The 281,435-nt window shown below is 43.5% G+C and overlaps 16 protein-coding genes and 1 non-coding gene across 17 annotated transcripts; 12 read left to right on the plus strand and 5 right to left on the minus strand.

Annotated features, from left to right (window-relative positions):
- Positions 1-7,691: 7,691 nt before the first annotated feature.
- Positions 7,692-22,363, plus strand: emilin1a (elastin microfibril interfacer 1a). Its single transcript, XM_068753843.1, has 12 exons — positions 7,692-7,801; positions 15,327-15,443; positions 16,526-16,731; positions 17,102-17,201; positions 17,569-17,677; positions 17,762-17,935; positions 19,003-20,280; positions 20,607-21,021; positions 21,368-21,493; positions 21,649-21,666; positions 21,762-21,896; positions 22,044-22,363. The coding sequence occupies exons 1-12, from the start codon at positions 7,692-7,694 to the stop codon at positions 22,361-22,363; spliced, it is 3,108 nt and encodes a 1,035-aa protein (XP_068609944.1).
- Positions 22,364-25,163: 2,800 nt separating this feature from the next.
- Positions 25,164-31,756, plus strand: ankef1a (ankyrin repeat and EF-hand domain containing 1a). Its single transcript, XM_068754080.1, has 11 exons — positions 25,164-25,202; positions 25,545-25,752; positions 25,937-26,098; positions 27,708-27,907; positions 28,058-28,207; positions 28,471-28,594; positions 29,263-30,085; positions 30,317-30,543; positions 30,768-30,916; positions 31,193-31,348; positions 31,613-31,756. Exons 1-11 carry the CDS (start codon positions 25,164-25,166, stop codon positions 31,754-31,756), a joined length of 2,382 nt encoding a protein of 793 aa, XP_068610181.1.
- A 17,361-nt stretch (positions 31,757-49,117) lies between these two features.
- Positions 49,118-57,976, plus strand: snap25a (synaptosome associated protein 25a). Its single transcript, XM_068753568.1, has 7 exons — positions 49,118-49,189; positions 50,620-50,661; positions 51,703-51,751; positions 53,786-53,903; positions 57,093-57,212; positions 57,399-57,543; positions 57,908-57,976. Exons 1-7 carry the CDS (start codon positions 49,118-49,120, stop codon positions 57,974-57,976), a joined length of 615 nt encoding a protein of 204 aa, XP_068609669.1.
- A 2,014-nt stretch (positions 57,977-59,990) lies between these two features.
- Positions 59,991-63,631, minus strand: LOC137909261 (saccharopine dehydrogenase-like oxidoreductase). Its single transcript, XM_068753702.1, has 12 exons — positions 63,430-63,631; positions 63,156-63,268; positions 62,992-63,072; positions 62,706-62,835; positions 62,158-62,207; positions 61,656-61,786; positions 61,326-61,443; positions 60,973-61,092; positions 60,797-60,853; positions 60,594-60,705; positions 60,290-60,371; positions 59,991-60,202 (listed from the first exon to the last, which is right to left on the minus strand). Exons 1-12 carry the CDS (start codon positions 63,623-63,625, stop codon positions 60,103-60,105), a joined length of 1,290 nt encoding a protein of 429 aa, XP_068609803.1. The 5' UTR covers positions 63,626-63,631; the 3' UTR covers positions 59,991-60,102.
- Positions 63,632-68,920: 5,289 nt separating this feature from the next.
- LOC137909215 (trace amine-associated receptor 1-like) lies at positions 68,921-69,904 on the plus strand. The gene has a single exon (XM_068753651.1). It carries the CDS (start codon positions 68,921-68,923, stop codon positions 69,902-69,904), a length of 984 nt encoding a protein of 327 aa, XP_068609752.1.
- Positions 69,905-74,500: 4,596 nt separating this feature from the next.
- On the plus strand, positions 74,501-75,505 carry LOC137909618 (trace amine-associated receptor 1-like). Its single transcript, XM_068754081.1, has one exon. The coding sequence runs from the start codon at positions 74,501-74,503 to the stop codon at positions 75,503-75,505; it is 1,005 nt and encodes a 334-aa protein (XP_068610182.1).
- An 860-nt stretch (positions 75,506-76,365) lies between these two features.
- On the plus strand, positions 76,366-77,398 carry LOC137909619 (trace amine-associated receptor 1-like). Its single transcript, XM_068754082.1, has one exon. It carries the CDS (start codon positions 76,391-76,393, stop codon positions 77,396-77,398), a length of 1,008 nt encoding a protein of 335 aa, XP_068610183.1. The 5' UTR covers positions 76,366-76,390.
- A 1,799-nt stretch (positions 77,399-79,197) lies between these two features.
- LOC137909329 (trace amine-associated receptor 1-like) lies at positions 79,198-80,205 on the plus strand. The gene has a single exon (XM_068753777.1). The coding sequence runs from the start codon at positions 79,198-79,200 to the stop codon at positions 80,203-80,205; it is 1,008 nt and encodes a 335-aa protein (XP_068609878.1).
- A 1,228-nt stretch (positions 80,206-81,433) lies between these two features.
- LOC137909365 (trace amine-associated receptor 1-like) lies at positions 81,434-82,417 on the plus strand. The gene has a single exon (XM_068753817.1). It carries the CDS (start codon positions 81,434-81,436, stop codon positions 82,415-82,417), a length of 984 nt encoding a protein of 327 aa, XP_068609918.1.
- Positions 82,418-84,288: 1,871 nt separating this feature from the next.
- On the plus strand, positions 84,289-85,272 carry LOC137909243 (trace amine-associated receptor 1-like). Its single transcript, XM_068753682.1, has one exon. The coding sequence runs from the start codon at positions 84,289-84,291 to the stop codon at positions 85,270-85,272; it is 984 nt and encodes a 327-aa protein (XP_068609783.1).
- A 2,362-nt stretch (positions 85,273-87,634) lies between these two features.
- adgrf8 (adhesion G protein-coupled receptor F8) lies at positions 87,635-92,364 on the minus strand. The gene is made up of 7 exons (XM_068754084.1): positions 92,329-92,364; positions 90,789-90,953; positions 89,290-90,690; positions 89,163-89,204; positions 88,953-89,012; positions 88,642-88,708; positions 87,635-88,563 (listed from the first exon to the last, which is right to left on the minus strand). The coding sequence occupies exons 1-7, from the start codon at positions 92,362-92,364 to the stop codon at positions 88,493-88,495; spliced, it is 1,842 nt and encodes a 613-aa protein (XP_068610185.1). The 3' UTR covers positions 87,635-88,492.
- Positions 92,365-123,332: 30,968 nt separating this feature from the next.
- On the minus strand, positions 123,333-144,042 carry tnfrsf21 (tumor necrosis factor receptor superfamily, member 21). The gene is made up of 6 exons (XM_068753683.1): positions 143,902-144,042; positions 138,774-139,467; positions 137,056-137,607; positions 131,974-132,239; positions 126,912-127,164; positions 123,333-125,286 (listed from the first exon to the last, which is right to left on the minus strand). Exons 1-6 carry the CDS (start codon positions 143,926-143,928, stop codon positions 125,057-125,059), a joined length of 2,022 nt encoding a protein of 673 aa, XP_068609784.1. The 5' UTR covers positions 143,929-144,042; the 3' UTR covers positions 123,333-125,056.
- Positions 144,043-153,775: 9,733 nt separating this feature from the next.
- Positions 153,776-169,780, plus strand: cd2ap (CD2-associated protein). The gene is made up of 18 exons (XM_068753617.1): positions 153,776-153,844; positions 155,274-155,464; positions 156,395-156,488; positions 157,021-157,144; positions 157,773-157,951; positions 159,652-159,739; positions 160,008-160,102; positions 160,872-160,967; positions 162,296-162,349; positions 163,078-163,114; positions 163,675-163,737; positions 164,068-164,212; positions 164,308-164,423; positions 165,565-165,677; positions 165,940-166,023; positions 166,110-166,330; positions 166,431-166,494; positions 167,246-169,780. Exons 1-18 carry the CDS (start codon positions 153,791-153,793, stop codon positions 167,285-167,287), a joined length of 1,860 nt encoding a protein of 619 aa, XP_068609718.1. The 5' UTR covers positions 153,776-153,790; the 3' UTR covers positions 167,288-169,780.
- A 1,691-nt stretch (positions 169,781-171,471) lies between these two features.
- Positions 171,472-173,983, plus strand: opn5 (opsin 5). Its single transcript, XM_068753839.1, has 6 exons — positions 171,472-171,604; positions 171,851-171,970; positions 172,090-172,260; positions 172,800-173,134; positions 173,226-173,470; positions 173,920-173,983. The coding sequence occupies exons 1-6, from the start codon at positions 171,487-171,489 to the stop codon at positions 173,981-173,983; spliced, it is 1,053 nt and encodes a 350-aa protein (XP_068609940.1). The 5' UTR covers positions 171,472-171,486.
- A 7,245-nt stretch (positions 173,984-181,228) lies between these two features.
- Positions 181,229-197,376, minus strand: ptchd4 (patched domain containing 4). Its single transcript, XM_068753982.1, has 3 exons — positions 196,825-197,376; positions 192,347-192,842; positions 181,229-182,904 (listed from the first exon to the last, which is right to left on the minus strand). The coding sequence occupies exons 1-3, from the start codon at positions 197,371-197,373 to the stop codon at positions 181,229-181,231; spliced, it is 2,721 nt and encodes a 906-aa protein (XP_068610083.1). The 5' UTR covers positions 197,374-197,376.
- Positions 197,377-199,378: 2,002 nt separating this feature from the next.
- Positions 199,379-199,460, minus strand: trnal-aag (transfer RNA leucine (anticodon AAG)). Its single transcript has one exon. It is a non-coding gene; the product is annotated as a tRNA-Leu (tRNA).
- Positions 199,461-237,691: 38,231 nt separating this feature from the next.
- Positions 237,692-263,530, plus strand: cnih3 (cornichon family AMPA receptor auxiliary protein 3). The gene is made up of 6 exons (XM_068753813.1): positions 237,692-237,769; positions 245,520-245,588; positions 252,237-252,284; positions 260,999-261,111; positions 263,005-263,148; positions 263,503-263,530. The coding sequence occupies exons 1-6, from the start codon at positions 237,692-237,694 to the stop codon at positions 263,528-263,530; spliced, it is 480 nt and encodes a 159-aa protein (XP_068609914.1).
- Positions 263,531-281,435: the final 17,905 nt, after the last annotated feature.

Below are 281,435 nucleotides of genomic sequence, written 5' to 3' on the forward strand. Positions count from 1 at the left end.
CATTTGCCGCTGCTGCTCGCCTCGCTGTTGTGGTGAGGGAATCAGTTGAGCGGTCAGGTTGGGCCATGTGCAATCAGGCGTGCATTCGGCCCCAAGAGACCCTAAATTCTCAAGGCTGGGCATGTCCTTCTATGGAATTTGGAGGCAAGATGGGCAGTTTTCAGTCTCTTCTGTAATATGGCATTCTAAAATGTGATTACGGAGGATTAAATTACTATCCCAGCGAAACGGTAATCTCTGTGGTGTATTGACCCGATGAATACCTCATAAACATTTTTAATCAGCTGCTATAATAATGAGGCCATATATATATATTTTTTTTTAGTTATCCCCTGCAGATCCAGTTGCAGCTGGAAACATAAAAATATATACAGTAATTTCCTGCGTAAGATTCATTTCTCTTTGATATCTCATAAACTACGATAACAATAAACATATGATTCCAAAGACTTCCATGTCCCCAGGGTCAATTACTTCATTTGGCATCAGGCAGATCCAAGTAAATGGGCCTTTTTCCTCCATTCACTGACTTGGATTTTCCCAAAGAGTGGCCAATGGGATGCCGGCTATTGGAACTCGATAAAGCTGGGATTGCAGCCGACAGCAAATTCAGTTGATTGCATATAATGATGCCCAGAAGTGTTGTCCTTTCCTCACAGACACACGTCTGCATGTCTGTCCCCTGCCATCAAAGAAGGGACAATACAACAAGGCCTTCTGTTCGGGTTCAAAGCTTTTTGACCTTCCTTTTCCATTTATCAGCAGAATCACACACAAACCACAAAACTAGAGTACAGTTTAAATGTCAGAGTTTGCTGCAACGGCAAATTGCAGCTGTTGGTCTCACCTCAGACTGATGTTTCCCCAGCAGCATGCCAGCGTTGGAATGAACATCTGGATGAGAAGCTGCTGGCCCTGACAATGCGGCTGAACGTGCACATTCATCCTCCCACAGACTGCTTAGTTTCAAACAGGAGCGAGGCGTTTAATGTATTTTTTCACACAGGAGATCGACGCAGCGACCGAGCAGCTGCCGAACGTTGCGTGCAGTTGCTGCGACCGCATGGTAAACATTATGCAGCGAGCGGAGTGCTCATAAATAGAGAAATTGTGCAAATCTGTTGGTTTAATTTGTATAGTTGGACTGCGTGTGTTTCTGGGTTAGTTAAACTAAGCTAATTTAGTTAAACATGCAGCCTTGAAGGTGAATTCTGGACTCCAAGACTGTTCATTTCTTTCTCATCTGGCCTCCCAGATTGATAGTGTGAGAAATATATAGCTTCTATAGCTCATTAAGCAAAGCAGGCCAAAACTCAACAAAGTTGTTATCCAATGAATATAAAAGTGGTGCTACTGAAGCTGGGCAGCCGTTTCAGCTTTTATATATATATCTGTGGGGCAATCAGAGCTGGAATGGTTCTAGTATTGATATACATTATGCGGTGTATACACGTGGAACACCATACACGTACGTACGTGAGTGTCTCTGGAGCTGAAACCCCTGCGGTTCTGCATGCATTCTAGTTTCTACCTCATATCCCCATAAACATCCTGCTTGCAACTCCCTCGTGGTTCGTTTACGAGCTCAGCCTCTTCAAACAAAGCCACACAGGATGGCCCGTTTCATCTTAAACGACGACAGGCATCGGCTTCGTTCGCACAATGTGCCAGCACTGGCAGCGATTAAGTAGCTCAAAAAGCGTCGTAAAAAAAACGAGCGCGGCGTATGAGCCCTTTGCCTCCACATGGAACAGGAATGTTTTGTTAGTAGAATACGCACAGTGATTGCTTTTAAAAGAGGCATGTGCCACTTAGTAAATTGGTAGCTTAAAGCCTGCGTCTATTTTCCATTTGCCCTGCTTACTTTCCTTTATGAGGCCTGCCGTGTTTTAGGGAAAATATGAGGCAATCTGTACAATTTGTGGAACCGCATTTTGAAGGGCTGCCTTATAATTAAATAAAAATGAAAGGAGAAGTTGTTATAAACCGACAGCTCATCCTCATCCTCATGAGGACTGTGCTAAAGCAGAATTCCTCGGACAAACATCCTTGATGATAACAGCCAGCGGTGATAACTGCGATGATAGTGAAATGATTTCCTCTGGGCCCTGCCCAGCATCACTGGGATGCCGGTTTCACGGCTGCAGAGCAGATAAAAACGGCCAAGATCCAGGTCTTGGTATTTATTTCTGCGTGCGATAGCGATAAGACTTTATCGTGAATGTAAACAGAAGCGTGCCGGTATTACTTTTGGAAGGAATACGCTTCTCACAAGCGTAAAAAATGATAAGAAAAACATTACCGAGATTTGGAATAGAACCTTAATAATGAAATATAATGTGTCACAGGTAGCTTACGGCGGTTTCCCTTTAGCTTCATAAGCCTTTTTAGTGTCACTATCTCCTTTGGCCTCAAGCAAGAAGTGACATCGTCTCAAGGTAGGTTGTTTATGGCAGTAGATAAAGTGATAACTAGTCTGACAGGAATTCTCTGATGCTTAGACTCTTGGGAATTTGTGATCAAATGAGATTACTGGTGGTGGCGGTGGCCGTTGACTATGCAGAGACAAAAAGTTAGTGATTCTGGAATGACTGGGTAGAGTGGGGGCAAACAGGCCATGACATCTAAGCATTTGTGTTGAAATGTGCTAGAAAGCAGCACCACCAAAGGGAAGTCTCATTCTATTCCTATCTGAATGTTGAATTCTACAGGATTACAGAAATGGACAATAACATTCACATCCTAACACTTTGATCATGTTCCAGGAGCATGGCTCAGACTATAGATTATAACTGTGGGGGCTATAAGTCAAGCTCCCCCATGTATGTGAATGATAAAGAATTCCTGTCTGATTTTTAATTTGATTGCATTCATTCATGTTACCTTCATTGGAACATGAAAGAGAAAAAAACTGGAGCTCTCGTGATTTATTGCAGTAAACATTAATAATTAGCGATGAAAGGACCTTCTCAGTCGAAACCGTCACATCTAACTTTACCTTTTGTTTTATCTTTGCTTGACAAGGCTTTAAAGGGAAGTAAGTCTTGTTGGAGAAGCGTGATAGGTTTCAGAAACCTTGGCTCCTGCTCTGCGTGTAAAGTCTGGAAAAACCACAAAGGTGCATCGTGCGCTAGTGACCTGGCTTTGCTTCAGAGTACTGCATGTTTTACTGCACACACACACTGCAGTGACTTATGAACGCAGGCTGTCCTGCAAATACAGAGGAATAATCTCCAGAGCTTGGCTGGTGCCTGACTCTAAAGCCCCCCCCCAGACCCAAGTCTTTTCTGTGCGGTAGAGCATACGGCATTCTAAAGGTTCCTGCAAAGTGCGAAATAACAACTGGGGGTCTCCTATAATAGTAAAAGCAAACAAAACACCCTGACCTGCACAAATGTGAAATGCAGGCCAAATAAGCCTCAAAGAATGTCAACATGGCAGCCGCAAAGCATCCAAAGCACGATCCGGTCAAACGCCACCCGCATACAGAGAGTAGATAACGGCTATAAAGGAAGCAGTGGGAGAAGATGGAAACGGAATGGGCTGCGATGGGACAAAAGAAAAGGCCTGCAGAACACAAGCTTCTAAAGTACACGCAGTTCAAGACTTCATGTTTCAGTCCTCAACAATATATATTGTGTGTTGCTACAACAGAAATACTTGTTTGTTATGTTGCATGATTTAATCCTGCCTATTTATAATGGCAGAGATGACCCCCTCACCCCCTCCCTCACAGGAATGTTAATCTTTCCAGGGACTTTGGTCAAGAGTCCAGTGGCCCAGCGAATGCCTCCCAGCTGACGGGGTCGATCCGCGCACATCCGAGTTCTAGATCTCTATTTGAGGAGGATACGGTGAACCCAGCCAGCAAAAAACGTAGGTGAATTGGGTGCGAATGATTGTCTGCCTATGTGTAGCCCTGCCATGAACTGGCGGCTTGTTCAGGGTGTAGCCCCGCCTCTCGCCCGTAGCTTGCTGGGATAGGCTCCCAGTATAGATCCCGCTTCAGAAACCGCTTTCGCCTTAGCTGCACTCAGTGACGGATTTTCTGTTACTGTAAATTCACTCAGTAGTTTCTGTTCCGTTGTGATGGGTGATTTCCACCAGTTCGGGTTCTCATGATATTAAAGGAGCTAACCTTTTTTCCCTTTTCATGGAAAGGCAGGTTGAAAACAAATCAGTGAAAAAGCAGCTTTGGAAAAAGTCGTGTCCACGGTCAACAGTCTCCGGGATGATGGAGCTCGGCCTGGACTGAAAGGAGCTGAATGAACTTGAGTTTGTTTGAAATTGTGCAGCAAGATAAGGTGCGTGTGTGTGTGTGGGGGGGGGGGGGGCGGCACCTGCCTCGAAATGACCCAAGCGCACGACGGAACTCTCAAACTGAAAGTCAACGTAGCGCCCACATCTGATTCTGGAAACGCTACAGATTAATGTGGGCAAGCTTTGGCCTCAGAGAAGGAAGCAATTTGGAGAAAGGAATTTTGGCTGAGATGAACAGGATGTGCCCGTGTCTGTCTGCATCCTCTCCAGATGAACTGCTTCGTGGATTCTTGACATTTATACTTAACAATCAGGGAGTAGCAATATATTTATGATCAATGCCATCCTTCTTCAAGCTCTCTTTTAATTCCACACCTATTAGGATATCTTCAAATATCTGGTTTGTGTCATGGACCACATGGTTGGTGGAGGCCTTTCTTTTATTCCCAGTATTATCACGTATCACTGTAGCTTCTCAAGACAACCACGATTCATCTAAAAGACAGAGGTGCAACAGCTAATGAGACACAACAGAGCCTCCCCCCCCCCAAGACAAATCTACACGAGCACTTTGTGGCAAATAATTGAACGCATTATTTTGGAAAGAAAAAAAATGGAGTGCTGGGAATCCACTTAACAATAATTCCAGAAGACTCCTCCTCACTTTATGTGTTTGGCAGATGGGTTTTTTCTTGCAATTGGTCAAAGACAGTAATATTAATAGTGCATTCCCAGCATAAGTGTGTAAAAACCAGCAAGACTAAACATCGCCGTGATGGAACAAACGTGCCACACTTTGACTTCTAGCTACCGGCGCTGCGTCTATGGTCCTGCAGTTCGTTTGACTGATGTCTCGGTTTGGTAAAGTTAGGACTCCACAGTGTCCTGCCTGGCTATGGACTCGGTGGGAGACACTGAGTCTGTGACAGAGCAGCTGGAAGAGCTGATCCCATTAGAGGAGTGACGGGAGGACTGCTGAGTTGGGCATTCCAGTGTGGTAGAAGTGGAGGAGATCCATGGAGAGGAAAATTTTATTTTAGAAAAACCAACTGGGACAAAAAGAGAACTGCAGAAAATCAAATGAACCCTTGCAGAGTTTGTACTAAACAGAGAGCGAGTGTTCGGGTCTCAAAGTTGATCTTTTTTGTTTTCATTTGAGTCCCAAATCTAAAAAAAACAACAACACTCTCTCATCACGGTTCAGTCCAATGCGAACCAAAAGTGGTTTAATACCTGTACTTCCCTGCAAATGAATTAAAATGAAAAGAAATTCAAGCTTGACAAGGAGAAAAGTAAGAAAAAACTGCTTTGGTTGCGTAAGTCTATTTATAACTCTCTGGCATGTTTGCAAAGTTTTGATAGCGATAATGACAGGAAAGAGGTGGAGGGGAACTGAAGTGCAACGTAAATCACGGCAAGGAGTCAGAGCTGCAGGAGCGTTGCAGCATCAATCACACCTCAGCAGCAGCCTCCTTATCCAGCAGATAAGGGCTCGCTACCATGAGCTGCTTGTGTGTCTGATGCCTTCAGCTCCTCAGACGCGAGCTAAAGAGAAACAATCGGTGTTAAAAGCGACTGTGATCGTGAAAAAAAGGATTACAGCCATGCACGTACGCACGCACGCACACACTGCTGCTCAATTCATGCACTTAAAGGACTTTTTCTATTAAAGTTTTTCATTTGCCAAATATTATTTTCTTCATAAATAGCCAATGGTCACCATAAATAAAAATGAAATAAAATAGAATAAAATAAACCCACTTTGGAAACAGTAACGAGCAAAGTGATCACATCCCGAAGTCTTCTCCAGCTGATGGGGTTTGCTTCAGATCATGAACTTGCACAGTGTTTGCTAATTATTGATCTTAGATTAGTACTTGACAAAAAAAAAAAAAAATCTCAGTTTGACTTGTTTTACTTTGAAACTTTAGAAAATAAGAAGACGAAATGTTGAAATAAGCAGGTAAAAGGCAGGTTATGCTGGGTTCAGTGCACACAGAGGTCTGGCCAAGCTTTGTCTGATCTAACCGCTAGCTTTTGTTTGCTCACGTTAACTTTAGACCGATATTGCTCGTGAACTGACTGCGGCGGTTCACTGACTTTATGTCAACCTTTGCTACTCCAGTATTAGGCCTTTCAAATCCGATGAGTAATTCATTGAAAACCCAATCAATATTATTCCCTCTAATTTTCCCTTAAATGCATTAACACTGATTTAAAAAAAAAAAGTCACATCATGAAAAATTATTTCCACTAACCAAGAAAATAGTAAAAAATAAAAACATTGTCACAGGAAATTGTCAGAGCTTCATTCTATCACTAGCGCTCCAGCCCTGTCTCTGGGTCAGTGGGATTTTATACAACTCATTTACAACAGCAGATAGATTTAGATATGAAACATGATCACTGCTGGCTTATATCAAGAGACGCCGTTTATTGGACTGAATGAAAAAGGTCATGCTTGAGGGAATCATTGTGTTTCTGAATACTTACTTTCTAGGAAAGCACGTCACTTTTGAGAATCGAGTAACTGGGTTTAGGTAAAGCGAACTGAATAATGCAGAAGGTAACATGTGATAATTCCTCTTTCAGAAATTGTTAGGTGCTTAGTGTGTTTCGGGAGATTATGCTTAAAGATAAATCCCTCATGGGATCCAGACCCTGGTGGTGGTGGCGGCTGATGGTTCTGCTGAGACGGATGAAAAGAAACATCTGTAATTTTTTTTTACCCATCCTTCCAATTCCTTCCACCGTGTTAGAAATCTGTCACGTATTTTGCCTTAATACAAAATTGTATTTGTTAACTTTACGATTCCCTTTATAATACTAATGCTGAAACATACACTATGTAGTAGTAGTAGTTTTATTTCAGTCAGTACAACAATAACAATTCCATTGCAATTCCAATGGAAGGGAATAAGGAATATGCTGAAACCTGTCATCCAAAGCTCGGCATGTTATGCAGGAAAAACTGTCTAGACTAGTTTTTGTTTTTTGTCTCTTTTGGACCGCTGTCACTATTGCATTAGTAAAGTTATCTTGGTAAGGTGAAAAAATACATTATGATGCCAAAGAAGGAGTTCCGGTTGAATGCTGCCGAAATCGGTCGTCCATGAGGGTAGAGAGAGAAAGAGGGGGGGGGGAGACCCTGTGCGGGCATGACTGCTGCTTGGAACTCTGACAGGAAACGTTCCTCTTGCTGCGCAGCTCCTCCGCCGCTTCAGCTGCGCTTTGCGCTTTGCCTCCCGAGTCCTCCTGACACTTGACTGGACTCTGCTGCTGAGCGCGTCAGTCTGCCACTCAGCCATGGCGCTCCAGCTTCATCCCGCGACGGCGCGCCACTGAAACCCACAAACGAGGAGGACGTTTCTGGCACACGCGTTTGGGATTAAATGACTTTGACGCGTCATTAACGCGCGCTGGACACGAGGATGGAGACGCTGTTCTACCTGCTCGCCTTCCTGCTGGCCCGAGTTAGTTGGGGGCTTGGGTATGTGGAGTCCACTATTCAGACGGGACAGAGAGCAGCCAGCAGACACAGGTAGGACGATCACGCCGTGCGTAAAGGCAAAGTGCAGGAGCTGCGTCTGGACAAATAGTGGTTCCAAAACAGCGCGACCTCACGCGTTCGTTCGTTCCGACACACACACACACACACAGTACGAATTAGTTATCATAAATTGATGAATCACTTGATTGCAGGCTGGTTTCCAAAATTTGAGGATTTGCATTCAGATTTCTTTTTTTTTTATTTGATCATTTTGGAACCTGAAAGCTAATTTGAAGATGTTGTCTGTTGTTCTTTTAAATTTATGTCTGAAACAACTAAACAATTAATTCAGCCCCTCCGAGTAATCAATAATGATTCATCAGTTTACATTAAACTGATAAAAATGAATGTGGGACAAAATCCAGTAATACTGGGGTTTGGGATTACCTCATGCTCATTCACTGTGGGCTCTCCCTGAGTGTGTGGGTGATGGGGGGGGGGGGGAGCTGGACAGGGTTTAAAGGGATTTGAGCTATTTACTGTTTCAGGGCCTGAAGTGAAACGTTTGAGGAGGCCCAGAAATGTGGAGCCCCCCCCCAGCCTCAGCCTTGTTGGGGGTGAGAATTTATCACTCTTACAAATAGAAGTTAAGTAAAGATGAATGGGCTCTACACAGGAGCAAAAAGCTGCAGGGATGCTGAATGTGAACTGGGTCATTCATCCACACGGTTGACGTCGAGTCAGATTTAGGTACCTACTTTTCCAGTTTTATGTGACAGTGATGAAATCCTTTACATCTGAACACCTTTCGATGAATAGTTGCTCATAGATCAGAGACGGCTGCTGCGCATAAATCTGTTAATACTGCGAGCCGATGAATGTATATTTTTTATTCTGCTTTTGCAGCCCCATAATGTTATTAGCGCATAATTGAGCTTCTGCCTGAGGCCCCATGTGTGGATGACCTCCGTGCACCGGCGAGGGTGTGCGTGAGAGATTGTTTATGCGCGTCATCTAAACGAATGAAGGAGGACGCTTTGGAAACCTGAATGACTGATAATGTGATCGTGCGCATGTGTGAATAAACGGGGCCAGAGAAGAATGTCTTGAGTTCACGAACAGACTCGTGGGGTGGATGTCTGCCTGCATGTGTTTGCACTTAGCCTGTGTGTGTGTGTGTGTGTGTATGTATGCAAGGTGGGAGCTAAGCCGCTGCAATATGAACTTCTATCAGAGTTCTCTCTGCACTCGCGGCTGCTGCCATTGCTGCTGTTGTTATTGTGGCTTGTTATTACATGACGAAGCTCAACTGTTGGCCGGTGGAGATTAGAAGAGGGCGAGGGGGGGGATCTGATTAGGGGAAGGAAGTGAGAGATGACAAAAAAAAAGTACAAAGGAGCTGGAAAAATAAATAAGACAAAGAAAATGTGGAGAGAAAAGCAGGCAGCAGTGACAACAGATGAAAGAGTGAGAAAAGGCAGGGCAGGGCAAAGTGACAGGAGACAGATGTCCTGGGTCCTTTAGTGCCTTCCGCCTGCTGGAACCAGTGAGCTATGAAGGAGCCAATGGCTGGGCTGTGACAGACAGACACACACACACACACACACACATGCAAAATGATGCATCAGGGAGAAGAATGCTCTGGCCCGTGGCAATGCGGTTTGCCCCTCTGACATGTGTTTGAACTATAATTGATCTGTTTTGACAGATGCGTGAAGTATTCCATAAGTGGTAAAAGTTGTTGAATGAACCGAAGGCATCCAGCAGAGTCCCGTTTTGGGGTCCCAAGAAGACCCAGAGCTCTCGGACACATCTCCTGCCAAAATGTCGGAGCTCATTGTTGCCCCCTCATTTCCAGACAGCGACACAGGAAGAGTGTTTGGATGCTGGATGGCGGTAACCTGATGTGTTTGGAAGACAAGACGGAAGTGATGCTCGGATTATACATCGTGGCATCACCTCTCTGTCATTAGCCATACTTATTCCCCCCTTCCATGAATGTTTCTCTTACTCAGGCATAGGATTTCCAGATGTGGTGTTGGCATGGCTTTTGGAGTTACAGACAATTTCCAGTGCAGGGGTGCTTAAAGTCAGACGCACAAATAAATGCTTTGCTCAGTTTGCTATGGAAGAAGCTGATTGGAGATTCCTTACATCATTGCGATTCAAAAACTCACCAATAGACAGGGGGGCGGGCACGTCCCTTTTTAAAACCCCCAAGAGACTGGCCTTGACCTTGCATCATGGAACAGATGAACAATTCAGTGGGATTTTGTTACAGTGGGAATGAAAATGCTAAATCATCAGGTGATTAAAAATGTCTTCAGGGCTCTTTATGAAATGTGGGAGGTTAGCTTTCATGTGCATGTAACAGTGATTGAGTATCTAAGGAATGACCCTTTAGAATCCATTTGGGCTCTGAAGTAGCAGAGAGAAAACTATTCTGCAATTAATTCACTTCGCTTCAAAAACCTGGAGGACACAAATTCATCTGGGATAACGGGGGTGGCGGAGGCTGATGACTCTGCTGAAATGATGAAGTTGATAAATATGCAACTGTTTCATCTGGACTCATATTTGCATTCTTGTTTTATTGTTTAATGAATGTTTTGCTCATTTTAGCATTTCGTTTAAATGTCACATAAACGTCTATTTTGCAAACCTGATCTGCGCAAATTCCAACAGTTCCCAGCATGCATTTCATCAGACAGCTGTGTTTAGATGAACTGACAGAAGGCCTTTAGAGATCTTTATTCCACCCACACGAACAATTAAACTACGAAGCTCTTCTCACCTGAAGGAACGGATGGAGCAGCAGCTGAACCTCCAGGCGAATGAAGATTCACCTGCATAATTCGTCTCTTCTATTTTCGGGACCTGCAATTTTAAGGCTTTGAGAAGTCTCGTGTCTCAAATGCACACGTCTCCATAAATGGCTAAAATTCAAGTGAAACAAACAAAAAAAAGCCCCTTCGGACCCCTAAAGCAAAATGGCAGTATCATGGACATTCTCCGTTTATCTACGTGACTGCCAGGCTAAACAATCAGAGAGCAGTTTACACAGTCACACTGTCCCTTGATGTTGGGTCAAGTCCCAAATGGAAAATGGTGTGTGCGTAAAAGTGCCTTTTAAGACAGAGAGACTGGAGGAATGTGCGTGTCTGCCGCTTTAGCGTGGCCGCCTGTCGTCGTGCGATTGCTGAAGCGTGAGTGAGTGCCCTCGGGTGTGTATATTGTCACGAGTGGCGGTCTGTGTTTGTTTCGGTGTGTGTACAGGGGTATATCTTTACAAGGACGTTAGCGGGGTGCTTGACCTTTGGGTCACAGCTCAAACGGGGGGGGGGGGGGGGGACGCACCCCTTTCCATCTACTTCATTCATGTCGCTGTCGAAGCCTTCCCTTGAAGCTAAATGAAAGATCCCGCAATAATAGGCGCCGCCAAGTGATTTCTTTGTTAAAGTGTTAAACCTCAGCTCCCCTTTTCATTCCTTCTTCCGCCCAGTTACTCTCCATGTCACTTCTTTTTTTTTTTTTGTCACCCGCCGTTCCGGCTTTGGCCACAATTCCTCTCCGTCGGGCTCCTGCAGAGATGGTGTTGAATAAAACGCGGCGGGTATGCGGAGGCTGAGATGTCAGACTTCCTCCTTCGCTATGAAGAGTCAGCTCTTTTATAAGAAGGCGACATTTCTAGGGAGCTAAATCGATGCTCAGACAGGTGCAAGGGTTTCACTCACACCGAGTTACAGCCCAGTAAATGCAAATAAGACATGAGCAATGGAAGTTTTGCAGCGTGGCGCCTGGCAGGGAAGTAATGAAAGCGTGCTTTATGTGTATGTCGTCTGTACGTGGGTAAGACAGGTGAAGGGACAGAAGGAAGGGGCGTAATCTGCAGCACGTTCTCAGCTCTCTGAGATCATGGAAACAGAATTCTGCCAGCCGAAGCTACATCCTGTCTGACCGGCCCAGAATGCTCCAGCACATGCCCGTCTGTGAATGCCCACCGGCCGGCTTGCCAACCTTGTGGTTATCTCGATATCAACAAGTTAAAGTGATTGATTGCGTAAGAAAGCGATGATATGAACTAATGGTGGGTCCATTAGTCTTCATCAAATGGAATGTTTTATTTAACAGTACGACTCCCACTGCCTCGAGGCGTTCTGGACAGACGTAACTGCTGACCCTGCTTTACGATGTTTACTGTGACCTTCTCTAATGGCTGCAGCAGTTTTTTGCCACAGATCTCAGATCTAAACTCTGCAGCCACACTTTTGGGGACATTGAGCACATGGAATCGGCAAGTTTGACCTTCATCCCTGGAGCCATTTTCAGTTGTAAAAAGTCTCATTTGAATTCTTTGGTTTTAGAGGAGAGATGGCATTAATAGCTTGTGGCTTTTTGCCAATACGCATCTGGTTGACTCTCTCTCTCCACTGTGTGCAATGCCGTGTTACCAGTTGAGCTTCTTAAATGCGCTGATGTGTACTGTTTTGTAAAGATATGATTACCGGTAAGTGGAAAGTGGAAGCAGCATATTAGACATGTTATTTCATCTGTTTTTTGTTTAATACTTTAAAAAAAAATTTTTTTTCACATGCTGAAAAGTGAGCGGACTTTCAGATGAGCCATTTCTCCTCAGCCATTTAGATTAATGGGACTTTATTGGATTACTGTTTGGCATGCTTGACTCCACGCTGGTTAAAGAGACAGACAGGAGGAAAGGACGAAGACTGCTGGAGCTGAAATGTTGTTTTGAGGGTGTCAGCCATACAACTGAATACTTGCATGCATGCAAACACACGGAGCAATTCACTGAAGGGGCATACGCCTTGGAGCACATGCACAAACACCCACATACACGCCCTTTCAGTGCAAAACGTATAGTCATCCTCCTACAAATATAAATGCTCCTCCAAGGACTTCCATAATGGAACGATGGAAAGTGAACAGGCAGGGCAGGCTGGAGTTCAGGATACGCAGAGATGGAGAGTAGGGTGTTTGTGCATGCATGTGCGTGCATGAATCCATATCTGTGTTTGCTCAGTGGTGGAAAAAAGATGGCTTATTTATGTACGATGCAGTGTCTGGTCTTCATCACCAATGATATGGTGTGAATGCTTCTTTATCTGTGACCCTGCAGATTCGGTAAATCAGAATAATAGATGGATGGAGCGAGACAAGGAATAACACGGTGGGGTCGTCTGGGCGTGAAACGCCGCTGTTTTGATTCGTGGCAGCTGTCGTACTTTACATCCCTTCTGCATCGGCCCAACTCCTGACGGGAATGCCACACCACTGCTGTTTGGAAACTGGGTCCAACGTACACAGTAGATTCTACAGTATTAAAAAAAAAAAGAAAAGTGTAGCACCAACCCAGCAAACTGTCACACAGCACAATGCAAGGAGGATCCCTACGATGCGCTGCAACACACCAGCTGCCGAGGAGCTCTCTTCGGTTGGTTTTAGATGTATGGCGGCACAGTTTCTTTCAGAGCGCGACCAAGCTCGGAAAGAATCATTGCACGCATGTAACAAACCGCAGACTAATAGTTTAGTACATAGCTAGAGGAGGTCACAAGGATCACTGTGAAAAACCACAAGCGTTTGGAAAGGAGGTTGCCGTTAGAAGACGTCAGCGGAATGATACTCACTCATGGCCACATCGGTGTCGACTCCAGGCTGAGCTCAATCCCTCCAAAATAAAAGCAATGACTCCAATCAGCTCGAAGCAACATGATATACTGTAAACACAGAAAAAATGCACATCATGGGATATTTCTGCTCAAGCTATTTATCCACTCAAACAAACAACACACACTTTGCTGAAAGCTCCAGCTGGAATGAAATGAGCATCGAGCATAGAGCATTGAATTACATTGAGATACAAGCCACTATTTCGTTCTTCTTTTAATGTTAAGCAGTTGTTTAAGATTTGTGCTATTTTTGGTACCTTAATTAAATTAAATGGTTGTGATATAGGCTTTTAAATCCCATTTCGTAACCGTCCCCATGAATGTTCCTCATGACTCTTGTGAAAGATGTACCATAGCCTGAAAGCTAATTAGTCATTTTCCCATGTGCTACAGTAGCAAGAGGAACAGAAGGTCGGGAGGGTCAGGGGAGGATTGAGACACCCCTTCTGTCAGTCAGACGGGGTCTGGAATGAAGGGGAGGATCGTGATCCTGGGGCATCAGGGGAGATGTGTAGTCACACAGAGGGGGGTGGGGGTGGGGGGAATGTGTGGAAATGACAAGGGAGAGCTGGATAAACAGAGATGCATAAATAACAGGTGGAGAGACATGAATAAAGAGACGCCGGGCAAAATAAAAGGACAACAGCAAGGTGCTGAGTGACTGAAGCCTGGAAAGCCTGACAGACACGAGGACACTGGGAATGGTAAAATGCTGATTGACCCTTCAGAATAAAGGACCTCCTTGTACGCTGCATCGCTAATCTGCAAACCCTTCATAGCTCTGCTCAGATGAATCTCAAAGAGACACTAATTGGTCCTAATAACCACCGAGGAAAGAGCAGAGAATGAGGATTCTGGGTAAGATGGAATGATGATGGAAGACGAGTGAAGGACATCTTGAATCTCTCTCTGCCGTCTTTATCCTGAGATCAATCTGAGGGTCGGGAGAGATGAGGATGAGCTGAGTGGCATTTACCGAAAGTATGTGGGAGTTCTTTATGTCTCTCTGAGGTTGAAGACATTTTTTTTTCTTACAGATGGCTTTCACCTCACATAAATTGTCATATTATAGAATAAGTATTGGAGTTCGGTTTAGAATCTAGGATTGAACAACATCCGTCTTCCACTGCGAGTTCAGGCTCGTAGAGCAGCTGTTTTCAGTTGCGCGGCTCTGAAAGCCCGCTGTGCTCTGCTGGTCAGCGCCGACAGGGACAAAGGGATGGACTATCTGGCGAACAGGATTTAGTTGATTGACAAAAGTAGCACGAAACTTTAGATCGATATGAGTGAAATAAGTGAAATCCATAAAAAACGTGTTTCTCTTTAAGTTGTGAATTATTCCTTTATTCCAGTGGCCAGTTCCATTTTTGATACAAAATTATTTGGGGATTATTATTAGCATTATTTATTTATTTTATATTTTTAGATTCAAATATCTTAAATAATGGAATCAGAAATCGTCTCTTTAGTATCACATTGGTTGTGAAACGAGTGTAACCAATTCATTTCCACGGATATGTATAAACACCTAAAGTGCATGTGCGTGCGTGTGTGTCCTTGGCGTGGAGCTCGGGTGGAGTACAATGGCTGCTCCTGTTAGAAACTGGCAGTTATCCTCTCGTGATCTGACATTTCTCTTGAATGCTATACAGAATAATCAGTCAGCGGATCGAGATATTGATCTCTAACCTCACAATGGAGCCTCACAGTCAATAAATGACCGGAGTATTAGTTTTTCCAATTCCCTCCTATTTCTACCTGGAAATGAAACGTGTATGTGTGTAAGAGGACTGCTATGCGTGCTCACTGGGTTTGCCGGTAAGTTGCCCGTCATCACACAGTCATTCATTTGTCATTTCCTCCTGCTTGTGTGTCTAATGTCCCAGGAACTGGTGCGCCTACGTGGTTACACGCACTGTGAGCTGCGTGATGGAGGATGGGGTGGAGACCTACATCAAGCCAGACTATCAGCGTTGTTCCTGGGGCCAATGTCCTCGAGTTGCGTGAGTACCCATTACTTTCTGATTCTAGAATCTGACTAATCTGTATTCGCTCTCACTCCTCCGGTTTCCTGATCTCAGTTTCACAGAACTTTGTCTCTGCTGTACTCATCCATGTTCTCCCCCCCTCCTCTCGCTCTTTTTCCTGTCTGTGGACACTTAGCCCTTTTCATTTTCTTCCCGTTTTCCCCTCTGGAGAGTCTGCTCTGCTTACGTCTGGACTTGTGCGAAGCCAGATTGTCACTACAGACATAATTACAAGCCCAGTTTTTTGGCTGACTGATGTATTGGTCTCAAACTGAATGTGGTGCCGCTCCAGAAAGCCTTTGGCTAATCCTGTTTCAGACATGGGAGATATCCAGTATAAAATGGATATAATTTAGTGATAGGATGATATTTCCATGTGTGGATATTATGCCTGATAATAAACATTGATGAAGCACTCCTGATGACTTTCGTCTTTTGAAGTTTTCACCATGTTTGACCCTGGCCTGGGAGCTTGCTCGCCAGGGGCCTCAGCTTAAACCTGGGATAGGCCAAGAATGAAGACTGTGGTTCCAGGTACCACAGTCTGGTCTTCTGCCCTGCAAAACAATCTCTTCTTCTTATTACATTTTTTTTTTTTGGACTCTCCTCTCATTTTCTCTCCGAGCCCTGTTTTTGTTTTCCCTTTGAGGGTTCTGCAGATCCCCTTTTCTCACGCTCTTGGAGCAGGGAGCTGGAAGAGGAAATCTTTTCTGTAGCACTGAAAAGCTGTACAATACCTACAGTGATGCTTGTGGGTTGGCATTAGGGAGAAGAACGCGCTAAATGTTTTGCAGTCGTGGCCTTTTAACGGGCCTGTGACGCTGCCATAAATCTTTATTTGAGACGCCGGCCAATTCTGGTATATTTAATTCATTGTTACTGAAACAATCCTTTCAGCAGCAGAGCAACATCAACATATTGCATCCACAGAAGATCTTAAAGAGATTAAGATACATTTGTGGCTAGATTAAATTTAGTTATATTGAAAAATGGAGAATAACATTGTATAATTAAGGTTATGACTGGCGTGAAACTAAAAATTGATGTTTTATCTGCAGCTATCGCACATACAGGAGGCCACGCTACAAGGTCGCTTACAAGATGGTGACAGACATGGAGTGGAAGTGTTGCTATGGTTACTCTGGTGAAGACTGCCAAGATGGACCAAAGGTGACCGCGGACACTCAGGTGAATGGAGGGCGGCCCCGCGTCACGCAGACGGGCCACAGCACAGGCGGCGGTCAGAGAGGAGGGGCTAGAGACGGTAAGAAGGCGCAGAATCGGCGCACACAAATGTGGGCTTGGGTTATTAGGATGCGAGTGGCTACTTTTGACTCTTTTATTCTGGAGCTCAGAGATCCCTCAATAATTAAAAAATAGACCTTGGTTGAACAGTTGTAAGCTAAAATATTTACTATAGCTACTAAGCTGAATATTAGCAGGTGAACATGCACATGGAAGAAATAAGGAAAACTCACAATTACTACAAACTCAAGTGTTAACCTGTGACCTAGAAGCTTGTGTGTTTTTGATCTTCATGCATCACCTTATTTCTTTACCTACATTGTTGGACATTAAATACAAACTGTTAAACTTCTCCTTTCTCATTGGCTTACTCTTGTCTTTGCCTCCAGGTGACTCCGAGAGGATAAGACAGCTGGAGGAAACCATCCGCGGTCTGACCAAAGACCTCCATAACATGAAGACCACCCTTCAGGGCATAAACCAGAGGCTGTACGTGAACATTCAGTACATCATGTGCATGTTTTATTTCATGGACTAGCAGACCCAAAGTCTCATTTACTACTCAGGAAACTTAGATTTGCTCTAGTTCTCTGATAAATGCATCATACATTCTAAATCACTGCCTGTTTTTAGTTGATTTCAAGAGGTTGCACAAACAACAAAGATTTGCAACTAAACTAAAGCGGATTCTACATAAATACTCTTGCTTGCTCTGTGCACAAGAGAAAACAGCTAGACGAACTCTTCCGCATTCTCTCCGCATTTAGATACCGCTTTCCTTCATAGAGAGATATTTGCCTACACATGCACTCTTTTTTTTTTATGATTACACAATTACAACTCTTCTCCCGTGCAGGCCTGGCGTGAACGGGGCCATTGTCCCAGCCGATTCCGCTCAGCCCCACATGAAGGAAACCATCAACAACATCCAGACCAAGCTGGACCATCTCTACAACAGGACCCAGGTGAACAGCATCTCTACATCTAAGATCCAGACCCAACGACTGACTGACCCGTTTACTTTACATGGATGCATTTGCTTGTTCAAGGTTCACGATCAGACCTTGCTCACCATCAACAACCACCTGGTCAACGGAGCGGGCAACGAACTGGACGGGGCGGCCAATGGAGGGGGGGTCGGAGGAAATCAGCTGACTACCCTGAAGGAGGAGATACTGACGGAGCTGGAGAGGAGGGTGACACTGTCCTGCTCTGCTTGCCAGGTGAAGCTCATAATAAAGTAAATGGGAAATTCCTTGGTTTTGTGGAGCGCAGTCAGCACACTTTCTCCGAGGCTAATCAGTCCTATACAGCTCGACTGTGTCCAAACCCTCCAAAAGGTTTTGTAGAAGTCACTTCAACAGTTTTTTCCTTATATATATTTAAAAAAACTGCTCTGTAATGATGTCAGAGAAAGTTGAAAACAGTTGTTTCTTTTTCTGGATCCACAGCTAAATTTAGAGTTCATTCCTGGCCAGGGCTCAGTTTGGATTGTAAAGCCAAAAAAGATATTAATAAAAATGCTTGGCTGCCCTCTCCTCTCCCTTGAAGACATTTACAGGACTCGCCGCCTCAGATGAAGTGCACAAGTATTTGAACAAATTCCAGTACTAAAAAAATACTATAAACTGTACTGAAACATGTACATAGTGCTTTGGAAAACCATGAAAGGAAAGTGTGATTTTCTTAAAGCTGAACATATTAAATGCTTTTAATACATGCACGCTGTATATTGAAAAGCGTAATATAAATATGTCTCCTACAGTATTTTTATGGATTAGGAACAAGAAATGTTAAACAGGTAAATTAAATTTAAATCTATGTCTTTTGTGATCCCATCCATGTGTGCTGTACAACAACGATACACAAGATGAGTACTGCATTTATTCATCACTGAAGCTGAAGAAATAGATCAATGTTAGTTCAGATTAAAGTGGCCTCTGATTACATCTGCCAGTGTGAGGTTCTACAAGGAGGCTTGTGAAAATACAAGGCAGACAAATTACTTTCATGTGCAAAAAAGTTGCGTAAGAAATCTGACATCACAAACAACAACGTCAACAAATCATGACCTATGCAAGCTAAAGAGCTATAAGATTTTTTTTTAGTATCTAGATGGGTATCTGGATCTCTCTCAAAATGTAATGGGATCTAAATTAGACTAAGACCCATTTTCAGATTTGTTTTCATCAAGATCCATCCAGCATGTTTTCTGTAATCCTGCTAACAGTCAGACGAGCTCCTTGGCCGAGGTAATAATCACACTTTGTGTAATCCCTGTTTATCTTAGGCTGGCGTGGACGACCTGAGGCACCAACAGCAGGAGAACAGGGAGCGGATTCAAGCTCTGGAGAAGCTGATTGGATCCATGGACCAGCACCTGAGGAAGAGCCTGGACATCTCCCGCACTCAAACTGAACAGTTCCAGACCTGCTGCAGCACAGTAACTGAGATTGAGAAGAGGTTGTCTGATGTAGAGGTCCGTGTCACCACCACCTCGAACAAGTGTGACACTATTAAAGGACGGCTGGACAAGGAGCTCGCTGGGACAGGTGGCGGAAAGGGAAGAGTGACAGAGGACCGGTTGAATGGCAAACTGAGAGAATTGGAGAAGAGACTAAACAACACGGTGAGAAAGACGGAGCAGAGGTGTACGAACACCGGCAGCAATGTGAAGGACAGCGTCCAGAGGGACATCACGCAGCTGCGCAATTCAGTCCTCAGTCGATTGGAGGACCACAGCTTCAAGATCGGGAAGATAGAGTTGGACGTGGCTGTTCTCGGAGATACGGTCACCGACCACAGTCGGCGTCTCGGTCACATCGAAAACACCACGACCTTCCTGGACAGAAGGCTGACATCGACGGCAAACCTGTGCAACGAGACCTGCGGACCGAACGGAAGAGGCCGTAAGACGGATGACACTGTAAAGACCCTAGAGTGGAGGGTTGTGGCCAACCAAGAGGAGATCCAGAAGTTCAACACCAGATTAAAAGACTTGTCTGTGTCGGGGGACTCGCTGTTTGACACAGTGATCAACTTAAAAGACGACATCAAAAAGATCATCGACGTGACGGGGGAGCACGGTGAGAACTTCAACCGGATCGTCACAGAGGTGGAAACGTTGGGTCGGGATTTTGAGGACTGTTCTATTTGTACCAGTGTTGAGGCGGACTTACGCTTGTTGGGCAACGCCACCATGAACGGCCTGAGCAAGTGCCAAGCAGACCTAACAGATCTGCGGCGAAAGGTCGAGTCGGGAGAGTTTGCATGTTCTCAGGTGTGCTCCGACCTCCAGGAGGAGGTGGGGCGGCTCAGAGAGGAAGTGGAGGAGTGCACTGGACAATGCAAAAGCAACATAGATGACCTCAAAACGCGCCTGGACGGTCACAGCGCCCACAGTGGTAGATTAGGAGGCAATTTGAAGTCCATCCAAGGAGAGCTGGCGGGGGTCATGGTCAGGTTCAACTCCATCAACAGCACTCTGACGGGCCTGGGAAGGACTGTACAGACACACGGGAGCACGCTGACTGATCTGACCAACACCAAGGATGACATCATTGCCGAGGTAAGATAATGAAGACGAGGATGAAGGCAGCGCGATTGCGATTTGTGCTGGCTTTGTTGTAACACGTGTGTTATATTTGATCTTTGTGATGCTTCTGACTGAAGATCTGTAGATTCAGGGGGCAGATAAACTAACAGTCAAGTTAATAATGATGATTTATAATCTATACATAATGAAATATAACTATTCTACATGAACTTTTAAAACATCGCTTTGTTAATCAAACATGTCTTTCTTCTCAGCAGTGTTTTCACATAATATTATAGTTAGGAAAAATATTTGAGCCTAATACAAACTCTTAACTCTGTATTTACATTCTCTACAAGGTGGACTATCTGCAAAAGGAGCTGCACGAGCACGTCGATGACGCCAAGATTCAATTTGTCAGTTTGGGTAAAGACATCCAAATAATGAGGAGCAACTTTATGACGGAGGTAGGCGAGTGCCGGCGGATCAGTGATGGCCTGGACAAAAGAATCTTCAAGCTGGAGGGAGTGTGCGGACACTTCGACTCGTTGTCAGACAGCATGGAGAGGATCAAGGAGGGTCTGAACCGACATGTGTCTGGGCTGTGGAGCTTTGTCAGTGGACTAAATGTCACGGTGATGTCTCAAGGAGCTCTCATCAATGATATCCAGACCGTCCAGCTGGAGAAAATCCACTCCAGCATCCATAGACTGAACTCTTCATTGGTGGACTTAATCGCAGACTTCCACAATTTCATAGAGAAAGACTTCATGGGTGAGTCTCTGTGGATAGAGTGCATCGGACTTTGCTTTGGGATAATGCGCAACACTCCGTGGAAGGGAGGCGAGGTCAGGGTGATGGAAAAATAGGCCAAAGAAAGAATTCAGGCTGTCATCCCGAGAAACGCTAAGTTAAAGAGCCCATAAAGTCTGCAATCCGTCTGAAAGAGGAATTACAGTAAACACGAGGGTTAAAGGCACATCCTGAGTCCCGCCAGGCTAAAGGGCTTAGTTTTGTTGGCTATGCATGTTTTTAGGATCCTAAAAAGAAAGATTATCACTGGTACCTGGACTTTAAAGAAGGTGCTCCTAAAATCTGAAATCAAATTCTTCTTCTCCAGGTCCACCTGGTCTTCCAGGCCCCCAAGGAGAGAGAGGTGAGCGTGGAGTTCAGGGCCCTGTCGGACCCCAAGGCAGGTTGGGGCTTCTGGGTCGGGAGGGCAGGCAGGGACCTGCTGGACCCCCAGGTAAAGGACACAGACCTTTTTTTTAGACCCATTTGAGTTTATTCTAATAATATTCACAATGATTTACTGGCTTTTCTTCTTCATATCAAACTGATGATGGTATAAAAGACGAAGCATTGTTTGACGATTAACGGACTGGTTTGATCTTTTCTCAGGTCTCAGAGGCGAACGGGGTACGTGTTGCTTAACAGTGGATCAGAGCACTCATGACTCTTTTCGTGACTTCCATTCCACAGTAACTCTTGCTCTGTGTTTCCTTCGCGATCAGGCCCGGCTGGTTCTGATGCCCATGTTCCACGGCTTTCTTTCTCTGCCGCACTGACTCGCTCGATGGGAAGCTCAGGAACCATAGTGTTCAACGAGGTCTTTGTCAATGAAGATGATGCCTATGATCCCAGAACCGGTGAGTTCTAGACTTCTAGTTCGCTCAAAAAATATATTTCCACTGTACCAAATTATTTGTCCTATCTTAGCAAGTTCTGAACCAAATTCAAATTTGTTTGTGGATGGATTGGGTTAAAAATAAAAATTTTCTCCTTCAATCCTCCAGGTTACTTTACAGCTCCGGTGAGTGGGAGGTACTTCTTCAGCGGGGTCCTTACGGGCCATAAAAACATGAGGATTGAGGCGGTGTTGTCTAAGTCCAACACAGGTGTTGCCCGTGTTGATTCAGCCGGGTATCAGCCGGAAGGTCTGGAGAAACCCATGGCAGAGGTCAAGCACATCCCCGGTGCGCTGGCTGTCTTCAGCATCATCCTGCCCATGGAGGCGGGGGACACAGTCTGCATCGACCTTGTCACTGGGAAACTGGCCTACTCCTCTGAACCCTTGACCATCTTCAGCGGTTCGCTGCTTTATGAGACCATCTGATTGGACGCGGTCTCACGAAAATAAGCTTATCTGAGTGAAACTTTCAACCTGGAGGGCATCTCATTCGTCTGCTGGACTGACAGAGCCACCGCCTGACCAGGCGAAGAGACTGAAGTGCCTGGACTGGAATCATTCAGCGAGGAAAAGATGACTTTATATTTTTCTTTAAGTCATAAGAAGGAAGAAACATTTATTTTCACACACAATCACTTTATGTGTGTGTTTCACAGCTTTAAAGAAAACATTGAGAACAAAGAGTCATTGTCGGCTTTTATAATTATGATTCCACATTTAATGCCATGCTATAAACTTGAATTATTTACCGATAGCCTTCAGGTCTCACTTGTCATAGCAAAAGGAAATTCTGTAAGATGAAAGAATTTGATGGCTTCTGGGAATGTCTGGTTTTTTGTGTGTGTGTGTGTGTGTGTGTGTGTGTGTGTGTGTGTGTGTAATCCACCCACAGCATATCAAAAGTTCAGAGTTTATGAGAGTTTATGAGTGTGTTTATGAGTGTGCTCACATTTTCAATTTGACCACAAGTAAAATTCCCAGAAACATACTGCTGAATGCCAGTCGTCTTGAAATAAAGGCAGAATGATGCAGGCCAAACCGCTATTCTTTAGGAGGAAGTGCTCAAATTAGGTCACCAGCAGTTCAATCGACAAACCACAGGATTTTATAAATCATATAACAGAAAAACAATAAGACCATTTTAGGACATTAACTGTAACCGGAGGCATGAAGGGAGATGGACGATGGCCAAGGGGAAGAATGAGGATGCTTTGTGTCCTAATAAGGCCCATCTAGATTTGGTGGAAGATCAAGAATTTAAAGTTGCTGTTATCAGTCTATTTGGCAATGGATATTTAAAAAGATATAGAGCTAACCACAACAAAGAATAAAGCTACACAAACCCGCTCCATGAAAACATACACTTACACCCATTAAAGTCCAATTATTTCCCCAGAAGAAAATATTTGTGTGACATTGTACTTGTAGATATATTTGAATGGATTTGTGAAAGGAATTTTGCACTTTTGCAGATATCTGCAGAGATTTTCCGCAGATTGGGCTACACATCACATAACATTTACATCATGGTGGAAGCCATATCAGCATATGCAGGTTTGCAATCACATCATATTGGTTTTGCAACTTTCCCCCATAAGTGCTCAGCGTGGCAATGGAATTTTATCTAATTCTATAGATTACGTATCCATGAAAGAATGTAAATATTTTCGTCAGTTTGCCCCTATAAGAGTTTTACGAGTTACCACTTCACTTTGCCAGGTACTGTATATGTTTTGTATGTTATTGCCACACGTGTGCCTGAAATACAGATGCAAAGTTTTACACCTCTGATGTCAAGAGTGTCATTTTAATCTGGATTGTGTTCCTTTATTTAACAGTGAGTATGTGTCAGTTTTGCACATCATTAATCTTTCTTTGGATGCCTTTTTTAATTTTTATAAACTGGTTTATGTTTTTCTTTTACAGAAACACACAGCTTGGTTGACTATTGTTTCTTGCTCTAAATTCACAAATACGTTTCTTTGGACTCAAGTGGGTTATTTCTAGCTTCAGACATAAACCATTTCTCATGCTGCACTTCAGCATCACCTGGTGTTGAGTATCATAACACTCTTGTGATGCTGCAGCTGAAGAACCTATAAACTATATCAAGTCCCTGTTATTGTTTGAAAGTTCATTGCTTATCATTGGGAATCATATATTTCTTAGAAACTGCTCTACACTCAATAACCTTTATTCCACTGTCACTCACAAAAACAAAACTACGTACACTAATCTACGCGCTGGCTATCAAGGGCAAAGAACAAGTAATCCCCCCGAAGATAATTACTGCTTTAAGGTTGCATGATGAAATTTACCATGACTTGCCCAAAAATACTGGAAATTACGATGTGCAAGCTAATTGAAATAATAAAGATAGCAAGAATAACAGAACAATGAACCAAGTACTACTGAAGATTTAATCTTGCAAAGGGGATTATGTAGATTAGAACACCAGAATACTGCTAATTATTTGATGGTAGTTTTGACTGACACCTTCTAATTCTTGGCCATTAACAACAACAACAAAAAATCAAATCACTTCAATTTTGATTATGCATGTTTCTTATGTAATTTATCTGTTTAGTTTTTTAATATGACATGCACTGCATGGGCACCCCTGCAGGAGTACATGCACTCCTGCAGGGGTGCCCAAACTCTTCCATGGAGGGCTGAGACACTCCAGGTTTCCTTTCCAACCATCTCTCCAGCAGCTGATCTCACTAATGAGCGCCTTCCCTCAAACTGAAGGAGGTGCTGATAATTAAAATCACCTGCTTTGGTAGCCGGCCGGAAGGAAAAACCTGCAGCGTGGAACAGTTTTGGGCTGTTGATGATGCACTTGTGGCTGGAATATTCATAATACCGAGCAAATCCCAAGGACCTGAAGGCAACACCCGAAGCGTGAAAACATCCTTTCGTGCGCTGCGTTACCATGGTATCGGAGTTTGTTTGTTTAACGAGGTGCACATGGAGAAAGTTTGGATGACGTAGCTGTATTCGTTCTACATCAGTAGTGCGCATGTAACCAGCAAAATTCAACGACTATAAAGTTCCAAGGACTTCATATATCGCAGTAAGTGCCGGTCAATGGGATGAGAGGTGGCTAACCTCATTGTTTGTGTAGTGACTGGACGTCTAAAAGGGGGTTTGTATTGCAGTTTATCGTGTACTACTTGTGTGTAATGTTCCATATATTGGCGTTAACGTAACGTTAGAACGTAACATGACTTACTTCGCTGTTACCCGTAATAAGACAAGGAAAGTAACTCGAGATTTATTTGTGTATTTGTTCCGAGTGAGGAAAACGTCCTTGAATGCATCACGTCTGCAAAAGAGGAAGTAAAACAAAAAGTTTCAATTTGAAAGGAAGTGCTTTTTTTAAAATAATAATAAATAGATACACAGACTTGCTGGGTGACATAATTAACCTGCGCTGTTATTATTGAGCTAGATCATATCATTATTGTATTAAATTAATACAATACTTAATAAATAAAACCCCACCAGGACAAATCCTCTATGGTTGCTTCTTCGCCTGATCAGCAGTATGTGCAGCTCTATATCTGTCATGGTTATATCTGCCTTTTGCTTTTGTGTCCACTAGTTCCTGTCTGACCTCGTGATGAGGAGCAGTGCAGCAGAGGACCGCCTGCAGGGCCGGCAGCTCTACCGCCTCATCCAGTGCGTCCATGAAGGGGACGCAGTGCAGATTGAGAAGATGGTGAAACTTGGAGTGGAAAACCTCATCAATCTCGCTGAGCCACGGGCCGGCGTGGGGCTGCTTCATATAGCAGCTTCAGCCAACAATCAGGGTGATGGCCATCTTCTGTTTTGATTTAAAAAAACAAACAAGAATCCCTGCTTTGTCATTCACATAGAAACTCCTTGAACAACAAACAAACACGTGGAAAAAAAGCAATAGGATGAAAGCACTTCAAACCAAAAAGCATTAAACCTGCTTCACCCCTGATCATTTCTGTGCTGTGACTCCCTCAGACATGGTCAGCTTCCTTCTCTCCAAGGGAGCGAACCCTGACATTCAGGACAAGAAGGGCCGCACCGCCGCCATGTTAGCCGCTGAGCTGGGGAATGATGCCATTGTGGCACTGCTAGCACGGAGCCATGCTAGCTTTAGGCTCCAGGACACCGAGGGCAAAGGTAAGGAGTTGGAAATGTATGCAGAGGATTTATTCCTAGAGAATTAAAGAGCAGATTTGATTCATTTAATACTTTATGAAATCAAATTTTACTTGGATTGAATTTGTTAAATGCAAAAGAGACATGAATAACCCAAACTTCGCCCCAAGAATAGCCTTCCAGAGGTCATTGACATATTTTATTGCCAGTGATGGCAATGCGAAGACTGTAACATTTATTGTTTTTCCTACACAAGTATTTTTAAAGTCACCGCTGTTGAGCTACAGTCAAGATGTTTATTTTTGCTGGTTACTTGTCTGATAATTAATTAATAAATGTATAAGATCTTTTATATATGAGTTTATGATATAAATCATCATTAGCTGCAGCTATTTGTGTAGTAGGACAAAATCCAGTGCATGACAACAAACTCCCCTGCCATCTCTGTGCCTTTTTTAAATTTCACCTTAAAATCTAAAACCGATAGACAGGTCTGATTAACGTTCAACATCTAGCCTTTATTTTCACTCCTGCTGGAATGTACCTAGTAAATAATTTATGTGGCTTCAATTCTGAGCGGTAACGGAACGGCTTCCCTTCCGCTAATGTATTCTCACTTGAGCTTGGCGTGTCGATTTCTCAACTTGAAGTGTTTTCCGTCTCAAGTTAGACCAGCGGTTAGTTTCTGAATGCCTTGCCTTGTCTTCCAACTCATGAAAATGCACGGTGCTTTCTGCTTAGATATTGATGAGGACGTAGTTTCCGGGACAACGACTCCAATCATTGAGCGTAAAGCCCCTCTTTGGTAATCTTTCTAAACCAGCTGCGTTAATGACCTCAATTACTGCATGTCCGGGGGGCACCAATTACTGGGAGAGGGAGAGGGAGAGTTGGGTAGAAACGTATCTGCATGCCTGCTTCTGTGCAGGAATGCATTGTTTTGTATAATATATGTGCAGGTGTGCTAAGCTGCGTAGCTGCATGTAATTACAGATCATGGTGATGATCTCCTGTGAAACATCCTGCGTAACCTGACACCATCCTGCACGCCACTACGATTGACGGCCCACTCTGAACACATTATTAGGGGGGCGGGGTGAACAGCACTCGCTCTTCACATCTGGATTTATAATGAGACTCTAGAGACGCCTCCTGGGTCTTGCTGCTTGTGATCTGTAGCTGATGCAAATGCCCATGAACATCACGGCGTAAACAATCGCAGTGCGTTCTTTATAAAAAAAAGGACAATAACCTTGGTTTAAACTGTGTCTCCTGCTCAACACCTCTGAAATGTAATCCTTTTTATTTGTTTGAAGGGCATTTGCGGACGACAATTTTATAACACATACTCCAGTATGTGATTTGTAGTACCACTTTATTTTCTGAAGTGTTTATATGATTATTTAATAACTCTTTGCTGACAGGTTTGCATAGAAGGCGAGCTCCTGGACAGTTTTCATCAAAACACAATATAGTTTTTAATCCTTTAAACCCAGTGTGCTAATAAACTGCAGCTTCCCTTTGACAGATAAGGGCTCCTGAATAGATACTGGTTTTATTGATACAAGTCAAAACCTTAGTCAGTCACATTTTTTCTATTTTCGGCTCCCCTTTCCCTCTCTCGCTTCAGGCGTACTATTCTACTGCAACTTCCCCACCAAGCGTCACACCCGCTGCCTGCAGGTGGCGCTGGGGTGCCAGGCAGATGTCAACAACGTGTCAACCGAGGGAATTCACATCTTCCAGCTGATGTGTGAAAAAGCAGAGGAGTGCCCCTCAAGGTGTCTCGGCATGCTGGATGCGGGCGCAGACCCCAATGCAGCCAATCAGGTCACACATTGTGCTATTTTGGAATCCAGGACAGATGGAGTTTCTTTTTTAGAACATAGTGAGACGCTTTAATATTTCCACCGAGCTTGCTCTTTGTGGCTGTTTTTGTTTCTTGTACCTAAATCACACTCGTCTCTTCCCTCTCCTCAGAAAACTGGCGTCACGGCGCTGATGGAGGCCGCCCAAGCCGGCTCCCTTCTGCTCGTCAGAAGCATTCTGAAGAAGGGCGGCGACCCAAATGCCCTGGACAAACGACGCTCCACAGCCGTTCACTATGCCGCCATCGGGGGCCGCTTTGAGGTGTTTTATCTGCTTTCCTCGTGAATGCTTCACATTTAAAATGCCACATTTAAAAAAACATAGAAGTGGAGTGGCTGTTGGAAGATTTAAGGTTTGAACTACTTATTTGATCCGACCATCGGCTGCCTCCCTCTGCTTTTATCTGTTGTGTTTTGGTTTTCTCAACATGTAATTTGTAACTCGGGTTACAGACGTTGCTCTCGGTTACAATGGCACTGAGATTTCTGAATGTGTTTCTCTGTGGTGTTTTGTTTTTTTCTCAGGTGATTCAGGTGCTCTCCGCTTACTCAGCAGACATGGGCGTGGTCAACATGGACAAATGCACGCCCCTACACTACGCTGCCGCTGCCGGCGATGCAAACTGCTGCAAGTTACTGGCACAGAGAGGTACAGAGACTGGAGAGAACACACATCCTGACTTCAATGCTTGGATTTTTTTTTTTTGTAGTTGTGTACTACAAATATGTTAAAGGAATAGTTCACCAAAAAAATAAAAACAATAAATATTCACTCATTATTTACTCGCCCCTATGCTGATGGAATATATGGTGAACCTTAGTCCACAAAACATTCTGGAACAGCATTCCAAATGTAGAGAATGGGAATTGTTTCAAAACACAAAACTGCAGAGAACAAATGTAAAATTACTCCCTCCATTACATTCTTTTTTTTTTAAGGTAAAATATTCACTTTATCTTTAGAGATAACAGGTTCAGGCCTCATCCAATTTGAGTCATGCAGAGATCTCAAGTTCATATTGATCTTGTCGAGGGCTCAATCACATGCATTCAACCTCTGGAGTACATCTGGGATCTCCGGGCCTCTGGAGACACAGATTATGCCAGAGTCAAGAGAAACTCTCTTCTGACCTCTTTCCGTAGCTGTAAATTGGAAGCTTGCATCTTCTCTTGTGGTACATTCAGAGCCAGGAAATGAAAGGCAAATATTTCCCAATTTTTTTTAATTAGAAAATCCAGCTGGAAACACATTCCCACTTTAAATGAGGTAATTCAAACGTCTGTTTCTATTTTAATTAAAGCTGCTCTGTTTGTTAGGCTGCAACCCGAAACTGAAGACCCAGGAAGGGTTGCTCCCACGCCAGGTCGCCAAAGATGCCGGTCACAAAGCTGCAGCCAAGGAGCTGAGGAAAACACAGAAGCAAAAGGGAGACAACAAAGAGTCCGCTGATGGTCGTCTCATGTCAGAGCTTTGGGTCCTGACCCTCCACGACTGGTCTCACGAGAATGAGACAGATTTACAACAAGCCTTTGGAGACAAGTCGGACACAGTTACCGCTGAGAGGTTAATGTCGGTGTTGGACGAACTAAAAGCTCCGGTTGAACGAGATCAACTCCAGACAATCATCTCGGCGCTTGACAAAGAAAAGGAGGGCTGTGTGAACGTTAATGATTTCATCAAAGGTGCGAAGCACATCAAGAAACCATTTCTCCTCTCCTCGTACATGCCGAAAAAGAAAAAGGGAGAAAAGGGTACAAAAGGAGGTAAGAAGAAGGGTAAACGTGTCCTCTCCATGCCCATTTGCACCCTCCCGCCGGAGCATATGCCCCGCAGGCCAGACGGGGGTCCACCCCGCTTCATGATCGAGACGTACACTTACAGCTCAGACGTTCGCCGATTCGACCGCGACCACCCACCTGAACACCCCGTCATGAACGACTCGGGATGGTACACAGACACGCCGGAGAAGATGTACGTCAACATAAACTATTGTGTGACGAGTGGAGACCTGGAATCCATAGATCTCGCTTTTAATCGGGGAGTTCCGGTGGATGTCAAAGATCCGTTTTACAAGACGCCGCTGATGGTGGCCTGCTCCAGCGGCAGCTATGAGGTAGCGCAGTACCTCCTGGGCCGAGGGTAAGAGTCATGCTGATGAGATACTTGCTTACTTACTGAGCATCTTTCAGTGGGAATGGAAACAACTAGTTGAACACCTGCTGCCCCCAAGTGGCCACACATAACAGCTGCTGTACGAGGTTTCAATTTCTGTCTGCTGCTTTGGCAGTGAAAGCGGGAGTGACTGGGTATGTGGGGGGAGAAAGGTCGGGTTCACTTTGGCTGTCTTTAAACGCATCGTGTTCCCGATAGGGCGGACGTGAATGCTTGTGATCAGTTCTTCTGGACGCCGCTCCACCACGCAGCTCACGCTGGCCAGTTGGAGCTGATCAAGCTGCTGGTTGAGGCTGGGGCCTCTGTAGATGCAAGGGCCCTCAACGGAGGCACGCCCCTCATGGGGGCCATCCAGAGCTCTCGAGCCTCCTGCGTGGACTTCCTCATCAAGGCGGGGGCCAATGTGAAAGCAGAGAACAAGAAAGGTTAAAAATTAAGTGCTAAAGCTGAAATTCAGTTTGGAACACGTTTTTATTTATACCTGCAACAGATTCATATAAACACACGTTCATTATTGTTCACACGTTCATGTTTTTCTGAGTTTATTTTTAAGGAAATATTGAATTTATTGCCATTTGAGCCAAATTTAACGACAAATATTTTAAGAATTTATCTGCTCTTTAAATGACACTATTTTGACTTCCTGCAGAAAGAAGCTGCCTGGACGTCGCCAAAGCCTTTGCAGACTCCAGAATAATTGACTTGGTGAAAAACAAAATGGATTCTCTGCCCAAACCAAAGGAGAACACAAAGGGGAAATGGGGGAAAGCTCAAAAGGCTAAACCTGCTAAAGCAAAGGTAACAAAGTAGGAGTTCCTGTAGATATAGCAGCTTTCTGTCTGACGCCTGTTCTGTGCATGACTTTGAGGTGCTTCGAGATGGTAGAAACTTTTTGCTGCCACTCAGTATGTCATTACTTGCAAAGAAAAATATGGTGTGGTTTTAGCTTAGAGCTGGGGCAGCTAGAAATAGGACATGATGAATGTATCCGTTTCAGCTAACTTGTGTCATAAATGTTGTTCCACTCAGAAAAATGAAATATGCCAGATTTAAGAATCCTGGTGTTCCTTACAGAGCCCAGCTGCAGGAGGAGCAGAACAGGCCCCGCCATCGACGACAACAGCAGGGAAGACTTCCGCTCTGAAGGATTCAAAGAGCATCATCCTGCAAAACACCAGGATCACTAACGGGAACACGAGTACCGGGGACATCAGCTTTGTGCCAAAAACGGTAGGATTACTACGTTATAGTATTATTCAAATGATTCCGAACTGCTGTTAAATTACTTTTGATCAATTTGTATGCCTCTGATGGGGGGGGGGGGGGGGCATGCTAGTATCCTCAAAAAAATGCTCCAATTGCATTTGTCCTCGTAGGCAAAAGGTCTTATTTAACGAAAGGTGTAAAGGCTTTGCTCTGTAACGTTTTCACGTTGAAGTAGTTCCATTACTTACTCCATTACATCCCTTTGTGATTTGCGCTTGGTTCTCGCAGGTTTGGGGGAAGCCGCCCACCACCAGCCAGTTGATGTCAAAGATTGAGAAGCGGCGGGAGCTCCTCTCCCTGGAGTTGGACTTTGATGACTTCATGGCGCCTTTCAGCCAGAACATCCAGAGGAAAGCGCTGGAGCTGCCCTGAATTACAGACTAGATTGAGGATCAGCTCAGCTAGAGAAAGGTGCTTAATTGTATTTAATAATTGATGTTACCTGAGCTGGGGGGGGGGGGGGGGGCGGCACCTGTAAGAGTCATGGAGTTTATTTTGTGTGATCAAACTCTTTTTATGCTGTTATGCTATTCTTGTCATTTATTATTACAACAATTCAATACATATTCAGAAATGAGCTGTTTTGTTTTCCTCCTCTAAAGCTGATGAGAGGAGAATCTACTTTTAATAATAATGCAATACTTCATTCATCGATACATCCACAATGCTCTGTGTTGCTCTCTTCAGAGCTGTCCAACAGCGAATGTTTGCTTTGGATATTCAGTAACCGAATTAAGGTACGTTAACCAATCAGTTGACCGGCCTGGTAAGATGGACGAAGAGTTCTGTCAGGCTGTGACTGAGTTGAGGCCGAGTAGCAGGCAGGGACAGAGTGTACGACTGTAAGTGTGTTAGAACAGCAGATACTGCAGATATGAGGTTGTTTAAAATCCTCCCCCGACTCTGCGGAGGCTCAAACTGCAGCGAGAGTCATGAGACGTCTGTTAGAAGCGGCAGCAGGAAGCTGCAGAGAAGCGAGGAGGGCCGGGGGGCTGCTGCTTCCTGTCAAAGATACCTGCTCATCAGCATTCTCTCCATCCTGTCTGTCTCAATACTTGTAGTGAAGAAATGTCTTTCTCTTCTTTCCTGGGACGTTCTCTCTGTCCGACATGTGATGGAGCCACACGGCAGAAGCGGATAGACTCCTCAGTGGAGCTTTAACTCCTAATCTCGTTGTATATCCGCTATGCAATGACAATAAAGGATTTCTATTTCTATTCTAACACTGGTTTCTGACCTCACCGCTGCCACAGTCGGAACGGCTGCAGTTCCACGTCGCATCCAGCAGATGGTGGTGTTTGGCAAATTTCACAGGTGTTTTGTTGACAGAGATAAAACAGAAAACTTGGAGAGAGATGTTTCTGGCGCAGAAAAATGTCAAAATGGCAGCCATGTGGTATTTACTGTTCTCCTTTTTGACAATAGAATCTGTTATTTCACACGCAGCATTTAGATAAAGACAGCACTCCTACTTGATGGTTCAGAATTCACTTTCATCTCCATGTTTTATTCCTTGATGAAGTCATTTCAGGAATAACTCCAGGTCGACTGAGGGAACCAGATATTGTTTGGATCATGTTTTCGTCAGTGAGAATCATCTTAGAAATAGACGTCTATTTCTCTGTTAAGTGTCGCATTGATGCACAATCCTATCATCACCACCTCCAGATAAAATTAGATTGCAGTGTCCTCAAGGGATGCGGTTATATAATAAAGTACACAGACGGTGGGTGGGTGTGTGTGTGTGCGGGGGGGGGTAGTGGCCTGGAGTTTCCGAATACAGAGCCTAGATTGTTTAAATATACAAATTCACTGTATCATTGATGACAAGGACGTGATGATGGGGCAATGGATGTGGGCAGAATGAAAACGGAGACGACACACACACGCGCGCGCGCGCACACACACATGCACAATTGTTTAATTGTAATGATATACAGAAAGAGATGGAGATTGTGAAGAGAGAAAGCATCCCAGCAGAGCTATTCATAACGAGGCGAGAGAGATGAATGAAGGGAAGGGCAAGAGAGGAGAGGAGAGGAGAGGAGGCGGTGGAGAGTGACTCAGAAGATGGGGAGGGTGCAGGGTGGGTGGGTTGGGGGGGGGGGGGCATGCATAAGAGTGGGCATGATGAGGGCTTTTCTAGCACAGTGAGAGGCACACATGTTGGAGGGAGTAAACAAGGCGGCTGGCTCTGATTGCTGCTCGTGACGCAGTGTGTGTGTCAGGGCGTGGGCTCTGCTGTATATGGTCCTGCAGAGGTGTGTGTGTGTGCGTGCGTGCGCAGCATTGTGTTTGTTCTCTATCGCTTTGTCTGTTTGGCCCTTTTTCATGTATGAATGTTTGCATTATTCAGCCTCTGCTGTTCCTCTTTTGCATAATGTGTCTGTAATGTGAGTGAAGGTGTGTTACCTCCTTACCCCCCCCCCTAAGTATCAGTCTGTGCTCAGATCAGTGTGCGTTGCACTGCAGTCTCCCAGCGCTGCCCCTGCATCGCTTACTCAGCATAACTGTCCGCCTCCCAATACAACTACAACACACACACACACACACACACACACACACACTCCTTTTCACCATCATTGTTACATGTATTCTGGCATTACTTAACTTCTGCTTACACACAATTGAATGATTAAATTATGCTCAGGTGCTCTCAGGGGAGATAAATAGAGGGATGGTGCGCTTCAAAATCAAACTAGCCTCCGTCTGACTGACGAGGGAACAAAAAAACATTGTAATCAATATATCTAATCGGTATCAATGCACCACTCAGGTGAATCTATTGTGCAATGCCAGTATCCTAATCATTGCCATTAATATACCACTATAATATTAATATGTTTGATTTGTTCAGTCCTCTAAATATTTTCTTCTTGTTTAAGTTGTTCGTTTTTAAGGAATCCCCCCCCCCCCCCCCTCTTTTTATATTGGTTGTTTATTTGCTGATTAATTTGTGTTTTTATTGATGCTTCCTTTAATTTGTTTTCTTTTAACTGTCTGTCTTTTCACTACTTTGATTACAAATCTCTCCGTTGTGGAACTAACAAAGGATTACATTCTCATTGGATTCCGGTTGTCATTGATTTAAAAAAAATGAGATGAAACAACAATGACTGTTTTAGTTAATCGTCAGCAAGAAAAGTTTCTGTTTTTTCTAGTTCTGATTTGATATTTTAATTAAATGTCTGATAAATTCTTTATTCAATATCAAGTACACACTTTTAAAGAAAATCTATTTTGTCTAGTTCAATGCTGTCTTGGATTCAGCGTTCCGCTGTGTGTGTGTGTGTGTGTGTGTGTGTGTGTGTGTGTGTTTCCCAAAAGGGCCAATCCCTGTAAACACTGTAGCAGGATTATGAAAATGCTGCGTCTACAGAAACAGTGGCAGGATTGAACAGATCCTGGTTTACATCCATAATTGATGAAGGAGTCATGTTTCACATCAGTGTGTGTGTGTGTGTGTGTGTGTTGCAGTGATTCATCATTCGTTAGTGCAGCTTTGGCAGTGCGATGGATCTCTTCAAGTTTCCAAGCTATAGATTCCAATTTGTTGCTTGCCTGGGACTTTTATTATAGGAGGATATTGATTTGAATTTCATAGCGAGACCAATACCAGTGGGTGGGAAATTGAGGTCTGCATCTTGGCTCAGATATTCAGGCTAATTCCTAGGAAAGACTGATACAGTAAATATCCCACAGGATCGACTACAGCTTCCGCCTTCAACTGTCGTAAACCTTGAGATTTCATTTTATCTCTATATATTTTACTTTATAGTTATATAAATGGCTTCACAAGCCCAAATATGTGCAGGAAAGAGTACAGTTGCTAACGTGTAAATATGCTACTGCTTCTTTAAAGTTTGGCCATTGTGTAAACTGTATATGGAAGCAGAATGTGATTTGTTTTTAATATATATATATCGTTTATATTTACATTTTACACAGCACCACAACTTTTTTTCCTTTTGTGGGGGAGCTAACAGAAATGTGTTTACTGTGCTAGAAACGTTTACCAGCTGTTGGCTCTGCTTCATACTGCAGTATCATCTGCACCCTCCCCAAACTGGCACCATCACTCCAGTGGAAAAAAAGAGAAAGGAGAGATGGGCAAATCTTTCCTCCTCTTCCTTTCCGTCACGTACGCTCACACACTCCCTGTTGATTAAGGCCACCTCGGTGGCCGATCGCTCAGCAGTCGTTGAGTAAGACGGACATTTTAATTAAACTTTAAACAGGAAACTGTCAGCGAGGGTTTCTGATAAGCATATCATTAATATATATGAATGCTATGTAAAGAGGAGGGAAGTATAAATTGATTTTATATTATTTTAGAGACAAACCCATTCGTTCCCTCTGTCCATTAATTCTTTTTTTTTTTTTTTGCAAAACACGGGGCCTAATAAGAACACTGGTGGGTTTTAGTCACTAAGCGATTAAGTTTCTCATGAGCATTACTTTCCTTAAAGCTCCACACTCATCAATCCCACTGCACTCTTTTATCCGACAGTAATGATGCGGCACCATTCCCAGCACCCGATTGTTCATGTGGTCCTGATGTTATCCCGTTTGTCTGCAGGGGAGGAGGATGAGGCGTTTAGGCGAGTGCCTAACAAATACTAAGGCATTAGTTGTGGTGAAATGGATTGGAACGTGGACATAATGTCAGGTGACATTGTCTTATTAATGATGTTCAGCATAAGGCAATGAGGCGACCAGCTGAGACTTTGTAAAGTCTGTCTATTATTGCTTAGTCATACTGCTCATCAAAGCTTAGCCAGCTTACTATCATCTACATTCTTCCAGTATTTCACAATTTGTCATCTTTATTGTGGTGTGAATAACGTGTTACTCATTGTGTGTGTGTGTGTGTGTGTGTGTGTGTGTGTGTATATTTTATGGAAACACTTTAATACTAATACTTTCCGGAAGCACGTTTTGTACTACAGAGGGAGAGAGACCCACACAGTAAATTAGTATGAGGGAGAGAAGCTGATAAAAAAAGAAAAAGTAGCAGGAAACCAGACCAAAAATGGACACAGGTGACGCACCGAGGATACCCAGTTTCCATAGCAACAGGCAGGTGCAAGACACTTCGAGCTGCTGAGGCGAAGCATTTGCATGCGCAACACATCGTGATTGTCCAGTATACACACACACACACACGCATTAATGCACACTAACACAAGAACAGAGCTGCATGAGTATGTGTATGATTCCTCGGAAGAAGTGCACGACACGCACGTGTGACAAAACACACTGGGATAAGTGGGGAGCAGCATGCTGAGCACCGCTAACACAGACGTATAGAACATGATGGCATTAAAGTACCCGGGGTACTTCTGTCTGTACCCGGGGGGGGCATAATAGGTGGAGGAGGTAGAGAGGAGAACAGGTGAAGAGTTGTTGCCCAGATGGGAGAGAGTCAGAGAGACGGCTGTTGAGAAGGAGGAACAGGAGGAGGAGGAGGAGGAGCTGAGCAGGGAGGAATGGACGTTAAAGGCAGGGAGCTGCGGCGTTCATAAAGATCCAGAGGTTCTGAGAGGCGCCTGGCCTCGGCCCCCCACTGCGTTTTCATTGGTTGCCATTGGATGCTATTGCTAGCTGTGGTTTTGCACTGGTAGCCGCTGTTGATGAATTTAGTATAACAACTGGAATATGGAGAAATTCATGTGTAAAATAAATAAGTCACAACATCACCTTGTATGAATCAAATTGCAAAAACCGACAAAGCTACGGTGAATTTGAAGATCGCAGGTGCTCTTGTTCAAGTGGGAATCGAAGTCAAAAGTTTAGGATGCGATTATTTATACCATTTATATTCTCTAGATAATAGATAATCAGAGATTTCTTATATTTCCTATTGTTCATTGCATTTCCTCTGCTCATGGAACAGGACAATCCCAGCTGTTCAAACACACACACACACACACACACACACACACACACATACACACACACATTTATATGCATTGTACATAGACACATCTGGGAGATTGAGAGTGCTCACATTTTGAGTTCAGTTGGCAGAAATGTGCCACTTCCTGGGTTAGCCGAGAGGGACGTTAGCTTCTGGGCCAGCGCTCCCTCACAACTTCTGTTTGTTCCTCCTCCTCTGCTGTTTTATGATTGTATTTGCTTTATCTCACATTACAGTCCCTTGTGCTATTTTATGTGACACCACCGAGAGGTTGGGCATATATTTTTTCTGTATTAGATTAAGATACCTGATTGCCCACATGACATTATGTGCTGTTCTGTTTCTCTGCTCCGTCCGGTTCTGGTCCATCATCCTTTGCTCTATCACTTATTTTAAAGCTTCTAGCATTTGCTCTTTACATTGATTTATGGGAAAGAGAAAAGTAAAAAAATAAATATCAAATCAAAAGGAGATGAAAACATAATGAGGACACCGAGCCAAATGGGAAACAAAATAGAAATACTGAGGGAAACAGAAAAACCAAATGTCACTAAGGTGTCGAGATGCAGATCGATGTGGGTCAATTCTCCTTCTGACGACTGTCTTCCCCATCGGACCTGCGAGGCCTGCAGCCTCTCACTTATCATTGTCTCTGCTCTTTCCCGCTCTATCGGTGCCTCAATTATCAGATTGAATAATCACTCTCCCTAGAGGGGTGGGTGAGATGGGTGTTGATCCGCTCACAGGTCAGCACCTCTACAGAGACAAAACAACGCCACTGGGCTGCCTCCCTGGTCTAACCTCATAACCCAGCACAGACAGGAGAGACGACGCAGACACGGCGTGCTAGAACCCGGCACTCATCCCATAAATATCACTATTTGTGGATTTTTGTCAGCCTTTGTTGTTGACTGGACAGCTTGAAAAGACGACAGGAAATGTGTGAGAGAGCGAGGGTGGTGTTGAACCGCGACAGGATGTGCTCACTGTACAACACCTCTGCAAAGATAAAACCAACCAAATCACTGCTGACAAATCCATGCAGGCTTGAACCAGATTTAGCATTTTAGCATCGCCATCCAACCCGTGACGGTTTCTCCTCACACCGATGAGACAGACCTCTCACTGTGCGTTTGGCACAATGACGAGGGTCTAATAGCCGAGGGAGGGTTAGAGCAGCGTTTAGTGCTGAGTCACAGCAAGGCTGCGGCTGCAGCACCATCCCCCACTCCCGACCACACATCCCGGCTTGACTGGCTTCATCTTGCCCGGTCTCTCTCTCTTTCTCGTCTTCACACACACACGTATACGTCTCTAGGCGTGTGTTCCATCGCCTCCTTTCCTCCGCTCTGAGGAAAGGAGGCGCTGTCGTTTTCACGCCTCTCTTTCTGCTTTTAGCCGCACCTATTGTGTGTTTTTATTTTTGCCTCGTTACTCTTTCATGGCTCACCCCAGCTATCCTCTTCCCCGCCCCGCCTCCCTCCTTCTCGCCGAATTTAAATTAAGAATGAAATCGGTGAGAGAGGCAGATCAGAGTGTGAAAGTCTCTGCAAAACAAGAGAGAATACAGAAAGAATGCAGGGAGTTTTAAAAATGGATGAAACGAGAGGATGAGTGCTTAAAAAAATGGGAACGTTCATTGGCGTGTTGAATCTGTGCTGTGTGTCGGCTATCATGTGGCGGATAAGCTGCATTAGTGGGGATGTTTCCATTAAGATCACAAAGCATGGTTCGGATTACTGATAACCCTGTTAGACAAAAGATCATTTAGGATTAATAGATTAGCATTCAAAATGTGGCTATCCAGATTAAAATCTGATATCATCTAGAAATAAATGTTAGATTTTTCTTTTCTTTTTTTTTTATGAATATGCTGTTTCTGGAAAACAAAACAAGCACTTCCTCACATCCTACGCACACACACACACACACACACACCCTCCTCTGGCTCCTACTCTGACTGGATTTTTCATGCAGAGTTATCGTTATCATTAATTGAAGAGAAAGCTTCGCTCCGGAGCGACGAAGGCCACGTTTGTTACAGCGCCAAGCAGAAGTGGCGGGTGGAGGAGGAAGGCATTCATTCCCACGCTGCCGAGACGATTTGGTCGCGCCGAGAAAACATCAGCGGCTCTCGTTCTGTAAGTTTACCTGCGTAACTGATCAGAAACCGGAACCACCTGGACCTTAGCGTCATTCAGTCGGGTCTTTGAAACAGCGAGACAGAATTTTCAGCCGACAGATTTTGTGCAAGGGTCAGACTGTCTTTTTTTGAGTAACACCAAATATGATGAATGACAAGTTTTGCTGCTGTGGAGGAGCCGATGTAAAAGTTTTCACTGCGAATGTACAGTCAGAAACGGGCAGCAGCTTCAACTGCAAAGTTCTGTGAATTACAGTGTCAGAGTTTTATTTGAAAATGATCTGAAATTCATTCAATCAATACATTTCCAGCATAAATTTCCTGCTACCTATATTTTAATCTACGGTATATGTCCTGTGTTTAAAGTTATTGTAAATTGTTACTGAAGCAAACTGATGAATGAATGAATGACGTGAAGATCGACTGAAAAATAAAGGTTTCATCACCAGCTGAGTCCACAATCAGGCCTCAAAACAGGAGCCACCACTTTATATTATATTATAAGGGTTTATGTACGATATAAGACGATGCAACAAAAGTAACGATCACAAATCAATCACCACGGGAACACCAAGCGGTGAAGTTGCAGTGACAGTGCAAAACTTGTTTGGCTCAAAAATGTTCTTGCATGAAATCTATCAAAAAATAAATTAAAAAAATAAAATCAGATCAACCGAAAGGTTTGTGTGGAGCAGAATCATCAAGATATCCAGTTACTCTCCAGATGCCGATTGCACCAAATACTTTCTGAAGTCTCTCCCTCTCTGACAGACATCTATTAAAAGCGGCTGCTGACGTCAGAGCGGCCGCCATCTTTGACGCGAGCTGCAGCGCTTTCCCCTTCATCCAAGGAGCCGTGAGGAGGACGGAGCCGACGCGCAGCGCCTTTTGCAAGCATCCCAGTCACGTCCAGACCGGCTGCTCCCGGTTAAGCTGATAAACGTCCGACATCTCCTCCCGTTCTGACCGCGGGCCGCCGAGAACAGACGCAGGTAAGCCCGGAGACGTTTCCTACCGCGTTTTGGCCACTTTATATCCGCCGATCTGGTTGTGCGCGACGCGCTAATGCAGCAGATGTTCTTTATTTGTTTTTGTTACGGGCGTTTTGGGGGGGGGGGGGGGGGGGGAAGGTGGCGCGTATAATCCATATAGTTTAGAGGTACATGATGAGAGGAGGAGGAAGGGGAAGAAGAGGAGAGGCGCTGCCTGACCTCCAGGGTGCTGAATCTCATCCACGCAGCGGATGCGGTGGGCTACGGCGATGCGTACCGATGTGGGCGTTTTTCAGCGTTTCAGCACCCCGGACAGCGCCGAGGTGATGAAACTCACAAACCGCGCGTCGACGAAGATCTGCGCGGTTTGCGTCTGAGCCGAGAGGGATGGATGTTATTTATTTAAAGGAACATTTTATGTATTGACAGGTGTTTGATTTCTGTTTCTCTGCGCGCGTCACAGCCGATGTGATGCAGCAACACGCGCGTCTCCGTGGATCACTCCAAATCAGGCAGGGGAACAAAATAGAGCTCCTCAAAGAGGAGTCGGGCTGCTGATGGCGGTGGATGAATCTCCTGTGTAGTAGACTGCGCCATGGTGAAGCCGGTGGGAGGAGCCCCCTCCCTCCTGGGGGGGGGGGGGGGGGGGGGGTCCGTGAATGCGTCGCTTCCTTTATTGCTTTTACGCAGCGTCTTTGCCTCATCAGTGGCGCAATCCGAGACATCTTTACGAGTCCGAGCTCGACGGCGTCCTGCTGCGTCAGCGGTTTGTGGCAATCAGGGGGGGGGGGGGGATAGCACGGAGGAGCGTGGCGTGCGTGGGAGGACCGCGGTGAAACCCGCACTATGACACCCAGCCCCCCCCCCCCCCCCCCCATCCTCATCCAGCTGTCTCCGCGGGCGACGCGCATCAGCGTGAATGGACCCAGGCCCGCACGCACTGTCTTTCCGACACGCGTGGCACAATGGCTGGCCCGCGCCCTCCACGTGCGCGCGTCGTGTGCTGCACGTCTCGGAGAAAAAAAAGGCTAAATGCATATAACTGTGCCAAATTGGCACAATGATTGGGTGATAAAGCACGCAGTCGATACCGCCCCCCCCCCCCTCGCGTGCATGCGCCCGGTGCGCGTCATCTGCGGCGTTTTATGTAATTAATCTCCCATTCACAACAATCCGTCCAGAGACAACCTGTCATTCTTTTTTTTTAAACGTGCTCAGTATTTGCAGGTGTGAACGCTTTGCTGAGAGAACAGCGGTCGGAGGCAGGACCCCCCCCCCCCCACCCCCCCCTTGCACCCCCGAGCCTCGGGATGCAGAAACAGAGGCACGATTGTTCGTTAAACCGAGTTTTCGCGATGCGGCAGACTCGATGTCGAAGCCTTATCGATCTCTGGCGCACCTGGAATGATTTCGATTCATGAAATAATGAATCCTCATATAGAGCACCGAGACTCTGAGGATCACGTTCCTTTAGTGAGTCACATCGTGACATTAGAATGAGACGTCTGGCTGTAAAGTCAGAATCAAACAAATATGAGTTCATTTGTAAAGGAAGAGCAGCCTGCAGGTTTCAGGCACCGACAGCTGTGGCAGATCAGCCCCCGCAGGACACACGGAGCACAGTGATGCCCCCCGAGGATGCTCCGATTGCCATGACCGCTATATATCCCTTTATGCGGCGTGCACTGTTTGGACTGCAGCGAGGGAGGGAGGGAGGGAGGCAGAAAGCAGGAGGGTGTGGGAGACGGTGTCAGGCCTAATAGTGAACACACCCCGAGAAGGGGGGTAAACGGTGACTCACATCGGCAGCTGAGCGACGTGCACAGTCACAAAAACAGTTTGGGTCAGGATCTATAGAAACGTACCAAAGCTGAATCAGAAACCGATCCACAAGTCTTTGCTCAAGGGAGTTTCCATAGCAAAGAACACGGCCTCCATCTGTACAAAGTCCTCTGGGGAGGGAGCGTGAACCCAATGCCTGCTGCGGTACTTTTATCCCTCCAGCAGTGTTCAGTGTTTCAGCTGCACGACAAACCAAATCCTCCTCCGAGGTTCAGCAGAGCTTGTTCTGCTGCACTCGCGTTCAGAACTCTGCTGGTCCGGCTCGCTTGTTCTTCTCGATACTGATGTCCACTCCTGATTTGTCGTTCAGAGCCAGAGGGGGAACGGCCACTCCATCTGATTAGTGACCGGACGCTTCGAGGAGGCATCATTTGTATTCAGGATAGTTTTTCTACATTTTAAATTCAATTATGGTCTCTGCATAAAAAAAGTAAAAAGTAGATTGAAGTAATTGTCTTTTTTTTTAGAGGTTATATTTTATAATTTTGAACACAGCATAACTCCCTTGAGACGTCACAATTTGAATATCTTCCAAGTTTAGACTTGCTGGTGCTCGGATAGCTTATCCGAAGCATAGCTGAAGGCCTGCTGATGCTAAATTTGCATTTATTGTGCCCACATGAGAGTGCTATCGATCGTCTTGCAATACTCCCTCAATCTTTCTCTGTTTTAGAACAAAAAAAACCCCCAGAATCTTCTGTGAAGTTATTTGTGGTCACTTCTGAGCGATGGTGAGCTATTTGCTGGGAAAATGGCTCAGTAGCAGGGAAAATGGCGCATTGGGGCGAGAAGCAGGCTTGTTTCCAGACGGCCCTTATTGGGAAGTCATCTATCACCAACACGACAGTTAGTTCCTCGTGTCATCCTCATTTAGCCATGCTAAGTTATCATCTTGTCTTTTCAAAGTGGCTTTGCATGTTTTCTAAAAGGCGCCATCTTGATAGAATTGTCTCGTTGACTCTTGTGGGGCAGTTAAATAGTTATTTATACCGATAGGCCACAGATAAGGGTCATGTCGTCACGATTCCCCTCGACGCTGAAACAAAAGCATGTGTGCTCTAAATATAGTTGCATTTATCTTACTTTCCTTGTACCCTCCCTCAGAAGGGACGTGGCAGGTACCATCTCCCTTTGAAGCGTTCCTGGAACTGAAAATTCACATTTGCGAGACACGTACCTCTGAGGCCGAGCTGCCGCCCTGCCGTCCTGCCAGGCGCCGTCATCATTCTGCCATCTGTCCTGCCTGGCACTCTTACGGGGCTCGACTACTTCTGATTAATGGAAAGAACTCTTGGAGGAAAAATTAAAGCCATGGTAAAGGGGAGGAATGAGAGGAGGAGGAGGAGGAGGGATGGAGAATAGAATGCTCATGCTTCACCTCCATCTCTTCTTACTGAAGCGTGAAGTCACCGCTTCATCTGCTCGGGTCAACATGAATAGACCCTCCGTCGTTGTGTGCTCAGGTGCAGGGACAATATGACCGTATCTGTCTTTTGCAAACATGGCGCGGCGTGGCGTGTGGACACGGCTCTGGTTCAGGGGTCGGCGGGCGCAGCGTTATGGGGTGTTTTTGTTGGTGATCTTGTTGCTGCACCGTCTGATTGTTGGGCCACAGTGATGTAGAATGCTGCAGCGCTACTGACTGAGGTTGAGGTGCAGGTTTGGCTTTGGCTTTATGCAGCGAGTCTCATTTTAACTTCACGATTGCTGTGCTCTGCAACATCTACCACACGTTTGCCCGTCCTATGGAGAGGATTCACATACAAGTTGCTGCTGCATGTTAATGAAACCTATTCGATGTTTAGATTTTCTCTCTGTGCCCAAAACAAATAACAAAAGAAGATATTTTGTATTTTTCCAATGAGAATATGCTATCAGAAGCCATTTCTCATTCTGTGGCTGCACTTTAACGACTTTGTTTTCATAACTTTTCAAGTATTTCACAGAATCGTAGGACGCCAGGTCGCTGAGGTCTGTGAAAATGAATTTATAGCATCAAATGTGTCTTGTTGGACTGATTGGACTTCTTCTTTCTTTCTTTCATATTCCCTAACTGTACAAAAATGCAATATGCCAACAACGTGTGACCAAGGGAATAATAAAAGACATCAATATTTATTGGAGCGTAACAGCTTGACGCTCTTCTCCTGCAGCGTCGCTAAATGGATTCTGCCTTTGCTGCACTGGATTCCATCAAACGTGCAGATCTAAACAGATCATCTTTTATTTTGCACCCGGAGAGCCGTCTCATCTCGCCCCGCCCTGACGTTTATTGCATCGTAACATATGAGCGCTTCCGCTTCTAATTCAAAACAGAGCTGCAGAGGCTCATGCAGGAATTGCTCAGTCAATTGTTGGTCACACGTTCATCGCTTCCCTGTCTGAAACCAATCCGTTTCAGCTTTACTGCCGACATCAGCCAATCAGCACCCAGCGCTGAGGGGTGTTGGTGCAACTCTGTAAATGCTGAGCTTTGGCTTTTATGTTCCTCTTTTAATTCTTGTGCTCGTCTACTTTTTGCTCTCCTCAGCCGGCTGATATGCTCTGGTCTTGTCTTTCCATTGATTGGCTCTTCTATATTTGGATGCTAGCTGATAAGGAGCCGCACTTCTCAAGTTAGGAGGCATCCTCCTTGTCCTTGTCTTCATCCTCGGCATCTCTGGTCTCCATAAGCTACTGCTGAGTCATCTTCAGGAGAAAAAAAAAAAAAAAAGATGATGATGAAATTGCTTTGACTTGGGTGCTGTGGGGTAATGGATGACCTGAGGCTTTTACGTTAGGTCAACCTAAGCTATTTAGAGAGAGCGGTCGCTCTGACCAGAATACCAAGCGAGGAACCCGCCATCGATGACGAGCGCTCGCTTCTGGGTCGATACTTCCAGTAAGCAGTAAATATGAACTTCTGGCATCCCAGAACTGCACTCGGGTTTCGTAAAGATGAGGCATGACGCATGATAAGAATCGACATGCATCAGAACAGCATGGAGAGGATTCCGCTTCCATGTTTAGATTATGCACTGCAGGACAGATTCCTGCTGTAGTGTAGATAACTATTAAACTCTGATTGGCTACATATAATTAGAATTATTACTCATTAGTCCCAGTGAAACTGTCTCAACATTCTAAATGAACACTTTGGCTGCCCATCTCAGCATTGCTCTCTATAAAGTGTGTTGTCCTTCAGCGTCTAATGCTAAAAGGCTAAGATGCTAACAGCTCTGCGAGGCTGTACTCGTGTACTGAAACCTTCACTATTTAGCTGAAGCAGGCTGTTTTGATCCTCCACCTCCTGCTTTTTTAGCCACATGCTTCTGAAACGTGGTTGCTAACGGGCCCAGACGGAGCGATGGCGTCTCGGGGTTCCTCGGGTGAATAATGCGTGACTTTCTCTGCAGAGGGAATCTGCTGCAGGACTGAACGCTTGCTCCTCTGAGGAGGGAGCTCCCGCTGTGGAGACACTTGGGCTTGTTGTGTAATGTTACGTCACCGTTGTTATTCATTCTCGCCGCGGTTCCTGGAAGGGGTAGAGCCATCGCTCTGTCGGGGCTATAAAACCTCTGCAGGAGAATCATCACGGAACCGTTTTATGATCGAGGGTGGAGAGGAGGGGGGAGGATTGCACTTGGGTGTCATATGGTGGATTCGTAAATTGAGCACCAGAGAAATTGATGCTCTATTTTTCTTGCTGTGCCTCTAATTATTCCAAATGCTGTTGATGGATGTGGCCGTTGAGCTTTACTCCAGTCATCGCTCTGAAACCTGTGAGAACTGCCACACCAACTCGTGCATCCCTTTTTTGCAGCTTCCTATCTGGCGCTGTGAATGAGATCATCCTGATCTCTGCCACAGTCCCTGGCGACATGCAGCTAAAAATGTTACTCTGCATATACAGTTTGTGTGTTTAGTGCGCCACGCTTCATCCGAGCTGTGTAAATGTAATAACAGGTTCATATTTGTCCTGTCAGGGTTAAAAGGTCACGGCGTTGTCAGCGTGGCGTGTGATGTCACGGCCACAGAGACACCAGAACAAAGGATTTGTGGGCGTGTGTCCCGACACAGAGGCAGCTACACGAGTTGTTGATCCCCTCTGTATTTATTGTATTTTTCCTAAAGGATTAAGTCAGCGGGTAGAATACTTTGTACTGACAGACGGAGAGCAATATGCAATACTTTTGTCAGGTGATTACATATAACCGGATTACTGTATTCAGATTACAAGATACCGGGATTCTTTTTTACTGTTAAATTCAAGTAGTTTAGTTTTAGTGTCACGTAAATAAGGTAAGGCCAGTCGGTTTTAGAACTAGCATTCCATGGATGACGGGAGCGGCTTCCAGTTCAACGTTCCGTAACTGACGGGTGAGCGGTTTGTTAGGTCTTCCAGTCAGGTTAGGAAGAAGTTCAGTGCCGTGAGTAGAGCACCGTGTGAACCACAGAGCTGCTTGTGAGCAGAGATAAGCATCGTCACACTGTTGGGTCTTGATAACAAGTCGAGGTTGTGACGGATACTTGCCTGTTTTCCCCCCAACATTGAGCAGAAAAGTTCGTTCTAACTGACCTGCAGTTGCTGCGTTTGCTAACTGACTGGTTAGTAGCGTGTATCTTTCAGTTAAGCTGCAATTCATGACTCCTAAATGCCTCTGTATGCCCACATATCTGTAAAATGCCAGATTAAGAACTTGTTCCAGTGCTAAAAACAAGGCAGCTCTGAGGGGCAGCGTTAAATGCAAAGCACTGCGAGAAGCTCGTAATTGAGACGTAAAGCAAAAGGTCAGTGCGGCCTGTTCAAAGTTAACGGTTTGAATTTGCTTATGTAACTAGATGAGCGACAATGCCCTCTATTCACCAAGTGCTCCTGAAGCTCTGACTTGATTCAGACATTAAGCACCGCTCTGCACAGTCCGGTGGGATGTTTATGTAACCCAACATGGCTGCTGCTGCTGCTGCGAAGCGATGGAAGACAACGCGGGGAAATCAGAGGTTATTGTGCTGCGTCCATACGATAGTGGCCGATTTGATGTGCGCACTATACCCACAAACTAATCCAAACATCTCTGGGCAGTGGGTACCTTTAGTTTTTTAGGATTCCCGCCATGACATTCTAGGATGCCGTGTTGAAGCCGTGAAAATGTCTTTATATGCTCTGCATGAGGTCGGAACATGTGAGCGTGGCGAAGCAGACATAAATGGCACGGCAGGATCTGAGGCGCTCTGTTGGCCCTGCTGCTCTCTCCGATGGTGATGAGAAATGTCCATCTGTGGCTGACCCGTAGATTCTGAATATCATGCAGTGGATTTGAGTCATTTACGAGCGCAGCAAACGGAGCGTTAACATTTCAAACGTGATCTTCCCTTGTGTCGTTCCTCTGTTTTTTACGAGCCTCGCCTCCTCTCCTGTTACTCCAATCGGAAAATGGTCGATCAGATTTTGCAGAAGAAAACCATGTCATCGCTGGAACGTATGATTTTAACTCACTTGAGTTCTGTTTATAGGATGATCTCCGCTCCGCTCCCCTAAAGATGAATTAAGGGGGCGGAGCCCATCAAAAACTGCAGGTGACTTTGCCCACTGAGCTATCGTATAAACTGAACATTCGATTCTAGAAACTCTTCAACAAACACGGATGAACACGTTTTGGTGTTATTGCCCGAGTCAACAAACGTCCTTCCCTGTTTTACATCCAGCTTTCGTGTGACACATCCACAGGAAGGTCATTTGATAACTGCACAGGGACATCCAGAACACACTAGCCAAACTCATTATCCTGTAATTAAGATTCATGTGTTTTCCTGTGTACAGATCAGCACATCTTTGCTCAGGAAGTTCTACTTTATACGCCTTTAACTCGGGAGCACTGTCGAATGGCATAGGGCTCGCTTCCTGTAGCCATCAGGGGGCGCTATCACAGTAATGGACACTGACACGAAGATGTCTCTAAGCTGTTGTACAATGTTCAACGTTTGGGGGATACATTACTCTAAATGCGCAGTGACTTAGCAACCCAAACATTGTATCGTTGACTTCGATGACATCGTCCTGACGAGATGTGAAGTCATTTCAGATCCTTTATAGAGCCGTGCTTTGGTGTTTAAGATCACCTGAGTCATGTAACAAATCTCAGGTCTTTTTGTTTCCCTGAGAAGATCCAGAAAATGATTTCAAACCAGCAGTCAGTGAGTCATCGTCGTTCTTACCTGGCTCTCGGGGCATTATGGGAAAAAGGAGACGCCCGTTTGGCGAGCGATACGATCCCCTCGAGGCCATTTCTGTCTCTTTGTGTGTAACCCTCCAGAATCCCATTTAACCCTTCCATTCATTCCTTGCCATGCAAACAGACACCGCTGCTTCTGCTGCTTTGTAATCCTCCATGATACAGTCAGCAAGAGAGACGGACGCTCCTGATTGGATAGCTCTCCTGCTTTATTTCATTCTATGACATTTGAGCCTTCATTTATTTCTCGTCTATCAATCTTGAACCATCATCATCGTATTTATCTTCTCACTTGTAGAATGCGTTGTACCTTCCCAGACCAGAATACAGAGTGATGATGATGTATGACGAATGTTCTGCGGTGATGATGATGACGATGATGATGATTTTCCTCATTAAGACACATTTTGTTGGAATTTCTTTTTCATTTACAAAATGCCTTTCCCCCCCCCCCCCCCGCCTAATATCCAAATGTCAAATCATCAAAGTGATCTATTTCCCTGTCCCTCGATGTGCCGCAGCATTTGACCGTTTTATTTCGCTGTCTTCCAGCCCTCCCCAAACTCCCACTAGGATCATCTCTTCCCAGTTGGAGTCCCTCTCCACCCCCCACATCCAGCAGCCATGGCAGATGACGCGGACATGCGCAATGAGCTATCAGACATGCAGCAACGTGCTGACCAGCTGGCTGACGAGGTGAGAACCGCACAGTTGATGCGTCACGCCGGCCTGAGCTGTGTCATTATGACGCCCATGCACGATTATTCACGGTCACGCCAGCAAATGACAAGCGCATGTTCATTCCAAACGGCCCATCCGAGAAGCTCTTAATGTGAAAAACACAATAATTTAAACAATAAATGGGATTTCTTCATTTATTTAAAGCTGCTTTTAGTGTCATCAGTTTCACACGTCTGAAATCAACACTATTTATTTTAGCTACACTTTCATGATGCATGGGATGTATTTGTATCATACTGTAGCATTAAAATGTTGATTATGATATCGCAAATGTAGTTCAGTTAAACTGTGATGATGTTTCCCTGAGCCTATATCTGCTATAAATAGAAAGTCATGACTGAGTGTTTCCAGGATGTCTTTCATCGTACCCGTTAGATCCGATCTTACACAAGCGTAATTCAGACTTTTACTTGTCTATTATGACAAAAATGATAAGCAAATGGTTGCATCTGGTTTTTGCCTTTTTAAATCGGGTTTATAAAAGAAGTATGCGGCACCGTGTTATCGTCTGCCTAAGACTGGGTGCACGTTTTTATTTCAACAGCAGTCGCCGTGGGAGAAAAGGAGACGCAGATAACCCCCCCACCCATTTCACACGACTCACACTGGCGCAGCTGAGCAGAATATTAAACGCACATGGGCATGGGTCAAGCACAAAATGGCGGCACCAGAATAACGGTTATAGCCTCTGTTGCTCTGGCTTGATGCTTCTCTAAGACGCACAGAGGACGGCTCTGAGATGGAAGTAAAAGCGTGTTTTGGTTACTCGTCTTGGAAAGCGATGAAAATAAAGGGAAAGAGAGAGAAAGACCAAAGAGCTGCTACATCACAAATAGCCTCTGGAATCACGGCTGTGCCCCCTTTTGATTCCTCTCCCGGGGGGGGGTCGCTGTGTCATTGTGAGGAGGCGATATCACAGAGTTTCTCTGCAGCCCCTCTTAGGGGAGCGATGGAACATTCAGCAGTCAGGAAGGTGCAGGCTCTTTTGTAGCGGCGCTGCTTACCAGAGTAAATCACTGGAGAGCTCCTCGACCTCGGACAAGCTACAAGCTGTCTTCTTACATCCAAAGCAGACAGATCAGACATTCCAGAAAGCATTCCCATCAGCAGGTCAACGATATTCCATAATCAAGGTGCCGACAGTCTATCCCTGCTCGCTCGGATCGATAAGCGGCAGCTATTGATCCGTTTGGTGCCTCGCTGATTGTTCTCATTGACTCCGCTTTACTGTGATACATGCTCACTTATGTTCAGTTCACTGAACAGACATGCCAGTGTTGCTTTTTTTCTACACCTATAAAAGCCCTTATTTTATTTCTGTTCCCCTTCTTGGCGGATGCAGCTCTTTTAACGTGTCTTGTGATCTTTGTTTCATTTCTCTGCAGTCCCTGGAGAGCACTCGTCGTATGCTGCAGCTCGTGGAGGAGGTAGGACAAAAAAACACCTTTAGAATTTGAGTTTATTTATCAAATCTGAGACAAGACACGACAAGAAAAGGACCATGAAGTACCACCCAGTTAATATCATGCAGTTCGAGTTGTTTTTCAGCAGTAGGGAACCGGGGCAATGACTTCAACTCAAACAGCAGACACACAGGAGCCGACAATTAAAACAGATGTTCATACTTCTCCGGTGTGTAGTTGTTATTTTCTGTGTTTAACTGAGAGGTAATTACACATTTGTAGATGCTTTATGCTTGATGAGTTAATCTGTAATCTGACAAATATAAAACTCTTGAAGAGCATCAGCCTAAAACCTCTGAACGAGGAATCCACATTGATCCGCCTCCAGTCCTGCATGGATCATTGTTGATTATCCCTTTGAGTCTCCACGGGGATCCGTTTTGGCTTCTGTGGAATTCCTTCGGGATGGAGGCTTGCTGGATTACAGAATAATTTATACACGACGGCTTCCTTTTTGCTGTCCTCTTCCCTCTCAAAACATCGGCGTGACTTTCCTCCCAAACTGCTGAGGAGGCAGTATGTGTGCGTGTGCATATACCGACACACTATAATCTTATTTATGCCCATCAGTCTGAGCCAGGTGCCACTTCCCGGTGAGGCAGTGCTGCATTTCTAAGAAGCAAAGCAGAAGAAGTCACTCTTTCTGCCAGCATCAAAACCCGCATTCGAGCCAGCCTATCAGTGACTAATGGTTTTACTGTTGCCGTCATGCAGCCTCATCTGTTCAGACGGTTCACAGCAAAGCGTTAGAATAAAAAGATGAAGGCTGAGCGAAGACACTAAAATCTCCAATCCTGGGCCATTTGTGTGTGGAAACCCAATGACGGCAAGGGTCCAATGAGATCCCTCCTTTATTACTGTTAATCTCCTCTATGTTATACGTGCAAATACACACAGTACAAACACACACAACAAAATTCAATTTACTGACCTCTACTGACCTTCATTTTATTCTTCCTCCCGCTCTCCCTCCTTTCTTTTCGCCCGGCTGTCTTTGGGGAATAGAGCAAAGATGCTGGCATCAGGACTTTGGTTATGTTGGATGAGCAAGGAGGTAAGTCTGTCAGAGGGGCAAGTAGTTATAAATAAATATATATATGTGTGTGTGTAAAGCTGTATATATGTATATATGCATACTCAGCAAAGCTGTGTAGTGAGTCTGAATTTAGTACCAGTAATACTCCATGATTCCAGTTACATACTGAGAGCACCATAAGGGACCTTATTATTTATTCATAGACATTTTGGTGTTAAAGAAAGAATGAATGAATTGCCTTATGCTCCCCCCCACCCCATGCATTTCCAAATGAATTAATTTGTGCCTTTTATTTAACACTTTATTTTTGTAGCTTCCTACTTTTTCGTTTTTTAACCATTTTTGATCCCAGCAGGTCTTCTGTCTTTGAGCTAAGCGATGCAACGAAAGGACATCTTTAAAGTGCCAAAAACATTAACAGAATAACACTTGATGGTGCCCACTGCAGTGCCAAATCCCTGTTTGATTTATTCATTTCTCAGAATCCAGAGAGGGTAAAATGTTTGTCCCGGCGGCAGCTAATGATTTTGGTCCTATATTCTCCTTTAGATTTACCGAGCCTGTTTGGATGGTAACATAACTAAAATGCAGACATACTGATGCTACTGACTTACTAACCTTTAATTCATTGCCAACAGATTTTTGCAGCCAACGAGCCTTACTGCCAAATATGTGGCATAAATATTCCGCTTCTACAAATACATCTCGATTCTGGTCAAAAGCTACTTCTTTAAGTACTATAATTTGGCCTGACATGTTCCCTGGAAACATAAAATCTCAAACAGGTTTCAGACCATGCGAAAAGTCCGGAAGGTGTATAAGAAAACAAAATAAAACTGATCGATTTAGCTGGTAATGACAAAATATTCAATCGCTTCTCTATCCGTCCATAGGTTGATTTGTACAATCCCTGGTTAGATGCAGTTTGTTAACCAACGTTAAACATGATTGGAATTGTGCAACACCACATAGCTGATAGCGGGCATCGTGAGATATCATGGCCATTCATTATAGCTTCATCGCTGGTGTCCACAGCACCATCCTGCACCCACGGGATCACCACTCCAGACGTACAGGCGTTTGTAAGTCTCCCCTCTGACCCTGCGTTATCGACATCGCTCTATGGTATTTTAATGCTTTAGCTAGTCTAGTCATCAGAGGTTGCAGCGTTTAGCTTTTGAGAAAATAAAACGCTGAATTAATCTATCTCAGCATGCGTCCTTTCTTGCTTTAAATTACCGCATGCCAACCAGGGATTTTGCAAATCTGAAAAAAAGTCAATGAACTGCTTTTTTTGGAATCCACTCCATATTTAACTGTCTCACCTTTCACACGCTGCCTGCACCGTATTCCCTCTAATCACAATCAGGATGGAAAATTATTTGTGTCGTGGAGCCCCGTCACCAACCCACCCATCCACCCAGCATGACAAAGGCCCCCGATTCTCATAAACCAGAATCCAACCATATATGAAATCCTTTTTCAGTTAACTAAGCCCTCATAAGTGGATTATAAATTATTTTAAGCAAAATAAAGGCCTTGATCCACAGTCCATATGTACTCAAACTTCTGTTTCAAGAGAAGCTTAGCTCAGTCTTCATCTCTCATCCTGATGCACAGCAGAGGACACAGATGACTTCTCTTACTGCTCATCATAGCTCATCGTTTGTCAACCAATCAGTCAATGAAATTCATTCCACTGCTGTCATCCCTTTGTCCTGACCAGAGCAACTCGATCGTGTTGAAGATGGCATGAACCATATCAACCAAGACATGAAGGAAGCCGAGAAAAATTTAAAAGATTTAGGGAAATGCTGTGGGCTTTTCATATGTCCATGTAACAAGTAGGTACTGACAATGTGCCCCAAAGGTTCTTTACATATGTGGTGGCGTCCAGTTTTTCCTATTATTATTTTTTACTTTCTTTCGTCACAGTGAGTGTCTGAAGTTGTTGTCTTCTCTCCTTTGTCCTCTCTTTATCTCTCTCTCTCTCTCTCTCTCTCTCTTCTCGTGCATCGTTCTGTGGGGGATAAATGACTTGTGTTTAATCAGAGCAACTGGAGCGCATCGAGGAGGGAATGGACCAAATCAATAAGGACATGAAGGATGCAGAAAAGAATTTGAACGATCTAGGGAAATTCTGTGGTCTTTGCTCCTGTCCATGTAACAAGTAGGTGCTGCTTGCCTGCCTGCCTGCTTGCCATTCAAAAAACATAAGAATATCTAATAATCAAAGTATAATCGAGGTAGAAGTGACATCACAATGGCCATGAGCTCCAGAACTGAATACTCTCTGCCCCTGCAGCATTCGTATGAGGTGGACACAGGAAAATCGGACAATGACCAGAAAAATAGATAGTTGCAGGAACATATAGCAGCAACCTGGATATCCCTTAGTCATCCTATCGGATTAATCCCTGCATGATTGAAAAGTAGAACAATACCTTCAACATATAAACATCATTAACCACGTCAACACCCGACCAAAGTATATTTACCTCTTTGCTGCTGCTTTTGCACAAACTGGATGAATAAATAAACCAATAAGATCCAAATCCTACAAATTCAACCTCAATAAGTTCAGTCCCCCACATGGGCTCTCCTCCACTAAACCAAGGCAAGGGTTCATCAAGTGCCGATAAGTGCCTCTCTTCACACCCTTCTACCAAGTGCCCTTCTCCAGGTGCGCCAATCTCCAGGCTTCCATTTCTCAAAACACTTTCATTAATGGCCAACTTATAACGTGCACTGTTTCCACCGGAGGAGGAATTATGTTTGGGCTTTTTACTACTGACTGAGGGGAAGAAGAGTCTTCAGCAATGACTGAAACTGTTGGCCTCCCCAAAACGTAAAATCGCTTCAATTTAACCAAAAGAGCAGGGCTGGGGCTCCCGAAGCATCTTAGCACTCAGATCATCTCCAGGTTGGAATTTAGTCATCTGGGTCCCAAAATGCTTTTGGTCAGCCTGGTCCAGGACTGTTTGACACTTCTCCTCATCTGCATGATCTCTACCGCCCAACACGTCGCTCTAACACTCACTAGACCCTCACCTCTTCGCAGGCAAATGTCTTTTTTTTTGTCTCCCTCCGAGCACCCTCCCGCTTCCCCTCCACCATTATTGAACCTTCAAGCGCCAATGACATGGAATGACTGGCGAGCATGACCCTTGGAATGCTCATGCATGCATGACAATGCAATTCATAACAGCAATGCTGCACATGATGATGCTGGTGTAAATAATGAAGGTGATGATGATGATGTTGATGGTGATAATATACAAAACTCGGGAATGATTTTTATTTTCCATGCGCAGTACAAAGCCTGGGGGCTTTTTTTTTCCTGTAAACCGCTGTCGCTTGACTTATTTTGAAATTTGCCTTATTTTGAAAAATTTGAAGGAACATATTTCCAAAATGTCGAAAAATCTTGAGCTCAATTTGTATTTTAACGAAGAACATTCAGTATACTAACATAACGTGTGCACAAATAGTTGCGTATTCTACTTCGAATATGATTACAGTCCTATTTTGGTGATTTTAGAGATGCGGAGAATTATGAAGCTCTAAGAAACGGAAGGAAATATGCTCGTTGTTATGTAAGTCCTGTATTGCTTGAGAAAAGAAAATAAATCATACAAAATAGAGATAAATGCATATAAAGGAAGGAGATGAGCACGTCACAAGTAGACAAAAATGGCGATGCGAAAGATTCAAAGTGAGGGAGAGCGACAGGGGAGCTCTGTGTCGGTGCTAGAAGCTAGACTCAAGATAAATGTTTGTAGGTCTTAGAGAGACAATGGAGGCATTTTTGATGGATTAAGTCAACACTCAGAGAGAGAGAGATTTAATTCCATCATAATTGTTTTTAATCCCCTCAGCGTGCTGGCTGTGTTTCGGAATTAGCAGACTTCTCGTACGTGATGCGTTTAGATTATGGCTTGACTTGCATGCCATTGGATTCTGATTGGTCGATAGCTCCACTTTCAGGCTGCCCGGAGAACAAATTCGATAGGGTTCAGTTTTACCGCAATACTCCTATGATCTAATCAGATCATCTCGGTTCAAGCGAGCAAAGCTGATTAGAGGAGTGCATCATATCCATTCTGAGACGGCGTTGGAAGGAATCGCAAAGGAGGAAAAAATTAATAATAAATGGTTAGCTACCGGAAGGGAAGCAAAGCAGCTGAGAACAACGATGTAGGAAGATTTAAAAAACAATTTGAACAGGGAAGCGTGTGATATCACCACCAGTGTGTGTCAGCGGGGACTGAGAGCTAAGCAATGCCTCCGTCCATTTCTATTAATAAGAGCAGTGTAGGAGGCTGAGCCATCGCCGTCGCCGATGCAGCTTGAATACATGCAAAAGTCTTCAACTGATGCAATACACAAGCAAAGAAAGAGCAGATCGCTGCCAGAAAGAGGGAGAAGCTGCGTGTCCAGCCTAGATGTGAGACTTATTTCCTGGGATTGTCACTTTTGGACAGCTTGAGAGGTATTTTGGGTATCCTGTGAATTATTCCAGACAGTATTGTGGCGCAGCTGGAGTGTCGTACATTCGCTCGCTACACAGAGGGGGGAAAAAAAATCCCTATGACACTCTTCATTCGCCGTGACCTGACACTGCAGCTCACCCTGATCCTTTTGGGACCTGAAAGAAAAGCGTTGGCATTTATAAAGGACAGAGTGAGGGTGGGGTGGAGGATGGGGCACCGTGGCGTTGCTCTCTGTTGACTCCCTCCAGTCTCTCGTTTTGTTTTGTCTCCTTTTGTCATCTGGCAGTCGTTCTCCACGTTTACCGTCGTCCCTCCCAACGGTGTGACGCTCCTGTGTTGTCTGTCTGCCAGAAGCTCATCTCTTCTCTGTTCTCTGTCACACTGGGACATGTACCTGTGGGAGTGGGGGGAGGGGGGGGGGGTAGTGTTGCAATGACTTACAAGTTTGCCAGTAGGTTGGTTTATTAAAAAAAAGAGACGGGGTATTGTCACACACACGTCATCCAACATGTTGAAGCTTTTAGAATGCATGCCTCGGATATAAAGCAGATGTGACTTGTGCCTGATTCTGAACAGGATGTTATATAACTACGAGATATAACATCACACACACGGCGCTATTGTCTATAGCAGCAGAATGAGCTTCCACCGTTCAAACCCAGTCGACCAGCCAATCCATGCCTGCTATGCTTTGCTTGACTTAATCTAGTCCTCGCCATGTATTTATGTGCTGGATGCATGACTCTGATAAATACACTGCAGATTTGACTAGTGGGAAGCCAGCCTGGGTGATGGAGAGGGATCCTCCGGTGGAACTGTTGACTAACTGTCCCTCGTCATCCTCTGCTTTCGCTGCAACCGGCCAGGATGAAGAGCGGGGCCAGCAAGGCCTGGGGCAACAACCAGGACGGGGTGGTGGCCAGCCAGCCCGCCCGCGTGGTGGACGAGCGCGAACAGATGGCCATCAGTGGAGGTTTCATTCGCAGGTAAGAGCGAGCTGGAGGATCAACACGGTGCTCCAGAAGGGTTCCTCAGTGGTTTGATCTTGGGGCGCAAACTCAATTCTGAATTTAAGATAAAGCAAACAGTCCAACCATAACTGTTTCGACCGGACGCTTGGTCTGAGGTCAGACACGTGATCAGACGTTGTGTGTGTGTGTGTGTAACTTTAGGGTAACAGAAGATGCCCGGGAAAACGAGATGGACGAGAACCTGGAGCAGGTTGGTGGCATCATCGGTAACCTTCGCCACATGGCCCTTGACATGGGCAATGAGATCGATACCCAGAACCGCCAGATCGACAGGATCATGGAGAAGGTATGAAACGCATCCAGATTGCATTCTGACTATACCACAGCGCTTATCACGGTACAGATGTCGTGCAGTAGCCTTTAAAAGTCACAATAATGATTGTTTTTCACGAGTATTAAGCAGCTGTTGATTTTATCCAGCCACATAGAAAAGTAACAGAAGAGATACGAGTTCAATATGGAACAGGCATGGAAGTTGGCGCTAACTTTAAAATCAGGAAAAGCAACGTCTTTATTCTCGAACAGAAAAAAACAAAATGATTGAATTCATGATTGACATACTGAACTGTTGCTAGAAAAAAATCTATATTCCTCCTATGCTCGGAGCTGAGCTGAAACTCTCTTCCTCCTGTCTTCTCTTCGTCACCCAGGCTGATTCCAACAAGACCAGGATTGACGAGGCCAACCAGCGCGCCACAAAGATGCTGGGCAGTGGCTAAACGCCCCCCGCCCCCCCCAGCCCAGAAGCCGGGGCGTCCCGCGCCACACATCGACAGGCGCCGACATGCTTTCATCATGGTATTGACCTTCTGGGTTTGCACACATGCACATATCACCTCCCTTCCCCATTGTAAATGTTGTTCTGTGTCGTCTGTCGAGCTTTTTCAAGATGATTGTCCTCGTAAAAAGATGGTTTCTTATACTCCGTATATCATTCTTCTTTCCAAAGGTTGTATATAATGCTGACTTGATGGATCTCTAGCTCACCTGTGAAGTTTTTATTCACGTTATCTAATTTATTCACTTTATTTATTCCATCATATATATATATTTTCATTTTATATATAATATATATATATAAAATGAAAATACACTGCACTGGATGACGAGTATATAACAGGAATGCGCCGTTTGTTTTTAACTCTTTTCTTTCTCCGTTGCAGTATCTCGGTATCGTCGAAGTAAAACCGTGTCATTCCGTTTAGGCTACTGTCATGCGCCTTATTTTTGGTGTTGTCGCAACAGAAAGGGGGAAGGCCAATGGGGGGGAAAACACACGAGTAAAACTTTACTGAGCAGCAGTACGGACGAACGGGATTGAGAAGCGCACTTACAATCATCGCAGTCATGCTGAGTTACTGCTTAGACAATGTGCAACCTAGTCTCTCTGTAGCCGTATTAGACATTGCATTCCAAGTGACGTGAAATGTGCGTTCTCTGCATGACAAATGGTAGATTTTAGTCTTATACATAAAAACCTGTCTGAAAAATATATATAAAAAATGATAACATGGCGGTAGCAAATTGACAAAACGCATGCTCAGTATTAGGACACAGTTGATCGTTCCATACTCCTGCAAGTTTGCAATAGTGCCACTCTTTTTGTCTCGATATATTTACCGACTGTGACCATCTTTGTTGTAAAATAATGCAAAAGGGATCAAAAATGCGAGGTGAAGACGAAAACATACGAGGACTCGGGGGTTGTATTGCAAAAAAAACAAAACACAATGACCTGTTTTCTAAATGATTATGCAGTTCAATGATGAAGATGTTGACGATGTGGTGAAAGATGAGGACTGTTGTGTAACTGTAACATAGGTTTTGGATGCTCTGAGAAAAATGAACGTTTGCAATGTAAAGCAAAGACACATATTTCTGAGAGACCTTACTTTTATAAGAAGACTGTACCTGTAAGTTTATTCTCCCTGTGTGGTTTGTTATTGGTAAAAATAATAATAATAATGATCATATTGGATAACAATAACTTTACTCTGGAATATAAAATACAAACGTTTTTTTTTTTTTTTTTTTGCTTCTGTACTTTAGAGCTATGCACACCAAATCGCCAAAAATGTTGAGTAGTTAGAAGAAGGTGATTAAATACGTAGACCTGAATGACACAATAGGTTCAACGGTGGGATTGATGTCCTCGGCGCATGTAATATTAAAGACTCCCTCTCTGTGTCCTGTCAGTGTGTGAAGTGGTGGACATTTTGTAGCTAGCTGAATTGATTAAAAGTAATAAACCCTGGACACGCCCGTGTCTGTCTTTATTGCGAGTCTTTCACCCACCAACTGAAGAATCAAAATCACTGGCTTATAGCACCAAAATCTCTTTGCGATATGTCAGCCCTCGAGTCATCTGTTAACCTCAGTATTCATTTCAAGATTCCATTTCTAACTTTCAGAACACTTCGCCATCTGCCACCTCCCCATCTGGTCCCCCCGCTGCCTCCATCAGACTCTCTGTACCTCCAGGTAGATGCCTTAGGAAATACAGAAAAGCCTCTGAATGAGGGAGGGTGACAAGAAATGTTGAGGATAAAGGAGGCAGATGTAGTAAACGGTGCCTCCATTTCCATAGATTTAATGTTTCTTCATCCTCAAAGGCACCAAATGACCTCTACTGTCAAGCCAGGCTGTGACGTGTTAGTACTTATAAGCATGGGAGACACTGACACCTAGTGGCAGAAAAAGGGCATGAAAGTAAACACTGGGATCTTAAAGTCATCTGGAAACTCTTTATTACTTCTGTTGTCTGTATGACGGTTCAGGCGTCGTCTCCGGTAGACGTTAGGAAATCATCGGAACCACTCAGTGTGACCTTCAGATTAATAAATGTCTACTGGCTGCTCTTGACGGAGAACTTGATACTGTGGTTATTGAGGCGGTCAATCAGGCTGGTTCTATAGAAAGCAGCTCCTGGAGAGTAAACCCCGCCTCTGTCGATGACAGCAGAGAGAAAGCGTTCGATGATGCAGGCAAAATGATTCTCACAGTAAAAAGAAGCACAAGTAAACTGAGCTGACCTCCTGGGGAGGGAGTGAAGTTCATTCAGCAGCGTTACAGCTGCTTGGACCAGCGTGGAAACCGTTGCTACGTAACCAGGCTCTGCGTCGACACAAAAACACAAACATGTTTCACAGTTAAAAGAACAAACTGACTCCCTACAGCCGGTGCAGACTAATCCAAGTCTCCAGAAACCCTGATTTAGCCCTGGCCCTGGTTTTCAAGAGAAATCTCTGCTGCAGCCTCTCACTGGTCTCTGGTCAGTTTAAATGAGGCTGCAAAGCTCTGTTCTTTGATATCTCGCTCCATGAAGGGTGGGTTTACCTGCTCCTACGACCTGAGTGCAGATCTTCGCGTTGGGCCTGCCCTGCGTGGGGTCCGAACCCTCGGAGTAACCCTCCCCGAAAAACGTCAGGTTGAAAGAGGCGTCCTCGATCTGAGAGAAAGAGGAAGCGTCAAGGAAAAAGATTTAACAACACAAACAATAAACGCCGATGTATAGAAATATAGTCTAGTCTTTGTGTTACCTGCTTCATCGTTGGGCCAGACTTGGAGAATAAGCCAAAGGAGAAGAATGACGGGAACTTTAGGAAAGACAAATAATCCCTTTAACAATCAAATTAAGAGTCTTAAAGGTTCTGCTACTTTTATTATCTTCTCTGGGAGAGCAATTCAGACGTTACAATAAAGTGAGCGTAGCTACCGTGGTGAGGAGTTTCCTTCCTAAGCTCAATTTTCCCATGAACCAGAAGATTAGGCCGCCGCAGAATAACCTCACGACTGAGAAGAGACCGCCAACCCCGACGTAAGCGCTGTACTGGACCTGTGGGTGGAGGGAAAGGTGGGTGTGAAGAGCAGAACGGCAATGAAGCGAAGAGAAAACCTTTACTGCATCCAGCGTGGATGAAAAACGATCACCTGCGTGGAACTTAACGCCGAATCAATGTACAAATAGGGTGGGGGTGGGGAAGGGGGGCATGTGGCTTGCGTGTCGTCTCGCCTTCAACTGGTTCCACAACTACGGCAATAAATAACAAAGACTTTGCGTAGCCTCACTGGTGATCGCTGCTCCTCCTCATAAAGGAAACGCTGGCTCCTTTTCACCACTGAAGGGTCAGAGCCAATAAACGGGATGGCGTACTGCTCGATCTCCTTGCTGAAAAACACAGAACCCCTACACGCACACACACACACACCGAATTTGAAAATAATATGAAATTGTTAAAATAAAACGAATGAAATGTAGGTGAAACTGAACAATGATCCTTCGCGGTGTGAAGCTTGAATACACCCTCCGCTCTCCACCCTGCCGAGCGCGCCCTTTTGAAGTGAGGAAATATTGATAATAATACAAACCAGACAGTCGTTGCTCCGTTGCAGCCTCACCTCTTGTGGACTCGGGCTCCCACCACAGGCAGCGGCTTGTGGCCAAACTTCCTCCTCAGCTGGCGGAGAGATCCTCTGTCAGCGAAGCCGTACACAGCAGACTGCCAAGTGGCGTCATGGCCACACAGACCCTGCAAGGGTGGAGATTAAATTCCATCGTGCCGCTGAAAACAAGCGTTCATTAAATAAACACCAGAGGTTTGAAGTGGAGGGACATGAGATGGGATTCTGTTACTTACTGTAGAACAATGGCTGTTGTTGCAGCCACTAAAATGTCCGTGTTATACTTCAGTTTCATTAATTACTAAAGGTCTTCATATGACATGAACATATGGTGAGTACAAATGAATTCAGAATGAACATTTAATCTTAATTCTGATTTTCTCAGTGATACTAAATTCATAAAAATTCACACAAAATCAGGAGCTGCATCACATTTTTTAGAAAAAGTGGGACTACATTTCCCATCGTGCAATGCAAAAGCTGCAGCTGTCCAGGGTACCTCAGGCCCACCGGTAATTTTGAGGAAGCTCTCCACAGCCGTCAGCGTTCCTGAAATCAAAAGTTCAAATTAAAACCCAAACCTTGAATATTTGTATGAACAGGAGAGAAAAAACTCTGCTTCTCCATCGGTCTGGAAAATCGATGACAACTTCAAAAGGTCAATAAAATAAGAAATCAAAATTACTGGATGTTACTTTAGAAATCAATAAATTCATCTATTTCCTAAATCACGTCGATTTTACGCGTTTGGGTTGAATATTTAAAAGACGTAAACAAAAGTGTTTGGTGTGTTTTCCGCTACAACCTCACATTCATAAATATGTAGCGTCTTCAAAAAAAAACCTTTATGAACGAATGAATGGTTTCTTTATTTTTCGGTTACAATATCCAGTACAAAATCGCAACTTGCCCTCACACCGCCAAAGAAATATTACTTTATTTTCATTTATTGATAACTCAATGCAATCAAACAATACTTTGAAGCTGATCAACTCCTTTTCTACTGTTTTTCAACAATTCAAAAGGCTTGTGACTCACGATTCTTACCTTTGAACTGGCTCTTTGTGTAGAGAATACCCAGATCTGCAGGAATGGAGTCGAAGCCACAGCTGCCGATCACATACACGCCTCTGTCCTGCGCCTCGGCGTGGTACTCTAGCTGCATCCGCTCCAGGAACTACAGATGGGGAATCAATACAAGTATTCAAAACAGATTGCCTATTAAAGTCAATCATATACGATACATTAGCCGTTTGCTAAAGACCTCCTATTTTGGGCAAATAATAAGCTATTTAAATGAGATTCCTACAAATCAAAAACCTGACACACGTACCTGAGGCTCTCCACAGATGTCCAGGTAATGAGCCCCATTTCTGATGCACGCTTTGACCACCGGCTCGCCGTAGAACCTGTACTGAGGACACGCAAACGCAAGATCCAAACCCGAGCCGGTATCCCTTCATCACCTCCTGGCAGCGTCCGGGTGTGCAAACTTACAGGCCCCACGCAGTTGAGGATCACCGCGGCTTGTTGACACATGACGTCCAGCGATTCCTCGACAGAAACGTCGGCAACAACGCTTTCGATGTTTGCCGTCAGCTCCGGCATAGCTGAGGGGAGAGGAGAGAGAGGATCAGGAATCACGTCAAGGTGCGTGTGCGCCAAAGGTCTCCGGCGACAACCCCCCCAACGAACGCTGCATTATCGATCACGCGAGTTAGCGACAGAGACATTCGGACAGTTAGCATCTCCTGATTTTAATAGCACGTACACAACTTCCCCGCTGCTCGCTTCAACACTTCTTCCAGTCGTCGCCTGCTTCTCCCGGCAACAGCCCATTTTAGGGGGCCGCCGGTGGACCTCTCTGCGGCGCACCGAGCGACCTCCTCCACGACAAACTGCCCCGTGAACCCCGAGGCACCGAAAATGATAACATGGTACGGTCGGCTAGGACTCCCGGCCGCCATTGTTTTGTGTTTTGGTTCCAGGTCCCGCCCACTGACGTTCGCCGCTGCCACTGCACTACGGCAACGCCGCGAGCCCTCTTACCCCTACCTCTGATTGGCTGGCAGTACAACGCTGTTCCTCCTATAGCCAATCAAAGACAGAGTAGGGTCAGGCCATAGCGTCACCATAGTAAGGTACGTATAATTTGCTTCTTATTTCCTGCACGTCTAATCCAATGTTACATTGTTTCATTATATAATCATTTATCACAACGAATTTATTAAAATGTATATACATGTTTTATTTTCGTCAACAAGTAATAATAATGCTACTGTTAAGCAGATTTAACAAATGTTTAAGACTTTTATTTTTATTTATGTCTTTTCAATGTAATCAAGACTTACAAATATATGTATGATTTTAAAATGGAATACTGTAAATGAAGTCTATTGCATGAATATGTGATCAAACAGACAGACCAGTAGGGCTCTTAAAATTGGAACTATTCTCAGTCAAAAAGCCCAAAACAAGCTTCTAGACATTAATTGTAGCAAACAGAACGAGTTAGGTGCCAACAGATGTAACACAAAAAAAACTTTTAATCCAAGCGAAATAATTAAAAAGAGATAAAGAAATACCCTCGCAGTAATTTGAATCAGATAACGTGCAGCATGGGAACACAAGCAGGTGATAAGAGGGCTTGCCGACTTGAGTTGTAGTACCACGAAGAAACCACTGGATGGTGTTCTCACAATTGAAAATAAACGTGGTGCTCAAGCTCGAACATAACCTGTTCCTCCTATTCAATACATCCCTTTGTATCCCTAATCCCTTATTTGTCATCCCTAATGGATGACAAATAAACTCTTTAACCAGATTTGTATCATTAAAATATTGCTGCTGCACTTTTATGAAAAAAACAATAACCCAATATTTAAATTATTTCACTCTCTCCTCCTCATAGAGGACCTGCTGATTTGTCAGTTCTATTGCTGTTGAAAACTAGACTGTACTTCCATATTGTTGAATATCAGTCTCCATGGACACAGTCTGAAGCCGAGAACAAGCAATAGTAGTACCAAATTGACAGAAAACATTAATCTCCCCCCCCCCCCCCCATAATCAATCAATATCATGAAGATAAAGCTTTTTTATTTATCTGGGAGTTGAAATCTGAAAGAAAGACGTTTATGCAACAAGTGAAATGCATATGTTCTCACATAAGAGAATATATGTGTAAAATAATATATATGTGAGCCAGCAGCAAGAGAAAGCAGTGATTTGGTTAAAAATCTGCAAATCATCTTTAACAAATCATCTTTAACAATAAAATCAGTCCTAGAGTAACACAATGCAGGACATTCAGTGAATTAAACTGTTTTACGAATGGACTCTACATGTTTGTGATTTATCTGACATCAGTCGAGCGTGGAAAGGAAGTTGGGCTAATCTTAAACAAGAGAAGTAAGGGAGAGTAAAGCAGTAGAAAAGAGAGGTCTGAACAGGATCCAAGAGGTCAGGGAAACAGGAAAAATAGTAACCTACATCACACAGCTCTGCTTAGAACTCCTGGAAAAAGTATGTATAACATTGAAAATAGACCTCAAAGAATAAAGAAGCAATGGCCCTTAACAGTAAAAGCTGATTAAAAGCACCATGATTAATAATACATAATAATTTAATAGACACAACTTGCAACTTCATGAGTACTACTAGTTTGTATTACAGGTCTGGACACACTTTTGAACTAATGTAGTATTTTGATGATGTCAAAATGGCTTTTTTTCGGAAAACCTTGTTCTTCTATCACTGCAGATGTGATCTTTCTATCTTTCTATTATCTATCTATCTATCTTTCTATCTATCTATCTATCATTTTTTAGTTTTTGTTTTGTGTGTATGTGTGTTTCCCTTGAACCACAGTAGTGTTGAAATCAGAAATAATTTAAATAATCAAGTCAGAATTTATTATTTTTTTGCCTCTTTGAGGGAAATTGTTAAGAAATGACCTTCTGTGACCTTTAGTTTCAACTCCTTAGCGAGGGACTGACGGAGACTGTCAAAGGTAATAAACAACTGTTGACTTGATAGTTATTCTTCTGTGTGTTTGTTGCAACTTTAAACCAAATAAAACTTCTGCCAAGCAACACAAAGTATTCCCTAATCTATCTGAAGATGATTTGTTTGTGTCTTGTTCCTCATTAAAGTGGACTCTGCGGTGTCTTATGTCATCATTCAGCCCATTAGGTGGTCATGAATTTGTTTTGTCCTATTAAGGCTTGCTATGAGTCCCCAGGTTGAACAGGTGACATGCTGCTGCTGCCTGTGTGTGTGTGTGAGAGAGACAAAGTCAGGCCAGGGACTCATAACCCCAGCATGCATTCACACCTCTAATTGAGGCGTGTAACTAGAGACACGATTATGAAGCGAACGCTTGGATCAACACGCGTTAAACTTTAGATTTGAAGCAAAGGTCACGATAGATACAGAAAATAAACTGTGAAGCCATAAGCTACGAATCTATAATTAAAATCAATAAAGAAAATATTTAAATGGAAAGAAATGATGATGGGAAAAATAAAACAATTTAAAAAAAGAAAGCTCTTTTATCCACTGCAGCGTCACAAAACGGGGAACATTTGAGGATGATTCTTTTGACCAGTTGAAGGATAAAATATGAACTTACTTCATTCTTTAGTGAGCTGCCATAATAATCAGCATGCACTGTGGCGCAGTGGATAGCGCTGTTGCCTCACAGCAAGAAGGTCACAGGTTTAAATCCAACTCGGGACCTTTCTGTGAGGAGTTTGCATGTTCGACAAAGACAGATTGTCCTCATAAGAAGATGGACAGCATCGGTCATTAAGTTATTCAGTGGCTGTTCAGATTAGTCCGCTTCGCCTGTCCATAGCTGTGTTTCAATGCCGGCACCACGACCTTCAACAGGATGCAGCCTCAACAAGTTAAGGCCACAGCATCCATTGTGCTGCTGTTTTGTTAATAAATACTCAAACTAATCATCACGCATTTATAAGAAACGTTGGGACTTTGTGGATATATTAATTCGATGCTTTGGTGCTCAAGAATAGAAGGCCACATTTAACTGCTTTCTAAGAATTCAAATAGCACAGCCTGCTTGCACTGCTTTGACACAGTACATCTTTAACTACTATATTTGAAGGCTTGTGGCTTAAGAATTGAGAAAGAAGCAAGTTGTGCATTTAGCTCATTGTCCTGTCTCTGTGTTTCTGGTTGTCTCTTAATCCCATGTCGAACGTTTTCCTGAGACGCTTTTTCTTCAATTTATGTATTTCTTCTTAATTTTGTTTTTATTTCAACACAACCTCCATTTTGCAGGTTTTTTTGTTGCCTGTAATTTTCTGTGGATTTCTTCTTGTATGTATTATGTTTGTATTTGAATGTTTTTCTTTGACTTCTATAGAAACCATTATGTGCTGGCGAGCCACTGGGCCGCTCGCCTCATGTCAGCCGCGGTTCACCATGTCATTGATTGACCTGCTGGCCTCTTGACCGGCTGCTCATCCTCACAGTTCCGCAGTTCCATCAGTTCCTCAGCACAACAGAGCTGCCTCAGGACCCGTCGGCTTCATCGTTGGTGGCCCAGTCAGCATCCGACCTGCTGCTCCCTGTCAGTGGTCTGACCAGCACCAGCCCCTTGTTCTCCATCAGCGAAGGCCGCTCCCACACAAAGTACGTGCTTGTGTGTGTGTGTGTGTGTGTGAACAGTAACGGAACACCATGATGCAACAGAAAAGACAATGTCTGCCTTGACAACCAGGGCGTAAACATGTTGTATTCCCTGAAATGTATCGTTGTTGTTGTTTTGTTGCTCATTAAATTTGATACTGCGGTATCTTACGTCATTAGTCAGTCCATTAGTTGGTGGTAATTTCTGAAAACAATAAGGCCCCATGTTGAAGAGGTGAGATGTTGCTGCTAGTGTGTGTGTGTGTGTGTGTGTCAGGTCTGGGACTAGTAACCCCAGCATACATTCACACCTCTAATTGAAGGTCTTTGCCTCCCATCATGTAACTAGAGACCCGATTATGAGGTGAACCTTTGGATCAACAATCCAAAAATCAGGAAAAAGGCCACAAAGCAAAGGTCAAGTAGAAAAGGAATGAAACTGTATATCTTTTATTAAATACAAACAATAAAATAGAAGTTAAGGTGGATATTGTTTGAGGTTCTCTAGTGCAAAGCTTCTTTTTTTTTTAAAGGAATCTTTTTTCAACTTCCATAGTTGTAGGCATGCTGGCGGAAGGTAATCCAGAAACACTGGACAGCAGGTTCGATATCTGGCCCAAAGTTATCCAGAGCGAGGTAAATCAAGAGTTACAAAAATACAACGCATCAACTGGACTTGTTCAGGTTTGATTGAAGACGTTTCACCTCTCATCCAAGAGGCTTCTTCAGTTCCGAACCGAGAGGTGAAGCGTCTTCAAGCAGTCTTGTTAAAGGTCCAGTCGACGCTTTGTTTCTGCTCTTCGTGATCCTGGCCCTGAGATTCAGATCGCCTTTATACACGCAAATCGTTGAAATGCACTTAACTATCTAAAATGGACCGAAATAGAAACCTTTTCTCAGATACAAAGCTATTGAATGTAAACGAGTGCTTCGACGCTGAAGGTGAATTCAGCTCCGGAGTAGTTACGCTGAGGCACAGAGTGAGATCCGCTTTTCACTCGTCTATATTTTTTTTTATATATATTAAAGAAATAACGGATTGGGACTCGGTATCGGTTTAAAATCAAATGACTCGGACTTGAGGTTAAAAAAAAAACCTGATCAGGACATCCCTAATAAGAACAACCTAATAATAGCTGGATTGGTGCTGGGTCGAAACCCTTTCACTGATAATTATGTACTTTTGTTTTACGGTCAACTCAACATCAATATAAATGTATTATCTTTCAAATGATCTATTAGAAATGTTCACAGACAAATATTTTGCAACTATTATAAACCTCATTTGATTAATTGTTGCCTACTTTTGGATTGTATTTTCACTTGCGACTTCATCTGAAGGGAAAAATTAGGGGCGTGTACTTGCACTACAATAATATTAATTACGGCACTGTGACGATGATGCTTGATACGTACAAATCTCAGTAATAGGTCTGCTGTTTCTCTAGCGGCGGCGGCGGCTCATTGAGGATCCATCAAACACTCATGTGCGTCTTTACGGATATTACGCTGTGATCTTGTTGTTCTCTTTCTCTGTGTGTGTGTGTTTAAAAAGTGCAAACAAATGAATTCTCACCATTATTGCTCTCTTGCAGGAGCCCAGAGGCATGGAACCAGAACCCATCGTCAACTTAACCTATGTTGTTAATAAAATCCACTCTTGCTACGAATTAGGAAATGCATCCTACATATTACTGAGCAGCGCTTCTACAGTATGTGTTTTACTGTCTGTTATATGTGGGACTTTATGTGCCGTCACCATAGGTGGAAACGTTCTTGTAATAATCGCCGTTGTTTACTTCAAGCAGCTCCACACTCCCACCAACTACCTCATCCTGTCTCTCGCTGTGGCCGACCTGCTTGTTGGAGTTGTCATTGTTCCGTTCAGCATGGCGTTTTCCGTAAGCTCATGTTGGAATGAAGATTTATTTTGCAAAGTGCGAGACAGCTTTGACATATCCCTGTGCATGTGTTCCATTCTGAACTTGTGTTGCATCTCTATAGACAGATATTTTGCAGTGTGTCAGCCTCTGACATACAAAACGAAAATAAATGACCAAGTTGTTGCCGCCATGATCCTGGTGAGCTGGACTATTTCTGCTCTGATTGGACTTGGCGTTATACTTTCAGGATTAAATCCGGATAAATGTGAAGAAAACTGTTCAAATAATATTCTATTGGCAAACGTCATGGGTCTCATTTTGTCATTCTACCTCCCGGTAATGATAATGCTCTGCATTTACTTGAAGATATTCCTGGTTGCGCAGAAACAGGCGCGGAGCATCCAGAGCATGAAGGCAGGTGGATCTATCAGTAAAGTAGAAAGAAAGGCTACAGCAACTCTGGCTATCATTTTGGGGGTTTTCCTGTGCTGTTGGACTCCTTTCTATTTCTGCATGACATTTCTGTCTTTCAGTCGTGAGTCAGTGTCTATTGCTGTGTTTGAAACACTCAACTGGCTTGCACTATCAAACTCCATGCTCAATCCATTCATCTATGCTTTCTTTTACAGCTGGTTCAGGACAGCTTTTAGAATGATCGTTTCCGGAAAAATATTCCAAGGTGATTTTTCCGACTCAAAGCTTCTTTGACATTTCATACGTGCAGTTCAACTAGTACCCGGAGAGAACCCACGCAGACACAGGGAGAACATGCAAACTCACAGAAAGGCCCCACGTTGGATTTGAACCTGTGACCTTCATTCTGTGAGGCAACAGCGCTTACCACTGTAGCGCCCTGCTGCCCATTACAAATTTAGTCAACATAAAATGTTATGGACTTTCTAAAGTGTGCATAACGTGATTATAATGTTTGAAACAATAAACTGACATAATGTGAGCAAACTAAGTGGGGAACTTTAGCTTGCCAATTTTGGAATTGTTAAATGCATAGCAGATGATTTTCAGGTTTGCAGGTTTACTAGGCTTAAAATCAATTACATCAATTTAAACAAAAAGCTGGGGAAAGAAACCCAAAATAATAATAATGATAAATAAAATCCTCAAAAACATTGGAGCCTGTCCAGATTAGAGGAAAATGAGAAGGGCAAAAGTTGGATATAACAATGGAGGCTTGATACTGAGCACCACCTTGATCAATGAACACCATTGATCCAGGAGAAAGTGCAAAAATGTGCACAAGATGTGTGTGCACATGCATGCACATTCATTGTGTGCATGTGTGCATAATTTAGTTTAATTTGCAGTGACTGACTGACTTATTGGAGGTTTAGTCTTTCTTTTTAAGCATGGCATTCACTGTAACCTCCTGCCGATTTAATCCAGTTTTATTTCTTGCTAAATAAGAGGAGTCATTGATGTCACACTGACCGCAACTTCTATTTTGCATTTGTGCTGTATTTCTGTTGACAGATATTACGCCATATGTCACCCTCTCACTTACAGAACTAAATAAATAATCGTGTTATTAGGTCTATGATATTGGTAAGTTGGGGCTTTGCTGCATTCCTTGGAATTAGCATCATGATGGCAAGTTTTAGCCAACAAACATGTCAAAGCTGCTCAGTTGATGCTGTAATATCAACCACTCTATCATGTCATTTTGCCTTTTATATCCCTGTCATTTTAATGCTTAGAATTTACCTGAAGATTTTCATTGTTGCTAAAAGGCAGGCAAACAGCATTCAGAACACAATCTGTCAGAGCACAAAGTCCAGAATCACTGTCAGTAAAACGGAGAGGGGGATTTTTCTAATTCACAATTTTATTGACCTGTGTTGATTGTTTAGAATCATAGAGATTGAAATAACACAGCCAGAGCAGCATGCCTTTCCTCCAGATGAGCCAGAAGCTGGACTCATAAATGTACATCCTACCCGGTAGGCCATTCGGGCCCGGCAGCATTTAATGATGCAGAATTGTGGCTGCGACTGCGTGTCCTCTCCTGTGTTTTAAAATAATAAATTGAGTAATCAAACATGAGACAAAATATTTGATATCTGCTTTGAGCTGCAGGCATTTTTAAAATGAATCCAAAGATTTTAAACCAAATACCGTACATGCAGCATTTATGCATGACCATCTATTTAAAAGGACGACTGTAAGGAAACTATTATATGAACACATTTGTTGTGAGTTACACAAATTCATAGGTATTTGCTTTGGGAGTAATCAGAGTCATCCATGTGTTCCCACCTCCTCTGAGAGAGCAGTGTCACCCACAATTGAGGTGACTCTGTTCTGTTGAGTCACAGCTCCTCTACATTTAGAAGAGCCAGCTGAGATGTTTTGGCCGTCTGGTCTAGAGGCCCCTGAACATCTCCCTGCGAAGGAGTTAAGGACATGTCTTTCTGGGAAGAGACCCCGGAGAACATCCAGGACAAGATGGAGAGACTGTCCCTGTCTCTGGCTGGGGAATGCTCCGCTGTCCATTCAAAGGAGAGAGTGAAAGTGAACAGGGAGAGGAGTGTCTTGCCTGCCTAAATCAGAAATGACATAGAAATTGAAAAAAAGGAGCCCCCCCTTCCCAACACACACACTTCATGCAAGACTATAATAATTTGGTGTATCTCATTTGATTGACACTGACATAGTGAATGTGGACATGAATTGATAAATATCAAAATAAATATTAATAAAAATTAATCAATCAAGAAGCAACCTTGACTGTCCTTAGATCAAAACTGAAAACCAGCGCCATATTGTGGCCCTCAGGTGCCACACTGTGAAATGTATTTTTATTATTGGGGCCCTCGCTCCCTCGATCTCATTTCGATTCATCAAACAGATGCCCTTATGTAGAGAAATGTGGGCGTGGTTCAATCAGATTGTGGGAGTGAGTGTGCCAATATAGAATGATTCTGATTCACTAACGTCAGCGCTACGGTGAGAGGAAAAATGGCTGGTGCACATGCGCCGTGAATCCGATGGTGAACCTTCACACTGAACTTGTAAGCAGAGTAAGAACATTTCTCTGCATTTATTAGTGAATGAGCCCCAATGATTTTGCCTCTGCCTAACCACAGGTAGGAAGGTAGACTTTTATTCTCATGAAGATGTACAACTTGTATTGTCTGTGCTTGCATTTGCACATACTAGTCAAACCAATAATTTGAAGAGATTTAGACATAACCTAATGTGGTATAGGGGCGAAGCACAAATGGAACAAACCCAATGTACTGTTGCTTATAGCACATGGGTACATGGATGTTGTGTAACTAATTTGATTATGTAAGAAACTGTAGCAATAAATATGCTAATTCGTTTTGGACAGAATATATAAACCTCAAGTCTGTTCAGGTTCTGCACACTGGCAAAGTGAAGATTGGAGTCAATGTTTTGGAATAAAGGTATGAAATTTATCACTCGGTCTACCAGAATTCTGCAACTACAAGTATGACCACAGGAGTCATTCTGATTGCTGGGACATTATTTGTATATAATCTGGATTATTGTAATGATGATCTAAGAGAAAATTGGTGGAATAGGTAAAAAATATCAGGACATTAAATGAAAACTATAATGATTGAGTTTAATTTATTTATTTAATTAATACAACATAGAGTCTCTGCAATGACACATGCCACCTCGAACGGCAACGATTATCTCTGTGAAATAAATACAAATGTATCCTGCTTTCAAAACAGGTTGATGTCATCATTAGACCTTAACAATGATAATTATTAACTATTATTGTCACGCCTCGAGGCAGGCCTGTGTCCTTCCCCCACTAACTCCCCCTGTCTTCACCTCCCGGTGCTCCTGCAATCAGCTTATTCCCGTCACCTGTGTTCCTGTCAGCACCTGCAACTCATCTCCCATCAACCCGCCCTCTATTTAGTCTCCGTTCATGCCACACCTCACTGCCAGATTGTCAGTGATGTTTCCTGCTCTCCAGCACTTCAAACCGACCTCCCGTGTTTCGACCCTGCCGGCTTCCCGGACTCTGCCTCTTCGCCTGCACCTTGGGATCTGCCTGCCTGCCTGCCTGGATTTCCCATGGTCTGTGACCTCTGCCTGTCTCTTGGACCTTCCCTGTGCCTGCGCCCCCGGATCTGTCTGCCTGACCGTCCTAACTGACAATAAAAGCTGTTTTTGTATTTCCACTCGACTGCCTCGCATTTGGGTTCTTACCTGCCTTGGGCCGTGACAATTATGAACATTCCAAAATGCTGTGAGGGCGGCCAGCCGGCTGAAGACACTGCTGTTGGATGCCAATTTCTTTTGCTTATGGCTCACACAGTCAACACAGGTAACCTGCACCCCCCCCATGTGCGGCTCACACACACCACAGGTAACCTGCACCCCCCCATGTGCGGCTCACACACACCACAGGTAACCTGCCCCCCCCCATGTGCGGCTCACACACACCACAGGTAACCTGCACCCCCCCATGTGCGGCTCACACACACCACAGGTAACCTGCACCCCCCCGAGTATTTATGGCAGCCAGGTAAAGAATATTATAAAACGCCGCCAATGGCCGTCTTCGTGGTGCTTTCATCTACTTCAAGCTTGGTTCTGTTGTAGTATAACGGTCTCCGGTTTAGCCGTATTCCCATATATATGTATATATATAAGATATTGTCGACAGCCTGGGCGCTTGAGGTTTCTATGCAGGGTCTTAGCTGTCCCTAGGACTGCGTTCTTCTGGACTAAGATGTTGGGCGTTTAGGATCTTGGCTTTATTGTTCTCGACCACCTTTTGGAGGTGTCCTCCATCTTGACTCTGGGGTTTCCAGTCCGTATTCTGTACAGATGTTCCTGTACAGTGTACACTATGCCCCCTACCTGGTTATGGCGTTCCATGGATGCTATGCTTGCCAGCATCTTACACCCTGCACCTGGAGTCCTGTCTGGTGTGGTCGACAGCTCTCTCTCTCTCTCTCTCTCTCTCTCTCTCTCTCTCTCTCACACACACACACACACAGTACCACAGGAATACAATGTTGATTGGCTAAGACCTTTGTAATAATTATCATAATGAAGTTGGACTGATTACTTAAAGATTTCGCATGATGGCAGCAGCAATAAGGACACACGTTGTCTGACATGTCTTTGTGGTATGCATTTCAATTGTGTGGGTTGTTTTTATTCTTGAACTGTTTGCCTTTGAGCAGTGATTTTGTGGTTATACTGTACAAACTGATTGATACATTTACGTATTTACAAAATGCTGTTGATGTAACTGATAAATATTGGAAAACTGAATTACAGGAATCAAGGAGCATGGAACCAGGAGTGACTGTCAACAGGTCTTATAATTCTTATGTTAATCATATGCATCCCTGCTATGAATTAGATGATATAGCCATTGTATTTACTCGCAACCCTTCCATAACATGTGTGTTATTGTATGTTTTCCTCGGTTTATTGTCTGTTTTCACAACATGTGGAAATCTTCTTGTGATAATCTCCATCCTTTATTTCAAACAGCTCCACGTCTCTACTAATTACCTCATCCTGTCTCTTGCTGTAGCTGACCTGCTTGTGGGGATGCTTGCTTTTCCTTACAACATGGCATTCACTCTCACCGCCTGTTGGTACCGCAATGATTTATTTTGCAAAGTACGTCACAGCATTGGCATTGCAGTCGGCCTGGCTTCTATTTTGCATTTGTGCTGTATTTCTGTTGACAGATATTACGCGATATGTCAGCCTCTCACTTACAGAACTAAAATAAATAGTCGTGTTATTGGGATTATGATTCTTGTGAGCTGGGGAACGCCTGTTTTGACAGGAATTGTTATGAATGCAGGCAATAACCAAAACTATTGTGAAGATGGCTGTTTCCTGGATGCATTAGTGTCAGCCACTGTAGGATCTATTTTTTTTTTCTATATTCCTGTCATTATAATGCTTATAATTTACCTGAAGATTTTCTTAGTTGCTAAAAGGCAGGCAAACAGCATTCAGAACACAATCTGTCAGAGCACAAAGTCCAGAATCACTGTCAGTAAAACAGAGAGGAAGGCCACCAAAACTCTGGCTATAATTATGGGAGTTTTTCTCTTATGTTGGACACCTATCGATCTTTGCATCATTTTTCAGCCATTAACCTATATTGTAACTCCAATTGCTGTGGTTGAAAGTCTTTATTGGCTTGCAATGTCAAATTCAATGCTCAATCCGTTCATTTATGCTTTCTTTTACAGCTGGTTCAGGTCAGCTTTTAGAATAATCATTTCTGGGAAAATACTTCAGGGGGACTTTTCTAATTCACAACTTCGTTGACTTGTGTTGATTGTTCAGAATCATAAAGGTTAACAGAACATAGGCCTTTCTGTTCTCAGTGTACTGTACATATATTAGCCGATCGTTCTTCTGTTTAACTTTAACCCATGAACGTGTTTCTAACAGACTACTTTGGATGAAAAGTAATATTTTGTAAACCATGCTTTCAGGTGACATTCATTTCTATAGCCTAAATTATTGAGGCATATATTGTGATTTTACAGCACTGAGATATTGTCTTGTTATTTTTACCCACAGTAAACGCCTGCAACAACTGAATTTCCCAGTTTAAACGTTTCTGATTAGTAAAGTTTATTGTATGGACATAATTTCTACTTTCTCTGATTGCTTACTTATTTTTTACGTTTGTGCACCTCCACAATTCCACAAACACTTCCATGTGGTACATAAATATAGTGACAAGATGAATGTCATTTGGGATTGATTGAGAAATAGTATGTTTCATCTATAATTTGGAGAAATGTAATTAAACATCGTTAAATAATTTGAAGTTAGGTTGAAATTATACAACAAACTCAAGCACACACACACACACACACACACATTGTAACATGACGTGTTGTATTACCCGTTTGATTGGCTGAGGCCTTGCTAATAATTATAATAATGAGGTTGGCCTGATTCTTAAGTCCAAGTCAAAAGGCTCTGCTTACTGGCGGCAGGACGCGCGTTGTCACTGACGTGTCATCGCGGTATGAACTTTAATTGACATTAGTCTTTTGTTATCTAACTGTTTTTCGTGGAGCATTGATTTTGTGGTTATACTGTACATGTGATTCTAACATTTAAATATCGAGAAAATATGATTTAACATTATTATTAATTGGATTATATTGGAATACTGCATTGCAGGAATCAAGGAGCATGGAACCAAAAATGACTCTCAACAGCTCTTACTCTGTTAATAACATGCATCCCTGCTATGAATTAGAGAATACATCTCATGTATTTACAAGGAAACCGTCAACAAAATGTGGTTTATTATATTTCTTCCTCGGTTTATTGTCTGTTTTCACAACATGTGGAAATCTTCTTGTGATAATCTCCATCCTTTATTTCAAACAGCTCCACGTCTCTACTAACTACCTCATCCTGTCTCTTGCTGTAGCCGACCTGCTCGTAGGGGTGCTAGTCTTTCCTTTCAGCATGGCAGTCACTGTAACTTCCTGTTGGCACCATGAAGATTTATTTTGTCAAATTCGCGGAAGCTTTGATGTGACGCTGAGCACAGCTTCTATTTTAAACTTGTGCTGCATTTCCATTGACAGATATCACGCTATATGTCAGCCTCTCACTTATAAAAGTAAAATAACTGATCGTGTTATTGGGATTATGATCCTCGTGAGCTGGGGAATTGCGGCTTTCATAGGAATTGGCCTCATAATTGCAGGTTTCAATCAAGGGAAATGTGAGGATAGTTGTTTAATTGATGCACTAATATCAATGACTCTGGGATGTATTTTCTCTTTTTATATTCCTGTCATTATAATGCTTAGTATCTACCTGAAGATTTTTATTGTTGCTCAAAGGCAGGCAAACAGCATTCAGAACACAATCTGTCAGAGCACAAAGTCCAGAATCATTGTCAGTAAAACGGAGAGGAAGGCCACCAAAACTCTGGCTGTAGTTATGGGAGTTTTTCTCTTATGTTGGACACCTTTCTTTCTTTTCTTAATTTTTCAGCCATTAACTCATGATGTGACACCAATCGCTGTGATTGAAACACTTAACTGGTTTACACTGTTCAATTCAATGCTCAATCCATTTATTTATGCTTTCTTTTACAGTCGGTTCAGGTCAGCTTTTAGAATAATAATTTCTGGAAAAATATTTCTGGGGGATTTTTCACATTCACAACTTGATTTGTTTTGATTGCTCAAAATGATAAGGAACAAATTGAAAAGTAGAATTTCACCATTTTATGATACTTGGACAGTAGTATTATTGTCTTTTACCCACAGTAAATATCCACAATAACTGAAAGTACCTGCCTCAGACCAGAACTGCCCACCGCAAGAACAGCTTCTTCTCCTCTGCCATAAGATTCAACACTTAAAACTTAAGAATTCTGTATTGGACCCATGAACATTTCACAACCGGTAACTTGCACTGTTCTATTTGCACTGCGTTGCGCGATTGTGTTAGTTTTTACTGCTGCTGATACACATCTGTGTAAAAAAGAAATTCTAGTCTGTGAACCCTCATTGACAATGTCAATAAACTGATTCTGATTCAAGGTGTCTGATTGACATTCACCACAGAGGCTGTGTTTTAATCCATGCCTTTTATTTGTTGGTTTGTCAGCAGATTACACACAGACACACACTAGAATTCCATTAACCTTGCTGGGATGAGTCTTTCTGTGAGAACCGAACTAGTACTGATCCTTTCTTATGCATTATGTCCCCCTTTGTAACAATAGGGCATTCTAGTTTGGCTCTCGATGTATATTTAGGGCGTTTACTGTCATGCATCTAGTCTCACTAATGCATAAGCATTGTTGGGCTGCATTGTTCTGTAGCTGAACCCAAAGCAGGCCTGCATGTCCCCAAGCCTGAGTGGGGTCTAGATGTGAACGCTGATAAGGCATTTCCTTCCCCTGTTTACCATTCTGTGCTCACACTGAGGTGTGGCATTTGGTTTTCATTAAGCAGCACGGTGGCGCAGCGGTAAGCGCGGTTGCATTGCAGCTGGAAGGTCATATGTTCAAATCCGACTTGCGGCCTTTCTGTGAGGAGTTTGCATGTTCTTCCCCGTGTCTGCGTGGGTTCTCTCCGGGTTCTCCGGCTTCCTCCCGCCACCAAACAACATGCAAATCAGGTTAATTGGTGTCACATAATTGCCCATAGATGTGAGTTTGTGTGTGAATGGTTGTCTGTCTGTGTGTGGCGATGAACTGGTGCCTTGTCCAGGGTGCGGCCCCGCCTCTCGTCCATTGACTGCTGGGATAAGCTCCAGGGCGACGCGCAACCCGGGAATCAGTGGTGGTCGAAGAACTTAATTTCATTACTTGAGTAAAAGTATAGCTGCTACTAGTGAAACACTACTCCAATAAAAGTAAAAGTTGCCAAATCAAAAATGTACTTGAGTAAAAGTAAAGAGGTATTTGTTGTAGAAAATACTTAAGTACTAAAAGTAAATAATTTTAAGAACTGTGCCCCTCCAAAACTCCACAAACACTTCTTTGTGGTACATAAATATAGTGGCAAGATAAATGTCATTTGGGATTGATGGAGAAATAGTATGTTTCATCTATAATTTGGAGAAATGTAATTAAACATCGTTAAATAATTTGAAGTTAGGTTGAAATTATACAACAAACTCAAGCACACACACACACACACACACACATTGTAACATGACGTGTTGTATTACCCGTTTGATTGGCTGAGACCTTGGTAATAATTATAATAATGAGGTTGGCCTGATTCTTAAGTCCAAGTCAAAAGGCTCTGCTTACTGGCGGCAGGACGCGCGTTGTCACTGATGTGTCATCGCGGTATGAACTTTAATTGACATTAGTCTTTTGTTATCTAACTGTTTGTCGTGGAGCATTGATTTTGTGGTTATACTGTACATGTGATTCTAACATTTAAATATCAAGAAAATATTATGTAACATTATTGTTAATTGGATTATATTGGAATACTGCATTGCAGGAATCAAGGAGCATGGAACCAAAAATGACTGTCAACAGCTCTTACTCTGTTAATGACATGCATCCCTGCTATGAATTAGAGAATACATCTTATGTATTTACAAGTAACCCTTCCATAACATGTGTCTTATTGTATTTCTTCTTTGGATTGTTGTCTGTTGTCACAACATGTGGAAATCTTCTCGTGATAATCTCCATCCTTTATTTCAAACAGCTCCACAGCGGCTCCAACTACCTCATCCTGTCTCTTGCTGTAGCTGACCTGCTTGTAGGGGTGCTTGCTTTTCCTCTCAGCATGACAGTCACTGTCACCACCTGTTGGTACCAGGAAGATTTACTTTGTAAGATACATGAAAGCATTGATGTGATACTGAGCCAGGCTTCTGTTTTGCTTTTGTGCTGTATTTCTATTGACAGATATTACGCCATTTGTCAGCCTCTCACTTATAAAACTAAAATTACTAATCAAGTTATTGGGTTCATGATCCTTATTAGCTGGGGAACGGCTGCATTGATCACCATTCTCGTCATGTCTTCAGGTTGTGATCAAGGAGACTGTGAAGACAATTCTCTAATTGATGCAGTAATATCAACGACTCTGGCATGTATTTTCTCTTTTTATATTCCTGTCATTATAATGCTCAGTCTCTACCTGAAGATTTTCATTGTTGCTCAAAGGCAGGCAAACAGCATTCAGAACACAATCTGTCAGAGCACAAAGTCCAGAATCACTGTCAGTAAAACGGAGAGGAAGGCCACCAAAACTCTGGCTGTAGTTATGGGAGTTTTTCTCTTATGTTGGACACCTTTCTTTCTTTTCTACATGGTTCAGCCATTAGTCAATGTTGAAAATCCAATCGTTGTGTTTGAAACACTTAACTGGCTTGCACGTTTCAATTCAATGTTCAATCCATTTATTTATGCTTTCTTTTACAGTCGGTTCAGGTCAGCTTTTAGAATGATTATTTCTGGAAAAATATTTCAGGGGGATTTTTCTAATTCACAACTTGATTTGTTGTGATTGCTCAAAATGATGAAGGTGTAAGATAAGCCCACACAGACACGGGGAGAACGATAAGGATCGAACCTGGTCCCTTCTTGCTGTGAGGCAACAGCGTTACTCACTATCAATGCGCTGACTGACTGTTACCAGGATTTTCTCTTTTTCCACTTTAACAATGTCAGACATGACTTTTTCTTTTACTCTCCCTATTTGTTGCATGGATATTAATTTGAGGAAGAAAAAAAAGGTTTGCCCAAATTCCTGTGATACAGATAACAATTCAGTTTTTTATTAAGATCCATCCAGCAATTTTCCCGTCATCTTGCTAACAAACAAACACCATCAAAAACCATAACCTCCTTGGCGAAGTTAACAAATGGTGGCATATTTGTTAACACTGTTGTATGACGACAAGAAGGCCCTCTGTTCGAATCTACCTTTGTTCTTTTTTTTTGCATGTTCTTCCCATGTGTTCTTGGGTTTGCACTGGACTGCACTTCTTCCTACTCCTTTTCGCTCACGTAAATTGCATAGTTAGTGCCTTATGGCTATTATTTATTGTTTGAGTTATTGTTAATTAATGTTACATGTGCTGTGTGTGTGTGAATATGTCTTTATATATGTGTGTACAGTATATATATGTAATTATGTATATGTTTATGTATATGTGTGCGCATGTATTTGGCGTTGTTTTATCATTTTATTCTTTGTTGTTTACGTGGTTGAAATAAATAAATAAATAAAAAATAAAAAAGGTACGTCCCATAGTCCTATCACAATATTAAGTGAATTGGCGACTCTAAATTTACTAGAGGTCTGAAAGGTTATTTGTCTGTGTTGTCCCTGTGATGAACTGATGACTTGTCCGGGCTGTACCCAGACCCCCAAAAAATAAGCTGGGATACGCTCCAGTCTCCAAGAAAACCACAGACAGAAAAAGCAGCTGCAAAAACTGGATGCATATATCATTTTGTAATTTAACCAAATAGAATTGAGCGGCCCTCATCTGATTGGATTACTAATGTTTGTCTTCCTTGGGAAATGAGAGCGGCATCAATAAAAACACTAACTTGGTCCAAAGGATCTTCACAGTGAGTTGGTCCTCACTGTGGTTACACTGCATTTGTTGTGATTAACGAAACCACTTTCTCTGAAGACTGCTGTTGTAGTAGATGTACATAAATGCTGGGATAATTAAAGTATTGAAAACTCTTAATAGTATTCTTTTTTTTAGAAATTGAGAAATATGGATGAAAATTTGATCAAATATAATATACATCCCTGCTATGACTCAAATAGCACAGCATTAATTTTCACTGGTAATCCTTCAATAATATGTATTGTAGTAAATATTTGTCTTGGTTTATTATCTGTTGCTACAATATGCGGAAATCTTCTTGTAATCATCTCCATCATTTACTTCAAGCAGCTCCACACGCCGACTAACTACCTCATTTTGTCTCTGGCTGTGGCCGACCTGCTTGTTGGCGTTCTAGTTTTTCCCTTCAGCATGGCGTTCACTGTGACTTCCTGTTTGTTTCATGAAGATCTGCTGTGTAAAATACGGGACAGCTTTGATGTAGCACTCTGCACCTCTTCCATTCTGAACTTGTGTTGTATCTCCGTAGACAGATATTACGCAGTCTGTCAGCCTCTGATGTACAGAGCTAAAATCAATGTCCAGGTTACGACGATCATGATCCTGGTGACCTGGAGTGTTGCTGCCCTCATTGGAATTGCAATCATAATTGCAGGATACAGTCAAGGAACATGTGAGGAAATGTGCCCAGTTGACATTGTAGTTGCAAATACAATGGGGCCTGTTTTAGCATTTTATCTTCCAGCGATCATTATGGTCTGTATCTACCTGAAGATTTTTCTTGTTGCTCAGAAACAGGCGAACGTCATTCAGAACACAACATGTCAGAGCACCATATCTGGAACGACTGTCAGTAAGATGGAGAGGAAGGCCACCAAAACGCTGGCTACAGTAATGGGGGTTTTTCTCTTATGCATGGCTCCTTATTTTTTGTGTGTCGTTTTTCAACCTCTGTTTCATAATCCTCCACCGCTTCCCTTAATCGAAGCACTTAACTGGCTTACGTTGTCAAATTCAATGCTGAATCCCTTAATTTATGCTTTCTTTTACAAGTGGTTCCGTTTAGCTTTTAAAATGATTATTTCTGGAAAAATATTCCAAGGTGATCTTGCAAACTCAAGATTGTTTTGACTCTGTTAGGACATCCATTATTTCATAGCACTGGAGGTTGGATAATATCTGTATTTAGTGAGAGGACAGCCGGTCATCACATGGCCGACCCACACCCAAGGCAACAAATAAGAATGTTACATTTTCTTAGAAACAGAAAAAAGTGACTCAAGACAAAAAACATACAGACAAGTTTAGCGGATGTTGAGGCTGAGAATGAGATGCGCTGGTGGAATCCTCTTATATCACCTTGGCTTCTCAATGCAAAAGCAGTCATTTATTTAATGCATACAATTGTCTTGAACTCAGTTGACCTACTTTCTTTGTGATCTAATGTGTGATTTGAACATTTTGTCTGACTTTTTTGAGTCACATCACTATTTAAAGCTCATGAAGTAATAATGATATCCTGACCGAGGGAATTGTTGTCGATGTATTATTGTACCTACAATTCAATACAATTTCAATATTAAAAGCTGGTGTCTGTATCTATTTTTTTTTTGGCAAAAGGCAAAAGAGAGAATGGCAACATCCCAAAAACTCAAGTGTTTGCAGAAATAATAAATGTTTCATCAAATGAGATATTTTCTTCAAATATAAACTTTATCCATTTATTGGAAATGACAATTGTATTGGTCTAATTTAAATAAATAAAAGTTAATATAAATACAAAAATATAAAACCATTTAATTTTTTTTAAATATTTGTGGAAATAAATAAATAAATATATAAATAGATTTAAATATCAATAAATAAATACAATGTGACAAACATTTGCTGTGGTAGTTCTGGAAATATTCAGTTGTAAACTATAAATGAAAGGGATTCAAATCAGAGCTGATCACTGCTGCAAGCCCTCTTCTACCCTGAACTCCCCTGTCACTCCTACTTCACACTTCCCTGCTGTCGTACAATTGTCATATATGTCCTGAACTACTCTGACACACTTCTCTGCCCCTCCAGACTTCCTCATGCAGTACCACAGAACCTCTCTCGGCACCCTGTCATAGGCTTTCTCTAGATCTACAAAGACACAATGCAGCTCCTCCCGACCTTCCCTGTACTTCTCCATTGCTACCCTCAACGCAAACATTGCGTCTGTGGTACTCTTCCCCGGCATAAAGCCATACTGGTTCTCACAAATACTTACTACTATAAGATGATATCCAGTCTCTGGATAAATATGTAATTTCAGGAAAATCACTTTTGTGAGGAGTTTGCATGTTCTTCCCCGTGTCTGTGTGGGTTCTCTCAGAGTTCCTCATAGGTGTGTGTGTGAGTGAATGATTGTCTGTCTGTGTGTGGCCTTGCAATGTGCTGGCGCCTTGTCCAGGGTGTGCCCCGCTTCTCGCCCGTAGACTGCAGGGATCTGCTCCAGCACGAGCCGTGACCGGTAACGGACAAAGCAGTTCAGACGATGAATGAATGGAAAACTTGAGTTCTTGACTTTCCTTCAGTTAATATTGTGTTGTATCAATAACTAAATTGTTTTATTGTGTAATTAAAAAATTACTGGCTGTTTCTTTCTTTCTTTCTTTTTTAAACTCACACATTACACACATGGTTGGTGAATAATTACTCATCATTTTTTTTACTTTGTCCTTCACCCAAACAGGATGGAGGTGCCCTCGTCTAATTGGATGAATAATGTTCGCTTTAGATCGTGAGAGATGAATCGATATAAACACCACAAGCTCCAAAGGACCTTCGCAGTGTTTTGGTACACGCTGTGCTGTCATTACGCTGCATTTGTTATCACTAGGGAAGAGACGAGCTGAGTGCAAGGCTGGGTTTTCTCTGCAGACTGTTGTTGCTGTGGATGTACGTATTGAGATATGTAGAGCCTTGAATTCTGTGAATGTAATTGAATATTCTTGCAAAAATCAAGAAATATGGATCAAAATTTGACCATCAATGATCTGCATCCCTGCTATGACTTAAATGGTACAACATACACATTCACAGGTAACCCTTCCGTAATATGTGTATTAGCATATTCTTTTCTTGCCTTATTATCTGTTGCTACAATATGCGGAAATCTTCTTGTCACAATCTCCATCATTTACTTCAACCAGCTCCACACTCCGACTAACTACCTCATTTTGTCTCTGGCTGTGGCCGATGTGCTCGTTGGCGTTTTGGTTTTTCCCTTCAGCATGGCGTTCTCTGTGACGTTCTGCCTGTCTCATGAAGATCTGCTGTGTAAAATACGAGAGGGCTTTGATATATCACTCTGCACCTCTTCCATTCTGAACTTGTGTTGTATCTCCGTAGACAGATATTACGCAGTCTGTCATCCTCTGACGTACAGAGCTAAAATAAATGTCCAGGTTACGGTGATCATGATTTTGACGAGCTGGGGTGTTTCTGTTCTCATTGGAATTGCCAACATAATTGCAGGATACAGTCAAGGAACATGTGAGGAAATGTGCTCGGTTGACGTTGTGATGGCAAACACAATGGGGCCTGTGTTTGGGTTTTACAGTCCAGCGCTCATTATGGTCTGTATCTACCTGAAGATTTTTCTTGTTGCTCAGAAACAGGCGAACGTCATTCAGAACACAACATGTCAGAGCACCAGATGTGGAACAACTGTCAGTAAGATGGAGAGGAAGGCCACCAAAACGCTGGCTACAGTAATGGGGGTTTTCCTCTTATTCATGGCTCCTTATTTTCTTTGTGTCGTCTTCCAGCCTCTGTCTTATGTCCCCCCACCAGTCCCTGTGATTGAAGCGCTTAACTGGCTTACGTTGTCAAACTCAATGCTGAATCCATTAATTTATGCATTTTTTTACAAGTGGTTCCGCTTTGCTTTTAGATTGATAATTTCTGGGAAAATATTCCAGGGTGATTTATCAAACTCTAGATTGTTTTGATTCCGTTTTGATGACATCACGGCAGATACTACCTAGAAGAGGCCACGGTCTGCATAATACATTGTAATATAAATTTCAACATGTATCGAATCACTAAGCGATTTATGGATGAAATGGGCATAATTTGAATAATATTTATGAGTGATGGTGTGTCCAGTATATCAGGTTTCTATAGCATATGAGTTTAGCATTTAAAACATTCTGTGGATTATGAGGATGATATAATGAGGTTGAATCAACATGCATCAGCTCTTCTTTCCTGTCTGTGTCGTTTCATTTTGGTTGTTTCTTTCAATTCTCATGCTGAAGAGTAGCACAAATGTTGTTGTTTATCTTTGACTTCAAGCAGCAAACTATCTCTTTCTCTAGTCGATAGCTGTGGATGACCTGTTTGTTGAGCAATTCTTCTATGCTTCACCTGTGTTGTATTTCCGTTGACAGATATTATGCAGTATGCCAGCCTCTGAGGTATAGCACTAAAATAAACAATCATCGTATTGAGCTGGAGTGTTTCTGTTTTGATCGGAATTGGTGTGATGATTGTTGGATTCCAAAGTGACAAATGTATCGAAAGCTTTTAATATCATATGCAAATAGCTCCCAGTCTTTGATGCATTTGATCTTTTTATATTTATTTGAGGATTTTTGCACAAAATCAGGCCAATTGAATCCAGAATTTTTTTTTATCCAGAATGCTGCTTTCTCCTAAATCGTATCAATGTTATTGTAGAAACTCAAAGCTTATTTCATGTTTCTCAAAATGACAATAAATACAAATATAATTTCTAGTTTTTAAGTAGAATGGCTATCAATGGATATCAATGTTCGTACCATACAAATGGGTCTAAAATACATAGTGGTGGTGTACACTCTGAAAATACCACGAAAGCCCTGCATTCAAAGCCTGACTTTATGACTATACTCTTACTGAGGATAACTTTCCATTTTTAGCATTAACATGACCTGCATAGGCTTATTAAAATAATTAAAGTACATTATGAATGTGTTTGTCACCACATTTTAATACATTTCTAAGTCTTATTGAAATTACTTACAGTACATTATTTGTTATGTGAAAAAATCTGAAATAAAAATTTAGAGGGCTGGATTTTTATTTGTGATAAATATTTCAATACGTCCTTGCGTCAAAAAATGAACTTGAACAAGAATGACTTCTATGTCCATTACTCCATCAAAGAGAGGGACATGGAACCAGTGAAAATAGTTCGGGGCCTCTATATTCTATTGTAGTGTGTGTGTGTGTGTGTGTGTGTGTGTGTGTGTGTGAGAGAGAGAGAGATAGGGGGGGGGGCAGAACTCAGTCTTAAATATGTTCTCAGATGTGCAGTTTGTATGTAGAATGTGGCTCAAACTGGAGTCATTTCTTTTATTCTATCCATTTTTAGTGTTTTCTGGTATTAACTTCTCATGTCATTTCAGAGCCTTCACCCCATCAAGTTCATCCACCCCACCTGTGCTTTCTCAGCCACCTGTGATTCATCTCCCAATCAGCCTCTACTCTACATATACTCTGCTCAGCCTTTTGTTCTCTGCCAGATTGCTGTTTGCACTTCTTTTCAGCGGTCCTGGTTTTTCTGATTGCCCGGTTCTGTCTTTGTTTGATTTATTTTTTATATACTGTGTTTGCCCTTTCCTTATCAGATGTATCTGCCTGTTTTGGCAGTGTAATAGCGAGGCGAGGCTACATGATGCACATAGGCTTTCTTTACAATTCTGCTGGAAAAAGGGTTGAAGCTTCACAGCTTCAGTGACAGTGGCACCTGGTGGACACCTGAAGCCATAGCAACCTCTTTGTATCACAAGAGGAACTGACAGTTTCCATTCTGGATTCCTATCCATCATAAAACTCTTGGACAAACAATAAAGGAGTTCAAACATCTTTAGCAAACAGATGTGTATATAATGTACTCGAGGACATTGCAGTTCTGTTTTCTCAAACTCAAAGTGAAAACAAAACTCCATTCTTTCATCACCACATGCAGTGGTTTGGACTCCATTGTTCATATCCTCAGTGGCAGAGACACATCGCTCATTGTAGCCCCTTTGACAGAGAGAGTGCATCTCTTATAGATTACACTGACCATTAGTTGATAGTATCAATCACTAGTATAAGTAATGAGAGGCAGGAAGCTGCTGAGGATTGTATGTCCTCCTCTGTCCCCCTGGACTTTGATTGTAACAAACATCTTCTGTGGCAGTTCTGGAAATATTCAGTTTTAAAATCTAAATGAAAGGGATTCAATTCAGTAGAGTTGTGTCTGTTTATCTGTGTATGTAAGTCCAGAAAACAGTCCCAACTTTGATTGATTTTTATTTATAATTTAAACATACTTTATTCTGAAGACATCTACTGTCTATTGACAACTCAATTAGCATAAAATAACAGCAGTTAATCTTTAAAAGCACTTTTTTTTGGACAATGAACAGTACCGGTATAGTAAATTAATTGCATTACTATTTTCCAAAAAAATATATAATCCAGATTGGCTTTTTACAAGCAAGATTCACAACAGCTGTGTGTCAAATGTAATAAGACCTTCAATTAGACTACAGTGTACATACAGGTACATATATTATGTATACAATGCAGTACAAGTCAATTTCCTGTGGGTGGAGAAAACTGAATACAGTATATGTCTGATTAATAGAATTACTTTATAGTCCAATATAACACTGCTGATCCTCTCCATGCTGCTTCACAGTTTTACAGCAAATGCTTTCAGCTGGATCTGACACACTACAGTAGAAAAATAAACAAACTTGCCTCTTGCTAATAGTTAAAAAAATACATGTATGTGCAAACTTTTCATTCAAAAAAGGCGATATTGCGATTTTTGTAAGTACACGTTGAGGAGTGGGGTTACACCGTAGGTCTATCGCACCTAGAGAAAAATATATTTTTATTCAAAAAAAAGTATCTCCTTAAGTTTTCAAACAACCTGTTTACATTCATGGTCATTGATTCTGGAGTGATTGAATGATTAAGGATTTGCATGTGTATCATTCATCAACTAGAAGTTATATCCTTCCTGCTCTGGCCTTAGCACGTCACAAATGAAAAAAGCAGCACAAGACTAATAAATAAGTATTGTTTAAACAGATTTACCAATGATCTGCCATATTTTTTGTTTAGGCAATGTAATATGATCCTTGAATCAGTAATGAAATACGCTCTATGTGAGCAGACTATTGTGCTGACTCATGCATTTATAAAGGACTCCGTTGCACCATTGCTGGTTGAATTTGTGGCCTGTGACACACGGTAGATATCTGAGGGACAAAAAAAAAAGAAATTACTTACATAGTTGATTTAAGTGAAAAAAAAGATGATAAATTAACACAGCTTACTTCTTCTTCCACGCAGCCAACTTAGCCAGCTTAGTCCACTTAGAGTTGAAATGCCACCACTTGTACTCTATAATACAAATAAATAAAAATGCAAATTTAAGCAATAGACAGATGTCACTGTAAATTGAGAATAAAATAATTTTGTCTACAAGAAAATGGATGGCTGGGTTACACAAACAGGATTCGAACCCAGAACCTTCTTGCTGTGAGGCAACATCACGACGGCAACATGCAGCTCAACAGTAAAATCTACATATTAAAACATTTAATTTCATTCAATAAATGTAGGAAATGAAAAGCAAAGTACTTACTCTTGTGCGATTGGAAACTGAGCTTGATTTAGGTAGTTTCCTTGAGAGAAGAGAACGGACCTACAGACAACCAAAATCACATCAACGAGGTATAAACATAAATACTATATAAGATTAAAACAATCTTATCACCTGTGTGCTGAATTTGAACAAAAATCTATTTATTTTAATGCTAATTAATAATTAAAAAAAGAAGTTCTCTCAACATACCTTTGAATCAAAGAGGGTCCCAAACACTAAAATAAAGAAACCCTGGGGAAGACATGGCATAAACACTTTATCTTTACAGGTAACAAACAAAAATTACATTGCATGCATTCAAACTACCAGTAAATACCTGTAGGGAGTTGAAGAATGCAAAGGCAATATGGATTCCTTCATTTGTTGATGATATGATGGTTCCGATTCCCAAAGCCCAGGTCAGGCCAAATAAAGGAGTCAAAATGATCAAGCACCTTGCAATGACCACCAGCGTGTGCCTCTCTTCTGTTTGTGCAGCATCTCCTACACCTCTTCTTAGCATTTTGAACACAACCACAATCAAAATTAAAAAATTGATGGCAACTATGGTCAGGGCTGGTATGACTAAAGATAACACGGCCATTGTTTCAAACCAGTTGAGCCAACAAGCGTCAGTTCTCCTGATGTATCCGTTCCCTGGAGCCGTCACAGCAACAGTAACAACAGCTATTATCAGAGGGCAGCCGTAGCCTAAAGTGAAACCAATACCCATCATGGCTGCCTTTGACATGTGGGAGAAGACCATGACTGTCCGGTAAAACAGGAGAAGGCCCGAAACAAGCATCCAAAAGAACAAAGCAAGGTAGAAAAAATGCATAAAGAATGTTACTGTGCTGCACGGTCCCACTGGAACGGTGTGGTCCTCCCCTGGGTTCTCGAGGGGGTTATCAGCAAGAAAGGAAGCAACGATGAAACAAATGTCAGCAATCAACAGAGACAGAGCAGTGTTAATGATGGAAAGATGGCGCATGAACGCTGTGCTATTTCTAGTAATGGCTTTCCAAACATATCCCTCAATGGCTAGACATATTACTAAGCTTGCCAGAGATATCCCGACTCCTATATAAGTGATTATATCCAAGGCAACACGCAGTCCTGGAGGGATGGCTATCGCCAACAGAATGGAGAATGAGGTGAGGTGGTTGCAGTTGCAGGTTACGGTGTTGTTGATGTCCGAAACGAACACGCACCCCTCGTCGTCCCATGCTCCGAAATCGTTAAATAACGTGAAATTCCAGAAGACGCATTGTGGGTTCAGCACCAGGGAGCTGTCAAGCTTGTCAAAGCTCAGAGTGACATTCTCAATTGTTGCATTTATTTGGACTAACAGCACTGCGCCGTTGATGGCATTGCCAGTTTCAGTTTCATTGTTTGTGGCGTTGAAAAGGCTGGCGTCAAAGCTGGAATTTCGTGTCGGCATAACGTTATTAAGGGTGGAGAGGGTGATAGTGGTGATGAAGACATTGGTCAGGTTCGTGTCTGGAATGTCAATCCTCACGCTGGAGTTGACTTTTATCGAGAAAGAGTTGTTAAACGCAGTTCTGTTGAGCAATATCCGCGGGGTTGCGATGGAAAACTCGCCAACCAATCCTTGAGAAATAACTTCCAGTGAACCCAGCAAACTCGAGCTTGAATTGACAGTTTGATTTGCATTCAGAATTGCCCAAGAATCTGTTGCTTCATCAGCAATAATGACATCAACAGTTTGAAGTATACCCTGCAGATGAGAAGACACACCATTTTAAGGCCCCATTTGACATGTTAAAATATTCACACAAAATTATAGAATAATATACTGTAGTTGGTTTAACGTACCTCGATGACAGTTTCATTCAAGACAGTGGAAACGGTAGCAATGTTGCTTATGATGTCAACAATGGCTGTTATAGTTGCAGTTGAGTTCCTGATTTCAATTTCTTCATTCCTGGAAGCTCTAGATAGATTTACCACGAGCTCTGGCACCTCCTCCAACACCAAATCCTAAAAAAAATGAAGCATTTAAAACATGAAATTGCAAACTATTGGTGGTAAATGCAAAAAGTCTTCTTTCTGAAGACCAGTAGAGCAGAACATGTTTTAACAATAAAGGTTCACATAAATGAAACACCACCACTTTAGAACCATTTCACCTGTATCCATATCCAGTAGTTTTCCTACCTGCGAATCAATTAATAATTCCCTGATTTCTATTATGATGCATGTGTCCTCAAAACGATCCCAGTTTCCTGTGCCCCGACAGACTGCACTTTTGGACCCCTCTTGGCCTTCTTCACACGCTATTGTTGATATATCCTCTACTCGTCCAGTCCCATACAGACGATCATTACATACAATATCTGAAAAATGAATTATCCATTAGTGAAAAAACTGATTAAAACATTAAAAGTTCCCAATGTTGTCGTTATATGTTCTTACCTTCTCTAAAAATGGTTATTCTTGTTGTCCCTTGAAAGCCCTGTGGTTCATCCACCTCACACATAAAACGTAACTCGCTTCCCTGTAACTCGCTGCAGCCTTCTAGCTGGAAATTATGCGTGATGCAGTAGGATTCGCTGTCCTCGGTGACGGCTGCCAACATTTAACAACGCTATGATCAGACAAACTGAAAATAGCGTGAATTTTGACAGTATTTTCAAATTGAGAAGTTTTCGGTTGTCATTTCATACTCACTGAAGGGTAAAACATTTGTCTCTTGGAACCACTGGACTCTAAATTGTGACTGCACACAACACTGAAGTGGTTGTATTGCTCCTTCGATGCATTGAACATTGATTATTCTCTGTAGTCTCAAAATTGGAGCTTGTCTGATCTCATTTGTTGTTACTACTCCTCTCTGGGAGAAGGTTATGACACTGCCTCTCTGTATACATTCATAAAGGCCTGTGATTGACAGAAGAATTCATTATGTAAAACAAAGAATACACAATTATGAAAATGCCAGAATTTCACAACAGTTTTGACTAAATATTTTTCTGGTGGTCTCTGGTGGTCAGTATTTAATGTAAGAGGCTGGAGAAGTGCATCATGAAGCTCTCCTTTCTAATGCGTGGCTGAGGAAGCAGGGAAAGAACCGATTGGCTATTTAAATCTAAGCTATGATATACCTGCTCTCAGTTTCACAGGTAACACAATATCCACGGACTATATTTAGAATGCATGATTGAATAACCCAAATTATATAATGACTTACTGGATTAAAAAAAAAGGCATCTAGTTTAGACTTACCAATATCAGCAAGAATGACGTTGTTAATTGTAAGCAAGGATTGCTGGTCAGAAGTACTTATTGTGATTCTTTCACTACCCATAATTTCTCGTCCTCTAAATCTCCACTCAGACCCGGAAATGTCTCCCACGTTGAGGTTATTGGGAGCGCCACAGGTCAATGTCATGTTGTCACCGGTGTAAGTGAGTCCTGGAAAGCTGACTGAAGTTGGGCCTTTGGATAAAGCAAAATGATTCGTTTAGTAATCAAATCAGACTAATTCAACAACAACAAAAGAAACCTCAAATTTTTGGGCTTACTGTTGAAAAATGTAGTCACAGAACCAATGACAGGAGCAACGGGCCTCAGTTCGTCTGGGAGCTGTTGATTTGCCTCATTCAGTTCAGCCGCAATAACTCTGGTCGTCTCAACAGTATAATCTGTAATTATACTTCCTGCTCTGTAAAACAAAATACAATTCAAAGTATTTATTTAACTGGTTTACAGTTTCCTGCCTCTACATTTGTTTAATACAATAACTGCCGTACTCGAAATCGGTCACGAAAACCCTGGCAAACCCTGTGATACTCCTGTACGCCGCATCCAACTGTGGAGGTAAAATAATAATGATATCAGCAAAGGAACAAGTAAACCGACAGGTTAAAAGTGGACACATGCACTTACTGCTGCATTAACACTTGCTTCCAGGGATTGGTATTCTTCACTTGTTACATCATCTAAGGCTGCTGAGAATTCCATGTCCAGTCGGACAGTTAGGTCCAAATCAAATACTGGGGTTGGGGGGGGGGGGGGGGGAGAGAAAAGCATGGATAATATTTTTACATTCCACTCGCCAAGTCTAATTCATCTTTATGGAGGTTGTGTTCTAATACTTTTGCTCCTTCCAAAAATAATAGGGCATTTGGACTAATTTTTAATGCCAGTGCATATCAGTGATATGTAAACTTATGTAGCTTCCTGGAAAAACATAGACAAAAAATTATAGAAAAATAATGGTTTTATTTGTCTACTTTATTATGTAGAGAAATGAAATTCACCATTTAAACTCACTAAAATTAAAAAAGAAAGAAAATGTTGAAACAAACAAAAGTTCTTTAGATATTACATAACCAAATTTTTTTAAATTATTACTCCACTATGATCATTATGCTTTCACCATTGTTCATTGGTTGTTTGGTTGGTTTTTAATTGGGATTACTGATGGATTGATTTCCATGAAATTTGGGCACATTAACTTTGCGTGCAGATTGGGATCATGAAAATGAAAATCTAAGTGGATAGAATACCTTTCCAAATGTTTCCCCATTTGTTCCGGTGTATGTGCTATACAGGCACGACGCCACTTAATTATTCTTAAGATTGCTCTTGCAGTAAGATGTGTGAAGTTCATAGATCTCTAGAGGTTTCTCCAGCCCCCCACCCCCCCCTCTCTATATTCTAAATACCTACGGTTTGGTGATGGAGTTGGGGATATTGTAACTGTAGGAGAGTCTGGAAAAGAAAAAAAAAAAACATATGGCAGAAAATGAAACAGCAATATCCAAGCAAATATTTGTTTTACCATTAAAACAAATGACATATAGTATTTAGACTGCATTCATTTTAAGCATTTACTTTTAAAGTATTTGTGTTTCTGCAGCATATAAATGTGTGCATGCATTTGTATGCATAATATCATTATATAACAGTGTAGATAATGGTAGCACAAATCATGCTAAAACTGATGGTGTTGTGTTCCTATTTGCTGTTGGGTGCGGTGTTGGGCACATTTCTGTTGAATAATTGCACTTCTGATTCAATGCTAAACTGCATTTTGTTACCTTGTACTTGTACATGTGTAATGACAATTAAGTTGAACCTAGCTTAACCTTACCTCAATGTGTAATAAACAGTATGAAAACATTTCTAATGTTTTCTAAGTTGCTGCTTTAAATGAAAAAGTTATCACATTCAAATCCATTTTCATTCATTATTTTTTTTCATATTTCTAACATCCAAGAATTATTCTTTAACATTTACTTGTCACAATTGTTGTTGGTGTTGCAGCTGTAGGTGCAGCTGTTGGTGTTATAGTTGTTGGTGTTGCAGCTGAAGGTGCAGCTGTAGGTGCAGGTGTTGGTATTGCAGCTGAAGGTGCAGCTGTTGGTGTTGTTGCTGTAGGTGCGGCTGTTGGTGTTGCAGCTGAAGGTGCAGCTGTTGGTGTTATAGTTGTTGGTGTTGCAGCTGAAGGTGCAGCTGTAGGTGCAGCTGTTGGTATTGCAGCTGAAGGTGCAGCTGTTGGTGTTGTTGCTGTAGGTGCAGCTGTTGGTGTTATAGTTATTGGTGTTGCAGCTGAAGGTGCAGCTGTAGGTGCAGGTGTTGGTATTGCAGCTGAAGGTGCAGCTGTTGGTGTTGTTGCTGTAGGTGCGGCTGTTGGTGTTGCAGCTGAAGGTGCAGCTGTTGGTGTTATAGTTGTTGGTGTTGCAGCTGAAGGTGCAGCTGTAGGTGCAGCTGTTGGTATTGCAGCTGAAGGTGCAGCTGTTGGTGTTGTTGCTGTAGGTGCAGCTGTTGGTGTTATAGTTATTGGTGTTGCAGCTGAAGGTGCAGCTGTAGGTGCAGGTGTTGGTATTGCAGCTGAAGGTGCAGCTGTTGGTGTTGTTGCTGTAGGTGCGGCTGTTGGTGTTGCAGCTGAAGGTGCAGCTGTTGGTGTTATAGTTGTTGGTGTTGCAGCTGAAGGTGCAGCTGTAGGTGCAGCTGTTGGTATTGCAGCTGAAGGTGCAGCTGTTGGTGTTGTTGCTGTAGGTGCAGCTGTTGGTGTTATAGTTATTGGTGTTGCAGCTGAAGGTGCAGCTGTTGGTGTTATAGTTGTTGGTGTTGCAGCTGTTGGTGTTATAGTTGTTGGTGTTGCAGCTGTTGGTGTTATAGTTGTTGGTGTTGCAGCTGTTGGTGTTATAGTTGTTGGTGTTGCAGCTGTAGGTGCAGCTGTTGGTGTTATAGTTGTTGGTGTTGCAGCTGTAGGTGCAGCTGTTGGTGTTATAGTTGTTGGTGTTATAGTTGTTGGTGTTGCAGCTGTAGGTGCAGCTGTTGGTGTTATAGTTGTTGATGTTGCAGCTGTTGGTGTTGCAGCTGTTGGTGTTATAGTTGTTGGTGTTGCAGCTGTTGGTGTTATAGTTGTTGGTTTTGCAGCTGTAGGTGCAGCTGTTGGTGTTATAGTTGTTGGTGTTGCAGCTGTAGGTGTAGCTGTTGGTGTTATAGTTGTTGGTGTTGCAGCTGTTGGTGCAGCTGTTGGTGTTATAGTTGTTGGTGTTGCAGCTGTTGGTGTTGCAGCTGTTGGTGTTATAGTTGTTGGTGTTGCAGCTGTAGGTGTTATAGTTGTTGGTGTTGCAGCTGTAGGTGCAGCTGTTGGTGTTATAGTTGTTGGTGTTGCAGCTGTTGGTGTTATAGTTGTTGGTGTTGCAGCTGTAGGTGCAGCTGTTGGTGTTATAGTTGTTGGTGTTGCAGCTGTAGGTGCAGCTGTTGGTGTTATAGTTGTTGGTGTTGCAGTTGAAGGTGCAGCTGTTGGTGTTATAGTTGCTGGTGTTGCAGCTGAAGGTGCAGCTGTTGGTGTTATAGTTGTTGGTGTTGCAGCTGTAGGCGCAGCTGTTGGTGTTATAGTTGTTGGTGTTGCAGCTGAAGGTGCAGCTGTTGGTGTTATAGTTGTTGGTGTTGCAGCTGTAGGTGCAGCTGTTGGTGGTATAGTTGTTGCTATTGCAGCTGAAGGTGCAGCTGTAGGTGTTATAGTTGTTGGTGTTGCAGCTGTAGGTGCAGCTGTTGGTGTTGCAGCTGTTGGTGTTATAGTTGTTGGTGTTGCAGCTGTAGGTGCAGCTGTTGGTGTTGCAGCTGTAGGTGCAGCTGTTGGTGTTATAGTTGTTGGTGTTGCAGCTGTAGGTGCAGCTGTTGGTGTTATAGTTGTTGGTGTTGCAGCTGTAGGTGCAGCTGTTGGTGTTATAGTTGTTGGTGTTATAGTTGTTGGTGTTGCAGCTGTAGGTGCAGCTGTTGGTGTTGCAGCTGTTGGTGTTATAGTTGTTGGTGTTGCAGCTGTAGGTGCAGCTGTTGGTGTTGCAGCTGTAGGTGCAGCTGTTGGTGTTATAGTTGTTGGTGTTGCAGCTGTAGGTGCAGCTGTTGGTGTTATAGTTGTTGGTGTTGCAGCTGTAGGTGCAGCTGTTGGTGTTATAGTTGTTGGTGTTATAGTTGTTGGTGTTGCAGCTGTAGGTGCAGCTGTTGGTGTTATAGTTGTTGGTGTTGCAGCTGTTGGTGTTGCAGCTGTTGGTGTTATAGTTGTTGGTGTTGCAGCTGTTGGTGTTATAGTTGTTGGTTTTGCAGCTGTAGGTGCAGCTGTTGGTGTTATAGTTGTTGGTGTTGCAGCTGTAGGTGCAGTTGTTGGTGTTATAGTTGTTGGTGTTGCAGCTGTTTGTGTTATAGTTGTTGGTGTTGCAGCTGTTGGTGTTATAGTTGTTGGTGTTATAGTTGTTGGTGTTGCAGCTGTTGGTGTTATAGTTGTTGGTGTTGCAGCTGTAGGTGTTATAGTTGTTGGTGTTGCAGCTGTAGGTGCAGCTGTTGGTGTTGTAGTTGTTGGTGTTGCAGCTGTAGGTGCAGCTGTTGGTGTTATAGTTGTTGGTGTTGCAGCTGTAGGTGCAGCTGTTGGTGTTATAGTTGTTGGTGTTGCAGCTGTAGGTGCAGCTGTTGGTGTTATAGTTGTTGGTGTTGCAGCTGTTGGGGTTATAGTTGTTGGTGTTGCAGGTGTAGGTGCAGCTGTTGGTGTTGTAGTTGTTGGTGTTATAGTTGTTGGTGTTGCAGCTGTTGGTGTTATAGTTGTTGGTGTTGCAGCTGTTGGTGTTGCAGCTGTTGGTGTTATAGTTGTTGGTGTTGCAGCTGTAGGTGCAGCTGTTGGTGTTGTAGTTGTTGGTGTTATAGTTGTTGGTGTTGCAGCTGTAGGTGCAGCTGTTGGTGTTATAGTTGTTGGTGTTATAGTTGTTGGTGTTGCAGCTGTTGGTGTTATAGTTGTTGGTGTTGCAGCTGTAGGTGCAGCTGTTGGTGTTGCAGCTGTAGGTGCAGCTGTTGGTGTTATAGTTGTTGGTGTTGCAGCTGTAGATGCAGCTGTTGGTGTTATAGTTGTTGGTGTTGCAGCTGTAGGTGCAGCTGTTGGTGTTATAGTTGTTGGTGTTATAGTTGTTGGTGTTGCAGCTGTAGGTGCAGCTGTTGGTGTTATAGTTGTTGGTGTTGCAGCTGTTGGTGTTGCAGCTGTTGGTGTTATAGTTGTTGGTGTTGCAGCTGTTGGTGTTATAGTTGTTGGTGTTGCAGCTGTTGGTGTTATAGTTGTTGGTGTTGCAGCTGTTGGTGTTATAGTTGTTGGTGTTGCAGCTGTTGGTGTTGCAGCTGTTGGTGTTATAGTTGTTGGTGTTGCAGCTGTTGGTGTTATAGTTGTTGGTGTTGCAGCTGTTGGTGTTGCAGCTGTTGGTGTTGCAGCTGTTGGTGTTATAGTTGTTGGTGTTGCAGCTGTAGGTGCAGCTGTTGGTGTTGTAGTTGTTGGTGTTATAGTTGTTGGTGTTGCAGCTGTAGGTGCAGCTGTTGGTGTTATAGTTGTTGGTGTTGCAGCTGTTGGTGTTATAGTTGTTGGTGTTGCAGCTGTAGGTGCAGCTGTTGGTGTTGCAGCTGTAGGTGCAGCTGTTGGTGTTATAGTTGTTGGTGTTGCAGCTGTAGGTGCAGCTGTTGGTGTTATAGTTGTTGGTGTTGCAGCTGTAGGTGCAGCTGTTGGTGTTATAGTTGTTGGTGTTATAGTTGTTGGTGTTGCAGCTGTTGGTGTTATAGTTGTTGGTGTTATAGTTGTTGGTGTTGCAGCTGTAGGTGCAGCTGTTGGTGTTATAGTTGTTGGTGTTATAGTTGTTGGTGTTGCAGCTGTAGGTGCAGCTGTTGGTGTTATAGTTGTTGGTGTTGCAGCTGTTGGTGTTGCAGCTGTTGGTGTTATAGTTGTTGGTGTTGCAGCTGTTGGTGTTATAGTTGTTGGTGTTGCAGCTGTTGGTGTTATAGTTGTTGGTGTTGCAGCTGTTGGTGTTATAGTTGTTGGTGTTGCAGCTGTTGGTGTTGCAGCTGTTGGTGTTATAGTTGTTGGTGTTGCAGCTGTTGGTGTTATAGTTGTTGGTGTTGCAGCTGTTGGTGTTGCAGCTGTTGGTGTTGCAGCTGTTGGTGTTATAGTTGTTGGTGTTGCAGCTGTAGGTGCAGCTGTTGGTGTTGTAGTTGTTGGTGTTATAGTTGTTGGTGTTGCAGCTGTAGGTGCAGCTGTTGGTGTTATAGTTGTTGGTGTTGCAGCTGTTGGTGTTATAGTTGTTGGTGTTGCAGCTGTAGGTGCAGCTGTTGGTGTTGCAGCTGTAGGTGCAGCTGTTGGTGTTATAGTTGTTGGTGTTGCAGCTGTAAGTGCAGCTGTTGGTGTTATAGTTGTTGGTGTTGCAGCTGTAGGTGCAGCTGTTGGTGTTATAGTTGTTGGTGTTATAGTTGTTGGTGTTGCAGCTGTTGGTGTTATAGTTGTTGGTGTTATAGTTGTTGGTGTTGCAGCTGTTGGTGTTATAGTTGTTGGTGTTGCAGCTGTTGGTGTTATAGTTGTTGGTGTTGCAGCTGTTGGTGTTATAGTTGTTGGTGTTGCAGCTGTTGGTGTTGCAGCTGTTGGTGTTTTAGTTGTTGGTGTTGCAGCTGTAGGTGCAGCTGTTGGTGTTATAGTTGTTGGTGTTGCAGCTGTAGGTGCAGCTGTTGGTGTTATAGTTGTTGGTGTTGCAGCTGTTGGTGCAGCTGTTGGTGTTATAGTTGTTGGTGTTGCAGCTGTTGGTGTTATAGTTGTTGGTGTTGCAGCTGTAGGTGTTATAGTTGTTGGTGTTGCAGCTGTAGGTGCAGCTGTTGGTGTTATAGTTGTTGGTGTTGCAGCTGTTGGTGTTATAGTTGTTGGTGTTGCAGCTGTAGGTGCAGCTGTTGGTGTTATAGTTGTTGGTGTTGCAGCTGTAGGTGCAGTTGTTGGTGTTATTGTTGTTGGTGTTGCAGCTGTTGGTGTTATAGTTGTTGGTGTTGCAGCTGTTGGTGTTATAGTTGTTGGTGTTGCAGCTGTAGGTGTTATAGTTGTTGGTGTTATAGTTGTTGGTGTTGCAGCTGTAGGTGCAGCTGTTGGTGTTATAGTTGTTGGTGTTGCAGCTGTTGGTGTTATAGTTGTTGGTTTTGCAGCTGTAGGTGCAGCTGTTGGTGTTATAGTTGTTGGTGTTGCAGCTGTTCGTGTTATAGTTGTTGGTGTTGCAGCTGTTGGTGTTATAGTTGTTGGTGTTATAGTTGTTGGTGTTGCAGCTGTTGGTGTTATAGTTGTTGGTGTTGCAGCTGTAGGTGTTATAGTTGTTGGTGTTGCAGCTGTAGGTGCAGCTGTGGGTGTTGTAGTTGTTGGTGTTGCAGCTGTAGGTGCAGCTGTTGGTGTTATAGTTGTTGGTGTTGCAGCTGTAGGTGCAGCTGTTGGTGTTATAGTTGTTGGTGTTGCAGCTGTTGGGGTTATAGTTGTTGGTGTTATAGTTGTTGGTGTTGCAGGTGTAGGTGCAGCTGTTGGTGTTGTAGTTGTTGGTGTTATAGTTGTTGGTGTTGCAGCTGTAGGTGCAGCTGTTGGTGTTATAGTTGTTGGTGTTGCAGCTGTTGGTGTTATAGTTGTTGGTGTTGCAGCTGTAGTTGCAGCTGTTGGTGTTATAGTTGTTGGTGTTGCAGCTGTAGGTGCAGCTGTTGGTGTTATAGTTGTTGTTGTTGCAGCTGTTGGTGTTGCAGCTGTTGGTGTTATAGTTGTTGGTGTTGCAGCTGTAGGTGTTATAGCTGTTGGTGTTGCAGCTGTTGGTGTTATAGTTGTTGGTGTTATAGTTGTTGGTGTTGCAGCTGTTGGTGTTATAGTTGTTGGTGTTGCAGCTGTTGGTGTTGCAGCTGTTGGTGTTATAGTTGTTGGTGTTGCAGCTGTAGGTGCAGCTGTTGGTGTTGTAGTTGTTGGTGTTATAGTTGTTGGTGTTGCAGCTGTAGGTGCAGCTGTTGGTGTTATAGTTGTTGGTGTTGCAGCTGTTGGGGTTATAGTTGTTGGTGTTGCAGCTGTTGGTGTTGCAGCTGTTGGTGTTATAGTTGTTGGTGTTGCAGCTGTAGGTGTTATAGTTGTTGGTGTTGCAGCTGTAGGTGTTATAGTTGTTGGTGTTGCAGCTGTTGGTGTTATAGTTGTTGGTGTTGCAGCTGTAGGTGCAGCTGTTGGTGTTATAGTTGTTGGTGTTGCAGCTGTAGGTGCAGTTGTTGGTGTTATAGTTGTTGGTGTTGCAGCTGTTGTTGTTATAGTTGTTGGTGTTGCAGCTGTTGGTGTTATAGTTGTTGGTGTTGCAGCTGTAGGTGTTATAGTTGTTGGTGTTGCAGCTGTAGGTGCAGCTGTTTGTGTTATAGTTGTTGGTGTTGCAGCTCTTGGTGTTATAGTTGTTGGTGTTGCAGCTGTTGGTGTTATAGTTGTTGGTTTTGCAGCTGTAGGTGCAGCTGTTGGTGTTATAGTTGTTGGTGTTGCAGCTGTTGGTGTTATAGTTGTTGGTGTTGCAGCTGTTGGTGTTATAGTTGTTGGTTTTGCAGCTGTAGGTGCAGCTGTTGGTGTTATAGTTGTTGGTGTTGCAGCTGTAGGTGTTATAGTTGTTGGTGTTGCAGCTGTTGGTGTTGTAGTTGTTGGTGTTGCAGCTGTTGGTGTTGTAGTTGTTGGTGTTGCAGCTGTAGGTGCAGCTGTTGGTGTTATAGTTGTTGGTGTTGCAGCTGTTGGGGTTATAGTTGTTGGTGTTATAGTTGTTGGTGTTGCAGGTGTAGGTGCAGCTGTTGGTGTTGTAGTTGTTGGTGTTATAGTTGTTGGTGTTGCAGCTGTAGGTGCAGCTGTTGGTGTTATAGTTGTTGGTGTTGCAGCTGTTGGTGTTATAGTTGTTGGTGTTGCAGCTGTAGTTGCAGCTGTTGGTGTTATAGTTGTTGGTGTTGCAGCTGTAGGTGCAGCTGTTGGTGTTATAGTTGTTGTTGTTGCAGCTGTTGGTGTTGCAGCTGTTGGTGTTATAGTTGTTGGTGTTGCAGCTGTAGGTGTTATAGCTGTTGGTGTTGCAGCTGTTGGTGTTATAGTTGTTGGTGTTATAGTTGTTGGTGTTATAGTTGTTGGTGTTGCAGCTGTTGGTGTTATAGTTGTTGGTGTTGCAGCTGTTGGTGTTGCAGCTGTTGGTGTTGCAGCTGTTGGTGTTATAGTTGTTGGTGTTGCAGCTGTAGGTGCAGCTGTTGGTGTTGTAGTTGTTGGTGTTATAGTTGTTGGTGTTGCAGCTGTAGGTGCAGCTGTTGGTGTTATAGTTGTTGGTGTTGCAGCTGTTGGGGTTATAGTTGTTGGTGTTGCAGCTGTTGGTGTTGCAGCTGTTGGTGTTATAGTTGTTGGTGTTGCAGCTGTAGGTGTTATAGTTGTTGGTGTTGCAGCTGTAGGTGCAGCTGTTGGTGTTATAGTTGTTGGTGTTGCAGCTGTTGGTGTTATAGTTGTTGGTGTTGCAGCTGTAGGTGCAGCTGTTGGTGTTATAGTTGTTGGTGTTGCAGCTGTAGGTGCAGTTGTTGGTGTTATAGTTGTTGGTGTTGCAGCTGTTGTTGTTATAGTTGTTGGTGTTGCAGCTGTTGGTGTTATAGTTGTTGGTGTTGCAGCTGTAGGTGTTATAGTTGTTGGTGTTGCAGCTGTAGGTGCAGCTGTTGGTGTTATAGTTGTTGGTGTTGCAGCTCTTGGTGTTATAGTTGTTGGTGTTGCAGCTGTTGGTGTTATAGTTGTTGGTTTTGCAGCTGTAGGTGCAGCTGTTGGTGTTATAGTTGTTGGTGTTGCAGCTGTTGGTGTTATAGTTGTTGGTGTTGCAGCTGTTGGTGTTATAGTTGTTGGTTTTGCAGCTGTAGGTGCAGCTGTTGGTGTTATAGTTGTTGGTGTTGCAGCTGTAGGTGTTATAGTTGTTGGTGTTGCAGCTGTAGGTGCAGCTGTTGGTGTTGTAGTTGTTGGTGTTGCAGCTGTTGGTGTTGTAGTTGTTGGTGTTGCAGCTGTAGGTGCAGCTGTTGGTGTTATAGTTGTTGGTGTTGCAGCTGTAGGTGCAGCTGTTGGTGTTATAGTTGTTGGTGTTGCAGCTGTTGGGGTTATAGTTGTTGGTGTTATAGTTGTTGGTGTTGCAGGTGTAGGTGCAGCTGTTGGTGTTGTAGTTGTTGGTGTTATAGTTGTTGGTGTTGCAGCTGTAGGTGCAGCTGTTGGTGTTATAGTTGTTGGTGTTGCAGCTGTTGGTGTTATAGTTGTTGGTGTTGCAGCTGTAGTTGCAGCTGTTGGTGTTATAGTTGTTGGTGTTATAGTTGTTGGTGTTGCAGCTGTAGGTGCAGCTGTTGGTGTTATAGTTGTTGTTGTTGCAGCTGTTGGTGTTGCAGCTGTTGGTGTTATAGTTGTTGGTGTTGCAGCTGTAGGTGTTATAGCTGTTGGTGTTGCAGCTGTTGGTGTTATAGTTGTTGGTGTTATAGTTGTTGGTGTTGCAGCTGTTGGTGTTATAGTTGTTGTTGTTGCAGCTGTTGGTGTTGCAGCTGTTGGTGTTGCAGCTGTTGGTGTTATAGTTGTTGGTGTTGCTGCTGTAGGTGCAGCTGTTGGTGTTGTAGTTGTTGGTGTTATAGTTGTTGGTGTTGCAGCTGTAGGTGCAGCTGTTGGTGTTATAGTTGTCGGTGTTGCAGCTGTTGGGGTTATAGTTGTTGGTGTTGCAGCTGTTGGTGTTATAGTTGTTGGTGTTGCAGCTGTAGGTGCAGCTGTTGGTGTTGCAGCTGTAGGTGCAGCTGTTGGTGTTATAGTTGTTGGTGTTGCAGCTGTAGGTGCAGCTGTTGGTGTTATAGTTGTTGGTGTTATAGTTGTTGGTGTTGCAGCTGTAGGTGCAGCTGTTGGTGTTATAGTTGTTGGTGTTGCAGCTGTTGGTGTTGCAGCTGTTGGTGTTATAGTTGTTGGTGTTGCAGCTGTAGGTGTTATAGTTGTTGGTGTTGCAGCTGTTGGTGTTATAGTTGTTGGTGTTATAGTTGTTGGTGTTGCAGCTGTTGGTGTTATAGTTGTTGGTGTTGCAGCTGTTGGTGTTATAGTTGTTGGTGTTGCAGCTGTTGGTGTTATAGTTGTTGGTGTTGCAGCTGTTGGTGTTATAGTTGTTGGTGTTGCAGCTGTTGGTGTTATAGTTGTTGGTGTTGCAGCTGTTGGTGTTATAGTTGTTGGTGTTGCAGCTGTAGGTGCAGCTGTTGGTGTTGTAGTTGTTGGTGTTATAGTTGTTGGTGTGGCAGCTGTTGGTGTTATAGTTGTTGGTGTTGCAGCTGTAGGTGCAGCTGTTGGTGTTATAGTTGTTGGTGTTATAGTTGTTGGTGTTGCAGCTGTAGGTGCAGCTGTTGGTGTTATAGTTGTTGGTGTTGCAGCTGTAGGTGCAGCTGTTGGTGTTATAGTTGTTGGTGTTGCAGCTGTTGGTGTTATAGTTGTTGGTGTTGCAGCTGTAGGTGTTATAGTTGTTGGTGTTGCAGCTGTTGGTGTTATAGTTGTTGGTGTTGCAGCTGTTGGTGTTATAGTTGTTGGTGTTGCAGCTGTTGGTGTTGCAGCTGTTGGTGTTGTAGCTGTTGGTGTTGCAGCTGTTGGTGTTATAGTTGTTGGTGTTGCAGCTGTTGGTGTTGCAGCTGTTGGTGTTATAGTTGTTGGTGTTGTCGCTGTCGGCATGCTTGTTGGAGCAACAGGTGTTGAATCTGAAATTAAATACAATAGTTTAGTGATGAAGTTGTGGATATTGTAACTGTAGGAGAGTCTGAAAGAAAAAAAACATATTGCAGAAAATGAAACGGCAACATTTTTAATGTTTTCTAAGTTGCTGCTTTAAATGAAAGAGTTATCACATTCAAATTCATTTTCATTCATTATTTTTTTTCATATTTCTATCATCCAAGAATTATTCTTTAACATTTACTTGTCACAATTGTTGTTGGTGTTTCAGCTGTTGGTGTTGCAGCTGTTGGTATTGCAGCTGTAGGTATTTCATATTGCTTATATAATTTCTATATTTACAAACTTACTGGTAACAATAGTTGTTGGTAAAACTGTGGGTGTTCAGTTGTGTTGCAGTGTTGGTTGTTGAATCAGCAAGAAACAGTTCGGAGACGTTTGTTAATGTTTCTAGTTTCTTTTTAAAATTAGAAAAAATAAATTTAAACTGATCCAATCTTCATGTATTATTTTTGGCATCTCAGTTGTGCAATAATTATTAATAAACACTAACTTGTCACAGCAACTGATGGTGTTGTACCCGTTATGTTCATTAAGGTCGTAGCAACTGGTGTTGAAGAAGATGAATTAGGGAAAAGTATATCTCACTTGTTGTTGAGGGAAGGTTTGTTGTGAACGGACAAGGTAGAAAGCCTGTATGAATGAAGAGACAAAAGCACAGGAACTGCTGAAAAATAGCATAATTTTGTTCTAACATGTAGAGATTGTTGCCGTATTATTATCTGAATATTTTCATCGACAAGCATTCAACCCAACTCACTGGATTCATGAATGGACCGGCAGTATTCCCCACCAGGAAGGAAGGCATTAATGCATCCGCATGTGTCGTTAGTGATGACGTCACAGGGCCCGAACATCAGGCACTGGTCACATGACCAACGATACTGATCCTCACATCTGCACTGGAAACCAGTGCTGCTTGGATAGCACACTGTAGATGAAAACATATGAAATAAAGTTTTATGCTGAGAAAACGGTTGTTTTTGTTTTGTTTTGTTGTGACATGAGTTCTTTCCAGTTTGCATATTTAGGAATCCTACCTGTTATTATGACGGCATCAAATATTTGTACATCTTCATTGATGCTGATGGGGAAAAACATGCTGCTCAGGAAGGCCCTCTGTTGATTTATCACTGTAGCGTCCGAGACGTTCAGCTCAACAAAAATGATGTATTCAAAAACATCAGGAGGATCTGAGGGAGCAGAATATTTTTGACATGTCAGTTGCGCAATAATTTTTCTTAAACACTAACTTGTCACATTAACTGATGGTGTTATAGCCGTCTGGAAAATATTCTAAAGCACATAGTTGTCACATCTTTTGTTGGTGTGGCAGCTGTTGGTATTGCAGCTGTAGTCATTTCATATTGCTTGTATAATTTCTATATTTATAAACATAAACTTACTGGTAACAATAGTTGTTGGTAAAACTGTGGGTGTTGTTGTGTTCAGTTGCGTTGCAGTGTTGGTTGTTGAATCAGCAATAAACAGTTCAGAGACATTTGTTAATGTTTCTAGTTTCTTTTTAAAATTAGAAAAAAAGTAAATTTAGACTCATCCAATCTTCATGTATTAATTTTGGCATCTCAGTTGTGCAATAATTATTCTTAAACACTAACTTGTCACAGCAACTGATGGTGTTGTACCCATTATGTTCATAAAGGTCGTAGCAACTGGTGTTGAAGAAGAAGAATTAGGCAAAAGTATATCTCACTTGTTGTTGAGGGAAGGTTTGTTGTGAACGGACAAGGTAGAAAGCCTGTATGAATTAAGAGACAAAAGCACAGGAACTGCTGAAAAATAGCATAATTTTGTTCTAACATGTAGAGATTGTTGCTGTATTATTATCTGAATATTTTCATCGACAAGCATTCAACCCAACTCACTGGATTCATGAATGGACCGGCAGTATTCCCCACCAGGAAGGAAGGCATTAATGCATCCGCATGTGTCGTCAGTGATGACGTCACAGGGCCCGAACATCAGGCACTGGTCACATGACCAACGATACTGATCCTCACATCTGCACTGGAAACCAGTGCTGCTTGGATAGCACACTGTAGATGAAAACATATGAAATAAAGTTTTATGCTGAGAAAACGGTTGTTTTTGTTTTGTTTTGTTGTGACATGAGTTCTTTCCAGTTTGCATATTTAGGAATCCTACCTGTTATTATGACGGCATCAAATATTTGTACATCTTCATTGATGCTGATGGGGAAAAACATGCTGCTCAGGAAGGCCCTCAGTTGATTTATCACTGTAGCGTCCGAGACGTTCAGCTCAACAAAAATGATGTATTCAAAAACATCAGGAGGATCTGAGGGAGCAGAATATTTTTGACATGTCAGTTGCGCAGTAATTTTTCTTAAACACTAACTTGTCACATTAACTGATGGTGTTATAGCCGTCTGGAAAATATTCTAAAGCACATAGTTGTCACATCTTTTGTTGGTGTGGCAGCTGTTGGTATTGCAGCTGTAGTCATTTCATATTGCTTGTATAATTTCTATATTTATAAACATAAACTTACTGGTAACAATAGTTGTTGGTAAAACTGTGGGTGTTGTTGTGTTCAGTTGTGTTGCAGTGTTGGTTGTTGAATCAGCAATAAACAGTTCAGAGACATTTGTTAATGTTTCTAGTTTCTTTTTAAAATTAGAAAAAAAGTAAATTTAGACTCATCCAATCTTCATGTATTAATTTTGGCATCTCAGTTGTGCAATAATTATTCTTAAACACTAACTTGTCACATCAACTGATGGTGTTGTACCCATTATGTTCATAAAGGTCGTAGCAACTGGTGTTGAAGAAGAAGAATTAGGCAAAAGTATATCTCACTTGTTGTTGAGGGAAGGTTTGTTGTGAACGGACAAGGTAGAAAGCCTGTATGAATTAAGAGACAAAAGCACAGGAACTGCTGAAAAATAGCATAATTTTGTTCTAACATGTAGAGATTGTTGCTGTATTATTATCTGAATATTTTCATCGACAAGCATTCAACCCAACTCACTGGATTCATGAATGGACCGGCAGTATTCCCCACCAGGAAGGAAGGCATTAATGCATCCGCATGTGTCGTTAGTGATGACGTCACAGGGCCCGAACATCAGGCACTGGTCACATGACCAACGATACTGATCCTCACACCTGCACTGGAAACCAGTGCTGCTTGGATAGCACACTGTAGATGAAAACATATGAAATAAAGTTATATGCTGAGAAAACGGTTGTTTTTGTTTTGTTTTGTTGTGACATGAGTGCTTTCCAGTTTGCATAGTTAGGAATCCTACCTGTTATTATGACGGCATCAAATATTTGTACATCTTCGTTGATGCTGATGGGGGGAAAAGTGCTGCTCAGAAAGGCCCTCAGTTGATTTATCACTGTAACGTCCGAGACGTTCAGCTCAACAAAAATGATGTATTCAAAAACACCAGGAGGATCTGAGGGAGCAGAATATTTTTGACATGTCAGTTGCACAATAATTTTTCTTAAACACTAACTTGTCACAGCAACTGATGGTGTTATAGCCGTCTGGAAAATATTCTAAAGCACATACTTGTCACATCAGTGGTTGGTGTTGTAGCTGTTGGTGTGGCAGCTGTTGTCGCATTTAGAAATGTTGTTGCAACAGGTGTTGAATCTGGTGACAAAATTAATATTATTATTATTATTATTGCTTATATAATTTATATATTTACAAACTTACTGGTAACGGTAGTTGTTGGTAAAATTGTGGGTGTTGTTGTGTTCAGTTGTGTTGTAGTGTTGGTTGTTGAATCTGCAATTAACAGTAAAGAGACATTCTTTAATGTTTTCCGATTTCTTGTTTAAATAAAAAAAAAAACGAAATTTGGACTGATCCACTCTTATTTACTATTTATCTCAGTTACACAATAATTATTATTATAATTAATCACGTAGCTAAGGTTTATTTTTGAGTTGATTAATTCAATGCATGCTGAAAGCTCCCAGTATACTGGAGGTGTAATGAGACGGCTTCAGTTCCACCTGCAATCTCACAGTTATTAGACATTTCAGCATTTAAATGATCTGCCTTTGGAAGTAAGAGGACAAACATCAGGCTCAAAAGATGAAGAGATTTCATTCATAGTTGTTTTTCTTTCTTTTTTTTTGTGTGTAGCCTACCATACCAAGAACTGGAAAAAAGGATGAGGCAAAAGTATATCTCACTTGTTGTTGACTCACTTGTTGTTGAGGGAAGGTTTGTTGTGAACGGACAAGGTAGAAAGCCTGTATGAATGAAGAGACAAAAGCACAGGAACTGCTGAAAAATAGCATAATTTTGTTCTAACATGTAGAGATTGTTGCTGTATTATTATCTGAATATTTTCATCGACAAGCATTCAACCCAACTCACTGGATTCATGAATGGACCGGCAGTATTCCCCACCAGGAAGGAAGGCATTAATGCATCCGCATGTGTCGTCAGTGATGACGTCACAGGGCCCGAACATCAGGCACTGGTCACATGACCAACGATACTGATCCTCACATCTGCACTGGAAACCAGTGCTGCTTGGATAGCACACTGTAGATGAAAACATATGAAATAAAGTTGTATGCTGAGAAAACGGTGGTTTTTGTTTTGTTTTGTTGTGACATGAGTGCTTTCCAGTTTGCATAGTTAGGAATCCTACCTGTTATTATGACGGCATCAAATATTTGTACATCTTCGTTGATGCTGATGGGGGGAAAAGTGCTGCTCAGAAAGGCCCTCAGTTGATTTATCACTGTAACGTCCGAGACGTTCAGCTCAACAAAAATGATGTATTCAAAAACACCAGGAGGATCTGAGGGAGCAGAATATTTTTGACATGTCAGTTGCACAATAATTTTTCTTAAACACTAACTTGTCACAGCAACTGATGGTGTTATAGCCGTCTGGAAAATATTCTAAAGCACATACTTGTCACATCAGTGGTTGGTGTTGTAGCTGTTGGTGTGGCAGCTGTTGTCGCATTTAGAAATGTTGTTGCAACAGGTGTTGAATCTGGTGACAAAATTATTATTATTATTATTATTATTGCTTATATAATTTATATATTTACAAACTTACTGGTAACGGTAGTTGTTGGTAAAATTGTGGGTGTTGTTGTGTTCAGTTGTGTTGTAGTGTTGGTTGTTGAATCTGCAATTAACAGTAAAGAGACATTCTTTAATGTTTTCCGATTTCTTGTTTAAATAAAAAAAAAAACGAAATTTAGACTGATCCACTCTTATTTACTATTTATCTCAGTTACACAATAATTATTATTATAATTAATCACGTAGCTAAGGTTTATTTTTGAGTTGATTAATTCAATGCATGCTGAAAGCTCCCAGTATACTGGAGGTGTAATGAGACGGCTTCAGTTCCAGCTGCAATCTCACAGTTATTAGACATTTCAGCATTTAAATGATCTGCCTTTGGAAGTAAGAGGACAAACATCAGGCTCAAAAGATGAAGAGATTTCATTCATAGTTGTTTTTCTTTCTTTTTTTTTGTGTGTAGCCTACCATACCAAGAACTGGAAAAAAGGACGAGGCAAAAGTATATCTCACTTGTTGTTGACTCACTTGTTGTTGAGGGAAGGTTTGTTGTGAACGGACAAGGTAGAAAGCCTGTATGAATGAAGAGACAAAAGCACAGGAACTGCTGAAAAATAGCATAATTTTGTTCTAACATGTAGAGATTGTTGCTGTATTATTATCTGAATATTTTCATCGACAAGCATTCAACCCAACTCACTGGATTCATGAATGGACCGGCAGTATTCCCCACCAGGAAGGAAGGCATTAATGCATCCGCATGTGTCGTCAGTGATGACGTCACAGGGCCCGAACATCAGGCACTGGTCACATGACCAACGATACTGATCCTCACATCTGCACTGGAAACCAGTGCTGCTTGGATAGCACACTGTAGATGAAAACATATGAAATAAAGTTGTATGCTAAGAAAACGGTGGTTTTTGTTTTGTTTTGTTGTGACATGAGTGCTTTCCAGTTTGCATAGTTAGGAATCCTACCTGTTATTATGACGGCATCAAATATTTGTACATCTTCGTTGATGCCGATGGGGGGAAAAGTGCTGCTCAGAAAGGCCCTCAGTTGATTTATCACTGTAACGTCCGAGACGTTCAGCTCAACAAAAATGATGTATTCAAAAACACCAGGAGGATCTGAGGGAGCAGAATATTTTTGACATGTCAGTTGCGCAATAATTTTTCTTAAACACTAACTTGTCACAGCAACTGATGGTGTTATAGCCGTCTGGAAAATATTCTAAAGCACATACTTGTCACATCAGTGGTTGGTGTTGTAGCTGTTGGTGTGGCAGCTGTTGTCGCATTTAGAAATGTTGTTGCAACAGGTGTTGAATCTGGTGACAAAATTATTATTATTATTATTATTATTGCTTATATAATTTATATATTTACAAACTTACTGGTAACGGTAGTTGTTGGTAAAATTGTGGGTGTTGTTGTGTTCAGTTGTGTTGTAGTGTTGGTTGTTGAATCTGCAATTAACAGTAAAGAGACATTCTTTAATGTTTTCCGATTTCTTGTTTAAATAAAAAAAAAAACGAAATTTAGACTGATCCACTCTTATTTACTATTTATCTCAGTTACACAATAATTATTATTATAATTAATCACGTAGCTAAGGTTTATTTTTGAGTTGATTAATTCAATGCATGCTGAAAGCTCCCAGTATACTGGAGGTGTAATGAGACGGCTTCAGTTCCAGCTGCAATCTCACAGTTATTAGACATTTCAGCATTTAAATGATCTGCCTTTGGAAGTAAGAGGACAAACATCAGGCTCAAAAGATGAAGAGATTTCATTCATAGTTGTTTTTCTTTCTTTTTTTTTGTGTGTAGCCTACCATACCAAGAACTGGAAAAAAGGACGAGGCAAAAGTATATCTCACTTGTTGTTGACTCACTTGTTGTTGAGGGAAGGTTTGTTGTGAACGGACAAGGTAGAAAGCCTGTATGAATGAAGAGACAAAAGCACAGGAACTGCTGAAAAATAGCATAATTTTGTTCTAACATGTAGAGATTGTTGCTGTATTATTATCTGAATATTTTCATCGACAAGCATTCAACCCAACTCACTGGATTCATGAATGGACCGGCAGTATTCCCCACCAGGAAGGAAGGCATTAATGCATCCGCATGTGTCGTCAGTGATGACGTCACAGGGCCCGAACATCAGGCACTGGTCACATGACCAACGATACTGATCCTCACATCTGCACTGGAAACCAGTGCTGCTTGGATAGCACACTGTAGATGAAAACATATGAAATAAAGTTGTATGCTAAGAAAACGGTGGTTTTTGTTTTGTTTTGTTGTGACATGAGTGCTTTCCAGTTTGCATAGTTAGGAATCCTACCTGTTATTATGACGGCATCAAATATTTGTACATCTTCGTTGATGCCGATGGGGGGAAAAGTGCTGCTCAGAAAGGCCCTCAGTTGATTTATCACTGTAACGTCCGAGACGTTCAGCTCAACAAAAATGATGTATTCAAAAACACCAGGAGGATCTGAGGGAGCAGAATATTTTTGACATGTCAGTTGCGCAATAATTTTTCTTAAACACTAACTTGTCACAGCAACTGATGGTGTTATAGCCGTCTGGAAAATATTCTAAAGCACATACTTGTCACATCAGTGGTTGGTGTTGTAGCTGTTGGTGTGGCAGCTGTTGTCGCATTTAGAAATGTTGTTGCAACAGGTGTTGAATCTGGTGACAAAATTATTATTATTATTATTATTATTGCTTATATAATTTATATATTTACAAACTTACTGGTAACGGTAGTTGTTGGTAAAATTGTGGGTGTTGTTGTGTTCAGTTGTGTTGTAGTGTTGGTTGTTGAATCTGCAATTAACAGTAAAGAGACATTCTTTAATGTTTTCCGATTTCTTGTTTAAATAAAAAAAAAAACGAAATTTAGACTGATCCACTCTTATTTACTATTTATCTCAGTTACACAATAATTATTATTATAATTAATCACGTAGCTAAGGTTTATTTTTGAGTTGATTAATTCAATGCATGCTGAAAGCTCCCAGTATACTGGAGGTGTAATGAGACGGCTTCAGTTCCAGCTGCAATCTCACAGTTATTAGACATTTCAGCATTTAAATGATCTGCCTTTGGAAGTAAGAGGACAAACATCAGGCTCAAAAGATGAAGAGATTTCATTCATAGTTGTTTTTCTTTCTTTTTTTTTGTGTGTAGCCTACCATACCAAGAACTGGAAAAAAGGACGAGGCAAAAGTATATCTCACTTGTTGTTGACTCACTTGTTGTTGAGGGAAGGTTTGTTGTGAACGGACAAGGTAGAAAGCCTGTATGAATGAAGAGACAAAAGCACAGGAACTGCTGAAAAATAGCATAATTTTGTTCTAACATGTAGAGATTGTTGCTGTATTATTATCTGAATATTTTCATCGACAAGCATTCAACCCAACTCACTGGATTCATGAATGGACCGGCAGTATTCCCCACCAGGAAGGAAGGCATTAATGCATCCGCATGTGTCGTCAGTGATGACGTCACAGGGCCCGAACATCAGGCACTGGTCACATGACCAACGATACTGATCCTCACATCTGCACTGGAAACCAGTGCTGCTTGGATAGCACACTGTAGATGAAAACATATGAAATAAAGTTGTATGCTGAGAAAACGGTGGTTTTTGTTTTGTTTTGTTGTGACATGAGTGCTTTCCAGTTTGCATAGTTAGGAATCCTACCTGTTATTATGACGGCATCAAATATTTGTACATCTTCGTTGATGCTGATGGGGGGAAAAGTGCTGCTCAGAAAGGCCCTCAGTTGATTTATCACTGTAACGTCCGAGACGTTCAGCTCAACAAAAATGATGTATTCAAAAACACCAGGAGGATCTGAGGGAGCAGAATATTTTTGACATGTCAGTTGCACAATAATTTTTCTTAAACACTAACTTGTCACAGCAACTGATGGTGTTATAGCCGTCTGGAAAATATTCTAAAGCACATACTTGTCACATCAGTGGTTGGTGTTGTAGCTGTTGGTGTGGCAGCTGTTGTCGCATTTAGAAATGTTGTTGCAACAGGTGTTGAATCTGGTGACAAAATTATTATTATTATTATTATTATTGCTTATATAATTTATATATTTACAAACTTACTGGTAACGGTAGTTGTTGGTAAAATTGTGGGTGTTGTTGTGTTCAGTTGTGTTGTAGTGTTGGTTGTTGAATCTGCAATTAACAGTAAAGAGACATTCTTTAATGTTTTCCGATTTCTTGTTTAAATAAAAAAAAAAACGAAATTTGGACTGATCCACTCTTATTTACTATTTATCTCAGTTACACAATAATTATTATTATAATTAATCACGTAGCTAAGGTTTATTTTTGAGTTGATTAATTCAATGCATGCTGAAAGCTCCCAGTATACTGGAGGTGTAATGAGACGGCTTCAGTTCCAGCTGCAATCTCACAGTTATTAGACATTTCAGCATTTAAATGATCTGCCTTTGGAAGTAAGAGGACAAACATCAGGCTCAAAAGATGAAGAGATTTCATTCATAGTTGTTTTTCTTTCTTTTTTTTTGTGTGTAGCCTACCATACCAAGAACTGGAAAAAAGGACGAGGCAAAAGTATATCTCACTTGTTGTTGACTCACTTGTTGTTGAGGGAAGGTTTGTTGTGAACGGACAAGGTAGAAAGCCTGTATGAATGAAGAGACAAAAGCACAGGAACTGCTGAAAAATAGCATAATTTTGTTCTAACATGTAGAGATTGTTGCTGTATTATTATCTGAATATTTTCATCGACAAGCATTCAACCCAACTCACTGGATTCATGAATGGACCGGCAGTATTCCCCACCAGGAAGGAAGGCATTAATGCATCCGCATGTGTCGTCAGTGATGACGTCACAGGGCCCGGACATCAGGCACTGGTCACATGACCAACGATACTGATCCTCACATCTGCACTGGAAACCAGTGCTGCTTGGATAGCACACTGTAGATGAAAACATATGAAATAAAGTTGTATGCTGAGAAAATGGTTGTTTTTGTTTTGTTTTGTTGTGACATGAGTTCTTTCCAGTTTGCATATTTAGGAATCCTACCTGTTATTATGACGGCATCAAATATTTGTACATCTTCGTTGATGCTGATAGGGGGAAAAGTGCTGCTCAGAAAGGCCCTCAGTTGATTTATCACTGTAGCGTCCGAGACGTTCAGCTCAACAAAAATGATGTATTCAAAAACATCAGGAGGATCTGAGGGAGCAGAATTCAAAGGAGAGACATGTAGAAGTCTGCTGGATCACACACTGAAGCATTTTGCTTTTCTTAGCATCTTTTCTTGTCACCTGGCCTGAGCTGGCAGTATTGTCTGTTGGCTGGGATGCTGCTGATGCATCCACATGTTCCATTAATGATCTCATCACAGGCTTCGTATGTAATACAGCTGTCATTTGGCCAAGCATACTGATCCTCGCATCTGCACTGGAAGTTGGTACCATTTGGGTAACACACTATAGAAGAACAAAAAAAAATTTTTTATATAAGGACAAATAAAGGAAACAAGGAGAGGGAGAGGAAACCATTCTGGGTAAAGTCATGCAGCAGATTGAATTATTTTTTTAAATAATATATCAAGTGCAAAACCCCTCATCAGTGAGAGCTTCAGGTCGCTCCCTCCTTCCTTCTTCCAGGGTCTTACCATATTCTCCAGGTCTGTTATCAATGACCAGGTTTTCATCATGCAAAGGAGATCTGAGGTTTAAAAATTAATTAAATTGCCTCATTTTAGGTGTTTTGCAAAGGCGGGTCGTTGTTATTTGGACAGATGGAATGCAGAATGGATTACACAAGAGTTGTTCAAGAAATGCCGGTAAATGATTCAAGCACATAGAGCTTCCCTGCTTACTCATTTTAATACTTTCTTCTGCTTCCTCCTGAAGTTAATGTGTGATAAATTACAGCATAAACACTGAACTGTTATTGGTTCATTTATTTTTCCAAAAATATTGCTATATTTTCCAGATCTGAAGAAGCTTAAATTTGTACCTGTGGTGATGTCAATATCTGTGATGTTCACATTGGGACCTGAGGTCAGGTTTAAATTCTCTTGGTCCAGGAGATGAAGAAGAAAGTCCACTGTCTGGGCATCCGTCACGTTCAACTCAACATCCACTGTGTATTCGATCTGTATCAGCAGCTCTGTCAGAAATAAAACATAATTTATTACATATGCGTTGAAAGTGGACAAAATCCTTTCATTATAATATGAAATTCTGGCAGGATTACCGGGTACATCGATTTTACACCATGTTTTTTGAACATCTAATCATGGCAACACCAATAGTCTATCTCATTTTTTTTTTTTGCTGTGCTCTCCTCTCCATCAACTGCTAGAAAAACACCAGATTTGTCACTAAATTTGCGCTCTGCAGTTAGTTGTTATATTTTCCTACCTGAAATTGACCGGCAGAATTTGCCATCAGCTGGAATGCCATTAATGCATTGACAGATTCCACTGGATATGGAATCGCATGCTCCATATGTGACACAGCTGCTGACAGGCCATGCAAACTGGTCCTCACATCTGCACTGGAGGGGGCCAGGAGCATTCGATGAGCATACTGCCAGAAGAGAAGATTAGTGTTGTGCATGTTGTCAAGCCTCTGTGACGATTTTGGTATCACGTTGTGCAAGAACGTACAGATTTCTATTCACCTGTTGTGATGTCAATGTCAGAGATGTCAGTGTTGTCACCAAGTTGTATGGGAAAAGGATTAGTATCCAAGAACGACCTTATCCCTTCCAAGGTTTCGCCATCAGATGCATCCACTGCAATCTCAACTAGGTAATCCCATTGGCTGTTAGGAACTACAAAGATTAAGCATACGCAAAATAAAAAGGATGCATGTTTGACTGATGCAATAACAAACCATAGTCGTTAAAAAAAAACATTAAAGATAGTCAGCCATATATGATATATATATTGTATTATAAATAATAAGAATGAGAACAATAACAATGAGAATGCTCATAAATTTCAACTAATTAATATCAGTAATACTTAATGGCTTAACAAACGATCTATGACCATTAACAGATCAACCAGTCACCATTAACAGACGATCTATGACCATTACTTCCTATGGCTATTAGATTCAGATACTTTTTTTTCACTTATATTTTCTTAGCATTTTTAAAAAGAATTGTGTGTGGCCTGGTGGGATAGTGTGTTGGTATGAGATGGTTTATCAGTGTAGACGGTGGATATGGCAACTGGGATTTCACTGCACCATGGCCGAACAATGATGCATGTTTGTTTTTGGATGGGAATGGATGGGGGGGGGGAAATAGGTACCTCCAGACCAAGGTCCAAATGTGTTGGCCAGGAGTCTGTAATCCTGGTGTACAGGTGAGAGCGTGATGCTCGTCAGTGTGTGTGGATCAGCGTTACAGCATAACCCAGTGTGGTGGTTGTCATTCGTAATTTTTTACACGTGCACTACTTTGGCATGTAAGTACAATTCAAGTACTGACCATTCCTTTTTTTTCTGAAGTGAGAGACAAAATGTTCTTCTTCATGGTATACCTAGGAAAGAAAAATCAGGTTCAGATCATTGCAATCACAGCCATTTGACATTAAATGTTTTCTGCTGAGTACCGATGATGCTGGAGTCAGAAATTCTGTGAAGGTCTCTAATTCCAAAATAGTAAACGTCACAAGAAGAGCAAGGATGCCCAGGCCATAGTTAGATATTGCCATTCCTGAGAAGAGGGGGGAAACAAAGTTACTTGCAGCGTTGATCCACAGTCTGTTTGTTTGCATTGTTATAGAAGACACAGGAATGAAGAACTGCGGTGTCAAAAATAACATAAGAAACAAAGAAAATCATGATTTTTTAAGTTATAAAAATTTAAACGGACAAACCAGCACAGGGGTTTGAGAATTGTATGAATTTCAATAATTTGCATAGTTTTAAAACTATAAATATTACACTTTGACCTACAGTAGAACCCCGGTTCTTGAACGACTCGGTTCTCATTGAATGATAAAAAAGGAAAACAGGATTTATTTCTACGTATCTTGAGGTTTAAATGGATTTACAGCCAGCTCCTGTTTTATCTTGTGATTTATTTCCCTGTCGATCATGTTTCAGCCGTCACCTCCTGTCCTGGAGTTGGTTTCACCTGTTTGTGATTGTATGAAGCTCACGCACTTTCCTTCTGTCAGTCGTCGGCATTCTTGAGTTTCTTCTTTGTTTCTAGCAATTCCTGTCTTCCACCGAGTTCGTACCTGGAGCACCAGTTTGCTCTTTTCCTTAGTAGCTTTGGCTTTAGCCAGATGCCTTTTTTTCCCCAACTAGTCACTTGCCAGTTTCTTTTGTGGGAATTTTGTCTGCCAGTCAGTGAAGCCCACTTCCTGCATGAATTTCTCAACCGTGCCTGATTTATGTTCGCCTCAGGTTTCTTGTTCGACAACTTACAACACAACACGAGACAAAGACGTAGATGTGCACACAAACGTCGCCTTTACAACTAAACCAGACTTTTATTTTGGCCTCAACATCCTCTTCAAGGTAACTTTAACGACAGATGATCTTCCACAGAAGATTCATTTAACGTTTAACTATACTATAAAAATTCATGGTGTCATAAATAGACATTTATGTGTAATATTCATATTGATGCATCAGTCATCATGCTTATTTAATTGTTCATTCATTTAAAATAAACTATCCACCTGATTCATAATTATTCAATATCTATATGTGAGTATAGCTAATCTCAATGTAATAATAATTTAATGTCTCTTGGGTTAACCTCTGGATTACAATTCAGCGAGAGCGTATCAAATAAAATCAATCAGTCAAAGAAACTGTATTGGTCCCAAAGGAAATGGTTTCCGCCAATATAATACAATTATAAGAAGACCATATATGAGAGCCTTGGAATTCTTCTTCTTCATAAAGACTGTTGTTACAATGCACAAAAAAGACTTACATTTGTTAATGACTGTATGTACAATAATTGTGTGATTGAACACAACAAGAAGACAAGATGTGTAATTTATGGAAAGAAATGAGGTTCTGCTTTAACAGAGGACTTTTCAATCAATTGTAAAAATTCTAAATTCTATGTAAAGCAACAACATCAATTTCATCTGAAATGTTTAAGACAGAAGACAAACTACTCGCATTTTACTTTATTGCTTTTGCTCACATCAGAATAGAAAAAGGTTGACTTGTTTCGGTGCCGAGCCTTCATTAGCGCATTTTTAACACGATATGTCTGACTGTATGGAGAATTAATCTGCTCCCCTCTGCTTCTGGGTGCTTTGTCAGAACAGGAGCTAATGTTTAGTGATTTGAAGATGTGTTTAAATGTGTTTGTGAGCAGATTAGGGATTATGTGTGAAATATTAATGTCTTGAATTTAAACTTGAATGTTTAAAATAGCTTCAAAACGTGACTAATAGAAAGAATGTCTGCGGCGACATTACAGTCATGGTTCCCAGCAGTGTGAAAAATGTGTTTGTTCTTGTTCTGACTGTATTTTGAGCAGATAATTAGTCATCTTTGGAGTAATTTAACATCTAATTTTAAGGTGCAGACTGACAAGGACCAAATCTGGAAGCCAATTCTGGTCATACATTCATCAAACAAAACAGCAGTTGTATATGTATATATAATGTTCATAAAATAATGTTCCTAAATATTAATAATCTAATATTTGTTAATGTTTAATGAATTCAGGCAGGAGGTAATGCATGCCTTAATACATACATGATTCCTTGAACTAAAAAAATGAAAACATTTAAAGTAATGATATATAAAATTTATAAAACACAATCATATTCATTTTCAAGTCGTCAGTTCACTTGTAGAGTCACACAGAAATATAATCAGCCGTTCTGATTTTCATGTTAAACTGCGATCACTTACAGTTCGAGTCGGTTTGTCTGCACTACAGGGTTTTTGGTATTTGGAGGAACCTGGAGACCCCGGAGGGAACCCGCGCAGACACAGGGCAGAACATTTAAACTCTGCTTAGAATAATCCCAGGAATTTTAGGCTGGCAGGCAACAACTATAGCAATATTTTTTCAGAAATATGTAAAGTATATCCTGACAATCCCTAAATACTTTCCTTCTTTAATTCGATCATAAATTATGTGATTAATGAGTATCATGGGCCAATGTCAAATAAAACTGTCAGTGAAACATAAACGCCTTACCTTGAACAATCAGCTTTCTCACTTGAGTCCATTCTTGTACAACACCATCAAACATATTCAAAAAAACAAATCAAATGTTCTTACCATAACTCTTCTCTCATCTCTTTGCTGTTGCAATCAGAGCCCCCCTGTTTTCAGGAACCATAACAGAAGCCTGCACAGAGACTCGGCTGTCAGTCCGTATGGGGAACTATGGGAAACATGCTGTTCAAGACACTTCCTGTAATACAATAAGAACACAAGAACACTGCTGGCAGCGGCTCAACAGGTTCAATTAATCCCTCACCTTCCTTGTTCCTTATTCTTTCTTTGTGTTCCTCAAGCGTGAAAGAAAAGCAGAAATATGCATAAACAGGCTATAAATTATTTATTCCGTGTTTCATTCTTATAATCATTGTCGTCATCATCAGGCGATTTTATTGCCGAACCTCTTTCCAGCTGACAAAGATTCACTTTTCCACTAAGTTTCTGCTTCATCGTCAAACTTGTGGTCGATGAAACGTTTGACGTTTCGCTGCCGGAGTTTGATTCTGACTTGTCTGCTTTCGCAGACAGATGGAGTTTAAAGGAGCTGTTATGTTTTCAGCTGAGATAATGCGATTGCCATTTGTTGAGCTTCAGAATGAGCCCTAGATGTGGTGAAAGCAGCAAGAGAAGTAGAAGAATGCAAACAGAATGATGACCAAACCTAGAACAGAGATTTAAAAACAGATAAATTCACAGATTTGCAAAAAAACAAAAATGTGTAAATGCCCTCAGACAGGACAGGCAGCCCATTCACACCTATTGTGTTTGGGTAAAACTCAGTAATGAACTGCAGCGCTGCCCAGATGCTGTCACGCACAGTGGCATTTGGCATACATGCGGAAAAAATAAATAAATAAATATGATCAGTTGGGGAGAGTACCTTCTCAGCAGGTTGCACAGCTCTTTGATTAAGATAATGAATGAAAAACAGGTTTTCAGAAATCCAAACTATGTCAACCATAAGTCTAGTTCTGGGTGTGCTGGTGCCACTGCAGCAGTTTGATCCTTTTGCACAAATAGTAGAGCACAGTTATTCAGTTAATGGTGAGTTTATAAACATATAGAACACAACACTGGCAGAATCAGAATCAGAATCAGAAGTAATTTATTGCCATTGTCAGTGAGGGTTCACTGACTAGGAACGTTTCTCGGTGAAGTCGTGCTACATGTTACAGTAATGACTAATTCAGCACACATACAAGTACAGACACATGACAAAACAGCAGCAGCAGGAGTGGATACACAGATGTATATTAGCAGCAGTAAACTAGCGTAATCACGCAGTGCAAATGGAACAGTGCAAGTTGTCAGTTATGAAATGTTCAGGAGTCCGGGACAGAATGATTAAGTGTTCATGAGTCTGTCAGAAGTCAGTCAGCGCCGGCAGAAGTGGAAGATCCAGTGTTGATGATAATCACACTGCGTCTGCACGTTGACATTTTCTGTCTGCAAGATCTATTTAACTGTTCCTGGTAATATTCCCAACATTTCCTGGAAATATCATCACGATCCATTCATAATGTTTTGAGTTATTTTAACAGACCGACACCTTGACATCATGTAATTGTTATGTCATATGTGTGGTTACTAAACAGTTAAAAGTTCCAGTCACTCTTGAGTCATTCCTTAGAATGTACAGCTTGTTCAGTCTGCATCAGAGGTGTGCATTGTGAACAAGCTGACATTGCACTAGTAGAGATATTTTAATTGCATCTCATGCCTGGATTCATTCAGGAACGTTAAGTTAATTTCAGTCCAATAACCCACAGCATAAAATATTTATTTATTGTAATATATTGTCATTATTGTAATATATATCTGCTACCTAAACAAAATGTCAGATGGTAGAATTAAGGCGGAGTAGCAAAGTTGCTATCAGTCTGAAGCACGAGAATAAAATTAGCACAATTGAAAACAATAGTTTACTTAGTTTTACAGCTCACTACCTGCCAACATTAGATACAAGAAAGAAAAAAAAATGTAAATTCTGTCAATGCCAGATGTTGAGTGTGGATCCCGAAATGTGGAGACGCAGGGAACAGTTTCAACAGTTTAATAAACATAAAATAAGAGTAACAATTTCTCAATGAAGGGAATCACAAAACCAAAACACAAATAACTAGAACTATGAGGGAGGCATCTGAAGCTAAATGAATGAAAAATCACAGCCTAACTAAACTAAAAATGAATGATAAACAACCAGAATACTGCAAGAACTGCGAGGGAGCTGTCGCAGCTGAAAACGGAGACTGAGCACAGAAAACAAAGAAAAAACACTAGATACTGGAGCACAATAGAGGAGCGAGACTAATAGTCTAATCCGGCAAAGAGCAGGCAGGAAGTTATAGGAACTATGCAGCGTGGGCCTGATGACAAGGACTGAGGAACAGTTGTGTTTGGTTAGGACCCAGTCAGCGCCGTCACCGCTGTGCCCATGCTGAAATCACAAAACACGAGTGAGGGAGGAGAAACACAGAACTAAAAGATAAAAACAAATGCATTCAGGTCCACATGGGAGACGAGGGACACATGCAGTGTTCTACATACAGGAATCTCTTTTCAGTTGCCCTTGGCAACCTTTGCGCCTGCAACATGGCTTCTCGAGGGCACATTACATTACCTTGCACACCCTCCATTCTGCTCTGTTAAATAGCCTGACCTTTGTGAATGGGTGCGTTCAAAGGCGTCTTTGTAACTCCAACCTTCAGCAGGGCCCTTGCCTTGTCGTGATGGACTCACACACCCCTTAGAGTCTTAGACGAAACCCACACAAGCAGGCAAATCCAACACTTAAGAAGCGGTCGTCCACCGCCATCGCTGTAACTGGAACCTCAAAAGGCTTTCCCACTGTGGTTGCTTAAACAAAGGAGTGAGACAGTTCGTAAGGACACACTCTTGGTTCCTGCTTGTGTGTGTGATCATGATGATTATTTGGCACAGGAGACAATATACTAAAGATATACAGTAATACCTCGACATACGAGTGTTCCGAGACACGAGCAGACCTGCGAGCAATATTTATGCTTTGAGATACGAGCATAAATATGAGACACGAGCAACTTCCAGACGCTGGCGCTAGATGGCCAAGCGCTCGTTTGAGTTACAAGCCTGGTCCTGGAACGAATTATACTCGTATGTCAAGTTATTACTGTAATATAGATAATGCCCAAAGTACTCTAATGCACCACAGGCAGGAACTAAATCTCTCATTAATATTAAATGTTCTACTGCAAAATTGTCCCTAAATTCCACTCAATGTGCTCAGATACATGTTCTTGTATCTTTGCTGCTTAGTAATCATTGCTTTACAGGTTGCTGCAAGCATGTGGATGATGTCATCTGAAGGGAATATTTGGAACTTGCTCCATATGTTGCGTGTAACGATATACGTAATGGAGATGCAACAAAAAACAACATTTTTGTCGTATTTACAATTTTCTCTTTTCACCCTTTTCCAGCTCAGTAAGGAGAGTTGAAAAAGGCAAATCGGACTGATCTATTCATTTTCCTCATCTGTCTTGAGTCAGGAAGACCGTGGTCCTTCAGCCGAGGGCTTCGTTGTGGGACCCTGGCTCTCACTGACTGTGTGCAAAAGAAAAACACGTTCTGCAGTCTGTGCATATTTCCGTGTGTGTGTGTGTGAGAGCATGAAACAATGAACGTGGATTTGAAAAGGGTTCTTAAGCTGCATGTAACATGAGTGATACTTGGACTGATGTTTGGACTCGTGGAGGAAGTGAATGAAAACTATGCGATAAAGATTTAACGGCATGTAATATTATAATCATTTTAAAGTCTAGCATGGAAAGATGATTTTAAAATGACCAAATATTGGTCATCTTCTCTGTAGCATATATCAATGAACCAATGAAAGCAATGTAGGATGTGTCCTGAGAGATTAGCTTAGCGAACAAATACTCCAATTTACATGCATATTCAGCGCATATGCACATTTACTGCAAACGTTATGCCGTTGTCAATGATCTATGTTTACAAAGCCCCAATAAATGACAACGTGTGACAAATCTTTTCAGCTTTAATTGGTTGTTTTTAAGAGGTTACATGGTAGTAAACACACAGGTTACATGTGAAATTCGATGGCATCATCCACTCGAGTCGTTCTCATCCGACCGCCATCATTTCAGGCTTATCATGAGATGCTATTTGTGTCTCTGCGGCGAGCGGGCTCACGCGCCACTTTCACTGTCAACATCCCACAGGCCACGGCGGCACCACATCTTCACTCAGTCTGGAATATTTTAAATAGCCATTATCAGGCCAACATGTCAGAGTTTAACATCTAGCACCACTCGCAGTATATCGTCGATGCGTTTTTGGTGTGTTTCAGTTTTATTTCTATATTATCCTACGAACTTTGACGCTGGTAGGATCTGAAAGAATACAATATGTCTTGCTTATTTGAATCAAGTAACACAAGTGGACAAGTTCAAGTAGAGTGTGACTATCTTACATTCCAGCCAGGTCATCCCATCACTGCCACTGGCAGGCAGGAGAGGAATTCATGTCAATGCCCAAGGAAACAAGAGAAAACTAAGAGATGCTACAAAGGAAATCAAACTAACAAAATCAAAAGTTGGACAGACAGTTGTTCAGAAGGAGGGGGGGGGGGAGGGGGGGGGGAATGAAGGACACAGAAAATGTCCATTCCAACAGAAAGCAGATTTAGTGCATCGTCAGAGCATGTAGCAATAACCACTGCATGAAATCTGAAACAGACGTCCAACAACGCCGACATCAAACTCCAAATGCATCATGAACACCTTATTAATGCTGCATTAGTTGATGCTATCGCTAACGGAGCGAGCGAGCAGAGAGCTGAATATGAATTATCCTATAGTCAGACAATAGGGGGCGCACTCTTCAAGGTGTGCCTCATTGTTAGTTTAATGCCTCTGTCCATCAAAAGCAAGACCACATGTCATAATATCAGAAAAGGTTACATTACCGCTGGACTGTTATATCAGGCATAGCGTTTTAATCCAGTATTTTTGTATATGGCTTTTGTTCCAGAGCAGCAGAACAACTTTCTTTTATAACACTTCCCCCCCCTTACCGGTCCAAAAGAGGGTTAGTAAGGTCAAACGCTAACCCCAGACACCACAGATTGTGGAGAACGGGGGAATATACTGGTTTATGAAGTTTAATTAAAGTAATGAAGCCGGTTAAATCCCTTCGAATAATACCAGTGTCCCTTGGATTTAAAGCTTATTACCTACTGTATGTGCGCCCTTCTACATATTGCCATGCGAAAAGGGATGCTGGACTGTGCAACCAGCAAAGTCGCATCCTTTAAAGGTGAAGGCATTCACCAGTGAAGATAAAGAAAGTGCTTTTTAACCTCGTGTCAGTTTTTGTTCAGATTAGCTTTTCATGTTGTGTTTGGAGGCACTTAAGCCTGGTTGTTTCAACTCGCTGCTTTGAGAATACCGCCTTAAAAAAAACGGTTTAACGCAAACTAAGAGTGGAAAAGCAGCTGCGGTTACAACACTCGGAAGGCCTCGGTTACGATGAGCGCTAGCCTTGTGTCACGGCAGAGGATGGGGGATGTTCTGGTAGTAACCCAGGACAACAGAAGAAAACTGGAAGGTAAGGAGTAATATCAGGAAAGGTATCAAGGGGTCCCACTCTACAACACACATCATGGCATGGTGTTCTCAATCATCTTCCCTCCCAGTGGGAAATTCCTTTATACCCCGGAGCCACGTTGGCCTTCTCCTCCCTCCTCCACTACAGCAGGTCAGGGAGGTGGCTGTAGACCGAGTCCAGCAACGTCTGGCTGGCCTCCTGGCTCTTCACTCCCGCAATCTCAAACAAACGGTCCAGCCTGTCCTCGGCGGTCGGGATCTCATCGATGACGTGCAGCTCATCCGGGTTGAGGATGTGCAGCATGTCATCGAAGATGGGTTGCAGGTCGCACGGGTCGAGACGCACCTGCCGGAGGACCGTGTCTTTCTTCTCTGGAGGGGAGACAGAGGAGTGAATCAGACTTATCAGTTTCATATGGAGTTGGAGGAGGACTGTTTGTTTTTTCACAATGTCCTATTCAAAGTGTGTTTGTCTGATCTGCTAATCTACCATCTCTATTTTAACAAAGGGAAATGCGGAGCGGCACTTTCACACCACTTGTAAAAAAAACTCAGACGCTGACTTCCCTCTAGAAAGTGAAAGTTAAAGGAGGTGAAATCACAGTTGTCTGGACAGCAGAAAACAACCAACTAAATGACAATCAGCGGCTGCGAGACATGAAATATTTTATCCAACCTAACCAACATGTTGATTGAGCTTAATTTGGAGCTGCTTGGGATGGACAAAATTGTGGTCAATTTTGCCTTCAAATAAAAAAAATGCAACATCTGTCCACAAAGCTGCAGCCCGAGGATTTTGGGAACTTGCAAATCCTCACATCAGAGCAGGAGGCATGTGCGCTATAAACACCAGATTGGAAAGCATCTGTCAGACTTTACTTTACTCAAGACAGGCAACTTGCTCACAGACGAGAAGCACACAAGCGTGAGCACCGACCGGTATGTGCTACCTGCTTGACTGCATAATTTGGCTCCAATTGTTCATGTGAGTCAGCCTATTCCCGCATGAAGATTATTCCAAATATGACGTACAAATACCGCCCCGCTACTGTTGATGATCGCCTTGAGGCTGGCTACCAGCAGATACCGTCCTGACAATGCAACCCTGGCTGATTCTGTCCAGTGCAACTTTTCAGAGTACAATAATGGCCAAAACTGTAGTTATTATATACTCAGCATATATGCATGAATAAATATATGTTTAGCATTTTTTAATGTAGGTAGGTCATTTTGACTTGGTAATTTTAAAAGTAGCTCACAAGCCAAATATGTGGGGGAAACGCTGCTCTGCATTGACTGCTTTATTATGCATCGATTTATTTATGAACAATACCTAAAGTTGCCACAAGGGGGAGTGCAGCATTCAAAAATCCAAGCTTGAATTGCGCATTGCTGTCGCATCAATCCTGGTTGGGTGAAAAAAGTAAAACTGCTGATACTCATTACCTGAATATCTCATTACAATAGAGTCTCTACCTTACACCGAAGAAACCCATCATATTACTAGTTGGGTGTGTCAAGTGAAGATTCGTTTTAAAGATACTCCGGGGATTAAAAACCCACTAAATTAAACATTCACTTTTAAAGAAAACCTCTCTTTTAATTCGACAGACTTTTTAGGTTTTGAGTCAACTTAGATATAAATCATCGTTTATATTTGATATGTTTGGCTGACTGACCAAAAAGAAGAAAAATATATATGAAATATACAAATAAAACGGACCCTATTGTGAACTTCTAGTGTGTTACTGTGATGTGATAGCATAGAGATGTAAACACGTCATATATAAAACTTATGGGCCTGGATAGTAAACAGTGTCGTGTTGTGTGTTGTTCCTAAAGTCATCCATCGTTGTGTAACTGCTAGCAACAGTTTAGGAGGGGTTCAGATTTTATTTTTGTACGACTGCTGTATGTTAAAATCAAAACTAACGTTGATGATGTTTAATCACATCAATGAAGATGATGCAAGAGTTTCAACGGGCCAACTCACTCACCTTTGGTAATAAAGGATCCGTTCCTGCTGAGGGCGGAGTCTTTGCTGGAGGTGGAGTCACAGCGAAGCAGGGGCTCCGATTCATCGGGGAAGAAGCCTTTGCCACGGTCAACTGGCGATGGCTCCACGCCGACGCCGGGCACGCTACCGCCACTGCTGCGGCTGCCAACGCTGGTAGGAGAATCGAGCGGCTTGGGTGCGGGACTGAGGCTTTGGCTTACATTCACTGAGGTCGTCAGCTGGTTGATGTCAAACTACAAATAGGAGGAAAGAGGCATGCATGTTTACATTTTATTACATATTTAGTCCAGCGTCCACAGAGCAAACAGATTCCTTCTGGGTAGAAGTAGGCATCTTGGTTCTCCACAAAGTATTCCACAGCAGTGATGACATCATTATCGCTGTCCAATGGCGGGGGGGAACAGACAAGCTGCTGCCACTAAGTCCTTGTAACGCTCCATCCGTGATAAGTCCCTGAGACATAACAGAAGAGTGTACAAAAGAAGTTGTCCATTTTCTCAGACAGGCGATGTTCAATTGCCCAAAACAGAGATTACGCAAAGGTTCTTAGAGTTAAGTGCACTTTCTCCACAGTTGCTCATAGAGCTGAACATGAACGGGGAGAAAAAGCTGCAGAACTTATCTCGTACTTACACAATTCCCCCCCCCCCCCCCCCCCCTCCTCCCATGATTGGACCTACGTGGATCATGTGACTATAAAACAACCAAACTGCCGGAGACACTGCAGGTCTTCCTTCCTATTCCAACACTATTTGGGAAAAAGGTCACCATGAATACAAAAAAGTGATCAACTTAAAAATATCGTGGCAAAAAAAAAATTAGCCACTTAATGTTAAAACTTGAATCGGCAGGTTCTCTGCTGAGAATTAAGACATTTGTCTTGATGCAGGAAGTGAAGCGTCCCACTTTGGGACAGTACATCCTCTTACATTAAGACACAACAAATGAACCTGTGGTTTAAACCAGTAGCAACCGGTTTGGGGTTGCTCTCATGGAGAGCACATCTTGTTTTTCTCAGCGTGTATAAAGGTCACAGCAGTAGAAAAGGTAATTTCAGTCATCGCATGCTGGAAAAGGGAAAAAGAAGAACTGCACAGAGCAACAAACAGAAATATAGCTGTAGAAAATGACATGTAACAAGGCTGGAAACGTTTCTTTAGACGAATTCTCAGTCAGGCCTGACAGATGAGCTCGAACAGGACGTGACACAGAAACACCAGCACTGGTCTCTTTGTCGTGTCTCTTCTCTGTTCGATAATGTCTGGGGGGGTCACAGCGCTGCAGTGGCAAAACTCGTGTGATTCTGTCAGGACAAGCATGCTCTGTCTCACCCACAAAGCTCTCCATGCATGCATGAAGGGAAGCACAAAGACATATGCAAACAAACAGCGTGACTGAGACCGTTTGGCAAAGGAGCAAATGTAACTGGAACAAAAATGCTTTGAGAGAAAATGTAAAAAAAAAACAACAACCCAGAAACATAAACGTAAGGACACATCATCTTCACTGATGCTTTTGTCCAACCTCAGTGCAAAATCAGACGCACAACTAGCATGACTACGCACCCTCACCTACATGGTGTGCAAAATAGTGAGTGTTTGAACATCTGCAGTTTGCTAAAACTAGCAGCCAGTTGTCGTGATTCTTGTTCACCTCATCAGTGAGCCAGTTAAACGTTCCCTCAGAGAATGCTAACACTTTGAAAATGTTGCACCCCTTCTCAGGCATTGCGGTACCAACATTTAGGTCGACAAATGTAAGTCCAGAAATGGAATCGAAATGGAAAACCATCACGGACCGGAAAAATCGTTAAAATCGTGTGTGTGTGTGTGTGTGTGTGTGTGTGTGTGCGTTCAAGACCCTGCCCATTGTAATGTGCTGACAGGGAGTGTCAGCAACTCAGTCAGATCGTTTCGTTTCTCTCTATCTCTCTCTATCTCACACACACACACAAACACACACACACACACACACTGTGCCAGCTAGCCTTTCCATGGCAGGGTTGGCAGATTGCCGCATCCTGAAGGACGCAGGGGACAAACAGGGGATATTTGGATTAATTAAATCAGGGAAGACTCTCACCTGGCTTTTGTTAGCCTGAAAACAGAAGCAGCCATGATATGAGCTGTGTGGGGCGCCACCACCAAACCCAAACCACCTCTGCACTGACATTTAAAGTTGAAGCCTGCGTCAGATCACATTAAAACATACTGAATGTCAAATAAACTCACACAACATTTCTCTATAAATTCAATTTAAAAGAATCTATGCAATTTCTGGGAATTTTCCCCAAAAAGCTCCAGATGTGGTTACACTTTAAGATCTCAAGGGGATCATTACGGAAGAGCTGAAAGGCATCCGATGGGACCTGAGCCATTAACACCCAATCAGGACAGAAAATGCATTTGATTGTGCTTGACTATGGCAGAAGGAAAAAGAGCTACGGTGCTCCACATTTTCCTTGCATTCATTATGTCAAGAGGAGAAATAGGAGAAAGACGACAGACAGTGAAAGAAAGATAGTGTCTGCTTGTATCTTGTTTGTTTGTTTGCTTCCCGTGAAACAGAATACTTTATTGATCCCATAATCTAATAATATGCCTCTAATAATATGCCTCCTTCTATAGTCAACCAATGGACACAGGTAAAAACATCTGGAGTCTCCTTTTCATTCACATGCATCTGTGCAGATGGCACTCAACTATTTACTGTGGTCTGAATGCAAAGTGGCGTTTCTCTCTCTGTTATCAACTTGTACTCCTAATCTTTTCTTGATAGTGGGCCTCTAAGTGCCATTTGTCAACTGCCGGTTATCCGGGACGTAGCATCACAGCCAGTTCCAATCTACTCTGCCAAGCTTTGCTGCAACAGCTACCTGCACTCTTGTTTATAAATGTAATAGCTGTAGATAGTCCATGCCTTTGTCCAGGTTTTCCAAACTTTAGAAATGTCCTAAATCTTTTAGGATTGTTGGAACTTTCCACAAATCCTTCTAGTCATGTAGAGCACAGTAAAGCTCTGCAGCTACACCGCAGACTGAAATTCACTATAATGTTTTTAGTTTTACAACCTGTTTGAGGTAATTTCCTTTTTGTGTGTGTGTGTGTAGTAAATGATGGGAAAATCACATAAGGAATACTTCCAAAGGAATGGATTAATTGGCTTTATTTGGTAATTCTGTAATGTTGTTCATTATAGCTCAGGCATGACAAAGCGTTGTGAAATTCTCATTTGTTGCAACTTGGAACACATTTTTATAGTTTCTATTTAACATGATTTATTGCACAAATCACCGGGGTAATTTCCGAGGGAGCAACGATGTGGCATAAAACACGAGCGATCGGATCTACGGTTTCAACCTTCATCTCAGTTGGCAGAAAAACTGGAAGTGTACTCAAGTGAGATATTTATAATAAAGTCCCACTAAACAGAAAACTTGTGCCCTGCCTGATTAGAGTTCAACAAACCGAAGCTCCTCTTCCAACTGTATAATAGAAACATGTTCCGAAATAACTCTTCTTCATGTTGAGCTGAACCAAGAGAACAGTAACTAAATGAGCCTTTTATTTTCACTCATTTCCAGTGTTTTTCACAAACTCTGTCTCCTGAAGTCTCTGAAATCCTGCATCCATTCGCCACACAAAGAAGATGCACTGAAATGAAACGGAATGACTGCCCTTTAATCACTTTTAATGATACAGCGGTATCTCTATTAAAACTTCACATCAATCATAGAGAATAAGCTACGGTGTGTTTCTAAATACAGCAGGGCTTCCTGTCACGCCCATGTTAAGGGTGCTTTTTGGGGTAGGTAGACATCTTGCTTACCTCTGGATACTGACCTGTAGCATTGCGGTGCTTACGTCTACCCAGGGTCATAGTTTTGATCCGTATGTCTGCTTTGTATATTCGTGTCTGTCTCATAAGTGAGGAGGAACGGTGAGAGGATTGCAGTCTGCTTTAAACTGGCGTAAAGAGCAGAGATAATGTCCCTCAGACAGAGGAAACAGCTGATCCAGACTACAAATGATTCAGCGAATGCTTTCCAACCCTGAGTTCATCATGCATTGTTAAGTAACTGATTGTTTGGCATGATCCTTTTGTTTGAGTCACACCCACCTGGTGTGAAATGACACCAGGGACGTTAAGAATGTCGTTCTTAAATGCCTGTGTTTGTCTGCCCTGGCATGTTTTCACAAGAAGATGCTTTCTCAGACTCGACCTCCTCCGAATATACGGTATATAAAAACCTTGAACGGGCGAACCACTGGTATATTTTTGCATATTTAGGAATGTGATGTTTGACAATGGAACTTCATTCACACTTGTTTTCCCACATAAAAGGCGTTTACATCAGGAGAGCTCATTCATTGGTTATTTGTAATTATTAGACAGGCCAGGATGCCCACATATAATTTTCATGTCCTTAGACTGTACCAGTAGACTTCATGTTGTCCCTTGCACCCACTAAATGAGCCATAACCATCATGCCTCCCCCCCTCACGAAACTATTTTATCATCTGCAATCTTATCCACAATCGATCTACGAGCTGGAGAGAGAGCACACACACAATCTGCTCATTAATGGGCAGTGACAAAAGGCCAGAGTGCTGCAGGGTTGAGACGCTCGGATCAGATGGCTGGTGCATATTGACGACTAGAACAAGGCTGTAGCTGTGCACGCGCCGGCCTCAGCGAGTCGAGGACACTCATTTGATACCAATCACCGGAGAGTTCAAGTAGAGTAGAAGGAGGAAAGCAAATGGTGATGAAGAAGTGTGTGTGTGTGCGTGTGCGTGCATGCGTGCATTTGAAAAGCAAGCAGCAGAAATGGAAGTGATACTTCAGTTTGTCTGTTGAGAGCAGTCAGTACTTGCACATATTACAACTCAGTGGTTACCATTACTGATGAAGTCATCAGTCTGTGCTGAGCTCGGGCAACAGTAAAGTTGCGAGAGCAGATAGGGCAGGACATTTTCACATCGCACCTCCTGATTACAGAGCAAAGCAGCCTTTCTTTCCCTGACCTCCATCCAACCCACCTGCGGGTGGTCCTCCATGACACAGCGGATCTTCTCCACAACGTCAATGCGGCGCCGCCGATGCAGGGCGTTGATCAGCTTGGCCAGGTTGGCGTCGCTGTCCCGGATGGTCCAATGCTGCAGGGCGGCGTACGCCCGCTCGTGATCTGACAAGTAGCCATTGGAGAAGGCAGCCACCTCCCTCTCGGTGGCGTTGGCCAGCGACTGATAGATGTCTATCCACTGTGTGCCGACCTGCGCCGCCACCAGCTTCAGGATATCAACCCCTAACAAGGAGAGGAAAATGAAGAGAAATTAAGAGCTTGGAATAGAGCATTTTTTGACCATGAATCAACAATTTGATATAAGAGAGAAAGGAAAATTAGTGACGGATGATTCCCGGGTTTTCTCTTAGACAGTCAGACATGTGGACAGACAGACACACGGACAAACGGCGTCAATTACATATCTTTCTAATTGCATTCTTTGGTAATTCAAACATAAAGCTGTTTACAAATCCTCTATATTTTCATTTTAGTTTAAGTCAACTCCTCTGGGATAGACACTGGGTTTATCCCGAACATGTCTCCTCTAGCAAACATGCTTAGTGCATAAACCCAGGATGAGAGATTAAATGGATGTAAGCCAGAGGTTGGAGGCATGGCTCAACACACACACACACACACACACACAGATATGCTGTACACACAGATATGTGTACAAATATATTATTTCCCGATGGCAAATTAAACTCACGTGCTTCCTAGCGGGTCACAAGACAGCCTCGCGTGCCGTCCTTTGAGCTCTGTCCACTCTCATCAACCACTCAGCCACAGATGAGAAATCCCCCCTGCTCTGTGTGCCTCACTGCTGGATGACCATATTTACATGGCCCATACATGACTGGTGATGATTCAGTGCGCCAGGCTGCAGATGTGTATGTGTTTAAATGGGGAGCCAGTAGGGTGAATAGGTCTTACTGTGTGTGTTCAGTCGTTCCTGTATCATGTGTAGACATTTAGCGTAAAACAGCAGCAACTTGCTGCGAGCTGCAGGCATTTGTTCACACTGACACATAAAGAATGATGCTGCTGCCTGGTTAACTATCCATCCATCTTTTTAGTTTTTTATTGTTTTTTTATTGTTGTTGTTGATTTAATTGTGAGCAGAATTGCACAAAACCGAGCTGAAGATTTTTCAATAATATTTGATGTCAGGTATTTTATATTTAACTCAATTCATAACTACAGCTGTGGCTTGTGGATTCTCTAGCATTAGCATCCAACACGCCATTTAATAACCAGGCTTTGTTTTTGAGTAAGAAAAAAAAAAAAAACACAAGTTCCACCCTGTTGCCGTGTCTCACAGGATGGGAAGCATTTTTTGGAAAAGACCATTATCTTAATCACATCAAGTAGTCCTCGTACAATTTTCTTTTTCCAATTTGGGAACACGGAACATTAAATTTGTGAAATGTGTGCGGCTTAGCGAAAGCACAGCAAGCACCATATAGCTCCAAACCAGGCCCTTCACAATCAAACCCAGGCTACGTCGGCCCACCCTGCTACTACAGTATGTTCTACCACGTGGCTCCCCGCTGGGCTTGGATGTGGAGCCTGGCATCATTAACATTGTGGATGTTTAATGAGAGAGAAGGGTGGGCAGGTAGGATGTTGTTTTCTTCATGTTTTCCTCTATATCTGCATCTTACTTTGGAAATGTATGTTGTAAATAGCATTGCTGGTGACCACACAAAGCACAAAGCGCCCCAAGCTTAAAGAGGCATTGTGGTATTTTATATAAAGTATATGCATTCAACCTTACTGCTGAATATTTTTTAAGGTGTAATACAAAGTTTTGGTTTGCTTTTTATATGCAGAATGTTTCTGCTAATCTTAACACTAGTAATCTGTCAAGCATTGATAAAACAGAATATGATTTCCTAAACCTTTCTGACATGCATTTCAATAGGAATCATTCCAAATATAATATATTTAAACTTGGAGCACATAAAATGTATTGCTCCAATTTTGCTTTTGTGGTCTTGACAAAATTTAATAAAGATGGGATGAGGAAGCCCGTTTTCTGACCGTCTCTCTTTGAAGACATTTATGGTTGGGCACTGTCTAAATAAAAAGCGAGGGAGTTTGTTATGTTGAAACTAAGAATATGGCGTTTATGTGAGAAGTTGAAACCTTGTGGATACGATTCTATCTACGGTAATATTAACCAATCAGTGAGGAGAATTGGACAAATGTGCTTTAACAGCAAGGTCAGCCTAACGTAGGATCGAGCTATACTTTAGACAACATTTTTGTGATTCCTTCTCATTTAATTTGACTACTGAAGCCTTGTTTTATATGAGCAAACACATTTTTCAGATCCTCTGCAATAAAAACCTTTCCCTGGAAAGCCCCCCAATCAGCCCTGCTGTGGAGTAGCAGTTTTCACTACTTCTCTGATTGGCTCTGAACACAAGCCAAGAATTGCATGTGTGTGATCTGTGCATTGACGTTTCCCTTGTCTTATTTCTTTCATTATCCATGTGTTTTAACTGCTCTAGTAAAGGGGCATTACGGCATTACGACCTTCAAGGGGAGCCTGCCACGCACCTTGGAAGGATTAAGAGGCTTTATTTTTTGTTCTATGTGAATTAGCTGTCTTGCATGTGCATTCATACATTTCTTTGTAAATGCATACACATGGCTAAAGGTTTTTTCATCCAATCAAGAACACACACACACACACACACCAAGGTAAGGAGTTGATGCTAGCGGAGAAGATTGAGGTTATCCATAAGTACAAGATAGGTGGCATATGAGCTTGCACTCGGATTTTGGTATTAGAAGAACTCAAATTCAGAAAATTCTCAAGAAAGAAAGAGAGTTCCTGGGTGACTAGGAAAACTCCAAGCAACTAGAAGAGAAATTCCAGAAGGATGGGAAATCAACAATCTCTGCTGGGAGTTAATCTGTAACACAACATCCTGACCAGTGCTGCAGGAAAAGGCCTTCAAAGGCTCCATTGGCTGGCTGGAGAGTTGTAACAGAGGTAGAGTAGAGTAGAGTCGAGTAGAGTATCTCCATTGTGTTTATATAAGCCCCCTTTGTGTGTATTCATGCTTATATTTGTGGAAAAATAAATAATGAAATCCCCATTGTGGAATCAAAAAAAGGATTGCTCTTTGTTTTCTTATAAACTTGACTTGAGGCCTTTCTATGAGGAATTTGTTTGTTCTCCTTGTGTCTGCGTGGGTTCTCTCCGGGTTCTCCGGCTTCCTCCCACCCCCAAAAGCATGCAGCTTAGGTGAATTGGTTACACTAAATTGTCCATGAGTGAATGATTGTCTATGAGTGGCCCAGCTACGAACTGGCGGCTTGTCCAGGGTGTACCCCGCTTCTCGCCCGTAGACTGTTGGGACAGGCTCCACAGATTTCGGACAATGCGATTAAGGAAATTAACTAAGAGGAATTATATATAGATATGTAATTTTACTGATGATTAAAACATGAAAATGAATTACTAACTACAATATTCCTTGTGATGCACCAAATTGATTTGAACTACATACAAAATATTTAAAAAATGTCTTTGAATTTACTTCCTACTTATATTTCCCTTTGTCATGTGTCTTGGCTGCTAGGTAACAAGAGGGAGGCCCCGATACGGTGAAGCACGTGCAACAAAAGTCTGCATTGCACTCTCTCTCTTCATGTTCATCTGTCTATGTCTTTGCCACCCAGTAAGAGATCTGACTGACCCGCTAAATGTGAATGCCAACCAAGCTCCGGCCCAGATGCAGCTGAAACCAGATTATTCCAGTTCTCAGTGGTCTGGCGGCGAGGGAGCAGGCAGGGGGTGGCGGGTGGCTCGGCCGTATCACAGCGTGCATTCACATGCCGAGTTTCAAAGTGGAGAGTTGAGTGCCTCAGGTAGGAGGCGTCCCTGGGTTTGGGTTTCTTTCAGAGTGAAAACAAGTTCAGCTGTGGGACAAAATCAACTTTGCCTGTTGATAGCCAGCTAGTGTCAACAGATGGGAGCTAGAGAGGACTGTGTGTGTGTGTGGGGGGGGGGGGGGGGGGGGTAATTAGTACCAGAGATGGGAAATCACACAGACAGAGGAAATTAAATTAGGGAGGGCAGTGAAAAACAAAAGAGAGTTGAGAAACAATGAACTGAAAGAAAGGAAAATGTTAAGACAAGAAGTAAGAAAGCTGCAGCAGAAAAAAAAAGAAAAAAAAGCTGGAGCAGAAGAAAAATCAAGGAAGAGAAAGAGAATTCGAATAGAAGAGGAGAAAACAGAAATACAGATACAGCGAAGTAACTATCAAAGGGGAACAAGACAGTGAAACAGGATAAGAGAAGTAATGACACACCATATTGAATTGAGAGTACTCCGAGCACAAAGGGAACCTGAGTGCATGTGCTGAAAGTGACTAAAGTACGACAGGGTCACACCCTTGCCTGGGTAACCACTGCCCTTCATCATCACATGCTGTGGGGCAGAATTGATTTCACAAGAAAACTGGTGTCACAAAACGGTTCATCACAGCTCAGGAGCAGAACTAACACGTGTCCTGACACACCAGGACATCCAGCATTACACTAAATTAGAGCAACAATAATTTGTGTTCTATAATGCATTGTAATGTTGTCAGAGGCATTATCAACTTCTGCAAGGAGTGCAAGCAGCACTAACAAGTTCTGGTTGGCTCCCATTGATAGGCGAGTGCTGCAGGATTGTTTGGATTCGGAAATGTTTCTCCCCATGACAATCGGCCTTGGCAAATTCCCCTACTTCGCTTTCGTGTGTCTCAGCAGAGTCATCAGCCGCCGCTTCCACCACTGACTTCTGCTCTCTATGGAATATTTATCTTGCTGCTCCAGCCAAACAACCTCTGATCACAATCTCCCTGAAAAGACCTTCTGATAGGCTATTAATCACATATCATGTGTTTCAAATAACCAATTATCATTCATGAAAAAAAAATTCTGGAGATTTGCACTAAACTCTGAAAGCTCATGATGGCCGAACACACCTAAATGTTTTATTTTGATGTGTCCCCCATTGGCGTATCGCTAAGCATCTCTATCTAGGCTTACCCTGTCCATTGGCATAGTAGATCCACTTCTCTTTGACCTGTTTTGGAGGTGCGGGTGGTTTCTTCTGAACGGCCTTCTCCACGATGCTGCTGGGGTCTTGCGTGGGACCTTTCTTCAGCACACGAGAGCTCCGCTTCACGCTGCACACCACAATGACCACCAGCGCCAATAGAAGGAGCAGCACGATCATCCAGGGGAGGTGCTCGTTGATGTCAAAGTCATTATGGGTGCTGGGTCTCGGGGACCCCCTGCGAGTAGGTTTACTGTAGCTGGAGACTCCACCCCCACCACCTCGGCTCTCCTGCCCTGCTGTGTTGCTGATGCCCGTCTCGATCCTGATTATCCTTGCACCATCCAGACCATCCATTGCTCTCTTTCTAGGGCCTGGCACGGGATCAGAATTGGGCTTCTCTTGGTTGTGCTCCCCCTGGATCCATGCAGGATTCCAATTTGTTGGGGTCTCCATGCCAGACTGGCTGAGGAGAATCCCAAGGGCACGATGGTCTTCCCCATCCAGTTTACCTCTCAGTTGTATGGCTGCCGAATGGATGCCTGCGTGTAATAGGAGACGGCGCAAGATTGATGGAGGCAAATAGCACACAAGAAGAGAGATGGGCGAGATAAAGAAGAAGAAAAATAGAATGCATCACAAATGTATATCTACGTCCATTTAATCATTGGGGGTGAATAAACTCTCCATCCTAGGTAAATCATCACAGCTTCTTCAAACCGTCACCATATTTGTTGTTGTTGAAATCCATCAGACCTCAGCTGTATCGATGTTGAGGCAAAGTGCCTAGAAACATGGAGGTGTGGATGGTTGGACCTTTAACAGATGGACATGTCCAATTACAAATGAAGTGGGAACATAAATAAACTGTCATGTGTTGATAAAAGGAGAAACAGCGGGATCGTCCTTGTTTGAGATAAGCAACACGCAGGGGACAGGGTTTGATTGACATGGAAACAAGCTGTAACACTCAAGTCAATATTTGTGTGTGGTCAATGCCTATTGATTATCACTATGGCTGCAATCAACACAAAGCTGCTCACTTTGTTCCTGTGTGCTACTGCTAATAGGATTAGTGACGTATAATGACATTGGATTATAAACGGGCTACTGCTTTTTAGGACTGTCACCAGAATGCATGCTTAATCCCTTTCATTACCTTGTCGGCAGGTTCACGGGAGCATCAAAAACCCAACACCTGCTCTTATGACGCTGCCCTCCGCCGCATCCATGGTGGAAGGCTTCGATGACGACGCGTGTTTTTTAAAATTCCAAATTCTTCTAAATTCTCCGATAAGGTTATGTTATCATTGTTTGCTTGTGCTGAAATAACATTTGTTCCTCTCAACATTTCGTTGTGAGAAATTTGCCAGCATGCTGCTGTGTCCAGTCCTGCTGGGGGTAGGGGGGGGGGGGGGGGGGGGGGTCACTGTATTCTGAGTACTGGTACCTCCTTCACTTGATCCTGCTGCGGCAGCAACTCGAGTAATAATGCATTGATATGTGTTAAAACATTTATTTCAATATCGTATACAAAGCCTTTTAGAAAGCTACTTATTTTGGGAATGCATCTGAATTAAAATAGGGAATTATTATATATAAATAGCCTAATTTAGGCCATCAAAATAGGAAAATAGATGTTTGCAGTGACAAACATATTAAGAGTCACTGAAAAGTCAAATTTTACTTTTTAACTTTTTGTGCTCACCTTGTTGTGTGGGTCCAGCCGGAGAGGATGAAGAAGTCATGGGTTTGTGTACTAGCGTAGCCTGTACAGGCACCGGAGGGGTGGTTGTGGAGACTGATGAAGAGGGGGCTGTGGAAGGGGCTCCGCAGACATTATCGCCATCTCTAGACCCTGCTGTGATCACCACCAGCCCCTGAGTCTGACAATCTGTGTGGGTTTGGCACCTCATTGCACTCGACTCTACATTTGAAAAAGTCCCCTTGGTGCACGGCTTACAGAGCACATCCTCTGTTTCACTGCCCCGTTTCTTCACCCTGGTTCCTACAGGACAAAGTGAATGCGGCTTGCACTCTGTGCCACCATCCCCTGGCAAGAAGCTGTTGGGGGGGCACGCGCATACACGGTCCTGGGTGGCTGTGCAGGTCATTTTCTCGACAAAGCCTGCAGGGCATGGAGCCCGACAGCGATGGCATTGCTGGATCCCATTCTCGCGTCGCGTGAAGGTGCCTCCGGGGCACGGGCTGCAGTCCCTCACGGCTACAGGGGAGCAGTGAGTGGACACGTAAGTGCCTGCCGGGCATTTGTTGCAGACCATCTGGGTGCCTGAGTCAGGATCAATGTGTTGATAGTGGCGTGGAGAGAGAAGGGTCCGGTCTGCTGGGCTGCCTGTGGTCAAGACCCGGGCTGAGATCTCAACCAGCACCGTATATAAGAGCTGGGAAGAGAGGAAAAGGAGGAGGTTAGAGGAAAAACTGAAGCTTATCTTCTGAAAACCAGAGTGAACAAGCCTTTATTCACAGGTAGGCAGACGTGACTGAACTGTCGCTCTCGTTATTAAATCTGTTGTGGCATTTATGTTCTGTGAGTATTCAGATACTTTGACAAAATACAAAGGGAATTCCTGCTTTAACAACATCATTTGATCACTTCTCCAACGCATCCTGTCCCTGACCAGCTCTCACTTTCACAACTGAGGCTTGACTCAGGCATACTATGACTCAGGCCTCCTCTCAGCGCTGCTGGGAAGCTGACTGCTCACTGGGATATGGGAATAGCCCTATGGCAGGAGTTTATACAAACACACACACACACACACCCACATTGACTGAGTCATGTTCTCTGGCAGCCTGACTCCATTAAGGCTAAGAGACTCACAGAGCTGCAGTTACTACAGCACAATTTAAAAGGGCCTTCATTTATACTGCTGTTTTTCTGAAAACATTTTTTTGACCCGACACAAAAATTGTGTTTCTATGCCACGAGGATGGATATACATTTTAGAACTATATTAGAACTATATCCCAGTTGAGAACTGGTTGCAGACATTTCCATGCTGAGTCAGCATGTAATCAACCGTCATATCTGAAGCTAATGGACGACACAATGGCCGATAGGCGGTGAGTGAGAACCGAGCGGCGCACACTTCCTCTCCGAAGCCGACCGGGCTCTGTCGGCAGCAACAGTTTTAAACAAGTGGGGATAATTACAGCGACAGCTGCCACTCAGTCTGTCAGGGAAAGACCGCCTTAAGCCAGTGGCAGCAAAAATAGACTTTCCCTTGTCGTCAGCGTGTGTCTTGCGGTGGTCGCTTGTTGACACTCTAAAAGCCTCTATAGCCGGCCCTCAGACTCAGATACAAGCATCTTGAGTTTGGCATTTAGGAAAATCCCAGCAGGGGCACAAAAAGCGGTAAAATAAATCAAGTCAAATTGCAGGTACTGTCAGGAGTACCGGTATTTCTATAACCGTCAGCATTGTCTCTGTGTCTTGGTGTACTGCTCATAAACTATCATAATCTGTCTAGCGCACAGACATGCAGTAGGATGCACATGGTTTAGGGCCCCTTGCGCTCCACCTCCCATTTTCTTCACCGCAATAACCTCTTCTCCGGGGCAAGGTGGGACTGTGGTGCCACTGTGCTGCCCTCCAACTTGTAAATATCTTTCACAAAAACGATGGAGCATGTGGTGAAGGGAGAGATTTGAGGATGGAGTCTTCATCTTTGTCGGTTAAGGAGTCCTTGTTTGTGTCACACGGGCTCCAGGGTGCCACCTCTGCAGAGCAGGTTCGCTCTGACCCAAAGCACAAATGGACACCAAGAAAAACAAACAATTATCCCCTGACTTTGTGACTGCTTGTCTGCTGGCTGACCGGCAGAGCAGAACGCCCTGTAATTCAAGCATCAACGGTGGTTGAGCAGGAAATCCAGACACACCCAGGACCAAGTTCGCTCGAAGGCATCAGAGAAACGGAAATACTGATAGTTCAAATTTTCAGGTGAAACTGAATACGGTAAAATGGACATGTCCTTCGCACATTTTTCAATCTGCTGGGCTGCCAGGACTGCATGCATCAGAGACTCTGTTTTGACCAGTGTGAGAGTCAGAGCAAAGTGGGGACGGTGTATTAATGCTTGAGTGATCGTGCATGCGCTATGCACCACCGATCTGCAGAGTTGCAAATCTCCAGTGGAGCCTAGGAGGAACTGGAGTGAGATTAACGAAGAAAAGCAGTGGAAGAAGAAAGGAGTACACTTTCTTGTATTTAGTGAGGCAAAATGAAGGTCGAGTTTTTGTCAAGCTGGACCCTAGTGGCCATTTAAAGAACTGCACATCATTGACTTTAAAGGACCATGTCAAATATGAATTACAGTGGGGACTACCTGTAAAATATTTGTGTTTGAACTCTGTGGAATGGTCAGGGGCGTGTGGGATTGGTTGGCCTTCGTGGGGGGGGGGTTCTACTGAGTGCATTCATATTCTTGCAGTTATCTACTCTTGCAAGAGGTTCTAACAAGCTGCAGTAAACACGACCTCTTGTTGACCCCTACTGTACCATTAGGCTAAGGGCAAAAAGACGCGGCTGACACTGATACGGACACCAGACAGAGGTACCCTAAAATGTCTGTATATTTCTTCGCGACATGCTACAATAAGCGCTAGCAGGCGTTAGCAGACACGCTGCCACCGCGTGCAGCCTGTCGACATCAAGGAAGTGCTGCCTGTCTGCGAGGTGAGGAAGCGACACTATTCAAACCTCTCCCCGTGTGACAACAGTTTGATTCATAGCAGCAACAAGCTGGAGCAGGAAGTAGACGAGCATCACACCTCACTGCTGCGGTACTTTTAGACACCCTGCAGGGTTTCTAGGAATGCATCGACTAAACAACCAGTGTTGTGCTGGTGTGTGTGTGTGTGTGTGTGATAATGAGTTGCATGTATACACAATCTTGAGTGTGGGTGGTATTTTTGTATTTCTATTCGTATATCCATGTGGCAGACATTTAGCAGTAATTATTCCTCAATTACAATAGAGCCCACAACAAGCGCACACACACACACACACACACACAATTTTTTCAGACATACTCGCCCCCTCCTCCCCCCAGCACACCCATGTTTACCCACACATTTCAGCGGCACCTGTTGCTGTGTGTCCTCGCGTCATCGTGATCCGTGACTCGGAGAACGAGATTCTGCTTAGATGCAGTCATGCTGAGTTTATCACCGCCAGGAGCCGCTTGATAACTGCGTGTTTACTGCTAATGACCGGAGCAGGGAGCGGGCGGGCTCGACGGGGACATTCATTGGTCGGAACAGATTCTGTTTGTAGATCGTTTATAAAGCCATGGGGGCAAAAGTAAAATTTAAAAGCAGGGGTTCCAGAAATTTATAGTTTCATGAGGATTGTTTTTTTTCCTCTGAACTTTACATGCCTCAATGCATTAGGGTTATGCAATTACACAACACCTTTTTAAAAGGAAATATTCTTGTAGAACTTGTTTTTGGATGGAAAAGTGGAGGCAAAGATGAAACCATTGAATTGTGGAGAAGAGCTATATTTAACCGCACCTTTTACTGACTGTTATCCTGTCAGGCGAATGTGACAATTATACTCGGTCTCTTCCGCTTATTCCACTGGATATTTTTGTGGTTTTTTACTGACTGATCTTGAGGAAATATTCAGGAAATGTTGGGAATCTTACCAGGAACTATTGAATACATTTTGGTGATGATCCAGAAGAGATCCTGGATTCCAGATCACAATTTTCATTAACATTGTAGTCAATGGAGCTGCAAAATCTGTTACCCAATATCTCAGTTGATTATTGACCAATGTTTATGGAATTTGACACAGTCATGTAGGGTGGGGGCCTCTATCTCACCACTCAATTTCATCCGGATCAGATCCGGATTGCGAATACTATCACGACACAAAAAGAAAATCCATATTTTTGCATTTACTTTTCATGGAGGGTTTTTCAAAAAATCGTATCTTGTAAAATATGCTTTCAATTCACTCACCAGAAATCACAGTCATAAAGGTATGATACGCTAGTACCAATATGCACTATCATGCAAAGTGTATTCTGGATCTGATCCAGAATGAGGTCAGGAGAAAATATTTAATTTTAACATTGAAAATGACATTTATGGATTCAGAAATCAGTTAAAAATACACATAAACTCTGATTCACTTTTACTTTTTATAGTTGGTGTATAAAGATACCAAGAACCATTTATAACCTTTTGATGATGATACAGATCACCATGTGGATGGTGTCAATCCAATTAGGAGTGGAATGAGCTGCTTGGTGGAGGTCTGTGCTCTCTGAGTGCTTTTCTAGTTTTTACAGTAAAATGAGTATTTTAGTTTAATTATGCTACTTTTGGTGCTTTTTTGCAACAATACAAGCTTACCTATAACCTAAATCCTTTGTACCCTTCAACAGAAATGCAGTAATTAGTCAATTGTGTTTCTGTGACATATTTGCTCAATTAATCTGTTGTTGAAATAATTGTTTTTCCCATTCTCTTTGTTTGCCTTCAGAGTGCGGTAAACAATAGACCACTGGCTGCTCTGTCTTTTCTCCATCCTTCCACTGGAGACTCCGCTCTGATGTTTCTGCTCAAAAGGGCCTGCGCGATTCTGACGAGATATTAAATCTAAAATATAAATATATATATATAAAAAAATACTATATTTCTGGTCTTTATCTAAAAGCCAAACTTGTGAAATATTTGATTTGAAGTTCAGTCTGGGAGAGAAAAACACGTACTGTCCCTTTAACTGGAGAACCTGCTGGAGTACTCCTTAGAATAAAGGATGAAAACAAACTGGGAGGTGAATTAAGACGTGCGAGACTCACCACTGCGGACACACGCATGGCGGCCATCCCGGTTTAGACCGAACCGATGGGGCTGGAGCTCACGTCCTTTTCCAAGTTGTCTGCAGGAGAAACACTTCCCATCTCTAGATGTTTGTCATCCTCCTCCTCCTCCTCCTCCTCCTCCTCCTCAGCTGACGGAGGAGAGAAGCTGAGCTCGGCTGTGGTGCAGCGACGCTCTCAACTGCACTGTCTCATAGTCCTTGTCTCCAGGTGGACCGGCTTCAGGTAGTACGGGATCAGGGCCTGGTTCAGAAAGAACGCCGTGGTGATCCCCATAGCGATGATGGATCAGATGAACACTGGGATCGCTGCCTCGCCCCGTCCTGGCTTATCAGAGCAGGCTCTCTCCCTTCAGTCCCTTGGCCCTGCGGAGCGCACGGACACTGCCGCGATGACGTCAGAAAAAGGGGCGGGTGTTAGCGGGGCGTCGCAGCTAATGCCAGAACTTCAAAAGGCACGCACGTGCGTTGAGGCATTTATGGGAGGTGGCGATGTGCCGCAGGTGAACCCAGGTTGAAGCTCAAAATTATTATTTAAAAAAAAAAAATTTTTTACACCTTTGAAATCATATTACTTTAATATTTTTTTTTAATGGTGATATGATACTGATCCAGAATATGTTATAAAAAAAAGAATGAAGTACATTCAGATAAAGGATAAACAAACATAATTTGTTACCGGCTGACAGTTGTTTATATTATTATTATTACTGTTTCCTTATTTAAAAGCTAATAAACTTTCGAATCATTGTCTTTATTACGCAAATATTTTTGACTTTGTTGTTTGAGTTTCAATGCATCCCATCACACTCCTGTGAACACGCGGTACCACCAGGTTTCACCAGGGCCATTGAACTGGGTCAACCAGGCCTAGTTTCCTGCTATATCAGTGTGGTACCTATTTTTTTCTGTTTAACAGTTTTTTAGAAAATGCTGAGTAATCCTCAGTGTACGAATAATTTATCGGCCCTGACTCAACTGTCTAAATTTCAGGCTTACAAATATCTTGCAAACCTTTATTTGTTCGGTGGAATCATTGCTGCGTCTGGAAGTCTGCAACACAGATGCAGAGAACTAAATGTTCTCTCTGTCACCAGAGCTACCGGTACTTTTCATTTTGGGAAATGAGAAATAATCATCCTTCTAGCCTTCTCACAGAATTAGAATGGCTAGTGATCTGTGGCCTTTCAAAACATCCATCAATCACAGAGTAACATGAGCGTCCATTTAATGTCCTTTTGTCTGTCTTTAACGACTCCCGAGGGAGTTATGCGGCCACTTAGCTTTTAGTCGCCATTCTAAGTCGCTAGCCTTATTTATTTGACGTTTTATGCTGAGCAGCATTTTCAACATGGCTTTTTCACAGAGAATAATGAATGAACAAAAACAAGAAATCAGCTAAATCTGCTTTTAAAATCCATTTCGTGTTAAGTTATCATTATGGTACCTGACCCCACAGAGCAGGCTGTAGTGATACGATGCTGCTGCTCACTAAAGCTGCAGAGCAGAGCTGATGTTCACAGGTCCAGGCAGCAGCTACATGGAGAAGCTGCCTTATACAGAGAACAGAAACAGGCCTGCAGCTTAAGCTCAACTTCTCGGAGTATAATGAAGCAGCACCAAAAGTGTCAATCACCTCTGTTGTGATGCTTTTGGAAGCTTCTTCTAACTCGGGCCTTGTATCTTGATAGTTTTGGCGACCCTGGTTAAGGAAAGATGCTTCAAACGAATGAACTTTTAATGATTAAAAAAAAAAAAAAAATCTACTCATCTGTTCCATCAAGCAGCCTATAAACAGTATATGTACACAAAAACACGTTCTGCTGTGAAGTGTTTATCTTGCTCTCCGCTGAGGGCCGGCTGTCATCACATGGTTCACTGAACTCTGGTGTGAGTACATAGCGTCACTGTTTACACCATTGCGTGTTTAAGTGCCAGAAATCTACTGGTGTGTTTGAAGTGAGTGAGACTGACGCTCCCATTAGATGTTAATATGACTTCAACGCCATCTTTAAATGTACCACTCTGTACTAGCGCTCAGTATTTCAACGCATCGACATCAACAGTGTCCTGCACTCCCTGCATTGAACAGTAGGACAGATTTCCTGCCTTGCTTGTAGACGTATCTTAAATGTGTGAACTGAAATGTGTGTGTACTACATGTAACAATTCATTTTAATATTCTTGAATCAGTTAAACCTTCCGCAAAGCTGACCCGTGTCCGTGCACAATTTGACCTGAAAACAAAAAACAATCAAGTTTACAATAAAACAGTGCATTAATGAACCACTTAATCAATGTAAGTCATATTCTTGTTGATGTAACACTTTTTCAGCATTTCAGTGATCTAACATGAACATTCTAAAAATTGTAAGAACAACTAACTTGTTGCTACCTCCAGTTGAAAAGTTAAAAGAGTACCAGCCTGCCCTCTACTGGACAAACAGGATTGTTACACCATAAATCCTGCACGCGATTAAGAGGTCAGCCCTTAGACTACAACCCTGATATTGATATGTACTCTGATTAGAGAATGTACTGTATGTAGATTAGAATATAATCTGTGAATGCAGTAAATTACAGAACCGTAGAAGTGCAAGTATTTGTTATCTCCTTCGAACGACAAAACTATTTTCTCAACAATGGCACTTCTGCGCTTCCGTAGTAAATAGTGTAGACTGGAAAACGCAGTTTATTGCAGTTTCACATTTCTCCCACTGGGTGGCGGTATATTTCCTTCATAAATTCATAAATTAACCTGCTACTTATTACCACAAGAAGAAAAGACAGTAATGACTTTATTAACAGCGTTTTTTTGTTGTATTAGATCTGTTAAACGTTTTGATTATATAATTGAACATTTCCTCGTGATTCCTATAATCCATTGGGACAGCCATGCTTCCACTGATAGTCAAATAACAGACAGTGAATAATGTGTGTGTGTGTAATCATACTATTTATTTATAATATTGATTCTGTGATGTAACACAGCATGATTGATTGATTGAAAGGTAAATGTCTCTCCTTTTTAAATATTGTTTTTTCCCAAATCACCACTGTAACCTGCGGGATAATAATGCACAAATAATCCAGGCAAAAAGTCAGGCGCTTTCATACTTTGATGGTTAATAACCACTTAATTAACTATTCTATTGCATTTAGCGTTCATATTATTATTATTATCATTATTGTGAAGTTTTCCACGCCACCACACAACTATAAATCAATCCTAAAGATTGGTTCACTTAAAAAATAAAATAAAATAAAAATCACCACGAGTCTGAAGTGAATTCCGTCTCGCGCTCACTGTCCTTGCGGAGTGAGCCAATAGAAATACAAGATGCTCGCTCGCGACACCTCATTAGTATTCCTCTCGCGGGACCGTCCTGACTGAAACACCGCGAATTTTCCTGCCACTTTGTATTTTGGTGGCAGCAGGGAGTCAGAAGAAGGCAAGTCTAATAAGAAAGGTGGAGACTCCCGGTCAACTTCCTGCATCATAATCTTCGAGCACCACCGAGACGGACCTCGGGAGTCTACCGCGACAGGGACGAATGGATACAGGACCCAAGTGAAACGTCGAAAAGCAAAGGACGGAACGGCTTGTGGTTGATAATTCATTATTCATCTACCTGGCTAGCGTCTAACCTAGCTAACATTGAGGCTCCTGGGATCACAGAAAGGAAACATCCCATCGTTTGAGAGCGAGCACTTGCGAAGGACGGGAATGGGTGAGTTTTCCGTGCGGCGCTTGTGTCGTCTTCAGATCGTAGTTTCTCCTTTTCATACGAATCGATATCCAAGGCAATTCCGATACAATTCCAATGAAGCGCCAGTGGCAGAAGCCATGCTATCGGCTTTCCCAAGTGCGAGGAGTCATAATTAGCAAGCCAGTTAGCTTGAACTTTAGCATAGCCAACTAGCTGTCTGTTTAAACGCCAGGAATAACGCCGCCTCCATCCTAAGGTTTGGTAGCTCTTCTTCTAGCTAGCGTTAACACGAATTACCTTAAAGCTGGTGGAGAATAATGGGCCTTTTGCAAATTCTCCTTTTCGTCCTAAAACTACAACGTTAGTAGCTCGAAATTCCAAGTTCTAGCCTGTCTGTGCTCCAGAATCTCAAGTTAGGACTGGAAAAGTTATTTTTAGGCTAACGTCACATTTTCTTTACGTTATGAGCAAGTGTATGCTATCCTGCACGGCGTGTGTCGGTGACGTGGCAGTAAGAGTTTTAATAGAATATAATATAATTAATGCAAACACGAATGTCCATCGTGTTTTGTTCCTCCCCTCTTAAATGGGCCAAACGTATGAGGGATCTGCCCCATAAGTAGGTCTGATTACCATTTTTTTTTAAACCTGACTACAGGCTATGGAATTGATTCCCAATTTTCTGTTTGTTTTAGGTTTGATGAACAGAATCAGGGTTTTTTCTCAGTCAAGCAGGACAAAGCTATTACAGTGTCAGCGTACGGGACTATGCTAGTCTGGTGCTTGTTTATTCCACACGGAGTGGTGGCGTAGGCTTCTAGATCAGGAAACCCCGTTGATCTGAAGTGATCTCTGTGTTTATGCATGCAGCAGGACTAGTTCAAGAACTCCACTATGTGGTCAGACAGGTTTTTAGGTCTTTAGATGCGTGGCTGTTGTTTTTAAAAGCCAAATGGAACTGTTTTACATAAACGCTGTTACTCGTCATTTGCATTAAACACCAGCAGGAATATGCAGGAGGCACCAAAATACCTACCAATTGCCTCATTTCAGAACCTACCAACGAGTGTTTATTTCTAGGACATGTCATGTTCAACAGGTTCCTGATGCGTTGTCGTCTTTGGTGTGGCTCATTGCTGTGGATATGTCGGGTGTGTTTGAACATGTCCAAGGTCCGTCTGTCTGTGTGTGTGTGTGTGTGTGTGTTTGAGAGCCCCTCACATTCTCTTTGCTTTCTGAACTTAGCCTATGCTACCTACAGTCTGGATATGTTTAACTGAATCTACATATTGGAATGTTGTGCTTTGAGCATTTACCTGTGGGAAATACCAGTGCATTGTCTGGTCTTGGAATTTTTGAGCATTTGTGCTTTTTAATTATTGATGGCTAATGTTAAAGGAATTGAATGGAAAGCGTGCAATGATGACAATGCAAGGCGTGATCTGATGACGTTGTAATTATGTGGCCAACATAATAGAGCCTTGTTACTTTTCTATTTTATTAGCAAAGTTCCTTGCAGGGTTCAATGGCAGCTAAACAAAGACTGGACATGTGCCAGAAGGTGTGATTGAACATTAACTTCACTGGCCTACACCACTCCTTACCAGTATTGGGATATGTAGTATTTTCTCACACTTTTTTAACCCAACTAAAAATCCAGATAACCTGTCACATAAAAAATAAGTAGTGTGTGTACAGTCATTGAATGTAGTGTGTTCAATGAACTGTTACTAAACAGTTTTAGATGTTTAACCCCAAACATGAACATCAACGCTAATAGACCTGAAGGACTGCAAACGTTATGTCAAGTCTGTAGAAAACATTCGAGGCAAATTCATTTCTGGCCAAACTGGGACGGGTTTACTAACTTGACTGAAAGTGCTGCTGAGTGTATTGTTTGTCCAGTTGTCCTAACGTGCGGCTCAGCCGTGCAAAACGTATGGCAGGTGTGAAGTATTATCTGGACAGTTGATTCTGTTGGATAAATGAAGGGAGGCAGGAAAATAAAATAGAACAGGTAACACTTCTGTCCTTCCTATCAGCTTCCACTCCGATCAGTGAGGAGGAATGCAGTTATGAGTTTCCTCGTTGCTGATAGTGTGTGAGCGAATGAGAGCTCGCTGTTTTAGCTCGCCTGCGTGGCCTTCATCCCCTCCCACTCTCCTTCCTTCCTCTCCCTCCCTCTCCCTCCGCTGTAACATCCTCCTGTCTGCTACTAGCAGCTTATATAAGACCCGTATTGTACAATCTCTTTACCTGGAAGCACAATCGGAGGAGAGGGAAACGATTGGAAATTCCTTGACCCGACAGACTGACAGAAAGTGAGATGAAAACTTGTTTTGGTCTCATTAATTGTTATAAATTGATAAAAGACGTGTAGCTGTCGGGCTAGGGTTGGTCTGACTGCCACAGTGAGGTTAGTAAGTTGAAATTGAGGGGTAGAAAAAAAGATTAATTGAATTTGATAACAGGGACGCTATGCAAAGCAAGACTGGGCGTGGTGAAGGCATGCCGAGTGGCCGAGCACAAGCACACGCGTTCTTAAGAAAACTTCATACAGCCAATAGAATTGTTGTAAATGACATGTCCAGGATGTAGGTTGATGCATGATATGTTTTAGTGACTATACAGGTATGTTGCTTCTTTCATCTGGGACCTGTGAACATTGAAAGGCAGGTCAGACGTCAGGCCAGAGTCAACTGACGCAATCGTCCTGATTGAGCCAAGCAGGAGGTTGTGGGTTCCGTGGAGAGTTCGTGTGCAGATTTAATGGTGCGTAGAAGCACATTGTGGGAAGGACTCCTTGAGCTTTTCATCATCTCAGTCTTGCTTGCTTTTCTCTTGACTGCAACAAATTTGAGCAATCCAGATTTTCTCTGTGCTATTCGGTCATACGCAGTGTCTTCGGCTAGAGAGTGGAAATCATTTTAGACGCTTAGGGTGTCAGTCCGCATCTAACACACAAAATAGGACAAGAGATGATGCTGGTTTGTCACTCATCCCTGCATACCGTGACATTTTATCTGTCAAGGGATTCTACATTAAAGACAGCAGGGCATCCTTCATGTTTCAAGGCTCATTCAGCAGATATTCATATTTGTAATAGTTGTTACAAGATAACTTCAAATGCGTCCTGAATGCTGTTAGAAAATAAGCAGCGCAATACTTTGAAGATCGCCGGAAGACTCCATCAGAGTGCTGCGGAACACACAATGCCCCCCCCCCCCCCCTTGTTTATGTGTCTCATCTCATGCTTGCACACTCTCAGCTTTGCTCTCATCATCTGCTTGATAGCACACCATTTAGCAGATTTAGCTTTTGGCCAGAACTGTTTGCCTTTTGACTTAATTCTTTTTGCACTGTTGGCTCATCTATTCATTCAGAAAGATGAGCAGTGTACCGAACTGCTTCAGGCAGTGTCGTCTCCCCTGGGACAGTGGCCAGCTTGGGATGGCTTCAGCAACTCTCCAACCTCGAAACCTCGTGAGGTCCTGATTGAGGGCCGCGTGTGATTTGACCTTGGATATTTGTAGTACAGGTCGCTTTTTTGTTGCCACTTGCAGCCTTATCTTACTATTATTGCAGAAAAGTCTCAACTCTGCCCTCTAGGCAACCTTGCGACTCAGATCTACTGTTTAGGCCTGCATTTCCCAGTGTACAGTGAACTGGCCAGGAAGTTTATACACACACACACACACACTACCAACCTGAATGCTGGCTGCGTTTCAATGTATTCAGCCAAGGCATTTCCGCTGAGAAACGCACCAAGACGACGTCTCCGCTTTTGCTGTCCCTCCCTCCGCTCCGATGGAAGCGTCTCTAGGGAACGCACAGATCAGCTGGCAGATTCACCAGTAATTATCCTCCTCCAACTTGCATCTCTTTATTGCTCAGGAAATTATTTTCTTTCCATAATGGAGATGTGATCACGCACAGCGAAATGAGTGCTTTTAATGCTTCCAAAGCCAAATCTGTCATCTATTTTAAATTCATTTCACCCAACAAATAGCTGTGTTTTCTTCCTTAAATGTGACTTTTTTTTTTATGAAAGAAAATACTGAAATGTTTGTTCTTTGACATGGTGAGGATAACACTAATGTAAGTGCATATTATCTAAGAATTGATTTGAAGTGACGCTGACTCGGCCGGGCTGCAGGATGACTTTTGTGTGGTTTGTCGAGGCGCTGTTTTCTGTGCGGTTGCAGAAAGTCCCGCCGCTCCACGTCCAATCATGTGGAAAGAAGGAAACAACTCGGATTCTGCCTGCTTGTTTTGTTGACTGCAGCAGGACCATATCTCTTCCTGTGATTACATGGACAGATGGGTCCAAATCACTGTCTGGCTTCTTTGTTCACTTGTTTATTTGTGTTTTCGGGACCCAGATGTGTCTGTTACGACGCACCGCTACTGTTTGTGAACTTAAACGTAGTGTTAGTTGGTCTGCCGCTAAAACCCATTAGACTGCAGCTGAGCATGCTACTGACAGAGACTGAGGTCTCCTTTTTACCACACCTTTGCTTTGCGCTTTCAAAACGTTGTGCGTTCTCACGGCGTTGTTTCCGAAGCGACACCCGTCCAGATAGAACCACCAACACGGCTGAAAGGAGGCGTGCGTGGCGGGGGCTCGTCCTTCGGTTCATAAAATCTGGCGAGTCTCACCAGTCAGTTATTTTCCTCTCTGTAATGGGTGACCATAATGGGACTGAGGTGAGACACGTGATTCTTTGAGTTTAATGGTGAAATGGGTCTTAATGATGACGACACAGGAGCATAAGTAGGAGTGTTTTTGGGATGTGTCTACAGAAGTCAGTGTCAGAATAATATTTTGAGAGGCCGGCTACGTTTTCATTTATTTTTCCACCTGAACTGCAGAATTGCAGCCTCTTGTATCCCTGGACGACTTCAGGAATTTAGATTAATTTACTGATTACATCGTCTGATTCATTTGTTATGGAATTTTTCCTGCTATAAATCCTTGGCCTCTAGCATGCAGCCTTCGTTTGGAACTGCTCTGACATCTGAGAGGAGAAGGAAGCGAAAGGATATTATTAGGATTTAGTGGGAGACTTTACTTTACACTGAAAGGCGTTGCTTTGCCGTGTAGTGGCATCTTTTAGAGTCATCTTGACTTAAAAATCTATTTATTTTTGGTCTGATCATGTATGCTAACTCCTGTTTTCTCCTTTGAGAAAATAATTCTGAAACCTAAATGGAAAAAAGTATTCTTTTAAATTGATTTGCTGGATATTTTGTGTGTCTCACCCCTCACTCACCCCTCAGCGGGCAGACATCCCGTTTAGTTTTACCTCCGTCAGCAGGAAGACGGTGCAGCGAGCACACTCTCCCCTCAAGCTGCTGCTTATCTTATCCTCCTTTTAAAGGCTTAAGTACAGAGTTGTTGTTGTAGAGGAGCGGTTCTGAGCTGACATCTTCAGTCAGGGCTGATGTCTCCCTGGAGACTGACCTAGCCTGAGACGAGGACTGATGACGTCACAGGGAGCGTAGCGGTGAATATTTAACAACTATCACATCTGAGCCAGATGTTTCAGAGTCGAGTATTGACGAGCGGCAGCAGCTCTGTGTTGAAAGACTCTTCCCTCGTCTCTCTCCTCCGTGGTTCTGTCGGAGACAGCGTTGCAGGGTGCGAGCCGTGTTTTTGTTCTGGCTACGCTTTGTTGACCCTTCCACTGGCGTGTCTGTGTTATGAGTCTCACCGCATAGCAGAATGCCTCACCGCCCATCAGTCTGCTGCAGCCGGCTTATTTTTAGAGGCTGCTCAACCTGCTGCTCTGGAAGGAGCTAGGCAACCCTCTTTGTGATCACAAATGTGTTGACGGATGAATAGCCATTCTGTTTCACCATCTAAATATGTAGAGTACGTTGAGGTAGCTGTTTAACAAACGGCAACGGAACGAGAACCCGGAAGAAATGAGTATTTTCCTGAGACGCCTATTTTATCACTATTCTGCTGGATATTGCAGTTGCGACTGACGTTTTCCTCTCGAGTATCACTGATTTTGCATTTCATTTCCTATTCCATGTTTGTCCCGAGCAGAGGTCGTAGTGGAGTATGAATATGAAGCGCTCCAAGAAGACGAACTGACCCTGCGAATAGACGACGTCATCAGGAACGTGCGGTACATTGAGGAGGAAGGCTGGATGGAGGGAGACCTCAACGGGAAGAGGGGCCTGTTTCCCGACAACTTTGTTAAGGTGAGATGACTGAAAGGGTTCGAGGTGCTCTGAGATGTTGATGGTGTTTTTGTTTAGCTAATGACAACTAGCGGTTGTCTGCAGAAGAATAAATAGATCGCTGCTTCCCTCAGTGAAGTCTGATACTTCATAGTGAGAAGCTAAGCTAAGCTAAGTCACTGAGCCAGGATAGTTAATCCTCTTAGGAGCCTGCTGGCTGTTGAACTTTGCTCCTGGCAACGCCGATGTCACCTGAGAGCTTGTCTCTTCCTGCTTCTTTTAATTGGTGTTTTAGTTGAGTAATCCAGGGACATGAAACATACCTGGTGGTGAGATGGTGAGACCGTATGTTCTGCTCTGTGTGTGGATGTTCACTCCAATCAACGCCCAGGAGTGTGACATCGTTTCAGAGGTGTGTGTGTGTGTGTGTGTGTGTGTGTCTGTCTGTGTGTGCACAGGGCACGAGGTGATGAGTGGTTTATTTTAAAGCTCTCACATGCCTTTCTGCGCTCAAACACCTGAGAAGGATGAAAGTCCTGGTGTGTTTTCTGTTAGCTGTGGCTCTGGAAGTTTTATTGTTTGTCTGTTTCTGAAACGTTTTCTCTCAAATGATCACCCGCACACAGCTGGACTTCCTGTCCAGTGGAATTGTAAAGTCAGCATGTGTGAACCAGGAAGTGGGCGGTTCTTTGGACACAGGAGCGCGCATGCATGCACTCAGGAACACTAATGTCACTGGCTGTCACTAGTACAGGGACCAAATCTACGGCATGAACCACTTTGACTTCGGTGTGCTCTTTTCCGCGGTGCTGGTATTGGGCCCAGCCCTTTAGGACCCCACACAGGATGAGCGTGTGTGTGTGTGCGGGTGTGTGTGTGCGTGTGTGTGCAGGTCCGGTATACTCCTGACACTGTTTACCGACGGTGGGGCCTGGACTTTGTGCTATTATCTGAGAGTCCCCTTTGCTAGGAGAATATGACGGCTGTTTTACAGCCTAGGTTGTGTTGCGATGAGGATCATCAGTGGCAGCTACATTTAGCACGATGGTCTGCAACTCGTCGATGATGCAGGTTGCTGTAATTATAGCTTTCATTGTGTCCATTACTTGCCCTTAGAATGCAGCTTATCTCTGTCATGCTGGGTTTTTTATTGACAACGTTGTTGCTCTCTTCGTCTTTGTCTTGTCATTTCTGTGCACAGAGTGATTGCTTTGTGGGTTTTTTGTAATAATTTGGGCAACTGCATTATGTGTTGTAGTCCTAAGAGAATAAAATGATTCTTTTTTTGGGGGGGGGGGGTGATTTATATTTTTGCATTTCCAGTTCAATCTACCCATCACTGTATCCTCAGCTTCTTAATTTGGGTGATCGTCCTTTTAAGTAAAACAGTATAAAACAAAACCGTCTTGATTACGGGTTTCAAAATTGAAAATTGTTGCCTGCGTTGTAGGAAATAAAGAAGGAATCCAAAGAGGGCAAGGAAGCAAAGAGTGAGCCAAAAGAAGAGAGCAGCTCTCAGGCTCCGCGGCGGGAGAAGACCTCTGGTAACGTGGCCAGCCTGGTCCAGAGAATAAGCACCATCGGCATCCCGACTGGCGGCTTCCAGCCGCTGCCGCCAGGAGCTGCAAAGAGTAAGATGCGGCTGCATTCTTTGTGTATATTCAAATGAAAGACCGAAAAACGATGATCTTTTTTTGACTACATGTAGACACGAATGATCTATTTCAGGGACCAGGAGACTTCCTGCGCTTTTCATCAGGGTTCTGATGGCGATGCTAGAGACTCAATTGTTATTGACGGGAACACAATATTGTCAATAAGAAAGCGACCTTCAGTCGTGGCACTTTTCATCCCTGTGGGATATAATGCAGGCACTATCTAAGAGCTGTATGTTCTCTGCTACCTGCAGCTGGAGTATGTTGCATACCTGCGACATGTTCAGACTTGTTTAGAGACACTGTTCTGAGTGCAGTTTGATCTTTGTTCTCTTTCTTGGGCTGCAGTTGCTATTACTGTGCTTTTCAAATTGAATTTGGTACGTGGTGGAGTAAGGAATCAAAACTCTTACTGGTGTAGGTACGCATTTCAGAACTCGGTGCAGGCCACACTTGCTGCATTAACTGTACTTTAATTGAGGTTTCAACGACTTAAGGGCATTTAAAAAAAAACAATTGGCTAGTGCTTGCCGCTAAGTGATTTTTGCTAGCATTAGCCACCACTTTGCTGGGGTGTTAACGTGCCAAAAAAGCTAATTAAAAATACCATGCCTTCCCTAGTCAAAAACATACCGACATTAAGTGTGCATCTTGTTTGTGTCATCAGCATTCTTCAATGCAAACTGTTTATTTTCAGCTCAGACCGATGCAGCATTTGTATTTTTTTCTTTTTTAACTCTCGAATTTAGTAGCTCCACTTTCCAAGCTCAGCTTTTTCAGCAGGGCGTGTCTGCCTGCTACAGGATCACCTTGCAGTCCCAGAGTTCCTTGCGCAGGGGAGGCGGGGGGGGGGGGGGGGGGCAACAGGTTTGTAGACTTACCCAGTGCTTTCTGGCCTGCCTTTCACAGAACCCAGGAAGAGACAGTGCAAGGCGATCTTTCAGTATCAGCCAGTGAATGAAGATGAGCTTGAGCTGACAATCGGAGACATCATAGACATCACCGAGGAGGTATTTAATACTATGTCTAAATGTATGTAGAGGACCTGCTGTCTTTTGGGACAGTATATGCACCTTTTTAATAGTTAGGATAAACACAACATTGAGCATGTGTTTTCGGTGTGTAATTTGAGACATGACGGTGTTGGTGAAATATTAGAACCACTAATGTATAAATCTGTTTTAAATATGTTAACAGATGCTAACAATGAAACATGTCCCAGTTTTTATTTTGAAGTTTGGGTTGTTTTTCTGGCACAGCTGTGTGTTTTTTTTATTTAATAAAAACGTGATCACTGATTATCTGTTTACTGTATGTGTGGAGCATTAGTGGGACTTCACATCAAGAGGAAAGACCCACCTAAGTACAGGAGATGGTGGTTAGAATCAAGACAAACAGAACAATATATACAGTTTACATGCAAATAAATAAACCTGTCTTTCTTTTTGCGTGATCTACATATCCACCGCGTTGGTTTTCATTTACGAAACATAAAGTCTTGTTTCTCTGTCGGATGCTCGGCTGAATTTCTCCGTTTGGCAGGTTGAGGAAGGCTGGTGGAGCGGCACCCTCAACAACAAGTCGGGGCTGTTTCCTTCCAACTTTGTTAAAGAGCTGGACGGAACGGACGACGGCGAGTCCAACGACACGGCAGCAGCTGAGACCAGTAAGAGAGAAAAAGCAACCTTGTTTTCGTGAAGGGTGCAGTCAGGTTGGAAAAACACTGGAGATGTAATAAGTTTGGTCGCATATCAAAAACATGCTCGAGGCTTAAAAGAGGCTGTTTTTCCTGTTCTTGTTAGACTTTAAAATGCATGTTCAACACTAATATGATCAGTGAGAGGAATTCAACCTCCCTTCTCTAATTCTGACTGCTCAGATAAGAAAAAAATTCCAGAGGGCAGATTTTACTTTGTCTTTTATCTCTGGTTCAGATACTTGAGACGTATTTTTAGATATTGGTCCTCGTAATGGCGCTGCTCTGGTGATTGAAGCTGCTGAGACAAGTCTTAACAGGAAGTCAAGTCTGCGGCAGAATGTTTCTAAGCATTTCGACAGTCGGTAGTGCAGGTCAGGAGGGTGTGAACCTTTCAGGATTGTGAGCTTGATTTAACGTATTGCATGGCTGCACCTGAATACCCAAATATGAGGAAATATTAATCCATGCGTTTAGGACTGAATAAAATCATTGCTCGTACACAAATTAAGCTGCTTTTGTTGACTGCAAGAAGAACAGAAGATGTAAGACACGTTGCATCTGGATTATAACAATCACTGTCGCGTCTCTTTTGCAGATGGAAGTGGAATGGAAAGCGCCGGCACCCCTACGTCACCGCAGCCCAGCTCAGGGAATGGAGTTATCACTCAGCCCAAAAAGGTCCGAGGCGTCGGCTTCGGCGACATCTTCAGAGAAGGGTCAGTCACACTAAAGGCCCGATTGCCGAGCCCCGAAACGGAGGAGAAGAAAGAAAAAGTAAGTGAGATTCTCGAGAGCTCCTGTGATACGACAAATGTGTGAAACCATTTGTCCTTTTTATAAATGTTCGTATGTTGAGGGAGTGGATCTTAGCCTATGGGTTTTATCCTTTTCAAATTAAGCACAGTTTAGGATGCAGTAGTTAATGTCTTACGTATAAGGACATGCATTTTCAGACATGTAGAAAAGCTGTAAACCCTCTGGCAGAAAATGTGTCTTTGCACTTGTAAAATATGCACCAAAATTAAATGTACGCTTTATTTCCAGAGATACTTGCATAAAAAAAAGGGCGGTAGTTATTCCAGTTCTGCTGGTAGATTTGTTGATGTTGCGTTTGAATTCACACAGTCATGTAACTGTCTATTCGCCATGACGACCGAATTGGCTTGTTTGAAGTAGAATATTCACGGTGAGTTTTACATACTGTATTTAAATTACATTTTCACTATTTGCTGAAGGAGTGCAGGGTTTGTCTCGGTGTGTTTCAGAGAATACGATGACTTGATAAAGCTTTTCAGTTTAGAGGCACAACATATCCTCACAGAATAACTGCTGCATAAACGTAAATACATTTGATTTTGTCCGAGCTCGACGGAGATCTTTTTGTCTGGTAATTTATTTACACATTGTCTTCGTATTGAGTTTTTTGGAATGCTGGATAAACCTCCCCCATTCGTCTCGGTAGCTTTTGCTGTGCTCTGTTTATTGTCCACACTGAAAGAGCAGTTTAACTTGAATCTTTTGTTTGTTGTGAATACGCTCTTACTGCTGTTATCAGCACACACACACACACGCACACACACAGCATCACGTCCATACAGGAAATAATCGGCACGAATTGCAGCTCCTCTTCCGTGTCACTTTTTTCAGTGCGGGAAAAGTCTCAGATTTTCTTTTGTTCATTTCTTTTTTCTTAACAAATGTAAGCATTAAACATGTGTGAGGATACAATTCAGATCACTGAGGTTATAATAAATAAACTGACATACAGGTGGTAACAGTATCATTCTCAGGGCTTTATTAGATTAGCATGTAACGCTCCTCTTTCCCTCTCTCCTCTTCACAACAGCCCTCCCTCTCTCTCGCCACTAACACGGCTTCCTCCACTCTCCTCCATACCAACTCGTGTCGCATCTCCTCTCCTCTTCAAAGGATCTTTCCATTCAGTCTATATCAGTTCACGTTGTTCATTTACTGAAGTACAATCTTGAACATTTTACATTTTTGACTCTTCCTCCATGATTTCTGATGATTTTTCTCTTCATCTCAAAAGTCTCGTTTTCCGCCTGTCTGCTACTTACGTTCAAATATCACTTTCATACCACGGTGTGGTCTTCATCTCTGATTTCTATGTACCGGTAATCTTTTTGGTGGGACTCATTAATCATCACGGCAAATTGTACTGCTCGGCGGAAAAGGAACAAATTGGCTGTTTTTTACCCTTATAACTCGCTTTTACTAATAATACATCTTTTAATTTCCTCCACAATCTTTATCCATCATCCACATCCTCTACAGTGTCTTCCTGCCAACCTCATAATTAACAGCGTCCTTCATAGACATTTCTATTTATTGCCACAGCCATGATCAGACGATTCCACCCATTCAGTTCGGACGCAAAAAGCCGTCCACATGAAGCCACGCATTCAGTCACGTGCGATAAATCATTTCCATCTGTATGGTTTGCTTCATTTTAGCCAATCCCATCATTACCATCAGCTGCAAAGCCCACCCCTCTCAACTCGACAGACTCGCAGAAAGCAGAAGGAGACGGCAAATCCAAAGGTAAAGCATAGAAGTTCCGAAAAGCAGAATGCTCCGACGTGTGGGAAGTGTATTCAATTCTTGTTGGGTTATCAGGTCAGTGTTTATATGAGATGTGACGAAGCGTCAGTTGCAAAAGCTGGCAATTACTCAGTCGAGGCTTTATTGTTGTGTAAGACAATCACACAGAACATCCAATGGCGGCCAGATTCCGCTCAAAGCACTTCACGATGGCGAGAGGTGATCAAGCTGCTCTTTTTTGCCTTACCTGCTCTTTCTGTTTCCTCAGTGAAAGAGTACTGCAAGGTGACCTTTACTTTCGAGGCTACAAATGAAGATGAGTTGACCGTGAGAGAGGGCGACGTCATTCACATCCTGACCAAGGTACTCTAGCACCACTTCATTCATTAACCAGCGGTCACAATGAGTGCGCAGTGAGTCATTTCACAAGGACTGACCTTGAGATTGATTATCTCGTGTCGTCCCCTGTTTGCCCCTAATCAAGTCAAAGTGGGTGTCTTTATTTTTTGGATGCAGAGTATAATCTGTTCCTGTTACTGAGAGGCAGCTGTTCTGTCTCGGGAGAGTTATGTAGATCTGTTGGGAAGAGGACGCTGGAGGACATTCGGTGTCTTAATTTCCTTCTTTCCTACCTGTTTATAACTAGGTGTGGTTGCCGAGGGCGAGGAAGGCCTTTTTTGTTATTCATGAAGCTTTTGTCTGTCTAGTGTTTAGATGTGCATCCTGATTGTCCCCATGTCGCCTCGTCATTGTCATCGCTGCTGTTTCTGACGTGTCTTAGTATGACTCTGACTCACAGCAGGTGAAGGACGACTTGTGACCATGATAACTTCGGTTTCACTGCCAAGACCAGTTTAGGAAGCTATCGCCATCTAGTGGAGCAATTGGAGAAGGACCGGTGGATTGGAACTGTTTTTCAGGGGCACAACAGACCTATTGGATAGGAGGCATGAAACTACATACAAATCAGAGAGGTTGTATGTCTTAAAACGTGTAGAGGAAGAATCTGGAACGGTTATAGTTGCCATAGTTACAATACGTGAGCCTTGCATTTTTTTGAAAAGGTTGTACAAGAATTGAACGTCAGTTATATCGACCCGAGATGTTTTCACCGTTTGTTTTTTATTAACAGGATACAGGGGAACCCGGCTGGTGGAGAGGGGAGATTGGGGGTCAAGAAGGTGTCTTTCCTGATAACTTTGTCATCATGCTTGAAGGAGAGAAGGAGGTGAGATCAGAGTATTAATAAAAGAAAATATTACGTGTTTTTTTTTTAAGCAGAATACCAAACATCTCAACTTTTGATGAGCTGCGTCTCTGAGTCGGATCCTGAGTGAATCGAGCATTTTAAACCTATTTTGTGACGTTTTATAGACCAAATGTTGTCAATGATGGAACTGATTATTAGACGACTTAAAGGTGCATTACAAGTTATAAACAAACAACAAGAAAACGGAAATCCTCTCTACAGTTTTGAACAAATTCACGGTGTAAGATGTTAAAATATTCCAACTCCACGGGCCGGTTTCATCTGCTGCTTAGTTGTTTGTTTGTTTCTACCTCTACTGTTCCTGCTTTGTGTGTTCTGGCATCCAGCCATGAGATGGCGCCATCAGATTGTAGCTGAGCTGAGTCTTCTGGCTTACAGGCGAAAATGCAAAAAGAGTTATTAGATGTGATGATTCCCAAATCCTGCTCATTTTCAATCGTTCAAAAATGGGTGGCGGTCCCCCCTCAACCCAAAACATATTTGGCCCGTCACTTCACATGCGTGTCCGAGTTGTGACTGCTGTATGCGCTCGTTTTGTCACCGCCGGGCTATTTTTGCATTCATTTCTGCAGGAAATTAACTCAATAAAGCAGGAAGTGTGTTTGTTTGTTAAAAGTCTAAATTCAAATTAGACTTTAGAGTTTTTAGCTTTTTATGTCAATGAACCTGGATGCAAATTAGAACATCTTTATCTCTTAAATTGGAGGAAGAATCTGAATGTTCTCTGCATCAGGAAATGGTACGTTATTGTCTTTGTGTGCCTTCAATGCTCGGGTGTTGCAATATTGTGAAAAACCTGCACATGAATCAAATTTAAATTGCAGTTTCACACGGAATTTCTGTTTGAGTGTGTTTTTCCCTCCACGAGTTTAATCACTCTTACAGGTGCGTGAAATGTAGTTGGCTAGTTTTGCATTCATCATCACATTGCTCATTATTTGTCAGCCCTTACTGACTGTTTCTTGCATAATATAATACATTTCATGGAGCAGTGAGCACAGCTCACAAATGACACATCACGGACACGGACATCCGATTTGATTCCTTGTGAAAGCCTGTCCTCTGGATAATCAGCCAAACAGGCTTTTTCAGGGTTAAAGGTTTATTGTCAGCAATCTTCTTCCAGGAACAGTTATGGTCATGCTAATCGTGTTTGCGCTGTGCTGTGTGTGTGTGTGATGCCAAACTGTTCTCTGATTTCATCCAATGAATCTCATTAGTAATGCCATGAGGCCTTTTGAGATTACCATCAATAATTCTCATATTCTCTTATGCCCACATTTTAGGCTCCTTCTTCCAGAGGGTCGTTAAAGTCATCAGCGAGGCAGGAGTCTGAAGAGGTATGTTTAAAAACATTTTGTAGCAATTGGAGGTGGAGGATAGAACCTGCGTGGACATTTGTCTCGTCTGTACTTGCTGATTTTCACTCGACATAAAGTAGCCTCGCTCTTCGAATAAGATTCCGTCCAGCTTTTTGCTGTATCAAAGAGTGTCTCTGTCAAGTCCTAGGCTACTTTTGACCTTGTTGAATGCAGCTTTGAGGCAAATTACCACCAAGAAGATAATCTCGCTGCCTCATCCAGCAGTTATTTGACTGTTTGCCACTAATTTGGATGTCCGGAACACAACATGAGCCTTGTTTGGAATTGGAACCCTGACATCTAACCTTTTCAAACATGTTATTTGAAGGTTAACTGAGACAGTATTTTGCCATGGGATGGGAAAACAAATACGAAGGAATGTAAAGCAACGGCAGCTGCTTTTCTGAACTGTTGCACTTCTTTTTTCCCAAAGCTGGCGCAAACGCTTGTCAGATTCTGTTGCCGTGATGTCTGACTGATGAGATTTCTCAAAGAAATTATTGTGGACAAACGTTTAACATTGAATTGCAATGTATGGATAAACGAGAGACGGTAAAAAGAAGTAAAGTTCGGATGGTTATATGTATATCTTCTATGACGCACAATCAGCCGTACACATTTGACGGTGTGTGCTAATGAGACATAACCCACTTTTGTCATCCTGACCTTTTCTCTTTTACTCCCGCGCCTTTGCCTTCTCCTATCAGAAGCCCAAGAAGCCACCTCCACCATCAAAAAGCATAGGTAAGGAATGCTCCACGCCCTTCACCTCATTAAATTAGATCAGTTCTATAGTAGGTGCGACCCCAGATAGAGCCCGCGCATGCACGGGGAGAACATGAAAACCGCCTGCAGAAAGTCTGTTTCGAACCTGTGACCGTGTCACTGTGAGGCAACAGCACTTACCACTGCGCCACCGTGCAGCTTCTAATCATGAGCGTCAGATGCAGCACAGTACGGTGGTTTTAGTGTTGCGGTAAAAGCACTGGTGCGTCACATCTCTCCGACGACCTACTTTTTGCAAAATGCAAAGTTGCTTCGTTCATTCTGCACAGGAAGTAGCCACGGTTGCAGCTGGGCGCTTGCACGTCAGCCACATCACGAACATGACTTCCTGTCACTGTTCAGATTTTCTTTTAATATATATATAAAGTGTATTTGTCAGACAGACAAAACCACAAACCAGTGAGCGTAGCGGTCCGTACGCACCGAGCAGGTGGAGATTAATAGAAAGTGTGAACATCTTGAAACGCTCGCATCGGACGGAGCAGGTGACCTTCTGTGGACGATGTTTGGTTTTTCAGCTCTCAAGCCGGACGTTCCCAGTGCAGACAAGAAGCCCCATTCCAGCAGGCCGGAGGACAGAGGTAGAAGGAGACATTTCTCTTTTCTTGCATCCATCCTTACCCTGTCCATCTCAGTGTTTCCTCATATCGCAGTCTATCTATCTGTGCATTTCGCCAGTCAGAACTGCTCTGGCACAACATATAAATATATTCTGCAGGAACAGTAATATAAGTATATATAAGGACTGTGAACTAAATTACATTTTAAAAATGAGCTAATTCAGGCAAGTAGGGCCGTAACGGTCTGCTTGTGGGGTCACACAGACCTCCATGTCATAGTCAACCGCACCCTGAACATCAAAATCCTGAAGTTACGTTCAGTTGCCAACTTCGGGCGTCTTTCTGTTTCAGTCGACCGGCCTAATCACAAACCAGCCAAGCCCGCGGCGCCATTGGTCCCGCCCAAGAAACCTGTCCCCCCTCCAGGGAGAGCTAGACCAGGAGTCCTCCCACCACAGAGGCCCACCAAGCCTTCCGTTCCCTCACCGATCTCAAAGTAAGTCCAGCACCAGTCTGTCTGAAGACCAGCTTTTATACCGCTTGTATTGAACTATTATTGCATATGTATCAAGTGTGTCTTCTCATCTGCAGGCAAAATGGAGAGGTGTCTTCCACGCGACCGAAGTCTGATCTGGAGCCCGTCGTTCCCACCAAACCCAAAGCGTTGTCAGGGTCAGGGGAGTGGGTGGAAAGGAACCCGGACACGGGTATGTACAGTGCATTCTGGCCTCTTCTGCACAGAACCGCTCTAGTGCAGCCACACCGGAGGGTTTCTGGTCCCACCGCAGCATCTCAGTGGCGTTCAGGTCCAGACATTGCATTATTTTAGCCATTTACTCTGACGTGAGGAGACCTCGTCTTGCTGCATTGACCCAGTTATGCTTGAACTTCAACTCGCAGACTGGATGACCCGACATCCTCCATGTTTTTGTGGTCGAAGCCAGGATTCATGTTTCCCCTCAATAATGTCAAGTCGTCCTGGCCCCAAAGCAGCAACTCATCCCAAACTCAAAAATGGGGGGGGGGGGGCATCTTCTAATTTATTCCATATACTCTCTAGAATACTGTTCAAAAGTCTGTCGGGTTTACCTTATTTTATCTCTGGGGGAAAATAGCTTTAAAATCAAATCAAGAATGAAGGGCGACAGCGAGGAGGCTGTAAAGGAGCCGGAAACACACGAAATAGTTTACAGAACAGTTCAGTGGAACAGATTCAGAGGTAGAAAAGTCACGGAGCGAGGCGTCCGGGAGGCGTTAGCTAGAGCCGACCTGAAGCTAAATCACAGGAGACTTTGTTCGTGACGGAGCCTCGTAAATGTGATAAAGAGCTGCTAAAACTGCTTCCTTGTCACCAGGAATTAGTCTGACACATTCTGCCAGGGAACACGAAAAGGCCATCGTTGCTGCAATCGCAGGCGATGCTTTCAAACCGCAAAGCTGCAAAGTGCTCTTACGCAACAGGTGACTCATTGATGGCTCATTGGTGGCTCGTTTCCTCCGAGTTGTATGCTGGGACACCGTATTCTGTACTTTTTAGGGTACTCACTGAGTTAGGTCGGTAGATCTGATCTTGAGTTTCAGGAGAGTTGAAGTTGCCGTCAGGCTGGACTTGCTTCTGTGTTTTTACTCTCCGTTGGTGACGACTGACCTCGGCAACGTCCAAAGACGTCTGTGGAAATGAGCCGTCAATGATTTTTGCACCCCTTAGTTTTCGGGATGAGGAATGCATGACCTGGGAAAAGATGGGCGTGTGAACAAACTTTTACCAGCCATCACTGAAACATTCCTCTTAAATACATAATTGACCTGCCTGTCTCTCGTTTCCGTCTCGCTCCTCTCCACCAGGAGATCTGATGAGCTTCGAGGAGCTGTCGTCTCCCATCGAGAAGCTCTCCCACCTCACGACCGACAGGCCAAAGATGCTCGGCAGGAGGCTGCCTGCCAAGTTTGTTGGACAGTCGGTGAGCACGCGCACCCACACACACACACGCACAGTTTCCCTTGGATCAATAAAGCATCGATCTATGATTCATTCATTCATCTTCCTTCATGTTCTGAAGGCACCTTCTGGTGCACAAGGTTTTTGTAGCGGCTCCACTTAATGTCACCCAGAGGTCTTGCTGCCTGATTCCTCTGGCCTGTAATCGTCTTTCAGACCTCGCTCGGCTGCACGCTTTCAAATAGCTGCTACATCAAACGGTAAATGAAAGCCTTCCCTTGCAGCCCAACAAGGAGTTGAGCGTGGAAATGTCCTTCAAGGTTGATGAAGAGGACTCGGCCAAACCGAAATTAACGGAAGCCAGAAAGGTAAATGGGGAGCAACGGCGTTCACCCAGGGTCACGTCGCATTTGTTTAAAGGGATTCTGTGAATCTGTCCTCTGTTTGGTCTCAGCCTTCCACAAACCCCTTCATCCCATCCCCATTGTTCCACAAGCCCCCCGTGGCCAGCGCCGAGTTTAGTCCAAGCCCGTTGGCGACCACAGTCTCAGACGGACCGCCACTCGGCGCCAAGGCCCAGCCCAATTCCGAAGAGCCTACCTCCCAACTGGAGGAGCTGAGGAGCCAGATGAAGGACCTGCTGCTGTCTGTGGAGCTGCTCAAGACCCAGCAAATGTAACCAGACTCAAAGAACATTTATTCTTGGCTGTAGGCGCAATCCTCCAGTTTAATTCAGTGCACTTTGCTAATGAGTGTGTGTGTGTTTTGTCTTCAGGAGGGAGATTGCAGAGCTGCGAGGGCAGCTGGACGAAGAGAGGCTAAAGCGCGTCGCCCTGCAGGTAGCATTGATCTCCACGGAAACGCGTGCTGAACTCGCCCGCATTGGTTTCGAGAAATATCGATGTTCCCACGCGATGGCAAGAACCAGCGCTAACGGACTGAATGCAATGCAGAACTCGGTTAGAACTTATTAGCTGCCATTATAGCAGAGGGAGGTTAAAGATGTCGAACAATAGTTACCTGCGGTGCGGGAAAAACGACATCAGAGTCTTTGTCACGGGTTCAGGGACCACCTGGGGTCCGAGTCTGTCAGTCGAAGGTCAGGTTTACTTCGACACAGTTTTCTTCTTCGATAAATATATAACCAAATAAAAAAGAACGTCCCCAGTTCACACCAAGTCTGCCAAGAAAACCAATTAATACTTGTTTTAAATTTCATCCAAATATCAGGAGTTGGTTTATGATCGTTGAGCAGGTCATTAAAAACACAGTACAGGAAGATCGAAAGATTTCAAAGATTAAAACTAGGATAAAACTTAGTTTAATGTTCATGAGAAAAAACCTTCACCTGATCCAACCCTAAAACGTTCGGAAGCGCTCCACTCGAGTTTCGGCCCACGCTTTACTTCGCACACGGCTCAACTTCACGTGTCTGAACGCTGCCGCAACAGAACGCCTCCGGGCCCGAGCTTCACGGCAGCCGTGGACGTCGGCCGAATCGTGCGCTCGAACTACGTCGGCGGATGCAACACTGTGTTGCTCCAGCATTCCCGGTTCCCTCTGATCTCTCCTCCGTTTGTGTCTCGACAGATGGAAATAGAGAAACTAAAGCGGGCTGTCCAGTCGACGTGAAGCCGGCGCTCCAACTCTCATCGGGTCTCCAGGTCAGCTGCTGGCCCGTCGACCAGCTGGGGAGCAAGGCGGGTGGTGGTGGGCTGATGGAGTGGATTGTCAGAGGGTGTCGGGGCGGACTAACCCCCCCTCCAGCACAATCTTTTTTTTTTTTTTTTTCAGCAATCTACAAAAAGAAACCCGCCCCCCCGTCTTTGTATATGATTTACATTTTGCACATATTACTTTTTTTTCATGGTAGATGTAATTTTGCTAAAGATATATATGTTTCAGTTTATTCTTCTTTTTATGACAAAAAAAAAATGAGGCCTTACTTCAAGCTACTGCGCAGAACTATTGATGCCATCTCCGCTTCACTCCGGCGTTCCTTCGACCCCTCGGGGGAGGAGGCTCGCTCTCAGTACTACTGACTTTGTACAAAGCAGCGTGAGCACTAGCCCCCCCCCCCTCCCCCCCCCAGCTGATTCTCTTTCTCCTATTTTTTCTTTTTTTAATGACTCACAAAGAATTACTTTTAAATATGAGAAAATGCCTGATTTCAGTCAACTTTTTTTGGATCAACACAGAAAATGATTTCCCTTTTCTGCGCAGCGGCTGTTGGCAGCGATCCACTCCATGACTGCGTTCTCCTTTTGTCTTTGAGTTCTAGCATTCCTATCCTGGGAAATACTATTGTGCCTGATAAAGAAAATTATATTAAGTGTTTGTAATGGGAGCTTATATATGTTTATCATGGTGTCTGGAAATTTTGCAGCATTATATTGTATCCGTTTATTTTTCGAAACTGTTCAACACACAGACTTAAACGTTCCAACACGTTTCACAAGAGGTAGAGTCTGCAGGTGATGGCGCGCGCGAGAAGAGAGAAAGGAGCGTCTGCTCCGTTTTCAGTTGCGTTACTCGGCAACACATTGCCGTCGAAGAAGCAGCATCTTTATGGTCGTCCTGAATTCTCTGTTTTAATCTCGCCCCTCGGCACTTCTAGTTCCTGCATCCTAATGTATTCCAAGTAAATAGGAAAACTGGAAGCAGAGAGCAGCAGTGAGGATGAAATTCATCCACATTGTCCTCGTTCGAAAGCATTGTGAGAGTCACTGCAGCAAGGCGGAGTCACTCTGAGCTAGCCAATACTTCCCCAAATTAAACAAAACATATTTTATTCCCATATTCTCATTTATTAATAAGAAAAATATTAGCTTGCTTACATCCCTTAAAAACAAAAACACCCCCTCTATGCTCAACATTCACTAACAGTCTTCACTCTGTCCTTATGCATTGATTTTGCACATTTTCTGGAAACCAATTGCAGCAGTACCAACAGAAACCATCAGGGGGCGCTGCAGCCATTAAACACATGACAGAAAGGCAGTGATTGCTGTTCTCATCATTCAACTCTCTACTGCCCTCTTGGGTCATATCGACGTAGAAGGCGCATGAGTGTTTCTAGACGATTTGAGACAAACGTTCTGAGGATGATATTTAAAAAGAAGAAGAAATGTTCTGTTTTAACTTTGTACACCAACACATGTTGAATAATCTTTTGTTGGAGCATTTTATAACTAGACTTGTGACTTTTGCAAACAGTCCCCTGGTTTGAAGATAAGTTTATTGTAGCCTTTGGTTCTCGTTGAGAAGTAACCCCCCCCCCCCCCCCTATAAAAAAGCAGCTAGCATGGCTGAATCTTATTCACATTGTTGCCACTTCTCAGAATTGCCAAAAGTAGTTAAAATCCTATAAATAAATAATAAAAGAGCTGCAGCCTCTTCGGATGTAAGTCAATTCTCCACGTAGCTGCCTTCTTTGTCCTGCTATGAAGGTTCTGGGCAGCAAAAGTCTAAGCAGCCCTGAGCTGCAGTGTGGTTCTCTGCTGATGAACATAGACACAGACCCCCCCCCACACACACACACACACAGGCCTAGAGCAGTGCTTCGTGGACGACTGTCTCACATTTGATTTCCACCACAAATGTTTCCCATTTTAAATATCTCCACACGGATCTCACAAATGTCTTAAAGAAGTGTTACTGTTGCTTTTAATTCCTCCTGCGTGTGTGTGTGTTTGTGCGCATGTGTGTGTGTCTTCTTGCAAAAAGCATACCAGCGTCCACGATGTTAAATCGCGGAGTCCAAGTTGGTGCTGCGCGGCCGACCGTAATGAGCATGACGCTCACGCGTCCGTGCGTGTTGGTGCCTAGCGGAAGCGCAGCAGCACCTTTAACGGGCGCGGCCGTGCAATGGCATGATCGCAATGTCTGACTGAGGGACCAGGAGGTTTTGGCTCTTCCTGTAATATCTAAGCTAAACTTCCACATATTGTACATTCCAGAGGTCGACACCAAAACGAAAGAGGAAAATCTGTGCACGTTTAAAAACGCATTTTCAAGTGATTCTGTTTACAAGAGCTTGTATCCCTGCTTGAGCTGAGATTCTTCCAAGAAATGAATAAATGCCTTTTATTTACCGTCACTGATCATCCGTTGTGCGCGTGATCATTTGGCTTCAAAGATTTCACGGCCCAGAGCTTTTTTTTTTTTTTTTCTTCTTTTCTTTTCACGCTTCAGTTCTCAAACTCTTCAGAAATATTGAGTGGGAAATATTTTGGAGAATGTGTGGTGAAGTCAGGCCTGAGTGACGGCTTCCATATTTGAACGTATCCGACATCCTTCTGTCGTCAAGCTGCACCGATGCGGAAGGCAAAACTTTTAACAGCTGGATATGTGTTCCATTCCATAAAGGTTAATAAACATTTTGTAGACACGGGCAGAATATTACATTTAGGATGTCATTCATGAAGAGCAAGATGTTTTTGATTGGCTTTGGCGTGACTAAACGTGTGAGTTACAGCACGTTAGGCTCAGCTGTGTCTAATGGGAGTCTGGGGGGGGGGGGGGGGTTATGCTGGGTTATACTTAATATTTTATGAGACAAGCGGGCTGACACCTGTGTTCACACGGTGAGAAGGTTTTAACTCCACACCGAAAGGTCGCAGCCACATATAGTTGGTTCACGCCACTCGCACAATTCTAGTTTCCGATGGGGCAGGAGGTTTTCAGGTTCTGTTCTGTTTCACGTCGGCATCAATTAAAAATGAATCCCGTGATTTATATAGCGCTTTATTTAGTCACCCGCTAACTTTAAATTGCTGGTGGGATGGGTCCGGAGCACCCATAGGGAACCCACACTGACACTGGGGACACGGTGAAAACAGTCTCCACAAGACTTAATGTCATTCAATCAGTCTGAGGTCTGTCGAGTTGAAGGACAGAAACGCAGCGTCAGCAGGAAATAGGGCTGCGTCCCTACAAATTAAGGTTGTGCATTTTCTTCTAATATGTGGGTGAAGGGATTTTTTTAGGCGTCGAGTAAGTCTTGTATTTGACGCTTTATGTTGTCATATACTCATTAATTTAAATGTTTTGTCATTCGATTGTCTTTGGAGAATATATCACTATACACCTTTTGTAGCGGTACTGTAATTTATATTATACAAGTAATAAGTAAAGTAAGTCTTTTAATTTCTTGAATATATTATATTATATAATTTTTTCTTTGAGCTAAATAAAAAAAAATCAGTTTCTTTCCATTTTTTTCTATCCATAATAAGTATTTCTTCAGTATACAAATATTTTGACATTTTCTCAGGTAAATTTAAACAAAGTTTATTAATAGAGACAGAAATGTGTTGCCATTTATTTTCTCTTTTTAAATGTGTATTTAAACGTATGCTTGCATTTAGTTTTAGACATTTCAACTTTGAAGTCACCGCCTTCAAAGGAAGATTTTATTGTGAAGGGCCAAGGCGGAAGCCGGAATCATTGTTGCTAGTTAGCCTGCTAGTCGGGTCTGTGTGTACATAACGGACCGGGAGCGGTGCCCGCCCGGTAGACCGAACTCCTGCTGCCGCTCGGAGGTGGAGTCTCGAAAGTCAAGTTGAAGCTCAGCCGAAGGATGTTTTCCAACCTGTTTCTGCTCCTCACCGGAACTTCAGCCGACCCAGGACCAGTTTAAATGTGATTTAAAAGGTGAGTCAAAACTACATTAAATATAATATATGTTGTAGCTTATGGAGGACCAAAATTGCCATAATTAAAGATAAATATAAATGGAAAAAATGGAAATGTCAGCCAGAATCCAGGATCTCTTCTGGATTCTCACGTGTTTCCTCCGCTTCACGGGATATTCCCCGCCGGCGGCAGTGATGGAGAACGAGACACAGCCCTCCCATTCACGCCATTATCTCCTCCGAGGCGATCCCTTCGCCTCGAGACTCTCCAGAGAGGCAGATTTCATTGCAGCCTTTTATATCTGCATCATAGGTGAGTCTCTTGAGGAATGCTTTGAATTCATATTCATAGTCTTGTGCGTCTTTGGCTCGTTGGGAACGCCAGCGCTGTCCTGCAATCAGATTGCCGGGGCCAAATGTTAATACCAGGTCCAAACGGGTCCTCGGCGTGGAAAAGACGTGTCGTTTTTAACACACAGTCATTTGCATGCATGTAGAAACTGTTGTGATTTGTTTCTGAGAAGTACAAAGAGTAATTATGTCTCTCTCTCTCTCACAGGAATCTTGTCTGCGACAGGAAACGGTTATGTCATGTATCTGGCCTTCAAGCGCACGACCAAGTTAAAGCCTCCCGAGCTCATGACCATCAATCTGGCTGTCTTTGACTTTGGAATATCGGGTAGGAGTTTGCGTGTCGCGCTTCCCGGACGACCAACAAGGTTTGCAAAACATTTTGTTCGCTCTCCTCCTCTTCCTCCTCCTCCTCATCTTCGTCCATCACCTTCTGTGTCTTCACAGTGACAGGGAAACCCTTTTTCATCGTGTCGAGTCTGTCCCACCGCTGGCTGTTCGGCTGGGAGGGCTGTCGTTTCTACGGCTGGGCGGGGTTCTTCTTCGGTTGCGGCAGCCTCACCACGTTGACCGTGATCAGCCTGGACCGGTACCTCAAGATCTGCCATCTCAGATACGGTGGGTCAGGATGCCCTCCGGCAAAGTGAACGACCCCCCCCCCCCCCCCCCCCGGGTCTCAAGCAGCTTTCACGGATTTAGCGTTTGACCTTTTCTTTGTGGACTCTAAACACAACGTCTCTTTAAGCATGTCCTACGGAATATTGCAATGTGGAAAGAAGAGAAAAATAACTCTGTCCAAATCTGTCCACTATTTCTGCATAATCCTTGAGACAAAAAAAGACACTGTATGAATGAAAACCACGTCTGTTTAGCTCGTCTTGCTCGTGCCCATAAAAATAGCTTTTTGTTAACGTCTAAAAAAAAAAATCATCCTTTCGAGCAATAGCAGACAAAATGTAAAAAAAAAAAAAAAAAAACCTCAGCCTTTCTTAACAGGAAAAATAGAAACATAAAAACAAGTGCAGAGATAGAAAGTGTTCCGTAATCCCCCGAGTAAACCGCTCTGGGTCTTCTGACCCCATCACAAGACTTCAGAAAGACATTCTCAGGCAGCAAATTTAAAGTCTGTCGTGTTCTTCCTGTTCCTACACCGTTAGGGGCGTGGCTGAAACGCCGGCATGCTTTCCTGTGCCTGGCCTTGATGTGGGCGTATGCAGGATTCTGGGCCACCATGCCGCTGCTCGGCTGGGGAGACTACGCCCCGGAGCCCTTCGGGACGTCCTGCACGTTGGCCTGGTGGCTGGCACAGGCTTCGTTCTCGGGCCAAAGCTTCGTCGTGGCCATCCTGTTCTTCTGCCTCGTCTTCCCCGCCGCCATCATCGTCTTCTGCTACGTTATGATCATCTTCAAGGTCAAGTCCTCTGCGAAGGAGATTTCCCACTTCGACGCCTGCAACAGAAACGGCCACGCCCTCGAGATAAAACTCACAAAGGTGGGTGGGAAGGGTTCGAGGGGGGGCCGTGGGAGCGAGAGAAGTTGAGGAATCGCATGAAGGACAAATGCGTCTTTGTGTCTTCTCCTAGGTGGCGATGCTGATCTGTGCCGGGTTCCTGATAGCCTGGATCCCTTATGCGGTGGTGTCAGTGGTGTCGGCGTTCGGTGAGCCGGACTCGGTTCCCATCCCGGTGTCTGTCGTCCCGACGCTGCTGGCCAAGTCCTCGGCCATGTACAACCCCATCATCTACCAAGTCCTGGACCTGAAAAAGTCCTGGTTGACGTCTACTTGTCTTAAGTCCCTGAGGGAACGCAGGCGTTTTAGAAAGCCGAGGTAAAACGGAGTGCGTTTTCTTTTCGCTTTAGGTCAGAGCTCTGCAGCTGCAGTCGCATTAATATTTAGCAACAGCGGCTTCACGCACTCCTCATTAGCATAAACTCATGCACCAGTCACCAGCTGATCACGTACAGCCGACTTATTCAATCAAGCGGACTGCTCTTTGTTATTCCCTGAATGCACTCCCGCTTGCTGCAGTAGCTGCTCCCCCCCCCCCCCAACCTCTAAACTCACTCACATGTTGTATGACTCGCCTTTGTGGATGTATATTAATAATAATAGCGTCATCATCATCGTCATAATTAGTATTTTGTCACAAGCCATTAGTAAGGAATGTATCCGACCATAGCAGATTCAGACATGTCATTGTGCGTTTGTATTTTTTCCATTCATACATTTTGGACTAACGTTCTGGCTCCCTCTTGCTGTCGTGTCTGGTTCTGCAGGTTCTATGCCATCTCCAGGTCACTGAGGGACCCTCCGCCTGCCGAAGCTCAAATGGAGATGTGAGACGAGACGCTTCAGACTGTTTGTCCCTCTTGCCTCCTCCACTTTGGACAGTTCCCTTTCTGCCCTATCTGCCCTACACTTGTCTGATCTCACGCTGCCCCTCATCTCCTATGACATCATCAGCTACCCAGCTCTGTTGCCATTGGAGTCCCGATGCTTGTCTTGGTTGGCGTTTCGATTGCAGCAGCTCTTCCTCCCATGACCACAACGTTCCTCGTGAGGTTGTTCTTCATCCGTGGAGTCTTCACGGTGGTTTTTACCTGGCACAGTGACGTGTGAATATTTCCACCGTATGTTACTGCGAGACAGAGACTATACACTCCCCCCCCCCCCCCCCCCGGCCAACCGGAGATCTTTCCTGCTTGTTTTTGTGTTGGCGAGAGAGCAAATAAAAGTTACGACCCCTTGATAGAGATGGAGGACTTGGTTCCAAAGAAACACGGCGCTGACTCCATCAGTGGTTCTGATTTCGCCAGGAAGATGTGGAACACACACACACACACACAATGATATACTGTAATATAAGATGTGGTTTTATTACCTCCGTTGAGGAGGTTATGTTTTCGCCGGCGTTGGTCTGTCTGTCTGTAGTTCTTTGTGGCTCCTGAAAAGATTGAGAATAGTTTGTTGCATCGTTCCCGTGATACGAGAACTCCGTCAGGAAGCAGGGAACCAATCACAAGCCGCCGTTTAACGCCATTGTGGCTTCACTGTGGGGAACTCTTCTTGTGACCAAGGCCACATTCGCGTCAACGAGCTGAAGAGACTCCATTAAAAAAAAAAAAAAAAAAGAATTCCAGGAATAAATACCAAAAGAAATCTGTTTAAGGCATGTGATGCATTTCTGACTTGTGGAAATCTGGATTTGTGTGTCTTCTTTCATTCGCACAACGTAGCAGAACTAATTTTATTTTATTTGCAGATTACAGATTTAATCTGCAATCAAACACGTTGTCAGCAGTAAATTATTATTTATGAATCTTTTCCCTTGTTTTGTTTTCAACACTTTGCTTAAATGAATCATGACAAGCAGTGTAAAGAAAAAGCTTAATCGTTATTGGCCCACTTCCCTCCACTTATTTTGCTTTTGAACCCCCAAAAGCACTGATTTGAAAATGTGTTGTGTTCGCATTCTCGGGTGGAAATGCAAATAAAGCTGCAGAAATATACCTGTATTTAGATTAAATGTGTTTTCTTGCTCAAATTTTGGGGAAAATAAGGTGGAGCCTTTGGACTAATTTGTCAAAAAAAAAACATACATTTTTATAAAAGTGCTCTAATTTCTAATGTTACGGACACGCTCAGTGAATGCAGTGACCTCTAGTGGCCAACTAGCAGAACAACGTGAAGGTAGTTTACATGAGTCAGCATAAACACTTTGAAAATCATGTTAGTGAACTGAATCTTTACAACTTTTTTTACTTTAGGGAAATAAATCATGGCATACCCAAACTTGTAGAAAGCACCTCGTTGATTTAATTTCTTCTTTCCATTCTGGATGATGATGATGAAATGTATGCGCTCTCCTCCCTTCGCCACTCGTAAACCTCTCAGTGCAGATTAGATTGTAGAAGACATTGTTTACTGTGTGCGAGGAAGACGGTGGGCAAGAGGAAGAGACCAGCGATGTGTTTGATTTATTTACAAAGCGCTTCTCGGCAGACTCGCGTCTCTGCAGCTGGAGATCAACTATTGCTATTCAGTATGTTTAAATAAAGGTAGAGAGCTCAGATCACCACCGAAGGTCACAAGGGGTTATTTAGTTCACTGAATTTATTTTTCCTGGATGTGATAAGATTAATTGCAATCCTAAAAAAGTGAAAAGAAGAACCTTCCCTTCATTGTGATTCTACTGCTGTGCATAGAATGTCCTGCAGGGGGAGGTATTGCTCTTCTTTCAAAAGTCCCCATGGGCTTCTCCGGATGCAGCTCCAGCATCGTGAGCAACAACACCAGCAAATTACTGAATACATTTTTCATGCTCTAAAAATTGTGTCAGTGCTTCTTTATGTCCGTTCTTAGATTCAGATTGTTTTTCCACATTTGCTCCGTAGAGAAAAGAGATCCCTTTTGTTCTCAAGAGATGTCCGGCCCCATTGGAGATATCACAATTTAAATGGCGCTCTCCCAGTGCACTGTGCTGCACTGCATCTGCCCCACTTCCATCCATCAACTCCTCCCTCTTCTTCACAGTTGTTACTTTCTTATCTCCCTGCTTCCTGCCTCACATTTCACTGATATCTGCTCCCTTTTCTCTCCCCCCCTCCCCCACTTCACTGTTCTCGCCACTCTTCCCCTTGTCTCCCAGCGTGGGCGGGAAGGAGAAAAGAAGGGCGAGGGGAGCTGGTGGTGGAGATGGTCGCTCTTCCAAGGAAGTGGAACGCTTGTCGACTTGCGAGTTAGATGGTGGCGGTTACCGCGTGATGCAAGGCCGCGGCGGTCGGCCTCGCTGTTGAAGCAGTGATCAGAACAGGAGGCCAGATTTTAAAAAAAATCTGGGGATTCACGTGAATATTTCATTCCTGCGGCGATGTAGGCAGGTAGGAGAGGGCGAGAAGGGATTGGGGGAAGAAAAGTGGCAGATGGAGAGGATTTTGGAGAATTGGCTGCTGTCTACTTGTCTGTTAATGTCTTTCACCTTCCTCTTGCTGCAGCAGATGGGCTGGACTGGCTTCTTTAATTAATGAGCTTCCCTGTAATGTAATAAATTAAGAAGCAGATTGAATGTTATTCCATTCGCTGCCTCATTACCGGCCAAAAACTCCATGAAGATGGGATCCGGGGCAACTGCAATCCTTCCGGTTTCCCTAAAGTTAAGAGATTTCCCACAACACCGAATTCTAAACTCATTTAATCAGATTTTTGTTCCTTTCATTTGCATCTTAAATATGCTGCATGCTATGCGGCGCATGGAGATCCCCCCCCCCCCGTGGTTTTGGCTCAATGCTGATGACACTTCTCCCACCACCATGACAGAAGAGTAACAAACCCCTCATTACATTTTTTTTTAAGCCGATTAGTGTATTAGTGTATTTGTTTATCTCTTACTTTGAAGCAGGAGTGCTGACTGAGGCCACTTTTTTGGACGGGAGGACGCCGCTCCAGTAAAACCTCCGTTCATTTCCTCTTTGTGAAAGATCAGCACCTCTGGAGCACTTAGTTGATTCGGAGGAGGCTTTGAGGGATGTGATTTGTTGAATAGAGCCGTTCTTAATGATTTTTGCTTCACTCCAGCTCTCTTGAGGCCGGACTTCTTTGTAGATGATGGAGCTAGTTGGCACGCCCCCCCCCCCCCCCTTTGTGGATTACAGTGAATCATTGGTCAGTCACTGTGTGAGACGCCATCCATCCTTGTCTCTTGTCAGGTTTGAAGGCAGCAGATAAATGCTGCAAAGAACTAGCACAGATGCACACGGCGTCCGAACGCGGCGGTTGACCTCGAACATGGCGTCTTTAGGACAGAAGGACCTGCTGAAAGCAGATCTATATTTAACCTCAGGTTGAGGACGACGCTGCAATCGATATCATCGCTGCACGACAGAAGAGAAGGTGACTTCTGTGTTGCAGCGGGAGAGTTTCCTTCCTAGGCAAAACAACCAGAACGTGTTTATCATCCGATAAGGTGTCACCGGGAATCTGCATCTTTACTGTATCTTAAATGGGCGGTGGCTTTCTTTGAGACGATCGTTGCAAAACCCGATAGCCTGCTTGTGTCGTTCATCGGGCTGCGGAGCAAAACAGTTTCACAACTGAAGCCTTGTATCATCAACAATCATTGACGTTGCAGTGTGCAAGGAATACGATGTAGTATACTGGTAACATTCCACTGTTTATTACTGGCCTACCGTGTGCAACACCCCCCCTCCCCCCTTTTTTTTTTATTCTTCTTTTTATAGAAAATTCTGTCATTAAAAATCTTTCTATAGTATATGTTTTGTTAGAAAATATAGGAAAAAAATCAATTTACAGTTATTTTACACATGAAATATCCTCTGGCTTTTAGTTTTGGAACGGATATGACTCGTTTTGTTCTTTTGCAGCACATCGTGTTACAGAATATGCCCCGAAACGACAAACGCGAGTCATCACAGTGTAGCAAAAAAAAAAAAAAAAGAAAAAAAATCATAAAACTACACAGACTTCATACAGAGAAAATTAAATACGTGCATACGTACATTACAGTGCCATGCAAACAGTCCATTTTGGGAAGTGAATTTGCATTTCTTTCCCGTGTTTCATACATTTCATGCCTTCTTGCTGTACATACACGACAAGCCTTTTACATAAGGTGAGGCTCGCTGCAGCTGCTGCAGGAAAGTTGTAGGGCAAAGTTTGGTTGACGACAAAAGACTGAAAAGTCAGTACTTGGGATCGATCTCGAACTGTGTGAGTGGAAAAATGTGATTTATTTCCCACCTACGTCTCTTATTCTCCTCGCTGGTATTAATTTACACAGGAAGTGGGTTCAGCCACACACAAAGAAAACATTCCTAAACACTCCTTATGCAAACATCAACACATGATTCTCACTGGCATTTGGTCCAATATGAACAATCTAATCCCCCCCCCGCCGAACGCCTGGTTTGCTTAGAGAAGAGGGAAACCAAGCAGCAGTGTCCCCGCAATGACAGTCCCTTAAGAACCAGCCAATCCCATAAGAAGTATTGACTTCCTGGCAATCAGCCACATCCACTCCATATGAGGCCTCTCCATCACATGCCACCAGTTAAGGCCTGCCTGCCAGGGGTCAGGGGGAGATCTGTAATCTGCCGGGGCTATTGACCTTGACTGTGTTTGTTTTGGGACTGCGACAGAGATTCCTATCAGAACCCTGGAACAAAGAGATAATGCTGTTTACCCTCTGCGGAGACAACGGCTATTTAAGACTCCTAAGACTGAACGATGACGATGGGCGATGGCGAAGGAGAATTTTTGTGATGGAATGGGATGTGATGCGCTGAAGGAGGATCTGCCTACTGGTGGCCGGTACCAGTACTGCCACTTCAATTCGGTTAATGTTCCCAATAGAGAGCTGAAGTCCGAGCATCACCTCCAAGGCTTGGTGATGGATTCGTGTTCCACACAGAGCCACAGACACACACACACACACACACACACACACATACACTGGTTAATGTGACAGTCTCTTGTCGTGTGATCTCACTGCTATTTTTCCCTCAACAATCTCGATGAACATATAAATATACTCTCTCTAAAACAGAATGAAAGATGGCATTACACATTTTACAGCTTTGGATCCGTAGACCCCTGAGGAAGACCTTGTGAACGCTCCCCATGCAGCCTGGAAGTTGTGAAGGTGGAATATCTCTACATTTTTAATTTAATCCCTTCGACAAAGTTTAAAGATCAACTTCTTGAACTGTGGCCATATCCTCATGTCACCTTGACATTATACATCAGCGTTTTGAAACATTCGCCACCTGTCTCAGTCACACCCAGCTGGTGTATCAAGGAGACGTGGTATTAATTATAGCAGCACCAACTGAATACATTGCCAATGTAAATGTGTTAACAAGCAACACACACACAGCAGACACGGAACAGCATCACACATCACACAGTCAGCTGACTGACTCTTCACTCGTTTTTGGTCCCTCTCTTTAGGAACACTTTGCCACCAGCTGAATAGAGAGGGTAACTTAAAATGTAAATTTCATTGAGGTTTTTTTTTTACTATTTGTTGGGAAAAAACCCAAAGGTTTATTTTATCTCTTTATCAATTTCTCACAATATTCAGTTCAATATTAAGGTCTGTTTCACAAACCTAATCATTAAATAGCAATGATGTACTTTGCCTGAAAAAAAGCCCCCATGATGCATTAGTTACGGTCTGTATAAAGCTCTGTACACTATTTGGCATCTCTTACAGTTCTGAGTCACGTTCAGAGCTTTCGTTCAGCGACACGCCTGAGGATCAGAGAGACCTTCACACTCACACTCAGAGACGTTCAACTGTTAGCAACCTAGAACGTTCTGTCATTCAAGCCTCGGAAACACTTCCGTCATATTCAGCCTCAGTACTTTTCAAATACCGCTGCATGAGCAGGAACGTTACACGCTGCAGCCCAGAACAGATCCTTCCATCATCGCCTAACGTTGGCCTCAGACTACAGGAGGTGCAAAACCTTAACCAGTTGTTTTGATTTTTCCTCGCTCTTATTTAAAATAAGATAACTCTAAATGTGCAAATATGGTTCTTCACCAACAACAATAAAATATTAAGATTAGCAGCAATGCATCGTCGCACATCACCGGGAGAGTGATGTGTAAAAGCATAAAGTATGGCTAAATCAGCTTTAGAAAATCAGAACCCCACCCCATCCCGATATCTGGTTCGGATAAAACCCCCGCTCAGGTATGTCCCTCTCACATTTTCCTTCTGGCTATCGTGGTCCTGCTTGCACAATTTGAGGGCAATAATCCAGGTATAAATGTTTAAACATCAGAACATTTGATCTGAATCTGAGCGGTGCGAGCGCACTGGAGTCGCCTGAAGTCCGAGCCCTGCATGAAATCTAAAATCTAATCAGACCTCTGGCCACTTGCTGCTATAAACCTACGCAGTTCTATTCTATTGGACACAGTGTACTCCATCTGCCATGTTCAGCTATTCAGCGATTCCTTCTTTTTTTTTTACGTTACAGAAAAGCATTCGGTGTGCTTTATTTCCACATTTTGTCTCCTTCCACAGAATTTGGTTACATTTCTTTCCGCTGTTATCACGGTGTGTGCACAGTCAACTCTTGAGCCATTTAATTTGTACGCTTGCTGCATGATGCATTTACCTTAAGTTCTCCGTATCCTTGGCGTCACAGTCTACTATGCACCTCGATCGCGTTAAGAGGAAACGCCTGCTGGAGAGAAAACCATGGCCGGAATTGCTAATATTCAAATGGACTATTATTCCCGAAGTTTAGAATGGATGCACGGATTTGGAAAGCGACCTTGTTTAACTCTAATTACTTGTTTTTACATGTCGGAAAAAGAGCTTTAGAACCATGAGCATGTTACAGCTTGTGCAAATGAGACTGTCCAGACTGAAGGACCGAACGACCGACCGGAAGGGCTGCGCTCTCGCTGCTTAGCTGCTATTGGCTAGGAGTGAACGATGCCAACTCCTCGGGGGGATATCTCGCACTACCCTCGCACCATCGGAGTGCACCTCGGATCCACCAGGGCCCGCCGGACACCCTCGACAACTCGTTGGTGAAAATCGCAACCGACTCAGACGTTTGTCACATGATCTGGATTCTCCCTGACTTCAATGCACTCTATCTCCTCCCTTTCTCTCTCCCTCTCCCTTTCCCGCTCCCTCTCCCGCTCTTTGCGTTTAGCCCGTTTCTTTTTCTTGTGTCTCTTTTTGGACGGTGGGAAGAAGGTCAGGAAGACGGGCAGGATGACGAAGCAGTGTAGCACAGTGCAGCCAGCGGCGAGGAGGGAGCACTTGAACAGTGTGTAGGTCAGGTTGGAAGGCACAAACACGAGGGGCATGATCCCGATCACAAAGCAGGATGTGTTCTGAAGGATGGCTGCCCCGTGCTCCTCCAGTGCCAACTTGATGCACTGCGTCCTAGTGTGCTCGTTCGCGAGCACGAAAGTGTACAGGTGTGGTGCACAGTGTTCCATGGCGAAGTTAAGGGTATAAATAAGGCACAGGATCGAGATGCTGTCCATGCCAACGTTCCAGAGGGTCATCAAACCCAAGACGCCCAGCTCCACAGAGGTTACGGTGAGAATGAGCCAAAAGTTACCCAAGGGGTTGATGACCAGGAAGAAGGTGAGGATGAGGATTGTGAGTACGCTGAATCCTGAGGTCAGGATGGGCGAGATGACCGAGGAGCTGTAGCGGTCCATGAACACGAATGTCGGATTGAAGGCAATGAACTTGATGCTGTTGATCAGCATCAGGGGACGAAGTTTTTCCAGGAGCACCATCACGTCTTCACGCTTCTTGTCCGTAGTCCGTGCCACCAAGTACATCCGCGAGGCGATGATGTCGTACTCGTCGGTCTCGCGGTTCTTTGAGAAAATGATGTCCTCGGTGAAGTGCTGGTACTCGGGGCTGCGCAGGAAGGAGCCCTTGAGGATGCTGATGAAGTCACTCTTGGTTGACGCACTCACATTCGCCGCCTTCAGGTACTGGAAGAAATTGTCCATCCAGGAGATCTTGATGAAGCCTTGACTCAGAGTCCTCAGGTGCTCCTGCACGGTGGAGTTCCAGTACTCAATGGGCTCATAAATATAAAACCCAATCACTGGACTGTAGTTGCTGAAGTATTTTTGCTGGGTCAGCGCATATGAGACACTTGGAGAGTTACTTGCCAGCAGGTTCACAATATTTGACCCATCGCTGATTTGTAAACAACCCATGAAGGAGAAAGAGGCGTAGATGAGGTACAGAATGACCACAAAAGGTTTGACGTAAGTGTTGGTAATCCATTCCGTGTAGTGCTCACGCAGGAAGTGCTGAATGAAGTGATTCTGGTAGGGGACACTGTCGTGGTGCGTGGACAAATCGTGGCCGTCGCTCATCATGGTTCTAAACCACGTGGGCTGGCGGTCCAGATACTCCACAGAGGGGATCTTACAGCAGAAAACGCTGTGGTAGCGGTTCTGCTCCAGCTGCCCGGCGAATACCAAGCAGGAGCCATAGAAGGAGAAAACATAGAAGTAGTTGACCAAGATGGCAACGCACATGCTCTGGCAGAAGATTTTTACGGACTCCATGTTGGTGAAGGGGCTAGCTCCCATGCCGAAGGTGATGATGTAGAGCGAGCTGGTCATGGTGTAGCACACCATGACATCAGCGAAAGCGTCGGCCACGCGCTCCTTGAAGGGCAGGTTTTCCCTGGTTCTCCTCCAGCCTGCCAGCAGCTCAAACACCCCTTTAGTGCCGTGACCTAGAAGAAGAAGAAAAAAAAAGACGTAGGAAATTAGATGTCAGCTGTCGAGAATATGTAAAATTGTTCAATTTGCATGATTTAGTCATTCCAAAGACGTTAAATGGTCCATTCTCAACCATTCCTGCTCCAGATTCCAGAAACTACATTTCTCGAAATGCTACCTCTCATCTGAAGTGATATCCTTTACAGCAGTGGTCCCCAACCACCGGTCTGTGAGGCATTTGTTACCATAGAAAGAATAACTTTATACAATATCCGTTGTATCGATTATTAGCGTCTAAAAGGTGTTTTATTTTGAAAAACGACCGGATCTTCTCCAAAGTAACATTCGCCTGTGAATTTTCTTGGTCATGTGATACGTTACTAAAAAAACAGCTGTAAACTAGCAAAAACAAACGTCTTTGGAGAGCTTCTTTGCTAAGGGGAAAAGTCCAACTGAGGAGGAAGAAGAGGAGGAAGAAGAGGAGCCGACGACCTCCGAGAAAAGACAACTTTTTTGGGGAGAACACTGCTTTAGAGCATCAATAAAATGTATCGGAAATATCATCAAGGAATGAGTGTGCAGGCATATTGATATGTATTTCTATCAACTTTTATACAACAATAGCATATCTGAGCCAGCGTTTTTACGGTCCTCTCTAGCACGCATCAGCAAACCGCGTCCAAATCCGTCTGCAAGCAGGTCCATTCATGTGAGTCACACCTGGGGGGAGGGGGGGGGGGGGGGGTTCACCAGTCACAAAATATAGACATGAATACAAAACGTTCACAGTTCAAATTGCCCTACACAGGAGCACCCGCCCACCTACTGCACAACTGTTCATCTATTTGTGAAATGTGGGCACTGCATTTCTGACGGGGCGGGGGGAGGGGGGGGGGGGGGGTGGGGAGCCGCTGCCGGGGAATGTGTTACGAGCTTCTCGAGACTAGAACCCATTTAATGTTCCTCCACCATGTCAATATTTCAGCGCAAGTGAGCGCTGGTTTTGGGCCGACGCGTTTCTGCCGCTGTGAAACATTCCTTTTGCATTTCAGCAGGTGGACAGTGAAGCGAAAGGAATCGCTCACCTTGACAGTGTTATAAATTCTCCCTTGTTTGACAAAGAGAGAGAGAGAGTTAATCAACCATAAAGGATTATCCCGACGGCTCGATGTCTCTTCCTGCTTTTAGTTTTGTTAAGCAGCGTTGCAAGTCAATTAGTGAGTGTCAGTTGGTCCAGAGGGTCTGCTGGAGCGAGATTTTTCCAACATGCCACCAGGGACTTCCTCGGGCGTTTCCCTTCGCCAGTTACCAAATAAGATGCTAAGCGATGTGTCATGATTGGACAAGCTCTGGGATTCATTGCAGAGATTGATCACTGCCCGGCGCGCTTTGGATGACGGCAAAGACCTTCAAAGGAACGGTTCGGTTACGTTTTCGGATTGCGAGTTCGCAAGCCAGTCGGTTTACAGCGGCCTGTGAAGACTTTGGCTTAAATAGGGGCGGCAAGGTGGCGTAGTGGTTAGCGCTGTCGCCTCACAGCAAGAAGGTATCGGGTTTGAATCCTATCTGTGCAGACTTTGCATGTGTGGGTCTTCTCCGGGTTCTCCGGTTTCCTCCCGCCTCCATAAAACATGCACTTGATTACTCCAAATTGTCCGTAGTGTGTGAGTGTGTATGGGTTGTCTCTGTCTGGCCTCCGCGGTGTGCTGGCGACGCGTCCGCGGTGTACCCCGCCTCTCGCCCACAGCAAGCTGGGATAGGCTCAGGCAACTCCCGTTACCTGCAAAGTGGAAACGCGGAAGAAGATGGATGGATGGATGAGGATGTTTAAAATCGGCCTCTGTCTTCGTCGTGTGTTTGGGGGAGTGCTGCTTTTTCGATCAATAGCTGCACAATGCACATACAGAGCACAATAAACATGAAAAGACCTGATAGGAGCCTTCAGATCTGAGTGGAAGCGGAAGCTCAGCGTTGAAAGATATATTTATATCATTGTTTAATGAAGGAAAAACTCACACCTGTCTCGCTCCTTTGTGAAGCTCCCTTTGTCTGTGAAAGCTCCTCGTTCAGAAGTGAGAAGAGTCAAAATTAGAAGGGAGGAGAGAACTGACAGTGTGAACAAGTGTAAGGAGCGATGAGATAAACAGCCAGCACTGCGTGATTATGAAATATGAAATGGTAATTATTGACACATTTTCATAATTCTATCAGGATATTTGATGCAATAAAGACTTTATTCTAACAAAGGCCTGCTATATTGTTGTTTTATGGCATCTTTGCTGTAGCAGCTAAATCTGTTCCCGCCCGGCGGATGGTTCATCCTTTGCCTGATAGCTGATGCTTTTTCTTGATAGAAGAATTGGATTAAAAGTTCTGTTTGCTGCCAAAACTTTATATAGTCTTTGTGGAAGTAGAAATGAATGCATTTACGAGGAGGAGGGCTACCATTATTTTTTAACATTAATAACAGCAACGAGCCCCCTGTCAAAAGTGTATAAACCATCATCGAGTGGGTAAATGAAGAAAGAGCCTGTTCCAGTGTGGACAGAGCCGGCGCTTTAATCAATGACAACGAGAAAGAAGCAGGAGGAAGAGGAGCACGAGGCTGGCAGCATGACTGCTGCTCAATGCTAATCAGCTTTGGAGGACAACAACAGTTCTCTGAATGTCTGAATGCTGATAGATGCAAAACTGGATCCTTACTGGGTTTGTTCTGACTGTTGGGAGCGGAGGAGGAGGAGGAAGAGGAGGAGGAGGAGGAGGAAGAGAGGTGCTGAGGCACCGCAGCAGCAGAGACAGTGAGAGATTCATTCTTGATTATTGCAGCGATAAAATTCAACCGGAGTCATACTGATGTCCATGAAACAATAACACACGCACACGCACGCGCGCACACACACACACACACACACACACACACACACCTACACACACGGTTCCACTATTCTCTTACGACTTTTCCACAATGAGTCTGCAGGGAGGCTCTCATTTGCCGTTGCTTCCTCCATCCTCACCCACACAGAGACGTAAACTAAACAAGCCTGCCTCCTGCCACCTCCTGTTCTCCTCTGTATACAAGGCAGCAGGAGGCAGCAGGAGCAATTAATTTATTTTTTATTTTGGAGGGGGGGGGGTTCTGGTTTTTCCGCTACACTGCTACTACATTCAAAATGCTGGTTGGAAAATGGCACAAGGCACCGATTTTTGTGTTTTAGTTGTTGCTTGCAGAAAGTAGAAGAACAGCATTGATATAAATCATCGATCGATCGCCGTCCTCGCTGTGCATCCGGGCGCCGATGATGTCACATGTAAAAGAAATTAGGAAACGGCCTGATGTGAGATCTTCATTGAATCTGCTCCAGTTAATGTTGGCAAACAGCAGCTGATTATAAGAAAACAACAACCAGAACTCAGAAAATCATTAGAGGCAGGAGGAGGAGGAGGAGGGAGAATCTGTATCTGTTAACACAATTATAAATAAAGAGTGGGTTGTTGTGTTCAGTGCGGTCATTTTGTAATTTTAAAACCCACTTCTGAAATGTTATCATGACGATTATTATTATTAGTAGTAGTAGTTTTATTATTAAGGTCAGCATTTAAATTTAATATGAAATTGTTAAACTTAAATAAAACTAAATGCACCCTATTTTCTAACAAATAATAATAAAAGAATGTGCAGTCAGACTCCAGCCCTGAGCCCAGTAGATGCACTATTAACGGGCTAACAGTAGGTGGCGCTCTACTAAATGAGAAGCAGCACAGGTTGTGTAACGCTCGGTTTATTCCTACTTTGCGTTGCAATGAGACTTTTCGGTATCTAAAGTGCGCTGTCCCAAGAGGATCATGGGAGCTTCCATCACCTCCTCCAGTTCATGCATGCTTCCGCCTCGTGATGTCATAGCGGCTACCGTCCCGGCTACTGTCCCGGCTACCGTCCCGGCTACCGTCCCGGCTACCGTCCCGGCTACCGTCCCGGCTACCGTCCTGGCTACCGTCCCGGCTACCGTCCTGGCCACTTCTTTAAGAATGGGCACTTCATTCTGAATATCGGCCTTTGCTCATTTCCCGTGACAATCGATGAGCTCCAATAAGGTTTTATTGAATCACCTGCTCATCTCCCCTCTGATGGAGGACAGCCAATGGAGCGTCAGGATGCAGGGCGGATGCTGAGAGAAGACGGGCGAGGAGCTGTAGCTCAGTGTGAGAGAAAGTGCCACGGGGCATTATATCCCGAGCCTCTCCCAGATACAGGAACAATCTTCCACGGATTGTAAAAGGGCAGTTTGTCACTGGCTGGGGAGGGGAAAAAAAAAACATTACAGCTTCACAGCCTGACCAGGTTGCTCTGCCCTCCTCCTCCTGCTCTTCCTCCTCCTCCTCCTCCTCCTCCCATGGCTCTCACAAAAATGCCAGCGAGTCATTAAACTAAATTACTGCTGTAAAACGTCTGCGGCACGCAAAACACATCCATCACGTGGCGAGAGAGCGTGGCAGTCATTTTTCCCCTCCCACCGCGGAGCCTTCCAATTATAACCGCCGTTACCCGCCTGCCCGGCACGCATGGTGGCGCCGCCAGAGGAACCGGTGTCACGAGGAGGACGTCTCACGCGGGAGACACCAACTCAGTGGCAACAGATGACGGGAGTGACAGTGACGATGATTGCAGGGGATCCCAAAGCAATCTGCGCATCCAAACCGATGCCTTGGTTGATTGCACAAAAAGGTGACGCTCAATACTTGCAGGCGCCAAACAGGATTCAGTTGCACGAATCGAAATGTGTTGACAGGTTGTTTGCCTTTTGTAACGTTGCCCTACTTTATACGGAATCAATGCCGTTTTATTCAAAGTGCTTTGTGAGCGATGGATGAAACAAAAAAGGAGCTGTAGATTAAAACAATGGCAGGCCGAAGCTTAAATATACTGGCACAAATTATACTTCTATCACTGCTGCTCTGTTGGTCTTTCTTCTTCTACGTTCTCACACACAGCTATATTTGCATTAAACTCAAGATACTATGTCTGTATTTCCTTCCAGCAGAGCCAAGTACTGAGTACTGAGTACTGAATCAAAATTCCTGTATTTCTTCATATCTACAGGATACGTGCGGTATTTTATATTTTTTTAAGCCATTGAACACATGTTTGACTTCTTCTGCTGTTAGGGTTGTCCATCCATCTTCTTGGAAATCTTGCAAAGTGGGTTTAAATTGTTATCGAATGAGTCACTGCAGACAGAATGAAGCCACACGAACAATGAGATACAAATTATATACTTAACTTGGATTTTTACATCCAGGTTTTGCTGCATTACACCCTCACCCACACTCCCTCCTTTAGCAGCAACTACCATGCTGAACTGTGAGGAGGAGTCTGGCTGGCTTTTGCAGCAGTTTCTCCGGTTTGCCCCCAAAGGTGCTAAACTGCAAATTAGGTCATCTGCATCTTCAAGTCTTCCCCATTCTGGAAGAAGAACTTTGTTCTGCTGCAAAATGTTCTGTTGTAAAAATCAAATGCAATGCAGGCAAATAAAATGGCAGAATGGCTTAATGAAATAGCTTCTGAATTCTGTGCCATCGTGAGACTCAGCTGTATGATTTCACTTTTGGCTGCCTTTTATTTTGTGCATGCATATCTCCAAATATTTAACGGCTTTAACGTCTGCCTGTACTCACACGGCCACATAAAAATAGTACCTGACAGTGGAATGAATCCAAGTTGTGGAACAAGATATCTCATTACTTTATAAGTGCAGTACTTGGGTGAGGTAAGACTGTGTCTATCTGCCGATGTCACAACATGGATGTTCAGGTCTCTCTATGCATCCAAAAAATATTTGATGCTATATTTCGGGTTTGTTAAAGGCTCCCTTCGAGGCCTCACTTCCTGCTGAATGTCCCATTAAAAATGGATTAGCCTCCAACACACCTGCTTATTTACCGTCACTGTTTAAGGTTGCTGCATATCCTCCCTCTCACAGGGTAAATGAGAGAAGGGAAATGTGTGTAGCATTCAGGGAAATGAATAAAAGGTGTAATAAATTAGTCGGGCATCGGGTACTGTTTTCCTTCTGTGGAAGAAAGCCCTCAAAGAACCAGATCCAGATGGGAACAGGTTGCATGAGGTCTATCCGTAATAACAATTGTGGATGTTGTTAAAGAGAGATGTTTATTAATATACAGCTTATCCAGATAGTTCTTTGGCAGTTCGCATAGTTAGAAGGTGAATTTACATGTAGTTTTGCTTTTTAATATATTCCCAAATCAGAAATGGAGGTATTTAGATGTAAAACAAATAAAACCCTCTGGATCAGGCTGAACACAATAAAGTGTGAACACAAACTGGGATTCTTACAGTCTCCTTTTCTTTAACTGACTTTTACTCAATCCCACCAACACTCCGTATGCTATAAATACAGCAGCAAAGTGCAAATTTCACAGCCTTCACTTAAAGCTGCTGTGAGGCATGCTACTGAATATCAACACTGACTTTAGGTTTGTGAACTGTGAAGGGAAGAAATGAGTGAAAATACATAAAATCATTACATGAGCAGGCTGCCGGGAGTAAATCTGGCTGCCAGAAAGAAAAACACATTTTCTGTCACCCTGTGCAACATAAAGTCGCGATGCAAAGTGCATTTTGAATTCACTCGGAATGATGCCAAGAAATATTATTTTTTTCCATCTCAGACCATATATGGTCACAGAGGTATATTAATTGATGCATACAGCTGGTATAAGATTCCTCCCCGCAGTCCTTCACACACACACATACACACAGACCCATACACACACACAAGTCCGTTTGACAAGGATCAATACTGTAAGCTGATTTAGGCCCGGCGGAGCCTTCGCCTCCTCTGTAACGTAATGGCATGTATGTTTCATGAGTCTCACTCCACCGTCAATCCGTTCCCCTTCTACCTGCCAGTTTTTACACATCCAACAGCCATCACACATCCAGAGAAGAGAAGGAAGTGACAAGCTCGGCTCGGCAGTAATTGGCCGGCTCGCAGATGACATGGCAGACCGGCACGGGGGAGACAGAGGGGAGGAAGAGTTGCCCCATATTAAACAGAGGTCCACCCACACATAGCGGCACCTGCCCCGTGCACGGCTCCTTTCTCTGTAGGGTTCAAAGGCCAGAGATGGCATTAACTGAATTGTTCAGACTGCATAATGGGTTCGTTTTCCTATTGCGTCAAAGGAGGCTTTGGGGTGAAGGGAAGCCAAGACGGTCTCACATATAGCCATCTACATCCGGCTTCAGGGGACAGAGGCTTTTCTCAGCTATGGTTGTATCCTGTCAAACCATCACAGTGGTGTAAAAAATATTTTTATTAGTCCTTTGGAAAGTGTAAGTTTTGGGTGGTTTGTCGGGCAGTGGTTGGGCATCAATGGCAATATGCCCACAAGGCGCACGCTATCAGAAAGCAGCAGCACAGTAGGTTTGCTCTGCCACTAAAGTAAGACGAGCATGCTGCTATTTAGAGTTGAGAAAATATATTACATATATATACTGTATATTTGTACACATAAAGGATGGGGCGCAAGCAGGAAGTGGGTGGCATCAGAATTGCTCCCGGTAATATGCCGAACATTTCCTCAAAATTTAATCCAGATCCGTCCAGAACGTTTTAAGTTATTTTGCGAACGGATGGACGGACGATTACATAACCTCCGTCTCGCCTCGGCGGAGGTAAACAAGGGGTGCCACACACACACGCACACACACGCACACACACCCACACACCATGGCAGATTGGGCATCTGTATCCACTTCTGTCTGATGTGGCAGTGACATAGTGATAGGGGTGTGTCGCAGTCAGGACCTCCCAGGAGGAGGTTGGGCATCTGCCGCCTCTGAGGTCCTGTCACATGAAATTACAGACCTAATCAAGTCCTCTCCAACTCTTTCGACCTTCTCCACCTCCTCCCTCTCTCTATCGCTTTCTCTTCTCCCTTTCCTCTTCCTCTGCAGCCTCCTTCCATACACATCACGTACATTTTTACTCCTCGCTGTTTTCTCCTTGAATTAGCCTCTCCCTTCACCCCCCATCACGCCTTCCCCATCTCCTCTCCTCCGTGCTCCTTTCCTCCCCCCCCCTGCCTGCCTGGGTCAACAGGAGCGGATGTGGCCTCCTGCTCCCGAGTCTTACTTAAACTTCAGTTATGTCAGCCGGCCTTGCAGCAGAGCTGTACCCGATCCCCAGGGTTGCAGCTAGCATAGGAGAGCAAAATGGAAGCCACAGTGTAGAGTAAACAGACAAGGTGGAGACAGAAATACAAAGAGGAAGAAGGTGAGCGAGGAACAAGGTGAAGAGTCTCTGTTTCTGATGCTGCTGATGAGGCTTATTTAAAAGTAAACAAGTGGGTTTATTGTGTTTTGTTTGCCTGTTGAAAGACATTTTATTTATTTTTTACTATTTGGGAAATGCATTCACATTTACCAACCACAGCCATCTGCAGATCTGACCAAAATGTTCTATTAAATTCTGGAGGAGAAAATCAATCGAGCCGTCATAAGCTGAGCCCCATCGTTCCCTGAGCAGCTTCGCCTGCTCGATGTTGTCCAATGAAATACCTGCTGTAATCCATCCACAGCAAAGAAGCATGTAGTCCCATCTAGTGCCCACTAGACGAGGAAGAGGAGGCCGTAATTTACAGATGTCCAGGTGGCCAGTATCCAATGTTAACTTGATTATATTCATTATTAGAGGGAGACCATTCATTTATTTTAGACACTTTTTTTGGTATTAAGGAAGTAAAGATATCTAAAAAAAAAGTATTGTGGCTAATTCAAATCAGCTTTAAATGCCAAAATATGACGTGGCAACAAACCAGGGCGCAAATTTATTAGGACACACAACTCAAGAGAAGGGTCTGCGATGATCCATAAAAACTAAATATAACACCTTTGTTTATTAAAGTCACAATAATGTCGATTTTGAATAAATATCCATTCGCTGTGACTTCTTGACCCGTAAACATCATCTGATGTCGGTGTGACGCCAATAAAATGTCACTTTGCTGCATATAATGAAATAAAGCCATATTTTTTACGAGGTTTAAGAATGAATGCATCCAAACCGGAGAAATCCCACGCGGACATGGGGAGAGCATACAAACTCCACACAGATAGGATTCAAACCCGGCACCTTCTTGCTGTGAGGCGGCAGCACTAACCACTACGCCATCGTGCCACCATAACAAATTCAAGCTGGGTTGTTTCTTCTGCTCTGAATCTCTACTGTATGTGTGTCTTGTGTTGCACCTCACATCTAATATAATGGAGTTATTGACCCACTAAGAATAAATCACACACACACACACACACACACACTGTGTGTGTTGGGCGAGGAGAAACACATTCTGCTAACGCCTTTCCCAATGTCCCGATGTCAGTGTTGATGCCAGTTATTAAACACAGGCATACATAAAAGAGTCGGCTCCACTCACCCATCGCGAAGAAGGGGACCCCCAGAAGCGTGGAGTTGAACTTCCCATCTGATATAAAGAAGATCCCTGCGGCAGTCACGTTAGCAATGCAGATGGTCAGCACTCCCAGGAGGCCGAGGAAGGGCTTCCCCCTCAGGCAGTCTCTCATGGAGCTGGAGATGGTGGCTGCCAGAAGCACCAGCACCAGGCTGACCAGCACCTCCCCTTTGGCCAGAACGCCCGTCTGGTGGAAGTCCCGCCACAGGCTGAAGGAGGTGAGTGACTGGACGTGGAGCTGGTCGGTCGGGTGGGGCGCTTCGGCCGTTGACAGACGACTGACCAAGGCGCAGAACTCGTTCTCCCAGCGCTCCGCGATGGCGTCCTGCACCACGGGTCCGTTGTTGCGGAGGTAGTAGGTGATCTGGACAGCACGGGCGAATTTGACTTGCTGATCACGGTTGACTGGCAACAAGGAGTCGCCGCCCAGCTGGTGGCCAATGAAGGACACGCGGCCATCCTGCAAGGGATTTGGAGATGAATCAGCTGTGATGTCAGGCAGACTGGTGGTCGCCTCAGCGACTTAGAAACTGTGACTCTCAGAAAGATGGAACATGCAGAAAACAGTGCAGCGGCAGTTTTTCCGCCCAGTGTTGATATTTCCATGACTTGATTTTGACTTGAACTCTCATCACAGCCGTGGACAGACAATGTCTGCAAATGCCGGTGCGGCTCCATCATACAGATGGAACTGATTTCATTATATGGCACATGCAAGTCATCAAAGCGACAAGAGAACGAGATAACGTAATTGCAGAAGAAGAACTGTGCAATATAATATGGACCCATCAGGAAGATGCACAGGATTACATGGCAGAGACTGAGAACGTTGCCACGGCAGCATCGTTCCAGTAAACCAAGTTATCCTTATGTTGGGTGGTGAGGATTCCAGCCATGGATTCAAGTCTTAAATTGATCCTCCCTAAGTTTACACTTCCTGAATCCTGATTGTTGCACTCGCACGACACCAGGTCTCTGATATCAAAGACGCCGGTGTAATAAATCTGTCCAGCCGTCCATTTAATCTGCAAAGTCAGAACTCTTCCCGCAGCACCAACTTTAATTTGCATCTTATTGTAGATATGATTTATCTTGTTATGAACACAACAATCCGACGCAACCAGGCAGTCGCAATGCGCCGCTTCACAGCGGGGGAGCGCGATCCGCATCTGTCGCTGCATGATAAATAAACCCTTGATTGTTTGCCTCAATTTCTGTCGACAAGTTACGACAGTATAAGAAATGTTTTTTAAAAAAAGAAAGGAATACTTTGGTATTTTCTAGCCGGCATGATAAATCAGATGCGGTTGCACTGCACCTTTAACTCACATGTGATAATATTCATGGGTGATCTTTGGGTCTCTCGAGAATAAATAGGTCTTCATGACAAATCCTGCAATTTGGTGTGATATAGATTCAATTGGCTTGATGCCTTTCAATTTTTCTATTGTGAATAAAGAGACACAATCAGGGCAACAATTTCCACCCTGAGCGAAATGAAAATTCACTTTCTACAGCGCACGGAAAGCAGAATGTCTGGGAGTGTGAACAGATGAGTGTGAAAAGGGAGGAAGTGACACTTCATGTTCTTTCTGTGAAGAGTCGATGGGTGGAAGAGGTGGGGGACGACGCTTTCAGGCTTCATGATGAACATATTTAACACAGAAATCACTTATTTACAGAATGTTATTGTGTTTAGCGGCTAATTGTATTTGTGAAAAACGAAATGTGGCCAAAGTTGATGTGATCAAAACTTTTGGGATATCGGAGATTATGAAAAAAAGCATCCTCAAAAAGCAAATCTTCCTGCAATTTGAGTCTTTCGCGGATGTTGGCAGCAGCAGTGTGGATGTAATGCGGAAAGACGTCACTTAATAATAATAAAACACTTGTAAAGGCTCATTCATGCTCGATGTTGAAATCAAAACAAAGGGAAATTATTTTCCAGCTGTTGGGTATTTGTGCACATTTTCTGAAAACGTACAGCTGCTTAAAAACTGTCAAATTAAACGTTCACAGACCCTCCCCAGATAAGCTGCTCTCCTGCTTCCTAACCGCGACTGCACTCACCTCCAATTGCCTGATTTATTGAAGAGAACAAGAGGGTGGGGGTAAAACCGCCATTGACCTTAGCATGACATTGTCATGTGTATAACCAAATATTGCTAAATTAATTAATTTAAGGCAGCTGATAATGTATGTGTCCTTCCATGTGTGTAACAAGAACCTTGATCTTGTTACATCTAATATTATTAGTGTTAGAATAATATTATGCAGAAATAGCAACACCTCTGAATTGGCCCTCTTGGTTAGTTTTACCTGGTTGGGTTGGAATAATTCTTTAATTCACGTGTTCGAGAGGAGAATATTCTGGCCGTGCTCTGACTGCGCTGTTATTCCCTGCTGTGTCCAGCCAATGCTGCACTCACTCATGATTCTGCTCAGTGTGTGTGTGTGTGTGTGTGTGTGCCGTGCTACTGGGGTTAGCTTGCAGAGCAGCAGCTCGCTTGTTCTTCGAAAGCAGAAAAGTTGATTTTCCTGTTCCTGCTCCTGTTTTGAGCAACAACCCAGTGACAATAAAAGTGAATCTTAAATCTCTTCTTTACAGTTTAGTTTGTCTAATTGATGCTTTACTTTTCAGTGTTTGTTTTTTTAATAATATCCAGTACCACCGTCAGGCTAAAAGCATTCCCTTGTCTTGTGATGTAACTCAGAAGACAGTTTGTCCAACAGGAAAATAAAACCTGTACGCAAACTAACTATTGTGTGATTGGTGGTTTGAACGGTTTCCTTCCAACTTCTAGAGACTATGCTCCAGTTCTACTAATATCCTGGCTTTGTCCACTCTTCCATTTTCCGCCCCACTATATTCCTCGATCTATTTTTATTTCCAAGATAACTGACAGTTTAAAAAGATTACAGCGCTGAAAATAACATCAAACGGAGCAAAAACAAAGAATCTATATTTTATGCGTTTCTCTCCTGGGAACAGAGCTGAAGTTCAGCAGAGTTTTTTATGAAGACTTCATCTGTGGTAACAAGCACAGAAATAAACCTCGGTTGTGACATCAAAGAGGGAGACAAGGCACGAGAAGTCAGGGAAATGAATTAAGCTCCGGCGGCTCGTCAAACGGAGAGATGGGGAGAAGGAATCGGGAGCACGGAGGGGAGCCTCAGTGAGGAGAGCTGAGAGGAACGGGGTCACACCAACCTTCATGAACAGGCTGGAGGAACATGTCAGCAGAAAGCAAGGATTAAAGGATCAATTCACCCAAATTCACAAATCACAAAAACTTCACTTCTTAGGAAAATTATTCTTTGAGCTTTCGTCCAAGCAAAGAATCTGTGTAGATGCTGCATCTAAAGTTAAAGATTTCATTCCTATTACTTGTGTCTAATTCCACAAACTGAAGACGTGAGCTGTTTCATGACCCGACCACTTAAAAGGCATTGATTATATTGATGAAGCAGTTCTTTAAAAACTGCATTCATTTGACGGCCGCTTGCCGTCTCAGACGAGAAGCCACTCGGCGTGCCTTTCCCTGAGTGGAGGGAGCCAAACAGTCGACGAATGGGGCCTCTCTACTGACACATCGATGCTGTGGCTGCACGCCGTGGAAGTTCCAACCCGTCCATGCTGCTGAGGAGGATATGAGCGCGTTCTGCGTGGGCTCAGAGGTCGAATCGCCTTGTGATGGTGAGTTTAAGCTGCACCTTACTGTGATGCGCCTCGAGGCCGTACGAGGATGTGTCTCTGCAGAAAAGGTGCACATCGTGAAGCTGATTCACCTGTAAACCTTTCCCGGCAGCTGTCGTGCAGTGCGACAATAATTGGTGTTTTGTGTACTCGTATAAAAACGATTGCATGGTCGCAATCGCTTTTCATTCTGAAAGTGTGATCAGTGGAAAAAGCAACCGGCTCCATCTGCAGAGCACATCCGCACATGTCTGCGCACCTGCCTGCCCATGTGCAGCATCCTGGCTCTATAGTTTGGTTGCGTGCTGCTGCTGCTGCCTAAAAGCATTGCGTGCGTCCGATGAGGCTGCGTCTGTTCAGTCGGATACCGCTGGGCAGCTGAGAGGAAGATCCAGGCAAAGCTATGTGTGATGCTGCATGTGCAGCCGAGAGAGGATGGAAACGCTGCATTGAAAAAGACAGGATATCCCTGTGTGTGTGTGTGTGTGTGTGCGCTACATGCAGCCAATCAATTCAGCTGCACCAAGAGGGCGGGTGAGACCCTGGGTCTGTCTGCGTTCTGCCGAGGGTTCCCTCTCCGGCGATGTTCAGCCCCACATCCCGTCCTGAAGCCCGCTGCGTTCATTCAGAAATGATGCCGTGGTTCGGGCTATTCACATGCTGACTGCTGCTGCGCTGTCACACATTCTGGCTGGGGTGCGGGGGTAGGGGGGGGGGGGGCGGGGGGCATGCAGTAAAACCTCACCTTTAACGTCGTGTTTGGATAGCCCACGGGCACCTTAAGGAAAGTGCTGTTGGAAAGCACAGCCTGCCTGATGTCTTCGAACACGGAGACGATGTCGTCCAGCAGGCAGCGCTTGTCCCCGTGGCTCAAGACGCAGAGGTGCGCGAACGTGTAATTGAATCCCTTGTAATTGACGCGCAGGTCCAACACCTGCTTGTGGACCTGCAGGACCTGCTCGGCCAGCTCCAGGATGTTCCCCTCGGACCTGGCGAGCAGAATCAGCCTGCCGTACCTGCCCGGCGTGTGCAGGTCCGAGTACAGCTTGTGCTTCGACTGGTCCACGTCGAACAGGCTGTTGGCGAGACTCCGCTCGATCTTGGCGAGGCTGTGCGTCGGGGCGACCAGCACCTCCAGGTCCGTCTCCGGCTTGAAGCGGCTCAGCACGGTGGATCCGAAGATGATGGTGAGGACGGCGGGGACGGTGAGGAAGAAGACGGGGTGCCTGCTCACGAATAAGCCCAGCCAGTAGAACGAAGCCTTCAGCCCTCTGTGGATCACTTGCCGCAGCATCCTCCACAAAGATCCAAGCTTGCAGAAGCCCCCCGCGTCTCCTCCAATGAAACGCATGTGACATCAGACTCCGTTACCCCCCCCCCCCCTCCCCGCTTAGTCCAATTCGTAAGAGAATCACAACAGGATAAAAACACACGCTTTCCGCACGCACGCGCACACACACACTCACACACACACAAAAAAAACCCAGCACTGCAGCAATGCGCGGCAAGACGGACGGACAGGAATGTGTCTCTTCTGCTGTCAGGCCATTCGGTGTCCGTGTCCGTGTCCGTGTCCGTGTCCGTGTCCGTGTCCGTGGCCGTGGCCGTGTCCGTGGCCGTGTCCGTGTCCGTGATGTGGAAGATGCTGCCTCCGCTGCACCGGCTGCAGCGACGAGCCGCGGCGGCATGAAGCGCGTGAAGCGCGTGTGTTCCTCCCGTCTGCCTCGACGCTCGCAGCCTGATTTATGTGCTTAACTGTAACCATGTGGCGAGGAGGAGGAAGAGGAGGAGGCGGCGTGCGTGTGCGTGTGCGTGTGTGTGCGTGTGAATGGTACCCGGTTATTTTAGGAGCAGTGGAGGCAACAGGCGAAATGTTAACTGTTCCTGCAGGTGGCTGAGTGTTGGATTCATGAATGGGGGAAATCCTGGGTGGTTTCAGGCAGGGCGGTGTGACGACCCCCCCCCTGCTCAGTTTGCAAAGTTGACACACACTAAAAAACATGGTGTCAACCAGTCAAATAAGGCCTACAGAGTTTTAACTTAATGTGTCATTTTGCCTTTGTGACCAAGTGAGTTAAAACAAGAGCGTGGTGTGGAAGATTCTTTCTCACAGAACTCTCCCACTTTATTATTATTTATCACGAACAGAACATGAACCCTCTGATTGGCCAGGATGGACTAATAATGTACTAAAAATCAGTGTTTCTGATTGGACCACTGGAGGCAGCAGAGAGGCTTCGAGCACTTTTTCTTTTCTTTACCCCAGTTGTTGTTTTTTCCATCTTACACTGAAAATTGACATGTTTTTCTCTTACTTTAAGTGTCTTTGTACCTTTAGGACTTCCTGAGGGTATTTCATACCTTGCCTGTTTTCCATTCCAAGTTTGAGATATGTGTAATACTCCCCCCCCCCCCCAAAAAAAAAACAACAACTTAACTCTTAAAATGTATCTTGAATTTTCATTTGTGCTAATATTGCAGCTTCTGGTTCATTGACCCGTTTTAAAGACAGGGATTACACCTTCTACTGAACGTCTACTCATTGACAAATCAATTAGAGATCAGGATTAGGATTAACTTCATCTTGTTACACTGTAAAAGATTGGTTTACGTCAATTCCCCAGTCAAAGGGAACCAGTTTCCCCGATGCAGCCTCTCATTGCTAGAGAATGGTGCCATTGTCAATGCCTGTGTGTGTGTTTTTCTCTCTCTCCAAGCATCACCTCGCTGTTGGAGCAGCAGCATAGAAAGAAGGGCAGGAATAGTCACCTGCTCTCCACCTGAATATTTTTCCCGTGGGTCAAACCTCATTCACCAGTCTGCCAAACAGGCCTCCAGAGCACAACAAGTAGCTGCTTCCCTTGTTCTTTCCTGTTTTGTTTGATTGTCAGAAGCAGTTTGGATAATTTAGCAAATTTAAGTGACAAAGCTCCCCCCCGCTCCCCAGACCCACTAAAAGCTCGCTACAGAATCCACGTCTCTGCACTTATACGAAATAATTCATTTCATATTAAAGCTTCTTGGATTTACAAAAGTCATTTTTTGGTCCGGAGGACTGGAGATTAACAGCGTTCTAGATGGGAGGGGGCAGAGTTATACAGCCATCCTGATTGGTCCATTCAGTGATGCCCTAAATCAGACCTCCTACAGAAGTGGTTTTACAACAATTGTTTTACTCTTGAATCCTTGTATCCGCACACCTTTAGTGAAATAATTATGGATTAAATCTAAATTATTGAAAAATATTCTTGTCAAAAAACTGTATTTGTCCCCGTGGTGCAAATGTAGAATACTTTATCTGGCAGCGGTGGGATTCGAACCCACGCCTCCGAAGAGACTGGAGCCTTAATCCAGCCCCTTAGACCGCTCGGCCACACTACCTGGGAGACGAGCTGCTGGCCTAACCAAACCGCAGGAGAACAACGTATTACAAAAGCTGGCTATAAAGGATTGCAAAAACAATATCCATGCTTATTGAATATCAGTCATGAGTTTCTAGTCCCATCTCTTAACTACAGCAGCCAAATGAATATCACGACAAATAAAGATCTGGATCCATTAGATCTGAATTATTGGATGGAAGAAAACAATGTGGGGGGGGGGGGGGGGATAATTGATTTGCCAAAACTTTGACAGAAGAATGTTGTTTGTTTTCCCGGAGGTCTTTCATTTAATCAGAAACAGCTTCTTGACAGAGTGGGTGGTTGGAATGCAGCCTGGAAGCTGAGCTGCTTCTTCATCCTCTCATTCTGGACTGAAGGCAGACTGGATGATGCAGCGATAAGCGTGTCACAAGCTGACATCCAAAGACAAGGACGAGGCGGAACTTCTGCTTCTGCGGATCATTTAAGATGGTTAAACTAAACTTCTTTTGTGTGGCTTCTTATCAGGATCAAAGTCTTTCCTCGTAGGAAATGACTTTACTGTTAGCTTTTCAATCAAACACCTCTTACAACAAACGCTACCTGGACAGCACAGAGCAGCGGATGCAGCCGATGCTGTTGTTACCATGGATACTGAAAGCATAGCCAAAATGTCGGATACATTATAGTGTGTGTGTGCGCGTGCGTGTGTGTGTGTGTAGGTCTGTGTCACTTTATGAAAGTGATTTTCTGCCTGAGTGGCAAATGGTGGTGATGGCTGTAATCCTGCAGGGCGCTCCAAAGGCTCCAGTGTCATCCTTACTGCTAATCAGAACTATATATCAGTACCACAACGAAGACACACACACGCACACACATGCGCACTCACACACACACGCACAGGGAACAAATGACAGCTAGTGATTCTTAAATTCAGAATGTGTAGAACCTCGCTGTGTAGCTATAAGCACAAATAAACGTGATGCGTTGAACTACAATTGTGCACGGATGGCATAATCAGAATGATTTTCCGCATATATTTGATGCTAATGTTTTTCGTTAAGAATTGAAACCACTGGTTTGACGGCGTGCAGATTTCTCTACCCTCGGGGGGGACGCTGCTGCTCCTGTGTTGAATTCGGGCCTGGGTGCGGAATCTGAAATGGCTTGCAGAACGCTGATGGGAATCCCAGTTCAGTCTGAGACTGCATTAATCAGGTCACAAGAACATTATGCCGCTATGCTGGGACACACGGGGGTCTCCATGTTGTCAGCAGCTGTTGAATATTTTACACATTTGCTGCTGCTGAGAGTGTTTTACACTGGGAGGTAGTTTAGGGGATTGATGTCTTGCCTGAAGGAGAACTCAACATGGGGTTCACGCCAACAGTTTTTTTCCCCGAAAAAAACTGTGGTTCCACCTGTGACAATGTCTAATAGTTGGTTGACTGAAATGACTGAGAATATGAATGCATTTTCAACAAAATAATTTCAACCCTGGTATAGGATTGTTGCAACGAAGAGCCATGTCTGATGAGAAGATGCTGCAGCGCTTGGCAACAAGACAGTCGGTGATATAAGCAGCGGTGGAGTCCAGCTGTCTGACCAGCAGGGGCCCAAAAACATGTCACCTGCGGTGTGGTGGGCACCGGCATCGATCTTCCCATATAGCTCATTACAAAAAGGTGTAGCTGTCAGATTTATTTCCTCAAGTTCTTTAGCTGCAGTTTCACTTTAATAGAAAAAGTAACAATTGAACTTTTGCTTTTTGAATTCTGAATACCAGATTTTTCTGCTTTCACTCACACAAGGCAAAATCTAGCCCAAAGACGGAACTGATCGTGAGATGGATATCGAATGGATGCGCACTTCTGCCTCTAAAAAAAGAACAGCTCACGATCAGCGAATCTTCACGCGTGTTCTAAAAATACCTGCACACGCGAGGCCTTCAGGAGTCTATTCCTGTCTTTTCTCGATCGCTATCAGATACCGAACGTTTCTTCCTTCCCGCCTGACGGCTTCTCTGCATCTGTTCCATCCATCCGGTGTGCGTAGCAGGTGCTGTCATCGCTTTATCGGTTGATTGACACAGATAATACCCCCTAAGACGCAGGCAGATGTAGACTCCACCCAATTACCTCAAGAACATAACCAGCCTGTTGTCTTCAGCTTCCCCTCTAATGAGCGTTCGTCTCCACAGGAAGACCTGTGTGAAAGTCTCTCTCTCTCCCAGGTGATGATAAAGACCTTCTCATTTCCATTGGCTGAGCTGCGGATGTTGAAGCCTGGAGGCTGAGGAGGAAGCCAGCTCTGCTCTGTTGAATCGAGTAACAAAAAAGATGCACCAAGCAACAGCTGCAACTCAGAAACGAGTTGCGTTGTGCTCGCTTCACCTGCTAAAAAAGATTTGACCTTGAAACTGCACTGATTCAGAGATTCTGGCTGTTTGTGTGTCTGTTTTTTTGCTTTAATTTCCTGCGGGGAGAGTGAATGGAATGAAGGTAGATGTTCCATTCTGAATGAGCTCTTTATTTTTCACTTTAGAAAAAATAAAAATAAAATCATGAAAGCATTGCATAAGATATAAGATAAAAGATGATCATGAAACTCATTAGTCTTGTTCTGTGGATCAGGACACCCCGACAGCCTTGAAACCGTGTTTAGTTTCCCATGGGATACACTCCCTGCACTCTGTTTCTTCAGATGGATAACGGACAACCTTCACTAAATTTATGAGCTACAGCGATGAATAGATGCTTTTTGTCCTTTCTCCTGGCCCTTGTATCCCTCACACCCCTCCCTCACCTATAAATATCTATGTATACTTAAGATTCTTTGCACACTCATGCAAACCATTTTCACGACATGTGCCCAAAGCTGCTTTGATGAATTACTATCTTTGTTTTAAATAAAATAACAAAAGACAGCTCTGTTTGACTCAGATCTTTATTTAACCAATGTTCCACGACACAGCTCTACTTGCACTCCAGCGTGTTTCATGAATCGGCAGATTCAGTACGAACCAATTCCCCTAATGGACCTGACTTTATGCCGCAGAGACCGAAGGTAGGAAACAAGGGAGGAGAGACGATAAGAGTTAACCGCTGCTGCGTGGGGGGGGAGGGGGGGGGGGGGGGCTGTGCAGAGTTAGCATCCTTTTGGCCCCTCAGCCGCGCCGGTGGATGTCACATCATTGCGATGGAAAGCACTGAGTAATGTTCTTATGAGAGCGCAACTTACGGGCAGCAGACACCGTACAAGCAGGAGGACTTTCATTTTGACATAACACACCTCTGTGTCGCACTCCCCGAGGGCCCGATGTCCTCTCTGTCTGTTCTTTGTAGGTTACCAGCAAGTGTACTAACAGTCCCCGAACGGAGGGGTTGTCACCTCTCGTCTTCGCACTCCTGCTGACACGCACACACACACACACACAAGAATGAATCACTTCCAGAGCAGCGGGCTGTCAACGTCTCCAAGCATTTCGCAGCACTCTCCAATCTGTCGGTCCATCTTTTTTAATTGGCAGTGGGTCTAATGGTTGGTCCATTCATAGGACTGCGTCGAGGGTGGAGTGGCGTGGAGGGCTTTAAACAATAGCCCCATTATAACAATGCCGTCGGCTTATCTAGACAGTAGACAAGTAGGAAATGGGTTTGACAGCCTGCCCTTCTAGCATTAGCTGCGAGCTATCATAGCTTTAAACTGTCTCTTACGACTGTTGTTAATGATTGTTGCTATGCTTGAATTACTGACTGCTAATAATCGTCATCACAAAGCCGTCACTGACACACACACACACACACACACACACACACACAGACACAGCGCTGGGTGGATAAATTACTCACTTTGGACGACCAGTTGCTCAGAAAGGTTTTTTGCAAAAGTAAACAGACGGCCTTGGGAAAATATATAATGTAATGTCGGATTTTAGGGGCACAACCATCTCAGAAATCAACTCTTTAATTAAACTCTACCTACATGGATGACAAAAATAACCACCAAGATGCTCCTCTAGCCGCTACCCATCAGAAACAGATGGGATTAAACGGGTGGTGGTCGTGGTCGTGGTCGTGTTCGCTGGAGGTGCAGCCTGCATGGGTCCTCCGCAGAAAATATGGGCACTCGTTAAATGACGCCAGAGCAGTCATCCCTCATCTCATTAATCACTTGACGCACGCAACCCGCCGCCGTGCTGATACCGCATTATACGATACAGCTCTGCAGGCTAAATAGGGTTTCTTAGCAACCGTCCTTCCTTCAGTCTTCTGGATCTTCTCTTTTACCTGCTTTGAACTTCCTCTCCACCTGTTCTTTTACACCCCCCCCCCCCCCCCCACCAAGCTCTAGAGAGAGAGAGAGAGACCAGGTCAGATAAGAAAAAAGAAAAGGACAATAATTGAACCTGAAGGCAACTTTAAAATGGAAACAAGCAATTCCACACCATTCTTTGCATGTTGTTGCATTTTCCTATTTATTTAAGAGCAAAATGTTTTATATTTGTTTGAGGACTCGTGTGACGCAAACGTTCCTAGTGGAGCAACCGGTTCCCCGGGAAACAAACACGTTGAAGCCAAGAGAGATTTCTTCTTCTTTTTCCACTCTTTCATCTTTGATTTTCCACTTCTCTCTCTCTCTCTTTCGCTCTCTCTTTGTTCCACTCATTTCCCTTCATGCTCCCAAAGGCCTTACCAACCTTCCCCTCCTCAACCCTTCCCTCCGTTCTCATTCGTCTCCTCCTTCCTTACACGTGTGGGAAGTTGCTAATTAATCGACCGGGGGTTTTAGGTAGTGAATAATGCAGCCGCTTGAACGAAGAAGAGGAGGACATTTCTTTTCCTCCTTTCCCTTGCAACCCATATTCCTTTCTTCTTCCTTTTCTTTCCAGTCCTTTGTTTTCATCCCCTTCTCCTTAGGTCCTTAACCAACCATACACCCCTCTCCCTCCTTTCCGCCTCCCCACGGTGGAGGTGAGTCACAGTGATCGGTGTGAACCGCTGAAACAACCGGTCCGGTTGAAGGTCATGTGATTGTCCCGGTGGGGGGGGGGCATGCACCCTTGATTTAAAGATGTGATAAGAGCACAAATATTGAAATTGTCAGAAACCTTTAAGTGGAGTAGAAATTAAATTTGCACAAAGTGAGGAAGGCTTCTGTGATGAAGGAAAGGATGGAGAGATAATCATGTGTAATTTCACTAATGAGGCTCTTCACTGGCCAACTTAAGTGTCTGTCTGCAGATGAATAAGAAGGAACTACTTTCCTTCACAATTCAGAAATTAGATCACTTTAAATAAAACTCAAATAAAAGCTTTGTGTGTGTGTGTGTGTGCGTGCGTATCTGTGTGTTTTCTTTTTTGAATCTATTAACTTCCCCCATACTTGACCCTCCCCAGCGTTACAGATACCTCTCTCTGAGCCCCCCTAGAGTGACTCCATCCTACATAAGTAATAGTTTTTCTATTCACATCACATTTTGGTAACGCTGCAACAAGAAAACAGGATAGAGAGAGTGAGAGTCATCACCAAAACACACAAACACACAAAACCACGATCCTCATATTGCACCAGCTGTGTGTGCTTCGGCACTCCCAATACCACGGACAGCATTCAATAAACCCGCCCACACACACACACACACACAGCCTGCATTACTCTCAGCTACTTATTGATGACTCTTCTCCTCAAATGAACCGCAGCATTCACATCAGAGGCAGCAGCTGCAACAGCAATCGGAACCTCTGCCTGACGGAGGTTGTTAGATTAGTTTAATTAACTTTTGAAGATGCTGCTCGGAAATAAAATCCTGAAGTCGTTTTCTTTTTTTTGTATTTCTTCAGGCATGAGATCCATTAAGGTTGTGATGATGGAAATAAAGAAGTCACAGGGATCTCTGGTGGTAATCGTTCCGCCTGGAACCTACGTGGAGCAGCTGATCCTAAATCTATCGTCTGAGCTGGATGATGGCTGCCGATGCTTTGAAGCCTGAATAAAGCCAACTGGACATGTAAGAAAAGCTCGATGACATGGAGCCTCTCACCCGAGATGCTTATTCAGTTCTAAACGGCTGGTTAAACAGATATGTTTCCAGATATAGTTAAATATTCTACATATGTTGTCTATTCAACACAAAAATCTACTTTTAGGATCCCCTCATCAACATGCTTTGTGCTGAAATACTGATGAGGGCACAGGTGCTTTGGAAATGTCAGTAAAGGTCACATTATAGCAGGTTTTCCCAGAATGTCAAACCTGCTTCTTTGTGACAGAGGTAAGAGCCCTGCAATGATGGAAGCTGTGACAATCAATGCTGTGCTGCTCCTCCGTGGGGCTCGCCGCCGATTTGTGTTCTTACACAAACACTGGCAATGGCAGAGTTAAGTGATTTAAAAAAAAAATGTCAATACAATTATGCACAAAAGAGAAATCCAGAGTTTTATTTTTAGTCTCAGCAGCACATCTGTTCACTTGGTGCTAACAGCATGTCGCTATTAGTACCAGGTAGACAGGGAATAATCTGAGCAGCCGCTCATCCAAAATATTCAGATTATCTTCAGTGAAGTGCGTATCCTCTATTTTTAATTGGTCCACGTGGAGCCAGGTGGAGGTTGACCTGCGCCGCCATCGCTGATTTCAACACCAGGTCCAGGTCACCATGTGAGCTGCTTGGCGGAGGTCTGCGCTCTCTGAGTGCTTTTCTAGTTCAAACTGAAACCTCTCCTTACATTTCCACCTGGAGTTGACACAGAATTCCTCGCGTCATCCTCGGCAGCTCTGACAAGACAGGACGGTGACAGCGTTGGAAATAAATCAGCAGAAATCCCCGATGTTAATGGCCCCCGCACTCAGTAACAGGTACATCAAAGTGCAGTAGAGAAGCCATCATTAGTTTAGTTTCTTCATAGAGAGGGAGGGAGAGGCTTTTTTTTTTTTAACTCAGCGATTACTGCCAGTTAATTACGGGCATCTTCTAATTGGTCCTATTTATCCTTCAGTGTGTAGTTTTACAGGGAAAACACGGATAGTGGGAACGCTTAATCATAAAGATGAATAAAAGGGGAGGAGCAAGGGCAGAACCAAACATGAGAAATAAAAGAAAATACCAGAATGCAAAAATACAGGCGCCACACACTTTCTATAATAGCGTCAAAAATCCAGCATCATCTCATTGATCCTTCTTTATTCCTTCCCTCTCGCCTACAACAGTTGCACATTCCTGCTATCTGCCCTCGGTATCGTCTTCGGTGTCCAATATTTCAGATTATTGACCCCATCAGGGTCGCCGCTGTGAAATGCTTCATCAGCACAAACACACAACCGTGACGTATAAATATTCATCAGGGATGACTCGACAGAATCGGTGCAGCTCTGACTGCGAGCCTTATTTTTAAGATTTGCACGCTCCCGTTTGTGGTTTTCTAGAATTAAAAAATAAATAAATAAAAATCACACTTCGACTTCACATGATCACATCCTGCCTTTTTCTTTAATAAATCCATTGTTAAGCGTATGCGTTACTAGATTTCTCTTGCACCTGGTTTTGTGCCTTTTCACCCTGTTCCTGGTTTACACCTTGTATGATTATGTACGATTGATTGATCAGCCATAAAGATGAACTCATCTTTTGGTTCACACCTGTAGCAGAATCCATAACCTGTCACAGGTGAATGATGAGAGACCGATTCCTCTTCTCTCCTCACATACCCCACCTTCATTCTTATTCTCTGGCTGCTTTCAGGCCTTTCTGTGACCCCTTTTTCTCTCCCACAGTCAGCATCCTCCCCTCCCTGTGAGCTGTCTGGCTCAGAGTCTGAAGCAGCAGCACCTTCCTCTTCGTCAACAGGCCTACAGCTCATTGGTAGCCATCAGGAGGGGTCAGCTGGATATTATTACTGCTAATGAGGATTCACTGCTCCGTGCTGGATCTAAGAGTGTGTCTAAAATGGCAATAGATTAGCGCCCATTTAAAGTCAGACATACTACGATATCAGAAATTAAAGTGCTTGAGCACATTTTTTGTTGTAGATGCTGAAGTAGTCCTGAAGTCAACGCGAGGCTTCAGCAAACCATTCCGCACCTCTTAGCTCATGAAGCAGAGGCTGACGTTTTGCACTGACAACGCAGACTTCATCTTTCATGCACAGAGAAACTCATTCTCTAGTTTATTAAGTGTGTTTAAAATAAATCCGCTTGTGTTTTTCATACGTCGTACTCTTCTTTAGGTTCCTCTAGGCTGGTTGTCACTGTCCGGAAAGGTCGGATAAATGCGATCTGACCCTTTCAGTGGATTTAATCAGTTCTTTGCTCCTCCTGAATCATCCTGATGCTCATGACCAGAGCCATTGATGAAAACTCCCTTAAACTACATGCATAAATGTTTAAAAGCATACGATGACAGTAGTTCAGTTTTAATCAGGCAGTCCAGCTGTTGGGAGATGTGGTGAGGGGGAGCCTTGAGGCGGGAAAACCTTTTTTAAAAAATAAAATCACAGCTCGCAGAACCCAGCACCTGCTCTGCTCTAACACCTGACGGGGTGCCAGACAGCATGAGCAAGGCGCCAACTGACTGATGTGTTGCATAAAGGGAAAGCTCATTATCGGAAGGTCACATTCGCAGCGAGGACTGAATTGGCATCGTGGCTGACAAGTAACTTTTAGGAAGGAGGGGAAACTCCCACGGAGGCGCAGGCAGTCTGTGAACTGTTAATAAGCTCACGGAGTGGGGATGACTGGATTGTGTCTGGAGGCGTTTTTCAGTCGCGATCATATCACTTTGAAACAGCCCGGTTCAAAAACATTCGTCTGCTTTCGAGGCATTTCTGAAAGTGTTTGAAGTGTTTGAAGAAATGTAAGACGTATTGAATAACTCCAACGCTATGTTAAATCATTTAAATTATTTTGTACTTCATGTCGTCGCCAAAACATAAATAACAGATTAGTGGTTCCACCGAACATCTGTGCGTGTGTGTGTGTGTGTGTGTGTGTGTGTGTGTGTGTGTCAGGCTTTTGGATCAAAGTTCATTTCATTCACCAGCAGCATCCTAGAGAAGACGCGAGCAGATGCCAGGCCTGCTCAGAAGCTGCTCAATCCACGCACGGTCAGCTGTAACAGCTCAGCCATCGATCTAATCCTCGTGTTTCAAAATTCCAGATGTTATCAGATCCGGCCTGGTGGGCAGAAGAGCACGAGAAGCTAATCCGTCACGGAAGCGTTATAAAGCATTATGACTGATATATCCGGCGTGCGCTACGACTGCACTGGGACTCTGTCCTTGGTCGTGGATAAAAGCAGCAATTTCTAAAGTACCGTGGCAGCAAAGATCGACGCCCCTGTCCCGGGCTGATGATGCATGAGGACGGTGGGCGGCTAGCGCAGCTGGATGACATAGCTAAGCGGCTTGTGAAATGCCAGATATATGAAAAGCTTTTTCTGGGCGATGTCAAGGCGGGCCAAGGTTATTCTTCCCGACCAATGAGCCGAGCAAATGATCATTAAGCCTTTGACCCGCCCCCCAACACATCGCCCTCCTCTCTCTCATACCTTTGCTTCGTTTTCGTTCTTCTCTCCATCCAAGTCATCTCTTTCCCTCAGTCTAAAAATAGATGTCATCTGGACAATCGTCTTCTTTGCCTGATTTGCACCAGCAACCAAACTGGCCTGCCAGCACAGCGACTCAGCAGAAACACGCAGCTCACTGTTTGGAACCTAATAATCATTTCACGCTTGGTCAGCTGGCAAAACGGAGCAGGACGGCATTGGAGGACAACAGTCCAACCAGGTCAGCAGCCAGTGAGCCGAGCCAGTCGGTCGGAGGTCAGAGGTCACCTGCTGGTTTGGCTGACATAAATATCGCCACGCTGAGATCATTTAGGTGATTTTAATTTTAGCAGCTTCTGGATTTATGGTGAAAATGAATAAAAAATTCCTTCCTCGTTGTCCAACGCTCCACATCCTGTGTCTTGACACACGTCTGACAGCCCTCGAGGGAGGGTGGACAGCTTGAGCGATGCGCTGCTCAGCGAGTCCTGAACACAGGAGTGGAGGGATTGTCTGGTCATTCACTGACGGGAGAAACAGCCACACGGTTCAACTGGCCTGTCCAATTCCCCGGAGGATAACGGGGACAAAAAAGAAATGGAGCTCAAAGGTCAAACGAGTGGCAGCGACCTCCATTTGACACCCATCTAGAGATTGCCACTCCCATTGATAATAGAAGGACGGCGGTAAAAAGACTGTAAAAGTCAGGAGGAGGTTGAACCGGAAGCCCCGCCTCTTGCTGCCGCTCCTCAAATCTGTGGACCGTGAGCAAATATCTGTGTAATGAGGACGGCCAGATGTAGCCTAATTTTTCAGCCCCCCCAATTAGAAACCAGCTGAAGGCTGTCCTTCTGTCACACATCCTGCTGCTCGGTGCATCAAAATCCGGCAGCAGGTAGATCGGCACGTTCACACCTGAGAGCCAAGCCTTCCTCAAGTCGAGTCGGAAGGTGTTAGCAGCTGGTCGTAGTGCAGCAGCGCTCCCGGAGGTGATGGCCTCTGTTCAAGTGAAGGCCCGAAGACCAGTGCCGGTGGAGCTGGCATGACCTCCACAGATACGGTAGGATCAATAATCACATCAAATCAGTGTCTCATTAAGACATTTGTTTGAGCCGCCCAGAGGCTGCGATGGTGTGACGGTGAGGAGGCCGTCTAGAGTCCGCCGGCCCCTCCGGATGTCTGCCGGTACAGATTCAGGTTGTTTCGCAGACATCTGGGTCGGGCCATTAATAGCCGCCGGGCCCGTCTTCCCGAATCCTCAGCCGTGCTGCGATTCGTGATCACAACCTTGTGACCTTGGTTCACACAGGAAATAGGCCGACAACAGTGACTCCACAAAACTGGGAGACATTCATATGGTTCATGAGAAAAGAGGAGTCTTGTGTTTGCTCTACAAAAAGATGCATTTTGGGAAGTTTAAATATAGTTAAAACAAGTTGGTTCGGTTAAGAACCCATATTATTTTTTTCAAAGCGGTGATAAATTACATTGTCCTTGTGTCTGTAGCGCTATGAAGCAAGTTTTTAATATAAAAATAAACAAACAGCATTTGCACTATTCAAATTCTTCATACTGTCGTGGTAAAAGCCTCGCTGCTTAGCTAGCAAACAAGGATCTGAGCAACAGCACTTTTAACGTAATAGGCCCTGCATCTGGGCTGCGAAGTACATCCAGGAAAACTCAACAGCGTGCCGTTACACAGGGAATAAGTACGCTTTACGCATTTACTCACTGGCTCGACATCCTCCAAAGCGCATCTGGCTCTATTTGTTTTCTAATGTATAATTCTGGCGCATAAACAAAAATTAAAAAAAATACAGAGAAGCTCTGATTGTGCTTCGCTGAGCAAATTAAGCTCTTGCTCAAGTACGCTATAACAAGGAACAGGGCAGTGATGAGGTAATTGAATCTCATCGAATCTACGAAGTCATCGTCTTTCGGTTATCGTTGGAAAAACAAAGTGATGACTGCCGATGATGGCGCTCCTCTGTTCAGCGCTGAAGGAACAAAGAATATTCCAGACGGATGCCGGGAACGTCTCCTCAGGTGAAGCCAAGCAGAGACGATAAACTGTCAGGAGATCTTAAAGCAGTCAATTACGGAGCACGCTGCAACCTGCTCCTGTCTGCGCCTGCTCTCTGTCTCTCCCTCTTTTTGTTTGTTACTCTCTCCTCCTACCTGTCATTGTCTCTGTCTCTCCCGCTCTGTAATTGTCTTTCTACCGCTCTCTCTCTCTCTCTCTCTCTCTGTCTCTCTCCTTCTCAACCCAGCCGGTCCAGACAAATAGCCGTCTACTATGAGGTTCTGTCCAAGGTTTCTGCCTGATAAAAGTACGTTTTTTTTTCTTGACTCCGTCGCCAAAGTGCATGCTCTTGTGGGTCTAGTTGGGTTCTGTCTTTCCCTGCTACACCTGTAAAGTGCCCTGAGATAAAGTTCTGTTGTGATCTGTTGCTATAGAAACAACATTGAATTGAATTGAATCGCACGCTGCAGCCCAGTGTCGACGGTGCTTCAAGGTTTTCACATAAATCTGTGTTTTCTAGCATCTGAAGGTCCAGCAGACATCCGTCCCCATCCCTGCGTTCAAGCTGCTTTCCTTCTCCTTCTCCCCACACTCATCACGTCCATTTCATCCCAGGTGAAATGATGATGGAGCCCCCCCCCCCCCCCCCACACACACACACAAACACACTTCTCTAAAATGCCGTAGCATTTAATTAGCTGACCCGAAATTCAAAATGAATCACGCTAATCCGACTTGACATGATCTACTTTCTCCACGTCTCTGAGCACCAACACAATTAAAACATAAAAAGGACATAAAGGATTACGACACGGACTTGAATACACAAGAGCTGCTGGGCTCATTTTAACATCCTGTGTATTATAGTGGTGTGCGTAAAGGGGCAGCAGAGGGGGAAATGTTTCTGACCCTGTGTCCTGATAGCACCCCAGTGTCCTCTAAAAGTCCACAGTCCCCAAACAGTTTAGCATAGACGTTTAGGGTGGCTCTTTGACTTTTTTGCCTTTCATGGACAAAAAGAGTGAAGGATGACTTGCAACCAGGGCTTATCAAGGCAAGCAGAAGTAAAAGTATACAAATATATACAGATATTTTTTGCGCTGTTTAGTGATTCGAGACAAATTATTTTAGAAACTATTTTGATTTTAGAAAGATGCATGAGACTATTCCACTTGAATGATCAAAGATTTTACCTTGGTGCTAACATTAGCACATTAGCTGGCAGCTAACATTCAGAAAGATTTGATGCGTGAAAAAGGTTTTTCCGTTTGCATCACTCAAGTTGCTGCTGTATTCATGGAGAAAAGACGACCTGGCAGCAACGCGAGCCACTTTGCTGTCAACAGGCTTTATAAGGGACATAAACTGCTCCCTAGAAACGGATCTAATTATTCTCTATCACAGCTCAGCCATTGATTCAATCAACAGGATTGGTGGTGATTGATGTAATTAGTGTTTGCTTAATGCCTGAGAAGCAGGCTTGCATATAAAAAGGTGTTTGCCTCCCAGTTGTTGTTATTTTGTTAATTTGAGAAGGGATTCTGGGTGCTGGTTCTGGGCCTGGATCCTGCTAGTCTAGTCTATTTCTGTTTAGAAAACACTTGGATTTGTCTTATTTTAGATTTTTTTTTTAGACCTGGAGGAGAAAGGAAACTGATGGAGAATAAAATAAGACTAAAGGGCTCTCAGGAGAAGGTGGTCCCAGGGACTGGTTAAAGTTTTGTATCTGCTTTATTTTCCCCCTCATTCCCTCCATCATTCATTCATTCAGTCACCTTATGCACTATCCATTACAGGTAGGGTTTCTCCTATGATTTAATGAGCAATTCGTAGTGTCAAGTTTCAGAATTTCTACATTTTCAAAGTAGCATGGCTATAATTCTTTTTTACATTATGGAGCATATATATATTTAACAAACCAGCTCATTTTCAAAGTTGATTTGTTGATTGGTTTGTTTATGGATGGAGGACAACGTAACCTCCTTAGCTGACATGACAACCGACTTCCTGTGATGTTGAAACACTCAATCATTTCTTTATTTGTTTTTTAATGAGGCTCTACTGCCTAAAGGACCGGAGCCTGATTAGACAGTTTTCAGTAACAGGATGTTCAGGCTTACTCTCAGTCTATTCAGAAAGTTGGGGGACAGCCAATAGCAGGCTCTGCAACTCCCACTCCTTGTCTGTCCTTCCCGCTAAGCACAAGGAGAGAGGAGGCACGGCCAGCACATTTTAACAACTCGCTGAGACGGCGACGCAAAGAGAAACCCACATTTGAACAATGTGCAAAACACAATTTCCATTATGACTTGATTTGTGATGTAGAATTGCAGAAAGTACATTTGTGCTGTAGGTCATTTCATCTCCATGCTTCATTTGACTTTATATGTGATATATTTAGCCATCGCCGTCCCCTCATTCTCTCCCCGGTGTGTTATCATTAGCAGGAGGTCCACAATCAAATGTAGGTTTTGCACCTCCTTTTGCCTGCTGCTTCACTTTGTAATCAGGAAACAAAAATCAACAAACACAAATTAATAAGCAGTTGTTCAAATATCAAACGCCTCTGTATCTGTATTTATTTTTTTTTAAGGCTTTGAATGTTGTGTTGTACCTGAAGTGCTTTCAGGTTGCAAATTATGGGCTTCTGGTCTTATTTTATGGTTTTCGGTATGCTTCTCTTTTCATGATTCCACTTATGCTCGCCAGAGATGTGTTTTTTTATTCATTTGTTTTTTGTGTGTTGCAATGTTGGAGTGTTTGTTAGAGGAGCTGCATCTTCAGCTACTTGTAGACAGACCTTTAGCAAAAACTTTGTGGATTTATGGCAGAGCTGTCTGAAGATTAGCTGGTCCTTTTTTTTTTTTATAGCATTAAGTTTCTGTTAAGAAACAAGTCCACAGAACATTTTTGATGTTGCTGCAGATGCAACGGAGGAACAATAATGAACCTCCTGGACACCTGGTTGCCCCCTAAAGGTGATTCAGATGTGAGGGAGACAATAAAGACCTTGCTATTCAGACAATTTGAGACTCTGTTGTCTGATTTTTCTCCATAATTAGAACAAAAACGTATGGGCCGCGATAATAAAATGCACACTGATGCAAGTGGCTGGCAGTTATCTGAACCCAGAAAGGCATTGCTTTGCGATGGGTTATCTTCAACATGAACAGACACGACGTACAGTAGGAAAGCTTGTGTCAGCTGTTTTTGGTCCGCGCCCATCTGTCTTCCGTTAAGTGACGAGAAGGTGGCGTCTTTTTTGGAGCGTTTTCATCTGCCTGCTGTGTCTGCAAACAAAACTATAAAGAGCTCTAGAGAAAGCTGAGTCATGTAAAACCCAACCAAAGGGAACCCAAGAGCTAAAAGTCATTCCGGTCCAGCTAATTGCTTCATACAAATGGCAATTGAAATTGCGACACCTTGATATGAGATTGTCCTGATAAGCCTTCTTCATCTTCTGCTGTCTTCCTCCATTTGCTTTAGTTTAGATGTGACTTAATGAGGATCATTTGTAAGAGCAAACAAAACTCCAGTTGCTTTTTTGCTGAAGTTGCTCTCGCTGCAAACAACATCTGCTGGTTCTCTCAGTGTCTTTGGTTCCACTCTCTCTCTCTATATATATATATATATGACAAAACCGAGCTCGCTGTGAAGGTAGAAATGTCTCATTCAATGATGTAAAATATTGAAGACTGAATAGATGTTTCTAAACTGTCTTCTGGACATGTTCTTCTGGGCTGTATCTCCTTTACCAGCTGTGTAAGCCTTACACTCCGGCGGCGTGATCAAGCCCTTCCACCCTGCGGCGAGAGTTTTAAAAGCACACTGCTGTCAGATGCGACCCCCCCCCCCCCTCCCCCGCTGCCTGTGAGGCCTGACATGGCACATTGAGGAGATGGATTTGGGTAATGGTCCAGTAACGGGCTGGGCATTAAGCTGTCACACAAAGAGGATAGGAAAAATAGCAGAACACAGAATCCAACCGGCCTTTGGCTGAGAGGAAGGGTGAATCCCTGTCATCATTCTGGGGCTCATTTCATTTTCTTTTCTCATATGCATATAACATATTCAACATTTCATGTTCATTTTATTTCCATGGCTTGCTTTATCATTGAAATAGTTTTACAGCAAAACTTTTTTTCTGTGTGCGTTGGAACAATTCTGTCAGTGAATCTCCGTCTTTGTTTCTATTGTGCATTCACACAATGGATGACATTGCTGGACTTATTGATAGTGCGGTCGTATCACGGCAACAATGCTCTGATAAAGGAAGGGCAGACAAAGACTGCAAGCCAGCAAAAAAAAATGCATGAATGAGCCACTCATTTTAAATGCTCTGTTTTGCAAAATCAGCTGTTTGAATGGGCTCGGCAGGGAAATGTGACGCCTCAAATTAAACTTACCTAAAAAATATCCAGGGTATTTTATTTAATGAATAAAAAATGCAAAATCCCTTTCCAGATTTAATTTAATGGCTGCACATATCATTAAGGCTTCTTCTGCATTATATCAAGTGGTCTTCGTAAATGAGACGTTGTCCTCAATCGATCTTACCTGGTAAAATAAAGTTCATCGAGGCAATACTTTATCTAACCTTTAAGAGCTGTGTGAATTTAAAATAATCACGAGTCAGCAAACACCTGAGAGTCACGCCTCAGAAAGATGAGCCAAAAAGCCTCAGTCCAGATTTGGTGATTGAACCCAGAACCACCTAAACCATAAAGGACACAAAAGCAGAAAGCGTCTTTACCCGATGAGCTACTTAAAACAGAGGGAAGCAGACGGTTTCACAAGCTCTTCCTGTTTCAGCAATTCCATTAGGAGGCATTGTTGCTTAGCAACATCGCCAGCTGGAGTTGATCAGTACTGATTAGTAAAACTACTTTCAGTCAAAGAAGAAATAATAATAATTGTAAAATACCTATAAACATTGTAGCTCATTAATTCATGGGTGGAAAAGGAGTGAAATTTAGTGATCACATGAAAAAGGTTCTGAAGAGTCTCGAACCATCAAACATCCAACTGTCAAACAAACGTTGCTACGAGTGGAGCTACAGCTGGTGTTGAACCTCGATGCCTGATCAAACACAAGACGGGTAAACTCCGTGTCCTGCAGGTGCTTCCTTTGGAGAGCTCTTCATCCCGCTGGTCGTCTGCATCCACCAGCGCTGAAGATGGCGCAGCGGAGAAAGACAACGCCTCCAAGCGATGGGACGTTGGATCGAATCCTACTCTGGACAACAGGTAGGACAAAAGCGTTCGGGTCGGGTCAAACAAAAACAAAAACAAAAACCAAAAACCAAACAACTTCAAAACCTAAAATCCAAAAATGAAACCAAACAACTTAAAAAATGAAAACAAACAACTTCAAAAACCAAAAGTGAAAACAAACAACTTCAAAAACCAAACAAAACTCGATTTCCGTGCGTTTCCGTTGCGAATTTCCAGCAATTTCAACACATTGGACTTCGTGGGAACCAAGAACGCAGAAGGTAAGTGGAGTTAATCACCTTTTGTCCATTTTCAAAATAAGAATTTTAATAAAGTTGTCCCTTGCTGTAATGCGGTTCACCTCTCTCGGCCTCGCTGGAGTTTTTCAATGCAACTTTGCATGCTTTTTTTTTTTTTTACAGCGTATGAACGCGCATTGTGTTCTGCTGCAGCACAGCCACGTCAAACCATGAGAGAATGGACCTTTCCACAGTAAAAAAATTACATTTAACACAACTTAATATGAATACACACAAAAGACAACAGGCTGATTAAATATAACAGCTCTCTAACTTACTATGTTTAGTATTAATGACACATTCTAGCCTCCATCGCTACACCCATAAGGCTTCTTTAGGGATGGATAGCCATCTAATGGGTTGTTGACTGGACTTAGAGGTCATTTGAATATACCTGCCCGCCTCCCGCACAAATTGAAGGGTATAATTAATCGAGTGGTACGTAAGATACAAGGTTTGAATGTGTGTGTACATAAAAGCATAATACACCAGTGTGTGTGTACAGCTGAGTGTTTCCTTTCTCTTTCCCTCCACTGAACTGTGAAGTGCAGCAATTTATTTTTACATGGCGCCAATGGCTCATGAATGAATGTTGAGATAACAGACTGGTCCATGATACATCCCCCCCCCCCCCGTGCTCACCTTGGGGGTATCCTCTTCTGCTCAATATCATTGCAAGAGCTTCTGTGTTGCCATGAACAATGTGGGAATTTGTTACAACAGGATTTCAGGAAGCAAATGAAGTCTCTGAAGAGCTGCTACATTAGACTTTGCGATATGTGTGTTGCTTTTGCTTTTTGGGGGGGCTAATCTTGACCACTATGCATTGTCTTCCTGAGGGACTGTGACATTTTGGTTCCCTTGTGTTTTTTTTGTTAGGGTGTCCTGATTTTTAGAGCAATTTGGGACCAAAAAAAGATCAATAGATGTGCTGGCAACATTTTCACCAGTGACGAGTGCATTCATCAAGTAAAATATAGCTCTACTTAGCAGGTGAACCTCCCTGTGTATAACTCTTCAGAGCTGCAAATGTGTTGTGTTTGCTAACAGAGCGTGTGAAAGCACTAAACTGCCACCTCAGTCCCTTTCCCGATGTCCTGCATGTCCCAGGGTTGTGAGAGAGGGATTTAATGGCCGATGGATGCTGTCAGGGGGATGTGAGGTGTAATAAATGTGGGAGCAGCTCAAAGGTCTATGGTTACCATGCAAGCTGTGTGGGGCTTCATTTATTGATTACGCAGCAACCAAAAGCATTTAGTCCATTTCAATGAAGATGAATAGCGATCAGGTAATCAGGTGTGTAGAGATGCAAAGACCTGCTGTGGTGGCCCAAAGAAGAAGAAGACGTGACCGTTAGTGATCAAGTGGACTTTAATAATTAAGACTTGTCATGGTCTCCTGTGTGATTTGCCTCTCTGACCCTTGACCTTGCCCGGCTAACGCTCCGGTGCTAGATTATAATTGTACGTCCCAAAGCCAAGTCGTGCTTAGAAAGCTAACATTACATTATTTTCTGAACATGTCTTTGTTGTGCCGAGATGCTCAGGTGCTCCAGCAGCTAGCAGCCTGGATTTTGGACCAGTCGACAGGCAGATCGTCCTGTAAGGGTCAACGTTTGGTCCTTTGTGCCGCCTCCACATCCTTGAACGGAAACACTTTGAGCGGACTCTCTCATGGCTGTGTATTCTTCCTGGGTGCAATTCTTTTTTTTATAATGCTCAATGACTTAATGGAAACTGTGCGGAGCGTCAAGGAGCAGCCATAATAAAAGTAACGGTTTTAGCATCGCTGCTCTCCCGGTGGCTTAGCAGTGAATAATGATCAGGCTGTGTAGCGTCGACCTGTAGATTGATCCAGCTGTGGCACAGTTGACCTTCAGCTGCGATTCAAATAAGCAACCGCTTTGGACTCCGAGAGCCCATTTGTAATATAAGTTGACATGTCTGAAGATACTAAAAGCTGAAGCAGAAAGAGGAGGACGCTTTCACCTCGTAGAAATAGCTAGAGAAACTGTTTTCCAGTGAGCATCAGAATAAGGTTTCATAAATTGAATCAATGATTAAAAATGCATGAAGAGGCTTTCACAGCAAAATTACATTTTCAAAAAAAATGTAATTATACGAGCGTGGCATTTTTAACCAGTTACCGATGATCTTATTTTTATTTAGGGTGTTTTGTGTTACACATTGTTAATTAAATGCGTTTGTACATTTTGGTTAAGCAAGAGTTCAATATAATTTGGATCCATAATATTTAGAGGCTACATGCATTTAACCATTTGTGGACTAAGAGTCTTAAACTTTTAATGATAATTTGCTGAGATAATAATTTCAAAAGTAAAAAAAGATTTCGGTTCATTATCCAGGACCTTGAGGCTAAAATATTTTTTGGCTTATTTACATTTACTGCTATTAACGTCAGAGTTAGTAGTCAACGACTCTACACAGGGTCAGAGTATCAATGGGATATTCCACTAGAAACAGCAAGAATGAGTCACATGTACATGCACTTTGTTAAATCCATCCTAAACCTCAAGCAGCTGTTAGAGACTACCAGTAGGGAAAGGAAGACAGGAAGAGGAAATGACATCGGAAGTGCTCTGATCGAGTCCCCAATGTCCCCTCTCACAGAATCCAGTTCAAGCTGCAGTTGAGATAAAAACCCAAAACGATGGCCCACCATCTGTCCTCCACTCATTAGAGTGGAGCATATGTTAATGCAGCTACTCTGCAGCCTTCATGTGCTGCTAAGTCAAGGGCAAAATTGAATTCCTCCAGGAGACTGCATCTTCCCATGTGTTTGACATTTTGGCTGCATCCTGCCAGGTCCTTTTCCAATTGCAGCGTTTGTGACTTTTATGGCTGATGAGAGAATCTCAAGAATCACATGTCACGTTGAAGATCATGGCTGTTTTGCTTGGTGGGGCAATTACGACCAGCTACACAGTGGTGGGCTTGTGTATGGTGACTGCTACAGCTTCCTGCCTGGGTATAGAACATATATAAATACCGTGCATGTGTGGAATAGAAACATCACACGGACTCACTACCTGACAAAATAATTTATGAAAATAGAACTCATGTCCTTGGATAAGAAGATTTTCAGTAGGTGGTGTTGCTCATAAGTGGGATGTTCTCTATTCACTCGCATATCTTGGTGGAAAAAAATAGAGCTGGGACAGATCCTCTTCCCATAAACCAAATAAAATAGCACGCCATGATGCAGAGCGGAGCATTTCCTCCTCAGAATTGGCATGCAAAAGCCTCCGCAAGCACTGAGCCAGGGTCCAAGATGCTCCTCCACAGAGTGATTCCCTTCTCCTGCATGCAAGGATGCTGTTTTTTTTTAAATGCATTTGGCAGGAAGTATCTGACTGAAGGAATGTGAAATGGTAGCAGCCAAGGAGCTTTGAGTATCTCTGTGGCCTCGCGGACAGAGCTAAGTGCGTGCCAAGCTCAGAGTCTCTTCCTGATTGGATGAAGGGTTAGATAAAACAAATTCAGTATGTGAAAATACAGTGTCTTTTTTATTCCAAGACCTATATATATAATCTATTATTGTGTCGTCAGATGCACGTTCAATATACAGTATTTGGTACATTTACTTAAACATGTATTGATTTCTGGTATGCAAGTCCTCTCAAATGCAGAGCAGAGGGAAGCTCAATGAATGAATTCCTCTCAGCTCATATTCACATGCATGAGAGATATTTAGAAAGACATAGGCTCTTCCTCAATTTCCATATGTTCTTTGTCCTCCAAACAGCCAAAGCACAATAGCAAGTTTACTTTGAAGCTAACAAAGCACTCTGTGGTTAGATGTCAGGGGAGACAGGGAGAATGAGAATTACCCAGGAGCAGCCCAAGGAGGCCACGTCTGCTTACTTTGATTTTGTTCAAGTCCGGTTATGCACAACCGACAGATAGACGTTGCCATGGGTGCAGATATTTTGATATGCAATCTGTGTGTACAAGGCTGAACAAAATATAGCCTGCAGGACCAGAACATGTTTAAAATATATGAATAAAACTAAAAGGTAAGTAAAAAATAAAATAAAATAACATTATTAAAAGACCAATTAAATGAATCAAGCCTGAACAAGGCCGTATTTGTCACCATCAAACCAGTGTCCAGAGCCGAGGAGATATTTGACATGCGAACAAAGGACAGACAGTAACAGACTGTCGGCCGCAGGTGGTCTGTGCTGTATTATTCCGATCCCCGCAGACTCAAAGGAAGACGGATTTGTTATTCTGCCGGATCAATGGCGGACTCTCCCATGGCACTTTCTCCCTCATTTATCTTCCCCCGTTTTGATTTCATTGTTTGATCAGAATGGAGGATGTCGCCTCATGAAACGCCGGAGCTGAACGGTTCCAGCTCTCATCCATCTCTGTTGGACTCGCTATTAGTTCTTCTTCTCTTAGTGGAAGTGTCATGATATTGCAGTTTTTGCTGTCTGTAAATCCAATAAGGCTGCAGCAGGGTGCCGAACAAACAAAGACACTGAACCTAATGGATGTTTGTTAGCTGAATAAATGACCAGGCAGCAACTTTAATGAATATTCTTCATATGCGGCTTGACCGCTGGTTTTACACATGTAACCGACAACACAACACAACACAGTCGGCTTAATGCTCGGTTTCCTGTTTGCTCCGCTGAAGCAGAGACGGGTGGTCTTCACTGTGTCAAAGGAAACATTTAAATGGAGCGCTATCTGACGGCATGAAGCTGTCCGTGGCCGAGCAGTTGCCATCCTGCCAATCGGTTTGTCATTATGTCCGACAGAAGCAGCAACGCGTGAAGAATTCATTTAGCAGAGAGAAACCCCCTCTGAGGTCGTCTCGCACAGAAGCAGTAATCCACTCTTTAGATGTTAGCCACAAATCAACTGGACAGAAAAACAGGCAAAAAGCAGCGTTTGCTCAACTTTTGATTGATCATGTAATGAATTATTATTATTTATTTATTTTGCAGAGGAGAAAGATAATCATTAAAATTATATTAAAGCTCAATTCCAGTTCATTGAAAGCTTAGTGTTATTTTTACTTAATTCATTTTGCCCTGTGAAAAACGATTTATGCTGCTAAAATGGCCGTCGGATCCATTCTTTTTTCTGCATCCATTTATCCACATACATAAAATAAAACCTTTCAAAAAAATATCCTCTCTAGGTTTTAAACATTCATATTTGTGGTAGTTATTACGGAAGCTTATTGCATTCACTGAAGAAAAAAAAAAATCGGTTTTCCTGAATTTATGAGATAACTTCAAGAAAAAAAAACAGGAAAGAAAGGATTTATCTCATTAATTCATAAATTCAGGAAAACCGAAACTTTTTTTTCTTCAGTGAATGCAATAAGCTTCCGTAAGTTATGGGCAAGGTTGAAAAAAAAAAAGAATAATTTCAATCAGTTTTAAAAAAGCTGTGATGGATGAATATTGTGTCTTTTTGTCAGAAGAAGGCAAAAACCTCTCTGCGTCCAGTCCATCATTCTAATCTCGATGCATCTCTATTCAGAAGTTCCAGCCAGACTCATTAGTCACTGGCTTTATGGAGTGAAATAATATTCAGTGCAAAAGTGCCTCACATTGATGATTAATACACCGCTAGGATGTTTGAAATTATCTGTGATCTAACATTTCTTTGAAAGTGTAAAAAAAAAAAAAAAAGATGCTGTTAATAGGTTTGAATGTTGCAGGGAATTTTTCATTATGAATCAGTGCAGCTTGGCAGCTTTTCGATGATGCAAGTACCGAGTGAAGGAGCAGTGCAATCAGCTATGAATGCAGTCTTTCTCATGAGAAACATGAAATGCACGGGGCTGAATGCTTGATGGACCGGTATTCAAATCTCTAAATAGCACCTTGAGGCATCTGCCAATAACTTTCGAGCAGCAAACTGATTTTGTCTCAAATTAAAGTGATTAATCTGATCACAAACAGATGATAGAGGTCTCATTCTCTACTCCCTTTCCTGTAAGATCATGTCCACAGTACTTCCTGTGTTGATTTCTAGGGAATTAGCAATGCGGGATAGTTACAGCCCTTTAATTTCCTTTTCAGTATTTCTTTTTACCAGCATCCTGAAAGAAATTCATCAGCACAGAATGGATCTTATTTGATCTTTATTTTTTTTTCGGTGTGATAGTTCACCGGGAAAATGCTTGCAATGATCCTTGCAAAGATATTACCACCATGCAGATGGTTGCCGGATCGCTGCAAATTAAATTCAACTAAATTACGCTGACTATGAAAAACACATAAAACACAATATATTCTTTGAGTATTTCTTATAGCCTTTGTCCCATTTCACAAGAGAGATCTGCAAATGTTCCACTTTTGTACGCACTCATTCAGCAGTGACGATGCTTTGCAGGCTCTCACCGCTCCTGTTGGCTACAAGTGCGTCGTTCGGTTTGAAGAAAGGCGGCAAAATAGCGAGAGAAAGTCATATTTCAAAATCGCAGCTTTGCAGAGTCGTTCTGTTCTCATTTCTTATCATCTGCTGCGAGCGCTTGCTCTCCCTCAACCAAACTGCTGCTGGTTTGGCAGCGGATGCTGTTGGGTTGCACCGCGCAAGACGGAGGATGAGATGAATGGCCGGATAAAAAGGAGGAGAAAGGCCTGCATTAGTAGACGGTAATGGATCTGATCTGCTCACTCAGCGCTGGGTAAGACGAGTCGCTCTGCCTCGATGTAAAGCGCTGACACATAAACGCCCATTTCGGTGATATAACTTGAAATGCGTGCTCTTTAACTTATTGCTCGTCTGTGCTTGCAGTGTCGGCGAACCTTGTGTGATCAGACAAGCTGCTGCAAACAGTATGAAAGAGTTGATTTATCCTTCCACACATCTGCCTTTTAATGTTCACCTCCCATAAATACTATTATTTTTTAAATATAAATATATATATCTGACTACATCCAGAGAAGCTTGCCTCCTCGGGCCTCCTCATTTTCTCCGGATCTTCTTTTTGCTTTAATCACATCAAAGGTTGAGCTCATAAAAATGAAGAGTGCTTCAAATGAAATGCCCCTTAGGTGAAGTGGGAGAGGAAGCACGATCGGCATCCTCAATCATCCATTAGAATCTTGTCACGCTCCACAATAAATCATGTCATTCAAAAGTCTGTTTCTGGTCGATAACCACACGAATTGATCGCCTTTTGAGGGTTTGCTTCGCAGGCATATATTTGTTTTGCAAAGAGTGGCATAAAACCTTTTTGGATGCTGCTTCTCTTGGCTCGAGAAGGTTACATAGAAAAATCCATTCATATTAACCTCTGCCGAGGCGGGGTTATGTAAATACTGGCATTGGTTGGTTTGTTTGTTTGTTTGTCTGTTACAGATTAATCTTGATGAAATGTTTAGCAAATGTGGGGAATGTTCCCAGGAACAGATGGTTACATTTTGGTGATGATCCAGAAGAGATCCTGAATTAGGGATCACTTTGAAATTTTTTGTCAATGGAGCTTCAGAATTTGTTCCTCAATATCTCGGTTAATTATTGACCAATGTTCAAGGAATTTGACATGCTTTAGATTAACAGGTGCATCGCTTTACAGTCATACATAACGTATGATTCTATAGAGTGAATCATTGAAGCAGCGATGGACGATGGACGTGAAAAAAACAAATGACTCCTCACCATTAAAATACCTGTGCTGCTCTAGTTTCAGAATGGTCTTTGATCTCCTCTGTCCTTCTGATGCTGTTGCACTCGAGATATTCTGTGCAGGTACGCTCTCAGCTTTACTTTAACTTAAAACTACTGTTTACTAATGTTTATCTTTTCTCTTAGATCCACAGAAAAGCGATGTCAGTGCTCTAAGCTCTGACTGCCATGAAGCTTCGTGTGTCTTAGGCTGTAAACATCCTGCTTGGCTTTACTCTCCTGCAGCTTTTGATCCCCACTTTGACAAACACCGGGTTGCACAGGAGCGCTGAACCTTCACAGCTGACGGCACTCATGGCTAAAAGTCAAGATTGAACATGTTTTATTCCTTTGCTTATTTAATTTATTTAATTTCATCAGAAATATCAAAACTCTAATTCCATGATTTGGACATATCACGTGATTGAAAATCGATCGGGCTTGAAACTTCAATAGTAAAAGAAAGAGAGAGAGAGGAAAAGAGGAGGGATGAAAAAAGACCAAGACTTTTACAGCTTTGGGATTGAAGGTTGCTTAAAAACCTCATTACTGGTCCTTGTAATGAGAATGAATGAATGCGTTTGAAAGAAAGCCTCGTTCCTACTCTTGATGGTACTTATCTGTGTATTTCAGTCACAACAGATACGCTGGAGAAGTTTAATAAGAATGAATGAGGAGGGATCTATTCAAATGTTTCACTCCACAGTTTTTGTTTTTTTGTTTTTACTTTAGTTTAATGTTAAATTATTTCTAAGACATTGTATATGTGCTGCTTTATCAGGATTGCGGTTTGACTTATTCCTTTACTTTGAACATGCTGCATTTGCAGCATGTTCAAAGTAAAGCCAAGATTAAATGCGCCGCACTCAACAAGGAAGCGGCTCTCAGAACGCTCGCATTAATTTGCACGTTCAGCTGTCAAATCCCGGATGATAAGTGAATCTCTTTGCACGGTGGGGTTTGACGATCTCAGACTAAATTTGCTGACTCGAGTGCCGTTCTTTCTCAGGGGTCATGCATTTTTTAAGTCTCTTTCTTGCTTTCTGTGGCTGTGCAGATGCTGCGCATGGAGCGAAAGAGAGAGAGAGAGAGAGAGAGAGAGAAAAGAGTGTGAGGCAGCCATTTTGGACGGGGTTATAGGAGTATAATCTTGGTCACGCTGCATCAGCAGCAGAGGAGAGATAAGAGGGAGGGAAAGAGACAGAGAGAGAGAGAGGGAACGCCTGAGTGGGGAAACCCCTCTGCAGAGAGGATACTGCAGATGGTGTTGCAGTCGAATGAAAAGCAAAAGCAAGAGGTGGAGGAGAACACAGTCTCCAGAGCCGCTTCAGGCTAATGCTAAGGATCTGATTAAATATGCATCACGATTCATATGGAAGAGGAAAATATATCATTTGACAGTAAAGGACTGGGGGGCGTCTCTTTGATGATCGAGCTAAATGTGCTCATTAATGCAACACATTCTGCTTGTTGAGAAGATGTCGTGCCGTACAGTAACCAGTTAGTGCATATCTGACGGCTGTAAATGCTGCAGAAAGGGCTGCTGACACAACGGGGAAATTCATACGTTCATTATGATCCAGGGGTTTTTTTTCTTTTCTATTTTCTCACCTTTAGTAGCAAATGTCGACGTGCACGCTGTGGGCGGTGGGATGTGGGAGGGAGAACCCTGGGAGAGCCCAAACAGACAGGAGAACATGCAAACATGTATCATGAGCATAAAGCATAAGAAGTGAAATGGTGAAGTGTCACACTACAGAAATGGCACACATGAAACCGAGGGATTGATGAAGTGCTTCTAGTGCTTCTGATTCTAGAGTCGTGTGTGTGACAGGCATCAGAAGCCTGCGATCAATCACCTCCTCCTCACCACCACCGTCTTTTCTTTTAAACTTTTACCAACATTCTCTTTCTTTTTCATCTTCCTGCAGCTATTTATTTATTTTTGCTTCATCTCATTGAAGAGGCGCAGAGTGCAGGTTATTAAATTTATTTTATTTATATAGCACCTTCAAACGCAAACCTCGGCAAAGTGCTTTGACAGGAACAGACAGGAGGTAAGAGATCGCACGGAGCCGCGAGGCCAAATAAAAGAGGGAGATAAAATGAGAGGACAAAAAGATGCAACAGCAAAAATAAAAAGGACAGAATCAACACAGCAGTCGAGAAATACATAAAATAAGAAGAAGATGATGAAGAGTAAAGAGCAACATATTATAAAACATATTATTATTACTCGGGTTGCTTTTGTTCTATGTTAAATTTAGTTTGAAAATCTGATAGCGTTTAGTAGTAAATCCAGCAGACAAACAGATTTTTACTGCTAACTTTTGAATCTAAATTTCACTCAATGAAATCCAGATGGCATGGAGCCTGTTGGTGGTTCTACTGGACTCAGGGTGGAGGAGCAGGCCCCGTTCTCTGGTGCTGACTGCAGCTTAAAGTGGCCGTGTTTATCTCAGCCTACAACCAGGCAGGCAGTTGGCAGAGTGGGAGGTACCTCTTCTGAAAACTGCATGTTGAATAATTGATGGTGCACATAAAGCATGGATGTGGAAGAAGAGGAGGAGGAGGAGGAGGAGGAGGAGGAGGAGGAGGGAGGAAGGGCAGAGGATGGCCGGCATACTGCAACAAACTGAGGAATAAATCCACACATGGTCTTCAGTGAAGCTTCCCTCCGATTCCGCCTTCACGTCTCTCTCCTTATCGCGATGCTTTCCTTGAAAATCCACCTGCTTGCAAAACGGCATTGCTTTTTTAATTAGAATTCTTTGAATGGAAAACCACTGTAGATCTGTTAAAGTGTGTTTTTCCGGACTGTCTTATCCATGAGGATCAATGTAAACGCAGCAGCTTAAAGAGGGAGCCATGGCGTCGTTTCAGATGTAAATTATGAAGCACGTCTCTGAAACTTGATTTCTGGATGAAGGGAGATACAAATGTTCAGCAAAAATAGCTTCCTGTCATATTTCTTTGTTTTTAGCAGCAGGTCTGTGGGCAGAGATGCTTTTGGAACAACACGCGCCATCGGTGCGAATTTGTGCTCATCAATATTTCAGATTAGAAGACTTGGATCATGTCTTTTCTAAGTATTTTTGTGCAGCAGAGGGTGCAAGGCAGACAGAGAATGTCGAAAGAGGTCGATAGCTGTGTTAATGCAGCGTTATCTTGTCAAGTTGCTCTGGGCTTTGGGAAATTATGGGATATTCCCACCATGCCACGCAAACACGGACACATAATACGCCACTAAATCCCACACTCTGGACTTTGTAAGTGCGCATGAACTATCTTGATCAAACCTGATCGTCTCTGCGCTCGATGCCAATATTCTGCTAACGGCGCAGCATAAAGTTTAATTTTCCTGAGAGTCCAGGGTTTTGTCTGATTAAAAGGGATGCCACATAAAACTACACTCATCGATTAAGTATACACATAAAACAAATCTGCACCATATATAACGGAGCTGACGCTAAGCAGAGAGCTTTTGGAGGTAATGGAGTTTGGTGAGAGGTTTATCCGAGATGCTTCCCGGGAGAGAGGGATGCAGCGGGAGAACAGTCCATCACCGCTTCCAGAGAGCAGACCCAGGGAATCAAAGAGAGGCATCATTCAATAATACCGCCCAGTAAAGGAGCGAGGCCCAGGGAATGATAGCTGTGGTTTTATTATATAAATTACCACCGAAATAAAACACAACGAACAAAAAAGCATTTGGAAAATGTATTTTTCTCATCCTTAAAGGTGCATTGCATCATGTTTGCATCATTGCTGGACCCATCTTTTTTTTTTATTATTACTGTGGTTTTGATTTTTAAAAAGTTAGACCGCCATCGACTGCTCTGGCATGGATACTACAGTGGTAACTTAAATCATCTTTGCTGATCCTTTTGCATGAGGATCATGTTGCCATATAATGGAAATATAAACACATAAATTACTGTATTAAAATCTGAATATAGCAAACAATGAGTTTCAGATGTGGTTAAATATCCGAACACGTGTCCCGACACATTTCCTGAGGTACTGCATCCAAATAATGTTGAATGCTGTCAGCTAAATGTTGCAGTAACTCACCGAGCTGTGGACAAACATATTCACATGGAAAAAAAACCAGACTCATTCACTTACAGTCAAATGCATGTGTAAGTCAAACACAGCGCTGCACTTTTATGCACACAATTACACAACTGACGTGTAACATTTTTCACAGGAATTGATTCTGTGGGAGAGAGCGGGCCTGAGAAATGACCCACGCCGAAGCCTGAATGCGCCGGGGCATGTTTGCACCTTTTCCCGCTCCACCGTGATTTGTGGATCTTTGATAAATACCGTGGGAGGCTGAGCATTTTACTCTGACTGCTCCTGAAATTACATTGTTTGACGGTGACAAATCAGAATGTGCGGCACGCCACACCAGGGGGTGCTCCGGCCTTAAAGTCCGACTAGGGGCGTCCATGTGTAGGATGTGAGGGCGGGACTCAGACCTCACCTGTTCTGGAGGGTCATGAGGTGACTGATTTCAAGGCTAATAGAAACTTTTAAATATGTGAGCACACCCGTCTCCTATAAGTCTGTGCAAATAAGGGAGTTCCTCTTTCCATCTCTGTTCCTCTGAGGTTCACACACACGCACACCCCCCACCCCCCCACCCTCAAAAACACATAGTCATTAGTCATCCACTAGAGGAACCACCCCCACAGCACACACACACACACACACACTCACATTTATGAAAAACCCACACACATACGCACCCTTTAATACAAAGATTCTAACTACAGCAGTTTGTCTTGCATATTTCCCCGGGGGCCGGTATAATGTCTCTGACTAAGGTGGAGGCATACATTATAAATCTGGGTTGCCCCTTTATAGCTTGTTGCTGATAGGTTTTGTGTAAATAACAGCTCATGTTAGCTTGATTACTTCAGCAGGAGTAACAGCCACATGACGACATGCAGTCGGAGCAGGTAACGCAGGATGCCTTAAAAGGGTGAAGAGAAGACACCTCCAAATCAGAATCAGAATCAGAAGTAGTTTCTTGCCATTGTCAGTGAGGGTTCACAGACTAGGAATGTTTCTCGGTGAAGTCGTGCTACATGTAACAGTAATGACTAAATACAAAAAACAATCCAGGACCTAGAAGCAGCTGCTTAGGGCTATCCTTTTTGGGTGATTACAACCTGGCAACCTACAGATTGACATCGAGTTTTCTTGTTGTTTTTCATTTTTTGAATGCATTAGTATTCCAGGCCCCTTCAAATATACAACTGTGTGAGCAAGCCCAACTAAATCAGCCCATTATTTACTAAAATAGAAAATATTCCAGTAGGACTTGATCCATTATTTTGTGCTGCTTTTGTGAATGAAAATCACAAAAGCAAATTTGCTCTGAGCTCTTTGTGATTCATTTCTGTGCTTTAAACAAGCATTTCTCTTAAAAGCAGCATTCAAAAGCTTAAATTTAGACCAAAGCAGGATTGATGTATGAAGTAAGTAACTCTAGACTGACGCCTCACGCTTGCCTTTCTTTCTGTTCGTTGTGGCTCCCCTGCTGTTTGATTGTCTCCAGCGGAACACTGACTGTATCCTCCTGAGATGAAAGTTGTCTGAGGAAAGGAGAAGATGACGCACCGGAAAAAAATCAAATACAAATAGAAAAGCACTCAGAGGGCACAAACCTCCGCCAAGCAGCTCATTCCCCTCCTAATTTGATTTCTTTTAAAGCCTCAATTATATGTATGTATCCAGACGGGTATCTGGATCTAAATTAGTCCAAGATTCATCAAGAATCCATTCCAGCTGTTTTTCCATAATCCTGCTAACAAAGAGGCAAAAGCCATGACCTCCTTGGCGGAGGAAAAAAAACCTAAAACATATCGCCATCTATTCCTGTATATCCCAGAGCATTATCCGTAAATAAAGCCTGGCTGAGCATGTGTGAAGTGGAACGCAGGAGCGGAGAGGAGGACGACCGCAGCTGTTCTGCTGTAGGCCGGGATGGCAGACTCCTTTTAGGGGTGGATTTATTTCAGTCTACTGATTCTATTCCTGTAATTATCTATAAAACCACTGACAGGTTGGTTGTAATCTCGTGCTTCATCATCCTCTTTCTTTTCTCTTATTATAAATAGAAGGCGATTTGCAACCTTCTGTGTGCAGATGCAAGCATCCACTCCTAAATTAGAGTGACCTGTCTTTAAATGATCATATTGTTTTTGTGGCAAAATGTACTCTAAGAATGAAAGACACAGAGTGCTGTTGTTTTTACTTCAAAGTTGAGTTTCTTGTGTGTATTTTTATTCATTTGAGTTTTGTTTTTTAAAGCAACTCAAGGCTTGTTCTGGAATCCCCTTTTTGTACCACGTCTCAGTTCCTCTCAGCCCTGACCTGCAGGATCCTGAAAGCTAATGGACGATTTGTAGAAGCTTTGGCTGTTATATATATTCCACTTGTTATGACTTTATCAGAGTCAAACAGGAAATTCCAACAGCCATTCTCCGAGATGCCTGCTTCGTCGAGCCCGTAATCACAGCCATTACTCTGACAGCCGCTAATTAGCCCAAGGTAAGCGTAATTAAAGGAAACCCACCAGGTTGAAGGCAGTTCAAAGTCGCAGCATGATCAGGAGGAAAAAACTGCATTAAATTACACATTGGCGTTTAGCTCATTTATAGGCTGAGGGGTGTAAGAGCTGTTTTTGGTGACACACGTTTCCATTTTCAGGTGTCTTCCACTCGATGTGCAACAGAGAAGCAGCAACTGGAAGCTAAAGGAATGACAGATTCACGACGCGGTTTTTCTGATACGTCTCCGTGTTGCCGTCACATCTGGAGCCGCTGTGGTGATGTCAGAGTGCGTCCGTCACAGTGCGTTCAATAGTGCATGTTTGTGTCGCCGACCCCGTGACACCTGATGTCAGACAGCCCGTGTTTAGACTGTCAGGACGTCCTCGTGGACTCCCCCCCCCCCCCCCCAACACACACAAGTATAGCCCATTGATGCACAAACATCATCTCAACGTGGAAAAAGACAATTCCAAATGCAAAAGCGTGGCCATTTAAAACATTCAATTGAAATGAGGCGATGTATTTGAAGCTCGGTCCCTCGCATGCCGCAACGCCTTCAGACCTACTTCTGCGAAGCTCATTGGTCGATAGAAGAATAAAGAGTTAACTGATTTTAAAATGCTCTATCGCAGGGGTCCCCAACCACCGGGCCGCGGCCCGGTACCGGTCCGTAAGGCATTTGTTACCGGGCCGCAAAGAAAGAACAACTAATGTATTCAATTTCCGTTGTATCGATTATTAGCGTCTAAAAGGTGTTTTATTTTGAAAAACGACCGGATTTTCTCCAACGTAACAATCGCGTCTTGATGCTTTGCGGGGAAAAAACAGCCGTGAACTCGCGAAAATTAATAAAAAGAAACAAAAGTCTTTGGAGAGCTTCTTTGCTAAGGAGGAAAGTCCTACAGAGGAGGAAGAGGAGGAAGAAGAGGAGGTGAGGACCTCCAAGAAGAGAAACCAGGACTAAGACTTAAAACTCGGGTATTAACAGCTGATTCGCTCCGTTAACGAGCAATGAAGGATTTAAAAAGTTCTGCTTCGGCACATTGAGACCAGAACCCGGATTAAAAAACAAGAACCCGGATTAAAAGACAAGAATGTGGAATTTATGAAACAAAAAACCATGAAGAACAGAAGTAATTATTGGGACTACAATACTACAATTTATGGTGAGTAGATATTGATATTAAATATTTATTTATACCCCCCCCCCCCCCCCCCCCCCGGTCCGCGAAAAAAAATCACGGCATGAAACCGGTCCGTGGCAGGAAAAAGGTTGGGGACCGCTGCTCTATCGTATTTATTTCATTTTATTTAGAATGGCCTTTTTAATGACGCAGCCTGCATCTGACCTGCTCGTATAGGATGCAGTGAATGAATGCCAAGTCACGAATTAAATTCATTTTAATGTTCTGATATTAAATAATACACAATTAATCCACAGCAATGTGGACATGTAGCCTTTAAAGCTTGGAACCAAAGCCCAAATCATTTTTGAGTGTCTCTCTATAGCTTCCTCTCGTTCCTCTCCCATGTCTTTGGGCAATTATCTGTTACTGCTTAGGAAAAAAAAAAAGAAATAGTTTCTTTTTGGATGAGCACAGGTTTAAAGCACTTTTTATTTGGCTCGAGGCAAATCCTTGAAGACTCAACGGCTCGATAACAAGGTCGGGGAGAAGGGAAGCAAGGTTTTTAACATAACTTAACGGTACATCCTCAGAAAGGAATAATTACTGCTTTAATTTCCCATCTAGGATCTAAAACATTTAAAACAGCCAGGATCGTGTCTGCATAGATGGTGCATGTCGGAGCATAAATTCACCATTTAATCCATGTTTACTCGAGCATCAAACATCACAACATTGTGTCTTACATTCTTATGTGATCGTGAACAGTAAAATACAAATAATGGATTAAATGATGTAATGAATTCCAAACTCTGCATACTGTGATCGATACTGCCATTGATTGTTGACTCCTTACTTTTTATAAATTATCAAGGTAGTTATAGCGTCAGCACTGGAAGATAAAAAAGCTTCTTGTCTATCCTTTCATCCGTCTTTCGCTCTTGCTTGATGTCTGATGCATTTGCAGAGCAACAATGTAATGCTGTTCAACGTGGCACAGCTGCTGAGATGACATTTAATTCTGCCTGTTACGTTTCGGCACGGATGCATTGATCCACAGAAAACTGAGTCAAAGTCAAACGTGCGCCGATGGACCTCGTCTGCACAAAAAAAAACAGCCGGGAAAAAAAATCCAAAAACGTTTGGTGGTATCGGGGGTGAATGTTGGAGAAAGGGGGGGGGGGGGGCAGAAATGTCAGGAGAAGCAACAGGAACTTTTGGAAGTAGCACATCTGGCAGCAAAATAACACTTTAATAAGTTTTGTATTGATTAGCTGCACAGTTACATCAAGGAGAAGTCTTGGAGAAATGTCAAGCAAAGTTAAAGTAGGTCTACTATCCTTCTCGCCTTCTCTTTTCTGGCTCCGGGGGGGCTTTATCTGACACTCTGATCCAGAGGATGCTGACTCCAGCTGAATTTGAGGAAGGGTGGAAAATCGTCTGATTTCATGTCAGGAGAAACTCTGCACGGTTCGTGATGATTTCAGGGACGGGGAGGGAGGAGACCATGTGGCCGAAAAATGCCAAAAAGGCATCAAGAAATTCTGGAGGAGGAGAAACTAACAAAAGGAAAGACGCACTAGCATGTACGCACTAATTTTCTACTTATAGGCTTCATTAGAGCTCCAATTGAAACCCGACTGCATCAGTTTAGCGTCTCAAACCAAGCTTAATGTCAAGAGTTTCTACAGAAACGCACACAGAAAAGGTTCCCTAAACAGAAAATAAAAGAAGTGGAAGGGAAAGAGAAGCATCCTTCTTCTGGGGTCAAAGGTCACTGCTCCACGTTGCTGCCTGCAGTAGTGGTGGGAACCGTTTGGCATCAATTCTGTACAGGCAGTTAGAGCCAAACAGGACAAGAGCTGCAGCTTCAGACGGCAGAGTATTGATCATCATCGCACAGCAGAAGGCATCCTGTGTACTTGTAGTCCTGCTCACTCTAAACATTTCTGTAATCTGTGTTTATTTTTATTTTATTATATATATATATTATTTTTTGCTTCTCTGCATCCTCTCTGGGAAAGTGAGGATCCTTTTGGACAGCTGGCAGACTGAGGACAAAATGTGGAAGAAAACGAATGACTGCCATCTAGTGGTGAAACTAAAAACGGACTGTGGAAGAAAGTGGTATGACTTTGTGGTGGTTTCCAAGTGGAGTCGGAGGAGATATAATAACAGAATGTCTGAATATTTTTCATGGATTTGATGCGTCAACACCCATATCTCCACTCTACTAAATGATACAAAAATGACATATTGCCATGGAAACGTCCCAAATTTGCCACCCAAATTCTGACACGCATGCCAGTCGAAAAAGTCAATGACACCCATGCAGTATTTTTTAACTCTGTTGCCATGGCAATGACCAACATATTATCCCAATGCAGATTTGAGTGAACTGTGAACAACTACTGGCGCTCAAATATAAACACTTATGAAGCGCTCCGGACTAGAAGGGGGCCCGTCGGCACATGGGGGGCCGTTTGAAGCTTTAATTTACATTTAATATCGTAAACTACTACTACTGTACTTTCCAACCTGGTCACTCCCAAGGAGAACCTCAGCATCTTCGTCTCTTATTCTTATAACACTTATAGCTCCGCCTCCTGTCTTTTCCTCAGAGCCACTGTCTCTAAGCCGTCCATCATGGCTGGCCTCGTCACTGTCTTGTAGACCTTTCCCTTCATCCTCCCTGACACTCTCCTATCAGAAAGCACGCCTGATACTTTCCTCCACCCGTTCCTGCCTGGCTGCACACGATTCTTCACCTCCTTTCCACGTTCTCCATCACTCTGCACCCAAGGTACCTGAAGTCCTCTATTGCTAGCCTCACACACAGATGAATGAGTGGTCACAGGTTTCCCAGGTTTGATTGGAGAACGGGAGCTGTTGTTAATGGTCTCCGTCATCCGGAGCAGAGGGAAGTTTAATCTACAGTAGCACCAGTTTCCCCGCAGTCAAATCCGTGACAGAGAATCCGCGGAGAAAACACGGAATACTTGAAACCACATTTGTCTTGGTGATGCGTATCGACACGCTGCAGGGGACGGACGGTGAAACAGACTGGAGCCGAGACAAGTGAGGGGACATGATGGATATGTTATGGCATGGCTGGTCACATGGCTGGTCACATGGCTGGTCGCAGTATGTAGAAAGTGAACTGTGATTGTAGCTCTCTGGTTTTGTTGCATGGCTGATGGTGTGTCTTTATACGCTAATGTCGGGACGATTTAGAGGAATCCCACCTGCACTGGGGGGGTAAGCACCTCTCTTCTGCATCGATTTAGGCTGAAAATGTCAGTATGCATGTAAAGACACAATTTTTATTTTTCTGTCTCGCATGTTAAAGGATAAAAGCTCCCAGCGGACCCCCCCCCCTCATTCATTGATTTCTTTTTCCTCTCTGCTACCCCATAGTTACCAGCTGTATTACCTCTTGATCATTCTTCTGGATCATCACCGTATCATCTATTCCTGGTGACATCCCCAGCGTTTCCAGGAAATGTCATCAAGATCCATCCGTAACATTTTGAGTTATGTTGCTAACTCCACGATAGAAGCCACGACGGCCTCGCAGAAAGAAATCCAATTCATTCTCAGCTTGTCAGGTCTTCTTGACTCGAGTCTTTCTGGTCACTTATTAGGAATGCCTTTGTTTGTACAGTGGGGGTGTGTTTAATGGTTAGTCCCTGGATGTCTACACAAAAAGACACACACACACTTACATTTAGGTTAAGGGCTGGACTCTGCTGCAGTAGAAATGTGTGACCAACTCTATTTTGGGGTGAAATATGAAATGCACGTTCTTGCTTCTCCACACTCAATAAAATCTCTCCTGCATTTACTCCCTGTTGGCATTTAAAGCGGCGCCCTTAAGGATGATTTAAAGGCCTGGGCTTCGACTCTCATTTAGGGAAAGGTCTCAAGTCCAGAGTCACGGATTATTTCCTCTCAGGCTAGATATCAATATCAAATGACAAATGTAATAATCTCTTCTTAAAGTGTGTGTGTGTGTGTGTGTGTTGTAACTGTTTACGGAAGGCTGGGGAATTCTGACATTCTTCTGATTGCAGAATCAGAAAGAACAGGGCATTCCAACACTCCCACTGAAAATCAACTCGCTGATAAAAATGGAAGTGGCTCCATCTGCCGGACAAACCTGTTCACTGCATATGGTCGGACCTGGCTGACGCTTGGTTTATTGAGTCAGAGAACAGAACTATGATTCAGTTTTTTCAAAGATCTCAGGTCTCTGGAGAATGGAATTTGAATCAGAAAAAAGTGCATTAAATTCATTTAAATATATATATCTATGTATATTAGGACAAATAAATATGCTTAACATACTATTGTGCATCGAAGTGTATAGCGGCTACCTAGAGCCAACAACAAGCCAGGCTTATTCAGTGATTACTTTAATTTTACATTAAATGTCATGTCGTTTAATGTAAAATAAATGTAACTACTCCTTAACATGCTCTTAAATAACTCTTTTTTAAATTCAACTCTTTAGCCGCCACAGTAATTACAATAAAATATTCAGTTGTGTTATCACTTTTTAAAAAGGTTGTAAGTTAAAATTTGTTAGAGATAAAGCCATACTGTAAATGAGAAAAATCATATGAACCAAAGTTTATGATGGGAATAAATTAACACATCTAATAATGTGGAAAAAGTTCCATTCAAATGTAATCATCACGCAGGAACAAATATAATCGATACAAAATCAAAGCACAACCAAAAAGCCACCACCTTGTCTTGTCATGGACATGGGCAAACCAAAAAAAAACAACCGCAGTGGGCAAGATAAAGAGCATCCCCCCCCCCCCCGAGTCAATGCCGCGGAAAAGACGTCACTTTCAGGATCAGCACTGGACAGCTCCATATGTAGCCTATGTAGCTGTCCAGTGCTGATCCTGAGTGCCACACGTCGCCGGGGTCAACATGTCAGCACATGCTGGAAAAATGCGTGTGTGTGTGCGTGTGCACGTGTGCGTGTGTGCGTTTCAGACTTAATAGCATTTATAGAACTAAAACAAACTCATATAAAAGGGAGTTCATAAAAGAGTCACAAGGGGGCGTCAGGCTCTCATTAAAGGGCCCATCTGGGTTCAGTCTGAGGCATGTTCAGTACAGGAGCGGATCAGGTGATCGATCCGGCCGCTTTGTATGTATAATAGGTGTGTTAATCAATCTGGATGCAACACGTCAAAGCCTTTGATGTTTCTCACAAGAACAATAAGATCCAAATTAGCACCCAAATGTACCAAAACCAGGAAAGATCTGTGGAAAGAGAATCTTGGATTCACACACATGCGCACAAGCACGCCGGGTGCTCCTCCAAAAAAAAAAATCCACCTGTTCACGCGCCTGCCTGCACTGTGCCGCACTCTCTGATTGGTCCACCGCGGAGAGCGCGAGCAGCATTTATTAACGCCGCGGCGCACGGCGAGCTCGTCTCCTTCTCACGGAGCTGAACGGATTACCGATGCGCCTCCGCCGGACGGTTTGGCGCAGAACCCTGGCGCATCACACCAGGCTCGTGCCCGTGACTGATTGCGTGGCGCGCTGATTTGAGACCAGCCGAGACTTCAGAGACGCACGGGCCCGGAGCCCTCTGGAGACGTTTTCCTGCAACAGTTTGTTGTGAAAGGTTGCGAGGGACGGAAGTCACGGTGCCGGAACCGCGTGGGCTTCGCGTGGGCTTCTCGCGGGCTTCTCGTGGCACCGTGAGAACTTTCTTTTTGCAAGACTCTCCTCCGTCCCTTCACTTTGTTTTTAGATGTGTGTCAGTGGGATCGCGCTTCTTCGGGAACCCTTCAGTTATGTTCACCTTCGCTGCCTTCTGCTACATGCTGTCGATGGTCCTCTGCGTGTCGCTGATCTTCTTCGCGATATGGCACGTAAGTAAAAAAAAATAATAAAAAAGAAAACATTCACGCCATTAGCCGATCGGTGGGGCGCGTGCATGTGGACAGACAGGTGTGATCGTTGTGCCCCCCCCCCCCCCCCTCTACACTGCAGGTGCGCGACTCCATCCTCCGCTGCTTCTCCTTCATTCATTCAAGCATCCATCGCTTTCACCATTTCGTCACTATATTCTACTCGTCTTACCACGTTTGGCGGTTCCACGCGTGCACGCGGACCCAATAAATGCTGGTAACAGTCTCCAAACAACACAGATCAATTAAAAAAAAAGCCTTCCTTCCCTATCGATTAGGGCGTCTCGTGGCGTGTAATCTCCCTCCTCGTCCTCTCTGCGCCTTTAACGACGCCTCAGATCAGCCGGCGTCGATATGACCGACTGCATTGTGATATTTGAATAATCTCATTATGAGCAGCGAACTCCATCGTGCACTGCCTTATGTAAAGACAGATTTGGGTCAGGTTTCCAGCCTAATGCCCCCCCCCCAGCCCCCCCGCATCTGTCTTTTGCATGGAAACAGCAACTGATTCTCTAGCAATTACAGTTAATAGTGGGTCTGCCTGTATGTCAGATAGACAGTGCCCCCCCCCCCCCCCCATGTGTCTGCTCACAGAGCAGAAATAAAGAGACCCTGATCGTTCAGTTCACGCCGAGCAGTTACGCAAAAAGCAAATTGGAACCCGTGAACCCGTGAAGGAGGAGCACAACTCCTCCTTCACCTTCTGCCTGTGATCAGCACCCGGCGGAAGGATCACAATGAAACGCATTATTCTGCACCCGGGTGTCTTTTTTTTTTTTTTTGCATTCTGTTTAAGGCTGCAGAAACAACAGAGAAGCCTCCTCCACTGATTCTCCATTCGCAATGACGTGCAGCGTCTTAAGCTGGAGTCCATACAGCCGGAGAGGGGGGGGGCGTAATTAGGAAGAGGCTACGAGGTGGGAATGTGCAGAGCTGTGGAAGCGTTTAGCAGATCCAAGGCTGCACATTAACACCGGCCACCTGCCAAGCGCGGAGAGATTTTGGCTGCGTCTCTCTCTCGTCAGCCTCTCTGGCAGGTCGCCATCGCTCCGTCAGAGCTGTTCCTCTGCTTTTTTAATTTCAAGCCCTCGTCTTGGCGAACGGCTGAAAGACCTGAATCGTGCTGTCGCGGCGGCCGCTTGACCAAAAGGTTAGTTTGTTAAAGCCCCCCCCCAGAGCGGCTAAAAAAGAGCAAAGTGTGCTGAGTCAAACCCTCCCAGGTGTAAAAGTCAGGCTAAAAATAAAGCAAACTGGTGAAAATGAACTAAAAGAGAAGGACAATGGTAAAAAAAAAAACAACACAGGCCACGCAGAAAGGACGAGGGACATTTAACGTGTTCTGAACTGCTTTGTCTCAAACGTACGAGCAGTCCCGGGAATGACCGCCTGAAGACAGACTCCTGTCAGCGATCAATCAAACCCTACGCTGTTAATTAGCTCCTCGGCTAATCTTCTCCTCGGCTCCTTTTCAGATGATAAATCTTTCATTAAGTAATTTTCAATTAATCTGATGGATCTGACTCCCCCCCCCCCCCCCCCCCCCCTCATTCACACACAAAAGTTTCACCTCTGTTGGAAATAAAAGAGGACATGCTGGGCGTCTGTGGAATATCGGGATGAATCACATTCCCAGGACTCACCGTTGGTTAATTATAATGAGCAGCACTATTAAAGTCAATTAAAGACATGATACAATTTACTTTACAAACACTACGTAGTATAACTCGCAAATAATCTGAGTATAATCCTGGCAGTGCGCCGATATTATAATCTGATGCATTTGTGGTTACAGCTTTATTATAATTTTGCAAAGTATTGTCAATCGTGTAACATGTATACGTAGTTTAAGTAAATAGAACTATAATTTGGGCTTGAATGCAACAGTTCTCATGGAAGATTCTTTAATTCATTGTTTTTATTTTACTTTATTAGAATGGCTTTGCTTGATTTTTTTTCCCCCACCTTGTAAATATGATGAGGGGGGGTCACTATTGGAACCGTCCTGAGTTCAGACACACTGTGAAGCTTTCAATCGCTAATTCTTTATTGATCCATCTCGGTACGTGTCCCTCTGTCGCCACCAATCTGTGATAAGGTACCAGAGGAGCAGCCGCTGCGCCCTCTTTATTCGTGTTCTAAATAAATAGACATGCACGTTACAAGTTAATGAGAAACAAACTTTGAGTTATTATATTGAGTATAAATAAACACAGTGTAGTTTTAATATAAAGGCTTTTTTGTTGTTGTTGCAAGGACGCGACTTGGCTAGCAGAACGCTGACACACACAGAAAATGTAAGACGCATTTGTCCATTAGGAGTAATATATGTTAAATATTGATGCTAAGCATGCCACAGTATTCTTGCTGTGGGATATAATGGCGTTCTGAGTGACCCACTTCATACCAGATGCTGAAAATTGGCTGAGTCAATCTGTTCATCTCATAAAACGCACGTGGCAGCCGCCCCATGGGAGCACTCCGGCACGCCGTTAACCAAGACGTTTAAATTAACGCACAAAGGTGAACCGCAGCCTCCCGGATCGCCGTGGCTCGCCGTCTCTGGATGATCCTCCGCCCATGTGATCCCCCCCCCCCCCTCTGGTGCGCCTCTGCTTGCTGGGAAAGCCCCGGGATGCAGATGTGTGGCCGAGGGCAGGATGTCAAACTGATGTCATCTCTTCTACTATGTTGGAATTTCCATCCCATTCCAGCATCATCTGCCCACAGGCATCTCTTGGCGTCATCGGAATTCACTTAATTTCATTGAAAACATTTTTAAATCAGCAACTTGTCTTTAAATAAATAAAAAAATTATAAAACATTTTATAATCAGAAAATTGTCCGAATTACTGAATATGTTGGACATGTTCCACTGCTTACTAATATTATTTACAGCATTACAACATTTAAAACCACATAGTTACTATGTTTATACACCCCGACTCAAAATAAATTTTGGTACAGAACATGGAGAGAGTTTTAAACAGGCAATAAAAAAAATAGTACGAATGGACTATACTGAATAAAGGAAAGTTTCCTCATCAGTTTCTCTCTGTGACATTCCCATGGCGATCCGTGTTTGAAGTACGACCGATCAGACTTCCCAACAGAAGGCTGATTCGGCTTCTTTAGCGCTTTGAGGGAAAGCTACATTTTCCATGCCGAGTTGCACAAATGTCCTGCGATGGCGTTGACCTTTTCCGGGGCGCGTTGCACACGGTATCATGGGACAAAAAGAAATAAAGAGCTCAGGATCTATAAATGAGTTACTAGCAAGGACCATTTCTCTTTGTTTTGGAGAGAGCTTTAAAAATTCATTCTGGCTTCATCTGGATTATTCATGTTTTAATAACAGCAATGAAATATAAATTAAGTGCTGAACAATCAGCTTTCCTCTTAATGGTCTTGATATAATTTATTCATCCAATATTAAACCTTATGCTGGTAAAATAGACAACTTTATAGGGTGTTAAATGTTTCTGTGGCCGTCTGAGCAATGCATGGCGCTAGGTAGCGCCGTTAGCATACACTTGTTTTAATGTAGAATTGCTTGCAGACATTTAAACATCACTGCAAAACAAATTTACATTAATGCTGAAAACCATGATAATTAATAATAATTAGTTTATTTCTTAATTTATTCACGCATTCGTTTTCTGTGTGAATATCTTTGGCCTTTGTAGGCTCTCTGGAGCCAATCCCAGCTGAGCTTTGGTGAGAGGCGGGGTCACAGTGCCACACATAAAAAAAAATAAAAAATACTTAATTAACTACAGTAAAGTTATAGTCACAAGTTCACCGTGGAAGTAATAATAATAATCAGGAGTGCACACAAATAAATAGCATGTATTAGTACATGAAGTACTTTGCTCACCATTGTAAGGTACATTTTCAACAGTGGGATAAATAAATATTGCAAGATGTCTTTTATCTTGCGGTTAATCTTTCTTCTGCTCCTTGTGAATTTAGTCCAAAAAACAACAACACTTCTATGACATTCTGCTCGTGTGTCTCATCTCGTCTGACTGCTCTTAAGCACGCAGCCATGTTCAGCTCTCACGGAGTACATTATGCGTATTCGTGTACAGCGTGTTTTTAACGTTGTACACGTCTCTGACCGACAGAGCAGAAACACCTAACATTTTACGGTGCAGGTTTTCCATCGCGCTCCTTTTTAAACTGTGTAATCTGTAGGAAGACATCAGGAGGAAGAAATGCACAGACGAGGGGACGGATTGTAATCTCAATGAAGCAGAAAGTCAACAGTTTTCTGGCGCCGAGCACCGATGGCGATAATGAAGGGAGGCGATCAGTGTATATGGTCGGGCTGCTCTGTGTTCATTAACCCCTGCTGGCTCCTCATCCATCATGCCGACTCCACTGCTCTTATTATTTCACAGCACAGCCAGGATGATGTGTGGTGATTTCTCACCCTCCCTCCTCTTCATCTCCACTTATTTCCTCCTTATTGATGATACTCGTGGCAAATTTCAACAGATGCAACAGCACAGGTCGAAAGGTGAACGGGTTTTAATCTCTGACTGTTGTCTTCTCATTTACCATCAAACAAGTCGCTGTTCCAGCTTTTTTCCATTTGATTTGATTTGGTTTGATTTTTTCCAGATTGTGAAACATTCTCTGAGTAAAGTAATCACAGCTGACAAGGTAAATCCTGCGAGGATTTATGGATTATCATCAACTGGATTTGCATTGATTTTGTTTTCTCCACATAACGACAGATAGAGATTCAACTGTTGTCTTACCTGTGCGGGAGTGGATAAAAGTCTGAAGTGGAATAGCAGCAGTGATGAAGAGACGCTATGTTTAATTAATGAGGAGAATAATTCTACTGAGTTATATATGCGGAGCTATATCCATCCTCCCGGTTTGAGACCAGGATCAATAGCATCCTCATAGACTTCCAGAGCATCAGAGATCATCTAGTAGCAAAGAGCAGCATAGTTAGCATTACGGGGCCACACATAGACAAACAAACAGGCACACACTCGCACCTACAGACAGTTTGTAGTTTGGAGGTGGGAGGAAGCCGGAGGAAACCCACACGGACCTTCTCGCGTGGCTTTAGGGCATTTTCTGGATGGTAGAGATTTATTTTGTGTGATCTCATCACAGCGTTAGGGAGGGGTCAATTGGGCCAGAATTGGATATAGCACAGTTCATCAGAGAAACTGCCTCCCTCAGCATCCGCCCACCCCCACCAAGGTGTTCAGCGCAGATACGGAGCGATACTGATGGGAGCATGTTGGAGATCAGAACACAAGCCCACTCTCCAGAGGACGCCCCGTTACCAGTGGCACGTCTGCGGGAGAGGAGATAGTTACAGAGCCCGTACATCCAGTGTTAATTTGGACATTCAAAGCAAAATGCAACCGGGAAAATGATTGGGATTACCCTTTTAGTTCCACTTAAAAAGATAAAAAAGAGTGGGAATCCTTGCACAAGGATTTCCCTGAATCATTAAATGTCCAGTCTGGTTAATTCCCTTTTCCCTTCTCTAACATTTAATTATTAAACCTACTGTTAAGAAAATTAATCACATAATAAGCACCAACATAGGTGCACACCAAAGCATTTGCCATTCTTGGTTCACTCGATGTAAAAATATTTGTTGTTGCAGATCTTGTTCCTCGTGGGGGAATTTGTTAACTTTACATCAGGCCTATTATTGCGTAGAAACAGTCCGACTGTAATAAGTCCAGTTCAGTGTCAGGAGGTCCATGCATATAAACGTCGGTGTAAACTGGCGAGGAACGCTTGTGCAGAAAATTAAGCCACACTGAGTGGATTTAAAATCCCAATGAATAATGAAGAGAAGACTATGAATAATTCAATTGGACCTTGTAGTGTTTCGCGTTAGAGTGGAGTTTCCCCGGATTTCTGTTGTTTTTCAATCTTGTTATTTCCAAATGAATGGCTTGAAGGTTCCGAGGTTGGAAAAGCATGTTTTCGGTTTGTCGTGGTTTCAATAAATGAAAACTAGCACAAATTTACACCGACAACAATTCAGTCTTCAGCCATCTTTCTGTGCCACCTTTTTTCCGTTGCAAACACACAGCAAGGTGTCGATCCATCCTGCAGGAAGCATACTGTTTATGCTGCATGCATTGCATTGGCCCCAAGCGAGGCGGAGGGGGGGGGCGGTTGGTTTGCTGCTCCAGCCAACATTGACTTCAAAGCTGTGAAAGTGAACCTCCACATCAAAATGGGACTGCTTTAGCAAAGAACAGCCTCTCGGCCACTGCCAGCCGGTCTCCAGCAGGACTCCTCTGAGCACGTCACTGACTTCGGTTTTGGTTCTCTGGTCTGCAGCTCGGGGGGGGGGGGGGGGGTAATGTTGCTTCTGATCATGATAGACCAAGATCAAGGGGATGTGATGCAACACCGGTCAGACTGTTGGATTACAGACAAACATCCATGGTAGAAAATGAAAATCAGGAATCAACTTATCATAGGCAGCTGATTCAACATGACATTAGGCCTGATATGCCGGTTACCTTTCTGCACTTAAAGGGTTCTCGAGTAACTCCTGACCCGATTCTTCACCTAAGTTCAATTTTCCTGGGTCAAGCTTTCCAAGGAATTTTCAAACCAATCACTAGAGGTCTGCACGTAGAGAGAAAGTTCTACTTGATGCCAAACTCCCACCTCCCTCGGTAAAACTCACTTGAGGAATGAGGAACCACCATGAGCCGATTCAGGAGACTCGCATTATCCTGGAACTCTTGGACACTTTTGAGGAGACCTTCTGGCCAAATCTGACTAGAAGGAGAGTCCGGAACCAGAAGATGTTGGGAGGCTTTGTGTGTCACCTCTGGCCTATACGAGTCCGTTACGATTGCTGGAGGAGGAGAAGCTTTATACGGCTGGGGTGGCTGAATGAAAAAAAATGGATTAACGTAGGATGTAGTTTATATAATCTGGTCTCCTCAGTGTTCTGTGCTTCATCAAATTATATCAGAGCTGCTGTCGACCTCTCAAAACTGCTCCCATAATTGGGCGCTATAAGACAGCTGTTATATTAAAGCGAACGATCCGTTGAGGCTGACGCACACCAGAGCATCCGGTCTATAGTGTTCTCCCCATGCGGCGCAAATCAGGATGCATTAGTGAAGTCAATCACGTCCGCTATGGAAGATTGTGTTTCAGGGCTTCCCTGGATGCTTGGATTTATGCACCCTCATAGAGGCTGTGTGTGTGCGTGTGTGCGTGTTTCCCTTGCCCGTGAGGAAAAGCCCAAGGGAGGCCGACGCATTATAACAGAGCGACGCAATGAGCCGGGATCCCTGTTGGATCCACTGGGAAATAACATGTAAAGAGCTGCCTGTCAGTGCGGGGGGGGGGGGGGGGGTCCAGGGAAATAACCCGGGGTTGGTGCAAACCTCTGTCGTGTCTCTCTCTCTCTCTCTCTTGGTAATTTCCAACGCAGGACTAACACATTCACACGTACAACGCTGTCACGCTGCTTCCTTTACGCTGCTCAATGCAAGGAATGGCGTCTTCATGCCGCGCACGGCCGTCCTCTCTTTGCACAAACACAGTAATATTCTCTAGCTCGTGCCTTTAAATTCTCGCTGTTCACGCCTGCCGTGGGTTCAGTGGCGTTTTACTGATGGCAACGTAACACTGGCAGATAAATGTTTTTATTTGTGCTAATGATACGTCGCCTTGTTCCTCTTTCCTTTAACAGATAACAGCTTTTGATGAGCTCCAGGCTGACTTCAAGGTGCCGATCGATCAGGGCAATCCTCTCCATGCGGTAGGTTTGCCGTTTCCTCTTCTTCTTGCTCATTCCTTTGGACACTAAAGTTTAGAGTATGATCTTATTGACCTCTTTCCATTCATCCCAAATAAAGCAGCAACCAGCGAATTACAGTCGTTTCGCCCGCCTCTCTCAGAGACTCAGGCCGAAACCTCGAGTGTGAATGAGTCATCTTTAATCAACAATTAAACAAACAAACAAAGCACCACCTCAAACAACTTGCAGTAGTAAGATTTTAAAACATTAGCCATTAACAGCAATCAGCTATATTTTATAGTACGTGTATTTTTTAGCTTCGACAGTTCAAATACATTTCCCTGCTAAGAGTTTTTGGTCAATACTGCTTGTATTTTGAGATGGTTTTGCAGCACTAAATATCCAGCTGACGTGTTTCCTAATTTTTCTGAACGCTAATGTGGATCGAACCTAAATCATTTAGGTTTAGCGCCTCCTTGAATGCCAACAGACTCACTGCTTCTCACACCCACCACTAAAAGCATTCCCCCCCCTGCTACTATTTATGTTTCAGGATAATACAGGGATTTAGGCTTTTTTTTCAGCCTGCTATAAATGTTCCTAAATCGGAGCGTTTATTCATTTTGCTGAGAGAATTTTTGCATTTTAACAAAAGTTGTTTTACAGGTTAATACAATGGATTATGCACAGCCTATATGCTAACTTCTCCCAGCTGGCATGTAGATATGGGATGTACCGTGAATATATATATTTTTTAAAAGTGCTTTAAATGATCTCATCCTGGATTTTGCTGTAAATATGTGACATATTAAAATACTCAATGTGTTACAAGAGGAAAAGGAATCTCTTTACTCTTGGCTACGTCAAGTGTTTGACCCTGATGTCAACATCACCCAACCATCCATTCATCCATTTTATTCCCGGGAGTTGCTGGAGCCTATCCCGGCTCGTTATGGGGGGGAGAGGCGGGGTACACCCCGAATGCGCCCGCCATCTCAACATCACGTCTCTCAAAATGTCCCCAGTGAAGAAACAGCCAAAATTTGCTTTGTTCCGTCGCGCCTCAAAATTGCCACAGCAGCAATCAGGAGAAATGTGTTTTAACGCTGGCCAGCATTGGAAAGTTGCTTTAGGATGGATTCCAGCCCTTGAAATCCTTCATCCCTGGAGTCTTTTGGGCTTTTACTAACACAGTTGGCTCTTAATAATGCATGAAAGTACAGTAGCGCCAGCATTTAATTTGGAGGTGACTTTGACTTAGGAGCGCTGGACCGGATCGCTCCTCTGGAGTATAGACTTCAGTAATTCCTTGAGGGATGAATAGGAGAGAATAGGAGATAGATGGGAGAAAAGGGGGGGAGAGAGAGAGATTGTAAACTGGGTGAAAGAGGAGCGACTGAGATGGAGAGTGAGAGGAAGTGACAGCTGAATGAGGGAATTCTTAAGAGACAAATGAAAAAGGCTTCTTCGGCTTGAGAGAAGTTTTCAAGACTGTGAAAACAGTGAATTAGACTCTACTCTGTGGTGCTTTCATATTTGCATATCATTATGCAATGCAGAACATATCAAAGAGCCCAGCAGGGGAATGGGTGCAAAATGTTCATTCTAATTTTCCCTTCCTTCTCCTTTCTCTTCTCGGTCTCCTGTATTTCTGAGAGCCATCCGCTTGTGTGTCACCACCTAAATGAAATAAATAAATAAAAGTGCAACGTTCAGGACACGTCCCCCCCTATATGAACTGAGCTTGACCTCTGTTGTCATGGTAACGCGGTGAAATGCTCACAGTTTGATTGCGCACATGTTGTGGGGTCCCGGTGCATTAGTTAAACATGTATAGAGGTCAACCATCAGGGGAAATCATTCTGAAGCCAGTAAAGACTTGATCTGACTGCACACGCACACACACACACACACACTCCTTTCGGTAAAGTTAATGGTTCATCCCGAGGCAACAACTTGTAACTTTAATACAGCTTCCTGAATGCAGTAATAAGACGTCCTCCTCCTTCCCTCTCTCATGTCGTATGGATCCAGTAATGATCCCCATTTCCCATCGCCTCTTGCGTAACAGCTCCCACCGAGCTCCCCTTCCTTTCCTCTCTTTCTGTCGCTGTCTTTCTTAAAACCAGGCAGTCTAATTAGCGGTTTCTGTCAGCCCCGCTGCCTTGGGGAGGAACCTCACGTTGCGTGGACACACACACCAAACTGGCAAGTTATAGCTGCTGTTGCTGGACAGGCTGATGGTCTGGTTGTGGTTTTGGATGTTTTTCATTACTAGTCTTTCCTGGCACGATGTGGACTTTAATCACCGGTTAAACTATAATTCTGTTTATATAATTTCTCATTTCTTTGCCCACATCTGTCACATCCTTCTGTTGTTTTCAATGTTTCACTGCTTTCACTTTTCATTCATAAACTTCAGATTCAATCTTCCTCTTTTTGTTTTTCTCTTAATGGCAGGATCCTGAAAGAGCATCCTTCTGTATTCAGCGCTCACCGTAATTTGTTTTCCTAATGATGAGATTAAAATAATCCTTTAAAAAAATAATCCAGGGCCCCGATCATCATAAAAACATTAATCGCCTCCCGGATTTGCTCGGTGCCCATCTTTGTCCACTAGTTTTTGGCGTAGTTGATCGTTTTAAATTGCCATCGCGCCCGGACGGGGCGGGCGAGATGGGCGAGATGGGCCACCGGTGCGCCCGAGTCCAGGGGCCGGGAATCCCACGTCGGTCAGCTCTACACAGGAAATGAAACTGCTGCACTCGCCCTCCAGTGAGCAGAATGTTTGGACTCAAAATAATCTGTGACATTCTGTCTCTTTTTTAAAAAAACTGTTCTTTAGTAATCATCGGCTCGTCTTGGTCGCCGTACATTTTTCATTATTGTCAAACAAACACACGCGCTGCAGGGAAAACTGGCTTTTCCCCACAGTGGTCTGGGTTTATTATGCAGAGCCAATGTTAACGGCGTCATTGCTTTGGGGACTCCGACACAGACGGCAGAGAGATGATGCACACTTTATGGCACGCAGTCCTAAGGTATGCACGCATTGCATAAGTATGAGAGGATAAAGTTGTAGCCGGGAGCAGCAATAATATCAGGAGCGTGAAATCAGAATAACTGGGGGAGGAAAGGAAGGAAAGCAAGCGGTTGATCTTTTCTCTCACTAAGATGTTTTATGAATGTGAGATTTTGTGTTTTTCATCAGCATCCAGTCGAGGATACGAAGACGAGTGACGACAGCGTCTGAAGCGTCTTCACGCGTTTTAAATGGCCCCTCTGCCCTTCGTCCCCTGCATCACATCACTCCTCCTCACTGCTCCACGGTTGTCTCCTCTCTTTAAGTTGATGCTTCACATCTGTCGGGGGGGGGGGGGGGATGGGATTATTTCACAGCATTTAAAAACACTTGGAAGCTCCACTAATTTGAAATTATGACCACCCTCCTCATCTTCATGGGTTTGCTTTCCAATCGAAATCCATTTCCTGTGTAGGATAATTTGCTCTTAATTGATCTACCTGTTTAAATACACGTTAAGCTCAGGCCTCCCCCCCCACCCTTCACCTTCAACTCCCTTCCTCATACTCCTTGATACATCTGTGCCACTTTCACTTGTCAAGCTGATTCACACACACACACACACACACACACACCCAGTACCTTTGAGTGGAATGCATTTGTGTGACCTCGTTCAAGACAGAGGGGTAAAGCGAAGGGGTGTTGGTGTCACGCCAGAGCGAGCTGGTTGATTAAGGATGTGGTCTCAACCAGATAATTGGTTGGATCACGTGTGTTCTGTATGTTTTAAGTATAGATGCATGTGTGTGTGTGTGTGTGTCCGCAGTGGGCAAGGTCATTCTGAGGACAGACGGTGCATGAATCTGCATGAATCTGCATGAATCTGCATGAATCTGCCACTAAGAATACAAATTCTCACCAAACATGTATTCCCAGTATTTCCTCCTCCCAATCATCGATTCCCTTTTTAGTCCGGTGTGCTGCTGCAGTACTGATCACTTCAAAGTCAGACTCTTTAGATGAAGCGGCTTCTGTGTCTACTATAAATCATTTTTGAAGTATTGAAAAGTTCAAAGGCAGCGCAAAATATCGTTTTTTCCCACGCTTCCATTTGTGCGGAATAAGGTGATGTCCTTCAGGTGTTTTGTTTTTTTTCTTTGGAGGGGTTGGGAGCGATGCTTGATTGATAAATGATGCTTTTACAAAATAACACAGCGCTGACCCTCATTTTTTTGTATGTGTTTTCTCCTCTCTCTTGTTGTCTCTCGTTCACAGCCTCCAACCTAACCCCCCTCTGATTTTAATATTCAGAGCACTGAAATAAATGAAGCATCTTCAACGAGACACGATTTGTGGCATTCCACCCTTTTTAAATTCCCGTCGTAACTAATGTTCATGTTTACATCTGTGTTTATTCAAAGAGGTTACACTTTCACCCAAGTGCACTTTATCAGTCGGTTGTTATGTTTGTCAGCAGAATTACACAAAAACCCGCCAGTTTTCCATGAAATTTGCTGGACGGATGGGGAACAGCGTTGATAGTCTAGAGCTTGAACTGGATGCAGGGAGACAAAAAGATGATTTAGTTTAAAAAGGAGGAGCCTGAGGTGAGAGCTGGGGGGAGTTTCTGAAAGGCAGGGCCCGATGGGGAGAGAGGATAGGTGGCCGGTGAGGAGCCGGAGGTGACCTTCAACTCCTCCACCAGGTCGCATTTGTAGATTGTTTCCACAGACAGAAATGGAGTCTTGTTTTCTCAAATGAAGGGGCAGAGCGCTGGTTGTTGTTTGTCGGCTGATGCAAGTGTTGTCCTTCGTTGCTGTGCGGCCGCTCATGTTGTCTTGGTGTGTGTGTGTGCGGCTTTAGCTCGGCTGGAATCGCAACAGCTCCACATTAAGAAGCACAGATTCCGGCTAAGCGGGGAAGCTGCACGGCCACTCGGTCCTGATCGATGGTTTGTTTGGTGCAGAATTAAAAAATACTTTTCCACTTTTGGATGAGTTGCTATGCCAACACCTCCAGCAACCCTCAGCTCGTTCTTTATCAGTCTGTGTGCATATGGGTGTCGAGGCGGATCTAACACTTCGATTGGAAATGGGCTCAGCGCAACATTTTGGGGAATGTGCTTGGTTGCTGTCTTTTACAAAAAAAAAAAAAAGGGTATTTGACCAAACATCCTCTCCTTTAATCAGTTTCATCTAGATGTGTTGTAGAGTTCAATCAATCAATTAAATCTCTAATCAGATAAATTGTTGACCATCTCCCTGCATGAGTGTGATTGATGAGCGGCTCCTCCACAAAATTCAATATTCTCAATTGGTGATTAGAGCAAATGGAGCAGAACATAATGCCAAAACTGGGCCCAAAGACACAGTTTGACTACTAGTTTATCAAAACTAGTTCAGATAATCTGAACTGGTTTTAATCAGTAGACTAATAATATTGGATTATTTTAACGAGGCACATCCTTGGTAAAATGAGATTTATTCACTCAATCTGCAAATGCGTTCTTCTCCTCTCTCACTCTCTCTCTCTCTGTGTGTGTGTGTGCAGAAAACTATCACTGCCTGAACACACATTCTCAAGCAGCTCAACCAGGAGGAACCGGTTTCCTCATTCAAACGCACGCACGCACACACACACACACACACACACACACAGTAGGAAGTTGCATTTTCACACAGTGACATCAGATTTCTTGCAGACTTCGTGCTTGCACTCAGCATTAAACATGCGGTGAGTTAAACCGGTGAGGGAACGCAGTCACGGAGATTCAGTGCACGCTTTTTAGTGTCATTCAATTGTGAAAATCAAAAAGCACTGTGGCTTTTCAGAAACACTTTAAGCACTAATTCCAGTGGTCTTCTATATTAATGAAGCGTTTCCATTTGCTTCCATTTCAGATCGTTTTTTATTGCTGTTGTGATTTTTTTTAATTCCGTTTCATATTTAGACACGCTTGTCTGTCCTGCTCTGCACCAGCCCGAATATATATATTTATTTCTATACTTCTTGTTCCCGTGGCGTTTCTGCCGGTGGCATTTACAGCCAGGGAGACGCAGCGGCAAAGTCCAACCAACACAATCGCCCCCGATTCTCAGATCAATATATGATTCATAAGTCAGCAGCTCTGCGTCACGCCTCGCATCACATCTAGAGCTGCCAGCGACGAGCTGCAGGAGTTATTTTAATATTTGATGTTGATGTTAAAAGCTTTGGTGAAATGGTGGCGGTTCGAGTCAGCAAAGTGGCAAATGCTGACTTAAGTATTTTACAGCTTATTACACTTGGAAGAGAAGACTTAAATAATGAAATACAGTAAGTGGTTTAAGCATGGAGACACCTGCGGAGGGAAAACACTGAAACGCTGTGAGATATTGCAGTTGTCTCATCAGGTCCTAAAGTTAGTGATAAGACATGACCTAAGGTGACCTCAGGAGAGTCGAGTCAAATCATTTACAAGGCAATACTGGATCCAGATGATACATTTAACCTCATCGATGTAAAGTCAGTTCAAAGCTTTATGAGTGATCCTCACGAGGCATGATGAGCAAACATTACACACTTGTGACAGGTAATGTCTTGACATTGGAGCTGAGCGAGGCGTGAAACGTGAAAGAGGCTAAACTTTGGCTTTTGTCTCCTGACAGAGAGAAAGACTGCGGAACATCGAGAGGATCTGCAACCTGCTGAGGAAGGTAAGCACAGAGGGACAAATCGCTTGTGGCTCGTGTTAAGACGAGTACAAACCGCTAAGTTAGCTTCAACTCAGACTACAGGTCATTAATAACACGATGATCCATGTTGTTTTTGAATGTGGTTTTATTGTAAGGGGTGGTATAACAACCAGGCAGAGATAAAAACAAACATCCATCACTTCACATATCATCATATTGTCACACCCCACTGTGTGAGGTGATTGACGAGCAGCATTGTTTCGAGGCGCAAGAGCTAAATCAAAGCCGTAGAGAGGAAATCCCTGCCAAGCACGCCTCGTTTCAATTTCCTTTTTTATACACCCAGTTAAATTCCTACATCTTTTCACAGTTTGCTTACTTCACTCAGATATTTTATGAGCTGTATTTCGACTCTGTTGCACGCTGTGTCTGTCGACGTGGACGCCAGGGGGGTCCTGATGCAGGAGGATCTGCTGCATTGTGAAGGTTCTTTTTTTTTACCTCTTTTCTCCAGAGCTCATCTTTCCACTACCAAAACTATTCAGCTCACTCCAACTGGAACAGTCGCAGCATGGTGGTCCTGATAAGAGGCCTGGCTGCTTTTCTTTCTGTTGGCATACCTATTTGATGGTTTTTAGTGCAGACACATGGGTGCCATTTATGTTCTAGTATTGTATTCTGCTTTCTTGGCCTGAAATACTATGCGGATGACAATAGCTTGTGGTGACATACTGCATTCTGTACTCTCAACTGTACGTGTCTCTGTGCTATTCATTAGATATGCAGCCTTGTGGCTTGAAGCAATGAGCCGGCATGTTGTCACAGCAACAGAGCAAACCTGAGTGTACTCATTAGCACTCTTCCTTCCTTTATTTTTGGACTTATCTTGCCCCCAATCTCTCTCACTTCATCTCTCCCTTTCTCTTATTTATCTCTCCTCCATCCACCCTTGTCTTTGCATTTTCCTCAGTGGAGTAAAGAGTAAGTGATGGAGGATGAAGGCAACATGTGTATGCTCTATTTCTTAATTTGTACTGTTGTATTTTACTGCTCTACACAAGTATAGAACATTCTTGCCAGAAGGATCAATGTATGATTCACTTGTAATTCCATAATGTATAATTATATCATTCCTTTTGAACCACTGATGTTTTATGCAGATGACACCATTCTTTATGTTTCCATTCCAACTCTAGATGAATAAATTAAGAAAGCTTTTTAACTTTCAGTTTATGTGAACACTGCGCTAGATTGCACCGGATTTGCTGAGATTTAATAGATGGTTGGATGGACTTCTCCTTCGTCAAGACATGATAATCATCTCGTTAAAATCCAATGATAAAGTTCCCAACCTCACATACTCTTTGAGTAGGATTTGTGTGGCGGAATCAAACAAACAACCCATCATAGATATATCACCTTTTGTACACACTGCATATTCTTTAAATAGGAATAACATGCACACTTCCCCATAAAGACTTATTGATGGCTCTTTTAATTGTCTTATTAATACTAAAGTCATTATTTGTAAAATGTGACACATAGAAAACGCCGTATTTCTTCATGTAGCAGACATGCAGTAAATGTGGTCTCCCTCCTCCCTCCTCTTCCAACACTGCTTTACTTCTGAGCCTCTTCTGAATTGTCAGCGCTCTCTTTGCTGTATTGGGTTTTGTATTTTTCTGCTCTCTGTGTCCTTTTTATGTGTGTGTGTGTGTGTGTGTGTGTGTGTGTCTTCACATTGGAAAGAGATGAGAGAGTCGTCAAAAATTGAGTGGTGCAGTGATGAGCTGTGATCTCTTCTTCTGTTAGGCGGTATCTGTGTGTGCTCATGTGCACAGTGCACTCTTTCACACACACACACACACACACTGTGTATTAGCTAAAGTACACCATTGTGTCCTACTGTTGCAGCACCATTGTGTGTGTTCATTGGTATTGTGCATAAAACAGTTAATGTGATCCATTTGTACTGTTTTCTGGATTGACAGCTTCTGTGAAATCACTTGTGCTAATATTTATCCAATGACTACAGTAAATACGCTTTTTTGTCGTGCACACACACAAGCCATGCTAAGTTATTAGCATTGCTACTAGTCTTTTTACATTGGTGCAATGCAGTGACGTATGGAGGCTAATGAGCACAAGAAGCAGCCAACGGAACAGGTGTTCAGATTGTCTGGCCGGTGTACAAATCCACTCACACCATTTATATATATATTTTAATAAGCAGAAATAAGTTTCATATTTTAATGTTGAGCTTTTCCTTGATATGAAAAGACAGAGGCACGCAGGTTGTTGGCAGGGATGGTGTGTTTTGGCTCAATGAACTGAAAGAAACAAATCTTCTTCTCTTCACTTCCTGCTTTTGGTTGTCGCTGCAAATCAGGACTTCAAAAAGTGATTGGACCTAATTAGCCTGCATTTTGTTTTAAACCTGCTTCCAATGCGATTGCATGAGAGATCATGTCAGGTGGTGCGTCGCTCCCTCTGACATGATGTCATATTTAATATCCATTTGGAATCTAGCAGCGTGCTGCATGTGTAGAGTGGTGTGCTGCATGTCTGGCATTGAGAAGAAGAGCATCTGTTCCTCCTTATGGGGCAACCTGATTTCACAAATGGTCAGGATTGTGAAACGGTAACGTCATCATCATCGTTGCAACCCCTTGTCTCCGCGAGCTGAAACTTCAGACTCCAAAAAAACAGTAAAAGGAGGATTACCATGAGAGAAGCGCTGAGAGGTGGAGAGGAATGTGGAGACAGGGATGGAGAGGCAGCGAGAGATAACGGTTAGAAATGGAGGGGAGGGGGGCGGTGTAACGGAGACTATGTTTAAAGCACGTAATACCCAAATAATCCACACGGATAATTAGCACTGCAGGGAGAAGAAAGCAAAATATATTTTTATTGTAAATTGTTCTTTCTGTACCGATGAATAAATTAACAGTGTTGGCCTGTATGTAGTTTAAATGAGAGCATTTGCACCTCGTTTCTTCCCTTTGTATAGTCACTGATGTCAGTGCAGAGCATTCACCTCGCTCCTCATCCATCCAATCAGACGCCAGGATGCAATGGAACCGGGGAGGGAGGGGGGGGGGGGGGGGGGTTCCCCTGCGGTTTCCGTGGTGCCTTTGAAGTTTCAGTACAAAGTTTCTCCTCACCTCCTTTATCCCCCCATCTCTGTGACTCACTCCTCTACTGAGTCTGTTAAGTCACTTCCATTCCATCAATCAATCATTCAGCCTGGCTTTCATCCCGTCGTTGTCTTTTATCCTCCCTCACACACACACACACACACTCACACACACACAGTCAGCACCTTGGCTTGTGGGTGATGTAGTCCGCGTGAAGCGTATTGTCTGATGTTGGGCCACTGAGGGCACGTCCTGCGTACTTTGATAAAACTCTGTGAAGTTTGGCAAGACATAGGACACAAAGGGAAGCGAGGCTGCGCAGCACAGATGGTGCTCCAGGTTATGGGATTATAGCTCTGTGGGTTTAAGACAGAATGATGTATTACGACTGCACATTTTTCTCAGGCTTGTGCATGTGAATAAATATTTATGCAAGATGTGGATGGATGTCAGTCCTGATGTTTTCCTGGCATAACGTAAAGGTGGGAAAAGCGGCGAGTCACACACGCACACTGGGGTATGCGAACGTTCATATCCTCAAGCGATGCACTGAGTGCAACAACAGTTGGCATTAGCAGCTTTGCAGTTGAAGAACTTGAGCCAAAAAAAGAACCATCTTCAATCCTACAATTTTTTGCATTGCTGAAAAGAAAAAAAAAAAAAATTGCAGTCTGGATTACGTCTAGTGATTGCTCATCTCTAAAGGAGATATTTTCAAAAACAGCAGCTGATAATAGAGAGCTCTTTAGCAGCAGTGTTATTCACTTCAGTGGTTCTTTAAGTGGTTTCTGAGGACCTCTCTGGGTCCTGCAGGGATTTTTAGCCATTTTCATTGTCATTCGTTTTATTTCACCATCATTTAATTCTCACTGGAAACATTCCATTTGTAGCAGAAAACATAAAAAAAGCAATCACTTTTTTTTTTTTCAAGTCTCACATTATTTTACTTGAAGACACCGATTAGCTACGTTTGGCTCCGCTGCTCTCTAGTATCATGTTCCGTGGTTTGATTATGTCCGAACGTTCACTGTTTTCATGGTGAAATTACATAAATCTATTTAGTAATAAAAAGGGAAGAATAGTCAGAGATTGAGGCATCATTCTGTTAGCGCTTTCACGCAGTTTCTTTATCAAAGGAATTGCCTAAAATTTGGCTTCTTGGTTATCCGAAGCCGCAGCCATGGATGCTGTTCTGAAACAATGCCACTCCTGGCAGCACATAATTAGACTAATTTGTACGTCTCAGTAGAATCTTTACAGGCTGTCAGCAATGGATCCCCATAATCACGTTTTACTCGATTAGCTATAGCATTGGTGGCGTGCCAACTTGGTACCCCCCCTGCACACATTAAGTCCTTAGATTGTGAATATAAAAGCAAAGAAATAAGATATTAAACATCTCGTTCCTGATGTTTTAACTATATTTGTAAATCCAGTGGACTCTATTTCTACAGAATTAATTGCCAGTCTGAAGGATCCATCCTGTTATGAAAAACGTTTCACTACTTATTGTTGTATGTCTTCTCTAAACTCTTATTTTACAGTTTACATATCTCTGAGAGGCCCGACAAAGAATATTTCGGTCAGCAATTATTTTAGCAGATTTGCCAAGAAAGATCAAATTATTTTTGCAGGAAATCTCTAAATAACCTGAACAGTCCCAGTGACTGTCGCCTTCTCCCCGCTGAAGGTAATATCGCTTGTGTCGTCGGTCTTTAAACTCCACTGGAATGAGCAATGGTTTTTAGATTACGCCGAGGCCTGGAGCAGCTGTCCTCCCGAGGAAAGAGAGCTTTATCGGCTCGATGGCAAGAAGAAGACACTTCCAATTTAATGCCTTCAGCCAGAAATGGCATCATCTGAGTACTCTCCTGAGCTCAGTCCAGTTAAGATTAATAAGAGGAGAGAAGAAGTCCTTCAGAAGATCTGCAATCAGCGGAAACGCTCCTTGACTGTGTGATAGATTACCGAGCCCTGAGCCAGAGCCCTACATCTCTAAAATGACAATTTGTAATTTAACAACCACCATAATGTCTAAAGACGGAACATTCAAGGAAAATGGTTTGTTTGAAGATGACTTTTAGGGCTCAGAGGCCAGTTTACATTCATTTGGGATATTAAACGCATTCTTTCAGTGTCCCTGTTTTAAGTAAATCTATATATCGATCCTCCCGGATATACTCATCAATTCTTTTATGACGCCATTCTTTTTTTGTTAGGCATCAACAAGGACTGTATATTACAGCCATTGTGTTGGTTTAGGTTCCATCAGTCTCACTGCATGAAGTCAAACAACCTGCATCTCTTTTTTTTAACAACTTATTGCGGTTTGAACCCAAGTTTCTCAGCCAGCTAGCGGCATGTTGTTGGCGCACAGAACACTCCACGTCTTTTCTCTCCTCATTCACACCTCTATTATCCTCTATTTATTTATTTCCCCTACTTTGTTGTGAGGCTTTCCTGCTGACCTGATGATGTTTCGCTGCCTCTCTCAGAAGCACTCCCTACCTCTGGAGCCACATTTTAAAGCTTTGAGTGAGTGCACTTTGTGATCGTCGGCCTCGCTAATTGGACCTGGAGAGGAGGTTGAGGCTGTGTTGAGCTGGCCCTGTCAGCTTTCACTTAGGCTCTGAAGGGGAGCGTGGACAGACGCTGTCATTTACCAAACGTGCTGGATGGTTGATTTGCAGAAAGAGGTCTGGAAATTGTTTGCAGCAGCAGAGGTAGACGAGAAAAGAGCAACTAAAAGTTTTGATGGAGGAAACTATTCTATGAATGATGAATTTCACAACGAAGAAACGGAACTAATGTGTGACGCACTTCATGGTTAATACAGAAATAATAGTGCCATTGTTAATGCTAAAAGTGACTGCCCCAACAACAACAAGGGGGTCTGCAGTCAGTGTTATTCGTGCTGCTTAAAGGTGTCATTATTGAAATAGCACAGGCAGGTATGGCATCATGAAGTTAAAGTGCTGTCCCTTGTGCATAAAGGTGCGCGAGTAAATGCAGTAACTATTTTTCTTAATTTATAATGCATTAATTCAAACTTGCGTCCTACAGGGTGATGATTGTTTTGAGCCAAACTGAAGCCTGCTATACGAGAGCTGTATTACACACAGAAAAATGCACACTCCTGTCCTTCAGCAAGTGCTGCTGAAATGTGCCAGATTCTCACACACACACACACACGTCACGCTTAGCTTGTTTCTGTACAGTCATTGTTCATAGCTTTGGCTATGAATTTCCCTTATGGACTAATAGTTCATGAATCAACAAACTCAAACTGTCGTGTCATTTATGGAATTTTCCTTAAATGTCATAGCTGATATTTTCTCGCTGTCCCATTAATTCTGTCTGAATTTCCCTTTCCCATACCTCTTTTTCACCCCTTCACTTCATCACATTGTGAAATACAGCTTGTACATTATACTGGATAATACAGGGCACACCTGTGGCTCGGCATCCGAACGATGACGAGGAAATTCTCATTTCTATGCATTGACTCTGACACATCCCCTCTACTCTTCACAATGACTTCTCCTGTCAATCAGAGGTGCATACTATCAGTTAAATATAGAATGAGATATATGGATGCAGTCTGGGTCTGTTGAAAAATAGTCTGTGGGCTCTGAATTTAGTCTCATGCAACTTTAAAAGTGAGAAGCATGAGAGAATTCTAGCTAAAATATGACGTTTCCCATCTTTCCCATTGTGAGATCTCTGACCGCGGTGGATAGATCATGATGAACACCTCACACTGCAATGCAGTCCAATAATGTGGCCTTGCAATTTCGGCATGTCCTGAACTATACTGCGTTTGTTGGGTGCTGCTTTATTTCCGTGCTAGTTTCAGATGATGTCATATTTTAGCCTCGGTATCCTGCATAGAGTAAATCAACACGTCTATTCACATTCACCAATCAGATCCTCCACCTCATTCTGTCACTGTGGTGGCTGCAGAGGCGCTCTATACTATGGAATGGTTGTAATGATTGTAGCCAGATTCCCACATGAACGAAGCCGCATCGGTGTTGCCCTTGGGAGGATCAGATGGGTGGAAGGGCGGCCCCGAGGGCACCGCGGCAAGAGAAACGTATCTCCAGTCCCAGCCAGACACAATCCCAGATGGGTCCCACACACACACACAATCCATATATAATCTATGAGTGAAGGAGGACAGTAGTTTTTACCAATCAGCATGGAAATTTAATGCATCTGCTCCAATACTTCAAAATTACACAAATATATATTACTGTAGTGTGTACACGCTGACTGAATTCACCATCACAGCAAAGGTAGAGGGAGGAGTGTGTATGTCCGTGTTTGTGCTTTAATCTATGTACTGCATGTGTGTGTGTGTGTGTGTGTGTGTGTGTGTGTGTGTGTGTGCACGCATGCAGCGTCCTGATGCATGTGTGAAAGCATTTGGATATATTTGGGTTTTGTCTCAGCAGCAGTTTTCTCATCTCCTGCTGTTGAAGAGCGGTTCACTGAAAATGTGTTTTTGTGTTATTAGCAGGCCGTCTGAATAATGCATCCTGAACAGGGCCTTGTTCAGACACTGTAGACAGAAATGTTCAAGGCCAGGTGCCTTTGGAAAGGCACTGTTAAATATACATGAGGAGTGAAGTGGCTTTCTTTGTGAATAGCATTAACTGCAGCTGTGGAAAAATAAAATAGCAGTTTCCAAACTTTCAATGCAAGCTTATTTCGTTTACCGGTGTCGGTGTGATGATGAGGTCAGATTGACCCCAAGGATGTGATGTGTTTGTAATGTTTGAGGATCATAGGTGAGTTAAGTAGTCATTAGAAGGAATTCAGGACATACTGAGAACATGTGGATTTACTAATCCTTGCCCTACTCTTCCTCTCAGTGGAAAAAACTTTGAGAACTATCATCCTCATTTGAAGGAAATCAGAAGCAGAGGAGGGCAGATCATCGCATCACCATAGTAGTAAAATAAAATGCTCACAGCCAATTTAGTTGTGAATCATACTTGTTATGTTGAATGAAGGACTGTATAGATTTCAGTGCCTTTCCTTTAGGAACCAACTTCTGAACTTTAAATTGGCGAGGACACACATTCTCACCCTCGCAGTTTGCCAGGAGGTTCTCTTGCACCTTGCATCATGAATCCAGCGGGGCCGGGCCCTCCAGTTATTATCATAATGATGGAACCTTGCCATCGGTGCGTGCTGCTCATTGTGAAGCTACGCGCTCCGTAATCTAAAATGGGGCATTTAGCCATTTGGAATGCTTGTGGATAGACGGCTTAGCACTGGCTAAATATAGGCAAGGCTAAGGCTCGGAATGCTGATGACGTTGTAGTAGTAATTTCTTACACCTGTGGGCATAAATATGATAATGTGGCATCTGCTAACCAACTTCCCTTTAGCTCACTCAGATGCTACGGTTCATTCATGCAGTCCTCACATCACAAACAAGTGACTGTAACGCAGGGAAGGCGATGCGCTCGGTGACCGGCGGCGCCGCTTGCTGACTTTAAAGCAGCTTCTGCAGTGATTTTAAGTGTGAATAATCAATTGTTGTTTGCTCCACTTCTCTCTGACTCATCCTTCTTGCCTCCTCTCTAGCTGGTGCTACCAGAGTACTCCATCCATGGGCTCTTCTGCATCATGTTCCTGTGCGCCCAGGAGTGGCTGACCGTGGGCCTCAACGTCCCGCTGCTGTTCTACAACACATGGAGGTGACTATACGGTCCATCAGAGCGTGCGCGCGCGTGTGTGTGTGTGTGTGTGTGTGTGTGTATTAGGGGTGCAACATTACATGCATATCAGTGTCGAACCGTTCGATACAGGGGTCTTGGTTTTAATTTTAATTTTATAAACTTCTGACGAGGCGCTCTGTGCTGAAAGTTCAGCGTCAGAAGTAGAGATAGAGGGTGAGGCGGGGATGGAGGAGGGCACGGAATGGAGGAAGTAGGTGAGAGAAAAGGCGAATGAGAGACAGGAAAGTGTCCTGACCTGAGGAGGTGATTCAGAGGAGAGTGGAATTTGGAGGATGGGGTTGGAGCGGAGACACTGATAGTGATTTATACGTCGTCGCTCCATTCATGGAGGATGTTTTCTTGTGCCAGACTAAATCTCTCACAATATGTCAGTGTGCGGGCGTAGAAAGGAAGTCCAACATGTGCTGGACGTGTAGAGCTGGATTTTCTTTAAACACTTTGGGTTGCCAGCTGAATCCGTCTCCAAGTGTGCGTTTTATCTGTGTGTGTCGCGTTTCTCGTGTGTTCTCCGTTCATATCTGCTGTCTTTCTTGAGGGAAATTGTTTCTAATGACTTTGTTCGATAATTGTAGTAGCTTGGTAGCTACCGGCTAATGTTTGAATGCCTTTTGTCGAAATGCTTTGTAATTGTATGCAGTGACTCATTCAAACCCTTCTGTCACGCTGGGAATACAGCAACATGCATCTTCATGTTCATACGTGCATGAATGTTTTCTACTAACATTAATGTGAGTTAGTGAATGCACGTTCTGGCTATAGCCTTTGACATTTCATTTCAATTTACAACCATTTAACCTTCACGGCCGTCCAGTGTGCATCAACTAGCGTGAATAAACCGATCTGTGTTACGACTTAACAGACCGCAAGCATTATAATGCAATAAATCATCATTAATCCATTGATCCAGAGTTATCCATTGTTAAAGACTTGTTGATACATATCAGCTCTAATAGCCTCCGAATGTTCATAGATTAAATAGTGGACCAGTACACAACAGGAGACAGTTGTCATGGCGGCTTTCTTTTTTGTTTCCGACTTAATGTTTAATGATTCCAACAGCCCGAACGAAATAAATCCCACATGGATCCAAAATCTTCAGGAATCATATGATAATTCCCCAAATCCATTCTGCAGGCAAACTAATCAGGTTTAGTGTTTGGGTGACATTGCACATATCCGTGTTGTCCTGCTCGATAGCTCTGGGTTTGTTTGTTTTTGTTCTTTTTTTTTTTTACAAATATTCATTTTACTGAAAGCATTCTGTTAAAGGGTAGATTTTCTCACCAGCGTTTAAAGCAGTCGGCGGTTGATAAATAGCTATTAGAATTTGAAATGAGAGAAAATGTAATTAAAAATTCATCCCATTGAAAATGATCACGCGCCTCATAGGCACAGCAGCAATTCACTTACTGTGCTGCCTGAATGTAGAAGAGCGGCCTCGATGCCCCGACAGCAGCATAACTGACCTGAGGGGAATACGTTGGAGTGTCCAGTCCAATATTTAATCGTTGTTTATCTTACTGGCGTCACAAGATAGTCTGACAGATTGTTGCTTTATTCTCGATTTATTAAACTACATGGGACCTTGAGTTTTCTCAGCGGTTGGCAAATCAAGCGTCTCATTTATAGCTTCAATTCGATTGGCTGTGTCGTTTCAAGGGGTGGATTTCCATGAGCATCTCCAGCTACTCTTTCACCTACATCTGCTACATGATGGTGTTTCCATAACTCATCATGCCATCTTTTTCCATATTATTTCCTCCCCATTACCTACCTCCCTTCTGCCCCCCCCATTCCCCCGGTCTGGAACGGGTCAACTACCCGCGGTCTGGTCTGTGCCCTCTGTGGTAGGTACTTCCATTCCCCGACGGACACAAAGGAGCTGCTCTACGATCCGGCGTCCGTGATGAATGGCGACACGCTCAAGTTCTGCCTGAAGGAGGCCTGGTGCAAGTTGTCCTTTTTTGTCCTCTCCTTCTTCTACTATCTTTACTGGTGAGCAAGTGGGCGGGGGCAGGTGGGGAGGGGTTGGGGGGGGGGGGAATAATTGGATTACAAGTAAAGATGTTAAACTGATTGCAATGAATAAACTGAATAAAGCAACCATTTCTCTGGCAATCACATCATGCAACTTCCTCTGCACTCACTGTCAGGGTTGCTGTTAGCGATGCTAATGCTAATGCATGTGATGTTCTTTATTCTTTTCTTTTTTTTGCCGTTGCAGTGCTTTATAAATTGTCTAAATGTTTTTGCACACTGTTACATGATGAAGCTGAACAATGTCCATGTCTAATAATGATGTTACTAATCATTCCGGATTCTTCTTTCATGTGTCACGTGGGGCTGCAGTGTGTGGAACCTGGATATATCCCTCTAATAGGTCTTATCAATGGATACACATAAAGGTACAATCCTTTTACATTCTTTTTATTGTCTGTAGATTATAATAAAATGTTGCTCTTCCATGCGGTCACCAGAGGTTTTGATGACGTGCGTTTAGAAAGCTCGCCACTTTATGTCCCCTGTTTACTGAAACCGCAATTTTCTTTTTCCATGCTCCTCTCCTGCATCCGTGACCTTAACACCACCCCAGTGAACCCAACCGCCCACCCACACACACACACACCTACTGTGTGCACATAATGAAAGTCTGCATGTCCTCACAGATAAACGCACCGCTCCACCTGAGCGCTCAGATCCACACCTGGGTGACGGGGACGGGGGGCGCGCGGGGGGGATTTCAAAGCCTTTTCTGGCTGCTCGGTGGCACTGATCCACTGGAATTGCCCCATGACTCTTGATTTGTGTCCACCGGAGCACCGAGAAGACCAGGGATGCACAGGTCTCAAGCTGCGTCACCTATTTTATAAATAGATAAATCATGCTTTGTGTTAGTAAAACATTTGTGTCTACTCATCGGCTGTACTGCAGCTCCTCTGGACGATGATGAAACGTTGCCCTCTCATCCCCCCGCCCCCCCGATCTTGTGTCCGTCACAGGGAGGCCATGTGGAATGTGACCTACAAAAGTTTTCCCACTACGTCCTCAATTCAAGGAATGAACACTGTAATAGAGGAGATCATTTAACGTTTTTCCAGAAGTGTAAAGTTACTTCAGTACAGAAATAAGTAGGTTAAGATAAATAAAAAAAAACTTCAACATAAAACAAATCCTGTCGTGATTCCAGATCTAAGATTTTAAATCTTAATACAGAACAATTTGCAGTATTTGGATTAATGGGCTGTCAAACGTAGCACATTCACACAATAACAACAAATACAGCAGGTTCTGAATGATTTTTATTTTGCTATGAAAGATTCGTCTTTCGAGCTGAACCTGTATGAAATTTAAAAAGAGCGTGACCATGGAAATGGAGCAGTGAGGTGTTTTTTTTTCCTCCCCACCCCTCAGTACTAGAGCTCTTCGCCGCTGCCTCGTTTAACAAGTCATATTTTAGCATACATTATGTTAAGTCTAATTAAGCCCTAAAAGAGAAGGAGCTGTACTTTAAAGAGCTACAAGTCAGCGGACTAACGATGAAGCCCATTCTCCGAGGGCTTTAGTGGGTCGGAGGAGGAAGTAGCCTTTCGCTCTTCGTCTTCCTCTTCTTATTGTAAACGTTGTCTCCCTCGCGGCATCACATTTCCACGACATTCATGAGTCAACGGCGCCAACTCTTCTCACCAGCAGAGATTAACGGAGGTGTTGGTAAGACCTCCCGGGGGGGGGGGAGCATTAGTTACTGTCAGAGAGGCGCTGATCTGTTCTCGTCAAATCGCAGCTCAGTCAGACGTGTCGAACCTCCGAGCTGTGATTTGGGCTGTTCTGCTTCGTGCATCGTTTATTATTCTGTTCTTTCTGTTCAGGTGGACGTCGCTCAGATTTTCAGCTCTTGTAAAGTGAATATTTGTTTTGCACATGCTCGTCGTGTCACATGATGTGCATCAGCTTTATCATTCTGACTTTCTGCCACAGCTGCTGTCATTTCAAAATAAAAGCACAACCATGCCAGGAAGGATCAACTGATGGGAAGTTTTAGTCTCAGTGGCTGAAAGAAATGCATTCCTTATTTTTCAGATCTGGTAGCCAAATGATAAGCTCAGACAACAGTACTGATATCAAAACCTACAGATCAATAAAAAACAAACAAACAAACCGGTTTTTAGAACATTCGAGCCGTTATGTAGTTCTCACCTCCTTCCTGTCCAATCAAGCGTCTCATTTTGCATTTCCTGTTTTCTCCTTGTTGCGTTTCAGTATGATCTCTCCTCCTTGGTTACCTCATAACTGATATGTCAGCAACCGGAGGGGAACCAGCAAACGGAGATCTGGACACGCGGGCTGGCGTGGATTGGAAAAGAAAAGCAAGGTTGAGTTTCTGTTTGCTGTGAAGCCAAGCAATGAAGAAGACTGAGTTAATCACTGCCTGGCCCACGTTTGGACCACCCACACACACACACACAGGAAGACACAGCGTCCTCTGCGCGGTAGCAGCTAGCCCGGAGGACAGGGAGCACAGTAGCGTTTGCACAGTTTGTCTCAGGCACAGCGACGGCGAAGCACCGTCCAGCCCAGCACAGCTCGCCGACCCCCCAGTCATCCCGCCTCCTCCCCCTAGACGCCTCACCAATCGTAGCTTTACCGGTGAGCCAGCCGCCAGGGGAGCGATGGGCGGGTCACACTGTACAGAAGGGGAGAAGGCGCCACATCCTGTCCGGCCTGTGGGACCGTCTCTCTGACATCATATGAATGGCTTTTTGTGACGTGTGCATTTTTTGGTGTTTTCTTTAACAAAAGGCATTCCTGATTGAGTCCTGACCTGCGGTCAAAAGGTCGTGTATCCGTCAGATGCCTTCTTCGTGTCGTCCTAGTGTCGTTCTAGTGTGGCGATACCTTTCTAGAAACTAAAGCCCGACACCCGCCCAAGCTTTTATAGAAAGGAGCACACATTCTTTGCACAAACAGTGTCTTGGATCTTGCACAGTATTTGCAATATTTGGTTTACGTATGATCATTCCTAATCGTTTTAGGCGCACAGGAGAAGGTCTTCCACGGCGACGGAACCACGCCACTGGACCAAAATGTCGTCTTTTCGATATTGACATTAATTTATTCGTGTCTACGTGTCAGACATGGCTTGCCTCCACGCTCTGTTTTAATCCGAATATTATTTTTAAACGCAACGATACCACGATTAGAAGCTTGTGATGATACAGAAGACTGTGAGATCATGCTCAGCCTGTCTGTCTACAATTAGACTAAAGCAACTGTAGCACATGGCTGAATAGTGAGGTCAAAGGTCAGATTGTCATCCCCGCAGCCGGAGAGAATCCAGCGTCTTGCTCGAAGGCCCTTCAGCGGCCTGTATCTTCCATGTGTAGCAGTGTTTTCTAAGCAGCGTCACACGACGAGCTCCTCCGTGAGCAGGAACGCCCCGTCCTCGTTTCCTTTCTCCGATTCTAATTCCAGTATTTTATATCCCAGCTGTGTACGTGACTCAACAAGTTGAACTGAGATATTGTTTATGAAATAAAAATATTTTAAAATGAAACAAGCCAATTCCAAGTGTTGCCTTTTTTTACTGAGCTCCTCCACCTGAAGGTGCGTTAATGTCAACCTCTGCAGCGTTTTCAAGCCTCTCAGCAGACGTATTTATGAAGTCCGGCCGTTAATGGGACAGAAAAGGACTGAAAGGGGAGCAGATCTGAGGAGGTTGATGCACAAACACAAATATGTCCTGCTTAGAAAGGTAACTTAGAAACTGGAACCACAACCTTGCTGAATGGAAAGGTTGTGGCAAAAACACAAAAATGATCTAATGTAAATATAATGCAGCTTGAATTAAAAGCAGTAATAATGTAATATAAAACCTCTACCAGTAAAAGTCCTGCTGAAAAATTTACGGAGATGCAGCGTTACAGCTGATGAATGTTCTCAAGAGTTTCAAAGTAAGACTAATAATTAATCAGAAGCTGCCCAGAGAGGCTTTATTATTATTATTCTATTAAACTGCTGCAGCGCTGAACTGTATATTCAGCAGATGGCATCTACCTCCGTGCTGAGTGTGTGTGTGTGTGTGTCCAAGCAGTGGCAGAATATTTCTGACAGATCACTGACAGCCTGTCTTCCCAGCATGCACCTGGTTACTGTCCACACTACTGCCATAGACTTCATCATAATTAAAGCAGGCACACAATGCTGACCTTTTGATCCCTGTCTGTGTGTGTGTGTGTGTGTGTGTGTGTGTGTGTGTCCTGACAGTGATTAGTCCTCCTCCTCTCACCCCCCCCCCCCCCCCTCTGTTTTTTCCTCTCTCTTCCTTACACCCTGGCCCGGACCCAGCCGTCCTCTTAAAGCTGTGAGATGACATTGAGCTGTTGTCCTGCAGCTCCGGCACGCTGCGCTCATTCGCCTGGAACCCGCCGTTAGTCTGTAGAACTCTGTCTCTCCGACTTTCCCCCCGCGAGGGAGCCGGTTCTGGTGTCGCTCTGCATGCGCCCGGAGCTCGCTGATCCATATTGGTTCTGCGTGTCCGCGAAGGCTCAGCAGAAATAGGCTGGCTGTGAGTCACTCAGGACAAACAAACAGCGATCCAAAGGGAGCGTAGGATGGCAAGGCAACTTGTAGAAGACACCGTCGTGAGACACGGAGCAGTGGATATTCTCGGCCGGTGACTTTCTGCTTGTGGCAACCCTTCAGGTTTTCATTTACACAAACGTATGCAACATGTTTAGGGCAGGAAACCTGATTTATTGAGCAAAACACAAAAAGATTCTGCAAATTAAAAGCACTTCCAGCATTTATCCCGATCCCGTTTATTCAGTGAGATACAGGTCATTTTAAAGCAGCACAGATTAAGCTGTGGATTGACAGGGAGAGCAGGATCCATGCTTCCGCCTTCACTTTAACATTATGATCAGTGTCTATCTTTGTTATTTTGCTGTCTCAGCATTTGTTGCTCTTTGAGTCCTGCTCACTGACAACCTCTTTGTTCCGGCGAGCTGCTCGTCTGCCTTTCACCTCCGATCGCAAAAAGAAAAACTTCTGTCTTACACTATTTTTTGCTTCCACTGCAAATCCTTTTATTCTCACACGTTGACGGCACGATTGGCGTGCGTGCGCGTGTGTGTGTCAGTGTGTATTTGGCACACACTGCTAAGCATGATGGGCCCTGACACCTGCAGTTGGGTTGTCCTGCAGATGAGGACGGCCCGTCTGTCAGCATCGTGCGTGCTTCAGATGGCCCAGTCAAACTGCATTACCCACAACACCACGTTGTGAGAAGAGACAAATCTCGCTGTCTGGCGTCTCATCAGACAGCCGTCGTTTTTGCACCAACAGTCCCAAAGTCGACATGCCGACCGGTGGATTTTGAATAAAGTGACGATGCAGATTCTGTTTGTTGTACTATGACATTTGGGCTGCATCCTTAACTGCACCAATATAGACAGTGATATTTCACAGACACACACTTGTCCAGTTTTTGCACATCCCACACACTGTTTTCTCACTGTCTATTTCCATCTTTACACTTGCTGTCATCATATTTGCCCCCGACTCCAATTTACTGATAGATTTTAAGACGGTATACGGAAAAAAGCAGAGGCTCGTGGTGCGTTCCAGTGGCGTCGGAGAAGACGAGTTTGTGTCCTAAAGCTACATAGTTGATGCTAACCGTGTGTGTGTGTGTGTGTGTGTGTTGGCGTTGGCGGCTCCATCCACCGGTGGGAAAAGGTGACCAGAAAGCATACACAAAACATGTAAAAGTACCATTAGTTTGCAAAAACAAAGTGCAACTACTGATGAAAGAATAAAAAAATATACGATTTAGCAGTAAATAATGTCATCAATAGAGAATCTCGACATGAAGGTGGTCTCATTTGCAGAGAGAAGGAATTTATGCATTATGTGTATTATTATAGTCAATCCAGCACCTGCTTGGGAAGCTCGTTGCTACTAATAAATTAGTACCAGGTACTTTTTACTGAATAGAAACACACACAAAAAAACATACTGAGGTAACCAGGCCGATGTGTATGGATCACACACTCATTGTATGGAGTGGGTGTGAATAATTCAGGCTACGTGATTGAAGAGCAGGATATTATTGATGGATTTATATTCCAACATCTGCTGCAGGGCAAGTTGGATGCAACTTATCAGCAAAAGGAACAAATGCTGGATTTTCCTCCTGGCTGTATTTTTGCTCGCTGACTCTCTCTCTTTCTCTCTCTCCTGTCTGGGAGTGTGGATTATGTAGCAGCCGGGTGTGACTGACAACGTGCATGAGCTGAAATAGCATGAATTGCATTACCTTACCTCTGCAAATGGCAGAAACCATTTGTGTTTCAGTTCAAGCTGACTGGATGCATCCACCACTGAGTCGATGCACAGCAGACCTTTAAAGCGCTGCTATATATTTCCCTGCAGGCATCAAAAAGGTGACATTAAGGTCTTGTCCGCCGTTCGTTTCCTGCAAAGAACATCTTCAGTGACACTGTTTGGTCGGAGGGGATGCGAACACGTCGATGCGACTTAAAGCCCGAACTGCACTGTGCAGCTATCTGCCGGGGGGAGGGGGGGGGGGGGGCCGGACTCCCTCTGCAGAGGAGGTTTATCGGCGAAAACAAAGCACAGAGTCAACAGCTCAAAGTAATTCCTCTGTCCTTGTGCACAAAGGGAAGTTAATTAAACTTTTCAGCCTGCTTTGTGGAATGCAGGAGACATTTACAGTAGGACAGATGATGGAGCGATATATGCAGTCGCGTATATGTACATACAGTACACGAGTAGCGATACTCATGTATATTGCAGTTTTGGGTTCCCTTACATCCTCCTGCCATCCAAACATATTCATTAAAGGTGAATTGGTGACTTTAGATTCATGATCCAGATCACCGTGTGGACAGTGTAAATCCAATTTAGGAGGGGAATGAGCTGCTTGGCCGAGGTTTGTGCGCTAAAAGGTTAAATATAGGTTAAATATATAGGTTAAATATATGTATATTTAATTTATATGTGTAGCAAACTGTAGGGGTTATTCCCCGACACACTGTGTAAGAAATAATTAAACGCACACAAAATGAATCAGGCAGACAAACTTCGATACTTTACCGGTAAGGAGGGACCCTGCTCGCCCAGCGGCTGCGAACAAAAGACCTCCTTCCGGGTCCTCACAGACCTTTTATTAACACAGTAAAGTAGGTGGTTCCCAAGTATTTAAATAGATCCCTACCCCCTTGATGAAACTAAGGACAAAGGGAATGTTTCCTATGGGAAAACCTCGTGGCCTCCGCCATCTTTAACAACTTTACAATGAAAATAAAACAATAACCCTAACACAAACAATACAATGTTGGCTAAAACCCAACAAATAAGGTTACAGGCAGATATACCTGCTTCAATAAAATGTCAATGTTGGGCTGAATTCTCGTTTTGGAGACAACAATTAAAGCAGTTTTTTTATTAACTCAAAAACTGGTCTTGTTAATAAAGTTTTACCAGAGTGTGAGCTCCGCCATTGGAACACAGATGCTGTGGGAGTTGCTAATTAGAAAAGATGCGCTGCTCTCCTTCATGTTATGCTGACCTTCAATACTGTTGCATGAAGCACAAGGCTGGCACCCACACAGCTCCCACACACTATGACACACACACACACACACACACGCATGCTGCTGAGACTTATTGTTCTTCTCCTGCTCAGGCGGAGGAGCAGTTTGTCCCCGTGTCTTGTCTCAGAAACAGCTTTGGTGAAGACCATCCTCTTCATCAGCTAACGGCTGAGCGCTGAAGGCCACTCCGGTCTGATTGCGAGGTTTTCGTGTTTTACGCCTCCTTTAAGTATCTTTCTAAACCAGAAAGTCAGAGTTTTGTATTTACGCACACACACACACACACACACAAACTGTCTTGCATTGAATGTTCAGTCTGAGTCGGACCTCAGCCGTGGGTAACATGTTAGTGTGATGTGCGGTTTAAATTCATGACCACAGTCCATGTGGAGGGCTGAAGCCAAAGGCTGCAAAACCAAATGTCTTTGAAGCGTGTCAAATGTTTGCCAAACGTCATTTTACAAATCAATTAAGGTTTAAACTCTGCGACAAGTTTGACATTTCCAGAAATCCCCGTGGATTAACGGTCGCATCATAGATCGCCGTTTGTGGAGTAATCCCTTTAACCAGCCTGAACCTGAAATAAGAGCGCCGGTTGTCGACAACGTCTACAAATCCTAACCAATCAGACGACAGCTCACCAGGCTAATCTGGAAACAGCTGTGCACACATTTCATTTGGTATCGGATCTAATAAATATTCCGTTGTGACACTGCAATAAGGTACACGCTGGTACATATATATATATATATATATACTGTAATTTATTTACCTTCACACCCCACACCACAGTGGATCAATGTTTGAGTGGGAGCCAGGCTTCATTGGTCGCATGCTGCACAGTGTAGCTGTGATATAGTGAAAGCTGCTGCTGTGAGTTCTTGTGCCCATTATGAGGCAAACGTTACTTCATATATCATGTGGCATGGCTTCAATAAAGCATTGACACCGACTGTTTACTGCGTGTGGGTGCATCAATGGACTTAAGCATCCATTCCAAACACGTCTCCAGGCACACTGGTGTCCTGCTGTACAAGCTATGGCGTGGAGCGAGCCCCCCCCCCCCCCAACCCCCCGGGAGGACAGGAATAAGAAGGATGTTAGGACTTGCCCTGCCGGCACACATACAAGTACAGAAATAGCTGTGGGACAACAAAGCCTGGATATTTCCTCAGGATGAAAGTTGGACCAGATAGTAAATAAACCAGTGTGTGAGACGGCGTAAACACACACACACACACACACACTCTCACACACACACACACACACACACTTTCACAATATACCTCCAGTAAAGCCACTGACTAAAACGCGGCCATTAAAGCTTCATTAATGGAATAAATGACTGCAAAACTGCAAAATAAACACAAACGTATACTCCCTCTGCTTGATTCCATACGAAGCGTCAGCTATGCAATAAAAACAGCAGCAGTGGGGGGGGGGCACAACGATGGACCCGGAACCCGGCGGATTCATCTCAGCATGCAGGAAGACGGGTTGATTTTTTGGTTTTTCATCTTTCTCATTCCGCTCATGAATTATTCCAATACTGGGAATTCTTCGACGTTCTGCTTCATCCATAATCGCTCGGAAAACGTGAATGAAACCTCGGCCCAACAGTCACTCATTCATTCAGGCCATCTGTCGTGTCAGGACCTCTGGGAGACACGAGGGAACCTCCGTCAAGAACATTTTGGGAAGCTTCATTTCTCATCATCAAGCCGCTTCATCCCTGCCAGCGTCGTTTAAAGCTGACAACTCGATGTGTTCTGCCATGGAGAGCGGGCGGATGCAGCGCTGGTGGGGGTGGGCTGACCGGGGTGGGGGTGGGGGCGCAGACAGAGCTAATGAGTTTGACAGGCTAAACGGGCCGCCCTGATGGCGGTGGCAGTGTGCAAGCTCAGCTGACACGTGGCTCAGGCTGCCGCTTCACCTTCAGACCTCTGCTCAGCCGTAGCTTCATGGCTGCAGCATGGAGAAGGACGACAGGCCCGATTACAGTTTGTTTCCAGGATCCTTCCTGTGGGTTCTGCGTTACGTTCTCATCCTTCCCTCTGGGGTGTGGAACAATTTTACCGTACGAGTGTAGATTGTGTTTGTTGTCCACGCACCGGATATCTAATTACATATTCAAAGTTGATGACATTTAATCCGGAAGGCAAATAATCAGAGACAACAGAAAGGACAAAGAGCACCCAAAGGACCGAAAGACAAACATTTACACAGACTTTCGCTTTTGGGTCGACTGACTAAAATAATATGCCTTTTTTTTTTTTTTTGCCAAATACACGACTTGTTAAAAAAATAAAAGATACTGAGGTGAAATTTATTATATACCTTATGAACTTCCAGTGACAAACACCTCACTGGAAGTTGTGCATCATACTTCATCAAAGCCAGCAAAGATTAAACTGAGATATTTGTTACATTTGGATCTGTCTATATGGATACTTCAATCATTTTGGGTTGCTATATAGTGCAACCAAGACACACACACACACACCTCTTTTAGCATGTTCATGTGTTTTAATGAGCAGAATATAATGACTGCAGAAAGAGGATTCAAGCTGCATACATAACAGAGGGAAAGGTTACGGTACCAATAACTCCCCATGACGCCATTTATCTGCTCTCACCTCGCTCTGTGTGTGTGTGTGTGTGTGTGCGTGCGTGTGTGTGTGTGTGTGTAGATGTGTGTGTCTCTCAGCAGGATCTCCATTTTGCTCCCAGTATGAATCTCCGTTGTGGGAGGACGACCTTTGGATGATCTTTATGGTTCCAGGGTGTAAATATTAACGGGCTCAGAGCAGCAGATTGACACGCAGAGGCGCCGCTATTCTCCACGCAGCTGTTACATCATCCTCACAGAAACAAAAAAAAAAAACAGGTTACCCTTTATTTTTATTAATGTTTCAGCAAAAGAGTTTTGAACTTTGACTTTAAATACTTACCTTTCATTGGCCCAGGTGCCGACACAAAAAGACAAACGGGGAATGTGCAGGTTGGATTTTGCCGTTTCAATGATTCACGAATGTAAAACGCCGAAGATGAACACAGATTGGGAGCAGCAGACACAGGGAGCAGGAGATGGAGATTTGATAGAATAAAGTGGCAGTCAGGGGGATGGAGAGAGGAACGACTGGGATAGTGTGTGTTTGTCAGTGTGTATTTAAGCTTAAAGGAACTGTCATGTAATTAAACTCATCTGGAATTGTTTGATAAAATCCCTTCCCGTGCTCTTCAGATACTTTTATGGCTAAAACCATCATCTTGTAAAATCCTGCTCTATTTATTTACATTTAAAGCTTGCGTGAGGATTAATCTTTTATTATTTTGCGGCACAAACCGATGAGAAAATCCTTTATTTATATTCATTTTTAAAATCAATTACTATAAATCCATCATCTGAAACTTAAACCTCAACAAATGAAATGGTCCAATTATCTCCCAGCTAGTCCGAAGATAAGAGATTAACAATGAAGGTGTGAACAGGTGCTGCATCCGGTTAACAGATGTACTGTAACTATTGTAATCCGAGGGATTAGAATTCTAAAATCATCTATAAAAAAAAAGAGATAATCTGTGAAAGAAACACAAAATGAGGAAGAACAAAGAGGTTATTTCTGCATATTATTATCATCAAAGTGTGTGCGTGTGTGTCCTCTGTCTCCAGCCAATGACTCACTGCTCTAATAGTAGACTACTGAAGCAATGGAGCAGCAGGAATGCAGTTACATTCACTGACGAGGATGTCCAAGTACAGAGTACACACTGTAGTACTACAGTGTGTACTCTGTACTTGGACAGTGTCCATTGTCAGAATCTTCTGTCTTCCCAGTGAAATTACAGTTAAATTGTTGCCATTTTCTTTTTGAAGGGAAGGACAGTTGTTTGAACGGGAGTTCTGCTGAAGGTCAGGGTAGATGTAGAATGAAAAAAAAAGAATGCATAAATGTATCAGTTGTGTGTGTGTGTGCTATATGAAGGAATTTGTCAAGTGTTTCTGGTTCATTAGAGTGCCGTCTTCTGCGCATCTAAAAATGATTTAGGGTCTAACTGGTTCAGATATTTCTGCCATGAATGAGAGGCAGAAATAGTAAATACCAATGCAGATGGCTTTGTAACACACACACACACACAGCTAATAGCAGGAACAGAGAGGCAACTGAGTAGAAATTATTTTCATCAAGCATGACGCATCCATTTGATTTCTCACCATGGAAAAAGCAATCACAGATTTGGCGAGCGAGCATCCGAAAAACATTTTCTACGCGGCTCGCCGGTGGATCCCCAGATTCCCCACATCTTGTTCTATCTGTCCTCGTTTCAAAGAGGAGCGGAAAACATGGAGCAAAATAGGGGGGTGAGGAAGGGGGGGGGGGGGGGTATTTTCCTTTGTAGTGAAGTACTGTTTTTTCCTAAAAGAAAATATGCATCTTTCAGTATTCTTTGAATCGACACACAGTTCAGTAAAATGAGGCTACATGCTACATGCTATGTGCAAAGTAGAATTTACATATGACTGCTATACTGCAGGTCCCTGAAATACAGAAAGAGTTTATTCTGATTTCATTCAATATAAATCTTGGCCCATTGAGAACATGCGAAGCCTCGTCCAGAATCTCATGGTGCGACTTTTCTGATCCGTCTGTGAAGTGAGGCAGAAACAAGCCGAGAAGCGTCTCCCGCGTTCGTTGTGTCTGAAGATTCCTCGCTGGGATCAGAGCCGACTCCTTCAGGGTAGTCGTCCAGCGCAGGAAATTAATGAACAACATCTTCAGCTTTTGAGATCATAATCTTATTTAATATAGTAAGGCCAGATGGGCATCGACTGGAATTAAAGATGATGCTCATCCGCTCAGAGCACGCGAATCGATGATTGATGCATCTCATCCGGATGATCGGGGGGGGGGGGGGGGGGGGTACCTTCTGCACCCGGATGAAACACTTCCGGCTTTCATGTAAAGCTATCCATGTCAGAAAGGCCGAATCACAACCGCACAATGAAACGTACACAAACACACAAACGCAACTGATTATCTAGTCTCTGAGAGTGAAAGCAGGAACACCGATCAGGATCTTCCCCGTCCTCCAGACAGGTAACACGCACTCACCTGCCGCTTCTCCCACAGCACGGCTAAAGGAGGATTCAAAGTCAAGCTTAATCATTTCATTACTGTCAAGCAGTTGAGTAATGGTCTTCTGTTCTCTCTCCTCCTCCTGTCTGTCTGGAATCCAGCAGCTCCGTCTCCTTGGAACGGCCTGATGCACAGTTAGCATTGCTAGCCACATCTCAGTCAAACAGCTGTCCAGATGTTTGAACGTCGGGGCTGATGAATGATTAGCAGTGACAAACCTCCACGTGAAGCGATGCCCAGGACCGAGTAAACAGTCCAAGTTGCTGGAAGTTCTTCTCCAAGTCAGCGTCTCCACCTGAACTTTAGATGAATCACTTTCTCTCGACTCTCATTAACACGCCTCATGTCTCAGGGATGTGATCGCTCAGACAGCAGGCAGAGACACGCTTTGAAGAATCACTGGGATGTCTCTATTCCATTCATGCTGCTGCTGTTTGGGAGGTTGACTGATGGAGCGAGGCCATCCGGACTCAGACTCCTGGACGAGAGACGCATGTCTCTGTGAGGAAGCAAACAAGGAGAAGGTGCTGGGTGGGATTTAAAACCTGAGAGGGGTGGGGGGGGGGGGGTAAATGGATTAATGAAAGCGCCTGTTACAGTATCTGAAGAGGGAGCAGCTCATCAGTCGTAAACATTATTGTCTACTTTCTAAACTTTTTTTTAAGCAAAAGTGACTAATAAGCCGTTTATATTATTCATTTATCGCTGTATCGTGCTAATGAATTGTTAGACGTAATCCCGCACCATCTGCCAGCAGCTGCAGATCAGCTGTTTTGCTCTCCACCAGACAACAACACCATTTCCTGTCTGTCCTCTTGGACGGTTGAACTTCACTCTGATTGGCTCAGATGTTCAAAAAACGATTCAATAATATGAAATAATATTCGTGTAATCCAGGCTCAGATAATGAGACTCTGCAATCATATTTATTCAAATTAATTAGCATGCCCATTTCTGGGTGATAGATTTTTAGCAATCCTGTTAGCACAGGCGCTGAAAGCAACATTATCTGTATTTGAACAACTTTCTAAATCCTCTGTCTCGTCCATACACGCACACACTCACACACACGCAACGATTTCATCCCCAGTGTTCACAAGATCACCAAATATTCTGGTTCTCTCTCACAGCTGTTATCACAGAGGAAGCTCTCTGCAGGTTTCAGAGTGCAGCTCTTCATCTTGTCTGTCTGGATTTATTACTAACCAGGATCTGGCTCAAGTCCAGGAGCCACTTGCATTCTAATGGAGCCGATACGGACCAGGTTCAAAGATAAATTACTTCTGCCAACCAGAGTCGGAATGTTCTGGGGTACTTTTGTTCTTTGTCTGCAAGATACTTCCCTCCACCGAGCAGGTTACGTTTTCGCCGCCGTCGGTTTGTTTATCTGTTAGCAAGACGGCTCAAAAAGTGAGGTGAGATGTTTCAGCTGTTATGGATTCTGGATTACTTTTAATCCATCATTGCAAGAGGTGGCCTTTTTTTTTTAACCTTTGTCACAGTGTCATGAAAATATGAATAAACCAATCAAAATACAAATAACAAGGCCTGGACCACTAATGATGTTCCCTAAAGTGGATAAAGATCCAGTTCATAATCCTAATCTGGTAGATTAACATATATTTGGAGTCAGTGCAGCCTTTGTGTAACTTTATCTTACAGAACGCAATGAGCACGGCGTCTGTGGGCTCATAAAACATCTGGATTCTTTGCTGCCGCGTTGTTCTGTCAGTGACTTTAACTGCTCAGTCGTTTCACGGGTCCGTGTTCCTCTGCTTGTCTCCTGGGCTGCCCGGCCTAATAACTCCTGATGTTAGCGGCGTGGATTCGGGGCCCAGGAGGGACCACGTGGCCCCGCCTGAAAATATCAATAAAGCTTTATTGGCCTTCCGGGACATCATCATGAGAAAATCAAATAGCAGAATCAAGCCTGGGAGCGGAAGTAGCATATTGCATAACACAGAATGATATAAGATTTGCTGGATGTGCTACAAATAGCTGTTGGGAAAAGGAAATGAATGACAGACATGACATTTTCCAATTAAATATCCTTATAGACTTCGTTATAAGTCTGAAATGGACAATCATCAATTATACTAATCAGCTCGGGAGGAAGGTACTGAAATAATGTAATGTCTCTTCCATGCACGCAATAAGGAAACATATGTAATATTCCCATGTACAACGACAAATAGCTTGTTATTTCTTACAAAAAAGGAGCAGCTCTCACCCGCAGGGCTCTTATTAAACTAATTATGCTCTCGTAAGGAGCTGTTTGACTCTGCTTCATGGCATTATGCTGTGATTGGATTAAAATAATTCCTCTTTTGGTGCTGCTGTGTGTCTGGAGCCGGCATGCATGCAGAATATATCCACAGGTCGTCTGGATTGTTATCCGATTGGAGAAGTTCACCTCTGGCTCTACGGCGTCAGCTGGCCAACGCAGGAAAGCTCCTTTTAAAATCATCAAAGCGAGTCCTGAATGATCCTCCGTAACGATCTCACATTAACGATGAGGATGCCTGTGTAGTTTAATACAACGGCCACGCTGCATATATCATGTATGGGTGATGGCCATGATCACATCCTGCTCTGGGTACACTTGAACTCGAGTATCCTTTATAAAAAAAAAAAAAGCATTTTCCGCTGCCCTGAATGCAGGACTTCGTCTGAACTGCTCACCCAAAATGCACTTCTGTGTATTTTTTACTCTCCGATATCTTCGTCTCAATTGCTGAAGTCAACTGAAAGAAAGATTCAGCTTCTCTAAAAAAACCGTGCACGATTAAAGGTTCTGCCTTTAGATGCAAAAAATAAACAGAAAAGTTACGCAAAGCAAAAACGACAACGCTGAGAAGAGCTCAAACTGCGCCGCCGTAAGAGAAAACGTTCTCTGAGGATTCCTCTTCCAGCAATAAAATATTGAACAATGCAGCTTTAATCTTCTATTATGCTGTTGTTCTGCAGCTAGTTTATTCTACGTTTGGAAGCTCAGAATGACTTTGACTAACTTGCCACAGCAGTGAATGCAGATTGATGGGAACGCTGGCTCACATTCCAAGCTGGTGACACGGTGACAAAGCGAGAGGACATGAGGAGTCGCATCCCCACCGGACATGATTCAGCACGAAGTTAGACTCGTCTCTTCGCCCCGAATACATGAATATCCAATGACGCAATTAGACCAAACTGGCGCCAACCACATCCACCCGCGTGAGTGACATTCAATTACTGCCGGTCCTTTGGTGCCGCTCTCAAATATTCCTCTTTGGATGGCAGCGTTCTCATTTCCATATGAAATTACCCCATCATTTCTTCTGGCAGCCGACTGCATGCAGCTCGATGAGTTACCTCCCCCCCCCCCTTATTGCATTTTCCGAATTTTCACCAAAAAAAAACAGGCCAAGAGGGGGTTCGGTGTGGGTTCATGCGGCTGCCGGAGACGGGCGCGGGGGGGCATTATCGGATTCACGTTTGGATGATGGGGTTTCTTTTGGTCTGACTGAGATCAACGAGCATCGGCTTTACTCTGACGGAAAAGAATAAATCATTCCAGCTCGCTCTGCATTCTGGAGATAACAGAGTCTCATGGTTGGGAAGCATCCCAGACTGGCTGGAAGAAAAGCTGCCTTCAAAAAGTCACAGTGTGATTCTTCATCATGGGAAGTCACGTGCAGGGCATCCTCTGCATCCTACTGTTTAAACTTGAGTCAAGAGATCACCGTTGCTAGGTAACTGACAAATACAACATACGCCGTGTTTTCTAGTCTGTCTGTTGCACTCGCAATAACTATTAAACAAGTATTTACACCAATATCTAATAATCGCTTCTGTCCTTCGTGTTCACGTTTTTTTGTGTCATAAATTCCACATTCTTGTTTTTTTAATCAGGGTTCTTGGTCTCGATGTGCCGAAGCCGTTTCGAACCGTTCATTGCTCGTTAACGAAGCTGATCAGCTGTTGATGAGTGTTTTAAGTCCGACTCTTTTCTTGGAGGTCGTCGGGTCATCCTCCAATAGCAAAGAAGCTCTCCAGAGACGTTTGTTTTTTTAATTTTCGCTAGTTCAAGTCTGTTTTTAGTAACGTATCACGTACTGTCGTAAAGCATAAAAATCCACAGGCGACCGTTACGTTGGAGTAAATCCGGTCGTTTTTCAAAATAAAACACCTTTTAGATGCTAATAATCAATACAACGGAAAATTGTATAAATTAGTTATTCTTTCTGTGCTGCCTGGTAACAAATGCCTCACGGACCGGTACCGGTTGGGGACCACTGCTCTAGATTGTATTTCTTAACATTTTAATATGTTCAATAGAAGTTGACAGAAACAACCAGCAAACAGCAGTGATAGATTTGTGTAAATATGCTATGTACAAGTGTCTGAGAACTGCCATAACTTGTGGAAAAAGAGTTTGAAGGATGAGAGCATTGAATGCGACAGAAACTAGTTGTGATAAAATCATGAGTTTGTGCAGCCCGAACAAATCTCGGTCCAGGCTTTGTGTTTAAGAAGTGAGTTCTCTCTTTCGTTCGCCGCGTTGTCACACGATGATCGGCTTTGTTCAGTCATTTTGTGTCCTTTTCTACACGATTGTATAGAAAACAGACTATAGATCAGCGGTCTATAGTCTGTTTTCTAGTCTGTCTGTTGCACTTGCAATAACTATTAAACAAGTATTTACACCAATATCTAATAATCGCTTCTGTCCTTCGTGTTCACGTTTTTTTGTGTCATAAATTCCACATTCTTGTTTTTTTAATCAGGGTTCTTGGTCTCGATGTGCCGAAGCCGTTTCGAACCGTTCATTGCTCGTTAACGAAGCTGATCAGCTGTTGATAAGTGTTTTAAGTCCGACTCTTTTCTTGGAGGTCGTCGGGTCATCCTCCAATAGCAAAGAAGCTCTCCAAAGACGTTTGTTTTTTTAATTTTCGCTAGTTCAAGTCTGTTTTTAGTAACGTATCACGTACTGTCGTAAAGCATAAAAATCCACATGACCAGTGACGGCCCTCCCAGTGGAATAACACACTAATATTTATTCATTAAAGTTAACACATTTACCATCAAAACAAATACTTCCATACTAAATCCGTATCCGTATCATGTGACACGTATGGACCAATCATCAAAGCTCATTCTCAATGCCTTGGCGCTATGATGTCATTATTGGCTTTGAAGGTTAATTTCAGCTTTGACATCAAAGGTTTGGCTTTATATGCCCTGTGTATATAAAGCCCAGTTCAGGCTGTCAGAATCTCATTGCGTGGTTGGTATTAGTGGTTGTTGTTTGTTCGATTAGTGTAATGCAGCAGGTGATTTTCCACCCTATGGGCGACGGCCCGGATGGCAAGCCATCGAAACCCCCGGCTTCCCTGCGCTGGTGGCAGCGGCTGAAGAAATGCAAGAGCTCTCCTGCTGACACCCCGGCTCCCATCTCAGAGGTAGGATAATCGATCATTCAGTTGCTGTCTTGTGTTTTTTATTAATTAATTTATTTGATGGGGACAGTGCACGTTAATGAACATCTATA

This window comes from Brachionichthys hirsutus, chromosome 20 (assembly GCF_040956055.1).
Source record: "Brachionichthys hirsutus isolate HB-005 chromosome 20, CSIRO-AGI_Bhir_v1, whole genome shotgun sequence".
Classification (NCBI taxonomy): Eukaryota; Metazoa; Chordata; class Actinopteri; order Lophiiformes; family Brachionichthyidae; genus Brachionichthys; species Brachionichthys hirsutus.

Excerpts from the sequence above, each read along its gene's own strand:
- opn5 (XM_068753839.1), top strand. The coding sequence starts at position 171,487 with ATGGAGAACGAGACACAGCCCTCCCATTCACGCCATTATCTCCTCCGA. Across the intron at positions 171,971-172,089 it reads CTTTGACTTTGGAATATCGG|TGACAGGGAAACCCTTTTTC; the intron begins GTAGGAGTTTGC and ends GTGTCTTCACAG. Across the intron at positions 173,135-173,225 it reads TCGAGATAAAACTCACAAAG|GTGGCGATGCTGATCTGTGC; the intron begins GTGGGTGGGAAG and ends GTCTTCTCCTAG.
- snap25a (XM_068753568.1), top strand. The coding sequence starts at position 49,118 with ATGGCAGATGACGCGGACATGCGCAATGAGCTATCAGACATGCAGCAA. Across the intron at positions 53,904-57,092 it reads TGCTCCTGTCCATGTAACAA|GATGAAGAGCGGGGCCAGCA; the intron begins GTAGGTGCTGCT and ends GCAACCGGCCAG. Across the intron at positions 57,213-57,398 it reads AGTGGAGGTTTCATTCGCAG|GGTAACAGAAGATGCCCGGG; the intron begins GTAAGAGCGAGC and ends GTGTAACTTTAG.
- cnih3 (XM_068753813.1), top strand. The coding sequence starts at position 237,692 with ATGTTCACCTTCGCTGCCTTCTGCTACATGCTGTCGATGGTCCTCTGC. Across the intron at positions 252,285-260,998 it reads TCTGCAACCTGCTGAGGAAG|CTGGTGCTACCAGAGTACTC; the intron begins GTAAGCACAGAG and ends CCTCCTCTCTAG. Across the intron at positions 261,112-263,004 it reads CTGTTCTACAACACATGGAG|GTACTTCCATTCCCCGACGG; the intron begins GTGACTATACGG and ends CCTCTGTGGTAG.
- LOC137909215 (XM_068753651.1), top strand. The coding sequence starts at position 68,921 with ATGGAACCAGAACCCATCGTCAACTTAACCTATGTTGTTAATAAAATC.
- adgrf8 (XM_068754084.1), bottom strand. The coding sequence starts at position 92,364 with ATGACATTGACCTGTGGCGCTCCCAATAACCTCAAC. Across the intron at positions 88,709-88,952 it reads CAGTTTCCAATCGCACAAGA|AGTACAAGTGGTGGCATTTC; the intron begins GTAAGTACTTTG and ends TTTGTATTATAG. Across the intron at positions 88,564-88,641 it reads TTGGCTGCGTGGAAGAAGAA|ATATCTACCGTGTGTCACAG; the intron begins GTAAGCTGTGTT and ends TTTGTCCCTCAG.
- cd2ap (XM_068753617.1), top strand. The coding sequence starts at position 153,791 with ATGGAGGGAGACCTCAACGGGAAGAGGGGCCTGTTTCCCGACAACTTT. Across the intron at positions 157,952-159,651 it reads CGGAGGAGAAGAAAGAAAAA|CCAATCCCATCATTACCATC; the intron begins GTAAGTGAGATT and ends GCTTCATTTTAG. Across the intron at positions 163,738-164,067 it reads CAGCAGGCCGGAGGACAGAG|TCGACCGGCCTAATCACAAA; the intron begins GTAGAAGGAGAC and ends TTTCTGTTTCAG.
- ptchd4 (XM_068753982.1), bottom strand. The coding sequence starts at position 197,373 with ATGCTGCGGCAAGTGATCCACAGAGGGCTGAAGGCTTCGTTCTACTGG. Across the intron at positions 192,843-196,824 it reads ATCCAAACACGACGTTAAAG|GATGGCCGCGTGTCCTTCAT; the intron begins GTGAGGTTTTAC and ends AATCCCTTGCAG. Across the intron at positions 182,905-192,346 it reads GGTCCCCTTCTTCGCGATGG|GTCACGGCACTAAAGGGGTG; the intron begins GTGAGTGGAGCC and ends TTCTTCTTCTAG.
- LOC137909365 (XM_068753817.1), top strand. The coding sequence starts at position 81,434 with ATGGATGAAAATTTGATCAAATATAATATACATCCCTGCTATGACTCA.
- LOC137909243 (XM_068753682.1), top strand. The coding sequence starts at position 84,289 with ATGGATCAAAATTTGACCATCAATGATCTGCATCCCTGCTATGACTTA.
- emilin1a (XM_068753843.1), top strand. The coding sequence starts at position 7,692 with ATGGAGACGCTGTTCTACCTGCTCGCCTTCCTGCTGGCCCGAGTTAGT. Across the intron at positions 7,802-15,326 it reads AGAGCAGCCAGCAGACACAG|GAACTGGTGCGCCTACGTGG; the intron begins GTAGGACGATCA and ends CTAATGTCCCAG. Across the intron at positions 17,936-19,002 it reads TGTCCTGCTCTGCTTGCCAG|GCTGGCGTGGACGACCTGAG; the intron begins GTGAAGCTCATA and ends TGTTTATCTTAG.
- LOC137909261 (XM_068753702.1), bottom strand. The coding sequence starts at position 63,625 with ATGGCGGCCGGGAGTCCTAGCCGACCGTACCATGTTATCATTTTCGGT. Across the intron at positions 63,073-63,155 it reads TCCTCAACTGCGTGGGGCCT|TACAGGTTCTACGGCGAGCC; the intron begins GTAAGTTTGCAC and ends GCGTGTCCTCAG. Across the intron at positions 61,093-61,325 it reads AGGAGGAGCAGCGATCACCA|GTCCAGTACAGCGCTTACGT; the intron begins GTGAGGCTACGC and ends CTCCACCCACAG.
- tnfrsf21 (XM_068753683.1), bottom strand. The coding sequence starts at position 143,928 with ATGGCCGCCATGCGTGTGTCCGCAGTG. Across the intron at positions 127,165-131,973 it reads TCATGGAGGACCACCCGCAG|TTTGACATCAACCAGCTGAC; the intron begins GTGGGTTGGATG and ends TCCTATTTGTAG. Across the intron at positions 125,287-126,911 it reads CGGATCCTTTATTACCAAAG|AGAAGAAAGACACGGTCCTC; the intron begins GTGAGTGAGTTG and ends TCTCCCCTCCAG.
- LOC137909618 (XM_068754081.1), top strand. The coding sequence starts at position 74,501 with ATGGAACCAGGAGTGACTGTCAACAGGTCTTATAATTCTTATGTTAAT.
- LOC137909329 (XM_068753777.1), top strand. The coding sequence starts at position 79,198 with ATGGAACCAAAAATGACTGTCAACAGCTCTTACTCTGTTAATGACATG.
- LOC137909619 (XM_068754082.1), top strand. The coding sequence starts at position 76,391 with ATGGAACCAAAAATGACTCTCAACAGCTCTTACTCTGTTAATAACATG.
- ankef1a (XM_068754080.1), top strand. The coding sequence starts at position 25,164 with ATGACTTACTTCGCTGTTACCCGTAATAAGACAAGGAAA. Across the intron at positions 28,208-28,470 it reads CCATCGGGGGCCGCTTTGAG|GTGATTCAGGTGCTCTCCGC; the intron begins GTGTTTTATCTG and ends TTTTTTTCTCAG. Across the intron at positions 30,917-31,192 it reads CTAAACCTGCTAAAGCAAAG|AGCCCAGCTGCAGGAGGAGC; the intron begins GTAACAAAGTAG and ends TGTTCCTTACAG.